The sequence below is a fragment of the Brachypodium distachyon genome, chromosome 3, assembly GCF_000005505.3.
Source record: "Brachypodium distachyon strain Bd21 chromosome 3, Brachypodium_distachyon_v3.0, whole genome shotgun sequence".
In the NCBI taxonomy this organism is placed as follows: Eukaryota; Viridiplantae; Streptophyta; class Magnoliopsida; order Poales; family Poaceae; genus Brachypodium; species Brachypodium distachyon.
In genome coordinates this window covers 54,437,672-54,710,668 of record NC_016133.3, presented here as the reverse complement: position 1 = coordinate 54,710,668, position 272,997 = coordinate 54,437,672, and the positions used below count along the sequence as shown (strand labels likewise).

Below are 272,997 nucleotides of genomic sequence, written 5' to 3'. Positions count from 1 at the left end.
CATAATGGTTTTAGTTTATCTTCTTATGTTGATTTGGTATTCCAAAGCAAATTTTGAGTCTCAGTAGTGTTGATCTGGCTTTCAGAAATGTGGTTCCTCATCAAGCATGTTCAACTGCATTTGGAAACATCTGAACCCATCTTTGCTCTGTGCAGGTGATCCATGAAGACTTCAATGAAGGCATTATCCAAGTCCAAGCAAAGAAGAAATCCAGCTTAAACTACTACGCTTAATTCCCCTAAAATAGTAGATATGCCTAAATGGAACACTTGGTCCTGTGAAACAATTCGGCTGTTTGTAACTGTACCATTTTCTTTTTTGGAATCTAGTTTGTATTTCAGATTCTCCTGGTTGCACGAAGCACGGTCTTGCTTTGCTCCTTGTTCCACGGTACCCGCACGGCTGTAAAATCTATGACCGATTGCCCCTTACCTTACCTTACCTTCCTTCATCTTACTCCTTTTTTCACGTATGCCTGCTTGTGAAATAAAATAGTGAAATGAGAATACCATAGGCTGGTATCGATGCATCAATGACTCCATGGCCGTGGTGCTCTGCCTTTCAATCTCTTCATGATCCCCGTTCATAATCTAAGTTGAGTTAATGGCATGACCAATCAGTAACTTGACTGCTGCTATTGTATGGTACTTTGCTTGGCAATACACCAAATCGAAGATGGTCTACAACCATAGTCAGGAGCCTTAACAAGCAAATCAATCAGCCAATGCAACGATAATCTCCCATTTATACAAGAAAAACATGAAGCTTCATTCCCCTTTTATACAAGAATTTTTTTTTGGAGCTGCTCATACAGGGAACCCGGGACATAGTCAGGATCGGAATCGGAACAAAGCCGAGTCGTAGAGGGAGAGATGGACGAAGGTGCACATGGTTCACCGGACGCAGGAGGGCAGGGTGAAGCCGTGGCACAAATACACCAGAACGATGTATATTATCACCGTGAGGATGAATATCAACGCGGCTCTGCAAAGAAGGAAAAACAGATCATACATATGCATGCGAGACAGTTGCTTAATGGAAATCAACTTAGTGGAAGTATCACGGTAAGAGATCATCGGTGTCAAAGTAAAACAAACAAAACCCACAAGTTTCACAAGCTGCTCCAGTTTCCAGTTAACGTGCATTGCTATTTTTTACCCCTGAAATTATATTTTAATCAGGGAGAAGCTCCATCGATGAAATAAGAATCTGAGATAAAAATTTACTCCACCGCGATGTTACTCGATGGGGTTGGCTGCTAAAGAGGTACCAATCAGAGATGTACAATGATTTACGTCCATTAGCAGTTTTGTTAAAATTCAAGAATGGAAACGAAAATTTCCAATCAAAGATAATGAGGGCAGTGGTTACTAACGTGAGCTTGACATTTCTCCACCACACCGTGTTTCTGAAACGACGAGCTTGCCTTTTGAACCGCATCGTGTTTCCTTGCATAGTTGCGGTCTTATCAACCAACAATTCCAAACGATCACCTCTCTCTAGGACTTTGTCGATGTTATCAATCATAACACTACGCACCTGCCAGGGGACAACAGTAGCAGACAGTTCACAGCCTCTGAATTATATGAGAGAAATATTCCAGCTAAAGAAGTGAACGTGCAGAAATTGGCAAGAATAGGAATCTAACAATTCCACGACTATTTCATTCCTTATGAACTTATAAGAGAGCATGGACCTACATAAAGTAGATTAGGATCGCACAATGGGTCTACTGAAGGGAAGGATAAGAGAAATGACACATCCAAATACCTGATCCATTTCACCCTTCATGCGATTTATGCTATCGGCATTGGGGTCATTTGAGTAGTAGTCCATTCGTTGGCTCAAAACCCTTGAGAACTCGTCGTTCATCGTGTATGCAAGAGCGGTGAGAGCAGCACGACCATACGCCTTGACAAACTTTCCATGGATATCTTCCAGAAACGCGAAAGGAATCCGTCCTGCAACAACATGGAAGATGGCAGAGTTATACCGTAGCATCTCTATCCATGTTTTTCTCTACAATCAGCATTGATATGGAGGGCTAATTAAACTTTTCGCAACGATCTGGCCAGTAGCTAATAGTAAATGGAATCTCCTTTTTGTCAACTACTCCACACTTTTGTTGGAATTGCTGCTCCACTTTTTATGGGCATTGCTATCGATGGCCAATCCAAAGCCGCTCAATGTACCAACATTTGGCATGATCAAACAAATGACAAAACGCCCAATAGACTAATCCCGTGCTTGGACTCCATCCATTCGCACATGAGCTCGATCCGCATAGCACAATGTGCGAGAAATCGCGTTCAGATCGATCCATCTTCTGCCTAAACTTTTTCGACAAAAGAACAGCAGCCGCACCGCGTGCAAGGCTTTCGGCGGGGAGAAATCGCGGCGATACATTCAAATCGACGAAGACGCGCGGATTAATCAAGAAAAAAAAATGCGCGTGGCGTCAATGTTTCGTGGATGTACTCACGTCCGGCGGCGTCGTCGGTCATGCAGAGCGCGGTGAGGCCGTCGGTGCGCTTGACGTGGAAGACGAAGAGGCCCTGGGTGTAGGAGACGTTGCAGTCGGCTGCGGCGGCTCCCCCGCTGGCGTGGAGGCGCTCGAGGATCTGGCGCGCGACGGCGCCCGCGTTGGTGGCCGCCCCCGCGCCGTTGTGCTCCGCCAGCACCACCGCGCCCCGCGCCACCACCGCGTACTGGATCTTCCCCATCTCCTCCGATCGATCCGGCCGGCGATTGATCGATCGATCTCGGAGCCGTCAACCGTCGTGGGTCGGGCGTCGGGGGGATGACTGGCTGGTGGCGCTCCTCCCGTCCACGGACGAGGAGGAGGGGGAACGGGACGGGACGGGGAATGCAGAGGAGAAGGCGGTGTGCTTGACACGAAAGCCGCGATGATACGATGCACATGCAGGAGTGAGATTAATTTACATTACAGCTCTTCGCTTCGCTTATTTATTTTTTTGGTCACTGCCTGGCTGGCTGGCTGGCTGGCGGCAATGTGTTTCCCGGGCCATGACTAGTCGTGGGCGCCGCGCTGCGGATCGAGCTGCGGTTGCGGGACGAGGCCGGCCGCCCACGGCAAGCCCATGCTCTTGTCCGTGAGGGTTCATGTCATGCATACACCAGGGCTACGAATTCTTTTTCGTACACATCCATGCCGCCATACGTAAAGAAATGGTTATTGATCCTCTATGAATACAATGGTTGAATGGCACTGATATGCATTGTAAGGCACTTTTTTGTTATGTAGATAAAGGAAAATTGATTGGTCAGCCATCCAATTTGGTTTGTGTTATACCCACACACACAAAAAAAAGAATTTGGTTTGTGTTATAACATTCGGGACGAAAGATGGAAATATGTGATCTTGGATGGCGCTCAGGTACTAAACCAACGGCTCTGGTATGTTAAGTACCAGCAGAGTGTCCGTGCGAACAATTTTTCTTGTGCGGGAAATCCGTTTCGTGTGCGGACTGAGGAGGACGGGAGTTTGCACTCGTGTCGTGCGGGAGATCGAGAGGAGGGGGCTTGCGCTGAGGATGGATGAAGACGGACGGCTTTAGGACCTGAGGTATTAGGCGGCATATTGGACGTAATTTCAGTGAGGTGACGTACCGCGACCGCGACGTCCATACCATCACCACCAACTCAAATTTAATATATAAAAATATAAATAAATATATACTAACAAAAGAACCCGTGCGTTGCTACGGAACAACAGAAAATTGTATCAGCACGTCAAATTAAATGTTGATGCATTTATGATATGTTTATTTTCGTGGGCTACTCTCGTCACTTTCTTTTTTTCAGATGTCTTATTTATATATTTCTCTTTGCCATGTTCTCCTATTAGTCCTACTCCGTACATTATTTCTCAAATCTCTTCTCCCAATTTCTCGCTCTCCCTTTGACCATCCTCTACATCCACCCTGAGTGCAAACTCCTCCTCTTCCCGTCCCGATTCATCCCACCACCGAACATCACGCCGCCATGCGCGGCCACCTGCTTGTAGATTCCCGCCGTCCGTCCACTCCCTTGCGCCGTCTGCTCCCACTTGCCGCCAGGTACGCCTGTGCGTCGCCCACACATCGCGTCCGGCCACTGATCGCCGCGCGCCACTGCCCGTCTGAAGGGTCACTGATGGCTCGCGCCAACGCGGTCCCTGCTGCCTTGCGCAAGGTCACCACCATCTCGGCCTCAGGCTCATCCCATCGCCGTCCAAGTCCCGCGGGGAGCCACCGGCGTGCACGAGCCGGTGGAGGCGGCGGTCGGAGCCGTGGGTCCGCAGCCGCCTTCCGCACACGGACGCCGCCGACGCGCACGACCTGGTGGAGGCGACAAGAGCGGCGGCGGGCGTGGGCGAGATCCTGATCGGGCATGGGGTGGGGGTGAGATTCGTAGGAGAGGAGGAGGAGCGAGGAGGGCTCTATTTTTTTTGGGTGGTACGTGTTTTTTCTGCGCTTGAGGACTGCAGGAGCCGGGATTAAAAGACACGTGGAGACATTGGTGGCAGATTCGTAATTTCGGTGAAGTGACGTACCGCCGCGACTGTACCATCACCACCAACTCCAATCTATTACTATCTATTAAATTGGAGTGGGTGGTGATTGCCATGGACGCGGTAGGTCAACTTTGTTAAAATTACAACAAATATGCCACTTCCCGTTATTTTCTCTGATTCCCGTCTTATTCACAATTCTTCCTCCTCCACCTTACGACCGACGCCACCGCGCCCGCGTGAGCCCATGCCCGAGCCTCCCTCTCCACCCCCAGCCTGATTTCTCCTCCTCCGTCTTACAACCGATGCCAACCGACGCCACAACACTCTGAGCAAAGCCGTCACGTCGCCGCCCGCTTCACCTGTTCTCCCACCACCTCCACCGCCGCCAACCGCCGGACTCGTGGGAGACGGCCGACCTTGACGGCGCCATGAGCCGCTTGCTCCATTCTGCCCGCCGCGTCAACTCCTCACTAGACCTCGCAACCCGGTGCAGCCACATGACCGCATCCCCCAGCACCCTAAGCATCCCGACCTTCCCAGCCTTCGCCAACCACTTGCGTACCCCCTTTCAGCTGATTCCAGCCATCGGATTCCGTAGCAAAGCACGGACACACCTGCTAGTTTAATATGTTGGTATAGATTGGTATAGATTTTCTGTAGCGCCAGCCTCCGTCTCACCGCACCATACAAAATACAAAGAAAAATGTAAAAAAAAACAGAAAAATACTAAACGGGCCGTACTAGTCCACGGGATTGAGGCCGAGGCCCATGCACAGCCCAATACGGGCCGGCATGGCCCATTTAACTTCATGCCAGGCCAGGCCACATTGCCGGCAGGTTTTTAAAATACTCCGTAAAACCTTGCCCGGTGGCCAGCTATAATTCGGAGGCCACCGTTTTGTAAATATTTTTTCAATCATTGGCAAGATCGCCTTCTTTCCGAAAATTCCTCCAGTCTCCCCCCTCACCTTTCTATCCCCCAGTCCTACCAACTGAGAAGTGAGAACTGAGAAGTGAGAATACCAATCGAGAACCGAGATGAATTGACGGAGGAAGAGGAGGTTTCGGTCGGCGTCGTCGTCAAATTTTATGTCCATTTTCCTCGATAACTGGTTGCTGTCGCGTGCTCACCGTGTGTACTGTCCAATAGCTGGCAGCACGGCACGCAGCTTCGGCGCAGGCCACCTGTTCGACGAAATGTCCATCTGGCGAAGCACGAAGAGGCAAAGCATGGAAACGGCTGTGGCCGGCCACGAGGACCGCATCAGCACCCTCCCGGACGAGCTCCTCCAGTACATGATGTCGTTCCTGCTCTCACGCGACGCCGTGCGAACTTGCGTGCTTGCCAAGCGTTGGCGCGCGCTCTGGAAGTCCGTGCCCGCCCTGCGCATCGGTGACATTGAAAGCTACCACAGCGTACATAGCTTTAGTAGGTTTGTTGACGAGCTGCTACGCCTCCGCGATCCAGCACCTATGCATGAATGTGAGATCCGTTCCAACTACATGCAGAACAATGATGAGGTATTCCAAAGCATGCTGTTGTCGATCCAGTATGCTCTGTCCTGTCAAGTCCAGGTGCTACGTGTTTCTTTTCGGTCTCATGCAGAAAACATGACCTTCGTCTCCTCGCACCTGAAGAGCTTAAAGCTTTGTCATATTTGGTTTTGGGATTGCTCTATAGATTTTTCAAGATGTCAGGTGCTAGAGGAGCTAGAGATGGAAAATTGTGGCATCTTCGAGAATATCTTCTCCCCATCCTTACGGCATCTTAACATCAATGGTGGATGTACTCAGTCGGGATCCTGCACTCGTATTTCTACCCCACATCTCATTGGCTTGAAACTAGGCGACTTTTGGGGTTTGACTCCTTTGCTTGATAGAATGCCATCACTGGTAACAGCATCTATTACACTTGGAAAGGATTGCAGGGATCTTTGTTACATTTACTGTGGTGGTAATCCAAAATGTACGGGATGCAATGGTCACCCTGGTAACAGCAACTGTTCTGTGGTTCTTGAAGGTTTATCCGGCGCTACAAATTTGGAGTTGACAGCATCTCATCCTAATGTGGTATGCTCACACTTTTGCTAACTCCTATTTCTGTTTGGCATCTGCTAGTTCACATGTATGCTTGTGTCCAATTATTCATCAATAGAAGCATGTTGAACAAGCTCCTTATGTGCATTGCATGTTCTTACTGATTCACATTTTTATCTTCATGTTTCTATTTACTCATCCGACATCCCCTATAGTGGTTTGTGACTTGTGAGTTGTGAGAATGGCGGTAAATTATGCTTACCAGTACTTAATTCTTTAGCCGATTATACCATTCAAAGTGCATATAATTGAGATGAATCTGTGAACCAGTTTACACGCAACGCTTCAGTTGTATTTCTGAGTATACCAGAAACTTGCCAAGTCCAGCATGAGACGTAAATACCCGTATCTTCTTAAACTTAATTACCGTGAAAGATAACCTGCAGAAAGCTTATCAATCATGTACTACTGTTTCTCAAAAAAAAAATGTACTTCTATATTCTGAAGTTAGACCTTGAATTGCTATTTAACGCTCCTCATTTTTTCCAGTTTATGTTCAGAAATGATTTGAAATGGTGCCCTATGTTTAGCAAGCTAAAAACATTGTTTCTCAGTGACTGGTGTGTGGTTGATGACTTCATTGGATTAGTTAGCTTTCTCCAACACTCTCCAATCCTAGAGACGCTTACACTTGATCTTCATTTTGGATACCCTGAGGTATATATTCTCCAAGGATGATAGCTTTTGTATTTCAAGTTGCCATGTGCATTATGCTGACTTGAGTAAATATTTCTGTAGCATGTGATGGAAACAGATGAAAGATGTAACCAAAAGGAACAACCCTTGCTGTTGAAGCATCTCAAGGTAGTCAAAATCATATGCCAAGTGAAGGAAGATGCAAGGTTCCACCGTATTTTAAAGATCCTCCGTATCCATGGTGTACTGTCTAAGCAAATTAACATCCGTATCCATGGTGTACTGTCTAAGCAAATTAACATCCAATAGAACTTTTCTGCCTGTAAGTAACCATTACCACTCTTCAATCGTCTTTTTTTTTTAAGTTCACAAAAAGTCTGTACATTTTTATTTTGATAAAAATCTAAAGCTAGACCTGACCAGCATCGCATAATACATTTCTGAGCACCATTTTTACATCATTTTAGCCCACAATGACACCATACAATAACTGGCAGCCACAATGTTGCACCTTAAAGGGTGCCATCGAGTCATTGATGCTATTATCCTCACTGATTTGCTGGGGCCACAATTAACTACAGCTGTGACATGTGCTTGGTAACTACAGCAAGGTGCCTATGGTGACAACAGAGAAAGGGCATGTAACATAGCTTAGCTCTGCAACCAAAAGTACGAAATAGGAACTTAATGCTTGGCCCATGCCTAATGAGGCATCACTGAAGCTAGGAAGACTTTAGTCCTCATGCTGGGACAGTTTTAACTGAGTCGCTCTTTGGTTGTTCGAAGGTCAGGTAAATGGTCAGAATGCTACTGAGACGTCTGCCTATCAAAATTAAGTTAAAACTTAATGCTCGGTTTCATGTTAATATCGCATCCTCCTGCATTTTGGTTCCCTCTCGCTAATCCTCAAACGTGCCATCCCACTTCTTCTAGTCTGGACTTTCATGTGCTGCCTCACCGTGCTTTTGCTGTTGTTTATACAGGCTTCAGTTTCGAGCAGGCAGTTCAGCTGGTGCGCTGTTGTTCATTCGTCATTTGGAAGTTTATTCCCCTGAATCTCCCCGTCGCCATGAAGCCCATGAAGTTAGTTGCTGCGTTTTGGCCTACCTGGAACGACCTTCTCTACGTCCCATTCGGAGTTTATGTCCCTGTCTCGTTCAGTTCGTATGAACACAAGATGTAATTTGTCGTGCTGACTTGCTTGGATGCAGTTGGAGTAAGGTTTAAGTGTCACCATATCGTAGCCGCAGGGGCGTTGCCAGCAGAGGCTTGCGCCTGGGCTAAATACTCATATGCACTAAACTTGAATGAACTTTTGGATTTTCAAAAGACAAATTTACCTCGTTTTTGCTCTAGGCCTGGGGCTACATCCCCAATTGCCCCAGGCATCCCCGCCACTCGTAGCCACGTTACTTTGACTAAATTTGAATGCATCTATACACTAAGTCATGTCTAAATACATCTAAATTTTGACAAATTTGAGACTTTTTTATTGGACGGAGGGAGTAGAACATTTGCTCGTTTTCCTGAATGGTCTCGGTCGACGTCATGCCTGAACCGGTTGGTTTCCCTGCTGTTTGCTGCCTTGCTGGAGGGAGGCTTTTATTTTCTACATTTTGCTTGCTACTGTATGTTTTAGGGAACCGGTCTGTCTGGTGTTGTTCTGGAACGAGTGCTATGCTAGTGTCGTGTCTAGTTCTTTGCTCCCCGTATCTTGCTTGCCATGTCTGTTGATTTTTTTCCTGCAGGACGTGCAAGTACGGAAACGACCGAGCTCGGCTGTATCCTGTATGTATTCCGAGGGCTTATTCCGGATAGAAAGCGTGGGATTTGAAACAGAAGCGTGATATTTAGTCAAATTCTTCATACTGTATTTGATTTCTTTAAAAAAGTTATTCATATTTGAAATTTGCAGGAAACAGGAGAGGAGTTGGATACTTGGATCCGGAACTAAACAGGGGGCACACTGGCACACCGCACACACAGGCGATGTAGACGCGAGGTTATTTATGTCACGTCCCTCTCACAGTTAGGATTAAGATTACGGCATAACTCAATTTATTGTTAAACCTGACAGCTAATCAAGCCCGGCGTGACGTCCACACCACCACCACCACCACCAGCCCTTCTCCAATCGCTCCAGAATCCACCAGCTCTCTTCTTCTTCTTCTCCGCGGGGCCACTGCGCCGGAGACCCCTCGTCCCCTCCGCGGCGCTCCTCATCATCGCGCGGCGGTGGCGGCGGCCGCGGGTGCTGTTTTCTTCTGCACGCACTTCCCGGTCAGTACTCGCATCCACCTCCCCCCCCTCCCCTCCCCCGCTCCCTGCCTCCGCCTTCGTCGAATCGATTAGAATTTAGAAATACTCTGTTAGGACCTATCTATCCGATCTGGATCACGCTTCGTGATTAATTGGAGAACTGGAGAGGGGGTGTTGCTTTGGGCTGTTCTGTAGGTATCGTGATCGAATTGTTAGATGCGTGGCTGCTGTCCCGTACCAGAATTCGGTAGCCAATTATGTTTTCGTTCCCTCTTCCAGGGGGAGAATTTACTTTGGGATGCGCGTGAAAAATCATGGAATGAAATCATTCTTTCTTTACAAGCAATTCTTCGAGTCAGCACTCAGCACAGTACGCCGATCACAAAATTCGATCCTGCCCAGTGCCTACAGCCCACTTGCTCTGGATGACTTTGCTTTTGCTGCATTAAATATGGCTGTTGTTTCGCCAGCTGCCGCCTCCAAGCCTGCAATCAAGTGTGGATCTGATGGAGCTAGCAATTCATTTGTCCAAGGCACACTAAAAACAGGGACTGGTTGTGTGTTTGTTTATACATGTCGTGAGCATTAATCTAGATAGATTATTGTGCAGTAACAAATGATATGGTTTTGATTCAGTCATTATTCTCTTTCCGCCTCGACAAATCATATGGAGCTGGCAATTCATTAGTTCGAGATCATGCTGTTTTGTTACAGACTAGTATGCCTGTAATGTACTTTTGCTCATCTGCCTTTCTTCCATTCCAGAAATTGTATCTGAAGAACAACAAAGAGAACTATGGCGTTATCTCGTAGCATGAGAACATGTTTGCACAGTGGAAGACTTGCTGCCCTTGCAATATTGGTGTCTGGTGGAATTGTATTGCAGATTTTGGTAAGGCTTCAAAATTTAACATCTTGGCACTAGCTATTTATCCTTTTTCATTGTAGTCTAATCCTCTGTGACTTGTTCTATGTCAGGCCTGTGCTCTATACAACAACTGGTGGCCAATGTTAACAGGTTAGAGATTTTCTTTTACCTTGCCAAACCTTTATGTGAAAATTGTGCTCAGGAATATGTAAGCAATCAATGGCATTTTGTGCAGTTCTGATGTACCTTATACTGCCAATGCCACTCATATTTTTCCTGGGCTCCGATTCTCCGTCAATCATGTCTAATGAGGGAGATGGGTAAGTGGTCATCCTTCCCTACCTTACCTGGTAGCCAGTGTTGCTTCATTCTTAACCACAATTGTAAAAAAACAGAACACATTTTTACTCCCAAAGATATTCCTGACCTTAGTGGCACAAATTGCAACTTTTACCGTTCTCAAATTATGCATAGTTTTCTGACAAAGGTCCTGAGTCCATCATTTGATTTCAATCCATGGCTAATTTATTACAGAAAACATTCCTTATTACATGTCTTAAATTCTTCTGATCTGGCAAAGTTAATCGATGTTCATGCATTTCTAATGTTCATGTGTTGTGAACTTGTGATACCACATCTGCAGGTGGGTGAACTTCACAAAGTTCCTGACGGGCGCGTCGGTGGTGGGGAGCATCGCCATCCCGTCGATCCTGAAGCACGCTGGCGTCATCGGGTGGGGCGCGCTGACGATGGAGCTCTCCTCCTTCGCCGTCTTCGGGCTGGCCATCCTCTGGTTCATCCAGATGAACGGCGAGGACGACGGGTACAGTAGCGTCGCGTTCTGATCCTGGGCAAACCATTCGTCTCTTCTCGTGAGCTCTCCTGCAGTGATACTTGTGAATAGCCACAGTACGATTGGATGGAGCATTGCTCGATCAGTAGAATGTAAATACTCTCTGCTGCTAGTGCGTTTTTTCTTCTGTTCCTGATCTGGTCTTCCATCGATGTGCTCCTTGCGTGCCACCTATATTAGGTATACACGTCACACAGAGCTGATGGCTGCATCCTGTCTCTTTACCTAGCGTTCTGATGTCTGAAGACTCTGGACGCGATGCATCGTTCTGAATCTTCTGTTTTTTCTACACATCTCTCAAAAAGGAAAACAAAAAGGGTACAGTACTGTCTTTTGGTTTCTGACTGTAGTTGCTCAGTTAAGACCATTTCGCACTGACAATGTCATATGAATCTCTGCCCCTCTTTTGAGTCGCATACAATTTTCATGGAAGACCACCCATCCACAAGCAAAACCATCCATTCCTGACTCCTGATGAACAGCCGGGAGAAAACTTCAACGGCTATACGCTCACTTAACTACACACAGGATTCTGTCCAATTCCCATAAAAAAATTGAAAAAATGTAATGCAAAAAACCAAGCATCTCTACATCATCCCCGTTCCAGTGTACGTGTTGCGGGCATGGAGCTGACCATAAGGGTGGCCGCTGCTGGGCATGTACGAGCCGGCAAAAGGATTGGAAGAGGCCTGATGATGAACAGACTGTTGTCCAGTCATCATCATCATCTGCTGGTAGTACTGCTGCTGATACTGCTGCTGCTGCTGCTGCTGGAGCATGAAGGCCTGCTGCTGCTGCTGCTGCTGCTGGAGCATGAAAGCCTGCTGCTGCTGGTGATGCGCAGAGGCGTAGAATGAGTTGTTCATCGGCTGCTGCTGCTGCATCATCGTCATTGCCATCGGAGCTGATGATGCCACTGGGGCGGCTTGCTGATCCCAGGGGTTGTAGCTCGCGTGCTGCTGCGTGCCCCGCTGCGCATCATCGTACAGGCTGTCGAGGCTGAGCAGGTCCAGTCCACCGGCCTGAAGCACGAGAAAATTTCAGTTTGGTTTCAGAGGGAGGAATTGGTGATTAAGGAGCAGTAGGTAATTGTTTGAAATACACACCAATTTGCTTGAAGTAGCAGTATGTTCGTTTGAACTGGGGGAGGTGATGAGTGCCAGCTCCCAGCTACTGGACATCTTTTCAGAACTAGAAGGATCTTTAGCTGCGTTATCTGCGAAGAAGAGAGAGAATAAGCGCATGCATTTTGCTGCCTGATTTCTTTCACATGGTGAACTTGATTACAAAGGTTCAACTGCAAGATACATGTACCTGGTTGAACAACAATTGCTAAGGCCAAAGCATTCTTTTGATCTAGTTCAGATGTGTCAGAGATAGGTTCATCCATCCCCTGCCAAGTAAGATGGAAATGTTAGGCTGACTGAAAATAATCTGATGTTAGCATGCTGCAGTAACATGGAAAATTACCAGCAAATCTATTGGCTCAGCTCTGGGTGCGACTTCTTTAACTGGCTCTGGTTCAGCTTCTTGTTCTGAAGTTGATACTGGAGGAGGAGGTGAGGTTGATGCTTCTTCCTCTTCTGGTTTTCTTATGTCCTCTATTGCTAGTACAACAGCCTAGAAAGAAATAAGATGTCCTAAAAATATTACCATGGAGGAAATAGAATACTGAATAAAACTCATGTAGTCAACTGAAATAATCGAAAGCTTCATTTTGCAACACAATTTTTTCTTAATTGTCTTCTATAGAAAACTATGTTGGCTCCTAATTTTCAAAATACCAGGATACTAACTGAACTGTGAGAAGCATCACCCATCATTGACATTTAGTAGTTCCAAACCTGAGTTCTTGGAGCAAGGGGAGCTTCTTTCACATACTCTTCCATAGCTTGCAAGAATGACGCAGGAGGCTGTACGTGTTACGAATAGACTATCAGCAAACTTTTCATGTTAGGAGAATAACGAAGAACATACAAGTAGTAGTGGGAATGCCAGCTAAACCTGTTCAATTCTTAACAACTTCTCGCCACGCCCACCAATATGTATGCTTTTACATGTATCATAAAAGTCTGAAAGTTTCCGTGCCTGTAATACCCAAAATTGATGATAAGTACAGAAAAACACCCGAGTAATTCAGCAGCCACTTAGCCTAAACTTCACGTGTTTTAGAACACCAATCAAATGTAGAGAAAATTAGTTGACCAATAGAAAAAATAGTGATTAACCTGATTAATTGCTCTTTTATATATGTCCAGGGCTCTAATAGCATCATCCCTTTGCATCTCAAAGAACTGCATCGTGCAGAAAGATGTCAAGGAAAAATAAAATGTATGTACAAACTCATTTTAAACAACAAGCAAATGATCGGCACCTTGTCAACCAGATTGAGTATACCATCATTGATAGCTGTATGGATCCTGACACTCTCCAGAGCGACCTTCATTTACACGCAATATAAAGTCAAGGAATGCTGAAATCACCAGTATTAAAAAGTATAGTACTCACAGATGTTCTCAATCCTCACCATTGAAAAAGCATGCTGGATTATGGTGTTATAACGTGATGACCCATGTGGCTGAAAATATATACCAAAAGTAAGCAATGCACACTCAAATGTCATGAAACCTCAAAAACATTGAATTTGATTCATTTTGGTGCAGAATAACAAAGTAATGAATCACCTCGCAACCCAGTAAGCGAAAAAGAAGCTGCTCCAATGCTGGCAGTTGCTCAAGCAAGCCAGTTATATCAAGATCACGAGTTCCCTGTGGGTATAATAATTTTCACATATAAGATGCTGAAGTGGACAATTGACACCATAACCAATTTTTTGATCCATCATGAATATAATGCACGCACATAACTAGGTTAGCATGAGGTTTGACTATGTTCATGTAGTGTACCATCGAGAATGTAGTTTTGTTGTTGAAGAAGAAATCAAGGATGTCCAATGTTTTTTTTATACTAGCGGCAGCCTATATCCTTTATCTCTGTCGCTTACATGACTTTGAAATCAAGCATATTTAAAACTTAGCTACCAAATAATATTTGCAAACAAACAAACAGTGACACTATATGGGTGATCCAATCAAACTTGCATTAGATTACATACCAACGGATCCACTTCGACGTCATATTTCAGCACACGGAAAGATTCAAGTCTCTCTTCCAAAAATAAAGCATAATTGCGCACCCATGCAGAATGATCCCAAGCTGCAAGGATAACAACATGTCATGAGGAGTTTCAATATATCCTAGATACAGGACCAGGGCAAAGTTAGCAACTAGTACCTTCTGGACTAGAATCATCTTTGAAATAGGACATGTGGAGCATATGGCCAGTAGATCTTCCATAACTAATGAGCTCTTGGCGGAAAGTAGGATCAACCTCGCGAAGGGCACGGTGTATGACCATTAGTGTCTTCAGCGCAACCTGAAAAATAAATATTAAAAATGAAAAGTTCATCAATAATAAGCCCCATGCGTCTTTGGTTAACGAGAAAACATATCAGTTCCCTAGATAATGGTAATGCATGCAATATTTTCCTAAGAGTAAAATGCATCAGAAGTCCTAATTCTTTCGTAAACATCCCAAGTTAGTCCTGATTCTTTAAAACTGCACGTTTGAGTCCCAATTGTTTCGTAAGTGGTTCAGCGTAGGTCCTATGATGGTTCGGACGAGTAGCTACTGCTGACATGGCTATCTGGGTCCACACGTCAGGTGCCAAGGTGGACTATTTTTTTGCAAAAAACACCCTGCCTCCTTCCTTGCTCCTCCCCGTGCCCCATCTCCTTCTCTGCTCTCTCTCTTCTCCACAAAAGCCGCCATGTGCAAGCGTTGCTGCATACGATTGGTAATTTTGGTACTGATTGATTGATCTCTTGTTCTCCAGGTATGCCACGCCTACTTCTTCTGCCTGGAGGACCGGGTGCTGCTCTGCCGGGGCAGCGACGTTGCCATGCACACGGCCACGCACCGCCGCTTCCTCCTCACGGTCGTGCAGGTCAGCCTGGACGAGCAGGAGACTACTGCCTCCATGGAGAGGGTGACTTCAGCCGGGCCGCTGAGCCGGGCGTCGAGAGCCTCCCCGACTGGTCAATCGTCAACGAGCAGTTCGGCTTCCCTGCGCCGCGACACGCGGAAGCATCAGCGGCCGCAAGACGGACACCCCCGAAGCGCACGCCGGCCTTCAGCGATCAGGGCGGCATGATGGACTGGCCCCTTGGCGAATCGGCTCAATTCTTGTGCAAACGATATGACTTCTTCAGTGAATTGGCAGGCTGACGGCGGGAAGCTGGGACACGGGCGGCTCGTCGTACTACATGTCCTCCTCTGCTCTCCTCCTCTCTTCTCCACCCGATCCCACCGCACAGCCCCGCGTCCTCCCCCGCGAGCGCCTGACCCCGCGCGTACCCGTGGCCACTGCGCCGCGCGCTCGTCTTCCCCGACCCCGGCTGGGTGCCGCCGCGGCCCACGTCGTCGATTCCGAGCCACAGCACCACGAAGCCACGCGCAGAAGCAGCGCGCCAACCGCGCGAATCCCGAGCCGCCGCCCCCCGTCTCTCTCTCTCTCTCTCTCTCTCTCTCTCTCTCTATCCGCAGCGCCCCCGCGTCGGAGATCCTCGCCCCCGCCGCAAGCTCTGCGTCGCCAGCGGGCTCCGCCGCCGGATCTACGTCGATGCCGCAACCATCTTTCCCCCTGTGCTGGCGCCTCGACGAGAGACCGCTGTAGAGCGACCTCGACCACCGGAGCTCCGCCTAGCATCGCGTCTTCCCCAACTCCGGCGACAGGGGTCTTTCGTGGAGAAGAGAGGAGGAGAGCAGACAAGGAGAAGAGGGGCACGGGGAAAGAAAGGAGGAAGGAGGTTTTTGAAAAAAAATGTCCTTGGCACCTGATATGTGGGGTCAAATTGCACGTCCGTGCCCGAACCAGTATATGACCTGCGCTGAACCATTTATGAGACAATCGGGTGCAATTTTAAATAATTAGAACTAACTTGGGACTTTTACGAAAGAATAAGGACCTCTGGTACATTTTTACTCTTTTCCTGATAACTCTTAATAACTCTTGTGGGACAATAAATGATATAGATAGACCGGTAAAACCAGCAACTTGATTTCAGCTACATAGACCTCAGCAGAAACGATAGCATGGAGAATTGCGGAAGCTGGATCAGATCAGCTCATTATCTTAAAACATAAGTAAAGTTGGCAAAAAAAAATATGCGCATGTTTCTTAATGGTTTTGCATGAGCGAGATACTTCTTTCGAACGACATGATATGCATAGATTCCATCCACCCACTTAAAATGGGCATAAAAATAACAGCCTATTATATATATCATGATGATTGTCAAAAAGTTTACAGTAGACATACAGCCCAGTTCCGGGTCTTCGAAAGACGTCTAGCAAGGGCACGAATACAGTAGGCTACATCTGCCCGAGCCCTCCCTGCAGAAAGATGCTGAAAAATATCTGAAAACAGGAACAAGTAGAAGATCAGAACCATGGTGGAAAATCAGTATTCTTATCCTTCAATCAAAATTACTGTTCTTGTGCAGAGAAAGCAGAATTTGTTACCTCTTATGTACTTCTCCTTTGCAGGAGTCTCTTCATGGTTTGTGGCCTTGACAATAGCGATGTCCATTCGCTGTTGTTAGAAAGAGCATAGCAATATTATTAAAAAAAAAGGCTAGAAGAAATCTTAGCATCACCGGTAGAAAACAGAGATGGTAATTGTTATAAATTATACTACCTTATAATCGCTGTTTACTTTGGCGATGCCAACGGTCGTTGAGTCCTTGAGGGCGCCAACATACTTCCTGATGCTCGTGCCACCGCCGGCCATTCTTCGCAACCCGGAGGGGATCCCGGTTCACCTGATTGATCTGCAAAAAAAAGATGCAGCGTCAGTGCTGAACTGCGAATTTGCATCGCCATCCCATGAATTTTGAAACAGATGTGAAACGAACTTCATTACGTGAGCAACAAATTAAGGCATCCAATCGATCAAACATCGCTTTAGATTCAGAAACAAAGAGGGAGAAACCAACCGAGGACAGATAAAAATCAGCAGAAGAGGAAAAAAAAGCTAAACCAAAGCAAGAGTTTACCAGAACGAAGCAGAGTTGAAATTTAATCGAGATTCCGGACGAGGGTGAAGGATCAGAACATGAATTCCGGCGAGATGAGAAGAAAAGGCAGCGAGCGACGGAGATATAGCTATATATAAATAATATAAACGGAACAAGCAAACTCAAGATTTGAGAAGCGAACAAATCCCCACCAGAAATCCCGGACCCAGGCGGCAGCACCCTATAGCCGGTAACGTAACCCCCGAACAAATCCTAAAAATCGGCAGGAGAAACAAGAAAACCCCCCAAAACAATTCGAACCGAGGCGCGGCAGATCACCAACCTAAAAATCGGCCGTTGGAACAAACAAACAAACAAATAAATACGACCCCCCAAAAACAAAACAAAACAAAAAAGGTTCAGTAGACAAATAATCTGCAACTTGCTGCGATCATCGGTTGCAGAGAACACCCCGTTTCGCACACTGCAGATTCGGATCGAAATCCCAGAACGAAACTGGGCGGCGTGAACAAATCACCTGATCGAGATGGGACGATGGAGCCTCAGCCGCCGGGCGCCGCCGAGCTAGGTTGACTGGAGGCGGGCGCAGGGGAATCGGGTTTCCTCTCGCTTCTTCTCGAGGAAGAAAGGATCAGGGAAGACAAGAGAGCAGTGACGACTGAAGAATCAATCGATCAGCTAGGCCAAAGGCCAAGGCCAAGGTACGTTTTGTGTGTGTGAGAGAGAAAAGAGCCTGGCCAACGGAAGAGAAGGAAGGGGGGAGGAAGTCGTTGGGGGTTTTTGTCTGCCGCGTGCAGTGTGACATTGCCACACGTGTTTGTTTCCCCTTTGCCCTCTTCTCAGTTCTTCTGACCCCAAGCGGAGTCCAACCACCCCCTTTCCCGCGCGCCGCCGCCAATTTACTACTGAGTCTCGCGTTGGCCCTGTGCCCCTGTCTGACTTTGCCTCTCCGTTCCTTGTCTTTGATTTCCTTTTCCATTCCGATCCGATCATGACCGCTGCTTCCTCTTTATTATTTCTTTCTTTTCAATCCCGGGTCCAGTCCAATGTCGGCATGCTCGCTCTTGTCGCTCTCGAGAGGTCGGACTGACTTCGGGACTCTCCATCTTCCACTCTTGCCTTATGGATAATTGGATATGCTTCCAATAATGTGTGTTTTTTTTTTGAAAAATGTGCTTCCAATAATGTTATACTACAGTAGTACTCCGTAGTAGATATTTATGGATTGGCACGAGGGTGGGGCAATGGAGCTTCCCTCCCTCATGGGGGAAGATTTTCGCTGGTCGGAAGAAGGAATTAACGGTGTGAGGCAGACAGGAAGAGGTTAGCTAGCTCGCTCCAGTGGTGGTTCACTGGTTCCCGTTTTCCTTCTCTGCACCTGTAGGTGTCGTCTCACTCTTTCTCTCGGACTCGGAGACAGTTTGGATAACAGAAACCATTTTTTTAGAACAAGACGGCTAATATATACTCCATCCGTTTCATAATTTTTGTCACGGTTTTCGGCTCGGTTTCCCTTATAAACGGAGCCACTCTATTTTTCTTAATGAAATGCATGGGCAGAGCTTGGCGAGATTTCGTAAAAAAAAATCATTATCGAAATATTACATGTATTTAGATATTTTTTAGAAATAGATACATTCATATTTAGTCAAATTTGAGACAAGAATAATGAAAAACCAATTTTGGGTCCATCTATTTCTCCTTTTAATTGTTGTTAGTTTCAGCACTTTTGCGCGCGGAATCAGAGTTTGTTCGCTGACTGCATGACACCAATACATTGGGCGCACCCTTGTCAACCATCCACGGAATGACGGAATCTCATCGATTCGGAGTAGTATTTCCATACAACGCTGTCGACGACGGCACCCACTGCTGACACGTTCTGGAGCTGCTCTGCGATATTCACCCCCGTGACCGTTGGCGCCGCCTCAATGCACGTCCGAGCTCTCTTGGATCGCGCCCAACCTGTAGACTGTAGTGTGCATGGGAAAGTTGGGAAGGAGTAATTAAACGATCATCTTTTCAAAAGCTGGCTTGTTTTGTGTACGGAGTACTCCAGTTTCTACTTCCGAGAATCACAAATTACACATCTGCAGCACGTGCAGCTAAACCAGAATCGATCTCAAACTTTACCCATATCTGGCTGAATCTGCACGCACGCCATGCAGTGGGGGCAGGCCGGCAGGGGGACCAGCTCACCAGCATGAGCCCTGGCCCCACTAAGATTCAAGAATTGCGTCTAGGTACATGCTTTCTTGTACTATTCTCTCCGTTCAATAAAAAATGTCTCAAGTTTATCAAAATTTAAATGTATTTAGACATGACTTAGTGTATAAATGCATCCAAATTTAATCAAAGTTGAGAATCCTTTGTTGGACGGAGCAATAGTAGGAAGAGTAAAATGCACCCGAGGTTCCTATTCTTTCGCGAACGTGTCAAATAGGTCCCTAATTTTTGAAAATGCACATTTGGGTCCTCACTGTTTGTTAAGTGGTTCATCCCAGGTCTCTCAACTGTATGCGCAACTCTGGCCGCATAACGTGGCTGACACGTAGGATTTGGGCCCACAAGTGAGACGACAACGTGGTGTTGCCATCTTACAGAAAACCCTTGCCGCCAACCCTAACCGCCTGCACCAGGAGTTCATCGGCGATGAAGAGAGAAAGGAGGGAAGGAGTTGTGGCGCCGCCACCAGCAGCAGACGTGTGTCACGCATGTTTAGCCTTGTTCTGTAAGATGGCAACGCCACGTCGTCGCCTGACTTGTGGGCCCAAATCCTACATGTCAGCCACGTCATGCGCCTAGAGCTGCGCATACAGCCGAGGGACCTGTAATGAACCACTCAAAGATTAGGAACCTACTTGACACCTTCGCAGAAGAATAGAGACCTCGGGTGCATTTTACTCTAGTAAGAACTAGGTGTGTTTAATTTGTGCTTTGGCCCCCTAATAGTAGTCTTTTCTGCTCTAGCCCTCCGTATTTTTTCCCCGGCTCCTCCCCTGGCCCGCCAGGGCTTATTTGTGTGAAGATCATCATATTGTATCTATACTACAAACTAGTCTATGTCCAAAGTTTATTACTCTCTCCGGTCGGAATTACTTGTCGAAATATTACATGTATCTAGTCGCTTTTTAAACATAAATACATTCATATTTTGACAAATTTGAGATAAGTAATATGGATCGGAAGGAGTACAGTTTGGTTGCTAAAATGTTGAGCTTTCTTCGTCGCAAAAGGGAAAATCACGTGCTATAGCTTAATTGAGATGCCATGGTACGTTATCTAATCACAACTTGCCCTGCAAACGAGCGCGTCATCGATTGAATATATAATGAATGCATGATTAGGCAGCTGTCGATTCAATTGGCGGCTATATGTACGTACCACAAGCAGGTAGAGCTCATGTCATTCGACCTTTTATAAAGATTTCCAGAAATGGGTATTGAATTCCAAGTCAAAATCGCTCTACATCATCAGAGTTGCAGCTTTTCACACCAACAGCCGGGACCTAAAAGGTTGCTATCCTGCGCAATATTAATAGCCAAGTAAAATGGGACTCCCTCCGTTCTACGATACAACACGTATATATTTTTCTCATTTGTTCCACAATACATTTCATTTTTCTCTTGATACCCGCACCTGGCCAATAACTATTCACATCCATTTATTATTAATTCAATATGAGTAGTCAGGCACTAGAAACGAGAGCCGCCTTGGTCCAAGTGCATAAATCTATATGAAGTGTATTTTGGATCAGAGGAAGTACCATCTCTAGTATGAAGAGCTGTTGGTTTAAACTTGTAGTTTTCTCAGCCGGTGCTGGCTGATCTCTGTGTATTCATGTTTTCAACAGGCGCTTCATTGCTGCTAGTTGTTGTAACATTTTGGTACTCTTCTATTCTTCTAAATGAAAAGTCAGAGCACCTGTCATTCCGGTCAAAAAGAAAAGAATGGTTCTCAACAAATGTCATGACAAAACAACCATGTCATGATGTCAATGTCAATATCATGTTTTCATGTCCCATGAGTCGACTTATCTAGGTCCGGCCTTGACGGAAAAGGGTCGGAGCATCACTGTTTCACGTTGTCTGTGCCGGATTCTGAGACTGTCATAGACGGACGACATTGTTGTAGTGTTCTGAACACTTGCAATGACAAAACCACCATGGGTCGAAACTGACGTCGAGCTGCCTCGCCAGACCATGCATATATTGTCATGGCTGTACCTTTTCTCCAGCAAACTTTGTTTTCCTCGATTGGACAACCAGGATTTCTGGATATATGTAGAGATCAGACGGACAGACACATGCAAGGTTGGACACCACAACGAGGGAAAGAACAAGAAAAAGATGCCTGCATAAAATTAAACTAGGCGTTGAGTAACTAAACCAGGTACGTTCAGGTTCCATATCACATGCAAAAGGAATTAAGTCGAGGAACAGATAACGGAAACATAGCAATGTTCTGGCAAACATGACATACCGACTTCAACGAGCTGCAAACGGTACTTCTGTTGAGATGCAGCAGACAACAAAGAAATGAAGCCAGATTTCCAGCACAAGTTCAAAAAGATAGAAACAGAGAAACCAAACGTTGCGATAACGGCCAAAACACCGGGCCACCATTACATAATCTTTGGAGAAACACAGCAGGCGCGCATCTCAGTCGCCATCAGTGGTAAAATCTGCAACGTCTGAAGCAGCGGCTGCAAATACTTCTTGAAACTTTACTCATCCTGACGCTTCTCAAAACTGAATGAACCTGCACAAACATGAGAATACCAAATTAGTTTGGTCCGATTCATGGGCCGGGATGTCCTTTAATCGTATCCACATAAATTTTGAATAGCTTGTTTCATTAGCATGCAGTTTGATGTAGAGGAACTACCATGCAACCCGACCAGACTTTTTTTAGTTGTTCTCAAACTTCTAAGGGCAATACAGTATATATCACTCAAGAGAGCTTGACGTCAGGCTGCAGTTTGATATTCTCAGTAAAATGGTATCTACCCAACTGGAGCAAGAGCATAGAGCCATAGATCATAAAATACATCTCGAGATGAGACTAAGAGCAACTACTAGTTTCATCGGTAACTACCTCCGTTTCTAAATAGTTTGTACATTTAGGTTTCTCCTAAAGGTAAGTCAAACTTAGAAAAGTTCTACTGCGTTTATATTAAAATATATAAATATTTAGAATACCAAATAAATACAATATGGATGCATATTTCTTGATGATCGAATACAATGAAACTAATTTGGTGTTGTAAATTTTGGTATATTTTTCTATGAAGTTGGAAAAAGTCAGATAGATTTGACTCAAACAACCTCAAATGTACAACTATTTACTCAAAACAGAGGGAGTAAACAATAAGTAATAATCAAAACCAGATGATTTTGCACGGATGCATGATACAGATTTATAGGCACAAAGGCACTATGTGGGAGGTTTTTGTATTGCATGCCACCAGTAATTACAGAGCAATAATCAATTTTAGTGAAAACTCACATTCTGCACTCCACCAGCATGCTATCCAATTATACATTTATACCAAAGGATAATCAATACTGGATATGAATGGATTTATAGATGTGTCATACACAATAATCGATGTATAGTTATTAGACCAACAAGTATTGGAGAAACATATGATTTTTTTAGGGACCAAAAGCGAACTTTGCGACAAGTTAATGGACGGAAAAAATACCATTAATTCTCTACAAGGAATGAGAGTGAAAAGGGCAACTTACAATAGAAGGGTGAACCATGGTTCTTGATGCTAATTTGCTCAGGAAGTATGCCACATGTACTCAACGTGTTTAAAATTTTGCAAACTCTCTTATCAACCTTTCGACATTCAATGTTGACCTTAAGGTGCGGACAGGCAATTGGTTGTTCTGTTGTTTCTTGGGCTTCTGTTGCTCCTTCGAAGTTCTATGCAGTAGAGAGAGCAATTTCATAAATCAATATAACATTTATGCTTTCATATATACCTTTAACAACATGTCAACATTTTATATATATGTATAATGTACCTCGGTGTAGAAATCTCCAAACTGAAGAGTGAGCATCTCAAGAATTGGAGAGCGTCGGAGAATGCAAACTATGTCAATAGGTATTAACCACTGACCGAGTAACAGAGTCTTTAATTTGCCAAACATGGGGCACCATTCCAAATCCCATCCGAACATAAACTAGATAAAGTGCAAATGAACAAAAAAGAAACATGAGACTCCAAGTTCACATGTAATGTTGTGCGCAAAAAAAAAGTTTATTACATGTAATGAGTAAGACGAAATAATTTACGTTAGTACTAGGAACTTTTGGGGAGCGGCGATTGAGAGCCCGAGTATGCATGGTGCGTATGTTTAATTATCCTGGCTGTCTAGATTGTACTAATAGGGATTTGAGCCGACATGGTTTAAGTTAGAAGTCAGAATAAAACCGTAACGTACTGCCTCCGTCCCTAAATATAACAGATCGATTCTAGATTGTCCTAAAGTTTGACTAAGTCCTAGATAGTTGCGTTAATTCTAAAATTAGCCAGCAAAAGGCAAAACTACATGTTAAGCGCCAGAACCACTATCACATTTTATTCTATGAATCCACTATGTTTTCATTGATTTGAGACCCATTGATGAGATGAAAGTACCAAATTGTGGTAACCAAAAGAGACTATAATATGCAGGTCTAACATGCAATGGATAGAGATAAAAGAGAAATTGCGGGCATTCGAGAGAAATATACAGATAAGAATTGAATAAAATTTTCAGTAAAGGTGTAATTAAGCGTACCATTTGAGGTTCACCTATCAGCTCCAAATTTTCAGCACTGGAGAAATTATTGAGAAGCAGATCCCCTTGACCATGGTAAGCATGACAATCACATAGGAAGCGACCACAACGCTGCCCGTGCATAGTCACCCCACAGTGATAATAGTTAACCCTAATAAAGGCTGTTTGTAGCAATGGCATGTGTTCAACAATAGGAAGCGGCCCGTCAAAATCATCCAGGGTCAGCGAGATAAGCCGCGGGGCATGTATCTCGATGCGGACATGATCATCATAACGATCGTCGCTGCAATATCTGGCGATGCTCAGACGCCTCAGCGATTGGGACGATATCTTGGACGCATCGATGCAACAACGCTCCATCTTGAGATCCTCCAACACCGGGCAGCCTGAGAAATCCAGGAACGCACCTACCATAAGGTAGGTAAGGTGCAAGATCTTCAAATGGTGGGAGATGGAAGGGAGGTCGAACTCCGGGATGCCACACTCCACTTGCTCGAAGTGGAACGCGTTGACGACGAGCTCCTTGACCTGGCACGTTAGAGCGTACTCGACAAGCGGCTCGGTGTCGATGCCGAATTCGCTGTAGCTCATGTTGATCTCGCACTTCTCGAGAGGCGAGTGAGTGCCCCGGAGCTGGATGACCATCTTCACGAGCTGGATGAAGCGCTCCGTGGTGGGGAACGCGCCGTCGCCGTAGCCAAAGGAGAAGTCGAGGCTGGTGGCGCTCCTCAAGAGGCCGAGCCAGCGGGTGTCGATCAGGCAAGTCCGCAGAGTGTCTACCCCCGGCAGGAAGGAGATCACGTGCCGGAGGATTTCGTGTGGGAGTTCGCCGAAGCGGTCCTTGCTGCCCTCGGCGCCCTTCGCTGCCTTCACGTTAACGTTGTCCATTCCGTGCAAGCGGCCGGAACCGATTCTGTGCAAGCGAGAATTGAAGAAATGATCACCGGAATTCCTATCCCTTTCGATCTCTCATCTCAGGAGAGAAAGAACATACTGGATCGGCAATATCTGGAGTGAGTATATCTTACGTACGTACGTACCTTGGGGGCACGGACAGTCAGGAAGCGCCGGTCGCCGGCCGGCTGGGGAGCCTTCTCGCTGACGATGGGAAAGGCAAACGACGGAGGAATGGAAGGGAGGCGGCCGGGGAGCGCGTCGTCGCTTTGTTCGTCTTCGCAGGGGGTCGCGCCGTCGCGTGGTGAGAGGAGGGGAGCGGGAGAAGAAGACTGCAAGCTTACCTTCCAAATTTTAGGTGGAAGCCTTGCCTTAGTCGCACTATTGGGCTGTAAGAGCCGGCCCATTGGTTTCCGGCTCCTTGTTCCAAAACCCTAGTTTTTCGGATCAGAAAAGGAAACAGGTTTTGAGGCTCCCCAACACGCTCACCATTCTACAACTCATCAAGGATCGTTTTTCTTTCCTAGTATTATAGGATCATTTTTCTCGTTGTTTTTTCTTTTCTTTCTTGTTTTGTTTCTTTTTTTATTTCCCTTTAGTTTAATTCACTTTGTTTTTTTAGGCAAGTTTAATTCACTTTGTTACTTGTACCAGTTTTATCTTTCCTAGTACTAGAGTGGAACAATGTGTAAGTACTGTTTTTTTCATAGGGTAACATTGTTTTCATAGTGGAACGATGTGTAGATGTTCGTTGTGCTAGCTAGCCGAGTGGGTTTCTTTGCTCTTCTTTTTCATGGGCGTTTCTTTGCCGACTGCCGTGGGCCGTTGGTGCCCTTTGCATAGGCCGTTTCTTTGCGGTAGGCTTTTTTGCACGCATAGCGTATCTCTGGCAACCGATCGACCGAAGGATTGCTCACGGAAAAGCCACGGATACCCGGCAAATGACGTTTTTCCGATAGCGTAGGTAGAGGTGCCATGCTACTCACTCACAGCTTCCCTTGCAAATGAGGACGTCGTGGATGAATATATAATGATCAGGGAGCTGCCGTTTCAATTGGCAGGAAGGAGAGCACATGACGGAGGACTTTGTCGGGGAGGTCGCTGAAGCGGTCCTTCCTGCTCGGCGCAGCTTTCTTGCCCATTCCGTCGAATAGGTTGAGGGTCCTATGTCGCCTCACCTCTCTCTCTCTCTCTCTCTCTTTTTTTTTGCGGGTGGCGTCGCCTCACCTCAACTACGGGGCTGGACAGTCGGGAGCACCGGCCGCCGGCTGGAAACCTTCTCTTCCCTTCGCGCCGAAGGGGAAGGCGAACAGAGAGGGAGGCGGCCGGCCGGCGGGACGCAGTGGAGCGGAGGACGGACGGCGCGCCTTGCGGCCTTGACCCGTCGCCCGCACCGCTTCGTCCGGGTCACGGCTACGGGATCAGGGCTCTTTTTTTTTAGGAAGAGGGATGAGGGCTAGGTTATTTCTTTTGAGAGGGTGGCCTTGCCTGGGGCTGGGTCTCAAGGCCCACGAGGAGAGGAGTAGCCAGCAGGCCTCGCAAGGGCTCACATGGTAGATCCGACGGCCAAAAACATTGGTGGCCTGAGAGGTCTCACAGGGTGTCGGTAGATCCAACGACCGAAAACATTGATGGCCTGAGAGGTCTTACAGGGTGTCCAATTTTACTGTCCTAAAAAATAAATAACTCAAGGTTAGTGCAGTTCGGGGATCGGGCTCCGCACATCAGGGACTGACATTGACTTACTTCTGCTTGGACTATTTTGTTATTTTGCTGGGAAAGTCGAGGGTGCTCTCGAGCATACCACTCCTCCTATCTACGACCGTTCATCGTCCGGTAGGGGCAAACGGAGGCTAACGGCAGCAACAGTGCCAATTCACTTTTTCGTACTGTTGTGTACAGTGGGGGAGAAAGGGACATCTGGCCATGTTTGCACGTCCTGGCCACAGCGAAAGGTCTTGATAGAGGATGTTTGATTCCTGGCTAACGCAGAGTGTTTGACTCCTGGCTACTTTATAGGTTGTGCGTAGTAGCTGGCTAATGTGAGTTCTAAGCCCAATTTGCAATTAGTTTCATCTTCGGTTTCTGTAATACGGAGATTCATTGTAGTATAAGATGAACTCCAGTAAGAGTAGATTTTTGTAGGATTTTGTGTCCAGTAAGAGTCGGATTGATGATATCCAGTAAGAGTCTTAGCGTTGAGTCTAAACCGAAGTTGTATTCGAGTAGCGTCGTGTTGGGCAGAGATTCCTATCGAGTTGGACGCGGAGTCGGTCTCGTTTGTAACCCATATATAAAGGAATAGAAAGGCACGACAAAGGCAGCTTATTGCCAGGAAAATCTCGAGTTCAAATCTCTTCTAATCGATAGCTCTAAAACTCTGTTTGTTGTTCTGTTTTCTGCCGTGGCAAGAAGAAAGCTACCGCGGCAGGACGTGAATCAGGGCCAAATCCAACATTTGGTATCAGAGCCTTGTTGTGATCTCGAAGGAAAGTAGATCACGGTGCCGGGAGCATCTGCGTCTGGGGCCGCTAAAGAATCTGCGGCGCCACCAGCGACGTTCTATCCACGATTGGATCGGAACGACTACAGTATGTGGGCGATGAAGATGGAGGTTGCGCTCGAGTCCCAGGAGATCTGGGAGGCAGTCGATCCCGGAGGCGCCGCGTACGCGAAGGGAGGAGTTGAGTATCGGAAGGATCGCCTGGCTCTATCGGCGATCTATGGCGCTGCCCCTAATGATGTGCTGCAACATCTGAAGGGAAAGAAGACAGCGAAAGAGGCATGGCCGACGGTAAAAACCCTGCATAAGGGTCATGAACGTGTCCAGGAAGCAAATCTTCAGACTTTGCTCAAGAATTATGAGAGCCTGAAGATGGGGGATGATGAATCAGTTGATGAGTTTGCAGCAAGAGTTTCTACTCTGGTAAACGGAATTAGGGATCTCGGTGAAACCCTAACAGATGTATCGGTCATGCGTCGATTCCTCCGTGCTGCGTCCCCTCGATACATGCAGATTGTCATCTCGATCGAGCAGTGTGTTGATCTCAAAACCCTCATGATGGAGGATCTGGTTGGGCGGTACAAGGCCCACGATGAACGTCTTCGACTTAGCTACGGAGATGGAAAAGAGGACGAGCATCTCATGCTCACTAGAGCTCAATGGCAGAACCTCTATGCCAAGAGAAGTGGCGAAGCCTCCGGTAGTGGCGCTAAGAAGGACCAGAGCAAGCAGAAGAAAAAGTCCCAAAGCAATGGCAACAATAATTCTGCTGCTCCGAAGCGTAAGTTTGATATAAAGAAAGTAAAGTGCCGCAATTGTGGACTCATGGGTCACTTCAAGTCACAATGCCAAAAGCCATTGAAGGAAACCGCCTACGTTGCAAAAGAAGGTGACGATGATTTGGCGCAGCTCATGGTTGAGATATGCGAGCTGATGGATGAAGATCAGCAACCACAACAACCAGAAGAAGTTGAGGTGGTGAAACTTGTCGAGAGAAAGGTGTTCCTTCACGACAAGAAGAGAAACAACGCTAGCAACGTGTGGTACCTCGATACAGGTGAAAGCAACCACATGACAGGCGACAAGAGTCAGTTTTCTAAACTCAACATCGCAGTAATTGGCACTGTCCGATTTGGTGATGGTTCAACAGTGGCAATAGAAGGACGGGGCACGGTTCTATTTGAAACGAGGTATGGAGATCATAAGGTACTCACCAATGTCTATTACATCCCAAAGTTGAGGAGCAATATCAGTTTAGGACAGTTAGAAGAGAGGGGGTGCAAGATAGTGCTCGAAGATGGTTTCTTATGGGGCTATGATCGGCAGAGGAAATTGCTTATGCAAGTTAAAAGGGCCCCTAACAGATTGTATATTTTGAACCTTGGTCGGACAGAACCAGTATGTTTGTTGGCAGGTCTTGATGATCCAGCTTGGCAATGGCATGCAAGATATGGACATCTGAACTTCAACGCTCTACGTCAACTAGGGTAGAAGGGCATGGTGCAGGGTATGCCTTGCATAGAACATGTGGAATAGATCTGCGATGGATGTCCCATTGGAAAGCAGCGGCGAGCCCCGTTTCCAAGAGAAGCAAAGTACTGAGGTAGCAAGGTACTGGAATTGATGCACGGTGATCTATGTGGTCCAATTTTGCCGGCAACTCCAGCAGGGAATAGATACTTCCTGCTTGTAGTTGATGACTTCAGTCGTTACATGTGGGTTGTACTTCTGAAGAGTAAGGATCAGGCATTTCGCGCATTCAAGCTAATCAAGATTGCCGCTGAGGTAGAAGCAGAAGCGAAACTGAAGGCCTTCCGCACGGATAGAGGTGGAGAATTTACTTCTCGCGAGTTCACCTCTTTCTGTGAAGAACACGACATAAGGCGATACCTCACTGCACCCTACATGCCACAACAGAATGGTGTCGTGGAGAGAAGAAATCAAACTGTCGTAGCCATGGCTCGTAGCATGCTAAAAAGCAAGGGTCTGTCAGGGAAGTTTTGGGGAGAAGCAGTGAACACAACCGTGTATCTACTTAACCGGGCACCAACCAAAAGTGTCCCGGGGATGACGCCTTATGAGGCATGGTGTGGAAGAAAGCCTAGTGTCGATCATCTACGCACGTTCGGGTGTGTTGCACATGTGAAGAACATATCAGGACATGTTGGCAAGATGGATGATCGAAGTACTCCAATGATCATGATCGGGTACGAGTCAAGCTCCGCAGGACACTCAAAAGCATACCGTGTGTATGACCCGTTGACGAAGAAAGTACATGCCTCACGGGATGTAGTGTTCGAGGAAGAAAAAAAAGTGGACGTGGGGCAAAGACTCAGATGAGAACCAGATTGGGCAAGGTGAAATTTTTTCTATAACTTACCCTGTACCCGATGTTGCAGATCATGGAGGAGGTCATGACGTGGATCACCATCATGACGGGAACGGTGGAGGAGAGCCAGGCACTCCGCCCGGACAAGCCACGGGCGCCAGAGGGGCAAGTTCTGGCTCTACACCATCCTCTGAACCAACAATTTCTACCGCGGCAGAATAACCAGGAGGCACGCAAGAACCAGCGGGCAATGCAAATGTCGCCAGCTCGGATCGAGGTGCGAGCCAGGAAGTACAAGGCTCTGCCGCGGCAGAATCAGCGCAGGAGGAGAGTACTGGCGCTGCCGCGACAGAAAACACAGACAGAAGCTCTGCCGCAGAAGGAAAGAACCCTGCTGCGACAAGAAGATCGCCCAGATTGGCTGCCGCGGCGGCAGAAAAAGAAGTAGCGCCTGAGCCACCGCGAAGAACATCTGGACAACGCAATACACCAGAAAGGTTCCGAGCTCTGTCTGAGTTATATCCGGCTAAGCAAGTGAAGCCCAAGCCGGTGAAGATGAAGCGCACAGCCAAGGCTTGTTGCATGCTAAGTACCGAAGAGCCAGAAAACTTTGAAGAAGCTAGTGGAGAAGAAAGTTGGCGTGCAGCTATGGAGGAAGAGACAGCTTCAATTCGGGACAATGATACTTGGTCCCTAACTGATCTACCTCCAGGTCATAAACCCATTGGGTTGAAGTGGGTGTTCAAAGTGAAGAAAGATTCAAATGGAGTTGTTGTAAAACACAAAGCCCGGCTTGTAGCAAAAGGATACGTGCAACAACAAGGCATTGACTTTGAAGAGGTGTTTGCTCCTGTTGCAAGGATGGAGTCTGTGAGGTTGTTAATAGCACTAGCCGCTCAAGAATCATGGAAGCTACATCACATGGATGTTAAATCTGCGTTCTTAAACGGTGTTTTAGAAGAAGAAGTTTATGTTCAGCAGCCTCTGGGATTTATCAAGAAGGGAGAAGAGCACAAAGTATTGAAGTTGAACAAGGCGTTGTATGGGCTACGACAAGCGCCAAGGGCATGGAACATCAAACTGGACAACACTTTAACTTCACTCGGGTTTGAGAAGTGCCCTCTAGAACATGCTATGTACAAACGTGGAAAAGGGGCAGATCGGCTTCTAATTGGTGTTTATGTTGATGATCTCTTAATCACTAGTGCAGATGAGATCACAAAGTTTAAGCAGCAGATGAAAGAAAATTTCAAGATGAGTGATCTTGGCTTACTTAGCTACTACCTCGGGATCGAGGTACATCAAAGCACTGATGGGATCACACTCTGTCAGAAAGCATATGCTAGAAAGATACTTAGTAGCTGCGGTATGAAGGATTGTAATCCAACACATGCACCAATGGAGCCACGACAGAAGTTAAGCAAGACGAGTGATTCTGAAGCTGTAGATGCCATGGAGTATAGATCGGTTGTGGGAAGCCTAAGGTACTTGGTGAACACCCGACCTGATTTGGCATATTCAGTCAGAATCATGAGTAGGTTCATGGAGGCACCTACTGAAGAACACCTGGCAGCAGTAAAGCATATTCTGCGATATGTAAAAGGTACAATGAACTTCGGCTGTACTTATGTTAAGAAGAAGAAAGATGAGAAGGCAAGATTGCTGGGATACAGTGATAGTGACAAGGCAGGAGATGTGGATGACGGTAAGAGCACCTCGGGCGTTGCATATTTCTTGGGCTCAAATATGATCAGCTGGCTATCACAAAAGCAGAAAGTTGTTGTCTTATCATCATGTGAGGCCGAGTACATTTCTGCTGCAACAACAGCGAGCCAAGGTGTGTGGTTGGGTCGGTTGCTTGCCGATCTGCAAGGAGAGGAACCGGAGAAGTTCGTACTAAGAGTCGACAACAAGTCTACTATTTCCCTGTGTAAAAATCCAGTGCACCATGACAAGAGCAAACACATTGATACGAGGTATCATTATATCAGGGAGTGTGTAGAAGAAGGCAAGGTAGATGTTGACTAAATAAGTACCGATGATCAATTGGCAGATATTCTAACCATTTCACTTGGAAGGTTCAAGTTTCAGGAGATGAGGCAAAGGATAGGAGTCAAAGAGGTCAAGTAAGTGCACATTGTGCTTAGGGGGGTGAATGTGAGTTCTAAGCCCAATTTGCAATTAGTTTCATCTTCGGTTTCTGTAATAAGGAGATTCATTGTAGTATAAGATGAACTCTAGTAAGAGTAGATTTTCGTAGGATTTTTGTCCAGTAAGAGTCGGATTGATATCCAGTAAGAGTCTTAGTGTTGAGTCTAAACCGAAGTTGTATTCGGGTAGCGTCGTGTTGGGCAGGGATTCCTGTCGAGTTGGACGCGGAGTCGGTCTCGTTTGTAACCCATATATAAAGGAATAGAAAGGCACGGCAAAGACAGCTTATTGCCAGGAAAATCTCGAGTTCAAATCTCTTCTAATCGATAGCTCTAAAACTCCGTTTGTTGTTCTGTTTTCTGCGGGAATCCACTGAGACGTGCTAGTACTAATTCCAACTCCAACAGCTAATGCTAATTCCAACTCCAACAGCTAATGCTAGTACTAATTCCAACTCGTGCTTCTGTAGCAATCCACTGAGACGTGCTAGTACTAATTAGGTATCAGTGCGTGTGTGTGTCTATATATATATATATATATATATATATATATATATATATAAAATACTAACTGGAAGTTACGAAGAAGAAGAATAATTGATAAAAGATATGCTTAAAGAAGATGAAGTTTTTGATGGATTTGAAGATAATAGTGACTTCTCTAGATGATGTAGGAATACACACTTTAGAAAATGCAATGGAAGCTATGAAAGTAGAAATGAATAACAAAAGAAGAAGGACATACGGGGATACTTCAGTAAAAAGAGGAGAGAGAAAGACCAAGAAGAGCAGCCGGAACATGGCCTCCAGAAAAAGATGATTTCCAACCAACATACATTCTTGAACAATATAGATATATGGGTACTAAAAGAAGAGATTTTGAAAAACAGTACAATTTCAAAATTATAAGAATGAGGGTGCAATATTAAATCTAGCAGCCCATGACCCAATAGACTGGCCTAATATAATTAGCATATGGAAAGGTTTAATAGTTCCAAAATATATACAAAATCAGCATAGCATAGGTAATAAGGTGGAAGATATGATAACCTATCTTGAAACCTTTTTAGGAGAATCTGTAAAAGTTTTATGGGAACAATGGGTAGATACATTTCCTAGTCAATATGAAGAATTAAAAGCAGCTGGAAGTAATTCCCATAACTTTGCTAATATTATATCACTTATAGTCATAGCAGAAGATTCAGATTTAGGAGATACCACATTGCAGAATGAGAGGTTGCGAGAAATAGAAAAATTAACGTTAACAAGTTGGAAAGGTATAAAAGAATTCTCTCAGCATTATTTATATAATGCTACACAGCTAAACAAGGCTTTAATAAAGGGGTAGTAGAAAGATACTTTAACAAATTGCCTGACCCTTTAGGATCTATAATATTCGAGGAATATAAGAAACAAACAGAGGGTTCGGTTTCAAATATATCTCAGGCCATTAATTTTGTTTTTAAGCAACTAAGAAAGGTATGTATGGATATACAAGCTCAAAGATTTATGAAAAAAGCAGACTACAATTTTTGCAATAATATTGTTCAAATACCATTACATACGGAGAAAATAGGCATAAAAATAAAAAATATTACAAATCCCAGAGGAGAGATAATAGGAGCTTTAGGACAAGGAAAAGATATTTTCTAAGAAGATCTGATGATAGAGCTCCTTATCTACATAAAAGAAATGTAAGAAGATATGATCCTAGAAAAACTTATGATAAAACATGTAGGTGTTTTATATGTAATTCACCAGAAAAGATCAGAAAAGGTACTCCAGTAAATATGAAGAGCAAGAAAGAGTATTAATTATAGATAGTGTTAATGAAAATATCCTAGTATGCGATGAAGAAATAAAAGATGATGAGTCGATATACTCTATCATAGAAACAGATGAAGTAGAAAATGATACTTTAGAAGAAGAATTAAGTGAAGATGAAATAGACCTAATAGATGATTTAGCCGGTTTAAAAATTGAAATGATGAATCAAGTAGATTGTGAGCACGATTGGATTAGAGGTAAAGGAGATTATAATATAAAATGTGCGTTTTGTATATATTATCCAAGCCAAGAAAATAGGTCTACATGTAGTTTATGCTTAAGACAAGCTTGTGCCTCTTGTTTGAAGGCTAGAAATCAAGCCTGGAGACAAGAAATAGTTTGTGAACCAGAAGAACGAATCCTATTTAGTAGAGTTAGAAATTTAGAGAATAGAATAAATAAACTAGAAGTAGATCTAGAAGAGGTAAAATATAATTTGGAAAATAATAGTAGTGGTAATCAATATCAAGAAGATAATATGGTCAAAAATACTGAATTAAAGGATCAAATGGTGACAGTAAAAGAAAGGAAAGGAGATAGGCTTATCCAACTAAAGGACGCCATTACTAGTTTTGGAAACAAATATATAGTATGTTTACCATTTAAGGAGGTTCTGGGGATAAGAATCCTAGTCAAAATAGTATTAAAACCAAATATTTCCTATAAAATATTAGCACTATTAGACGCAGGGTGCACAAAGAACATCATTCATGACAAGTATTTTGCGAGATGTCCTGAAACAGTTAAAACTATAGACAATGATAAAGCTGAAGTCTCACATGTCAGGAATACAAAAGATTCACAATCAATTGGCCTATAATATTGAATCTTACATAAATGGAACAAAATATATTATAGATGAAATTACAATTAGAGATTTGTCAGTAATAAAGGATGACATGATACTGGGTTTAAGATTTTTACAACAATCCTTACAAACCACTATTATACATGAAGAAGGAGTTACATTCATCCCATATCAAGATAGCGTTCCATACATACCTGAGATTATAAGACAGAGAAAATCCATACAAAATGCAGAAATATCTAATATAGATGAAGAATATAGTACCGATGAAGATTCTCTTGAAATCTGCAAAGAAGAAGAGCTTAGTAATGCCATAGAAGAATACCATATAGAAAATACATGTACCGAATGTATAAGTTTACAATCATTCTCACCAAATTGGTATAGAGATATAAAAACCAAGAAAGATATAGACAAAATAGTGCAAAAATTAGAAGACATACAAATCATTGGAGAAATACCAATGAAACATTGGGATAAGAACTCCATAGTCTGCAAGATAAATATTATCAACCCTGATTACATAATCAAGTCAGGACCAATAGAAGCTACTCCCAAGGATATATAAGAATTCAAAATGCATATTGAAGAGTTATTGAAATTAAAAGCCATCAGGGAAAGCAGAAGCCCTCATAAGTCAGCTGCCTTTATAGTTAGGAATCACGCTGAGGAAGTCAGGGAAAAATCTAGAATGGTTATTAATTACAAGAGACTTAATGATAATACAATAGACGATGCATTCAATATACCCAATAAGCAAGAATGGATTAATAGAATACAAGGAAGCAAATATTTTTCTAAGTTTGATTTAAAGGCCGGGTTTTGGCAAGTAAAAATGGCTGAGGAATCTATTCCTTGGACAGCATTTACATGCCCTCAAGGTCATTATGAATGGTTGGTAATGCCCTTAGGATTAAAAAATGTGCCTGCATTATTTCAGAGAAAGATGCAAAATATATTTAATGAGAATCAAGCATTTATATTAGTATATGTAGATGATTTATTGGTTTTCTCAAAATCATACAAGGAGCATATTGCTCACCTTGAAGTCTTTTTTAGGAAGGTAGAACAAAATGGGCTAATATTATCTAAAAAGAAAATGGAGATTTGTAAAGAGAAAATCAATTTTCTTGGGCACGAAATAGGAGAAGGAAAAATACATCTGCAAGAGCATATTGCAAAGAAAATTTTACAATTTCCTGATTCTATAAATGATAAAAAGGTTCTACAACAATTCCTTGGAATTGTAAACTATGCAAGAAATTATATAGATAATCTAGCAAAACTAGCTGGACCTTTATATGCTAAATTAAGAAAGAATGGGCAAAGGTATTTTAATTCTGAAGATATAAAGTTAGTCAAGGTCAATAATTTGAAACCTTTAGAATTGCCATTAGAAGATTATTACTTTATAATCGAAACCGATGCATCTAAAGTAGGTTGGGGTGCTATATTAAAGCAAAAACCTAATAAGTACTCTCCAAAGGCAGAAGAAAAGATATGTAGGTATGCCTCAGGAAGTTATCAATTAAAAACAGTAAATAATATTGATAGAGAAATCCTCGCGGTAGGTCATGCAATAAACGCGTTTAGGCTATACTTAGGATTTAAAGAATTTACAGTACGCACTGATTGTGAAGCAATATGTAGATACTATAATCAAATCAATAGTAAGAAAAGTTCTACTAGAAGATGGGTTTTATTTGAAGATATCATAACTGGAAATGGATATAAAGTTGTTTTTGAGCATATTAAGGGAAAATATAACTGTTTACCTGACATATTCTCCCGTTCATCAATCTTGCAGGAATGAAGCGTGGATTGCTTCCCAATGGGGTGGAAGTATTTACCTTTGGAAATGAAAACACTCTGATAATTTTTTCCCCGAATACATTCAAATTTAAACCTAAGGGACATATTGCCCTTGATGAAATTTAAGAATGCATACTTGACAATTTCTGGTTCCAATATAATAATAAAAGAGAAGAAAAAGGCTATATGCTATCAATTCTGAATAGCCTAGCTGAATATTTCAATATGATGAACAAGAAGTTACCAATATCAGCAAACATTGCAGTGCAAGAATATAAGCCATTATATGTACTATTTGATGGAATCAGACCTGGAATATATATGACTTTTGAAAAAATAATAAAAGAAAAGCTAGATGCAAGGAAAAGGAAAGAGGACATAACATGGAAGAAATATGTTGATGTCAATGAAGCATTGAGTAGAGCAAGAGGTATGATAGGTGAAAATTATTACATAGAACCGAAAGCCAAAGAATATATCAAGAAGATCAAAGGTGAAGAAATTTTTTCTTCATCAAATACGAAGAATGTAAAAGAAGAAACAATAATATTAAAGAAGTTAAAAGAAGAAGAATCTCCTAAATATCAAACATACAAAGCCTGCCTAATAAAAGGAGTGGATCCTTTAGACTCTGAATATATAGATCTGAAGATAAACGAAGTACTAGAAGATGCCTCAAAAATATGGAAAGAAGAGTTAAAAGAAGAAATTTTCAAAGAATTACGACTTGAACTCATGCAAAAATTTGAAGAAATGAAAAAAGAACATGATTTAAAAATTGAACTAAATCTTTCAAAATTTGATTTTAATCTTTCAGAAGATGATCACATGGATATTGCAGGCCACGGGCAAAAACCAGAGTTTTAATTGATATTACTATCAATTATTCGGGCGGGGAGGACATATACACCTATACCCGAATAGTTGATAGAATATCATTTGATTTGAATATGATTGAAAACTGAATTTTTTTTATAAATAATTATAAATAATGAAAAATATTCAATCTTAAGAGCCATCGTTAGCATGTATTAGGCATATAAGACCCATCATCAGCATACAAGATCACAAATGCATGGGATCCTATGATTTATGGTGTGCAGACGAAAAATAGCCAATGAAGCAGACAATAAGGCTGCAGTGTGTCGTAGACACTATCATTAAAACACAAGACTACTCCCAAGATGAAGGAAGCCACGTTCGTATGCAAACAAAGAGAAGTGACAGCCAAAAGACCCCTTATCACCATGCATGCATGCATCCAAAGGTTATAAAAGAAGCCTAGGACCTATAAAGACCTATAAAGGAGGTGCATCATGGACATGGAGAAAGGTGAGGTAAATAATGCATGGGAGCACTATTTGAGCCAGCCATGGTGCCTATATAAGGAGGCTCTTTGCAGCATTGGAGGACACACAACCATCGAGCACAACACAAGCCTTCAGAGCAGCAAGTAGTTCAGGGCAGTTAGCCAGAAAACTATCTGCTCTCTAGTAGTAGTAGTACCACTTCCCACTGTAATAAAGCCTGTGTAATCAAGGCATTTGTAACATAAGACTGAGAAGGTAGTAAGGTAATTTCTTTATCTTTGTGTGAACCCTTCGGAGGTTCCCGAAAGGGAAAACCGTATGTAAGCTATATTGTGAAATGAAGTAGTTTAGTTTTTCCCTCGGTCTTTTTAGCATGTTTATACGGGTGGGTGCTTATGCTAGGGATCCTATAGGAGAAATCTCTGCGTGTAGTTCTCTGTTAAGCCGTGTGTATGGCGTTGAAATGAGAACCTTGTAACCGCAGAGAAGTGTTCCCTTCGGGTAGAACTGCCTGAGAAGACGATAAGAAATCAGCCATATAAACCTGACTAAAGACGCTTAGGGAAATAAACTTAGCTACTTCTGAAGCAATATAGTAATAAATACGGTGAGTACTGAGTAGGATTACTACATCACTGCGAAAACCGTCGGTAGTTCCGTTGGCCTCACCGGCCTTAAAAGATCCTACAAAAAGATAATCATAATATTAAAATATTTAATTTACCATATAACCTAATATTAGCCGAAATAATTTGAATATTAACGTATCTAATATTTATTGCATATTTGTGGTATATATATATATAGAAACTCTATTAGATACCCAAGGTGTAGAATAACTATTCTTCACCCTGGGTATCTAATAGAGTTTCTATATATATACATACATACATACATACATACATACATACATACATACATACATACATACATACATACATACATACATACATACATACATACATACATACATACATACATACATACATACATACATACATACATACATACATACATACATACATACATACATACATACATACATACATACATACATACATACATACATACATACATACATACATACATACATACATACATACATACATACATACATACATACATACAGAGACAAATAGAGAGAACACATATTCGTGAGAGATAATGAATATATATATAGAGAGAGAAAACACATGTGTGAGGTGACAATAATGTAGTCCTATCAAATCTCACATATTGTTGGATCCAGATCTTAGTCTTGTTATAACCGTGTGAATAGTTGTCACTGTAGGAATTTATATACTCCCTCCGTCTCATATTAAGTGATTTTTTATTACATGTACCTAAACATATTTTAATATATATATACGTCTATATTTATATTTAGACAAATTTAAGTCACTTAATATGTGACGGAGGGAGTATATAAAGACAATAGAGAGAGAAAACATATATTATTGATAGAGAATGGACATATATAGAGAGAGAACACATATTCTTGAGGCAATGAATATATATACAGAGAGAGAAAAAACACATATTCTTAAGGGAGCACGGATATATATAGTGAGAGTGAACGGATCGGATGTTAGGTGTTTCTTATCTTCATTATACTATCTAAGAAAAATAATCCGTAATTTACATCACGATGGGAGCAATGGCAAGACGTGGTTCTGAAATATAATTTCCGCCTAGGCACTCGTTGCAGGTCTCAACAACCAGGGTACAAGGACGCTGGAAATTCACCTATCATGCTCTACAGTACGAAAAAAGTACTACTACTATAACGGAGACGCCGTCTGGTTGTCGTCAGCTGTACCGATCTGACGGCTCAGCGATTTTGCGTCCACGGCTAGGATAGGTGGAGCAGTGTGGTCGGGAGTAAAAAATCCACTCTCTATTTTGCTTGCTTATGTCATGCACGACATTTAACCAGTGTTCTGTTTGAATGTGAACTATAAGAATTTCAGTGTTCTTTTCGATTTAGGGGAATTCATCCCAGTCAATTAATAGTTAAGAGTGAAATTTCATCTAGAGGCGGCAGGCCCTTTTAAGGACATTGTATCAAGTACTAGTACTCTTTCTGTTCCTTAAAGATTGGCATATTAGTTTTCATTAAGACAAGATTTTGACTACAAATTAAAAAAAACTCCCCAGAAAAAAAAACCTATACTGGCCGTGCAATGCGGAAAGACCGCCGCCATTGAAACTGTAGGCATTGCTCTGCTCCTCCCTGGTGGCCCGTGATACAGTACTGTACTGGCCGTGGAGTATCAAGTTTGACCTGCTTTCCATCCGACCTCTCTCCCTTCTTTGGCTCCTGCGCTGCCTGCATCAAGCTTGTTGGGAATCTGGAACGTCTTTGCAGTTACTCCTAGCGCACGATCGATCCGCATGCTGGGCTCCCAATTAATTAACCGCTCGACGTCCCAGGCGCGCCGTGCGCAGATGGCAGATTTTGCCGCGGGCCGAAATTTTTGAAGCACGAATGGAGGGAACCATGGGGCTTCTATAAATAGGGCGTCAGTTCCAGAGCTCGTTCGCCTGCCACTCGTTCTTCCTCTCCGGTGGTGCACCGGCCCTCTAGATTCTCTGATCCATGTAAGTGCAGGTACTCATGGCGCCCTTTGATCCGAATGAGCCGCTTGTTGATTCCTGATCGCCTTTCTAGACATGCCCGCGATGACCTCGACCTAATAAGCTTCCTCATGTGTACCCGCGCGCTGTTAATTTGTTGCTTCAACAGCTGAACCTGAAGCTGCTGCCGGAGAGCATCGAGAAGGAGATTCGACTGGTAATGGTGCCGATGGCCATGGGCAACGAGGTTATGAGTCTGGCCGCAGAGCGGAACGAGGACGCCGGGCACTTAGGAAATCACTGTTCCGGAACGAGTAAGCATTTGACACCTTCATCAATTTCGCAAGTACTTGTCGCAGTAGATTATATTCAGTAATTAAGCTGTTGTTGATTCTTGCTCGACGCTCTAGATTGATTCCTCTACGTAGCACTAGCTAGCTGGTCAAATTGTTTCTGTACGTTGCCTGGAGTGTGGTTCTACTACGTACACTGAAAATTCGACCTGTACAAAATTTGATTAATTCATCTGTACATTGTTGGATACTCCCTGCTTAGAGTCTACTAGTGCTCGTAGTAATTTAGCACTACTACTAATCGATAGAAGTTTGTCGGATTTGAGTATTTTAAAACTTATCCATTTTGAAATACTGTTCATGTTCAAAATTTTGTTCTAGTGTAAAACTCTACTCATGTTAAAATTGTAAACCGTATCTACAATCGGTGTCCCATTGCAATTGCAGATCAAATTAGAAGGAGGAAACAGTACACCGACAAGCAACGCCGGGCCATTTATACCATGTTGTTAGAGAGAACGACCTTGGGAATTCTAAAACGTGGAACGACAAAGTCCTTGTCTGTTGAACTTGCCGTGGCTCCCAGAGTTATACAGCGCATATGGCTGAATGGGAAGCGCGGTGTTGGTATACATGCTGTTGACAGCAAGAAGCCCAAGAACTGTGGCCGCAAACGAGTTCCCTTTGATGTAGACATGATCAAGGATGTGCCTTTGAGTAGACAGAAGAATCTCCATGACCTTGCTGCAGAACTGGGCGTCTCGAAGACCACGGTCCATAGGCGGTTGAAAGAACTGAACCTTGGAAAGGAATAGTGGTCTTCCGTTTAGGTTGCGGTTGCGAGTTGCGACGCAGAAATTGTGAGCGAATTAAGCGTTGGAGTATCTATTTTATTTTCTTCTGATTTTGCAGTTGTAATCGAAGTCGAATCATGTGCTCCTACTATGTTTTCTTTATCCTAATGCAACTTGAGTACTGTTTGAATCCTACTACCATTCGTCATATTGCTGCCACGGTATGCCGACAACCTAGTTAAGTCCTGTAGCAAATCCGGCAAACTTGCAAAGTCATCTTTCAATCACAACGTCAATGGAATCTAACAACTCATCTTGCTCCAACAATAATCGTTCATCATGTTGAAGGTGCCGCCGACATTGTGAAGTAGATAGTGATTGTGTTTTGTTGGAGTCATTTCTACTTTCTACAGTACTATATCTAATTTCATTTGACACAGATACTTACGATGTTATCAGTGATCATGGCCCACCTTGCCATGGTTAACAGGGCAATTGAGGGTGTCCAGCATGAGCCATCTCGTGTTGGTCACTGTTGTGCTTGATTAGTCAAACACCAGCACATCGTCGTCGTCGCCACAATGCCACTGTTGTCGACGTCTTTGATCAATCTAAGCAGGGTGGCCGTTATCATCATCAATTAAAATTGGGTTCAGAAATGTATATTCCTTTCTATTTTTGGGGAACAAATACCATAGGGCTCTCTCCCTTTAAAATTAATTGTACACATAGGCCATGCTAGTTTTCTCAGAATAATTATACTTCATCCATCCCAAAATAAGTGACTTGATTTGTAGATTCTTATACAAATCCAGTCACTTATTTTGGGACGGAGGGAGTAATATTTTCAAACCTGCTAATCATTTTGGCCTTACTTTTCCTAGGCAAACAATTTTAATGCTACAATTCCTTTTTAATTGGAATGATATAACCCTATTGGATAAAAGGAGATGATGTTAAATAGAGATTGGAGAACAATGTCAAAGTACTGAATAAGGCCACGTCACGAGTCGCAACTTTCAAGCCATAAGCTCTAGCAAACAATGTCAAAGTACGCTGTGAGCTGTCTGTCAACAAGATCGACTTGCGATGATAATCCTGTACCAATAGTTCAATATACCAAGATACTGAAGTCGCTACTTCGTCATATAAGTTAGACAGAAGGTGTTGCCCAGCCAGCAGTTAAGCACCGACCACAAGTACACTGAACTCAATTTGCCAGTAAATTGTCACTGGAATTAAAGAACATTCGTATAGTTTGCAGAATAAATAATATCAAAATTTTCTTGACAGAAAAATGCCAGGGACATGAGCTTTCCCCAGCGTTTGATCTATTCTTCCTGTTGTCTACAAAATTGTTACATCTTACAACCTAAAACCACAGGTAAGAGTGCTTTGCCCGAACCAATGAACAATGGAGAATGACCGACCAGTGTGCCATCACCTGAAACGGGGTTCGGAAATTTCCACCCTACCTCAAGAAGAAACTATGATCTCTTTACAACTGCAACTGCAAAGTGAGGGTGGTGCGTGAACTCAAATGAGACCCTTAGCGATGGATCGCCAACACCAACACTGTTGATGATGTTTAGGGCTATCCTATTGTGCTCAGCAACCTGTTCTATCTGGCGGAGTTCTGCGAGCTTTTCTGGTTCACTTGCAAAACTACCTTTCAAAGAGGGGATTATCTTCTGGATTTCCTTAAAAAAATTGTACTTCATTACGTCCTGTGAAGAACAAACATTCTATGGTTAGGTCAAAATAAGCAGACAAAAAAACTGGTGAAAGGGGGGGGGGGGGGGGGGGTAAGGGCTGAGTACTGACTGCCATGTGTGCCTGAGCAGCCGATTCCTTAAAACTGTAGTATGTAATGTGCTCAGGGATTCGTGCTTTCTGGAGAAGATCAAAATGCTGCAGGAATCTCTGGAAAGAGCGATCCAAGATTTGTCAGACACGTCTAAGGCATACTTAAAAGGATATCAAAATTCACAACATTGAATCTGGCCCACCTCTTGTTCAGTATTAAAGATAGTTGGCAACAGGAATGACTTGCCTTCATTTCTCAGGACAGCCAGCAACTACATTAGTAATAATATAAAAATATTGTTTAGTGGCAGAAAGGAACAGTAGCATTAAAAAACATGTGCTTTGTGGCTATGTTTTATGGGTGCAACATTGTTGCCATACACACCATTGAAAGTCCTTCTGATAGTAAAACATAGCATTGAAGCAATAGACAGGAGGATGAAAATGCTGCATCTCGTGCAGAGTCCTTTGAATGATCCTTCTTCTTTTTCCCTTTTCTTCGTGCTGAACCTTTAACCATAGGTACAAATTAAAAACTAATTTACTAAATAGAAGACAATGTTAGTAAAAGATGGTGTGCCATTTTATTTTAAAAAAGGGAGTAATAGACAACATCAAATGAGTTTTCTTCACAACGATGTTAGCAGTAACAATATTATATGTATACCATCACCAAATTGACAACAACAATGGAATCTTTTGATATGATGTAATTACAAAAAGAAATATGTTTTATTTCCCCTTCAGCTACTGGATGGCAAAGCATGCTTCTTTAGCTAAACTGCACACTCTCTTTTCCTTATATTTGTTTACTTTTCACATATTTTCCAAGCGAATTCTAAAAGGAGATAACATGAAGCAGTAAAATGTACACCATGTAACAAAAACTGTCAAGTTGCTGGCATATCCGATAGACATCCAGAATGTTATATGGTCAGTTGGTCAATTTATAAAATCAACAACCCTATTAGATTTAAAAATCTACATGCACATCATCCAATACAAGTCTAATAGTAAGAATCTAATATAATTTAGAACAGACATCATAACTTACCGTTTTCGTTGCTAGCAAGGATTCGTAACTGCATCTTTTCTATTAGCTTTATAAACACCACGTGCATGTACCAGTACACCATACAGTATTCACTGGGAGAATACAGGTCAAGTTCAAAACCTAATATGAGAAACCGAGAAGCAACCCAGTATGTCTGCTCTTGAGTCCAAACAAGTAGTTGCTTTGATACTCTCATGCACATGTTCTGCACCACCAACAAAACGATGTTGAAGCATGCCAAGTTTATGACAATTGGTATTCGTTACAGCAAGCATTTGAAATCAAAGATTACCTCATGGTCCAAGACATTTCTAGTTTCACCAAACTCTCTTTTCAATGCAAGCTCCAACTGCAATATGTACAGGCATAGAACGTTATAAGTGTAAGATGTACAGATAATCAAGGGTCCAGCTGTCACAATCATGGAATGGTCGTCTCAAAACTATCATAGAAGTGTAATCATCATAAGTCGTTAACAGTGCCTAAATAATGGTGGAAGTAATATTAGAGCACACTTGACACTACCTAAATAACTGCTTTCCCATTTGTGGCAATCTTTACTGATTCAAGACATGACCAGATTATTGCTAAATAGGGGAGCTGAAGTTGTTGCTCGTTACTGTTGGTCTGCAAGAGTACATTGCATAAAATGATGGGCCTAGCAGCACCTCCCCAGTCGTTATTCAATAATTAGGATACCAAGAGTGGAAGACTGAAAGGCAAGTGTTCAGTACCATGATAAAGTGAATAAGCTAAATCAACCAGTAAGAAAAGGTTAATTCAGTGAATCTGACTTCTTCCTCAGCTTTATTATTAAACATATAATGTCATTAACAATAGCTGTCATAATAATAATCAAGTTTAGAAACAGAACTGTGGGTGAGCATGAATTTACATTCATCACGATGTCAGTAGCTAAACGGGTTTGATGGCATACATAATGTCATTCACAATTTGCATGTCATGTTAAAGAACTACGCAAGAAGACGGAATAGTAATGTGGAGCTTATGCAAATAGCAGAAGAGAGTAACTACAAAACGGTGTTTATACAACAAACCTGTATGGAAATGGTACTCCAATCCTGCAAGCTCTTCCCAAGCTTGCGTCGTTGCCATGCAGTGTTTGTACAAAGAATTTTGAGCAAGTTGATAACCAACTACAAAGTCATTAACAAACTTAATCAAAGATGTGTAAGGAACTCCAGATATATTTTGATTTGACTGCATGAAGAATAATAACCATGAAGCGAAATAAAGTAAAGGTTGAAAATAATCCTGGTGTCTGACCTGACCTAGCTGCACTACAAACTCATTCATCTGGAACTCCTTATCTCCTATAATGTCCGGTAATGATAAAGCCCTTGAAATCACATCACAAAACAAATCTCGCCCATAAAGCTTGCCGTCTTGAACCAATAAAGTCTGCTTCAATGGATTTTGTATCGTTGTTAATTTAAGAGAGAAACAAAGAATGAACTATAGATAACACATAAAATGTTTATTACGCAGGACAAAATTTATTATGGGGACAAATCGTGTTTCTACATGAGAGCGCCAATGGAATAAAAAGTGAGCCAGCCATCAGTAATTTAGTGCTACAACAGTAGGAAAAAAAAGCTTTGTCTAACCAAGAAAATCTCAAAGCTATTTATATAGTACCCAGGGATCAATTTATAAAGGAAAAAGGTAACCAAATAGCAATCTCTTTAAAAAATGTGCATACTGATATAACTAAGCATAGACATTTGTCAACAATAAGCAAAAGTATATGGATCCTGATATTTGCTAAGGTAACTCCTAGAAATGCTCAGATTTGTAATACTCAAAGAAGACTGGACTTAACTAATCACACTAAATGGGATATAAAATACAAGCCTACAAGATATTCATAGTCTACACAATACTGTGCTACTGCAAACAGCTATCGAAATGCTATTAAGATGAGTCATAGTCAACAACAATACTGCGATATACAGGTGGTCCTGAAGCATGTATGTGTGACACACCTGAAGAAATGCTCTAGGAACCAAATCAGGAACTGATTTTTGGAACTGGGCAATGAAGTGAAGCACATTCTCAAGCACGGGATCAAGCGATAAAGAACAAATGACATCTAGATCACGCAGAAGCTTCTCAAAGTACCCGAGTGCCTGCAACAACGTTGTTACCCACAACACTTGTGAGGTCGAAAAGGACTATACAGAAACAATTTCGAAATATGCAAAGTTTAATGCATTATTTATGGAACCACTATTAACTTACATCACTCCAGGTAAGTATTTTAACAGCACGCGGTGGTGCAGCACTCATGAGTCTGCTGTTTAAGCTGACATCAAAGCCAAATGGACGGCAGCCTGATGCAGTGGTGCAGCTTTCATCACCTTGTTGCAATGTAATGTTGGACTGGGACTTCAGGAACTCTTGAGACTTCAGCATCAAACTAAGCTCACTCAAGCATGACGCAACATGCTTGCGAGCTAAATCTAATCCTCTTCCATGTGGTCTCCTCAAGCACGTAACAACATGGTGGAAATGCTACATGACAACAAAATGTGAAGACGGTCAGAATTTAAAGAAAAACCCTCTTATGCGTCATATTCAGAAATGACGATCCTCTTCCGTGAGGTTTCCTCATGCAAACAACGACACGGTAAAAATGCTACACAGCCATACAAAGTTTGAGATGAAAACCCATCTTATGCATCAATTTCAGAACAGTCCCCCCAGGATTAAATTGGTCTTCATTCATACAATAACACTATGATATACAACTTATACATTTAGTTTTAAGCAAGAACATAAAATTGCAAAAATGCATGTGCCGATTCTTCCGCCCTACCTCCCTCTCTCACAATTTAAAAAGAAAACTGAGGATTGCCACTCAATTCATTGGCATTTCAGGATTTTCCACCAAATTGTCCCAATGACAGTTGTCCAGGACCCAAATGTCATGAATAATTGAGTGGGAAATCTGTAAGTTTGCCGATCAATGCAGAGGTAATTTCTTAAAATTCTACAATTTAAATAGCACCAGTTTCTAACTTGTAATTGCTTAGCTTGAAACAAGTATTATCATAATGACAGAGCATAAACATAGATAACCAACATGCTTGAGGATACACACTTATCAAATATCTGCATTGAAGAAATTTTATTGAAGTTAGTGCAAATTTGAAAAGGAAACACGGGTTAAGACCTTACGAAAACGTAATCTGCATAACAAGGCTCTGCAGTAACCCTCTTCCACATCAGGATTATCCTGCAGGGATTCAAGACCTGCAGTAACAAACTTCCCTAGTTAATGACACAAACCTACAAACTATACACTCAATGAATGTCCAAATCAAATATGGCATTTTACCAAGTAATTCAGTAACCTCCATTCTATTTCAAAAACTCAGCGTCCAACAGCATTTTTTGTCGTTGCGATAAAAAGAGTAGGGCAGGTTTATTTTACGGTGTAAGCCAAACAGGCATATATTGCTTGTTCTATCATCAGGAGAAGACTACAATTTATCTTGTTACTGGCAAGGGCAAGCTAGACTCAACAGTATGACTGAAACTAAGACTGAGGACCATGAAATCGGTAAATTGATGAAACAAGGAACAAGAATTTACATGAAACAGAACTATGATCATTTCATTTTATCAAAGGATTTCTGCCGTGACAATGCACAGTACCTTCTAGTGTTTTTCTCTTGGACAATGCATGGGATTTACATGCACGCAATTGACGAGATACCGTCTCTTCAACCGAGTTTAGAACTGACAGACATTTATCATCACCTTCATCTTTCAAAGGCAGTCCAAAAGACATTGTAAATAGGTCCTCTTCCTACAAAAATATCAAAATTATATCTTCAGCCATAAGTGAAATTGCGGGACTCTGATCACATTAAAAAGACCAAACAATAATCAACTTGGTGTGCTGTGCATGTCATCCTATGAGTTATGTGCAGATCCCAATTAACAGAACACCCTAAAGATCAGCCACAGCTACACTAAGGGTGGGTAAAAACACCAGAAAACCAGAACTGGAGACTGAACAAGCAACATCCTATGAGTTAAATTCCGTTTATTTTTCATTTCAGTTGACGCTTCATGAAAACCAAAATCAAGTTTGGTCAATTTGGTTTTCGGACTCTTGGAAACCAAATTCACAAACCAACTGAACAACCAGATTAACAGCCTTCCAGTAAAGGTGTTTGCATCAGTCCTAAGAAAGTAAAAAGTTCACCAACATGATAGATCTCTTGAATCTCAAGAAAGAATTTGGTATAGATAGTAAAGTTGCAGATTTCTAAAAGGAAACACTGCACCTCTCAGATTGCAGTCTCATTTTTAGGTATAGAAGATGCAAGAGCACAAACGCATTTACTCTAGAAATGCTTAGACAGACAAAAAAGATAAAAAATGATGCATTACATATTCCACTCATAAAGGGGTAGTCTGACATGAGATAATGTGGTTGCATAGGATTCTCCTCGTTTCAATAAAACAATATGCATCAACTCTGAAACAAAATAGCATCAACTTGCATACCCAACTCCGCAATGTCAACATCCAGATAGATAAATGAGATAAGGAGAGACTGGCGATACAAAAACATTCCAGCTGAAAAATACCTCATGAGTTCGGGCAGTTGAAACGACAGCAACGACAGCATTGCAAGTAGCCCGCAAAATCCTGCAGAAGCTATTTAGGACAGCATGCGATGAAATTCTCTCCATTTTCATAAGGTAGATACATGTAAAGACGGTCTGTGCTAGAGTGTGACCCTTGTGCCATGTTGCCTGAAATATAAAGCATCCCAATAAAGTAGTTTAGCCATATTGATACGCCTATATAGTGCATATATTACATACGTGATAGCACTGAAGTACCTCACATGAGAAAAGATGATCAATGACATCAAGAGTGCGTTGAATGTCAAGTGTTCTGTCCAAACTAAGTGGAACTGGGGCAATGCCATCTTCTATGGCTTCCTCAATGGAATAATATCCGCTTCTCTCGATTCCAGAATCCATTTTAGGATCCATTATCTATATCAAGACAGAATAGACACTAAGAACAAGAATCAAGCAATAGATCTAAACAATTAAATTGCCGATAAACCAAATAAATGCGTCACTCAGCAAGCATAGAAGGAACGATAAGCTGAAATTCTACAATCACAATTCTGAGATTCGCCTTGGTCATTATTAACTTTAAAGTTTGTACAGAGCTGTGAACAGTAGTCACGACTCAGCACTCAGAAGTAATTCCAAGCCTAAGGTGTATCCAGAACTCAGATCAAAGCAACTCGAGTGCAAGTGTCACGTAACAAGCGCATATCCATTATTCAATATCAAAGCAACTCAGGTGCAACTTTTATGTAACAAAAGCATCTACCAGCGACGCCGAAAATACTATGTCTACAAGGAAAATTTCAATTGATTAGTAACAACTGGTTTCATAAACAAAACTACTAGACACAAAAACATCATACTTACATTCTCTGCAGTATGCACAACAGAATAGAGTTGAAACACAGCAAAAGAGCAGGGAAAATAATGTGCTCCTTACTTCCAGTGCAGACATTGCCGCAAACAAACTGAAATTCTCCCCATGTACAAGTTCCCCATCTTGGAGGTCTACAAGCAAGAAAGAATTAGAAGAACAGTCGACAGAAAATAAATTAGCTACCAGGTCTCAGCATCGACTCATTTTCAGGATTATGCTCAAATATGACAGTACTAGATACATTTACATAAAACATTGTTGTGAACTTCTTCTGGGAAGAGTCGCATACAAGTTAATTTGGCTCTGGAGTCAAATGCACTAATATAGCCTTTAGTTACATGCTGTTGAGAATTTTGGATTCTCTTTTAATTTCTAATTATGAGGACACTCTATCATATAAAGATAAAGAGAGATCATGCATTAGGAGGCCAAGCAAAAAAGAATAAAACAAAGTTGCCATAAATAATATTCCCAAGTAGCCTCAGAATAGGCACAATAACACAGATCCTAGATAGATACAAGCAAACAACACAACTCCTAAGCCCAAGATGATAACCCTAAATTGTAACAACGGCTAAACCCACTCTAAAGATAAACAGAAACCTCTGTTCTCAATGAGGTTACACTTCAAGGATTGCAACAACAGAGTAAAGGTTGATTACGTCCACTACTCCAGTCAACACTAGTAATATAGTATTGATCCTGATTCCTGACAACAAAATTTCCCAGCTAGCAGTAGGTATCATGATGTTAAGAGCAACCATTGAACTCATCTGCACTGATATGCACAAAAGGAGTGGTCTATGGACATGATTCAACAGCAGTGCTCATGTGTATCTGTGTAGGTAATCATGGTTTGCATAGCCATAGTTCCCTCCACCCTCCTTAAATCAACCACGGGTAAACCTAACAGCCACGGGGTGGGTAGTAGCCCGAACATCACAAGTTTGGTCCCTTTCCAAGTTTAGTGCATTTCACACTGCAGTTGGGTCGAATAATTTTTCGTAAGCACAAACCAAGGAATACACGCTTACTTGGACCGTGCATCCTAAAAAAATGCCTGGACATGGTCGGCTGCCTGGGCTCGACAAAAAAAAAACATCTGCAGTAGTGATCAATACAATTATCTGAAGGCTAGGAGATGGCTTTTCTTAAGCCAAATACTAAATCCTATAGGATTTGCCCGCGCTCCAGGAACAGGCTGGCTCCACCACTGCTGGTAAGAAACAATGCAAAAACGCATCACACATTGCTGAAAGCAACCCCGGGCTCATCCAGACAGGCATCCACCACACATATGCGAGATCTACAGGCATGATCGAACCGTGGTACAAAGACCTGCTTACACTCCTCCGTTCTCCAAACTACTCGTAACTTAGTAAGGTTCACGATTCAGCAAAAAAAAATAGAGCAAACCGGCAATAGAGCTTACCAGCGCAGGCGGCAGCTACGAGTTGTGAGGCGTCGGCCCAAACGGTCCGGTCGCCGGAGGGGGGTATGTTGGGCGGCGGCGGCGCGGGGCCTGCGGAGGAGGAGCTCGCCTCCATCGGATCTGGTTGGATTCGACTGTTCATGCAAATGGACATAAATAAATACCGGAGCGAAACGAACAGCGACACGGACACAGGCGCAGAAGAGCTAGGGCTCCCTTACCAGCGCGGAGGAAGGAAGGAGCTCTCTCGCGGCGTTCCGGAATGGATCTCCACTCCACACGGCGGCCCTGTCAGCAGTGAAGGGGAGGGAGAGGAGGACGCCGGCGATGGAGGAGAGCTCCGAGGTGGTGATGGGCGCGCTTCGGTGGGAGGAGGAAGGGGAGGCGGCTTGGCGGCGAGGCTTTGCGCCGCGCGAGTTGCACGCGTGCCCTGAATCTGCGAGCGCAGTCGCCGATTTCGTTATTACTCCTATACCCTCCTGCAGTGAACTCTTTTCTGCATTTATTTAATCTTGCAGTGGGGATTTCATCAGCTTGGATTGATGTCTACCAAGATTTTCCTAGTACTACCCAAGTACCCATGTAGTTTCTCAGTAGCTTCCACTTTAAAAAAAACTGACAACTTAGCAAATACTTCACAATGTACACATTTCATCAAAAACTGACTTCTTTCATCAAAATAAATGTACACAGTTCACAATGCACCTGACAAACTTCCTTCTTTTCACAAAAATCGGCATATTTGGTTTCTTCAAGACAAAAGGCTGACCAACGAGTACTTTATTACTCCCAACAAGGGATGTAAAAATAATTGGTAGCAATAACTTTTGAAGACGAATATATATTGATATTTATTACTCCCAACAAGGCATGTAAATATAATTGGTAGCAATAACTTTTGAAGACGAATATATTGATATAAGTTTCATGTATGAGAAAACAGATAATAATTTAGTACTTTTTGTCAAAATATTGTTTTAACAAAACCAAATATACCAATCTTTGTGAAAAGTATAGCAGGCTATGCATCTGTTAATCTTTTCTACTCCCTCTGATCCTAAATTCTTGACTCAAATTTGTCCAAATATGGATGTATCTATTCTTAAAAAGCGTCTAGATACATGTAATATTTCAACCACAATTTAGGATCGGAGGGAGTATATCTCTAACTATCCCTTCTGCCCAGTAATGCATGATGTCTAAAAAATGAAGGGGACCCTTGATGGTAGCCAAAAGCAATTACACCCCAACAAGGCATCAAACAGTGACTAGTTTTAAAGAAAGATCAATCAAGTGCTATTATGTTTGTTCATCAGTCCCTCCTCTTGAAGTAGAGCTTGGGAGCTCAGAGAAATAAACAAACTGGTGTTACAAAACAAGAAACTGCAGCTACCCAAAGAACTTGTTATTACAAAAAGAGATAGTACAACACTGCAAGACTGGATTGAGACATCTCGAGCCTGGACGTCTATCTGACAGGTTTTATGGCCTTGCAATTCAAGGCCAAAGTTCAAAAGTGGTAAATTCTCTTTGTTTCAGGGCTTTCTACGCCTTCATCTTCCTCTTTCGCTTGCTCTTGCTCTTCTTAGACTGGGCCTTGGTTGGCTGTGTCTTCTTGTAATCAGGTGCTTTGTACTCCGGCACATCGCGAAGCCCAAGCTTTGACAGAACAAGACAGTACGAGTCCCAGTCCGTTCTGCGCAAGTATTTGAGGTATTTCTTCCTCCTTTGGACCATATCCTGAAGTCCCTTTCTAGAATGCTTGTCCTGCATCACAACAGAGTTGACAGATTACTGAATCAAAATAAGTTCAAACAATCCCATAAGTGGTGTGGAAGTAAAAGCATAATGCAGGAAGCAGCATGATATGGAAAAGGGAAATTCAAGATTGCACATACCTTTTTGTGTAGAACAGATGACAAGTGCTTGATTTTTAGTGTTAGCTGGGCTACTGAAAAACAAAGATGTGCATATCAGTAACATGTATTATGTGCCTAGCAAAGGTTACAAGCAACATAAAATGGTCTAAATGCAATGAAAGCTCTTATAGCAAAACAAAGCTTGTTTACATGACCAGATAGAGAGGGCTTTACCAACTAAGAGTATCGAAATTACCGCCAAATTAAGGTAATATTGAAATTAATTGAATAAAGTCTCCAGATATTAAAGTTGACGGGAAAAAAGTAGGTGCCCCCTACCCTCCGTCCCATAATTCTTGTCAAAATATTACATGTATCTAGACGCTTTTTAGGAATAGATACATCCATTTTTAGGCAAATTTGAGACAAGAATTATGGGACGGAGGGAATATTAAATTGGAGATTTTGAATGCTGATGCTGGGATATTTAGCATAGGCTATATCAGCCCCTCAAGCAAAATTGATACTCGAGTCAGTCCTAACCCTCATATATAAATCATGTCCATCATCTTTTTATAAACACAAAAGCGATAACAATCACCAGTTATCAATTCCCATCACATCAACACTAATTATGGAATTGTTAAGTCTGTGTATATTCTTCTTATATGAGCAGGTACGTGACAATTTTCTGTCAGTATTATGCAACCTTGCAAAAAAAGGCTGAAAAACAACACAGGCAAGACGTAGTGGACAGTATAAAGTAAACATAAAAGAGTGTACACTGTGTTAAAAAAATTTAAGAGCAGGAATATCATTGCTAAGATGTGACTAAATATTTAGCAGACATAAAAATGCTTTGTCTGCAATGAATTCAGGAAGGGGCAAATTATTTACTTTGAACTCGTGCAGAACCACAGTCATTCTCGGACATCTTGAACTCGTCCCTCACCTTCTGAAGCTCCAATTTCATCTTTTCTTCGCCTGACATGTGGTCAGGATGGAAATACTGAAGACAACACACACCAATAAGCAGTCAATCACATCCTCAGAACAGAGATAGGAGGGGGGGGGGGGGGGTGAAGTCCTCCCACGACCAAAATAGATGGAAAAGCTCACTCTCTCTAACAATTCCTCCTGCGGTGGAAGATTACGCAGCTCGTATTCCGGTGTTGGCTTCCCACCAATGTTTGAAAATAATGACAAATTCTGGACTGCTCACGATCAAGCACAATACAACACAAGGTGTAACCCATCAGTGCCATGCAGGAGAAAACAAAGAGGTGGCAAAAGAAAACAAGCAATGCTCGGCAAGACTACCAGTTTTGATAATCTTCCTGTCTTCGTTTTTCTTGATGTTCCTGATGCTCGACCGGAGCATAGCATATTCCCCACCGAACCGTGGGTCCTCGTGCCTCTTCTCAAGCTCGGCCAGCTTGGCTATCCGCCCTTGCAGCTCCTCCAGAGAGAACCACTCCTTCCCGTCCTTCCCTGCGCCAGACGGCCGCAGCTCACCGAGCTTCTTCCCAAGCTCCTCATAACTGTAGTCCCTCGAAAGCAAAATGCCGGAATCCTCCTCCTCCTTCGCGAACCCCTCTTCTGGCTTCCTGGCTCTCTCCTGTAGCTCCTTCCCGAAGATGTTCTGCGGCAGCGAGTTCAGGAACGTCGGCCTCTGCTGCTTGGATTCAGTCTTGTGAAGGCTCTCGCGGATGGCATCGAAGCTTAGGCTGAACGGCTTGCTATCGCCAGCGTTGCGGCCCGGCTGGGGCCGGCCCGGCGAGGCGGTGCTGTTCCTGAGCAGGTCCTGGAATGACGGGGTGGCTCCGCCGCCGCCGGAGAAGCGGGAGGGCAACGACGACGGTGCCCCGCCGGCGGCGTTGCGGGTGGCAGCGCGGAAGGACTCGAGATTGCGCTTGATGTCCTCGAGGGATGCGGAAGGGGGCGCGGCGTGCCCGGCGGGGCGGGGCGGCGTGATCGGGATCCGGCGGGGCGGGGGCGGAGCCGGGGACGACTGTAGGCGGTTGCGGATATCTTGGAAGAGCGAGGACGCGGACTTCTTCGGGGCCTCGCCGTGGTTCGGGGCCGGAGGGGCGTTGGGGTCGTCGGACGGCGGCGGCGGGGGTGGAGATGGGAAGGGAGGGTTGGAGGAGGAGGAGGAGGAGAAAGGGCGGGGCACAAGGAGGAGGGGCTTCTTGCTCGGGTTGATGCGGCGGAGCGCCATGGTGGCGGCGGCGGAGAGAGGTGGGGTTCAATCCTCCCCTCTCCTCGTCGTCGTCGACGCTGTAGTAGGGTTTTGGGGAAGAGAATGGAAGGAGAAGGAACGAGTGGAGTGGACGAACGATCAGCTGCGGCCTGCGAGGCTGCGACTGCAAGAGCGGTGGGCTGAGAACTGGCCCAATATGGATGAACAGCTTTCAGTCCATGGGCCAAAGGAGGTAACGGCTCGTGGGCTTTCCAGGCCGAGAACGCCTCCTGCACCAGCAGAATTGCAGAAAACGCCTCGCTTCAAAAAAAAACAGAGGAAAACGCCAACCGGCCGGTCGGCGGCCAGCTCACATCACCAAGCCAAGCGGCGGCGATGCTACCCAAAAAACTCAATGGTCAATGGGTCAACTCAACCACGTACTATTAGGACAGGCCACCAAGATGATGCTGTTGTTAAACCGCCGGTGGGTCAACTACGCGATGAAGCGGAAACATCTCTCACTTGTAGGTCGCCATATGAACGTGAGTGGTAATGGTTAGGATGATGTCAAAAAAACGTTTAGTCTCTCCAAATCTGCTCCGGATGAACTATCCATAACGACTTTATCACTTGAAAATATATTTTGGAAACTATTTTTGCAGATCCTCATGAACCTTTCCTTGCAGGTCAATGATCGTGGAATTCTCACAAAAACTATTCAGTTCTTTGACAAGTTACAAGAGTTGTTTAGTGGATCCTCAGCCGATGAAACATTTATGCATGATCCTTCTACTGCTGCTGATTCTGACAATGAATGTGATACACAAGAGAACATAAATGACATGTCTGCCTGTGCTGAAACAAAGTGTCCTGATGGAGAAGATTCAGACAAGTTTGAATCAGATAGTGATGATTGTAAGGAGGTGGCAGCGGTCGCTGCAGCTAATGTTGGCGGTCTGAAGCCTAACAAGAAGAATTTCAAAAGGTTTGGAAAACAAAAGACGTTATCGGCGTCACAATCAAACAAAAAAACCAAGTCCCCGGCTGCAGCACGTGATGGCAATGATATGGATGTCATGCTTACTAGTACTCTGGTGGGGATCAAGAAAAACCTTACAAAACCAATACAAACCCTCCCCCCGCCAGATCCGAATGCTCCGCTTTGGAACATGCTTAAGAATATTGCATTGCCACCTGATGATAAGATGGCAGTAGGAATGTACCTTTGCAAACCAGAATTACAAGTTCAGCGCAATTTCCTTATGGCCATGGGTGAAGAATACCTTGAGCACTAGGTGTTGAATCATTTTTCTCGGGATGATCTGGATGCTAATGGTCTCTTGGTGATGGTCCTACTAGCTTTTAAATGAGCAGGTTGCAAAATATTTTAGACATGGTTAATGCTGGGTTTTTTTGCTGCACACTTTTGGTTATGCAATTGCTCACTACTGTGATCAGACAATTGCTATACTTGTCACCAAAGTTTTTATGCGACAAGCTCCTAATTAAACAATAGTTGTTTAACTTGATAGGATGTGGCTGTGGCTTTTGCACAAGTTAGAATTGTGACTTTTGGACATGTAATGGTGAACTGGCTGTTGGTTCACTTGTCTTATTCAAGTTGTCAAGACAAATGAAAACTGTAGCACAATGATGTAATGAGACCTGATTATGTTTGATCGTATTTAAGTACCTTTTAGTTTCCAATATGTGTTGATTTATTTTTATGTGAAAAATGTGAGTTAACTTGGTATCGGGATTCATCAATACTGATAAGGGGTAACCTCACTAGTTGGTATAAATTCGTAAGCCGGGTCGGCTGATACGCTTTAAAAAAGTTCTTGTTCTATATATTCCTTTTCTAGTCTTTCTCTTTTGGTGTCGCAAAGGGGTTATTTCTTGGTTTCGTCCAGTCATTAATAACTTTATTATTTTTAGATAATAGTAGATAGAAAGAACGCTCGTAAGGAGTCCTATTGAAACCAAGAAATGAATTTTTCTAATTCATTGATATTGCAATTTGAATATTGCAATAATTTATATTGAAAAGACGGTAGCCAATTTATTGGCGAATTCTAAATTCGTATAATTATGATTGTTGAAGTCCAAAATTTAAGTCTCTTGGCTCTTTTCACGCTTTCTCACAAACAGATTAAAAAATAGATTTTTTTTTTTTTGAAGTTTGGACAAACCATTGCTTCGTCTGGTGTCTACAATACATATGACTCATACAATACTAATTTACCAGATCGGAAAAACACATGTAACCAGTGGTGAATGTAACCACAGGTATATAATGCATCCAAACAAAGCCTGGAGTTTTACCCACACATCCATGTTGCTCAGGGTAGCAACCAAACACACCAGATTATTTTGCATGTGCATAACCAGTCGATTAGTAAAACATGAAAAAATCTCGGTCACGTTGCTCAGGGTAGCAACCAAACAGACCCAAACAGACCCTGAATATCACGGCGAGAATGCAAGCGGAAAACGCTTCTGCCCGAGGCGTAAGTAAGAACGGCAGCGACAGGAGCCCGACACGCACGCCTGATGTTGCCACGCAACGCACGTCCCTCTCCGACTGCAGCTGCGAGCGCGACATGGTCAAGAAGAGAGCACAAACCAGGACATATTCCGGAGCCTCCTTGAAGATCCCATCCTTTTTTCGAGAGAGAGAGGATGAAGATCCCATCCTGATATGCTGTCAGTGGATGGAGTGACGATGACCATGGCATGAAGTTGTTCCGGTGGACGACGTCTTGACCTGGCGCACTACGTACAGCCGCGAGCCGAGGAGGTGGAGTCCCACACGCACACGGACGGACTGCTCAGCTACTGGTCAAACCCGTCAGTGTAATTACACACACGCCTTCGGGCTTCGTCACGCGAGATGCATCCATCTGCTTCTCGAGCCAGTTCTCAAGCCAAGTAAAGGAAGGATTAATTCCGGGCCACGTCGAGGCAGATACGACGCCAACGCGCGCGCGCGCGGCCAACCAACGGCCCGCCGTCTCCGCCATCGACCGGTTGATTGGTTGTTGGGTCGCCTCAATTCTCATCCCCTGGACTCTCGCGGTAAAAATAAGTTATCCTTCTGATGTTTTGTTTTGCTCGCTCGGGGATTTTTACCGTGCCCGCGCGCCACCAACGGCCGAAGAAGACGGGCCGGTACGACGACTCCGAGATAGAGTACTAGTGCTGCTGCTAAAACGAAGCCTCGAGTGATCCCCCTTCTTCTTCCCCGATGGAGGGGGAGGAGGACGAAGGGGACGACTTCCTCCAGGTCCTGCGCGCCCTGCGCGACGCCGCCCGGCGCGTGGAGTCCGGCGATGCAGACTGCGGCCCGGCGCTGCGGGCGCTTCTCGCGCTCGAGGCCAGCGCCGACCACCTCCTCGCCGGGGACCCCGAGCTGAGTGCCCTCCGCCGTCTGCTGTCGCGGATCAGAGCCCTCTCGTGGTCTGCTGGGTTCGAGGACAGAGGCGGCGGGGGGTTCGTTGCCGAGCTGCGGGCGCGGTGGCGGCGGTGCGAGACGAGGAGGGCGATCAAGCGCGCGGCGGGCGCCGTCGCGGGGGACATCCAGGCGTGGGCCGACCGCGAGCTCGTGTCCCGCCTCGTGGCCGCGCTTCGAGGAGGGGACGGGGACGCCGCCGCCAACGCCCGCGCCCGCGCGCTGCTCGCGGAGCTGGAGGCGCGGCTGCTAGGGCGGTTCGACCCGCGGCTGCAGGACGCGCTCCTCCGGGGCGGCGTGTTCCCCGCCGTCGAGGCGCGGCTCGGGGTCGGGGACCCCGGCGGCGTGGGCGACGGCTGCGCGTCGGCGGTGCTCGCGCTCGTCCGGTTCAACAAGGACGTGTTCGTGGGGCCGACGCTGATGGGCCCCGCCGTGGGCGCGCTCATCTCCGCCGCCTCGTCCGGCTCGGCGGCGGCGGCGCGCGCGCTCAACGGGCTGGTGGCCGCCGTCCGCGGGCCGCTGGTGGACGAGCTCCACGCGCGCGGCGAGCTCCCGCGGCTCGTGGCCCTTCTCTGCGCCGCCGACCCGCGCGTCCGCGCGCCCGCCCTCGAGCTCGCCCTCCGCGTCGGCTTCTACTGCCGCAGGGAGGTCCTCGACGCGCTCCTCGCCGACGGCCTCGTCAAGCGCCTCCTCTGCCTCCAACGCTCCGACCTCGGCGGCTCCCTCACCGACCCTCGGGACACCTCGTGTCCAGACTCCAAACCCGGAGGTTTCGGCCCGTTCGCCGCGCTCCTGGACTGGCGGCAGCAGCGGCGAGAGGATGACGACGACAGGCTGCTGTCGTCGCGGCGGCCGTTCGTGAGCGCGGTGGCGAGGTTCGCGGTGCAGGTGGAGATCGGGCAGGGGCTGAGTCAGCGGGAGAAGCGCGCCGCGAAGCTGGAGATCCTCCGGCGAGTCCGGGAAGCCGCCGTGTCCCCTGCCGAGGAGGCCGCCGTGCTCGCCGAGGTGCTATGGGGCGCCACCCCGTAGCTAAGCAAGCAGGGCTTTCCACACTGACACCCAGGGCCCACCCCGCCGCTTAAGCGCGGGTTGACTAGTTGGTTGTTGGTGTGGCCATCTTTTATTTTATTTCATTTCTTTTTCCCGTCTATCTATCTTCGTGTGAATAGCAGACATCGGCCGTGTAGATCCGTAGAATGTACATACAGTAGACTGTAGACTTTAGGAGTAGAGGACTCCGATCCGATCCAACGCATGTGTGGTTTGGACGGATGGACAAGAGAGTCCAAGGTGTAACATTATTTTTAGCTTGTAAAAAACCCGGTAGGAAATGTAACGAAGATGCAGTGACAACGAGAGGCTGGAAACAGTTTCCACAACGGTCACCGGGACATTTGATTGGTACTCCTGCTACCTCAGAATGAGCAGCTGGAGTTTGTGAATAAGACGTGCGATTAATCCCTGAAACAAAATGTCGATCTGGCAGTTTCCGGCGCCGCGAATAAACACCGGAGACTTGGCAGGCAGTAGCGTCTCTAACCACAAGAATGAGACACGATATCAGCAGTCCAGCGGGCTGGCGGTCGGCACTCTGCAGGCCAAGAGAGGACCATGGAGTGATTTATCCGCAGCTTATATTCTCCTTCGTGTTTTACTTTGAAATTCTGTAAAGACTTGCTGTCGACGGTTCTGTGATGTGCTGGGCCGGGCGCTGCACGGGTGAAACAGAGAGAGGATCTCGAGGAATCCAATCTCAGGATCAACTGACGACAGAGCAAGACGAGGAGAGCGCCGCAGGTACCTGAAAAAAGAAAAAGGAGAATATTTTCTGTAGGCATCGTGATCCATCGTCGCCTTTCTGTCTTCCAGATGACTTAGTTGTGGTGACCTTTTTCATCATTGTGTTCAGTAAAGAAAAACCTTTCCGTCGATGGTAGGACAACAAGTCTCGGTCCCGCGCACCATGCCTCTCTCTGCCTGCGGCGACGACCTGGATGCGAATGATCGCAAAAGACAGAGCAGTAACATGAGAATCCACTGGACAAACGAGTAGAGAAGATTCTATATCAAGCTCACAGTCACAGTAAAGTAGCTATACGGCCATATTAAGTGGAGTACGTCACAGCTTTTACCTTCTGAAGATCAAATGTGATAGCTCCGGCAGTTTGTTCCTGACAAAACGTGATAAGTACTGGTGCTTGCTTTGCTGTTGAAAGCCCCTAATCGGTCAGACAACTTTGGCTGGTAGTCTCCGGTCTACAACTCTCACAGTATCTTCCAGTCAAGAGAATGCATATATGAATATCACTCATTATCTTCAACAAATACAAGACTTCCACTCTCAAATTTTGTATCATATTGTGCACTTCTTTACAGTAATCCTAACATGGATTACACGAAAAGGGAATCTAAGACCTTCAATCCACAAAACTGAGCATACTTTACAAGCCAACCACGGCCCCCCATTCGGTAACGACAGACATGAAAGAATGATGTCAATGAATGATTTTTCACAAATCTTACATGAACACAATATTACAAAGGAGCAGTTGTCAGTCAGTCAAACGAGCCCATAAAAACTATCACAAGAAGCCATGAACAGAAAACAGTGGAACCCCGTCAACAAATGAAACAAACAGGCAATCTAGGATATACTGTAGGGCATATGCAAGGTGCAAGAGATGTATTGCAATTCTACCTATGTACACAGTTTGAGACTTCACATAAGTTGGATGGGGGTGGTTTCAGGAGATTGTATGAAAAACGATGATGTCAAGGAGCTGGAGATCTGTGATATCACACCTTGCTCCTGAGAGAGCGCATGGATATCCCTGACAATGTCAAACACAGCTTCCGGTTGGGCCAACTTCAAAGCATTTTCTGACATTCTCTTGCGCTCCTCCAAGCCTGGACCAAACCAACTGGCGACGAGTGCAGCAGTTTCCTTGGGACTTTTGGAGAATACGCCAGCACCATTGTCCACAACATAAGGGACATTGCCAACTTCCTGTGATGGAAAAGATACAAACTTGTGTAAAATGATAGTGTTTGATGACTTGCTAACAAGAGAGAAGCACACATCTCTTGCAAAAAGTAGGCTGCTACATTTGTCTCTGTCAACCAGAGTTAGGAATAAATTATACTGCGATTACCTACATACTTTCTAAAAGAATAACCTGCATATTTATTTATTACTGTAAAACAACCATCACCTACTCATCAGAATAAAGTTCATGAGAATGATTCTTCGGATCTGTAAAGATGACGCTTAGGAAGAAGTGTACAATGACCACAAACAAGAATAACATTGCACACATGGCTAGGGATGCAAGTGGGATCCGGTTTATCCTGTTTAATTGATTTGCTAGTTCAAGAAAATTGCTCAAAATTTGACTTCCAGATTTGGAGGTTGGCCTAGAAGTGGGACATATGTGGGATCCCTCTTGCATCCCTACCCATGGCCAACTTATACTAATATTGATCGAGCAAATGTATGTTGTTGAGGTTCTTAAAGGACTGCAGGCAGCAGCTGTAGCAGATTATTTTGAGCTTCTGTCAGGCGTTTTGGTTAACTGTAGCGTTGCAAATACACTTTGAATGCTTATTTTAACAATAGGAACGTGGAAGAGTTAGTAGACACAAACCTGTCCAGGTATGAAGTCATTAAGGATGATAGGAAGCCCCCTAATCAAGGCTTCAGCGATGGTACCTGGTCCAGCCTATTGAAACAAACAACAGAAAAACAAAATTATGAGTACCACATGACCTTCAGAGAAAGCAACATGCCAAAAATCAAGAAGGGTCAAGAGTATATGTACCTTTGTTATAATGCAATCACAAGCCCCCATCCACTTCTCCATTTGGGTCTCAAATCCCCTAATCTTTTGTTTTAGAAAAGAAAAGCGGTTAAGAAAATATCCACCTTGTCTGAGCTATGCAAGAAACAATTTGATCTTTAAAACAATTGAAAGCACAATTTTGATTTATACCTTTACTGGCATTTTCCATTCAAGAGATTGCAATGAGGAGCTCAGTGTTTTGTTCCGACCACAAATGACAACAAGCTGCCCAATAGGTTTTCCGAGCTCTTTGTCAAACAATGCCTCTCCAAGGGCTTTCGCGGTCTTCTTTACAGGACCCATGCCCTCCCCACCTCCCATCAGCAAAACTGCTGGTAACTCAGGATCCATTTCAAGTTCCCTTCGTAGATCATCCTGGTGAGTAAAATAAAGTTTTGACTTCTGAGTTAAATAGAAAGCGGGCAATAACAAATTGTATTAAGACACATCAGCCATACATCTATTTCTTTCTAGAAACATATCAGAGCTGTAGAGGTACAGCCCACAGTAAAAAAATTGGTTTTGCTATCCACTATCCCATACTTAGCAATTATTGAATGCACAAGAGATCAAAAGATAAATAGCACAAGTGAGCCCCCAGCTTTTAAAAGATCAAATACAAAATATAATATTTGAACATATAAACAAGTACCGAGAGTCCTCAAGTTAACCTTGTACCTTAACAAGAACAGCACGGCAGAATGATGGTCGGATGGGAAGACCAAACACACGGATCTGAGAAGGTTTCAGTTCATCCATTTCTGCCCTCTTGGCAACTTCTTCTGATGGGCAGTAACATCTATTCACATCAGCATGGAACCTGTAAATTTTTACTGTCAGATATTACCTCTGTAGCGTGTGAGAGATGGTGTTTTTTCTTAAGGAAAATATTTGGTGTCCAGATTTCCCCCTTATTGATAGCTTAACTTACCAAGTAGGGTGGCAAGTGTTGAGGTCGGTGATGACGGTGGTGAATACTACTCTGTTCTGCAGACCTTGCCATTTGAGTACCCATAGAGGAATGTGTTGCATGAGGGGGTGGACACTAATTATTATGTCTGGCTTGTACTTCTTCAATCCAGCCTCAACCTTCCTTCACCCATAAACAAGAAACTATTCAGATAAAAGAACTCCATGTAGTCCCTCGATGTTGAAACGAAGTCAAACATATGGATCAATGGACTTATATTGTAGGCAACTTTCAAATGATATATGCATTATGTGCAACCATTTCACAATAGCTTGACACCTTGTTCATGTAATCAGATCATACATCCTTGTAAATACATAGTAGCACCGAAGGCATCGACATAGAGGGAAAAAATGGAGTGCAGGTTGATTTTATACTGACTAGCACAGTGATCGTACGTTGTAACGGAATAAAAGACGACTCTGCACATTTTAAATATAATTATATTACCGTTTGTGTAGAATTATATTAAATTTAAGTCGCTCTTATCAAACATTATGTCAAACTCAATGTGTGATGGCAACAAAGTGACGGACCACTGCCACCAATTGACATGTTTATAAGAGTAAAGAAATGCGCACGCAAGGTTAATGGTTTGAAGTATAGAAAAAACATCCAAGAAATGAACACCTTGCATATTCCACTGTGCCATTTTAGTTTAAATTATGTGGTGGAAGCAAGGACATACTGGCAATTCGGAAAGCACGTAAGCTAGTTTTTAACTAACTTAAATGATGCTCAATGGATGGCAGCAATGCAACGCAATGCAATCAATTATAGTGGCCCCCTAGGATGCAAAAGTACCCACACGGCCACACCTATAGGGTGACACCAGTGGGCGTATTGATGGGATGATGCCCATGGTACAAATTGAATTTCTTGAAATGCTTTCCAGTCCTGTCCTATACCCTGCAATACCCATATGGGCAGCCTGAACTAGTCCACATGGCTGAATATCTGAGCTCAATAACAGTTTATTCAGAAAACCGCATTTGAATAGCAAATTGCATACATTACATGACAAGGAATTTAGCACAGATATTTCAGCATCTCTAGTCAATACAAGAAGTGGGCCTTATAAAATTATTGCCACGGAATCAATCGGTAAGGTCTGACACTATAAAATACAAGCGTAATGGATGCTGACAAACGTGCTGGTCCATAATAAAATCTGCGATTAGGTGAGCCAATTGGCAATTCTAACCACCAACCAGTAACAGCGAAGCAATATAGCGTAGCCACAGTTTATTTTGTTATTCTAAATAGCGTAGCCATGGAAACACAAGTAACATCGAATTATTTGTTTATAACGATGAAGCTGTTGGTGAAACAAGAGAAACGTTCCAAAAACTAGCAAATTCCGCAAAATCAAATTATTGAAACGTAAAATAAAAATAAAAGCATCCGTACTTGGCATAGAATGAGGCGAGGGAGCCGAGGTAGAGGCAATGGACCCATCTAGGCGATGTGGTGTGGAAGGCCACCTTCCAGAGCTGCACATGCTTCACCATGAACTTGTACGAGCTCTCCATGTTGTTGAGCGGCCACCCCGCGTGATCCTTGCACAGATCCTTCACGAAGACCTGCCGCCCCCAAATCGAAATCGAAATCGTTAGCGCGGCGGGCGGACGGGCACTTGACAGATTGGAAAATCCACAGAGGGGAAGCAGAAGGATTCGCAAAGGGGAGTGGGGGGTCAGTTATTAAATTTGAAATTCGAGAGATTGTATACCCGGTAGTCGTCGCCGAACTCGATGCGGAAGGCGTCCTTGATGGCCTCGGCGGATGCGCGGTGCCCGCCGCCGGTGTCGCTCATGAGGATGAGGACGTTTTTGGCGCGGTTGGCGCCGAGCTGCACGAGCTCGACGGTGCCCTCCTCCTCCTCCCAGAAGGGCTCGTCGTCCTCCTCGGGCCCGCAGAGCGAGGAGACGGACGCGGACGAAGACGAGGACGGGCCGTCCCCGCCGCCGGCGCGGCCCGCCGAGGAGAGCTCCCCGGCGTAGGAGAGGCTCTTGCGGAACCTGCGGCGCATCCGCTGCTGCTGCTGGTACGCCGCCACGCTCTCCAGCACCGTCTCCCGGATCGACCGCCCCCGCGGCGACGCCATCGACGCCGCCATCCGATCGGTCGCGCGCGGGCCACACGGGCGCGCCGGCTGTCCTCCTCCTCCCTCTCTCCCTCAATCTCTCCTTCGGTGGTGGTGGGGGGCAGCGCAGAGAGAGGAGGGCTTGTTGTTTAAAATTGGCTAGGGGGCCGGGGGAATGGATTCAATGGAGGGACGGAGGAGAGAGATGGGGGGAAGGAAGGGCTCCGAGCTGGCAAGGCCGCCGCGGCCGGAAGACACAACTGGAATTTTGGAGGTTTGGAACGGCGGTGGTTGTCGTCGCGTGTTTTATGCGTGTGCTCTGCTCTTTTGTTGGTTTCTGAATTTCTGATCTGGGAATTGGGGAGGAGTTCGTTGTTGCTGCGATGATTGAGGAGAATTGGAGGGAAGTTCGGGGAAATAGGAATTCTAGAGGGTCGATTTTGCATGATTGGTCCGAACGTAAAAAGTTCGGCCGTACGTCGTAGCCCGGCCGTGTAGGCTCAAACCTCAGGGTCAATTTGTTCCAAGTGTCTTCATGGTCGGATAAAAAAAAAGAAGTGTCTTCATGGCACACGAAATCTTGGAATACGAATATATGAAAGTGTGGGGGTGGAAATGCCATGGCATAGTACTGAGCACGGTCGTAATGTTTTTATAGTATTCCACGAATTCATTAATAGCGTGCGATTTTATGCTAAACTTTTGTGCATACAGTTATATCAGCAAAGGCATTTTCGAGACGAATCAATGGTACCACTTTCACGTTACAATATCCTCGTACTACTGCAGGTCCAGTTCTTGGTCAAAAGGTATGGAACACACTCAACCTAGCTGCGTCCGCTTACGACGCCACTCGCCGGAAAGAAGTTGATTAGCGTCTCTCACCACGGAACGTAAGCATCGATTGGCCCGGCCGCGGCCTAAGAGTTAATTAGCGCACATAAATAGCTGCATCGACGGGGTCGTCTGTGCGAATCAAGATCTAGAACCGATCCCCTCCGTCCTCCCTGTAATCTTTCTGTATAAACAAAGACAGATAGATGGCCAAGTGCCAACGTGGGTGGGGGCATGGCATAGCACGAAAGGCTGCGCTGTCTGGAATAGATCCCCCGGAATAATCCCTGGGATCCGGAGGATTATTCCATTCGAGCCGCTCCCTCATCAGAGAGGCCCGAGCGAGCGAGCGTACGTGCGGCGCCGGCTGCGTCTACGCTCGCTGTCGTGTGCCCCCGGCAGGTCTGGGCTTGGGACTCGGTCGTAGGAGCCAAGGAATCTGAGGCTGGCCAGCATTTCCTGTTTCTTTGAAAATGAATTGGAGTCGGCTTCAAGTCTTGCCCAGGATAGATCAAGACGGGATTATCATTGGCGCTGGCTTGGTTTGGTGGGTGGCGAACGTACGTGCAAGGCTTTGTGTAGCCTTGGAAGTCTGGAGAACGTTCGTCTGCTCTCTCACTCTGCCTCGCCTTTCTGTTTCTGGAGTCCAGGCTAAGCGAGCTGGTCGGAAATGTCGAGATCCCTGCGGGGACGACGCCGGTGCTTAACGCCATGGAAGGAAAAAAAGGAGTTGTTACTTTTGGCAACGAGAGCGGAATTTGCATGTCAACTTCCACTAAATCAGGACGCGATCGATGACCGATCCCATGAGATCTCAGCCACTAAACCCTTGCAGATAATACCATCTTTGTGTGTCGGCACAAATCTACTTAAGTCGGTTTCGTACTACAGGAACTGGACCCCGACCCCGACCCCGACCGAATGACCGTTGCGCGATAGCTATGGTAATCACGTCAAGTTCGCCGTGACAAAAACGCCGTGCTGTGCTGCCCCGCAACCGCAATCATGCATGTGTGGTCGGCTCACGTCGTGTCACGTAATTATACCTAGCTAATTAAAGTGGCTAAGCCTAACGCACACCCAAAGTCCATCATCCCCCAGCCCCGAAATCAGGCATGCACGGACTGCTTATTGGCGAAAGACATGTAGTAGTTGCCTGTTGGCTTTTTTTCTCTCTCTTTTTTTTGAAGAGAGCCTGTTGGCTGTTGCAAGAAGCATAACGAAGCAAAACAATGAAGAGTGCCGACCATTCACGCCTATATACTGCACGCGGCTGCCGTGGCGTCGCTATTCATTAGATGTATAACACGGGGGCACAAATTTGAGGGTTGTGGATATATCTAAATTGTCTGATTTTTAAGTAAAATTTTTAAATCTAAATTGACGAATTAGAACCGTTGCATTAGTATCTAGATCTCATTTTATCCTTATTTTTTTCGGAATTGCTAGGGAGCAGTCGACGAGAAATTTGATTTCTGAGTCGACAGAAAAATTGATCCGAGATAAATAGGATGACAACTCACCATGCACAGCAAAATCTAGTTGAATTGGTGGTTTAGCATTATCTGCCTTTTGAATGGGTCGCGGGTTCAAGTCCTCCGCACTACATTATATATTTCTGTTTTTTGTTTTCTTTTTTGTTTCTCTTGACTTTCCTTTGTTTTCATTATGCCTTCTATTTTATGTTTTTTTACTCTAGTGTTAAGAGTGAGTGGTTAGGGTAATTAGTTGCATGCTAAATTAGTATTGCACACAATATGTGTTTCTCTTTATTATTCATTTATTTGAGTCTTGCACACTCTAAGTTTCACCCACAATTTTATATTTTTTCCCTAACATAAAATACCAATACTAGGTAACTTTCACGTTTATTTTATATTCTAAAAACCATGTTGCAACTGCAATTTTTCAGTTGCAAACTGTAATTTTTGAAATCACGCCCTTAATTTTCCCACCGCATGGGGTTGCAACTATAATTTTTTAATTGCAACCGTAATTTTTGAAGTCAGGCCGTAATTTTTTTTGGAGTTGCAACTTAGTATCTTTTCATAAATTAAAAGCGAAATTTGTGTACTGACTTTCCGCAACTGCAACTTAATTTAATAATTAGTTTAATTTTTGCAAGCGCAATTTGTTGCCAAGTGTGTGCTAATTTTTGCAAGTTGATGTTCTTGTAATTGCAACTTAGACATGCACTCACCAATCTAGCTACCAGACAACAGACAGCTAGTGCTTGAGACAAAAAATTGAAATCAATTAATAGGAAGAAGGTACCGATCGAACGGGCATACATGCACGCCAGCGTTGTAGGTATCTAGTGCTAGCTACTAACTCGTGTTTAACTAGCCATGCATGCATGGATGCACGGCACAGGATTGATCGATCGCGATTTTTGTTTGTTTCTACCGCTTGCCTGGCCGGTCGACTGGAATATAATTTCTCAGCCGACTGAGCCGTAGCCAGTCCCTATTTTTTTATCATCCGTTTCGAATCTAAGAGCACAAATCATATCCAACGTACGGCTGAGTAATCAACTTATCTCTAACTAAAAATCAGGCAACTTAGGTATAGTGAAACCGTAAGAGATAATATGTGCATTAGATGAAGCTTCCCTTTTTTCGCGAAAATGATTGCGGATTTGGAAGTTTGGACCATTTCTTCGGTCCCTTCTTTCATCTCGTGGGCTACAGTCTTCCGCGATCCGAATTCCGAACCGACCAGACTCCAGCCAAGGCCAAACTGGGGACTACTCAAAGCATAGGGTGGAGAGTTCCGCGGACGAAGAGGCTATCAGCTTATCTGGCCTTTTTTTTGTATCAGGTATCATTTACAAAAACACGTCACTTATTTCAGGACGGATGGAGTAGATAAATCGTCTGCCACTGTAAAACGATGAGAATGCATTGATAAGACACCCATAGCCCTTAAGGTTTGATCTCCGGGGTGGATTTTGATTTTGGATATTGGCATAACTACTCCGTCAACCATTGAAGTAATTAAGTACTCCTTCTGAGAGTTCTAACCCATATTACTTGACCCAAATTTAGTACATAGTTGTACTAAATCAGCGACAAGTAATATGGGTCAGAGGGAGTACTTGATTCTCAATTTCTCCCGAGGTTTTTTTCTTCCTTGATTAGACCGATGTAGCTCATTTTGCTCGAGAAAATGGCAACAAGGGCTCGTTCACCAATCGGCGTTATCATTCTGGTGCAGTTTTTTTTTACAATATTTTGGTGCAGTAATTTTTCACACAACGGAGCTAGAGCTACATCCTCAGGGGATCCGGGGTTCGATGTCTATAGAAAACCTACAACGTGTTTCACAGCATTGGATAAACGAAAGAGGGTTAAAAGAGGGAAGTTAATAGGAGATCGAATGCGTAAAATTGATTTTATAAGTACGAGAATGTAAAGTGTGTGTTTATTTCTTAAACTTATAAATAATTATTTCGCAGTCAACGACCATAACCATTCAATCAAGATTTTTTCATCATTTGTATATGTATGGATCTTGCATGAATCTCAGTGATTGAATCGGATGGTTGTTAATTTGCATGAACTTAGAAATAGTTATGTAGCATGTGGGTTGGTTTAGCCATTAGTGCTGATCGTTGAAGATAGGTGGCGAGTGCAAAGAACGGAATCACGCAAGGTTGCAAGAACAGCATGCATCTTACTCTGAAATCGAAAGATGCCAACGTACGTCCCCCGTATCGAGTTTGTTGACTTTCTACTTAGTAGCAAGCAGTAGCAAGTCACTGCGAGTCGAGACCCGTTCTGCAGCGGCGGCGGCGGCAGGCACCGTGGCCGTCGCCAGCCAGCCGGGTCCGGACTCCGGAGCAGCAGGAAGAAGAAGTCGCGGTCACATGCACGGGCCGGCGGACCACGGAACTGACGCGCGACCAGGAACCGCCCCCGATCGGTTCTCAAGTGGCGGGCGTGCTGCCGTGCCGCAGATTTTTTTTTTTTTGAGGGAATGCCGTGCTGCAGATGCAGTGTGGGGGAGCGTGGGTGGGCCTGATACGAAACCGCGGGCCGAAAGCACTAGAATAACGCCCGGAATTAACATCGCCCGGGGCCCACGTACTGCCACCGGCACCGATCAAGGGAAGCAGCTCGTAAATGGGCGGTCGCGTCGGGCGGGCGGCGTCGGGCGGGCGATCTTGACGAGATCACGAACCAGCGATCCATATATACTCACTCCCTCTTCCTCCACCCGCTTGTCTACATCCAACCTCGATTCGGTCTCGGTCTCTCCCCACGAGACCGGATAATTCCTAGAGTACTACCTCGCGATCCCCTCCCTCACTCCGCCAAAGCTTTGCTCCGCCGAGACGAGAGAAGAAGGGAGTTATCGATTCGGTTCTGGTTCGATTCGATCGGCGATGGGGAACGCGTCGGCGATGCTGACGCAGTACGACATCGAGGAGGTGCAGGAGCACTGCAGCTACCTATGTACGTGAGCAGATATATTACAATATAAATCTCGAATTTCCTCTTCGGCGTTCTCTCGTTCTCACGGCTTGATTTGTGTGGTTTCGTGATCGATCGGGGGTTCTAACCGATCAATTTTGTTCTAGTCTCGCAGCAGGAGATCGTGGCGCTGTACGAGCGCTTCTGCCAGCTCGACCGCAGCGCCAAGGGCTTCGTCTCCGAGGACGAGTTCCTCTCCATCCCGGAGTTCTCCACCAACCCGCTCTCCCAGGTCCGCCCGTCAATCGACCTCCACCTCCTCTCGTCATCTTAGCTTTGTTTACATCGAAGCCAACGCGCGGCTGCTATGTCCCTTTCGTGGCGAACTGATTAGTCCTGTTGTACGTGCCACTGAAGGAAGGGGGTCTTACTTTTAGTTATGTGGCTGTCCTCAGATTATGCTGTTGCTACACTTATTAACTGTACTGATTAACCTGCCAGTCAGTAGCAGTTTACATAATGGGGGAACTAGGATATTTTTTTTCGAGAAACAAGGGGAAAATAGGATTGCCCACTCCATCGAGAAGGTGTGTTCGAGGAGTTTGCAGTATTGTCTCACAGGCATGTGGCCCAAAGATCCAACTGTCAGACACATGTGTTCTGACAACAGTCGTCTTGCTCGGCAAAACAGAAAGGCTAATACTTATCGCTGGTCCCTTAGCAATATGTTAGGTGCCTCGTTCAAATATTCAATGTAGTGTACCCACCCAAATGCAATTTAGTCACCGGACCTACTTTCTTTTCTTTTTTTTTCAAGTGGCAGCTACTTGAATAAAGAAAAGTGTAAAATACACCACTAGTCCACGGACTTGGCAAAAATGAACACTTTACTCCACGAACTCGAAAAACGCACACTTAAACTTCTAAACTGAAACTACTTTGCCACTTTAGTCAAAAACAGTTTGGCGAGGCTTAAACACGCCATGTGGCCACCACGTTGGCTTCGGCTAGGACTGCGGGTTGCTACCCGATTTTCTTAGGATTTTTTTTGTAAAATCACCATGCCCGAGCCGCTCGCGAGGGGCAAGGCGGCCGCGCCCAGACATGGATCCTGGGGCCCTGAGAACCACGTCGTTGCCGCAGCCGCCTCGCCTAAGGTTGCTATCAAGTCCACAACGCTCAATTTTGACGAGATGACACCGGTGAAAGGGTCGCCGAAGCTGACGTGGCGGCCACGTAGCGTGTTTAAGTCTCGCCGAACCGTTTTTTGACTAAAGTGACACAGTAGTTCCAGTTTAGGGGTTTACGTGTGCGTTTTTTGAGTTCGTGGACTAAAGTGTTCATTTTTGCCGAGTTCATGGTGTATTTTACTCTTAAAAAATATCACTCAAGTATTTAGGCTATGAAAAGATCAGCATCAGAAGCTCAGAGCTTTTACGGTGCTTTGCGCTGTGGTTAATTAACACTTGTGACTTGTGGAACTTGAACATGTTCTTCTTGCACGTCTCTGAATGAGTTAAAGCGTCTTCCACACTTAGTTGGAGAAAGCTCTAGCTTAGATTAGCTTCACTAGGTACGAATGACATAGTAGTTTTCAGTATTAGTTCCTAGTGTAGCAGGCCGTCCAAGTTCAGAAACTGATCTAGTACTTACCATAGACTGCAAAAATATCCAGAAAAACATTATTTCTGCAGAAGACTTGCAAGTTGCGTATCAGATTCATCATATATCACAAGACTTACGGTGGCGTGAACTGGGGCGTGCGTTTTTTGTATTCCGTTATCGTTTGATAGTGGAATCCAGTCCATAGGATCGTATGGAGAAAATAGAACATGTGTCACAAGATTTACGGGGAAAAAACAGTACTATTCCTTGCATATATGACTAGCACCATTGACTTTCCTTACTCAGAGTTCGAATGTAAAAGCTATGATTTGGAGATTCTGCCGTGGTTTTGATCTTCAGTTTATTTTCTTTCTGGCAGAGGTTGCTACGCATGGTTGATGGATTGAACTTTAAGGACTTTGTTTCATTTCTCTCTACATTCAGCGCAAGGGCCAGCCTTCAGCAAAAGATCGAGTGTAATGCTTAATCAATCATTATTTCTTTTCTTTTTTATATTCAAAATGAGTGTAAATTGATTGTAGACTCCTTAAACCACATGATAACTCATTCGCTGGTATTGACTTTGTTCTATGTTTCATTGAGCAGTGATATTTAAGGTGTATGACATTGATGGCAAGGGGAAAGTAACCTTCAAGGACCTGGTAGAGGTTTTACGGGATCTAACAGGGTCATCCATGTCAGAGAAACAAAGAGAGGTTTTCATTTCGTGCAATCCTGGATTTGACTGCATAGTACATTAACTTGCAACTGCACTATTAAAAAAAATGGGAGCGATTCCTTATCATCTGTAAGGAAGAGTTTCAGTGTCACTCTGAACTTCAATGCATTATGCTCGTTTCAAGCTTATACGCATAGGTAGAATATCAAAATAATAGATTTTTTAACTTTCAGGAAGTATTAACAAAGGTATTGGAAGAAGCTGGGTACACGAAGGATTCCACGTTATCATTGGAAGATTTCATGACGGTACACAACTATAATACGGAGTACTTGCTTACCGTTCTTGGCATTTCTCTGACTGTATATTGATCTATGTTCTGTACTTGTGATGTATTGTCCTCTCTTATTCTGGAAACACATTTATGAACTATTTTGTGACGTGCTTTCAGATCATCGACCACCCTGGACTGAAAATGGAGGTGGAAGTACCAATCGACTAATGAACGGTGGAGTCATATCTGCAAAGCTCTCCGTGGCTTTGTCAACTGTCCATAAACCCACCGAGCGTGCGACAAAAGGGAGTGTGTAGGCGCTCTGTCGCCTTTCTTGTGTATTAGATCTCACAAGTTTTTTTTTCTTCCGGAAAGGAGGGTAGGCCCCCGGATAAATCTCACTAGTTTATTACGGAGCACAATGCAGTGTCGGTGTAGTTCTTTGTTTTTGTTTTGAAGGAAATGCGGTGTCAATGTAGTGTAGTGTGTGTGAACCTTGTTACAGTTTCCATACTTCGAACATCTTGAAACCACGACTTGTGATGGAATCTCACGTGAGCTGACATACGTGACAACCTGTAGTGAGCCGATTTCACGAGAGGCTGAAGGTGAATCTTACGAAGGTAGATTCATTAACCAGTTTTGTATTTCTCAAAAAAATAAAATACGGAGAATGTTTTCAACGTGTCGTCCGCAAGTGCCATCTGTGAGCCATTGAGGGTCTGCCTTTCCTTTATTGCGTAATTCTGTACCAAGGGCGTTGTTAGTGACGTTGCACAGTCGAGAGCTTCCCTTCGCAGTGGTCTGTCAGTCGACAAAATCCACAACCTGCACCAATTATACTTAGGGTTTATCAATGCAATTGAGGATTTAGCATGCCTAGACAAGTTTGCAAACACCCTTTCCCTCCAGACTTTCCCCCTTCTTCCGTTGAGGCTAGCTTTAGTCTGACATGGTCGCCATGCGGTGGCGGATCTAGAGCTAAGGATTCATGGGTGCAGTCCCTTCAAGTTTTGATTATTTCAGAATTTTATCATAAAAACTACTCCTTCTGTTCCTAATTAATTGGCATTGGAAATTTTGCAAAAGAAAAAAACCTTGTTATTTCCTGAAATCGACTTGCAGTCCATGTTTTGTCATAACTTTTGCCAAAAAAAATCTGTAGTTTTTTTAAATCAACGTGCAGTCCATGTTCAATTGAAGATGCGTACTGCAGATTCATTTCGTAAATTAATAGTTATTTTTTTGCAAAATGGCCGGCGCCAATTAATTGGGAACGAAGGGAGTACTCCTTTATTTCAATGAGTTTTCTTAAATTATGTGAGCTCATCTGAACCCACATCCATCAACGTAGATCCGCCATCGCCACCATGTGATTGCTTTTCCTCAATCATTTTTTAAACTAAACTGCAGAATTAAGAAAATTTATGGATTCCATGTGTTCTTCAAGTTTCTGGATTAAGGGCTTCTTTCAACTAGAAAAAAAATGAAGGGATAGTATGTCAATTCAAAATATCATAAGACCTTATTTGGCACTAATGTATTTTCAGTCATAAGTGGACTATGTATTTGAGGAATTGGATGTGCACCCAATGCTCTCAAATCTCTTTCTATCCCAAAACACTAGTATGTAAAAGTGATTTAATTGATTGAAAAATGATGTGTTTTGTACAGGAAATTTAAGAATTATCCCTTATAATTCAGGCCTACACTACATTTTTTAGTGTTCTTGGATTTGGAGAGACAACACACTACATTTTTTTTAAAGGAGATGATGCACTACAAACACTAGAAAAAATACAGTGCTAAATTTTTTGAGAACAAATACAGTGCTATTTTTTTTCGAGAAACAATACAGTGCTAAATAATCCTAAAACTTTCATTCGTGGCGAGCCCAATAGTTACGGACTCGAGAAAAACCCAGGCCCGAAAAAATATTCGGCACACGAAGTTGAGGAGGCCACACCTGAAGCTTCCTTCCGAAGGAAGCCATCGATCGGCTTCATCTCCTTCCTCCGTTTCTCCCCTTTCACCGATGCGCTAAACCCTCGCCAAAGCAGTAGCAGCGAGCAGCAGGCAGAGTTCCCATCGACGAGAGTTGCCACCTCCGAGTTCCGATTGCGCAGACTTCGCCATGTCGTCCTCCGGTGATGCCGGCGGCAAGCCGTCGAGTTCCGCCTCCGCCATCGTCGCCGACACGTCGAGCGAGCACCACCTCCTCAGCATCCACGATTACTCCCGCACCAAGGGTGTCCCCACCGGTGATTTCGTCAGCTCCCTCCCTTTCTCCCTCGGCGGCCATCGCTGGCGCATCGATTACTACCCCAACGGCATCAACGCGGACGTCGCGGACTACATATCCCTTTCCCTAATGCTCGAAGAGGATGCCGCGGCGCCGGTGAAGGCGCAGTTCGAGCTTAGCCTCGTCGACGGGTCGGAGGAGTATGAGGTACCAACGTCGGTGGACACCTTCGTCTCCCGCGGCGGTTGGTCCTACACGACGTTCGTCAAAAGGGTGGATTTGGAGACCTCCAAGCATCTCAGGGACGATTCGTTCACCATCCGGTGCGACATCGTCGTCATAAACAAGTGCCACGCGAAGAGCGCCGCCTTTGTCTCCGTGCCTCCCTGCGACCTGGGCCGGCACCTGGGCAACCTCCTCGAGACAGAGAAGGGCGCCGACGTGGTGTTCGAGGTCGGCGGCAAGACCTTCGCCGCGCACCGGTGCGTGCTCGCAGCCCGTTCGTCGGTATTCAGCGCCGAACTCTTCGGGCCGATGAAGGAGGGCAACACCCTCGGTGTCGTGCACATACAAGACATGGAGGCAAAGGTGTTCAAGGCATTGCTCCATTTCGTGTACACTGGCTCATTGCTGGAGATGCTGGAGATGTTGGAGAATACAATGCAAGCTTCTATAGTGTTTTCAATATTACAAGAAAGAAGACATTACTATGGAATACTCTAGAATATAAAATAAATAAAAGAGGGAACCTTCTAGTGTTTAGATATGCATGAAGAATTATGTAGAAGCTTTGGAATACTCTAGAATAGGAGTTTAAAATAAATAAATAGGAAACCTTCTAGTACCTAGATATTTATGTAGAAGTGTGTGAAAGGTTTCAGATATTTTGTATCAATGGCTAAGATTTTGACACATGTCAAAGATTCAATGGCCATGTAGTCCTATAAATAGAGGCTCTTGCCTCACACCTTGTGTAGTAGAGAATAAGGAAGTGAAGAAGGTGGAGAACAAGGTGTGAGCAAGTGTAAGGTGTGTATGCTCTCTCTTGTACTAATATTCCTAAAGCAATATAGTACTACTTTGTTCATATAAGTCTCCCGGTTAGGCCTTGTTATTTCTAAGTACTTAGTGCATATAAGTTGTGATTTAACGTGAGCGGATTCGTCCGGAATCACAACGGTCTTGTTTCAACGTGAGTGGCATAGCCGCCCGGATTCAAGACTTGATTTAACGTGAGTGGCTCTGCCGCCCGGAAGCTTGCACTAAGTAAGTAGAAATAAAAAGGGACTAATCAACTACACCAAAGTAGTTGGTATAGGTGAATAGGCCCTCTCGTAGTGTGTTAGGTCCACCTCGAATTCTCTACAGTTGGTATCAAAGCAGGCGGTCCGGGACCGTCATTTGGAGGAAGAATTGTAAGCACGGGGTGCTTGCTTTGTTCGGTGCAACAAGAAGGCGCTGAGGGGAGACTCTGCTGGTGCACAGTCTTGGACTGTGAAGCTGGTCCGGGACCAAAGCTTACTTGACGCTGGGCGCAAGTCACCATGGCAGATCTTGCTAGCTCAAGCAGCGGGATCAGGAAGCTTAATAGCCACAACTATGGCTATTGGCAGACCTGCATGGAGTCCTACCTACAAGGTCAGGACCTATGGGAGGTCGTTGCGGGCACCGAAGCATTTCCTCCAGAGAATGCTGATGCCTTGCGGAAATGGAAGATCAAGTCAGGGAAGGCCATGTTTGTATTGAAGACGACCATCGAAGAGGACCTATTGGAGCACATCCGTGATGAGAAGACACCTAAGGAGGCATGGGAGACTTTGGCGAAGCTATTCTCAAGGAAAAATGAAGCACGGCTCCAGCTCTTGGAAAATGAGCTCGCAGGTATCTCACAAGGCAATCTATCCATCAGTCAATATTTTTCGAAGGTGAAGTTTATTTGCCGTGAGATATCCCAACTTGCCCCGGATGAGAAGGTGAGCGAGACTCGGATGAAGAGAATCATCATCCACGGTCTTAGACCCGAATACAATGGGTTTATGGCTGCGGTGATGGGATGGCCTACTCCACCTTCAGTAGTGGAGTTGGAGAATTTATTGGTAAATCAAGAGCAGTTAGCTAAGAAGATGGGGAGCATAACCATAAAGGAAGAAGAGGAGGCACTTTTCACTAAGAAGAAGAGCCCACACCAAAAACAATGGAAGCCCAAGCCTAAGTGGACAGAAGGTGGGAAAGAGCATCCAAAGGAGAGAAGCAACTCTTCAGGAAGAGACCAACGAGAAAGACAAGGACCAAAATGGTATGAGAAGAATGCAAGGAGACCAAGTGATGGATGCTTCAACTGTGGCAAGGCAGGTCACTTTGTTCGAGAATGCCGATTTCCAAGGAGGTCAAATGATGGATGCTCCAATTGTGATAAGAAAGGTCACCTTACTCGAGAATGTCGATATCCAAGAAGGCGTTATGAAGGGAATGTGGCCACCACAAAGGAGAAAGAGGAGATCACTCTAGAAGCATCCATGAGCGAAGAAGAATGGGACGCCGAAGCTGGATACTCTCAAGAGGTTGACATAGAAGACTTGGAGGAAGATATGGAGGCACCAGCCTTTGCGATGGATGAAGAAGAGTTGGAGGAAGACATGGAGCCACCAGTCTTTGCAAGGGATGAAGAAGAGTTGGAGGAGGACATGGAGGCGCCAGCCCTTGTAGCAATCAAGGATCCAAAAATTAACTATAAAGATGATTGGATCGTTGATTCTGGGTGCTCCAACCATATGACTAATGATGACAACAAGCTGCAAGATATGACCGAGTACAAGGAAGGAAAAATGGTGCTGACAGCCAACAACTCCAAGCTATCGATTTCCCATGTTGGAAAGACAGCCGTTCCAAGATATGGTCCTCAACAACTCCACCTTGAGAGAGTCTATCACGTCCTAGGCTTGAAGAAAAATCTGTTGTCAGTACCTCAACTGACAGCAGAAGGGAAGTATGTTCTGTTTGGTCCACAAGAAGTAGCAATCTTCAGAAGGCTCAAGGTGATCGGCACACCCATCATGGAAGGGAAAAAAAGAGACTCACTTTTTGTGCTCTCTGCTGAGTCAGCATACGTAGACAAGACTCGAAAGAATGAGACGGCTGATCTTTGGCATGCGCGGCTTGGACACGTCAGCTACCACAAGTTGAAGGAGATGATGGAGAAGCACGTAGTGAAGGGGCTTCCTGATCTTGATATCCGTACAGACATGGTCTGTGCTGGATGTCAGTATGGCAAGGCCCACCAATTGCCATACAAGGAGTCGCAGCATCAGTCAAAGGTACCTCTAGAGCTCATACACTCAGATGTCTTTGGCCCAGTCAAGCAAATATCACTTGGAGGCATGAGATACATGGTGACCTTCATCGACGACTTCTCAAGGTACGTTTGGGTATACTTTATGAAGGAGAAGTCTGAGACCTTTATGAAATTTAAGGAATTTAAGGATATGATAGAAGGTGAACTCGAGTATAAGATACGGTGCCTACGCACTGACAATGGGAGAGAATATTTATCCAATGAGTTCACCATCTATCTCAAGAAAAATAAGATAAAAAGGCAGTTAACTTGCCCTAATACTCCACAACAAAATGGAGTAGCGGAGCGCAAGAATCGTCACCTTGCGGAAACTTGTCGGAGTATGTTGCATGCCAAAAATGTTCCTGGAAGATTCTGGGCCGAGTGTATGAGGACTGCAGCTCATGTGATTAATAAGCTACCACAAGTGAGGTTGGGGTTCAAATCACCACATGAGAAGTTTTGGAGGATGAAACCAGCCATCAGCCACCTCAAGGTATTTGGTTGCGTATGCTATATCTTTGTGCCAGATCACCTAAGAACCAAGTTTGAAAAGAAGGCGAAGAGGTGCATCTTCGTTGGTTACGATGATGCTCGAAAAGGATGGAGGTGTTGTGATCCAACCACAGGTAAATGTCACACCTCAAGGAACATTGTGTTCGATGAAGCTTCTTCATGGTGGTCCCCTAAGAAAGAAGAGATTCCTGAATCACCTGACGTGGAGGAGGTTATAGAAGAAGAAAGAGATCAGAAGTTAGAAAACCCAAGTGAAGGAGAAAGGAGCTCACCAAGTAAGACCAAGAGTCCGTGGAAGACTGGCATACACCAACCTGAAGAGCCACAAACCGAGGAGCATGATCAAGAACTTTGAAGATCAACAAGACCCAGGAAGCCCAATCCAAGGTACGCTAATGCTGCTCTTGCCGATGAGTCTTTACCTATTGAGCCATCTTCCTATGAAGAAGCAGCACGAGGCCCTGAGTGGCAGAAGGCGATGGAAGAAGAGATTAAGGCACTAAAGGAAAACCAAACATGGGACTTGGTGCCAAAGCCAAAGGACGTGAAGCCAATATCCTGCAAATGGGTCTACAAAGTGAAAACCCGAACAGATGGCTCAATTGAAAGGTATAAAGCTCGACTTGTGGCACGAGGTTTCTCGCAGGAGTATGGACTGGATTACGAAGAAACATTCAGTCCGGTGGCAAAAATCACAACAGTTCGAGTCTTGCTTGCATTGGCTGCCATCAAGTTTTGAGAGTTGTGGCAGATGGATGTCAAGAATGCCTTTCTGCATGGAGAACTTGACAAGGAGATTTACATGGAGCAGCCAAAGGGGTTTGAGAGCAAGAAATACCCCGAGCATGTCTGCAAACTAAAGAAGGCACTCTACGGGCTAAAGCAAGCACCAAGAGCATGGTACGGAAAGATCGGTGAGTTCCTAATACACAATGGCTTTAAAGTTGCTCCATCAGACTCTAGTTTATTTGTGATGGCCAAGGAAGGAAGACTAGCAATAGTTCTAGTCTATGTTGATGACTTGATCATCACGGGAGATTACTCCGAGGAGATAGAAAGGACAAGGGAAAATCTCTCCGTGAGATTTCAAATGAAGGAACTTGGTGAGTTAAGACACTTCCTTGGACTTGAGGTGGAGCAGACTAAGAATGGGATATTCTTAGGCCAACAAAAGTATGCGAAGGACCTTCTTAAGAGGTATGGGATGCTTGACTGCAAACCTATTTCCACTCCTATGGATCCTAACGCAAGACTTCAAGAAGACAAAGGAAAGAACTTGGAGGATGCAACCATGTATCGGCAACTGGTCGAGAGTCTTATCTATCTGACACTTAGTCGGCCAGATATTTCCTATGCCGTTGGAGTGGCAAGCCGATACATGAGCACACCAAAGAAGCCTCACCTTGATGCAATAAGGCGAATACTCAGGTATGTCAAAGGCACCTTAAATTATGGCATCCTATATAAGAAAACAAAAAAATGCCAGGTTATTGGTTACTGCGACGCCGACTATGCCGGAGATTGTGATACACGGAGATCAACCACTGGATATCTCTTCAGTCTTGGATCGGGAGCCATAACATGGTGCAGCAAAAGGCAACCTACAGTGGCACTGTCAAGTACCGAAGCAGAATATCGATCAGCGGCAGCGGCAGCACAAGAAAGCACCTGGCTTAAACAATTGATGGAAGACCTTCATCAAACTCCAAAAGATCAGGTATGGATTTTCTGTGATAACTTATCCACCATAAGGCTAGCAGAAAATCCTGTCTTCCATGCAAGGACAAAGCACATAGAGGTGCACTACCACTACATCAGAGAAAAGGTCCTTAAAGGGGAAATTGAGATGGTGCCAACAAAGACAGAAGACCAGACTGCAGATATCCTCACCAAGAGTCTCAACAAATCAAAGTTCGAGAAGTTTCGAGAAGCTCTTGGCATGGTCACCAAAGAAGCTTTGCATTGAGGGGGAGTGTTGGAGAATACAATGCAAGCTTCTAGAGTGTTTTCAATATTACAAGAAAGAAGACATTACTATGGAATACTCTAGAATATAAAATAAATAAAAGAGGGAACCTTCTAGTGTTTAGATATGCATGAAGAATTATGTAGAAGCTTTGGAATACTCTAGAATAGGAGTTTAAAATAAATAAATAGGAAACCTTCTAGTACCTAGATATTTATGTAGAAGTGTGTGAAAGGCTTTAAATATTTTGTATCAATGGCTAAGATTTTGACACATGTCAAAGATTCAATGGCCATGTAGTCCTATAAATAGAGGCCCTTGCCTCACACCTTGTGTAGTAGAGAATAAGAAAGTGAAGAAGATGGAGAACAAGGTGTGAGCAAGTGTAAGGTGTGTATGCTCTCTCTTGTACTAATATTCCTAAAGCAATATAGTACTACTTTGTTCATATAAGTCTCCCGGTTAGGCCTTATTATTTCTAAGTACTTAGTGCATATAAGTTGTGATTTAACGTGAGCGGATTCGTCCGGAATCACAACGGTCTTGTTTCAACGTGAGTGGCATAGCCGCCCGGATTCAAGACTTGCTTTAACGTGAGTGGCTCTGCCGCCTGGAAGCTTGCACTAAGTAAGTAGAAATAAAAAAGAACTAATCAACTACACCAAAGTAGTTGGTATAGGTGAATAGGCCCTCTCGTAGTGTGTTAGGTCCACCTCGAATTCTCTGCAGGAGATGCAAGGGAAGACGAAAGCATCGCGTGCCAGCATCTGCTTGTCGCTGCAGACAGGTACGACATGGAGCGTCTGAAGCTGATGTGCGAGCAGAAGCTATGCGAGCACATAGACGTGGGCACCGTGGCCAACATCTTGGCGCTAGCCGAGCAGCACCACTGAGCTGAGCTGAAAAAGGCGTGCTTTGGTCTTCTAGCCTCTCCAGAGAATCTGAGGGCAGTCATCGCCACCAACGGCTTCCAGCATCTGAGCAGGAGCTGCCCTTCTCTTATGGTCGAGCTCATCGCGATGTCCCTGGCGCCTTGGTTGAGCGATCGATGCCCAATGTAATGGCACTCTAGACTTGTGTAATCAGGATCTTAGCTTATTGCTGAACCTATCTTAACGAGATGCAAAAAGGGTGCCTCATTCTGCCTATGTTTTGTCAGTTCACTGCATCTTGGAGTTAGGCACAGAGGGCAAGCTGGCTAAAGAATTTTGGGCAAATGACAGTTCATGGTTTTAAACTTAATTCCATATCTTATCAGATATGCATCTGTTAGTTGTTTTGGTGGTATATGATGGCATGCAAATTAGTATGTATCTCGGTGCTTTAGCATTGGGCACCTTTACCAATTTATGTCAATGGCTACTTTTCGGATAGCTGTGCTGGTTGTGCCTGTTAGTTATCTGTTTATTTTATTTCCATGCATGGAATTATTTGTGTGATTGATGCAATCGCTTGTGCTCTGTCTTTTCCAAAGAGATGTCAAAATAGTATCATCTACTCTGCCTGTTAATCCAAAAGTACTTAGTACTGTAACTTTTCTCCGTTTTGCATTCTCCTTGTTCATGAAAACCAAAGATTGGCACTTGTTGAAAATGAACAAAGTGGAGAGATCTTGTTACCTTGAATTCTTGACAGCATCTGCAGGATATGTTATAAGTATGACGATTCCGCTTTGTGAAAAGGGGCTATCATGAAAGATTCTCCGGAAAATCATTGTTGTTGTTGGTAATATGTGTTTAGTACTTGTTAGGAATCAACATTTTGCTTCTGTTAAGCATCATGGGATGCTATTGCCGTGTAGAAAATCAAAACATCCAAAATCTTTACATGTTCTGTGGCCAAGGTTGGTTGTGGAGCTGTAAGTCTATCTTCTGTTTTTCTGTCAATTTCAAATGTCTGATCTTGGTTTATTTTGTCGGGCAATGCGGAGATTACTTGACAAGACAAACCATGAAAAGAGAAGCCATTGAAATCACATAGGAAGCCTCTTTGTGAAGATTTAAAAAGGGTAAGGGGGTACTTTTTTTACTTTAAAATCTACTCCCTCTAATCCTAAATTCTTGACTCAAATTTGCCCAAATATGGATGTATATATTCTTAAAAAGTTTCTAGATACATGTAATATTTCGACAACAATTTAGGATCGGAGGGAGTATTAAGTAATTTCCCCAAGAACCTATTATGGGGTTCTCCTGATGTATTTTTTTTAAGTTGAACAATGTTGTTCTCAGGCATCAAGTATGTCTGCAATCTCTCTTCTCGCACAAATTTGTATGAACCAGAAATACACCTAAAATAAGAAAGCGGGTAAATTGCACATGGAAGGGACTGAAGGAGCATAGAGTAACCGTCAGCAAGGGACAGTGTCAACAACAACACCGAAACTTGTCCTTTACCAGAATTGACGGAACATAGATATATGAGCATTTCTTCTCTATTACGCTCTTACATTTCTGTCTCCCGTTCAAATGTAAGATGATTCCTATCCATCCTGGAGTTCTCCACCAACCCACTCTCCCAGGTCCGTCATATCGATCTCGCCTCTTCCTCCTCCTCTCGTCATCTTAGTTTTGTTTCCATTGATGCAAACTCGCGGCTGCTCTGTCCCTTTCGTGCGAACTGATTAGTTGTGTTGTATGTGCCGATGAAGGGGGCCTTACTTTTAGTCATGCGGCTGGCCTTGGATTATGCTGTTGCTACACTAATTAACCGTACTAATTTCTTGGTTTGGTTTATATAGTCTCACCTAGATAGGTTGCTACACTAATTAACGTGCCAGTGAGTAGTGTTTTACGTAATGGGGAAAATAGGATTGCCGACTCCATCAAGAAGGTGTGTTTGAGGAGTTTACAGTATTCTCTCACAGGCATGTGGCCCAAAGATCCAACTGGCAGACATGTGTTCTGAGTTCTGACAACAGTCTTCTTGATCGGCAAAACAGAAAGGCAAATACTTATCGCTGGTCCCTTAGTAAGTATTAGGCATCTCATTCAATGTAGTGGTATAGCCACCTGCAAATGTAAATTAGTCACCGGACCCACCTTTTTTTTTGTTAAGTGGCAGCCACTTGAATATTTAGGTTATGGAAATATCAGCAACAGAAGTTCAGAATTTTTACCGTGCTTTGAGCTGTTGTTAATTAACACTTGTGGAACCTGAGGATGTACTTCCTGCACATCTCTGAGTGAGTTAAAGCGTCGTCCACACCAAGCTGGGGAAAGCTCTAGCTTAGATTTGCTTCACTAGATACCAATGACATCGTAATTTTCAGTATTAGTACCTAATGCAGGAAGCCATTCATGTTCAAAAACTGATCCACAGTAGTAATTATCAGACTGCGGAAATATCCAGAAAAACATCATTTCTGCAGAAGACCTGCAAGTTGCGTCCTAGACTCGTAATATATCACGAGATTTACGGAAAAACAACACTATACCTTGCAGATACGACTGGCACCATTGACTTTCCTTACTCGAAGTTTGAATGTCGAAGCTAAAAATTCGGCCGAGGTTTTGATCTTCTGTTTATTTTCTTTCTGGCAGAGGTTGCTATGCATGGTCGATGGATTGAACTTTAAGGACTTTGTTTCATTTCTCTCTACCTTCAGCGCAAGGGCCAGCCTTCAGCAAAAGATTGAGTGTAATTCTTAATCATTCATCATTTCCTTGTTTATCTTTGGAAAGACTGTATGTTGATTGTGGATTCTTTTAGTCCTCTTGATAAATTGATAATAACTCGTTCGCTGGTATTAACTTTGTTTTATGTTTCAGTTGAGCAGTGATATTTTAGGTGTATGACATTGATGGCAAGGGGAAAGTAACCTTCAAGGACCTGGTAAAGGTTTTATGGGATCTAACATGGTCATCCATGTCAGAGAAACAAAGAGAGGTTTTCATTTCATACAATCCTGGATTTAAGGTTCATATTATTCTAGATTCGATTCGCTTTGATATTTCTAGGTGGAAAGAAGTGGGATTGTTGAGATAGCAGGCGTGAGTTTTTGCGCGTGGTGGTGGTTGTAGCTCATGTGTTTTGTACTGTGGTCGGCGGTTCTCCCGTCCTTCTCTTAATGAAAATAGGCGTGCAATTCACACGGTTCCTGAAAAAAAAAACAATCCTGGATTTGACTGCATAGTAGTAAATTAACTTGCAACTGTACTTAGAAAGGTTTACCTGCAGTAATTCTTTGTGTCATACTTTGCTGGCATCCCTAGCTGATCCAGGTACCTGAAACATCGAGATTTCATAATCAGTAAATAACTAAATACTACTTCAGAACTCAGATGCAACTTCGACTGCTGATCATTATTGTCTTAGCAGAAACTGAACGCAAATGCATCAGTTACAAGGTGGTGGCCACTATTGTAAGCCCCTCCAGCTTCGCCGACTCATGCGATGGTGAATGTCTCTGCAGACTTCAGTATCGCTGAAAATTGCTGAATGTGCTTGCCTTGCCGTCAAGGTAAGATGAGTCAAGAATCTTCTCGGTCAGATGCGTATCGACACCTGTTACACCCAAATTTGTGTCAATTTATGCAGATTCCCAAGTTTCGAACTCACTCACACACTGGATAAGTGATCAGTCATGGTGAGCATGCTGGAGTCCAGTTTTGGCTTTGTTTTGGTAACGAACTTGTTGGACCAACCGCATCCAAGAAGCCTACTCTTGTACCAGAGGCTTCGATCCTTGGTAGGTTTTGTCAATGATTTGGTTCAGGGTGATCACATCTGCGGCATATTGATCCGCGCCAATTCGAGCTCCAACTCCACTGCCACTAAGCTCATTTTCTACAACGACAGCACGCTAGGTTCCTAGAACACTAGTACAAAAGGCCAGGGATTTCTTAAAGTATCTTTTGTACATTTATGTGTGAAAAAGCCAAGATAGGCATCATTTGTGATATATTGCCCTGTTTTATACTCTCTCCGGACTCATATTTATCAACTATTTTGTGGCGTGCTTTCAGATCATCGACCACCCTGGACTAAAGATGGAGGTGGAAGTACCAATGGACTAATGAACGGCCATGCAAACTTGCAAACCTCTATCTGGTTTTGTCTGCTGGAAAAGCAACTGTCCATAACCAACAGTGTGCGCGACAGAAGAGAGTATGCGTGTGCGCTTGCTTACTGTTGCTTTTCTTGTGTACTAGAGGTTGAGGCGCGCCTCTTTATCCGTGCATTTAGGAAGCTGATATCTGAATCGGTGCATTTTTAGATCAGGAGCTGATGCCTAGGTTTGCACGAAGAATGACAAAATTGTAATGCATTTTATCCCCTAGTTTTCATTGTCAGTCAGTGATGTTCCAACTCATACATATGAACAGCGGTTTGATTTTCTTCTAAATAGAATTGTTCAAGTATTGCAGTGAATGATCTCAATGTTATCCATTTTAGAAAAATTCAATGTCGCCTAATCATATTTCAGTAACAGGATCTCTTTCCATATACTATCTGGCAAAAAGACCAACAGGTGAGTTTGCTACGAGCAACATCTGAAATCCAGGAACCATTGTTAAGAAGATATAATCCCAAGAACCAAGGGATTTCCTTTGGAGCAATTGAGGTTGCTTTTGGATATTTACTGTTTAATCACTTCAAGGGCAATGGCAGTCCAAAATACAACCTTGATGGAGCAATGTAATTTGAGCCACTGAAATAATCGTGATATTGAAATGGATCAGGCACGACAACGCTGTAAACGCATACAAAGATACTTGTCAGTTTTTTCTACAACTTCATCACACTCGGGAACAATAGTAGCACCAAGGTGGAGGACATCCTATTCAACGGACAATCAAGCCAACAATCAAGTAGCGAATACGTACCAAGGAACTGTAGAGGCACAAGAAAATTAGAAGTTACAGATCGATGGATGCAAAGAACAGAATAAGCTTGCTAAAATAAGTAGCTATACCAGCAAGGACTGACTTTGAGGCCAAGAAAACGCAAGAGCTTGCTAAATTAACAATGGGGTCAGCTGCCGCTTCATTCCCAGGCTAGCTGTCGAGGTGTCTGGTTTGTTCAACTGTAGCCACATCACGGAGTTGCAATGATCATTTGTATCCTGCTAAATGATGATAATAATATTAGAGGCACATGCCACAACACAGCATGAGGTAGATACGATTCTCTCTCATCTAAAAAACTGAGTAAAACGTCAGAAAAATTACCCCCTTTTTGCCCCGTGGACATGTTATCTTGTCCAGTTGTCCATGTGCTCTCAAGAAACTTGTTTAAGGGTATTTTATTCAGTTTTGTTAAATTGTGAGTCAAGTGTGGTGAAGAGCCTAGAGCTATACTTGGCTGCTCCTGTTGAAACTATTATCAGCTGCTACATCCTAATACAAATAACAAGATAATAAGACAAACATAATTTCCTGAAATGCATTACAATGTATTAGGAATTAGAAACAGAGACCATCCTCCTAGATACTGGCAGCAAAATAGTAGCTTTTGCAATATTTTGCAGCTCACTCTTCAGATAATTAAATAACCTGAGGATACAAATACCCAGACGATATGAATCCTTATTTCTGAGCTTTTTAATTTGATATGGTCGAACATGTTGAGCCTACAGTTTTCTGTGAAGAGATTATCCAACTTTGCAGTTCCTCAACATCATCTCGAACTTTCTCTGCATGTAACTTACTGTGCTCCCCTCATTCTCTGTAGCAATGACCTGTATTCTTTGTATTAGAGGCTTGCAAATGATTCATCCTACAAGACAGGACAATAACAATAATCAACAATACATGGACTTTTGATAAAGTAAAATAATGTACTCCCTCCGATTCATAATAAGTGTCGCAGATTTTTGTATTAAATCTGAGACATTATTATGGATCGGAGGGAGTAACAAATAAGTATTTGTTCATGCTGCATCAAGCTCTCGAATCTCACAGTCATATAACTAATAAACTCTTGTGCTCTTCCCTAAAAAAAATTTCTCTGCTTAGCATATCCTTAGAAACTCAGAAATTCCTCAAACATTACTGTACAAGATATAAACTCTTGTACTGCTCGAGTTTATATTGTGTAATGCATTTCAGTGAAACATACACCATATAGACATAGGGAATAAATATAATGCTAGGACAGTAGGACTCCCATAGTAAACCTTAACTAACTTAATCATTCCCCCTCCCTCCTCGCACAGTACCAGTCAACGTGGCATAGCCCGTCGGCCGCCCCTTCTCTCGCTCTTAATGGTTACCAATTAGTCCACATCTGGAGTGTCAGTGTAGTTCTTTGTTTTTTCTTTGGAGAAAAATGCAGTGTCAATGTAGTGTGAACCTTGTTATAGTTTTTATATTTTGAACATTCTTTTTCTCGAACACGCCAAGCAGCATGTCATTTTCATTGAGAAGAAAACGCAAGAAGCGCAAGTACACCGAGGCAACAAAAACCGGGACCCAACGGATCCCAAAATAAAAAAAAGGAAAGAAGGAGAAAAAAGGCCAAAGGCCGCTATACAGGAGCGGAAACCGAAACTAAGTCCGGGGACGCGCATGTAGGGGGAGGTGGTCTAGTGCCCGTGCGCCAGCGGTACGCCACAGATCCGCCTCGACAAGGATATCCTCGGCAAGCCGAGCCCCTACCGGTCTAACACCCTCGAAGATGCACGCATTGCGCAGCTTCCAAATGCGCCAAAGAGAGAGATTGATGAGCGACCGCATGGCCTTCACCTTCCTGCGGAGCTGCTGGGCTCCAACAGCCATCTAGTCCGAGAGACTTTCAGAGGGCCGCGGCAGGCAGCAAAGAGCCCCTGCCTTAGACAGAACCTCGTGAAGGACCGACTTGGTGAAAGGGCAAGACAAGAGGAGGTGAGCCATGGTCTCCGGTGCCTGGTCGCACAAAGGGCAAGTCGCGTTGGAGGGGAGATTACGACGCTCAAAGGGGCTTGTCCCATGATTGGGCTGGTCGTTCACAACAAGATAACAATCAGAACATGAGCGTGCCCGTATAGTTCGCTGATTCCACGTGAGAGGGGAAAGGTGGAACACAACAAGATTCATGTGGAATTACACAACAAGATAACAATCACCCCGTCTTCCACAAGAGCCAGCGGTGAGCCATTGAGGCTTGCCTTCACCTTCTTGTGCGTAATTCCACACCAAGGGCGTCGCTAGTGTTGTCGCGTGTCGATCGATATCTTCCCTTCTGGCAGTGTCTGGTCAATGACAAGCAATTCTTTCTACAAGAGGTAACATAAAAGCAAGGCCTCGTATGCGATCTTCATATCGAAGTCTCATCGGGGTTGCTAGAGCCAATAAGGGCTCAGTTGTCCAGGCGCTCGGCCAACCTGGCTGGCGTTACATACAACTTAAAATGGGATTTAGGTTTTTCATGCTGTTTTGCAAAGACTACGTATTAAATATGGTCCGGTCATGATGTGCCTCTCTTACTGCAGGATGTAACCATTATATCCAATGAATAAAGAATCATTTTAATTGTAAAAACAAAGTGGTCCATTCATGAAATTTCATGGATAATTTAGAACTCTTCGTTAGGACCTCGAAGCATATGAGGAATGATTTGCTGACCATCCGACGTGAAATTGTTGTTATCAACAATTACCCGGTTGCGGAGGACTTGGCCACTTTCTTCGTGAATCGTGATGCCTCCTTGCGACTTGCACTAGCACATGGGAAACTCTTCACTTTTTATCCTTCCATTTGCCCACATATTGCCATTGCAGAGCCACAACCATCCGCTTAGAGTTGATTACAAGTTTACAACCAGTGTGGCGCCGTTGGTTTCATCGATCTCGCCAACATAATTATCTTAGTCAAACATACTCTCTCTTCCTTATCCAACTCCATTCATCCTCCTGCATTCCTTTCTTCTTCCCACCTTCTTGCATTAATGCTCGTCTCCTCTTAGCACGACCCAAAGACGTTCGACGCAATGAAATGATTTTTGAGTAAATATCACAAAACCCTAGCAGGTTTCCTATCACGTTCCCTAGTCACATTTTAGGAAAAATGGCTCAAAAACTTTCTTCAGCAGGTCTCCCTATTCCATCTGCTATCCCTAGGATTCCATATATCCCCTTCGGGAGATCCTCATTTTGAGAGTTGGCTAGGAAATCTGCATACCCACACTATTGAGGATAATAAATAATTAATGCAATTAAAGATTTAGTATGCCTCGGCAATTTACAAAGAACCCTTCTCTTCCGCCTTTTTGAGCGGAAGTTAGAAGCTGGCAAGAGGACGCCGGAATGCAATTAAAATACCGTCTATCTTTTTTTTACCAACATTCGGTCGTCTATCTTCGGAAAGCACAAGAGACTATAGCACCAAAACAATTTAGAGTCAAGTGTGTGTGTGTTCCAGAGTTCTTAGAAGATATAGAATGAAGTGTTAAGTTCATCTGCAGCCAGCCCGATTGTTTATGGGCTAACGGTCTATTTTCCTCGAAAAAACCCTAGCTAGGGCCCGTGAAAATAGGAGGCCCAAATAGAATGTTTACTTACGACTGAAGGAAGCTACCGATGCCCTAACCCTCACCAAAGCAGTAGCGTGAGCAAAGTTCCCACCGGCCGACGAGCTAGACCACGAGATTTACCACATCTGAGTTCCGATCAAGAAGGTTCGCCTCGCCGCCATGTCGTCCTCCGGCGGCCAGCCGTCGAGGTCCGCCTCCGCCATCGTCGCCGACAGGTCGAGCGGGCACCACCTCCTCAGGATCCACGATTACTCCCTCACCAAGGGCGTCCCCACCGGAGAGTTCATCAGCTCCATCTCTTTCTCCGTCGGCGGCCAAAGCTGGCACATCAACTACTACCCAAACGGCATGCGGGCGGCCGGTGCTCGAAAAGGATGACTTGGCGCCGGTGAAGGCGCAGTTCGAGTTCAACATCGTCGACGAGGCGGAGGAGGATGTGGCACCGCCAATGGCGCATGTGTCGGTCGACACCCTTGTCTCCCGCCGCGGTTGGTCGTACCCGACGTTCGCCAAAAGGGCGGATTTGGAGTCCTCCGAGCATCTCAGGGACGATTCCTTCACCATCCGGTGCGACATCGTCGTCGTCAACAAGCACCGCGCGGAGGATCAGGGCGCCGCCTTCGTCTCCATGCCTCCCTGCGACCTCGGCCGGCACCTGGGCAACTTACTCGAGACAGAGAAGGGGGCCGACGTGGTGTTTGAGGTCGGCGGCAAGAGCTTCGCTGCGCACCGGTGCGTGCTCGCAGCCCGTTCGTCAGTATTCGCCGCCGAACTCTTTGGGCCGATGAAGGAGGGCAACACGGCCCTCGGTGTCGTGCGCATACAAGACATGGAGGCAGAGGTGTTCAAGGCATTGCTCCATTTCGCCTACACTGGCTCGTTGCTGGAGATGCCAAAGGAAGATGAAAACATGGCGTGCCAGCATCTGCTTGTCGCGGCCGACAGGTACGGCATGGAGCGTCTGAAGCTGATGTGCGAGCAGAAGCTATGCGAGCTCATAGACGTGGGCACCGTGGCCAACGTCTTGGCGCTAGCCGAGCAGCACCACTGCGCCGGGCTGAAAAAGGCATGCTTTGGTCTTCTAGCCTCTCCGAAGAATATGAAGGCAGTCGTCGCCACCGACGGCTTCAAGCATCTGAGCAGGAGCTGTCCTTCTCTTATGGTTGAGCTCTTCGCCATGTCCCTGGCTCCTTGTTAGTTGAGCCATCGATGCCCAATGTTATGGCACTCTAGACTTGTGTAATCAGGTAGCTGTCTTGGGCCTTCTTAGCATATTGCTGAATCTATCATATCGAGATGCCAAAAAGGTGCCTCACTCTGCCGGCCGGCCTATGTTTTGTCAGTTCAATGCATCTTGGGGTCAGGCAGAGAGGGCATGAATTCAGGCTAAAGAGTTTTGGGCAAATGGCAGTTGATGGTTTCTAAACTTAATTCATTATCTTATCAGATATGTATCAGTTAGTTGTTGTGGTGGTATATGATTGCATGCAAATTACTATGTATCACATTGTTTTAGCAAATGGACACCAATTTATGATCAATAGCTACTTTTCAGATATCTGTGCTGATTGTGCCAGTTAATTAACTGTATTTTATTTCCATATGCATACTCAATTCTTTGTGTGAGTTATGCAACACGCTTGAGCTTTGCCTTTTCCAAAGAGATTATTTTAAAATAGTAGTCTCTCTATTACTGAGCCTGTTGATCCAAAAATACTTCGTTCCTGAAACTTTTCTCCATTTTGCATTCTCCTAGCTTGTTCATAAAAACCGAACGTTGGCACTTGTTGGAAATGAAGAAAATTGAGAGATCTTTTTACCTTAAATTCTTGAGAGCATCTGCAGGATATGGTATAAGTATAACAATACTGATTTGTGGAAAGGGATATCATGAAAGATTCTCTGTAAAATCATTGTTGTGGCTGGTAATATGTGTTAAGTACCTGTTAAGATCAGCATTTTTCTGATCTGTTAAGTATCATGCATGGCATGCTATTTCTGTGTAGGTAAAAGCATCCAATATCTTTACTTTGTTCTGTGGCCAAGGACCAAGGTGGTTGTGGAGCTGTAAGTCTATGTTTAGTTTATCTATCAATTTTAAATGTTTGATGTTGCATCACTTTGTTGGAATGCATAGATTACTTAACAAGACAAACCATGAAAATAGAAGCCATTGAAATCACGTTGGGAAGCCGCTTTGTGAAAACTGAAAAGGGTAAGGAGGTATTCTTTTTACTTGAAAAATCTATTACTCACTCCGGCTGGAATTATTTGTCGAAACATTAAATGTATCTAGACGTTTTTTACACATAGATACATCAATATTTAAGCAAATTTGAGACAAGTAATATGGGTCGGAGGGAGTAAGTAATTTCCCCAAGATCCTGTTATTATGGGGTTCTCCTGATGTAGTTTTTTTTTTGTAAGTTGAACAATGTTATTCTCGATTCTCATGCATGATTGCAATCTCTCTTCTTGCACAATTTTGTATAAACCAGAAATAGACCTAAACTAAGAAAGCAGGTAAATTGCACATGGCAGTGGCAGGGACTGAAGGAGCATAGAATAACAGTCAGTAGGGGACAGTATCGACAACAACACCAAAACTTGTCCTTTACCCGAATTGACAGAACATAGATATATGAGCATTTCTTCTCTATTACGCTCTTATATTTCTGTGTCCCTTTCAAATGTAGATGATTCCAACATGCCTTTTTATACAATTTTTTATCCAAAATGAAACAGGTATGAGGCAAAATTAGAAATCATTTCTTAGAATGGTTTGCATGTAGTAACTCTTTGTGTCATACTTTTCTGAAATACCTGAAACATCGACATGTCTACTTCGGAAGTCAGATGTAACTTCGACTGCTGATCATTGTTATTTTCATCTTTTCAACCGATACTGCTGATCATTATTATCTTACCAGAAACTGAACAGAAATGCACCAGTTACAAGGTGGTGGCCACTATTGTAAGCCCCTCCAGCTTTGGTGACCCATGCGACGGCGATCAAATGTCCCCGCAGACTTCAGCATCCCCTGAAAATTGCTGAATGTGCTTGCCTCGCAATCAAGGTAAGAAGGGTCGAGAATTTTCTCAATAGATGCATGTCAACACCTGTTACACCAAAATTTGTGTCAATTTATGCAGATTCCCAAGTTTCCAACTCACATACTGGATAAGTGATCAGTCATGGTGAGAGTGGGTCTAGATTGTAGATATGGTGAGTTGTGTGACGTCCATTTGGTTTGGCCTTTTGTTTTTGCTAACAAGGACATTGAACCTAGCCGCATCGAAGAAGCCTCCTGGTGCGATCGTCGTAGGTTTTGTCAATGATTTGGTTCAGGGTGATCAAATATGCGGCATACTGATCTACGCCGATTCGAGCTCGATCCAACTCGACTTGTGAAAGGAATCTCAACTGGGCTTGTCCCATGATTGGACTGGTCGTTCAGAACAAGATAATAAAACGTGAGCAGGAAATATGTGCTAACCTATAATTCGCGGAGCTTCCGAAGGCAGCGATCCATATTAACCATTTTTGTATTTCTTTAAATAAAATCTTCTATACGATGGGTTCGCCGTGTCGTCCACGGGTGCCGGCGGTGAGCCGTTGAGGTTTGTCTTGGTCTTGTCGCGCGATTCAACACCAAGGGTGTCGCTAGTGTTGTTGTGTGTCGGTCGATAGCTTTCCTTCTGGCAGTGTCTGGTCAATGACAATCAATTCTTTTAACAAGATTTAACAGAAAATCAAGGTCTCGTATGCGGTCTTCATGTGGAATTCTCATGGAGGTCACAAGAGCTATAATAAGGGCTTGAGTGTCTCACACACAACTTAAAATGGATGGAGGTTTCTTTAGACTGCTTTGCAAAGTTCATGTGATTAAATAGAGCTAAGTAGTCCATTCATGAAATCTTAGGGGCAATTCGGTACTTAACTCTTCATTAGGACCTAGAAGCATCTGGGGAACGATTTGTTGACCATCCAACACGAAACTATCCACAACTACCCGTGGCGGAGGACTTGGCCACCTTTGTCATGATGCCTCCTTGCGTGTTGCACTAGCACATGGGCAACCTCCTCCCATTGCCACCTCTGCCTTTGCAGAGCCACATCCATCGGATTACGCGGACCAAGAGTTGCTTATTACTTGTGTCGTGTTGTTGGTTTCATGATCTCGCCAATATCATAATCTTTGTCAAACATCCTCTCTTCCTCACCTCCCTCCATTTCTCCCTTCATTCATCCTCTCACAATATTCTCTTTTTTCTTTCCCTCTTCTTGCACAGCAAGTCTCCTCTAAGCACGACCCAAAGATGTTTGCACGGTAAAATTGTTTTTGATTAAATATCACAAAACCGTAGCAGGTTTCCTATCCCGTCCCCTCTAGTCATATTTTAGGAAAAATGGCTCAAAAACATTCTTCAGCGGGTCTCCCTATTCCCTCTGCCATCCCTCCCTAGGGTTTCCCGATATCCCGCCCTAGAGATCCGCATTTTGAGAGTTGGCTACGAAATCCGCATGCCCTCACTATTCAGGCTAATAAATGCAATTAAGGATTTCGCATGCCTCGACAAGTTTGCAAACACCCCTCCCCTCCCGCCTTTTCGCCCTCCTCGGCTCGCGGTCTATCTTTGGAAAGGATCGTTAAGCGGGAAGTTAGAAGATAATATGAGACCTACAGATCGATTTATAGTTCGGTCTATCTTTGGAAAGCGCAACTGCGCAAGTGCAAATTTTGAACCAAACTACACTAGCACCAAACAATTTGTAGAGTTAAGTGTGTGCGCGCTTCAGTTCTTAGAATGGAGTGTCTGCTGCCAGCCCGACTGTTCATGGATTATGGGTCTGTTTGGTTAGTACCCTGGACACCGTGCTTGAAAATTTTAGCTTCCTGTAGATGGCCTGGATGGACACGCACAATTGACTGGTCAGGCACGGAGAGATCTCAGGCTGTGTTTGTTACGGGCTTTGAAACCATGCCTCGATCCACAACACATGCATGTAGCGTTAGTTTATATTTTCCTCGATCCACAACACATGCATGCATGTAGGGCTTTGAAACCATGCCTCGATGCCCTTTTTATTTACACGTGCAGCCACTAGAATTTCAGGCAAATGAGAGAAATTGGAGAGAGATTCAGGTCTCCAATTTTCCAAGCCTGGCAACAGGCAACAATCTCAGGCAGCGTTTATCAGCGTGTTTTCTCAGGTATGCAACCAAACAAACCTCAGGCAAGTTTCAGGGATACTTCAGGCCAGGCATGAGGTAGCCAGGACAGCAACCAAAGAGGCCCTATTTGCCTCAAGAAAAACCTAGCTAGGGCCCGTGAAAATAGGAGGCCGGCCCAAATACAATACTTAGGACTGAAGCATCCGCATGTTATATATCTCCTTGCTCCGCTCCTCCCCTTTCACCATTGCCCTAAACGGCTAGTATAGCCGTGAGCTGAGATCCCAACGACGAGAGCACGAGAGTTCCGATCGAGAGGGAATTCGCCGCCATGTCGTCCTCCGGTGCTCATCAGGCCGGCGGCCAGTCGTCCAGGTCCGCCTCCCCCATCACCGCCGATTGGTCGAGCGGGCACCTCCACCTCAAGATCCACGGCTACTCCGGCACCACGAACCTCCCCACCGGGCAGTTCAGCTCCGACTATTTCTCCCTCGGCGGCCACCGCTGGCGCGTCGATTACTACCCCAACGGCGTCCGCGCCGACGTCGCGGACTACATCTCCCTCTGCCTAGTCCTCGCTCAGGACGCCCCGCCGCCGGTGAAGGTGCAGTGCGAGCTTAGCCTCGTCAGCGAGTCGGGGGAGGAGCACGTCGTGCCGCCGGTGGCGTGGGCGTGGGTCGACACCTTCTTCTCCCCCTACGGCCGTCTGTGCTGCTCCAGGTTCGTCAGGAGGGCGGTTCTGGAGGCCTCCAAGCATCTCGGGCCGGACGGTTCGCTCACCATCCGCTGCGACGTCATCAAGAAGTTCGCCCCGGAGGAGATCGCCGCCTTTGTCCCCGTGCATCCCAGCGACCTGGCCCGGAACCTGGGCGAGCTCCTCGAGACAGGGAAGGGCGCCGACGTGGTGTTCGAGGTCGGCGGCAAGACCTTCGCAGCGCACCGGTGCGTGCTCGCAGCCCTTTCGTCGGTATTCGCCGCCGAGCTCTTCGGGCCGATGAAGGAGAGCAACACCGCCCCCGGTGTCGTGCGCATACCAGACATGGATCCAGAGGTGTTCAAGGCATTGCTCCATTTCGCCTACACTGGCTCGTTGCCGGAGATCCCAAAGGAACGCGAAAGCATGGCGTTCCAGCATCTGCTTGTCGCCGCGGACAGGTACAAGATGGAGCGTCTGAAGCTGATCTGCGAGCAGAAGCTATGCGAGCACATTGACAGGGACACCGTGGCCAGCATCTTTGCCGTGGCCGGGCAGCACCACTGTGCTGGGCTGAAGAAGGCATGCTTTCGTTTTGTAGACTGTCCGGAGAATCTGGTGGCACTCCTCGGCAGCGACAGCTTCAAGCATCTGATCAGGAGCTGCCCTGATCTTGTGTCCGAGCTCGTTGAGCTCGTCGCCAAGGCCATGAAGCCTTAGTTGAGCGATCGATGCCCAATGTTTATCCAGTGTTTTCTAGACTTGTGTAATAAGGTAGTTGTGTAATCAAGTATTTATCCAGTGTTTTCAGGTTTTCGTCCCATAGTTGCTATCCTGACTGCAGAATAGTAACAGTGGGTTTCCTGAAAATGCTCAGCTAGCTCTCTCTCTCTCTCTCTCTTTCCATCCTCCTAAAAGCTGTAAGAACTTGTTAATTCCGTTGAGCAATGAATGGAAAGGGGAGTAGCCCGGTTGGAAAAAACAAGGTGCCTCATTCTGCCTATGTTTTGTGAGTTCAATGCATCTCTGAAGTCAGAGGCAGAAGGGCACATGTCACTTCATGGTTTCTAAACTTATCGCCTTATCAGTTAGCATTAGTTAGTTGTTCTTGTGATTATTATTATTTTTGTAAATTTTGTTGTGATATATGATGGTATGCAAATTAGAACGTATCACATGGTTTCAGCATTGGGCACCATTGCCGATTTATGATCGACGGACATGTTTTGTTGATTGGCCCTATTATTTTTCTGTTTATTTCATTTCCATGCATGTAATGCTTTGTGTGAGTGGTGCAATGCGCTTGTGCTCTGTCAAAATAGTCTACTCTGCCTATTAATCCAAAAATACTTTGTTATCAGATAGCATGATCGTTGCATCTACACTGTTCTTGTAACTTTTCTCCATTTTGCATTCTCCTTGTTCATCAAAACCGAATGTTGGCACTAGTTGGAAATGAAGAAGCAGAAGAGATCTTGTTACTTCGAATTTCTGAGAGCATCTGCAGGATATGGTATAAGTATGGCAACGCTGATTTGTTAAAAGGGACTATCATGAAAGATTCTCTGTAAAATCATTGTTGTTCCTGGTAATATGTGTTAACTACTTGGTAAGATCGACATTTTGTTTCTGTTAAGTGTCATGGTATGCTATCTCTCCGTACAGAACATTCAACATAGTATCCAGTGAATTGAGCCTAACTCAAGTGGTCTGGTTTCTTGCGGTGAACCAGCCCACACAGGTTCAAATTCCAAACTTGATGTGAGTGTCACATTTTTTTGAATTATTTCAGGATTTAACCGGCGTTATTCTTTCAGTGGTAGGTGACATACCCATCAACAGCAAGGTGCCTGCAGTTTGTACTGTGTTGCTCAAAAAAACATAGTACATGTCCTATGAAATTGTAAGTCTATCTTTAATGGTCAGCCGTAAGCAAGGTTGCCAAGCCAGTTATTTTTCTGTCACTGCGGTTGGCAATGCAGAGATTACTTGACGAGACAAACCATGAAAACAGAAGCCACTGAAATCACGAATGGAAGCCGCTTTGTGAAAACTAAAGAGGGTAAGGACCTAGTTTTTTACTTGAAAAATCTATTATGTAATTTCCCCAAGAACCGGTTTTTATGGTTACTTATGGGGTTTCCCTGATACTTTTTCTTCAAATTGAACAGTGTTGTTCTGAGGCAATCTGTCTTGCACAAATTTGTATAACCTAAAACAGAAAGCTGGTAAGTTGCACATCGCAGGGACTGAAGGAGCATAGAGTCAAGTTAACTAAAACACCGAACCTTGTCCTTTACAAGAATTGGCTGAAAGTTGATATATGAGCATTTCTTCTCCATGTAGTATTACATTTTGAGTAATGCATGAATGGTCATTTTTCGATGAGTAGTCCTACTATCATTGTCAGTGTGTCAAATTAGTCCTAATCCTACAAACTGCATATTTGAGTCCCAATTTTAATTAACATATTTATTCCAGGTCCTAAACATCCCTTGAGGCGCTAACTGCCCATCATGACGCTCACGAAAGCCCGCATCAGAATGCATAAACCCCAACAGAAGAGGAGGCGGCTGTCGTTAGACCTGGGCATGGGCGTCCCGGCCCAAGCCCAAGATGGTTTAAAAATTATTATTTTTCTGAAAAATAGGTGTAAAGAGTTATATTTTATCCTGAAAATGACTATTTTAATATATATTTTTCTATTTTTAATAGCTAAAAGGACTTTTCTGGGCCCAGGCTTTGACCAGGTATAGCTGTTGTTGCGGTGCTGGCAGCCGAGAAAGCGGCGGCAATCCCTTCTTCCCTCATATCTCCGCTGTAAGATGATTCTTACCAACATAGCTGTTTTATACACTTTTTATATCCAAAATGAGACAGGTATGAACCAAAATAAGAAATCATTTATCATTTTCATTGCCTTTTCTCACACAAATTTTCATAACAATCGTTTCCTGAAACAACTATGAATAACAATATTTCAGCCTTACAGCTTACTTCATTTGCAGGTGAGCATGCTTTGCTTCTCACCCGCACTCCTGACCTATGATAACATCATCATTCTCACCAAAACCAATCAACAAATCTACCTACATGCAGGCAGGAGCATAGAAGCTGGGGATGTGAGCAAACACAATGGAGTAAGGGCCCACGGTTATGGGCTGCGATCCCTCCACCTGCACGGGCTCCAGCTTGGGGATGTCCCCATTGGCATCAGTAGCCAGCAGATTGCCATTGAGCAGCATATGTTGGCTCTGCAGGTTCCCGTCTTTGGGGGTAAGGTGGTATTCCTGTCTTTTGAACTCAGCTACTTCGCCGAGCCCCGGGACATGGGCAAACCTTCTATTCTCCTTCTTTGCACTGTAGAGATGCGCACCCTCGCTCGTCACATAGATATGGTTTGTATCGTTGCCACTGAGGTTGATCAGGAGTAGGGTAATCCCTTCCTGGAAATTCAGAGGAATAGAGTTAAGCATGGGTCAGTTAGTTCATATGGTGCTGTTGCCAAAACAGAAGGGGTTCTTGGATTGCCAGTGCTCGTTACCGTATCTCTTGCGCAATGTGTATAAGCACGGATCTTGTTCGTGCCGTTGAATGTTGTCGAAAGAACCTTGGTTCCCATGAGACGATGCCATAGTAAAGCACTGCAGAGAAAGGTAGAGATAAGTTAAATGAAGACTGCAAGCTTGGCACCTTGTTCTCGTATCATACAAGATTGCATTCAGTTGATGGAACAAATACTTAGCTTGGATATCAAGCATGTGGCGCCAGATTCTAATAATTAGAAAAATTCTGCAGTTTTGGCACCTCTACGTATCTCCTTGGAATAAAATAAGTAATTTCTCTTGGTGTACAAATTTTCAGGTATGTCAGGCATGTTTACCTGTAGTAATCAGGATTTGGTTCAAATGTTGTAGTGTTGAGCAGGCCGTAGTTCCCTCCAACCAAGGTTTGCCTGCAGTAACTCTTTGTGTCATACTTTGCTGACATTCCAAGCTGATCCAGGTACCTGAGACATCGACATGTCGTAACAGATAAATACTACTTCAGAACTCAGAGTGTAATTTCGACTGCTGATCATTATTGGCTTACCAGAAGCTGAACACAAATGCATCAGTTACAAGGTGGTGACCACTGTTGTAAGCCCCTCCAGATTCACCGACCCATGCTACGGTAGATGTCCCCGCAGACTTCAGTATCCCCTGAAGATTGCTGAACGTGCTTGCCTCGCCATCAAGGTAAGACGGGTCGAGAATTTTCTCAATCAGATGCGTGTCAACACCTGTTACACCCAAATTTGCGTCCATTTATGCAGATCCCAATTTTCCAACTCACATACTGGATAAGTGATCGGTCATTGCGAGCATACCAGGGCCCAAATTGTAGATATGGTGAGTTATGACATCCATTTGGTTTGGCTTTGTTTTGCTAACTAGCTCGTTGAACCAAGCTGCGTCGAAGAAGCCTCCTGGTGCGATTACCAGAGGCTTGGGTCCTTGATAGGTTTTGTCAATGATTTGGTGCAGGGTGATCACATCTGCAGCATATTGATCTGCCCCGACTCGCGCTCCAACTCCACTGCCACTGAGCTCATTTCCTACAATGAAAGCACATTATGTTCCCAGAACGCTAGTACAAAAGGTACTGCTGCTTATTATAGTAGATTGCTTTATAAGCAAAACTTTGGAAAGTGAAGTGCGGGGTATTTCCTTAAAGTATCTTTTGTACACACATCGACGCGTGAAAAGGTCAGGATAAGCATCATTTATGATCTTTCCCCTGCTCTTTATTACATGCAATAGCTCAATATTATCTAATCGACGCAGACAGACTTGTCCAGATTTCTTTTGTTCAAACCTATCAGGATCTCTTTTCTACAATAACAGGTTGCTTTTGTTACAATATTTTTGCAGCAGGATCATGTTCATACCTAGCTCCCAGCCGTGGATATCATATCCCTTGCTGACAGTGTAGCGGATGAAGGAAGCTGCATTGGTGTAATTCCATGGCCCTCCTAGAGAGCCATCAGGCATTGGAACCCGGCCATTCAGGGCATTCAACCCAAATATAATTTGTGCACTGCAATTATCACAAATACAAATGAGCCAATAAAGTCTACAAATTATTATTTTTTAGCATCTGATGCTGACTTGAGGCTAACAACTGCACTGAAAAATACCCAGATTTCTTGAAGAATGCATTGAGCTCGTCCCATCTGTGCATCGGCAGGCAGCCCTGCGAAAAACTGAACATCACCGACGAGTTGAAGGTGAACGGAGTGCACGGTTCCGGACCATCGCCGGTGCCGTAGACCAAGACATCTTGCAAGGAGCCGCCGAGCCGGAGCTTGAGAGGGGAAAATGCTGCAAAATTCATCAAAATTGGTGTTCACTCAAATAAATATGACGAGTTCCATTTTACCATTTGATTGGTCATCACCATGAAAGCGAAAATGACTGCCGTGGCTTACCTTTCACGGCGTTCAGCAGGATTTTGTTGTTAAGATTCTGCAGGGGAGGAAGACATTAATGGCACGTGTCAAATCATGTCCGTGTTTGGAACGCTTGAATCACACAGCGAAGAAATTTTCACATGAAACAAGCTCAGTTCCCGCGGAAACGATAAAGTTGAATAGTCACACGCCCAAGTAAAATATACTTACTCCTACTGTCATGGAACTTATCTTATTTGTCTGATTGAAATCTGGCCATTGTTTAAAGAAGGATCATTAGCTACAGCCTTACAGATTACTAGTACTTGTAAAAAGCACTAGCACGGTAGCATTTGGTGGTAGTAGGCTTTTTTTGCATTTGCACATGACTGGCAGGGACAAAATTGGAATTTGCCCGACAAGTTCATAGGTTCATGGGACTGATCCTAGTGCTACGCTAGGCTGTCAAATTCCTATCCATTCCAATACACCTCCTAAAAAGGTCAATACGGTTGCCGACACACACAAAGAGAAAAAAAAAACAGTCAAACAGATATCCTCGAAACCTCAAGGTTTCCACAGAATTATCCCCACTTGAAAATCACAATTCTTAAAAAGAACACCTGAATTCGCCCAGATTTCCAAACCTCAAGAAAAACAAATTTCTAAAAAGAAGAGAGTTGTAGAGGGGGGCTTCACTGACTGACCAGGTTGAGGAGGGAGGCGAGGCCCCAGGCGCAGGTGCCGTAGTCGCACTTCTCCGGCGGCCACCAGTCCAATGTGGCGCAGACGAAGGCCTGCTCCGTCTCAGCAATGGCGGACCGGGCGTCCACCACCACCAAAGCCCCACCGGCGGCGGCGGCGGCGGCGCTCGTGCTGCTGACGGTGGCGGAGGAGCCGCCGAGGGAGAAGACGGCCCAGACGCAGAACCCGACCACCTGCAGCAGCAGCCCCGCCGCCATTCTCGGAAGAACCAAGAACAGAGAGAGATATGCCAAGAAACAACAAAGGGGAGAGCAAAAATGCAAGCAATGTCCCTAGCTTGGAGAGAGATGGTTGCAGAGGAAGCTTAGATTGATTCTTGCCGCGCGGCCTACGCCATGGAAAGCTCCCAGGTGGGGAAGGAGGAGGGAGGGAGGGAAAGCAGCGGCGGGATCAGGAGGAGATTGGTAGGCGGGCTTTAATTGCTTGTTTGGTGGTAGGGGGAAGCATAACTGGAATCTTTATATGGGGAAGGAAAGAGCTGAGGTAGGCCAGCAAACCAAATTGGCAACAGAGGGAGGCAGCGTTTCATTGGGAATGGATACGTATTATATTCGAGTCCTGCGCTCCTCCGGATCCTCTAATACATATTAATTATCGAAATATTATGTATATCTAAACGATTTTTTAGACATAGATATATGTTGAACAAATTTGAAACAATTAATATGGATCCATCGAAGAATTTCTGAAGTAGTGGCTGGTGATTTGTTCTTTGTTTTGACAATGGTGATCAGCTAGCTTACGTGCGTGTAATTTATTTTCGGTAATGTCGTACGTAATAAAAAGTAAGCATGGGAGTTTAACAATTTAATGGGTTGATGAACGCAAGTGGAAGGGTTTGATTTCTGTTTCGGGATTAGTACGACAATTTAATGCAAGTTTGCATTTGTTTATTCTGTGCGCAAGTGGCAAGTGAAAAAAAAAAAACATGCAGAGCTCTTGTCTTTTTGACGAAGCTGCCTTTGCCAGTTCTGCAGAGCTGGAAAGCTCGTCTCGATCTCTGGCGGCCGTGAGGAGGACGGACGAGACAAGCACAGCAGAAAGGTTCTAGGAATCCACCGAATAAAAATGCTTCCATCCACCTACCAAACAGCAAGAGATGAACGTGGTCATGTATATCATTAGTAGGAATATCATTTTCTTCTTTGTCCAGGAACCAGTACGCGTCATATATACTGTATTGATCCATCAAAGTCCTGCATCAGAATTCAGAACCAATCTTGAGGTTGCAAGCAGCAGAAGAAAGAAGGTTTCAGATCTTATTATCTTGTAATCAGATTTCAGAATAATAAAAATGGCCCGGTTGTATGCATCCAAACCCAATGGCTTCTAGACTTCTAGTAGAGACTAAAAGGATTTGGCAACTGATTGTGATCCGCTATATAAACCGACAGTCATATTCTGCTGTCAAAGAAAGGAGAAAACCCAGTCAAATTCGTGCCTCAGAAAGAGGATATAAAGTGCCAAATCCACATTTCAAGCCTATATATGCATGATTATTGGGACGCGTATTATTGTCTATCCACTTCCATCCATGGCTATTGGCTGGTCCTCCATGACCGGATCGACACTACCTGCTCCGTCCAACAGACAACGTTGGTGCACCTGCGTCCTGCTTCTGGTCGTTTTCAGAGACTCATAATTAGCGGCGCCTGATTACCCAAGCTGCCATTAAAGTATTAAACAATCGTATCTAGAAATTTTTCTGAGCCTGTCAATTCCTCAAGTTGAGAAGAGATAAGAAGATTAGCTAAATAAGGACATGCTTTGTTTCTTGAAAAAAGAAAAGAAAAGCCAAATCATAGACGTTGGTTGGTAAGGTTTAGCTAGCACAGGCTGCTCTGGTTCAATGTTTTTTGTGTTATGATACGGTATGCAGCCAATTTTACGGACAATTTTAAAGTTTGGATATTTTTACGAGGCTTGATTTTCAAACTAATGTGGCAGTTAGTACTACAAAAGTGTAATCGCACCAAATAATGATAACGAAATTATACTAATTATTACTACCTTGTGGTCAATGCTTGTTTTTTGGAGAAAGACAGTAGGAGAAACCCCTAAAATATATTGTGAGCATTAGGATTTGAATTTGAACCCTATTGGGTGGAGTCATGTATCCACAACTTCACCACCGCAACAAGAGGTGTTTCTCAATTCTTGTTTATTACTACCCTCGCAAAGAAAAATCTTGGTTATTACGACGATGTTACTTCGGACTTGAGGGCTAATAAATCAAGCCATGCTAGTGAATGGCGGACGACCATCCTAACATGCCAAGTGGAGAGTTCTTAGAATTAGAATCTGCATCCTTCTAATATTTCTACTTCCATGAAACATGGGAATTTGGCTAGCATAGCCGGCCACTCCCTGACAATTTTTTTTTTGTGTGTGTTATAATACAAGGTCTACCCTCCTTTTAGGAAATTCTGAAGTTCTGAATATTTTTACGAGGCTAAATTTTAACTATTGAGGAGGTTACAAAATTATAGTTGCACCAAATTAATGGTAAATTACCATTGTTTGATATATTTTAGAACTACATATTGGCTTTATTTATTATCAACAAATCAAGTAAACTTTGATGGAGAAAACTAAAACAACAATAAAGATTTCAAGTACAACTAGCGGGTGAGAACCTGATACCGTTGAACGCGTTGTGACTGGAGACACACCCCTCACAAGAGGGTCAAAATCATGAAATTATGAGCCGTGTGATCCACGAACTCCATGTATTAGATCATGATAGTCACACCGAAACGGCAACTGAGCAGACAGACCTTTGCTAAGTGCATTGTCGTCTCCAAAATTAGGCTGGTGCGAAGGACACACAAAATCTTACCGCGACGGTGCTAAAACAATAAGCCAAACATTGATGGATGTTTTCCCTCACACACCCCGACACTGAATACTGAATAGGCCGTCGGAGAGGGGAATCCATGCAGATTGAAACGGAGGCTTTTTCTCCGGCGGCTGTCTAATTGAGAATAGGATCAACGAAACTTAAGATTCCACATCGTGGGTATTTCACCTAGGTTTTTTTTCCAGCGATAAACGCCAATAATGTCCATCGCCCCGGCCCATGTTATTTGCTGTCATGTTATTGGACCAATCATTCAGCCAGTAGTGGCATCATGGTAAGACTGAAGCTTGACTCGCCGATCAAGTTCAGGTCAGGAAAACACATGGTTATATCATGTCCTTTTGCATGGGCATGCATGTATATACATTACCAGGAAGTGTGTCGGCAATAATGGCATAATGTGATATTTTTCTGCTCTATGCAACTTGGGGGTGCTATAGAACTGGATAAGATCCAATGAGACATGGGCATCCCACACAGTCACACATGACACATGCTATCCGTATTATTGGACTAGCTAGTAACCTCGTGCCACTCACATAACATGTAGAGGGTGACAAATAAAATGGGGACGATGTTTCCGTCCGTCCCCCGTATAGGAGAAAATGGGAGCACTTAAAATGTGATCACGAGAGAGTTTTTACTTGTGCATCGATCGATCTCCTTTTGCGCCATCTAGAAAGGAAAAAGGTCTCTTGTCGCCTTTCATGCCTGATCCTCTGCCTCTTGCTTTGCTTGTGGGCGAGACAAGCTTAGCCCGTAGAGGCTGCTATAGCCGTAACAGAATTGAAGTGATGGCCTGATCGGCAAGATAGGATTTGGTTGGTTGGTTTGTTGGTTTTGCTGGCCAAGACGCCATGGGGGAAATCGACGCGGCACCTAACTTGGTTAATTATAAACCCGTGGAGGATCGGTCCTCGCATCAGGGGCCTTGTTAAGAACTTAAGACCATGTGTAGGTATGTCGTGTACTCCAGCAGCTGGCAAGGTACTGTAATTATAATTAAGCTTAACAATATAAGTTGTCAGTTGGGCACGTACGGCTGGCTAAGGCTTGTGTCCCGAGATCTTTTCAGTTCATGTGCATATTCGCATATTGATTAGCAAGAGCAAAAGAGTTCGAGCTGCCGCTACACAGTGTATACTGAGCACTAACCATCTCAACAACATTAAGACAGAGAAGTAGCAATGTATTGTATTGTGCGTGTCAAACATGGAACCAAAAGGTTTCAAACATTGCAGGGAAATGGACCTCCCATTTGGACCCTCAATACGCGCGTTGAAATGCTGCACATGAATGCTATACTAGTTGACTACGGAGTATATTGTTTGGACCACGAGCATTGCACCGGTCACACTTTTTAGCAGTAAGTGGTTAAGCACTGTAGACTTATATTCCAATTACATTCTTGTCCACACCAAAAGGCATCGATCCTTTACAGCAGGAAAATGGCTGCTAGCTCTGACCCTTTACTTTCTTATGGCAAGAGAAGTGTCCCGTATATGATTGAATCAAAACTACAGACCCGGCCATGAGAATGGGAAGAAAGTTGGACCCTCTGTCTGAACAAAACATAAACAATAACATATATCTTATTGTCGATCAGTTAGACCAAATCTAGTTGGTGCGACTACTACTCTATTTAATTGTATCAAAAAGGTAAAAAAAAAAAGGAAAGCTAGGATTAATCTGTAGCATCCAACCTTGCTTGATTGGGATAAAGCGGGAGGATTAAGAATTGTTCAAATATTAGTTGGTGACGAGTTGACTAGCTACCCCATGCATGCAACTGCTACACCGGTCTCGAGCCCCTCTTTCAAATCAAAGCACCATAATTCATAGCCCTTTTTTAAAATTTGGTTGGACTAATCCAAAGAGGCAGGAACTGAGGCCCCTTGTCTTGTGATCTCCATGCTCGCCTTTTCAGTGGCAACTAGCAAATCATCTCCACTGCGCTGCGGCCTTATCTTATTGTGCTAACATGCGCTGGAAAAGAGGCAATTATTGTGCAAAATTCCAGTCTAGGAGAGCAGCTAGCATTCTGTCCTACTATTACTCCTAGAGGCTTAAATGGGATATATGAGACCCTAGAGGCTTTCTTTCCAAGTGACAATGATGGGCTCAATGAGTATCCGTTTACCACCTAGGGCGTCCTATGCAAGCAATGGTGTTCACTAAAGGTCAAGTTCTGTTCAGGCCTGCGCCATTGTAAATTTACTTTTAGTCTACCCCTTAGCACCACCTGTAGATATGGTTACCGCCGGCTGCAAACTCTAGCTCTGCCGTGGGTTCTGGCAGAAGCTCCCGTCCCTTATCGATAGGACCTTCCTCTGTCTCTCTCTGTTCGTCTGCTTCTGTTGCAGATGTTGAAATGCAGTTCTAGACAAACCCTAGGACTGAAGACAAACGGCAGAACCATCAGGAAAGCTCCACTTTGTAACTTTGTGCGGCGTATTACCCGGCTTACGATCAAGACAAGGAGATGCACTCGCCTAATTCTAGACGTGTATGGTTTGGTTGCCTGATTAGTTCAACGCGAACGCGTTCGATCGGCTGCATTCAGTCTATTACATGGAAGAAAATATGGGCAAACGGATGGATGGTGTCCACTGTCCAGGGCACTGAGGCGACGGTCGAAGCTGGCAATTTTGATTTGACGATACTGTCATACAGAGTACACACAAAAAAAAAAACACCGGCCTTCTGTGGAGTCTGGCGTACCAAGAAAACCATGAAGAGAACCTCACCATTGGGAAGAAGTATTCGCACGGATGGATCGGTATTTCAAGGGAAAGCTGACTGACATAGATAATCCAGAAATAGGAAAACCAAAGGATTACATGCTATGTATACAGTATACTCTTGAATCCTACTCGGTACAAGATTAAGAAACTTCAGAGAAACACAGGAAACAGAGTGATTGAGGTTCGAGTGGATGCAAATTTTCCAAAAATAAAATAAAATCAAAGGACTCCAATCCTGCGAATCATATGAAACATAGGAAAATTTCAAGATTCAAGTCCTCCAAAATTCCAATTCCCTTGAATCAAATACCCTTACTGGACCAATTTCCACAAAAACTAGAACAACAAAGTCTAACAGAGAGAAAAAGGTCTTTCCATGAATGGTATAGGACAAGCCCAGAAGCTTATATTGCAAAGAGTACTCTATTAAATTACATTCAGCTATAGGGCAGCCCATGGGCCTGCAAAAGCTGGTTTTTCTCTCCACACTCATATTACCAAATTTCATGAAAGAGGTCAATTGCTTGAATGCCCAGAAACAGAGTCAAATAGGATGGCATTAAATATAAAGTTAAGCAATTCAAACTGATGCAAATACCCATTAGTTCTCACTTTTCACCAATCCACAGTACGATCTAAAGACCGATACAGATGCTGGATGAGGAGCACAACGTATTGCAAGAGAAATACATGGGTGGAATCAATTGAAACTAGGGCAAATAGGTCCTTTCGACAGACCAAGGCGAACCTCCATCCCGTGGTGCATGTCCGGTATACGAAGGCTGTCAGATTCTTGGGGCACTGCAAGGTGGCCAAGTAAAAGAATATGAACAAAAGAATTGGAGATAGAAAGAACACTAAGAAAGCAGTTAACTTGCAAGGACAAACGATTAACTAAGAAAGTAGTTGCAACCTTTCTCATAGAAACCAGCATGGATCAGTTAGTGGGACAGAATTGTGAAACACTTTGTTGTTAGTGGTTAAATAGATTCCTTTAGAAAATCAATGAGTACCACTAGTTACCTACATTGTCAATACAGTTGCCTTTTTATAATATAATTATCGGCCCTCTGAGTAAATCCTACAGCGCAATCCTACACTACTTGATGTAACTAGTCATGAGAATGGAAAATCCAGTTTAGCAGAAAACAATGGAAGATGAACACCACCACCATTATAATAAATTGGGAAGTCTTAATTTCTAACCTCCCATCAGATTAAAAATGTTTTGCTCGAATGCGTTACAGTGAGCAAAGAAGCTACGGTCAATATAAAGCTTAAGAGAGTTCAAAAATATCACTCCCTAATACTGAGCAAGCAGTTCATGTAGTAGCAAGTTATTGCTAGCACAAAATATAAAACGGGAAGCAAGATGATTGATGTAGAACAGAATGATAAAAATCCTTACTGTTAAGATAGTCTTCAAATCCAAAATCATCCAAGGAACCTGTCATTGCCTCATATCCTAGCATAGATGATGGTAATGCACCTGGGGGCCTCTGGAACCTGTGGCAACAAAGAAATCCCTCAGTCAAATATTTTCAGTGTTAGACTGAAAAGTCAAAAGGCACTTATCAACTTAAATGTTTAGGAAAGCCAATTGGAAACAAGTGCGCAGATTGTTCAAAAGAACAGTAGGCTCAAGTGCATGCTTATTCTGCTTACTTTTGTCCTCGCATTGTTGTACTTAACTACTTATTGTTAGAAGGGACATGTGAACACGAAAAAAAATTCAAGATATGATTGTGCACTCAAAAACAGCAGGAGATACAGGCATTCAAAGTGACCCATTCAAATTGAACAGTATAATAAATACCATCTTAAAGTAACAACTGTACTTGATGATCACAAAATTTATAAATTGTGATAATTCATTGACATACACAAAATTTTAGATACAATCAACCATGCATAGCAATAACAAACAGAATGTCTGGTTATTATATTATTAGTGCATGTATGGCACAAGGAGAAAACAACATTGTGCAGACTAGCTGTTACCACAATAGAGCTGATGATCCCCAGCATAACAACTCGAATTGAATGCAAACGACAATAGGAGCAATGGATTTGAAGTTAAAGAAGAAGATTAACAAGTTTCGCATTACTTTTTTGTTGTAAAGGACAGCTTGCAAAAACCCATGAAAACAACACCTATATTTGTAAGGCAGGCACGACCACACCAGCTCAATTGCTACCTAGTTCCAGCATGAACATAACCTAGCATGAGTAAATAGGCTATCTAACACGGGAAGGCACACATATCACTACCGACCACAAAGATATTAACACATTTTCTGCTCCGAACATGGTCAAATTCACCCAAAACTCCAATCCGGACAAACAAGTCCAACAACTAGATGAAACCGCTAACTTCTCACCAAATACAACCAGTGAAACAATCAAACAGCCAAAAGTAACCTAATTTTCCGGGTGGGCAAAGGAGGGGTCAGTGAACTACTACTACCTGGAGAGGATTTGGGCGTCGAGATCCTTGCGGATGTTGAAGGCGGATCCGTAGATGGCTTCCGTCCCAAACTTCTTCTTGTCGTCCCAGAACTTGGTCTCCTGCGCGCGCGTCAGTCGGGATTCGGCGTTAGGGTTTCGTAATCGCACGGGGAGATCGGAGAGGGGAAGAGGGGTACCGATTGGATGGTGGCCTGGAGCGGGTGCGGCGGCGCGAGGTCGCCCCTGACGCTGTCGTTGACGCCGAATCGGAGCACGTCGTGGCTCTCGCCGATCTCCTTCTTCGTCATGCCGCCGCTCGCCATAGTCGCTGCAAAGCTTTTTTCCTCTCTCTCTCTCTCTGTCTCTCTGGTCTTTGCTTCTGTTTTCTAGTTTTCTTTCTTTGTGAGGAAGAAAGGGAAGAGGCTTGGGGGTGGGCCAGGTTTATACTCATCGAGAACTGTTGTTCGCCTTCTAGCCTTGTCCGACTAGTTTCCTCTTGTTGGGCCGGCCCAACTGCTGCTGCTGCTGCTCGCATTTGCTGTGTTCTTTCCGAGAAAAATAAACCGTACTCCAGTATGTTTACGTTTCGTCTTGCATCACTGTTCAGTCCTAATTTAAATTCCATATGCAATATTTAAACGAAATACGGGCTAAAGTTCTAAGAGCAAGAGTAGTCTTGAGAATCTCCCAGCAAATAGTACTAGTAGTACACAATGCAATTACTCGAATCACAGGGACGGTTTCTACAGGCGATAGAACAAAGTGACACACTGCAGCATCAAGGTACTATAGATGGCTGTAAACGACAGCAAGGTAGCAGGGTTGTTACTGTTCCCCGATATGTACATCTCGCGTTTCATGTCAGTTCTCAAATCACATCTATATCAGTTTCGACTTTCAAGGATAACTTCTGCAGCCGCAAAGCTCAAAATCATGAAGCTGGAGATCCATCCAGTGACTAAGAGAACAGAGAAGCTCAGGGGTCTCTCGCCTATTGCTTCAGCAGGCAATCCTTGAAGCCCGTCTCCAGCTCTTCTCTGTTGAGGTTCCTGCCGATGAACACAATCTTGTTGATGCGCGGCTCATTTGGCTCCCACATTCTGTCGGGTGATCCCTGGAATATGTCATGCACTCCCTACCAATGGAAATAAAAAGGAAGCGGTTAGGTTGTATAAAATGTACAGCGTGTAAACAAAAGAACAGCAGAACACCTAGATATTTGCTCAGCCCATTTTTGCGAGTTGAAAAGAAAATTTGGAGAAACACTCAAAGATTCATAAACTTAATGCAGTTTCAGAAAACGTAAAAACAAGTCTGGAGCACTCTAGCATCATGAACATAAGCCTTGATCTTGATCATGAGTAAGCATAAAAGAATTATTAAGATCAAGGAGATGGTGCTTGGGTTATGGTTGTGTGCATCAATCGATGCAAAGACCGGTGTTATCCTCCTTTTCAAGGAAAAAAAAAGATGGTGCTTGGGTGCATATGTACACTAACAAACAGAGTAAAATAGAGTGATCCAAAATTGAAATGGAAAAATAAGAACATGAAAGAAAGACGGGCTGATTTCTTTATAAAGATAGACGTCTTTCATACCAACAAATAATTTTGTACGATTGTTTTGGACCCAGCTTATGCCTTTAACATATCATTAAAAGGAATTAATGGCTTTTTTACCAGAAAACAGAAGGGGCAGCCCCTATGGTTAGATTTTCATCATACAGACAAGTAACATCATATGCACATGGAGAAAGCCCCAAAGGAAGAGCACTATGAAGGGTCACTACTCCAGGCTTAACAAGGGGTTTAGTTTAACCCTATGAGAGATCAGCAGCAAGTCTTTCTTTACTAAATTCTTCCACCTTTCTAAAGATGGAGCCCTCTGTTCAAAGATGTGCCCGCTGTTCAACATATTTATTGACCGTATTCACCAGTGTGAATGCCAGAACAGCAGAATAATTTGAAATATAAAAAATGAACTGGAAAAATTGTAGGATAGGGCTAGATAAAGAGATACCTGAAAGACAAAGCGTTGAGGCATTCCACTGACAGAGAGTAACCCCTTCATGCGGTATATGTCATCACTGCGTTCCAGTAGTAGGTTCCCCAACCACATGTCAGCCTGCAAGAGTGCATGTAAAATGCTTGATCCAATGTACACAGCCCAAACACGTCCAGGGCCATGTCTAGAAATTCATGTTAACAAAACGCCAGCTAACTTTATTTTTAAGTCTAACCTTTTCAAGATCCATCTCCCCTTCGCAAACAATGCTTACAGAAGAAACACCAGGATCATGGGTGTGATCATGCGCATGATGGTCTACGAGAAGAAAACAACATTGAGTTCACTTTTCCTTCATATTATGAGAAACTATATGCTATTTAAGATGTTCGCATGATAAAAAAAAATAGGGTCTGCAGAATTAAGAAGCCCATGACAGCATTTCCATGGCTTCAGATATATCATCATATTAAGTTTGCCGCAATTAAGTAAAATGTCAATACAGTACCGTCTCTCTTTTCTTAGCACCAAGCAGGTTAGCAATGCACATTTCTGAAGTTAAGATTTTGATTCCAAGATAAAGCAACAATGAGGATTTTACTTGGTTCCAGGTTCACTTGTCAACAACGAGATCCCTGAACTCATCAACTCAGAGCCATATATAAAGATCTAGTTTATGTGCTTGGCAAAAACTTGCCATGGAGCCCCTTTGTACAAGGTTTTAGATATTATTGTAATACAGAACTTTACACAAGATTTAGCAACAGTAATTATAGTCTTTCCATACAAAGTCTGTTGCCAGAGTATATTGCCATAAAGAAGAGTACAGCACAAAATTATATGTATTGGATAATGGATAAGCATTTTCTTTTAGAATGACATCTGTCCAGGCATTCACGTGATAATACAGAAGTTACGACTAATATGCTTCCAAAAGGTAATCTGTATCTGCATCTAAATGAAGACAAGAAGCAGGTTTGACACATTTTTCTCCTCATTGATTGCCCAAGTGGTTACTATTTTACATGAATTTTAGCTTCATAATTTGATGGCGACCATGTTTGCCAGTGTATCATAATACTACGCTCACCATGTCTGTGGTCATGATCATGATGGTGATGATGGTGATCATGGTGATGCCCATGCTCATGCTCTGCGTGGTTATCATGTGGCTCCTCAGAGACAGCACTCTCAATCCTGAAACATAAACAAATTCAATTTCCTTTATGCTTCAGCAATTCGTGAATTCAGTAACTAAAGCTAAATTTGAAGAAAATGGAAGAGCAATTTCTCAGTGTAGAACACGACTACACATACACTGCTCGGTGATTGATTGTACAATTCCAGCTAAACCAGATCATAACATATTTGGTAAATGAGGTATTTCAAGTATCTGAGCATGCGCAAGCATTAATACATGGAATAGTGCTTCGATGCTATCTCAAACAGTATGTTTCCCTATATAATAAATAGCTACACTATACAGAAAAGTAACTGGAGGTTCAATTGCATGTAAAAGTATTCGATAGCATAATTTCATATGAACTCTAAACATGTTCCATTTAATAGCCATACCCTAGGTCATACTATGCCCATCAAGTCATGGTGCAACTAGTTTTAATCTCCCAGTGCTAGCAAATACCATATGCTTTACTCAATACAATTAGCCAAATGTGTCATTTCATTATGGTTGGACAGCTCAGACCATTTTGTGCACCAAAATAGTAGTAAAAAGCATGAATCTCTCAGGGTTAGGAGACGGCACCATGAGGCTGGCATCTACTCCGTACCATATTCTTGTAGCATAATGTACCATTCCATTGTGCCTGAATAATTTGATCATTTAATTATGTGATATGGTTATCCTGATGGTTTTCTTTCTTTTCCAGTTTCCACTTAGGTAAACAACTGCTTTAGGGTCATATAACCATCTGAAAGATGGTATTGTGTTTAAAACAAAAGGTTAAAAAAGAGCGCTGAAAGAAAGGAACCTCTCCAAATCAAAGCCTCCGATTCCAAGCACGTAATCCAGATCAACTTTACCATACTCTGCGCGTTTCAAATTTGCCATGCGATTGATACTCTGTATGCACAAAACATGATGTAAGGAACAACCGGGTGGCCAAAAATAAGAGCAAAAATAATTTCTGTACAGACCCTTATACGCTCAACCAAGGAAGATACTTCAGTCTCGCTAACAAGGTCAGTCTGCAAGGGAGGCAATAAGAAATTAGGTCTTCCACCCGAAAGGATCCGAACAAAAAATAAAAGGCCTAGTAACTAGACACACACTGATGTACATAAACCATTGGCTACAAAATCATTACCTTGTTAACAATAATTCTGTCAGCATACGCAATTTGCTGAACTGCCTCATTGACAATACCCTTGGGCTTTACTTCATCCAAATGCAACCTTGCATGCTTTGAATCTACTAAAGTAACAACACCATCCAGCTTGACATCATTAAAAACTGTATCTTCTGCATAGAATGTCTGTATTATGGGAGCTGGATTTGCTAAACCTGGGGAAACAGACAGACAGAGGGTAAGAGAACTTCACAGAGTAATGTGACCAAAGAATAACGAGGAAACTTGCAATTTTTTAATATGCATCAGTTCATTTATTGATAACAAGTACTCCTCATACCATTCATAAAACTAATAACACGTAGAAAATCAGATATAACAAAACTGGGGTGATCACTTAAACTCGAGAAGATTACAACTCACAGGTTCCCTTTTCTTGATTATGGTGAAAATCATACAAAGTTCCTTACCTGTAGTTTCAATAACAAGATGGTCAAACTTGCCCTTCTTCTTGTCAACCAGTTCACCGATCATACGTACTAAATCACCACGCACAGTGCAGCAAAGGCAACCATTGTTAAGCATCATTATATCCTCAGCTCCAGCAGTTTGTGCAGCAACTAGCGAACCATCAATGTCGACTTCTCCATACTGCAAATAAACAAAATGACATCAGCTTCACCTTGCCTACTCTAGCTGATGTCATGGTACTTTTAAAATGACTACTTTTCAGATTAAGACTGGCATGTATCCAAGACTCATGTTCAGGCGCATCAAGAGTAAATAGACAGCCAAAATTTAGTCATACAGGAATACCTCGTTCTCAATTACAGCGATCCGCTTTCCATGGTGAGCAGTCAATATGTGATTTAGTAAAGTTGTCTGTGAATAAAAAAAAACTGTCAATATAACAGATACAAGGATTCATGGTAACTTGGTAAGTGATAACAGAACTCGTTAAACCGAAATATGCAAGAAAACATTACACACAGAATGCATATACATAAGTTAAAAACTCTTTCACGGTGCTTCCCTTATGTCCTAACAGATAACAGGAGATTTTGATCTTATCCATCCACAGATGAAAGGGTTGACCGTATAAACATTCTGCCTCTGAAAAGTTACTCGCTGGTATCTAAAAGGAAATGTTCTACACGACTTAAGTTTACACGTTCTAATTTTATAAGGATTCACACATTTGGGTGCACTGTAAAATTCTCCTATGACTTGAAGGTGCCAAAGGCACATAGCTACACAACTAGTCTCACTGTCATTTGCCACTACATGCTATGAAGCTCTACAATCAGATGAAAATTCCAGAGCGAAGTATGTCAAGGTTTCACTGATCTTACTTTTGATTGGGTGCTGTTCGAAGTTACTTAAACTTTGGGTAACAATAATACTGCAAAATCCCAGGTTTCCCAGGGAAGTACACAATAATGAGCTAATCGATCGCTAAAATTTCCAATATCGCTGCGGGAGAGCGTGCATACGTCTCGTGCGGGGCGCAACATGAAGCGCTCGTTCGCAGAGCTACAGAAACTTTGGGGGCGCCCTAACCTTGCCGGAGCCGAGGAAGCCGGTGATAATAGTGGCCGGGATACGGTCATCGGGCGGGATCATAGTATCGACGTCTGCGTCCTCCTCGGTAGTGGAAGCAGCCGATGCGGCGAAGCGCCGCTGGGCTCGCCACGACGGTGCCCTCACCGCTCGCGGTGCGGCGGCGGCGTAGCAAGAGCGCGAAGCGGCCTCGCGCAGGCGGAGGCGGAGGAAGGAGATGGCTCCACCGCGCGCGGACAGGCCGAGAGCCGCGGCTCTGGAGATGGCAGGCGAGGCGGCGGAGCAGAGCGCCGCCATGGTTGTCGGTGTTTGCGAGCGGCCGAGCGGGGAAACGCAGAAATGGATATTGCTGTACGGACCAATGGTGCGAGCGCTGCTACAGTAGGAGCGTGCTGGAATTATCTCGGGCCTGACAAGCAGCGCACGCGCACCTCACGTGCGAGCGGGGGTTTACTTCCAGGGCCAGGTTTAAACATGGGCCTGGGCCGTCCGTGTTAGTGGGTGGCGAAATTAGAAAATTTTCTCATTTTCCATTTTTAGTTCGAAATTCCTGACGATGGGCTGCCTCTAAGGCCTGTTTATCGATCTTGCCATGCAGGCCAAAGAAAACCAATCAGGCCCATTCTTATAAACAACGAAGCCATTTCGGGAGTCTGAACCATATTTTTACGGGATTCTCTACACACACAAAAATTTGTCTTTTTCATTCCGAAAAAGATGTCCACCACAAAAACCGAAAGGACGGCAGAGGCAAATCACTGCTCGCAATTTTAAAAAATGACCGTACTTATCTGGGTAACCTTGTAATGCGTGTAGAAATTTGATCTCAATTTACCTGTCCATCATCTTCCAAATAAAAAACATATTTACATGTTGATCTGTCGCTCGCGGAACACTGTCTCCAACATGGCGAATCAATACTGTAATCCTTCGCGACAGGAACCGCGGGACGATGCTTCACTGCACCTGCCGTGTCGCCATCACGTACTCACGCCGTGGATCGATCCATGCCGTCGTGGGCCGGAATTTAATTACTCTAGTAGTTAATTAAAAAAGAATGCGGATCTTTGTTTCCCTAAATGTGGTCGCTGTACAACGGTACGTGGACGTCAAAGAGTGGGCCATATGGGGTTTAAAACTTTTAACCCCGTCGCGTTCGTTCGTTGCTGGAAAATTAAGGAAGAATAAAGTACGGAGTACATGGTATTTTCCACAGCTAGCTCGATCGATCGTCCTCGTCCATTCATTTTCACGGTATGCGCGTGTACAAAGTACTATACATTTCATAGTATATGCATGTATAATGCTACAGCAAGTGCGTACGTACGTATAGTTCATGCGTGTCCTTGGTAATCCCCGCGCAATACATATGCGTCATTGCGTGTGCACCTGCATGGAAATGCAGATTTCAACAGCTCAAGCCGGCACGTACAAAGACAGTAAACTACTCTACGTACGCGCCGTTACGCTTCGGCCAGCTTAAGGAACAACACACACGCGTCTTGTATAAAAACAAAGAATTTAGTTACGGATTAAAATCGTGGATCGATAAGCTAGATCTGCCGAGAACAAACGAAAGAAAGAACGAACGAGCCGGCGAATTGGGATCGATATCCAATGCGTGCATGCCTGGCAGCTTTGGGTTCTAGATTGTTCCTGAACCTAAAAAAAATGGACCGAAACAGTTAGTTAAATACGGAGTACAGTATAAAACGAACCGCCTCCGGTATGTGGTGCCTGGGTACCGAACAAAAGCATTCATCGACGCGGCCGACCTCCATACCCGCCACGTGTTGGAGAAAAACCAACAAATGCACGCGTATCGTCCCGGTGCTCCAATATCCTGCGGCTGGATATATTAATCGTTTGGTTGGAGATGCTGCAGTATGCACGTGCAGCAGTCTGCAGCTGACTGAGACGATGATAGGAGATTCCGCGTGCCATACGCCCATACCGACTCGACTCTCGATCGAGAATTGATCCACGTATCGCAATTCGCAAGGTCGGCAACGGCGATGAAACAAAAAGGGGCTGAGAGGAGGATATGATAGAGTAACACGTTGTCCCCGGAGAAATTAAGCAGGGTACGTACGTGGCGCATGCATATTGGTTTGGTTTTGCATGCCGGCCATGGCAGACAATTAACCGATGTATCGAATCGACATACCCGAAGCTGACCATATGACGCATCTCCCTTTGGGAGTAAGTGGCAGTAGCTGACCAGGACGGAATAACTGCCTCCCCGTCGCTCGCGCCGACCAGTTTCCACGCGTGCTGCAGCTAGCTTAGCTTAGCTCGGGTAACGTACGTACGTCCCCATCTCGCTTCCCAGAGACGAACGGGGGGTAACGCAACGGCCAACCGGAGATGGCTTTCCTCTCGCACTGGAAACTTCCGGTTCCGTGCCACACGTACTGTCACTCCTGCATGCACTAGCACAAAAGCACTGTGGCCGGCCGGTGGTGGTGCTCGATCGCTCGACACGTCTCATGCATGGACGTTGCAATTTCTGCGTGCCTCTCCGCCTTGCCTCGTGTCGCGTCAAATCAATTCTTGACCAAATTACCCTCTCCGTTTTTATTAACTAACCACATGCTTATAACAAATTACTCCCTGCTACTTAAGGAGACGAGGTTTAATTGCGTGTGTCGCGGAATCAGTCTGCGTGCGTCTGTGATCTTACTCGTGACGGAGCCTATATCCATGACAGCGATGTCACGAGCTCATGAGGACGGTCGACACCGGATTAATTTGGGTCGGTCGGTCGGCCGGTCCATGCTTAGCTCAGCTCGACTTGAAACTAGCTGTCGATACGGCGCACGCATCTTCTCTGAGACTCATCTGAGCAAAAAGGACTAACAAGATCTTCTTCTTTCGAAGCATAACAGCAAGATCTTCTAAATGAGGCACGACCCAGAAGCTACGTGCGTGCGTTCCACGCTTTATATGTTGGAGCTGCACCTCTGATATTCTTCCGGCCCGGCCGGACAAGCTAGGCCCGGCTGGCCAGCAGTGCAGGTATCCGTCTCGTCTTTCTTTAACTGTCTTCGACAATCAATCAACTAACGAAATATGCCACATGATGTTATATTACAAAGATCATATATTTTGCCAACCGGACGAAGAATCTGGTACGTGCAACGACTGACCTACACGCACACAAAATACAGTTACGCGAGTTTAAAAGACAAAAATGGGGTATGATTGGAGATCACACAGCACCGACTATACGGACAAATTTCGTATGATTGGAGATCCACGGCACGACTAAGCGGGCAGAGTTCGTATGATTGGAGATCCACGGGCAACACAAAACCAAAACCTGATTTTCTGGGCGCCCGCCGGCCCTGCTTTCTTTCTGCCCAACAAAAGAAAAGAAAAAAAGGACCGGGATCGCTCTTATCTTAATCAACTCCATCAGTGCAGGCCCGCAGGGCATCAACTCACCATAATGCCGCGCCCGCGCATGCATGATGGAGCTAAGCCAACGACGGGGCACGCGAGCTGTTCCGAATCCAAAAGACAAGGCGGCTTTGCCAGAAACAAAAACGAAAACAAAAAGGACTCGTAGCCCCCGCCCGTCCCTGTGTGGCCAGGGCTAGCTCTGGCCACTGGCTAGCTGTGCCGTCCCAAACAGCAGCCGGCCTTGGTGTGCGTGCGTGCGCCCCCACGCACCACCCCGTCTTTGCCACGCAGCCACTCGGACGCCACGCGGCGAGATCGGGAATGACATGTGCGCCCGCAGCCGGCCGTTGCGCGCGGCGTCCGGATGTGCATGCATGTGGCTGTGGTCTCGTCTCAACACTGAGAATCTGCTGTCGGGTCTGTTGCCGTGACACCGGAACAGCGTTTGCCTTTTTACACTAGATCTGCTCTCTGTTTGTTTATTACACTCCGTGCGTCGTGACTACTGGCCTCCTAGCTAGTGCGTGCAGCGCTGGACAAGATATGGAACTCCAGTAGAGGGCACTACTGGCACGGGTTTCGAGGACGGCTACCGATGTTCAGATCTCGCGTGTCCCGTTCGCTGTAAAAACACGGAACTACGAAACGAGAGGGCTCCGCTGGGACTGGTCGATCCAGATTCTAACAAACAAACGAGAGAAGAAAGCGAAAGGGCGGAAAGAAAGGGATGGCCACGTTCGGTCGACGTGAATGAAATGAAAGATCAGCCGGGAGGGAGAGAGGGAGAGCATCATGTCCCGTATCGGGATCACGACACGCTCGTGGGTGGCTTCCCCCCTTCGAAAGCGAGCGCCACTTGCCTAAGCTTAGGTTCGAAGATCCTTTCCTTCACACGGACTCCACTGCCCACACATCGCCTAAATTGTATTTTCAGAAATTGCTCCGTATTATCAAGAGTGTTAATAATCCCAACGGGATAAAGCAACGACGTCCCACCACTGTGGCGCCACAGAGCATCGGGCCCCAAACCGCTGGTACCGATCTCGTGTCAGTCAGGGGTCGGCCGGGTTTCGAGGCACGGACTGAAAGAGGAGAGATCCCGATTCCATGGGCGCCCGGCGCTGGCCGGTCCGGTGTATCTGTTGGCGTGTCACGTCTCAGGTCCTACCCGTGCCAACTCGCCCATATCCCCTGCCTTTGAACGTTCCATCGGGACTGCAGGCAATTCCTCTTTCTGTGGGTTCCATCTTTCGGTGTGCCGGAACGGGTTAAACCCCGACAGTAACATGGGGAGATGGGCGAACGACGAACCGGTGGGCTGCACGCAGGATTGCAAGAAACGGACTCGCCTTTGCCGAATTCCCGCTGAAAACGGTTCTTCTTTAGCTACACTCCCATTCGTATAAAGTCCATTGCCGACTATATAGTTTTTTTTAACATGATTAAGCATTTAAAAAAGAGCAGCACTGGTTTGTCGTGCAAGAATTTGACTAGAATTTTGACTCAAAAATGTTCAAAAGAAGCTGGAATTGAGAATCTCAAAAGAATAATGCCGGGTGGCTGGCCTGGCCTGGCCCTACCTTTGCCTCGATTCGGCGACCGGTTCCGGTGTGCTATACCATGTCCACGCGGGCCCACGGCACGGCCGCCCACCTTCGCCCACCGCTTTTACGCCCACAACCCCAGTTAGTTAACTCGACCAAACTCCTTGCTGCCCACCGAAGTTACCAAAATGCCCCTGAGTCCCCTATAAATTCCCTCCCGGCCGCTCCCCTCTCAGTTTACCCAAGTCCTCCTCCGGCTCCATCCCAGTCATCGAGCCACGAAGCAACCGCCGCTCCACATCCAACTGCACTGCTTCGCTCTCATGGAGACGGCAACTGCGAGGCGCCCCAGCGGCCCGGTGCTCTCCATCTCCCACTTCCGCTCCGCCTCCCCCACCCGCGTCAAGCTCCCCTCCGCCGCCGGGGCCCGCTCGCCGGCTACCTCCGTCAGCGTCTCCTCCTCCCCCGGCGCCGCCGGCGGCAGGAGCCGGCGGTCCTGTATGTGCTCCCCGACGAATCACCCGGGCTCCTTCCGCTGTAGCCTGCACAAGGAGCGCAACAAGGCCCCCGGCGGCCATGGCCACGGACACGGCCACAGCAAGCCCGCCTCCCCGCCGTCCCCCGGCGGCCATGGCCCGAGCAAGCTGGGTACCAAGCAGCGGATGGGCAGCGCGATGGCGCGGCTCGTCTCCGTGGAGGGCGGCGGCGGGCAGTGGGCCCGCAGGGCGATCGCCCCGTCCTCGGCGGCGGCGCAGCAGTCGCAGCACCGGCGGCGCGTCGGCGGTTTACGCCCCCGTCCCAGCCGGCTCTCCGCCGTGTCCATGGCCGGCGACCGCGCCAGCGACAATTCCCACCAGGGAAATTAAACCTTCGTCGACATGACATATAGCCAGACATAGTATAGAGTCCTGTACATAGGAAGGAGGAATTGAGAAAGCTCCACCTGCTGGGGATCGATCTTCCGCTTGTTTGTAAATAGGGGAGTAATTGGTGGGATCGATCAGGCCGGGGAAAAATTGGAGTTTTGGATCCAATTCCGGGCCGGATCAATCTCTCTCTGTAAATACACATACACCCTCCAGTTCGTCCGTCCGTCCACCTTGTATGTACATATACAACAACTGTACTTTGTCCACTCCGCCGTCGCCGTGTAAGCTAAGCACGCGGCCGTTGGTTTTGGATATACTCTTGAGTGAGAAAATGGAGACATACGTAGCTCAGATTCAGATACATGCATCTGTGCCCCGTCACGGGAGGCTGGCTAATCCATAAATCCATGATTACTAGTCCAGTCCCAACAACTTTCTGCTTCAGTTTCTGTTTCTGGAGTGTGCCCACGTCTCTGTGTCTTTTCGGTTTCGGATAAGCTCGATCGGCAGCGGGGGAGTGGCGTCTCGCCGTCGCCTCCTCCGTCACGCGGCACCCGTGCCTGGCTGGGCCGGGACCAGGCGAGAAACGCGGGAAAAATCCCCTGATTCCGAAGGGAAATCTCTGTAAAAATGCTCCTGATGTAACTGACGAAAACTCTGTAAATTTCAGTTACTGCGATGTAATTGAACCTGTGTCTTACCTGTTAGTGATATTTTGCGGTTAGGATTCAGACTGTTGAACTTGCGCAAGAAGATGGCGGGACAAGGGTGGGCAAACCCAGCTGGCCTGGCCGGCGGCTCCATCAGACCGTCACCTGCTTCTTGTTTAGTTGTGGAAGGCGATACTTAATCGATTCTGTTTCTTCGCCAGAAATCAGTTGGCTCTCCGCAGCGCATCACAGAAGCACTACCCCAAATTTATTTCTGTCGCCGCCATGTCGGTTGCCTCTCACCTCACCTTCTCTGTCGAGCCAGCCTTTCTTTGATCCAAACTGATTTTTATTTTCTTCTTTTTTTGTTCAAGAACTGATCTTCTATCATATCATATATACAACGGCAACCCAAAAAAACAAGTCTCAAACAATTCGTTACAAATCGACTTCCGTTGAAACCCGTCCGTTTATATATCTGCACCGGTGCGTTGAGCCGTTGGAGTTGAAAACCTGCCAAGTTGTAAAGCTCAAGTGGAGCAAGCGGATGCGCAGAGTGGGGCATAGTAGTTTAACGAACACGTTGAATATCTGACTGACGATCCTCCCAGTCGGTACACCAAAAATCGTCAAATACCAAACGAGCTTTCGCTAAACCAGAGAAAATTCTCTTGAACGTCAGCGTCAGACGATGGCCGAAGAAGGTCAAAATCTTGACCCGTCAGAATAACTTGATTAGTACAACAACATGCCCGGACCGAGCGCTTCTTTGATGAGAGTTGTGAGAGCTTGGACTCGATCAGGGACAGCATCAAGCACGCACATGTTGACTCAGCAACGCATTCGGGGTATATATTCCGGCAGCCGAGCAGCACACCACGGGGTTACCTTGTGCAGCAGGGCAGCAGGCTTTGTAAGTCTCTGCACTAATTGGTTGGAAGGAGAATATTTTTTTTATCCGTTCAGTACGGAACCTGGAGTTAGCAGTACAGTAGCCTTGCCACCTCATCGCGTAGGGGCAATGGCTAAGTCAAGCCATGTAGGACGGGAGCGCGACATCGAGCCGGGAAAAAAGATCGCCAAAAGCGCGCGCTGGGGAAGTTAAAACGGCCTGCGCCGGAGGCAAATAGCTGAACAGGCGTCGCCGCCGGCAAGCGCCATGTGCGCCAGAGACTCACCCACGGTGACAATGACTCGGATCTCTCCTGTGTGGAAAGTTTAATTATTCGTGCCCTCCGTTTCAAAAGAACTCCGTATGAAACTAAGAAGAAGTTCGTGCTTGTTGCCGTCGGACAATTGCATCGCATAAAGCGGGCGGGAGGAAAATATCAGTCGATTCGTTGTGAATTATGTTCTTCTTTTTGTTCTGGATGCTCTGTTTAGATCGATTCCATCGTAAGTTGACTTCTCAGTGCAGTGTACTGGCATGTCCCCGTCGTGTCGGCTTTGACCCTATTTCCCGATTTGTTCTACGTTGCGGACTTGTACAAGTTCAAAGTTTTTTTTTGCAACATAAAGTCCCATTTCCCTCAGGCTCAGGGTCTCGGACTTGGAGACCGAACAGTAGTTGGACCTATAATGGCTAGCCTGTAGGCAGGGGCAATGTGAACCGATTTGATGAGATGTGGAACTGTCCTTGATTGCGCCCGATACGGCAACGGAGGAAATGTCGAAAACTCCGAGCATTGATTGCAGTGCAACAGACTTCTTCGAAATGGAAGAAACCTGCTGGACTTACTGTGTGCCTCCCTCGTCTGCAAGTGAGTCGTAATAGAGAAAAATTCCTAATGACTGAAATACTGAAAAATTCCTATAAAACTACTGCAATAAAGATGCCTTTAGATTCTAAAATGTATTTCACATTACAGTGAAACTCTGAAGTATATATGATCCACTTGTTTTACCTACCGTCATTTTTTTTAAGGGGAGCAAATTAAGTTCGTCTAAAAATGGAGTGAATTTAAAAACCCAAAGATGCGTTATGGATTCTTTTCGCTCTTGTTTATGAGCCGGGAGAATGCGAAATCTATTATCTGGTGTAGTAACATGGTGAGGTGGTGACATGTGAATATGAGAACCAAAATTTCACGGGGGTTGTTGTTTCCCAATCGATATTTATACTCATCCGACGAAGATTTTGTCATTCTTCCATACTTTTACGAATCTCAGCAATCAGATTGGACGGTTTATTTTTCAAATCATCTGGGAAACTGCACAACCAGTATTTTACTTACATTTACTTGTAGCTTACATGTTTGTGTGTTTCATAAAGTCGAAATATTCTTCCTAGTACATACATCTTACGCTTGCAGGAAGGACTGCGGCTAAGCTGACTTCGGTAGTCTTCAAAAGCTGCGCGAGTCCAATCTTAAGTGACGATAGCACGTTAGGTTTGTTGTACCCCTACCAATTCTATTTCTAGAAAAAGGAAGTAAAATATGATATATAAACTCCTTCCGCTCTTAGATACAAGATGCTCAACATTTTAAAAAAAATCTGCTAACATTTACTATTCTAAATTAGTTTTATTTAATTAGATATAAGATGCTCAAGATCTAAGTTGAATATAGACAAAGCTAAAACAACTTGTATTTTTAGAACGGGGATGGTATGGGGAATTAACCAAAGGGGTGTTATGCACTGAAAAGGAACTGGGCAAACAAGCGTGTACAGGGACTTCACAAAACAGGCCGCAGATGCTGCAGTTTGTTTGTTTGGATCTTGGATCTCTGAGCCCTATCACGGGGATATCATCTTAAAGCAGCTGTCGTGTGAGCTCTGTCACGGGGGATATCCTCTGTGCTTGCACGTAAGCAGATCCGCGTATCCCGTGGCCTTCTAGCATCCTGATGATACTCAAGAATTGCGCGCGCGCAAAAAATATTTCCCCACAAAAGAAGAAGAAGAGATTTTCTTATTCGTAGCTTTTTGTTCGAGAAGAGTCCTGCTGCGAAGACGAAACTTAACGCCGAAGAATGAGTCGCAGAATATATACAGCACGCGTCACGTTCCTACAGTGGGAAACGGTCGATCGAGAAACTTAACCGGGCTGTCAGCTGTGGTATAATTAAAGCTGTGGAAAGAAATTAGAGAAGAACATCTCGAGACTTCACGGCGGTCCGACTAGCAAACAAACAAAACAAGCTCAGACGCGCACAAGGCACAGCCCCACACGCGACCAACACGTAGTACTAGGGAACGTTGCTTTCCGATAAGTTTTTGAGTAAGTTCCATGGGCGTCCCGTGAGCGACATGTCCCCGCAGCTAACCAAAGCAAAAGCAAAGCAGTACCCACTGGTAACTAACTAGCACATCAAAGATGAAGCAACATAATTAACATAAAGATCATTTTTGTAAACTGATACTCCGTAATCAATTGACACAAGTAAGGTAATCTCAATTCAGCAATTGTTGCAAAGCAGATGAGAAAAAAAAGAGTACAGTAGCATGTTCTACGGCGCGCAGTAGCAAAAACAGAGGAGAGCACAAAGATGCATGAGGCAGGTAATAAGCACGAATTAACGGCTCCATTTCATTCTCATTGCTGTCGGGGAAAGATTTACATGGATTTCAACTGTCGCACATGCAGTGCTAAGGAAGTCTGGATTTTGTAGTGTCTGATCCCCAAGCTAACTAGCAAACGACTGATCAATGGAGCAGGAACGAGACGAGTGCGCGCGTAATAGAGGCGCACCGAGTCCACTAAAGTAAGCTTCGGCCGGAGTCGTCCTCAGGCGTCGACGAGGCCAAGCCGCGACGGGCGGGGCTTGAAGTCGCGGCAGCGATGGCCGCGGCCGCACGACGACGACGAGGAGGGAGGCGAGCTGCTGAGCAGCCGCAGCAGGTGCGCGCGCAGAACGGACCGGCCCTTGGGCCTCCCGCCGGCGCTGGCGCCGCCTCTGGCCCCCTCGGCCGGCGCCGCCGCGACCTGCGAGGCGCGGGGGCTGAGCCGAGTACGGTGGCGGCTGCAGCGGAAGGAGCCCGGGTGGTTCGTCGGCGAGCAGAGGCACGTCAGCTTGGCCTTGGGGGCCGCCGACGAAGACGACAGCGGCCTTGAGGAGCTCGAGGAGGCCTCGGCGCCGGCGCGGGCGGATGGGTTTGCCATGGCCGCGTGTGAGAGTGTCCTGGTTTCTTCTCTTTGGCAGTGGTGAATGGATGGATCCACGGCGGTGTCCTGGAAGAATACCCGAGATCATCCGGTCCTGGTTTTATAACGGTGGCTCGATCGACTCGACTGTTGCACGGCGGTGCGAAGGCGACGTTTCTTTTTTCCTGTCATGTTTAATGCGGTGCGTGGAAAGGTAAACCACTGGGCAAGTGTGCTCCCGCGCCGGAAATTCGCTTCCAAACCATATTATAAATCGGACAAGGTTCGGTTCGATTTACTTTGCTAGAGTAGTATGTTCTCTTTCCGCAGCTCAGTTTCGCGCGTGATTTCTTCTTCCCCGTCGCTGTTCCTCTTCGACCAACACGGAGTGAAAGTGTGAAACCACGTAGCGGTTAATTTCACGTTTCATTTTCCCTGTACTTGTCTGATTGTCTCTGTGAGAACTGGAGCTACTAAACAGGATGCATGCGTTCGACGCGTGCTGCGTGTTCCAAAAATCCCCCTGCCAAACCACACGCACTCGGAACCTGAAATTAAACCAATGATCGATAAATTAAACTGCACCGTCTTTTCATCGACACAGATCGAGCGCGTTCTGTCCGATCTTAAACAAAATCTTAGCGCAAGAGAGCTGAGCTCATGCATCTTTAAAAAGAAACCAAATCTGACATTTTCTTTAAAAAAAATCCCAGAAACCCGGAATATATATCGTTGGTACGCACTCGGCACCCACTCGCTTCTTCCATCACTTGCAAGTTTCTTTACTCAAAAATCGTACCGGCACATCTTGTTTTATCCCCGACGCTGACATCTCTAATTCAGGCAACCTGAACCATCGATCAGCTGCATCGCATCTAGGGACCTAATCGCATATCGGCCGTGACTCGGATCAGCCGACTTCTTGCGTCGGACTTGTGAGGGGTGTCCGTGTCTCGTCATCCTCTCGTGCCTAGCTAACACTTTTTTTTTTAATCTTGCGCAGATCCTATCTATGGCCAATTTGTATGGCACCATTATTGCTTGCATGGAATCTCGTCGGGAAAAATCGCGAGAAACGAAAAAAAGAGAAGGAGGAGCATGTGTACACAGTCAGATCGAGATCAGACACGGCAGCATGCATGTGTCCTGTGGGGGCGTGCGTGCACGGCGGGGCAATGCAAATTAAATAATTAACCTTACCCATCCTCTGTGACTAAATACAAGCAAACAGCTAGCAGAGTGAAACTGCCAATGATTTGAATTTCCGGTGGTGAAACTGCGCCTGCGTCGTCGATCCGAATTTGCTGGCTAGCTTTCATGACCTAGCAGTAGTATTTTTCAGAGTAGATTAGGCCATCATTCAGAGCGAGGGCTAATCTTTTATTCAAAGTGTAGCCAGGGCCCGAAATGTCCTAGTGCACATGTTGTGACATGCCTAATTAGGAACCTTAATTAACTACTGTACTAGACAAGAGTGCCAGGTACGTCCGAGTGGATGTTGATTAATCTGAACATTATTAGTGAGTGGTTAGCCAAAACCTCGGAGTCTTAACGTCAGAGGGACACTCGATCCATGACTACGACATGTGGTTAATTAGCCAAAAGCCCAAAAAATCTCGGATAAGCTTAGCGCTAGCGAATAGGGATCACCCGTTTACGTACTCATCTGCCTGCTGATCGGTTTGACTTGGCTAAAAGTGGCCGGAGCAGCTAGCACTAGATCAATTGTGTACGCCGTACAAGTTAAATTACAATTTCATCAGAGATAATGAACTGCTCCCTCAAAAAAACTGCTCCACCGATCGATCTGACTTGAGCTAAGGGATGAGACCATCTGGCGAGTAAACTATGCCGATGGGTAAACTAACCAGCATCCTTAACAAGGGCTAACTCGATGTGTACACCATGCCATTGGTTAGGTTGGGATTGGGATTAGGTCGTTCGTTAGGTCGCCATCTGCCCATCTCCAGCCTGATCAAATTGGACTCCCGGACCAAAACTTTTCGGTAAGAATCGAGCAGTTGCTTTTCCCTCCGGCCATCAGCAGCTTAACCATGCTTCATCGCGTCCCTTCCAAAGGAACTTATCCACGACAGCACAAAAAGGTATTCATTTCTCCTGAAAATCAATTTATTGAAAACGCCAAAATGTTTTTTAACATAAAAACATACAATAGGTAGTATAAGTACTACTTTCTTCGATACATAAAAAATGCCGTATACTTGGTACAAAATTTGTACTAACTTTAATTTAGTACAAAATAGCCGATACTTTTTATGACCCGGAGGAGTGGTCTTTGCATGGGCCAAACAAGTATCAGTGGGGCCCACGGCCAGGTCATCGCTGTCACCTGTCAGAGAGCCTAGGCCGGCTTGCTGCTAGCTTGGGCCAGGGTGCCTATCTGGTGTGGTCTGGTCTGGGCGGCCGGTCGAGCCACGTTTTTACATGTGAAGCCAAAATTGTGAAGACACTGATGGCGATCTTTGCATGGAGCAGGGCCGGCAAACATCTTTGGACAGGGACGCCAACATCTTACCGGCACCAAGATTTGCCTTGCAAGGGCTGTGGGTGAAAAGTACCTGATGGCAGAGCAACGGCCCCTGCCGGCAAAGATATCTATCTAGCATGCGACACAACATGGGACAGATTCGTCAAGATATATCTAAGCTGTGCTGGTAGTAAAATACGTACTCCTTCGGTAATTGTTTAAACAGCCGCTTTCACCCCGGTTAAAGGTATCAGCTGGGCACGTATGTACGTTGCATAATTTATTTACGGACAGAACAAGGTACGTAGCGGTGAAACAACCCGGCCCAGATTAATTAATTTACACATCATCGAGCATGCAAAATCAATAGAATGCGCGGCTCGTTAAGTTTAACCCTCTCCATCCAAGGGCCATTTTTCTAGAACACGCATGATACGAACTGTGTGACGGGTAACGCAGTAATTGAATGATAGATCCTTGGGCTAGGACTAGACTTAATTCTTGACCTTGTAGTTCTCGTCATGCTCCCAGCGTTAACACCGCGTAACGGGAAAAGAGCTATAGTTGTTTAACGTGTAAACGCTAGGTTAATTACATGCACGTACGTGCAATCTGTATGAATCGATCCAAAGCCGTCCATAGATTATAAGCAAACATGCATGTTCTCCCATCTTTGGAATTATGGGTAAGAAAAGCAAAAGTCGTGCATGCAGGGATCCATCTTTATCCGATCCGTTCACCATGCATGTACTATACATCGTAGTCCATTTTATTCGGTCCCAAGAGAGAATTAATTACCCTAGATTTTCAGAAAGAGTTTTCACAGAAAGCTGTTGAAAATCTGCCGACATTAGGCCACACAATGCTAATCTATTAGCACGTTATCTTAGACATTTTACTGACATGGCATCATCTTAATGATGAAACGGTCTTTTATGCCAGTGACTGTCTTTTCACGCAAACCAACACAAAGTAATTAACTCTCTTTCACAAAGCTATGATTGAATCAAAAAGTTATTATCATCGACTAAGAAATAGTTATTTCTCAGTCGCCTAAAAAATAGCAAAACCGCTTCTTTTTTCTCCACAATGGAGCCCCTGAAAGAGAGCTATGAGATCGCGGTCGAGCCAATGGCGCAGTTAGTTATTATCCGTTGCAAGTCGTGCCTGGAAAAATCAAGATCAAAGCACATCTCAGTCGTGTGATGAATGCTGTAAGAGTTAAAAGATGTTCTTGCCAAAGCAGCAACCGGTGGAAGCTGTTGACGGTTCGAATAGAGCCATCCATTTCGGCAATTAAACACCGTGATATTTTTCTTTTCTTTTTTGGATGATGACTTGACTCCATGCAGATCTAAAGATTTTTCTAAAATATCGTGAAGGCTCGATTTATTTGTTCACGGTATATGCGATCGGTGAGACACGCCATTGACAACATGACTGATCAGTTGTTTCCTTTGGTCCAAATTGCACGCGATCGTCGACAAATCTAGCATGTATAAGTTTAAATTTAACTAAATTAATTTAAAATAAGTTTCCAAATAAATATAATACTCGCTACTTCTCAAAATAAGTGACGTGGATTTGTGTATTCCATGCATGCCAGAGACAAGAAGCTTTATGTACCCTCCATGCTCTAAAAAAGTGTATCTGCAACAAAATGGATCGAGCATTATTAGCAAAAAGTGCAAAGGTGTGCCCTGGTTCGGGGGGAGCTGACTTGAATGACCAAGTCGGACGAGCCCAGCAGATATATCAAAATTAAAGCACTACCAAGTCAAGGGCAGGTGATCAAATCAGGTTGCTATATAGGTCATCGATCGTTGACCATTGCTGTGCTTCAGCAGTGCACAGAGCCCTCGGGACACTTCCTAGCCCCTTCTGTCGAGTGAGATGTCGATCCGACTCGGATCACCTTTTATGCGCGTATCTTCAGACGCCGGTCGAGTCACCGACGACGATGACACGGCAATGCGACGTGCAGCCCTGGACCAAGGGCACGCGATGCATGCATGCAGTAGGCTGCAGGGTGCCAAAGCTGACTGGGCAGTGCAGGTTTATTGAATGGCAGGAAAAGGAATTAACAGGGGCATCTGTCAATCCGAAATATAGGACGCGTCGTACTCACTGAGTTTATTTTAAAAAAAGCGTTCTGTATGTCAAGTTGTCTGATTCTTAGTTAAGGTAGGGATCATAAATTGATTGATCAGTTGTTGAATCTAAGATTTGGAACAAATGTCGAGAAGAGAGGAGCGAGGCGATACCACGAACATACTAATCCGAAAGCTCGGAAATGTCGACCGATGTGTAAGGCCTTTTGTTCAAGAATCAGGGATATAGCCGCACCTTATAGAAAAAAAGATGTAACATCTGGAATAGCAAATTATGGATGTGCGCGCGCCTAATGAAATAGTGGCGCACAGTACGTCCACCGCCTAGAGAGCCATCTACGACACGACGACGAGGGGATTGAAGCAGAGCAACGGCCTGCAGGCAGGCAGCACAGTCTCGACAGGCGGTGGCGAGGCCCAGCCGCGACGGGCCATGTCGGCTGGAGCACGACGAGAGTCGTTACATCTGTGTTTAAGCTCAGTTTCGCGAGTGATTTCCTCCCCCATCGCTGTTCCTGTTCAACCAGCACGGCGGGCCGCAGGAACGAGTGAAACCACGTGCTACTGTCTCCGTGAGAACTGGAACTTAATTAGCCAAAAAACTGCATGGTGGCTGTGAGTGACGATGTGAGCTAGTACTAGTATACGTGTTCTGATATTTCTGATCGATTCGGCCCGCGTGAGGTGCGCTAGCAAAGCGGGAACCGAAACTATATGGTAGTACTCCGTGCACCGCCTTTTCATCGACGCAGTGCGCATTCTGTCCCATCTTATAAAATCTTGATGCAACATCTTTAAAAAGAAACCGACCTGATATTTCAAAAAGAACCCCAGAAACTCGGAATCGTTCCTGCTTTTGCTGTCTCCTCCATATATCGTTGGAACGCACTCATGACTCAGCAGCACTCACTCGCTTCCATCACTTGCATGTTCTTTACCCATAAATCGTGCCGGCACATCTTGTTTTTAATCCTCGACGCCGACATCTCTAATTCAGGCAACCTGAACCGGTCCATCAGCTGCATCGCATCTCATATATTCGCATGGGCCGTGACTCAGATCAGCCGCCTTTTGCGTCGGACCTGCTATGAGGGGGGTCTCTCGTCCTGGTCTCGTGCCTAACACATTTTGTAATCTTGCGCAGATCCTATCTATCTACAGCTAATACGGACCCTATTATTGCTTGCCTGGAATCTCTTCAGGAAAAATCACGAGAGAATAAAAAAGAACATGCGTACTATATGTGCATGCATCTAGTCCTTGCCATCGTGTGCACACAGTCAGATCGAGGTCAGATAAGGCAACATGCAAATTGATCCTACCATTCTTCTGTAACTGATCCGTAACTAAATGCAGAGCGAAACTACTGTGAGTTGATTTGAATCTGAATTCGATCGCTAGCTTCCGTCAGCTAGAAATTGTCAGAGTAGTTTAAGCTGTCGTCTTTCAGAACGAGTGTTGTAACCGTTACTGAAAGTCTACGGCCTCCATGGCCCGAAATGTCCGAGCACATGTCGCTGTGACATGCTTAATTAGGAACCTTAATTAGACAAGAGTGCTAGTAAGTTTGATTAATCTGAACATTATCATTACTGCGTGTTAGCCGAAACCTCGGAGTCTTAACGTCAGTGGACACTCCCGTGACTACGACATGCGGTGAATTACCCAAAACCCTTGAGTGTATTTTAAGGAAGAGTGTGCATCATGTCGAATTCCCTTCGATAAGGATCAGGGATATCACTGACGCGACAGGAGCAGGGATCACTCATCTATACGTACTCATCTGGTTGCTCGGTTTGACTTGACTTAAAGTTGATCAGTACGACGTACTAAAATAATTATATGCCGTACAAGATAATTACTTTCTCCGTTTCTAAATATTTGTCAGTGTTTTTAGTACAAACTTGTACTAAAACAGTGACAAAGTATTTAGAAACGAAGGGAGTACAATTCTGTCAGATACGTACTCAATTGCTAGCTCTATCCATCGACTTAAGCGAAGCGATTAATTAGACCATCTGTCGAGTAAACTATACCGATAGGTTATATTAACCAACATCCTTAACAAGGGCTAGCTAATTAACTCTCGATGTGTATACCATGCCATTGGCTAGCTTAATTAGGATTGGAGCTGGGATTAGGTCGTTCGTTAGGTCGCCATCTGCAGCCTCAAATTGTACTCCCCGGACAAAAACTTTCTGCAAGAATCGAGCAGTTGCTTTCTCTCCAGCCAGAAGCTTAACTGCAGATAACCATCGATCATCAGGTCCCTTCCGAAGGCTTATCCACAACAACACAAAGTTTTGTTAATTCCTCCTGAAAATCAATTTATCCAAAACAGAGAAATGTAGGGGTTTTTATAGCGAAAGAGAAATGTAGGTGCTCCACACCAGTGGTGGTAGGCCCATCAAGTACTGGTGGGCCCCATGGCCAGGTCATCGTTGTCCGAGACGCTTTTGCCGGTTGCCGCTGGCTTGGGCCAGCAAGGGTCTGTCTCTCTGGTCTGGTCTGGCCGGCCGGCCAAGCCACGCTTGCATTTGAAGCCAAAAATCAAGGCACTGATGGCGATCTTTAGCATGGATCAGGGCAGGCAAACATCTCTGGACAAGGACGCCATCATCTTACCGGACCCAGATTTGCCTTGCAGCAGCTGTGAGTGAAAACTACCTGGTACTCTAGCTACATAGGATCCTCTATGGCCGGCAAAGATATCTAAATCTAGGAGTAGCATGCAACATGTACTGGAGCAGATCCGTCAACCTAAAATATTTAGTAAATTACTCTCTTGGTGATTAATTAAGCAGCCGCTTTCTCCCCGGTTAAAGGTATCAGGGCACGTACGTAGTCTACCATAATTTATTTACGGAGATAGCAAAGTACGTACGGAGTACGTAGCAGTGAAACAACCCCGGCCCAGATTAGTTTACACATCATCCAGCATACAAAATCAATTGATGCGCGGCTCGTTTAACCCTCCAAGGGCCGTTTTCTGGAACACAGATACATATATATGCGCTGTCTCCGCATGGGTCGATCACCCAGTAATTAAATGATTAAATCCCTGTGATAAACAAGACTAAGTTCTTGACCTTGTAGTTCTCGTCATGCTCTCAGCGTCTACACCGCGTGAGCTATACTAGTTGTTTACACGTACGTGAAATCTGTACGAATAGATCCAGAACCTTCCACAGACACATATCTGTGCAATCTGTAAGAGCTAGCAAGGTGAGTATACCAAAGACGGGAAGGATAAACAATCAAACATATCTATCTGTGCAATCTTTCCAGTAAAGATCGATATGCATGCAGGGAGTACTATACGTCGTAGTCCATTTTATTTGGTCCCTAGAGAGAATTAATTGCACGCACTAGATTTTTTAGCACAGATTTTTTGGGAAAGATTTTTCTTACAAAGGCAAGCTGCTGTTGAAAAATCTGCTGACATTAATTAATCCTCGTGCGAATATCCTGTACTCCTCCCGCATGCAGCACCAACGGTAGAAAATTCATACGGTTGTAATAAGTTGTAAGACGTGAAGAAACGGAGAAAAAAATCTGACCAAATTAAGGTGATTAAGATCGATCGTCCGGCTTTAATGTTGCTTTGAAACATTTCCATTTCCAAGCTGGTTGCTCTTTAACACTGACGACGACATGGATCTGTGACTGGGCTGGTCAGCAGGATCAATTAACACAAGCACTTGTAGTTCCTAACTTAGAACTGACAAATTGAAGTCTTGCACTCTTTTCCTCTACAGTGGAGCCCCTGAAAGAGAGCTACGGGATCGGTTGATCCAATGCCGCGGTTAATTAGGATCCGTTGGAAGTCGTGACCAGGAATATCAAGACCAAAGAACATCTCGATCGCGTGATGAATGTTGCGAGAGTTAACAGATGATCTTGCCAAGGCAGCAACCGGGGGAAGCTGTGGACGATTCGTACAGCCATCCATTTCCAAGGGGGGAACATGGTGAGATTTATCATTTTTCCTTTTCAAAGACTCGACTTTATGCAAATCGCTAGATTTTTCTAAAATGTCACGATGTTCTATTTTCGCAGTATATGCGGTCGGTGAGACAGACGGCCATGATAGCTTAATTGATCGGCTTTTTTTTTTTCCTGTGGTCCAAATTGCACGTGGTCGTCGACAATTCTAATCTGTACGTACAGTTTCAATTTAACTAGAAACATTTCAAAAATCATCTCAAATAAATGACATAACATTGGGCATTTTATTCGATCGGTGCGGATACCAGAAACCTTATGTGCGTCCATTTACTGAAAAGGGATATCTTGCAACAAGTTTCCGGATGGAGCATTATTAGCAAAAAGTGCAACGGGGACATACAACTTAAGTGCCCTATTCCAGGGGGAGCTATACTAGTAGCTTGATCGACTAAGTCGGATCAGCCCTGCAGATATATCTAAATCAACCACTGCCAAGTCAAGGGCAGATGATCAGGTAGCTAGCTAGGTTACCGTTGACCATTGCTGTGCTTCAGCAGTGCACAGAGCCCTCGGGACACTTCCTACCCTCTCTTCCTGAGTGAGGTATCGATCTGACTCGGATCACCTTAATTCGACGCCGGCCGAGTCACCCGCTGACGCTGACACGGCAATTCGACATGCAGCCCTGAAGCAAGGGCATGCATGCAGTAGGCTGCAGGGCGCCGAAGCTGACTGTGTATCGAGTGCAGGTTTATTAAATGGCAGGAGAAGAGATCAAGGGTCCGGTCAGCGCAATGTACACCGCCCTGTGCCGGGGGGAACGGGATCAGATCAACCGTGCGTGTTTCAGTTGACTAAGCTCGGATGCCGCCCGGAAGCTTACGAGTTGTGTCAGCAGTTGAGCAGAGAAGCTTCTGCGCTTGGGCCTCGTGTGTAACTCTCGAAGTGAATTATGGAGTGACTCGTCTAGTCGTAATCTCCGTACTTGCGACGGGCCCAGCCAGCCTTATGGCCCACCAGCCCATACAGATACGGTGATTAGGCCCAACGAACAAGTAGCAGGCACCCCGTGGCCCAGTTAGAACGCGATCAGGTTTACATTCGCCCCCGCCGCCATCTGCCTGTAGATCCTTGAAGTGAGACGGCCGACCGTGGCACAGTTCTCGTATTTCTCCTGGACGGCACCGTGGTACAAAAAATCTGAGGTATCTTTTGTATTTCTCCTGGGCTGGACCCGTCTAGCACGGCCATGGGCCCGCCTCTTCCAGGCATTCACTCATCGGTGACAACGCTCCACGTGCATGGCCGAGTGGTGTCAGCGGCGGGGCTGAGCTTCTGAAATTTTTGTAAAACACGTATTATTTCTAAAAATGATTAAAAAATCGTATTATTAAAAAAAAATTATCCTACCTGTAATCTTTGTCGTTGTGTTTGTTTCAGTTTGTCAACCTGTTGTGCTATCTCCGTTGAATCACAAAAGAAAATTTAAACAACCAACGCTCGCAAATCCTTCTACGTCATAACTGTACATCCACATTCCACAAGCAAAAACGGCAATGCCTAGTTCCACCAGCAGACACAAACAAGAATACTGCTGGAGCTAACGCTAAACATGGGTCACAACCGTATATGCAAACACCACTCAAGCACACGCCACAGGTGTCAGGAAAATAAATAAATCAACAGACAGGCAAAACAATCAAGTCAACGCACATCGATCTGCAGCTCTCTACAAGGTGCCATGGACAGGTCACGGCGAGAAGAGGGGTGAACCACGACCGGATCAGGCACCCATCGGAACCGGCTTGTCGTCCCCCCTAGGGTAGTTCTGGCCGGCGACGCCCTGGTGCTGCTTGTTGTACACCCTGTGGCGCCGCTCCCGAGCATAGATCACCCAGAATATCAGTGACAGCATCACCGCCGTCGACACCAGCACCAGCCCGATGTACACCCACTTGCTGTACCGCTCCAGCCCTGGGCAGTAGTTCTGGCTGATGTTTGTGAACGTGTCGCGCACGAAGGTGCAGTCCTCCAGCTGGACCAGGAAAGGGCCGTACTGGTACAGCCCCAGGCTTACGTTCACACCCGCCGCCATCTGCCTGTAGATCCTTGGAGTGAGCCGGCCCACCGTGGTGCAAATCTCAGCTCCTGAGACAGTGGTAGTTTGGCACTCAAAGCTCCTCCAAACCTGCCAAACAAAGCAATGTTGTTTAGAGTTCACCAAATAATGCGGATCAGAAAACAGCACATGAAGATAGTTGCAAGACCACAAATTTACCTGGGTTGCATTGTCCAAGGAAACCTCTCCACGGGTGCAGGTCCGGTTGTTCAGATCAGGCGTGAATGGGTTGCAGAGTGTAGGCATCAGTGGCCCTGACTGGTTGTAGTAGAAAGGCGCCGCTGCCGGAGGGAAGTTTTGGTTTGACACGTTGGTGATCACCTGGTTGACCAGATTCACTAGCTGGGACGTGACTTGCCTGCTCCTTGTCAGGGACTCGTTCGCTGTAGCAGGTTCGACACAGGGGATAATGTCATCCAGAGCAGTGTGTTCTGTTGGATGAGCAACCCACTGGTCCATTGAAACGCAAGTGTCACCAACGACGCTGTTATGACAGAAAAGATAACAGGTTGATATGATGAGTGAACTGGTTAATTAGATGACTGGACCTTATAACTAGGCACTGGAGCACCAGTGACTGGACCAAGACAACCATCACATGGAGTCATACTAGTAAGCAGTAAAGAACAGACAGAATCTTCTAACAAAGATATGCATCTACACAAGATGTCCGAGTTTCCCCCAACTTTTACAGAGTGACATGTTACTGAAAGGAATAACTAAGAATAAAGCTATAAAAGATGTTCAAAGAATACATGTCCCCATGCAAGAGGTATATCACCAGAAGCCAGAGATTGTAGTCCAAATTTCAAGTAAAAAGGGATTGTACATAACTCGACATGTAGCTTCCAACCAAAATACAGCGTAACATAGTAACCAAAAGTCACTGAAATTTTGCTTTTGAACTAAGCCCCTTCTTAAGTCTCAGGTATCTTAAGAGAAAGTAATAATGATGACAAACGACGGGTATTTACAATCTGTACTTGGCAGTGGTGAGTGGTGACAGCATGGACATGAAGGAACTCCAAGAGAAACCATGTAGTAACTACGGAAGTGTTCACATTTTGTAGTTGGGGGTTCTAAGTCAAATTAACCAACAATAACAAGGAAAATGCCTAGAGTGCTGCCATGACCAAAATTCAGCATGACACTGGATATAAATTTACAATGGAACAAGACTCCAAGGCATGAACGCAATCTACATAAATTTGCAACTAGTGTTCTCATCATGTACTATCAACATGCTCCAGCCATGACCTGACCTTACATTGACACAGGCCTGGCCGCGGAACCAAATGATTGGCACTAATCTTCTTTTTCTTTTTGCAGGGGCACTAATCTTTGACTCAAAAGAACAGAATATAGCCATATAAGCTGGTTATCTACCATTCGAGTATAAAGATTTGTTGGATTGGCTCCAGCCCAGATAAAGACTTATAGCAACACCTCAAAAATAGTCACATGTATCTATTACCAATTGGAAATATGTAATGAGTGCGATGATTGCACAGAGGTGTGGTACATACTTATGCAGAAGAAGGAAAACACCGCACAGGATAAACGTCCCAGTGACTAGTATCCATCCAACAACAACCAAACTGCACAAAATTTAGAACAGTGAGCGATACGGACAGTCAGCGAAAAGTTAAGTCAAGCTTGTTAGCATAAACAAAGGTATTAACTTACATATTCACAAGGAATTCCAGCCCAAATATGGATAAAACTGGTAAAATCAAAGCATCACCATGTTAGGAAAAAAACTTGCTTTTGCACAAAAGCATACAGCTACATTCATACTGCAACCAATGTAAGAACTAAGAAGGCATAAGCACTTACAGAAGCCAACAAATGCCAGAAGAAGCATTACTGCCGCAATGATAATCAAAGCTAACCGCCTGAAATAAAGTTTGTCAATCATGTGCACGGTAATAGAAAAATGTGATGCTATGGAAAGGTACTTACACACGATTCAGCAATTTTTGGATCTTCGCAGAATTATCAGATGTTCTAGTAGCAAGATCATTAGCTGATGAGTTCAACTTTCCTTGAATTTCATTGATCTGATTCATCACATCTGCAGGCAGTAAGAACTGTCCTATGTCGACCTTTTTTGCAGCAGATAGACTATCTGAAAGGTTCCTAAGGTTGTCAACAGTGAAATCTGCCTGGTCGACAATAAAATCCAAGGTGGTCGTTGTGCTAGAATGGAATTTTCCCTGGCCATCATACAACACAATGCTTCCAGCACTGGTAGCATTGGATGGAACTAGTTTAGCAAAACAACTCAAAATATGTCACTGTAAGAAATATGGAAACAACCCAGCTTTTAAAAGAATAGTACTTACATTGCAGCACAAGTGAATAGTATTAGGAATATCAGCGATAGGGCATATGCTAATCGAGAGTAGTTGTAACTGTGATGTGGACAACAGCAATGATGGCAGCAAATTCCAAGCATCAGGAGAAAGAATAGCACAAACCATAGCAGGGCAACAAGGAACAATGGATAGGCTGTGTATCCAACAGACTGAAACAAAATAATCAAGGCCGTTAATATGTTGCTACCAAAGCAACAGAAATAAGCAGATAAGCTTAGTTTTCAAAGTCTTACAGCCCAATAGTGCACTTCACTGATATTCCAACCGCCTTGATATTTATTAAAACCATTCAGGGGGTCCTTTCGATGTGTCCGATCTGCCGCCAAGATGAACGAGCTATTGGTGGTGACATTTATATCGGCAGGAGCTTCAGCAATTGATCTTCTCACCACGAAGCCATGCTCAGTTGCTGTTTACAATGAGAATTCTTGTCACAACCAGGATAACATAGGTAACTCGTATAAAATCATATGATTACAATACAACAGGCATAACGGCATGATAAATATCCACCTTGTCAATTTATAGCTTGATTTCTTTTTAACAAATAAGAACTTGGCACCCATAAATCTAAATTTGTGGGGAACGGCCCACCCGTAACACGAAATGGCCATGGAAAGTAACTCCAAGAACATTACTGCTCTCGGATGACTAATGATGCAAAAGGGCAGCCAACTGAAAACCACTTGTGGATAATAAGGGGAGAGAAGGAAGGATGCACGCATCGAAAGGGACGCAAGACTGGACCAGAATCCATCTGGGGCACGGAAAGAAATGGAAATAGCATTGTTGAAACCCAAGTACAGAAACCTGGAAAAACTGTCTTGCTGAAGCAAGAAAAAATACTCCTAAATTCATGTAACGTCCGTCAGCGGGGATGCAGAGAAGGGACGTGCAACTGTGCAGAAGTTTGTTTTTGTTGTTCTTCACAAAGAGGCGCTGATTTATGACGAACAACCCTATAAACCCAGAAATCAAAATGGTACATGGATCTCATTTTTCAGATAAAAAAATTAGGAAGAAAAGAAGAGGACGAGAAACATCTGGGCAATAACCTGAGGACCACAGGAGACTAAAAAATTGGGGGAGTATTTCCACATCACAAATCCGACTCCACTGAATCATACCCAGATATTTTAAAGAACCGGCCTAAAAGTAAGACACGCAACGATGAAGTGAAAAAAAAAATACGACACAACAAAATCATTCAAACATAAATGAAGAAGACGATTTCTCTGTAACAAATCGTGCGGTTTTTGCAGTGGAAACAAGAAACGGGAAGGAGGGCAACAGACAACCTGAACCCGAGTGGAGCGCCGTGCGGAACTCGCGAGGAGCGTGATGTTTCCCGGCGCAGAATGGCAGGACGACGAGCAGCAACAGCAGCGGCGAGATGCGGACGAGGCCGGCAGGCAATGCCATGGCCTCCCTCCTCCTCCTGGCCTGTACACAGCAAGATCGAACGCGACACCTTTCGCCCCCCAACTCCCAAAGGGAGAAAGAAGAAGATAAGAACGAGGAGTAAAAGCTTCAGGTGGAAGAAGATGGGGGGAGAAACAAGAAAAGGACGGGGGATGCGATGGAAGACGCGTAGCCGCGTAGGGGGAGATAATTCGTCCCTGGCTTAATAGCTGTTCTTCGCTTTTCCGGATGGGGTTAATGGGATTCTGATTTTCTTGTCGACGGGGAGAGAAATGGAAGCGAGATCGGACATCGGAGAAGGGGGATTTGGTTTTTTGCGGCGACAGAGGCGGCGTGTGTTTTGGGCTTCGGTGTGTGTGTGTGTCAGTGTGGCGCGTTCTTCCCAAACTGCCCCAGGGAACCGTTCATTCTCACTCTTTCCGGAGAAGTTACAATTGTGCCCCTCCAGTTAGCAGGGTACTCGTGAAGAGTCACAGAAAGGCCAGACGGATGGACATCTTGAATTTTTCTAAGTAGAAAAAAAGATGAGTGTTTTTTTCCCGGTCGCCAAATAGATAGTTATTTTTCAGTCGACAATCGTGACTATCTAATCAAGATTTTTTTATCCATCGGATCCACATTAATCTCACATGAATCTCAATGATTGAATCAAAAGGTTGTTATCGTCGACTAATAAATTAGAAATAGTTATTTCTCAGTCGCCTAAGAAATAGCAAAACCAGAAGAAAAAAAAAGATCTTTCTGAAAAGGTTTTTACGCCGTTTCTTAGTTACCATATTTTTCTCTTTAAAGAAGAGTAGAACGAAAGAAGAAAAAAACATTGATAAACAAGAGTGGTCGATCGAGACGAAGTCGAGGAGAAGACGGTTATGACATAGAAGACAACTATCTCCGTGGGACGAGGAGACGAAGAGTAGAACGAAGGAAGAGTGGTCGATCGAGACGACGTCGACGAGACGATGTGAGATAGAAGGCGACAACTACCAACATAGAACAAGCAATAACCGCCATTCCGGATTTATACGTAGGCTCTATTAAGACGGCAACATGAGTTGAAACGGTTGTCATGGAACAACGTCGCAATATAGAAGGAAAAAAAAGAGCGACAAATCAATAAGGGGAGAGAGTGAGACTGAGCCAGTTGGAAGTGAATTGTGGACGAGGGATGAAGGAGTGGATGTATAGGGAATAATAAAATGTGTGTGATAGAGCATGTTGGTTATCTACGTAGCTAACATCGACCGTAATTATTTATTTATTCTCTTCCTTTTTTAGGAAGTACTCGTGAAAGATTTCGAAAAAATTCGGGATATATGCAAGAGCGAGGCTCAAGTTACAACGTTTACATCGATGTTTTTAGAGTTTATGCGTTTTAGATTTGTTACAATTTGAGATTGCACCAATTTATAAGCGAAATGGTTATTTAGATTAGATGTCTAAGAAAATAACTCAAAATTTCTACAATTGACGATTTTATATTGCAAGATGAAACTTGACCATGTTTGTTTCCCATGATCGTGTAGTATAGATTTCCGGAAAAAAAATCTAGGACTTCACAAGCTACTCAGGATGCGCCTATGCTCTTAGAAAAACCACATACCCCTCCATCCCATATAAGTGACTTTCTATTACATGTATCTAGATGTTTTTAAACATAGATAAGCGTCTAGATACATACATGTAATAGAAAGTTACTTAATATGATACCGAGAGAATATAACAATATCATTGCTCGTGATTTAATCGCGAGGAAAGAAAATTTGAAGTCTACTTCGAATTCCCATCCAGTTCATTGTCGATCTCCATAATCATCTAATCAAGGCTAACACTAACACCATCGCACTAATCCCCTCGTCAGAGATAACCGACGGGGCAGCACCTGTTCTGTTCTATAGGAGCGGAGGACCATGGGCAATATGGGAAGAAGAGTACTCAATGTTTTGCTTTGCAAAAGCTGGATGCATGCCCTACCATTATTTGTCGCACAGCTCAAACCGCATTTGAAAAGGAGTAAGTAAATAAAGTAAATTGCTTTGACTAATCAGTCGGGAAACTCGAATCAGGTTTCTTCTTCTTGGGTTCACCGTTCCTTGTTCCTGCGAGCCGCGTCGCGTCTCCATTGGGACCCGCCGTCCAACGACTAGTTGCCACGAATAACCGTATTTCTCTTTCTGTTTTTTTTATGTTTTTATTCTTGTAGTGCGAAAATGAGGACATTAATTCGCTAACCTAATACTCCGGCTGAAAAAGAAAATTCCGCTTTCGACTGTCAAAGAAAAATCAAGAAAATGAAGCGTATGGCTAATTGAGTCAGTCACACACGCAAGTTGTATTTAAAGGGGTGTGTGTGCTGTGTTTAGTTTGATTTGATGTTCATCTGGAAAGTAAGCAAACGCTCTGGTACAATCGAAGCCACGCTAATCCGCGGACTAGGAGTCCGATGGCTCGCAACGGCACCATGTGGAGGGAGCGTGTATTATTAGCTTTTCTTGAGGCTATCTTTTATTTTATTTAACAAACGTACTAATTGCTGTCACGAATATTTTCTATATAAAAAAAAGTTGCTCTCACGTATCAGTAGGTGATGTGGCTTTGAGATTTTTCCTTCCGAGCGAAGCAAAGCATTCCATTTCCCATCATGGATGTTGTTTAATGACTTCCTTTCTTTCTTTTTTTCTCAACCAGGCATGGGTGAATTAACGATGTGCGCTTGGGAACGTGGTTGTGGAGCGGCAAAAGCTAGCAGCGTAAAGTAGCAGCTGGTGGTCGATAAAAAAAAGGAAGTAAAAAGAAGCTTTGACTACGAATACCAACAACAATAACAATATAAACTAGCGAAGCGCATGGTTGTACTACTCTTAAACACAGCACACGAAAATTCAAGGGTGAGTACGATCTTTCGCTAACGACTAAACCAATAATTTAAGGTGAGTAGTGTATAGTTTTGCGCCATGTGTGTTAGCCCATGTTGAGCGTATACAGCGACGAATTGATAAAACGTATCGGCCGCTACCTGATTAGGTGGTTAATCAGGTTGTACTCGCGACATACGGCGTAGCCTGACCGTCGCAAGCCGCGCTGTACGCGTCCTCGTGGCCGCCCAGTGCCAGTTGCCTAGTTTATTATTCGTAAAGTCTTGGGATAGAAATACGGAACTGTTGTCGTCGTTTTATTTTATTTTTTTTTCAAGAATGTTTTAGTTCAAATTTGCACTAAAACAACTATAATAATTTAGGATCCAAAAACTCATATGCACAACTTAAATTACTCCACACGAGACGCGCCAGGTAGCTATGTCCACGTGCCGCCGCGGTTGCCTTGCGGTGGGTTAGATTAGAACATTCCGGCAGGCGCCACAGCTGTGTTGTGTTCCGTTCCCGTCGAGACGTCTCTCGCGTCGCTGATCCCCACGTGGTGACCTTTTGGTTTTTCTTTTCTTTCTTCCGTGTTCCAGCCAAATGCTTCACCGTCGCGGTCTGTTTGGAACACGGCTCGTAGCTACTAGCGTAGGGTGGTTCGGATTTGAAAAGGACCCGCGGGCGATTTGAGGCAAGGCAGGAGATTGTAGAAAGACGGCCGTGCATGCATGTGCAGGCCCGGTGTTGAGCCAGCTCATGTATATACACCTTTGTTCCGTTGATTAATTGCCGGATACAATCATACAACTATACTGGTGTATGTATTATTCCTTTTCCTCGGTCAGAGCGGCCCCTTTGTCCGGCATGACACGCGTCCATGGGCAGATGGTGGCTACTGGCTAGTCAGTGTAGTCGCGTCGCGTGCTAGCACTCTCTCGTTTGTATCGCGGTTAATCGGTCTGGCCGGCCACAGACGTGTGTACGTATGCGGTGAGTACTATACAGACTGGCGATCGACGTGCTTGTTCACTGTCATCGCTCGGGAATTTGGGCGTCCACGGTTTGCCGCACAACTAGTAGCGCAGCTTGCACGCAGCTACCGGGCCTTCCCGCGGGCCACGCGCAAAGAAACAGAACGCCGAGCTCTTCTTTTCGGGCCTCGGCCTCTCGGGGGCATTCTCTTCGGTGGCCACTGTACGGGCCATGTTACAACCATCAACGGCACCAAACCAGCCCAGTGGCGGATCCTAACGGGCCTGTTCGTTTCTATCCCTACAGGGATTAAGATTTAAGAGGGGCTAGAGGAAAATTGAACTACAGTAGAATATGTATTCTAAAAAAAAATACAGTAGAATATGTCAATCCCCACTGAAAATGGCGTAACAGAACTAGGCCTTGTAGGGTGAGCTGCACCCACATAATTTGGCAATCTCTTTGTAATTTTCAAATTTTCTGTGTTTTTTAATCCATAACTTGATATTATTAGTGTTATTTGCACCCACATAGTATAAATTCTTATCCGCCACTGCTTCCACCGTTATTCATACAACTATACATGGCTCAGCAGTCGCAAGATTTGCGTCGTCTAGCCGTGGAGATCAGGATGCATCAACTGACTCCCCGTCGCATGCAACCATCCAAACACACCTTAGCCATTGACAACGTGGTTGCCCAGATGATGCGGCCGGTAAGAACAAACAGGGGACCTCTTTGTTTTGTTTTGTTTAAGCCTTTTCTCCACACACGTTCTTCTTTTGCCTGTCCTTAGAACGTCATGCATACATGCACCGCATTTCTTTACAGCCCAAGGCTCCACTTATCCGTGCCTTTCAAAAAGGTGCCTGCCCAGGAGCTAGCTAGGCTCAATCGATCCACTAATCATCTAGCTATCATTAGACATGTGTACTGAGAAAACAAACACAGTGGGTGGATATAGAAAGAGGAGTTACTCCTAGCTTTAGGGCACTGTCCCGTACGTCTTTCCGGCCTGGACATAAAAGTACAGGTACACGGCGAACAACACTGCAGCATATCCGGCAATGCCTCCATTGTTGGGGTTGGTATTGGCTACGAACTCGGAATAATGTCCACAAAAATTAACCACCATGCAGCTGCCGTACAGCTAGCTTTGTGTAGTGGTACTGCTCACTGAAGTTGGTAATACACCCCACCATATATATAGAGAAAGGACTCTTTTTTTTTTGGCAAAAGAAAGGACTTTTACACATTGTACTAGTTAATCAACTGATTGAGCACTTGTACTTGCAACAATCAGTCTCTGTCGAAAACTCCGCCTGCGAGTAAGAACGCAGTTATGCGGGTAACCTGCGACTTATTCTCGTTGATCAGGATTTAGCTAGCTAGGCTTGTGTACGTTTCGCTCTTATGCGTCAACAAATTAGGTCTCTCTTCTCTTGCCGGTTTAGGGGTTACTACTGAAATTTGGATGTGTCGCTGTTATTCTGTAAGTTCACATGCACACACACTCGAAAAGATCCGGAGGCAGACGACAACTCGTGAATTTGGACCGTCGCTTCAAATTTGAACTGTCGTCAAGAGGTCAATTAGTACTACATCGGAACTGTTCCTTCTCCCTTTTTGCCACAGAGATGCAGAAATAAACGAGTCAAGCTTCACCCCATGTGCTCACTACCAGAGCTTACATGGAACTTAAGCAGCTACCTATACTGCTAGCTAGTCAGAGATGGAGAGGAGAAATGGAACTAGATGAAAAGAGAACAAATTTCTTTTCTTGGTCGATCAGTGATGCCTAGGACTGTGATCGCTCGGGCCGTAGTAGTCCTCGTGGAACTCCGGCAGCTTGTGCGCCACCGCCCGAACTTCTGCTGCCACAGCAGCGCTAGTAGTTCTCTTCGTATCGCCAACTGACGTGGTGATAGAATCCTTGTCCACCACATTGTCGATTGGTTTCTGCATTAACAAACACAACACACGTTAGCATCTGCAGAAGCCGGATTCAGTGTTTCAGATATACAACGAGTAGTGATCAGCAATACAGAACCACTACTTACATCAATGGCCGTTTGGCTGCCGCTGACTGACGCCCGGGTCTCTGCGTCCAGCCGGATGGCTCGGGCCTGATCCATAGCCCTCGACAGTACCAGGAGGAAGATCGCAGCTGCAGCCAATGGCAAGTAGCTGGAGCTCCTCATCCTGTCAGAAATACGATTAAGATCGAGAGCACTTGATTTGCTCTTCAGCTGAGGCTTGAAGCAAAGAGTCGAGCTGTAGGTTAGCTAGCTAGGCCAAGGCGATCTTCGATTGAACTGTGAAGTATTCGACATTCCAAGCAGACGGTATATATACACCTCCTGCTTTGCAAAATTGCAAACCCGTCCCGGTGTTTGCTGCACTCATGTCGTGGGTACAGGACTACACCACGTCAACATATAAACATTTTAATAAACTGCTTTTCTACTTGCAGATTGTCTCCGGGTCACTGTCGCTCGGCTCGTACCCCATGCATGCAGGAGCAGGATGCAGCGACGCCTTACTTAATGGAGTCCCTGTCTGAGTGTCTGCACGGAAGCTGGGTCATGTTTGATGATTAATCAATTAACCTGCCGCCGGTGGTTCTCCCGGGATTAGGATTAGGTGCCCGTGCTAATTAAACGTTGCGGCACTACTTGGAGGTACTGGTAGCAGCGAACAGAGTCGTCAGGTTTTGCGTTTGGTCTTTACCCTCAGGTTTTGCCGCACGCACGCATCGTCCCCCAGGAATGTCGCGAGACTGTCCGTCCGTGCTTATTGGACTGAAGAAATTAGTTAAGCGAGTACCTACGGTGAGAAGACGGAATGGGTGTAAATTAGAAGCGGTTTGCGCATTTGTTGGGCCCGTGTTTTGGACGTAGCTAGCGTACAGATGTATGCTTGTAGTGCAATATACGGGACGATATGATCCCATGCGCGGTATGGCTACGTATTCTGCCCTCGTGGCGGGTATCTGACAAGCCGGGCCCACTAACTGACAACATTTTTGGCTGGGATGGCAGTTTTGCGCAGGACCCCCTCCACCTCCCGCCTTTTCAGAACTAATCCAACCACGTGTCTCGTACCCCTTCGGCTCTGTCTCTACTTGCAGGAAAAAAATGTGCATCTCAAGGAGCTGACCGACCTCATCGACAGCGACGGCAACACGACTCAGCCAGGTTTGTAGGAGAATGAAAGAGTTGCATCTCGCGTGAGTGCGGGCTGCAAAGAGCTCTTCGGTTGCTTCACCACAAGAGGTATAATTCGGTGTCTTTAAGTTGTCTAAACTACTGCAAAGAGCTCTTCGGTTGCATCACCACGAGAGGTATAACTCAGTGCCGTTAAGTTGTCTAAACTTGCGTGGGAATCGACATCTTAAGAAAATCAACGAAGAGACGGTTCATGAACCGTGGTTAAAGATGAGGAAATAGAAAAATCTATAAATGAAAGACAAATTATTTGTTATATCAGATGAATTATGAGACTGACATGGGCCGGTGCCCGGAGCTCGTTTACTTTCCCTTGCAACCCTTGTCCTCCCTCTGGCCCATTCTGTCGCCGAGCGCCCCAGCCCCCTCGCTCCATCAATCGCTCGTCTTCCTACGCGTCATCACTCCTCCCTCCCCATCCCGCTGCTTAGCGCCCCGGCCCCAGGGGCGGAACCTAGTTGGGTTTTCGGGTGGGGCATACCTCAGGGTTGGCGTTCGGTCTAACCGAACCGATCGTTTCTTGTTTTTTTTCAAATTTCGTTTTTTCATAATTGCTACCCAATCGGTTTCCTCATAAATCAGTAACCGAGGCCTCGGTCTATTGATTCTTTTTGGTTCGGTTTCTGTCCTAACCGAGAAAACCGAATGTACAGGGACTCCCGATCGGGATCGAGATCGTGGCTTCGATCATGGAGACGTGGAAGCTTATTTCGGCTGGATCTCTCGATAATATGGATTACATGGGCCTCTGTAGTGGTTTTTTTTTGAGTGGGCTGTTTTGTATTTAGTTTTTGACAGTTGGGTTGTCCAGCTGGGCTTTTCTACAAGCTTTAAGCCCATGTTTGGTTTATTTGGGTCTATTCGGTTACCTGAGTCTGAAAACCGAAATAACCATTATAATTTCTAATTTCGGTTTCGGTCACTTCAGGTTCGGTCTCGGTGTTTCGGTCCGGTTTTTCAGTCCTCGGTTTATTATGCCCACCCTGAGGCATACCCCATCTAATTATTTTTGAGATCTTTTTTAGCAATAGAAATTATCAGAAAAAATTATAAAAATAATATTGTTGTGTATTTGCCCCTTCCAACGTGAAAAAATCTCAGCGTTCACCCCGCCCAATATTCAAAATCTGAATCCACCGCTGCCCAGGCCCCTGGCTCGTCTCGTCTTCCTCCTCACGCGAGCCGAGCGCCTCCACGGATCCACCGCAGGTAATCTCCCCTTCGATTCTCTCTTGCTCCCGACCGTTTCTCCTCCCGTCACTCCACGAGGCACGAGCGGATCCCGCACTTTAGCTCCCCGCTTCATCTCCTTAATCTTACCCAATTCGTAACTCAGGCAAAAATCAAGGCCGCCCTACCTTGCCCTACTGGGTCCTCCGCCCGTGAGATTCCATGGCCGCCGCTGCCGGTAAGGCTCCTCCCTCTCGCTGGGAACTCGCACACGTTTAGTACCGTTTACGTTCCATGGCGCAGCAACTCAATCCCAGCTCCCCCCGCTTAACCAGGAGCGGCGGCGCTCGGCGGCTCGAGCCCGAACCCGAACCCTAGCACCAAGGGCCCCGGGTCCCGGCCGGCGGGGAAGCCCGTTGCGCTCGCCGACATCACCAACACCGGCCGGCCCAACCATCCCAGATCCGTCAGCGTCGGCGACATCCTCAAGGTAATTTCTGCTCTGGTTCTGACAAAACAGCGAGCCTAGGTACTACTAGCTGACTCTGCCGAGGTTGGTCCCAGTTTCCAAACTAATGCCAATGGAGCGCTTGCTTGCTTGCTTGCAGGAGAACTCCAAGCTGGCTCATCTGCTTGCGGAGAAAACGTATGCGCGTCTGGCCCCTCCCTTGTTCACATGAAGTGGGGCTGACTGATGTTTCTCAAGTACTAGTAACATAAGTTTTGGTTCGATCTCTTGTTTGCAGCAAGATCATCGAGCTCAGCGGCGTTGAGATCCAGAAGCTGCGCCTCGCTCTGCATGCCACACACCAGAAGAATTTGCAACTTGCGCAGGCCAATTCTCAGATCCTCGCGGTTCGTATACTTACACACTACCTGTCCCTATCCATTCTCTCCTTATGTGTGACCATTCTTGCAATAGTGTTTTGAATACTTGTGGCGATTCCAATGGAAGTGGCTGAGTTGCCAACCAAAGCAATGACGTGCTTACAGTGTGATGCACATGTAAACAATAACGAAAGAATAATGTTTTTTTATGTGTCTTCAATATGTACTGAATTATAGGCATAGACGGTCCCAAGCCCGGGTAAAGGAGGAGGGTTGTGATAGGCTTGGCGAGCCAACGTAAAAACTAGCCATTCCTATGGATATGAAATCCTTCAATATGTACTGAATTAATCAAGGTTGTAAGAGGAAAAATCGAGTAGATGTATGTCTTTAATGGTACTTAGGAAAGCATCACGTAGTTAGATTGTTTTGTGGTTCTGTGTAGCCACTGTCTGATCGATCCATGTGTTTTGCGCTTCCCTGCAGGAACTAAATCAGGGAAAGGATAGAGTAAGCTGTCACCTTTTTTTGCATGATTTTTCGACTTTCAAATCTCATCATGTGGGTTATTGATTGGGGAATTATCTGTGGATGTAACATGCAGTTAAAGGTATTACAACATGAGCTTGGATGTGCAACAGCAGTGCTTAAAGTAAAGGCTTCAGGGCTTGAGGTAAAGTAAGAGCATGGATTAACCGAGCTTCTGTGGATTACAGATAACATGATTTTTTTTGCTTTCTTTTGTGTATTTATTATAGAACAATATGAACACTGTTAACCAACTACAGAAGGAAGTAACTTCACAGGTAAGCGGCAAATCTCTCAAGTAAATTAGGTCACCATGTTCTTCTACAAGAGTTCTAATTCTGAGTTGTTTTCCCTGCAATGAATTCAGGAGATAAAAGCTGCACCTTCCGAGCTCCCAAAAGGTGATGCTCGTCGAACTGATAATAAGGCCACCACTGTTAACATGCACTGTTCAGTTGAAACACAAAGTAAAGCTCACTCTTCTTTCCTTATTTCTTGCTTGGATTTCGATACTATATGCTTGATAATTGTTTCTGCAATTGTATTTTATGGTTCAATCAATTGGTTCAATCAATTTTCATTTCTACTTTACCTTAAGTTATCCACTTTTAGAAATTTTATATACCAGTTTCTGTCAATTTCTTCACAGCTGCTGTGCCATCTAATATTGTCCATCATGAGGCGCCACCAGATAAAACAAAAAAGAGGTATTGACGTATTGTACATCTGTTTACAAATACTTGAGAGACAATGGCATATAGCTTACTGAGTTTTAGGTAGCGTGATTTACCTGAGAAAATTTCTATTGGTTCAGGACGTCAGTGAGTAGGTGCACAAATAAAGAAAAGTTGGAATCATGTGAAGGTACAAAAGGCACCAGCACAGTCCAGCAGAGCTGTAAGCCTCGCTTGCAATCCACTGGGTCATCGCATCATGAAGATCAGAGGTAGTTTTTTGCTCACAGAATTTATTCATGCTATAATACTATACAATTAACGCTTGGTAACTGTTTGGCATGTGACCAGAAACACACTACGGAGAAGGTCAGCTAGGCTGAATGCAGGGTCTTGTGAACTGGCAGAAGTCTCTGATGAAACCTTGGATGAGGACACTGCCGTGGCTTCATCTTCTAGTTGCAGTGTGACAGAACTTCATGAACCAAATTGTGGAAAAGATACGGTAATATATTGCTATTCGCTTTCCATTGGGAGTTCTGAATGTTAAGATTCAATATGGTGGTTCTCATTTCGTGCTATATTTGTGGATCTAATGTGCAGCAGAAGGCAACACAAGATGAACTCTTATGCAATGCAGCAGGGCATAAAGTAAAGACTTCAGTACTCAAGGTAAAGTAATTCCACTGTTAGACTCAGCTTATAGTTAAGGATGTTACAGTTTGAGTTTTAGCGTCTGATATCCTGACTGTAATTGTGTAAGAAAAATAAGATGAATAAGCAAACCCAGATGGAAGTGAATTTGAAGGTACGCAGCACAGTTTTCCAGTTATTTATCAGCCTACCTATCATGTTGGAGTCTTAGTCCTTATTGCGAGGTTACTTACTTCCTATGTAACTAGGAGGTGATACAAGAAGCATGCTCCAGCTTTGCTGGAGTTGAGGACCTTGAGGCACGACAAACTGACAATAAGGTCATGAATACCAAGCCAAACCATTTGGTAGAAACTCAATGTAAAGCACCTGTCGACCCTTCAATTATTTTGCTGTTATATTGCACTCTTCTTGGGCTCTTGGTTGCTGCACATGCCTGCACTTGAGGTACTTAGTCATCATTTTTACCAAGGATTCAAGCGTACCATGCTCATCCAAATTTTGCGTTAGTTTCAAATGAAAAGATTTGGTAGTATGCGGGGAAGTCTGAACAAAAAGCACATCTTATTTACCAATGCCCGAGAGCCCATTGTCTCTAGGTTAATAGGTTTGCTAGTGGTGTGAGTGTATGCGCGGATCACTAGCTAACTGTATCTGTTTGGTAGTCTGAACCCTTCTTTTGAAGGGAAAATGTAATCTTACTGTAATGGTACTTCCTTTCCAGCTTCTGTGCCATTTAATATTCAGCATACAGAACCACCCCAGGAGAGAGCAAACAAGAGGTATGCCCTATCATCCTAGTGATCTTTGAGACGCGCTCACAATTTCCCTAAGAAATACTCATTTGACTCAAATCTGGTTGTAGGGGTGTAAACAAACGGAAGTTGGAATCGTATGAAGGTCGAAAAGACACAAACATAGAGGACATTAATGCCAGACTTCACTCAACTTCTAGTGAACCGCTGCATCATGAAGAGACAAGGTAAAGCCTTTGCCTGCTTGCCTTTCCCTACCTTCCACCGATACACTTATCTCTCTGATTGGAACATGGCAATCATGGCTGGCCTAAACATTTGCAGAAAATCTCTAAGAAGAAGATCCTCAAGACTGAACCCAGGATCTTGTGAGGTCACAAATGACACTCTTGAGACTGCGCAAGATATTGCTCCTTTAGCCGCCCCTTCCAGTTTAAATGTCTCGATCGAGCAGAGCAAAAATGAGAAGCAAAATGACCGCTGTGCCTGTGAACCTTCCGAAGAGCAAGCCACAGAGAGACGTTCTTCTGTGCAGGTGACAGGTAGAAGGTCTTCGATGCGGACATCAGGAAAGGCCGTCTCTTACAAAGAGATACCCCTGAATGTAAAGATGCGACGGCCTTAACTACAGTTAGTAACATCTATGTGTGTGTGTGCGTGTGTGTCTAAAGGAGTAGAATTTTTATTGTTGTATTGATATTGATTGTATCCTGTTGTTTTGCCTTAGCAGGGAGGACTGCGGTCTCTGCAACTTCCCATATCTGTGTAGAACTGAACTGACCATCGATTTATTGGAGACTGCCCAGACATTGTTTCCTATTCTGATCGTGCACAAATGCAGTCAACATTAGTGAGATTAGCAGTGTTGTTGTTCTTACTGCCTATTGTTTTATGTTGCGACTAGAGTTAAGAGGCAATGTTCTGATCAATTTTATAATGGTTGGGCTTAGTTCAGTCATAATAGTTGGCTTTTCTAGTGCAATCATGCTGACTTGCTGCTCGATTTGGCTCAGCTAATGAGATTTTAACCGTGTAATGTTGTTTATAACAGCAAATCGATCTATCTGATCTGACCTGATCAACTCCACGATTGGATCTTCTCATTTTTCTGTCCTGTGCAGATCCATATCAGCTTTGAAAATGCAATTCAGCTTCCTCATAAGACTATTTTTAAACATGGACATGAACCACTAAATGGGTATAAGACTGCTTTCCAAACAGGCATAATAAAACATGCAATCAGTGATCAACGAGGTGGTCATCACATGATAAAACTCAAGTTTCATTGACTTGAACGACCACAAAATAGTTTCTTTAACACCCAAAAATAAAATAGGGGGAAGAAAACATCGCACAATGAGCCTCAAAGCCCCCTGGATGCAGATACGCTAAACCCTTAACCAGGCACCCAACTTATCTACAGTCCCTCACAGCTGGTTTATTCTCAGGTAACAATAGCCACTGACATTTCAACAATGGATGATGGATAGACAGCAGTACAACGCCGGAATTTCTACATACAATTAACACTCAACAATGTAGCACAGAATAAGGATGGCGGCGACAATGGCACACCGCTATCATTTACCTTCCAGGAGGACCCTGAGGCTGTGGAGCCCTTCAGCTGATATGGTCCGCTCAACCCGACCTGTCCTGTTTACTCTTATCTGAGGAGGGGCTTCCTGGTGGAAAGAGACCATCACTGCTGTTAGGTTGTCCGTGGCCCCTCGTCTTATTGCTTCCTCGATGATCTCCTTGCAGCATAATCTCAGGTCATTGTGCTCTTGGAGTCTTCTCCTTGCGAAGTCTACAGAGTTTTGGTTTGAGAAGTAGTCCCAGATACCATCACTCCCAATAAGCAAGAACTCGTCCTCCTTTGTTAATGTGATCATCTTCAGCTCTGGTTCAGCACTCAATGGGCCTCCTGGCTCCCCCATCTCTTTCAGGCCATCGAGATGCCAGTCACCAAGTGCTCTCGTGACTGCTAACTGACCATTCAAATAGCCATCATCGACATAGCCGCCTAGTGATTCTACACGCTTTCTTTCATTGAGGCAGCAAGTCCTGTGGTCCTTGGACATTTCAATTGCCGCACCACGCCGGGAAAGGACTGCTCGACAATCACCAGCATTAGCAACCAGAAGAGACCTGCATAAGATATGATTAGCATCGCTAATCACTTGGAATCACCCAATAACATAGAAACCTTCAGTAGAAAGTACTGCCAATTCTGGTATAACATGACGTACTGCCAATTCAGTAGAAAGTACTGCCAATCCAGGCTAGTTGACAAGTTTTGAATTATGATGCATTAAATTTTAGTAACTTCTCGAAATGGTAAATGTTCAAATACTTCTGGATTGACTCACAGGGACATGCTGAACATCTGTCATAAGCATTCTAATTTGAGAATTAGACATAGCACGCAAAACAGGTAACTTAGGGTCCAATCCATTGGTACTCTAATGCATTAGTATTTTCTGTTAATCAATGAAATGATAGTGCATAAAACAAGAGAGGAAGGATTGCATGTGACAGGAATAGTACCTTCCAAAAATCATTGCTGTAAGTGCAGTTGTTCCAGAAGAAAGTGCATCATGGCGAGAGCACTTCTCTGCAAACTGACTATCAGTTTGCACAAATGACCTCCTAACAACCTTCTCAAGCTCAAGAGGAAAGTCGGCGTCTTCCACGATGATCCGTGGTAAGTTATCACGAACATAGTGAGCAGCGTCTTTTCCACCATGTCCATCAAAGACCTGAGCATTGTAAGGACAAAATGATCTTAGAAAAAGCTAAACATATAATGTTAGTACTGGTTATTAGTTTGCTATGAAGTAGACATGTTTTAGAAAAGGAAGAGTCAAGAAGCGATTACCCCATAGAAGGAAATAATCTCATCATCAGCCTTGTTACAACCAAAATTCTTCACTAGGTTTGATATGCACACATGTGCATCTTCCATGTAATCACGGCCACCAATGTCAGACCACTCGCCTGATCGGATGGCTGGGACAAAATTGTGCCAACTCTCTCCAGTGCCAGACACCATCTTAGTTTGCTTGAAATCAAGAGACACCATGTTCTCACAAACTCTCTCCATCTGCACATTACCCAAAAAACAAAGATTAGGTCAAAGCAAGAAGCAACTGTGATAAATTAAACAATAGCAGGATAAATCTGAGATGGTGGGATAAAGGACCACCCAGCCTTTTAGAAACAATAGAAATGTTGGCAAACCAGTTAAGAATCTATTTCCCAACCCTCAACTCTGCCAACAACTAAAATAACTTAAAGAACGTCGTCGCTATCACATAGAAAGTGGATGACTTCAGTAATAAATACTAATCCACCTAGTTGAAAGGGACATATAAACAGAAGCCTAACTCAGTCAAGTCGGAGAGGAACCCTATGGATAAACAAGGCTACAGATAGCCATTTCTAGAGAGGGGATTCATAAACAACAGGAACCCCTCAAGAAAGCACACAAGGGTATTAAACAAAAGAGCAAATCTGATAACATTATATGAACTCAAAATAGCAAGCAGTTGTGACAATATGATAGGACAACATAAACTCCAATTGTTGCCCCCTATGGAACTTCCAGGTGTGCATTCTTGTGCCCCACTCCATAGCCCTGTTCCTGCTTGCAACCACCATTGCAACTAAAAAGGGACAAAGCTACCCCATCATTATGTAATTCAGAGCTACGGAGTACATGGATCACTTATATACATGTTAAAAAACGTGTCGCTTCTAGAGGCTTGACAGCACACCTAGCTTTTTCTTGACCTCAATCCAGAAAGAGGTGCAGCACTACCTGAACTTTACCAGTGCTGATTGTTCTATGCATATAAAGAGTGCGGATGATGGATTATTACCTTCTGCCCAACAATATGTCTTTCTTCTTCTTCTTTTTTAAGTGAACAATATGTCTTTCTCTGATGCTTCAAACACAGAAAGGACACTATTCCCTTTTGGTGTTAGAATTTGGCATTCAATTCGAGGAAAGAATTCAAGTACTACTTGTGAACTTGGCGGTGTTCAATTTTCTGTGCGTTCCTGCTTGGTATGAAAAAGTTTTCAGGTAGAACCGTACCGTCACATGCAAATATCTTGCTCGCAGCATATGAGAGGATAGCAAGCGTACACGTCGACTGAAAACCCCACACGATTTCATCACAGAATCAAAACGTACAACAGGAGAACAATGCAATGCGGAAACAGACAGGACATGACATCCACAGGCCAGGACAACGGAAAAACAGATTGTGTTTCTGCAGCAATCCTAGAAATCCCAACTAGAAACTTCTTGGTCGCTGAACAATTCAAAAGTATCTTCCTGATGTTCACACCTTCGGCACAAGAGGTGATAACATGACAGTATAATACTACTACTAGTTCTTGCTAAAGATAAGGGAGTTCACTAATTCCAGCGGGAATAAATAAACTAATCTGTCCTCCAACTTCGCCTCAAGGTTTTGAGAAAGAAAGAAACGAGAAGCATTCACGCAACACGCAAGAAGTGTGCCTGAAGCAACTAGTAGAGTGTTGTTTTGTTTCTTCTGCTCGACCGGTCGATCAATCATCCCCGACCAAACAGGAACATGCACGAATCATCATCGACCAAAGAAAAGAAAAAACACTGAAATTGATTTCATTTCTTTTGCGGGGAAAAAAAACCCTCCGGATTGGGAGAGGGAAATGGAGAAACAAATGAGAATCGCAAGAGGAGAAATTGAACTTCAATAGAAGGGAGGAGGAGAAGCAGGTTGTTTACCCACCAGGAAATCGGCCGGCCTCTCGATCTCCGCTGCTCCAAAATCCAACCTCTCGGCGTCTTCGAATCCCTCCACGCACATGTCCAGTTCTCAAACGGCAGACGAGTTCTCCTCTCCCTCTCTCTCCCGCTGCAGAGTCCTGGCTTCTATCCGATGCAAATCGATTCGAACTGCAGCTGCTGAGTCCTCTTTCTAATAACAAGGAGGAAAGAGGCGACCGAGGCCGAGGCGGAAGCGAGCAGGGGGTATCCGAGCCGGAAGCGGGAGCGGAAGATTCCCGGGAATATCTAGGAAAGCTTTGATGCGGAGGCAGTGATCAGCGGAGATGGGAACTGGGGAGGGATTGGATTTGCTGCCTTCTCTGTTCTGTGTGTGAGAGTTTCCGATTATGTTATGAAACGGAGGACTGGAGGAGAGGAGAAGCGAAACGGTATTTATTCAAGGCAAAGAGCGAGAAAAATCACGTGTCGATCAAAACCGTTCGGTCACACTAGCGGTATTTTATTTTTATTACATATCTAGGTGAGGTACTTCTATTTTTATTATATATCTAAGTGAGGTGAATACGTCAGATGCGTCTCTTCGCCGTTGGATCAAACACGGAGCATGCCGTTTTTTCCATGCAGTCCATGTATCAGTACCCTCGGCTCAAGAGGTGGTACCATGGGCATGAGTCACGGCTTACCTCATTGTCTTCAAACCACATTTGTTGCTATAGATAAATTGTACTCTAGTTGAGAGAAAACGTGTGTGGGATAGAAACGGAAGTGTCTCCAAACTGTTGGATCAAATACGGATCACGTCGTTTCTCCCATTTGATTCCGATATAAGTAGCCTTGGTTCAAGATGTGGTACCATGGGCATGATCCCCGGTTAACCTTCATGTCTCGAAATCCACCTTGTCCTTGTGGATATCATTGCACATACAAATCGACGCCTGGCTAACAGACATATATCACCTTCTAAAAACAACTATCTATCATGCCCATCGTCGCGCTTCGCCCTTTATACTACCTTGTCGATCCCAACACCTTCGAAATTGGGTGTGCCACCGCTGATTGTCTACTTGAATCTTAGACTAAAACTCTAATCATTAAAAGGGGTGGCTATTTCTAAGTAGAGGGATTATTTCTCAATTGGCAATCGTGGGCATATGACGGAGATATTTCTCGATACTTACACAAATCTCGGTGATCAGATCGAACATCCATCGGCATTGATCTATAAATCTCAAGTGGCTAATAAATAGCAAAGCCGGATAATTACCTTGGGGGAATCCATGGCATGAGCGGGAGCGGAAGATACACGGGGATATCTAGGAAAGCTTTGCTGCGGAGGTGGGAATTGGGAAGGGGATGGATTTGCTGCGTTCTTTGCTTTGTGTGTTTGGGTTTCTGATTTTGTTATGAAACAGAGGAGAAGAGAAAGGGTATTTATTCAAGGAAAAGTGCGAGAAAACACATGTGTTGATCAAAACCGTCGAGGCACGCTAGCGGTATTTAATTATATTTTTTATTATTTCGGTGAGCCGAGCATGCGTTTCCCCTCCGTTGGACCGAACACGGAACGTGCCGTTTCTTCCACGCGGTTTCGGTGTCAGTGCTCTCGGCTAAAGAGGTGGTACCGTGGGCATGATTCATGGTTTGTCTCCATGTCTTGAAATCCACCTTTGTTGCTATGCATAAACCATACACTAGTTGAGAAGAAGCGGTGTGCGAGACAGAGAGAGAGAGACGAAAGGAGGAAGAGAAAATGAGTGAGTGAGAGAGAAGTGATCAGGTAATCAGGAGAAGTCTCGAATGTTCGACGAAAGCGAAACGGTGGCATTTGATGTAATTACACAAAAAGTTAATGACATTTTTTAGAGGGGACACGGGTGCGGCTTGGAGCGTTCCCAGGCCGAGAAGCTTAGGCTTTGGAGTCTCCTTTTTATTACTCTGGTGAACCCAATACGTCGGAATGCGTGTCTCCCCGCCGTTGGATCATATTAACATGGATTGCACCGTTTCTCCTATTTGGTTCTCGTATCAATGCCCTCGGCTCAAGTGGTGGTACCGTTGACATGATCCACAGTTAACCTCCATGTTTTAAAATCCACTCTGTTGTTATGGATAAAAACCAGTGTACATATCTCAATGGATTTTTTTTTTTGATTGGTCACCTGCTACAAAGAACTTGCTATCACGATCGTGCTTCGCCTTTCTTCTACCTTGTCGAGTCCAACGTCTTTGAAATTGGGTGTGGCGCCCAAGATTGTTCATTTTCATCGCGGACTAAAACAGTAATCATTTGAAGATTGTGGCTATTTCTAAGTCGTGGATTTATTTCTCAATTGACAATCTTGGACATGTGATGAAAATATTCTTACACGGTGTAAATATCAATGATCCTATCGGGGGGCTATTAGCATCGATTCATAATGGTTTTCTCAATGGCATAAGAAATACAGCCACCGGACCAATCTCTTCTCTCGAAATGAATTCTTGACACCCTCGTTAGAAAAAGAAAACAACTTCCCTTCAAACAAAAAGAAAGAAAAAGAAAATAACTTCCCTTCAAACAAAAAGAAAGAAAAAGAAAACAACTCTTTGTACCCTGGCAAGATCGAAGAGAAATAAAAAAAAAAAGACCGTTCCATGATTCTTATCGCGAGCGAGCGATGAAACCCGGGAGAAAAGATGTCCTGCTAGCTGTCTCTTGATCGCTCTTGATCGTCAAGGTACCCGGCCGGTCAAACAACCGCATCCAGTTCCACTTTTAAAATATAGATTCAGAATTCACCGGAGGTGACACTCGAGATACACTCCGTACATGATGTGGTAAATCTTTAGCTGACTGTGAAGCAGCAGCAGCATGAAGTAGACGGCAGGGAGCCGCCAGCCTTACGCGCAAAACGGTGCTACTATCCCAGAACCGGAACGAGAACAATAGTACTTCGTAGGGAGGGAAACGCAAAGGCTGTGTGTCCCCGGGCAACGGCCAGAAACTTTGGGAATGGACATCGATTGGATCGGAGAGACGCGGCTCTCACAACAAAATCCCCATGAATCGATGGTTCCATCGATCGTCAGCACCGGCGTCAGCGGGCGCCGGGAACAACACGCACAGGAGTGCTGATGAGTGCGACTGATGGTGGGTCCACACGTCGGCGTCAGGGAGCAAGATGCATGTAGTACGTGACACCCGGGTGGGACACGTGGCTGAGATTGGGGAGCTTTGGTTTGACACGGCACAGCGAGGGTGCGAGTGAGTGAGTTACCAGAAATGCATGCACGCTGTATATATACTGTATTTGGCAATTGGACACGCGTTCGCTTGGCCCTGCTCCATCGGCCACTTGCCGGATCGAGCAACACGATCCCTCCCCACTCGTGGAAATTAACTGTTTCAGCGCACAGCGTATGCGAGAATGCAGATTTCTTTTCTGTTCTTTTCTTTCTGAGAAAGCGAACGCTGATGAATTACTTTGCAAGACCTATATATAGCTTTTCAGGTCAATGCTAGTAGTAATATGTTTTGATGCCTTTGCCTGCCTAGCTTTTCGATCGGATGTTGCCCGTTCCACTATAGTAGTGTCCTAAATGCTCGACAGCTGCCAGCTGTTATTACAAGAGTGCTGCACTACTATAGCTTATCTGTTACACCTGTCGCCTGGCCAATTTCTTGTGGGTTGTGGCGATCGAAAGCGTGAGCCTCCTTTTACGTGTGCTCACACAACTTCTCGAGTTCGCAACGGTGTTCTGGAGACCGGTAGTCCAGATCGATCGACGTCCAGAGATTCTAGAACGTACTACTCCAGCACGTATTTAATTTCTCTTCTCCGGCAATAAGATCAACGTGCACATTCACGAAGTGGCGGAGCTTGGAACCGATTCGTGAACGGCCGGATCAACGTTGATCGCTTTCGTAGATTAGGTTGTAATTTTGATACTTTTTCCGTCCAACAAAAAATATATCAACTTTGTCAAAATTTAGATGTATTTAGATATGACTTAGTGTATAGATGCATTCAAATTTAGTCAGAATTAAGACACTCTTATTGGGACGGTGGAATACTCATAATTAACTATGGAAAAAATGTACTACATAATAAGTTAGCAACAGTACGATTTGATCAAAGAAATCGCACGCTTAAGGGGGACAAGCTGGTCCACCTCCACTATGCTCCGTGACACATCAAATAGAGATCGCGAATATATATGATTTGATGATTTCGGAGACTATTCCTCGAAGACGACGACGGGAAAAACACCAAAGCTGCACCCGCACGTTTCTTTTATTTTCTATTGAATAACGAAGCAAATTAATTCTCAGGTAGATATTGAAGTTCTATTAGCGCAAACTGCAAACGCAACCACGAAAATGCAATGCGACACCCATGACGCGCTTGGCGTAATAATTAAGAGAGAGAAAATCACATTAGAACGCATCGAAATTAATTCTCTCGACCAAGAGAATAAATGTATTAACTCGAAGCTGGTACCAACAATACATGCACTGCTCAATCGAAAATACAGTACTCATCGTGATCAGCGGTCGATGAAACCGGAAACAAAATATGTCTTTGTCTCCTTGTCCGTTTCGTCGATGAATTAACCAGATTCAAATGTATTCGAGGCGACACCTCTAAACTCTTTTACAACTTTCAAAACGGATTGATTGGATCGAGTAGCAGCACAACAGGATGCACGTACGTACAGCGGGGAGCCGGCATCTAAACGGTTGTTTGATTGAAGTAGCAAAACAATTGAGCTCCAGTCTCCAGGGCCATACTAAGCTGGAGTCAACTCCTAGGCGTTGTAGCTAGCTAGCTGGTGGAGCAGGTTGGTGTAGCGTCACACAGAAACATGATTTCTGTTTCTCAAGAAGAGACGAGACGCACGGCCAAACCCCACCATGACCGGGGGGGCGCCCCAAGCCACTTGAAGCAATGGTCAAACCACCCGGAGGGGAAACACGACGGATGTGCCCCGCGCAACCACCGCCGGCGACGCAAAACTTGGGAAAGCAAGCCGGCGATCGATCGAAGAAAACGCGGCACTCCCACGGCCACGTACTAGTGTAATATGTACATCATCAACACACAAGCTGCTGCAATAGTCTGCATCGGCGTCAGTCAGCGGGACACGTGGACGTAGGCAGCCGTGGTTAAACGACACGACACCCCTGACACCGTCTGTCAGGTGGGCTCGCTGCAGCACGTCCAAGAGAAGAGCGGAACCATCTCGTACGTGTCGGGGGAGAAAGGGCGTGTGCGTAACACGTGTACATAAACAAACAATTAAATTCGTACCCTCCTCACCTGGCCAAATTTCCTGATTGCTCAAGTTTGCAAGGATGTCCCGGAGATCAGTGTAGTTCCAGCCTCGACTTTCCCAGAAACTGTTCAGAGTAACCCACACCTGCCAAAAAAAGATCGATCACTCTCGCTATCAAGAACAGGCGAGCAGAGTGCAATACTGTATTTGTATTCGAAAGGAAAAGAAGAAACAGGGCAATGCTGTTAAGACCCGTGGGTCACATCAAACAGATATCGGGAATGAAATATGATGATTCTAGAGACTTTTTCCAATCGAACAAAATTAAGGGCGAGAGAACCATCAAAGCTGCTCCTCCCACGTTTCCTTTTTTTTTCCTTTTAAATAACGCCTCCGGAGCAGATTCTCAGCGATAGCACCGGTTCACACCTGCAGGTCGCAATCACCCGAAAAATCCACCGATCCGCACCTACAGATGCTGCTCACGTCTTCTTCCTGATCCTTTGCATCACGAGGCGATCCAGAGTGACCGGTGGAGAGTCAGAGTGACAATTTTGCCAGGTTTATTCTCCTCAATTTTATTATTTTTCAATTACTAGTAATTCATAAATATTTGTTTCTAAATTTACACGGATACTAACTCTTAACTTCTCGACCCGATCACTCAGGTTCGTAAGTACAGAGGACGCCAGGACGGATGATACGGGACGGGACGCAGAGGATACGGCCGGTGCTCGTAGTGCTTACGCAGAATCGGTGGCCTTTTCTTTATCCTCGCGAAAGTTGGCGACGGCGACCGATAGGGATAGGGACGACACGAAATCAACGCCATGGATAGAGAGATGATCATCCAATCCAAAAAGAAAAATTGTATAATGTATAAGTAAATTATTATTTCTTGCTAGCTTGTAGCCTAGCTTCTTACCCAATAATGCCGTGGATTCTGATTCACCGTTTCACCAAGTAACGACAGTGAGACGTGATGATTGATCGGGGCCGAGCTAATGCACAAGCTTTGCCACCGCCTTTTTTTTTTTTTACCTTTTTCCAGGGAAAAGCTTTATGCGCTTTGACTGTGCCTTTTATGTGCTTTGTCACTTGCTCATCTTTGGTTCAAATCTGCAATTGTTACATTTTCGGGAGTGGGATGTATAGAAGATACACTGAGCGTGACACGGAAAAGGAACTCACACTTTTGAGTGCCATTTCCGGTGTCACATTCTCGAAGCTACTGCAGCTCATTCTGCTTCTTTTTTTTAGAGTCCTGGAAGCTCGTTCTGCTGCATGGTTAACCGTTGACACCTACCTTGGTTAATGGAAAAGGCAGAACCACTGCCAGGTTCGTCAAAAAAAAAAAAAAACACTTGACACCTATAGGGAACTTTAGCCCACATCACGGCCCACCAGCCCAACACAGTCGGAGAACGAGCTAGCCCGATAATTAAGCCTCAGCAGCCTAGATAGGGGGCATCTTCTCCGTTCTCCACCAAAACAGAACACCAAGCCAAAGGGGACTCTGAACCGCGAGCGAGGGTTTTTCGCCTCGGACCTCGCCGCGGAGATTTTCCTGCCTGCCTACCTCCGCCGAATGCAACCCACGATCGCCGCCGTCTCAGCTGTGTTCTTCCCTTTCAGCTGGTGCTAAATCCCCCGGATTCTGCTGATCGCTGGTTCCTCCGCCCGAGGTACGGATTTGGGTCCATTCCTTCTTCTTCTTCTTCTTCTTCTTCTTCTTTTTTTTTTTTCCTTTTGGAGCAACCTTGAATCCCTGATTGAGCAGAGACTACTGCTAGGCGAACCACTCGATTCGTGCTCATAGTTCTTCCGATTCCATCACGTACTGTCTAGATCGATTCGATTGTCGCGATTTGTTCTGTTGATGCCATTAGCCCGTTGTTTATAAACCTGGCTTAGTAGAATCTACTCCCTCCGATTGCACTAAAACAGCGACAATTATTTAGGAACGGAGGGAGTATGTGTAATGCTGGAGGAAATAGTTTGGTTTAGCTAGTAACAACTGTTCTGGATGTAATGGAACCCGGCCACTTATGCCACCTGTTCTGGATTGTCATGAAATCGTTATTTTCATGTCATTGGTTAGATGCTTCCAGATATGAGTTCAGTTCAACTGGTGAATGTTTAAGTATCTCTTTGGGCTTTGTAATTCTTATTAGTACTGTTCGTAGATCGGTAGATGGTATTATACCTCCACGCCGGTACACTTGGTTTCGACAATTGCACATAATCTGGGTATTGGTTTAATTTCCTTTTTCTTATAACTGTGTTTGTTCCACGATTTTACATAGAAATAGGTCCTGCATTATGTAGCGTTCTGAAGAAGATAAGCACCCAAATCTTCCAACACATCTAAAAAGCTGAAACCTTTGTCAGTGTTTCCTCTACATAAATTTTACTACTGCTATCTGATTACCTTTCTGATCATAAAATTTCCAGTTCAGCGCCATGCCATGCAGACCCTTGAGGGTTGAGATTTCCTGACTTGTGCAGCTGCAGTACTCGATGGAAGACCTCCCTGAGCCACTGCTAGCCGAGATCCTCAAATGGATTACCAGGGCAAGTGATCGCAATTCTCTATCCCTCGTGTCAAAGCACCTCTACACCATTGAGGCGGAGCATAGGGACACTATCCGCATCGGTTGTGGACTTCACTCTACAACAGAACCTTTAGAATCACTTTTCTCCCGGTTCCCCAATTTGTTGAAAGTTGAGATCGATTACTCTTGTTGTTCGTCCAGTCAAGGGAAGCAGTTGGACAACCAAGGCCTCCATATGCTTTTATCTCACTGCCCCTCACTGTCTGATCTCACCTTAAGCTCCTGCTCATATGTCAATAACTCTAGTCTAGCTTATGTTTCTTGCTTTGCTAAGCTGAGGTCCCTCAGGCTGAAATGCACATCAACAGTAAATTCGAGTGGGCTTCTTTCGGTGGTGGCTGGTTGCAAGAGTCTTTCACTCCTCCACCTTGTCGACTGTAAGGGAGTAGATAACATGGAATGGCTGGAGTACCTTGGCAGGTATGGATCATGGGAAGAGCTTGTGGTAAAGAATTGCAACGAAATCAGACGATATGACCTCCTAAAGTTTGGTCCAGGATGGGCGAAGCTCCAAAAGTTCGAGTTTGAGATGAATGGAAAGTACCGGTGCACTCCGCCACATGATCCCTCCTATCCACATAGCTATGACATAAGCTGTGAGAATTTGAAGGAACTTAGGTTGGCTCGTATTGTAACGACACAAGTATTCGGACTCCGTTTCCTCTTGGGGAAGTGCAAAGCATTAGAGAAACTTTGGCTCGAGTTTGTTGTTGGTCTAAATGAGAATGAGCTGATCAAAATCTTCCAGAACTGCAGCAACCTTAAAAGCATCTCAATTTGGCGCTGCAGTTTTCAATTTGGGACTGCATTGACTAATAATACATTTAAGGCTCTAGCCCTCAGCTGCCCAATGCTTCAGGTTCTTGAGATCTCCTGCAGAATAGGCTACACACAGAAGGGTATTGTAGCACTCGTCCAGTCCTGTCCAATTCGTGATCTTGTACTAAACGGTGGCAGCATTTTCCGTGACGAGGGGGCGGAGGGCCTCTCATGCTCACGGTTCTTGGAGAGGCTGCATCTCGTGTGCTGCAGCTCTATAACTGATGCTGCGATGAATTTCATTATAGAGTCTCCTTGCTTGAGTAATCTCACACTCAGCAGATGTGATAATGTGACAGATGATGGAATGGCTGTGCTAGTTATAAACCGTAGTAGTAATTCCCGTCAAAAACTGTAGTAGTAATAATTATAAATTAATTGTAAGACAGATGCACTCATTTCCATTTACAATAATTCAAATGTTTTATACATGTTTTTGGTAATTCAACAGATGGTTTAGACTTCTTTTATCCATCTTCTTTTGCTGTCCTTTGTGCATAGATTTTCATTTTCTCTCTATGCTTAATTTGAGTGGCAGAGTTCTTGCAATTTTTTTTGGCGCAAAAAGAAGGTGTTTCAAGAATTTGCCAGAATTCTTTCATATTATGACAGTTGTTTTTGTTTCTGTTTTTAGTCCTTGCATTGCTTCTGACAGGAAAAAACAGGGGAGTTCATGTGATTGTGTTCTCCAAACATCACCTCTTTTTGGTATGGCCGTATGGCTGTGTGGGTGTTTAGATTCTGAAGGAATATCAGGTGCTTTTGGCTGCTTGTAAAACATCAGCTGCTTTTTCGATACTGCAAGTACCTTGTCCCCATCTTCAGGTCATCACGTATCACTGGGAACTCTAGCTGGGGAAATATGTGTAAGCTTGTTTCGCACTTGTACCTATTTTTTACTTAGATGCAAATGTTTTGAACAGTATCTGCACAAAATAAACAAAAAACATATCCTTGACAGAGCTACAACGTTCTTTATTAGAACTGACCCGAAACTACATATAACCCATGTACTTATCCGAAACAAATAATCACATGGGCGCACCTCGTGCAAATAAGAAACAATATACATCACGAAAAACCTGGAGAATGGCGATAGCTCTTTTCTTTTTTTGAGGGAAGAATGGAGATAGCTCTTTATTACTCCTAGAACTGATCCTGGCATGTGCGCAGCTGAAACAGAACAACAATCATATGGGCGGAGCTGCAAATAAACAACAAAGACTGTTTGCTGCACCGTGAACCTATCAGGTAAGATACCATCATTACACTAGAAATGTGTGTTCTGTGCAAAATGACAGATAAAACAGACTGAGATGCTATCGGCATCGCAGACACTTGCTTCCTGTAGTTGTGAAACACGCAGATGCCATCCTGCTTGCCCTTATCAGGGTATTCATGTCAGGGCGTCAGACTTTACATAGAAGAACCAGTAGCTGCCATTTGAGGTATTAGTAACATGGTCACGCCCCAGCAGGTGATCGTGTCACATGTAAATAAAGAATTGCCAATGATGACCAGCCTCAGATAAACTTGATGCAATGGCATGCTTGGACTGAAGGTTCCCATATGCATATTTTCATTTGCAAGAGAGAACACAACTTTTGGGTATAGATAGTTGAAGATCAGACAGACACATTCCGGTTTACAACATTTTTAACACGTGGAAATCGATCAGCCCACCGCTTATAACCTGCAACCAGTACAATTTCAAAGTTAGATAATGATACTTCAGATCACACATGAAATGAGGGACGTGTTTTCTTATTAATTTTTAAGTTTACAGATGGATGCATTACCCGATATAATGGTTTGCTTTTGGTTCAACTGTTCCCCGTCATCGTCAGGGATATCCTGCAACAACAATACACAAAGCCGCTTGTGAAGCAGAAAAACATTGTAGAGAAGAACCTTCATAAAGATAATATACTGATGAAGAGACGATGTCACTAATCACCTGCTGCAAACTTCTGACAATGAGGTCAGACAAAGTCTCAAGGGTCTTGGAGTCAAAATCAGAGCAGCTCAAGAGAAAATCTTCTGATGTCAAGTCCATCACCATCGTGCATAAGCTGGAGGCTGTCATGATGACTGACGAAGCATCCATTGTTCCTATAAACAATCGCACGTAGTGATACGATGATCAGTCACATAAAAAACATATTATTGATCAGCACATGAGAATCAGCAAGGAAAAAAAGTTGAGATAATCTTTGCTACCAATAGCATCATAATATTTAGGCATGGTCCGCATGGATCAGTTCATCTATACACAGCTCGCTAGTTATATACTTGTATCAAGAATATCTCTATAGAGTAGATGCCACAGTGCCAGAACTGATAATAGGCAGCGATTCAAGCAGCTAAAACTTCATGGGACCAGGGTTCAGAAACCGGTAATGGGATTTGCCACAAACTGGTCAAGATTCAACAACCCTACATTTAAATTAATTATATTTTTTACTGATCAATTAGAATTGCCTTCTTGAACGTATAATTATCTCAAAAGGGCTAATATACATACACTATTGGACATTTTGAGTAAAACTGAAGAAGAGCCATCTGATCCCCAGTTTTTGCAGTGAATTGTTTCTCTATTACTTAGACATGAAAACATAACTTTAGTTTTATTTAAGAAGTGAAAAGCGCACGTAAAACAGCCAGGCACCAGTTTTTCACAGAAGATAAAAACGGTTTTCTGAACCCTTCACAGAACACAGATAAATCTACATAAGCCAACAAAGCTAAGTAATAATTCCTGATGTCTGCCTGATCCCAGTTACAATGTCAAGCATATAATAGGATGCAGACATGAAGCAGTAGTCATCATTCCAAATTCTGGTAAAAGATTTGACGCTGTTGACAAATTGAAGTAATGAATGCAAGAAAGTAATGAACGCAATAATCGAACCAAGCTCAGCTTGGGTGGTCAGCCCAGCTAGCTATGCTAGCTGCCCACCAGGGTTCGACCCCCAAAGCTGGCGTCTCTCTTTGCGAAAATTAATATATGTATCTATATACTGTCGGAAGCAAAAATTAATATATGTATCTATATACCGTCGGAATGCAATCGTGGATCTCTTTCAATGTCAAAAAAATGAATGCAAAGAATCAGACATTCACAAATGATGACAACTGAGAACCACCCTGCAAAGAGTATACATATCTATTTTAGCTGATGTAAAGAAATTAGGAGCAGAATATACCAGCCCATGTAGTAAGTGCTTCCAAGAGGCGGACGAAATAAGGCTCCATTGAAATATGAGCATTTTTCTTCTAAAGAATGACAAACAAGCTATTAGACTTTCTCATGATAGGCAAAATACTTTTGGAGTTTTGAAAAATGTAGTCCCTTACATTTGACATTAAGTTTATGATGGTATCGCATGCTAAAAACATGCTACCATGGTCGATTATCATTCCATTCTGCTCGGTCATTTTAATAAGGCAGTCTATAACCTGTAAACACAAACACATCCATATCAGTTGTCCACAGTCCCAGGGGAAAAATGAAATACATGGTAACTGTGATATGCCAAATGTCTATCTTGTTGACAAAATCAATGCAGCTATTTCATATTCTCATGGATTCATTTCAATCAGTAAACTTTGCATCAGAACTAATTGGCATGCAGAAGCAACTTGAATAGTTATGCCAGGACATCCCATAATGTAAGGTGGTGGCTCAGTCCTCTGGTTCTCTGGAACTCAAATAAAATATTTCCAAATATTCAACCCTGCAATTTTTTTCCTAAATAAATGCATTTGTATCCTGAATGTAGTGAGAAAGCTTTTCAAAATCTAGAAAATACTCTGAAATCCATGAAAGGCTCAAATTGATTGTCCTTTCTTAAATTTGGAAAATTAGGGTGTTATCTTCAACTGGCAAGTTATAAATTATATCAATGGAGGAAAAAGCAAGGGAATCAAGATAATCTAGAAAGCTTAATATGAAATATGCCTACTTACAGTTCTATAGCCTCCAAACGACGCCAAAGTTCTGCATCCATCAGCCGTCGTTGTTATTTGAGATAGCATTGGAAGCATGAAGCACACAGAATAGAAGGGGCTGTGTGCAAGAATATATTTTATACCATCAATATATTGCATTATGAAAGATACTAAATATTCACAGCTGCTGAGCACAAAATGGAGAAGAAATTACCTTGATTCATCTTGACCTTCAATACAAAAAATAAATTCCAATAGACGTTCAGTCTTCTCCTTGCACGCATATGGTGTCTCTGCCAGATAGCTGCAACGGGAGTAACACATAGATGTAGCTACTAATTGAGGATGGCAACCGGAGCTTGTTTTAAGCACTTTAATTTTAGGATAACTTCGTTTAACGGCTTATTAAATGTTGTGCATAGTGAAACCTAAAGTGGCCAAAATTACACAAACTTGTTTCTGATGGTCAAACTCACTAAGGGCATCACTAACGTTTGATACCCCCTAGGGATAATAAGCTGGACCCCACTATATTTGGTTAGCAAAAAGTTGTGCAATGTGTGGTACCGGTCCTCCACACACTGTTGTTTTTGCTACACCAGCTGACATGTGGGCCCGCTAGTAGTTGCTTTTCCATGGAAGCAGTTCTCCTGCAAGGAGCAAATATTGGCTTGGCAAAACTCTAGACAGTGTTGCAATGTTTGTGACCAGTCCTGTGCCCAAAAGATTCCCTTGGTACCCCTTCTTGTTATCACATTGACGCTGCTCTTAGCCTAGCATGTCAAACTGAGTAAATAGTTCGTTATGATGAGCAAGTGCAAGCAGGTGGATGAATTAGTATTTAGAGAAGTAGCAACTAAAGTGCCATTAACATAATACTTATGGTCTTGAATTATTATCTCCAAGGAACAGTCTCGACAGGAATAAAATTGCACATAAATCCAGATATTAACTCATAAGAGCAACAGCACACCTTCCTACTATTCTCACAGCTGCCAAAAGATCATCACCTTTCCTTTGCCCATGATCCTGTCATATTTTATCCTGTAAGATATCTTCCAATACTAATGATTGGGTCACCACTCACCAGAAGATCAAAATATGTACCTTCGCATCCTGTATGAAGTCTAACACTAAACTGACTGTCTCATTTAGTCCTGTAATTGCCTTCATGATAGTCCTCTCACAAATAGTCTGAGTTGGTGCACCTGCATACAGTTTTAAATATTCTTTTAAAGGAAGACTGAGAGGTGTTAATAAGTTTGCTAGTCTATGACAATAAACTTCCATAGAAATATTTAAAAGTGAAAACTGAAAGTTGGATAATATAAAAGAAGAAATGGCAACAATATTACAAAAGCAGTGACAGTCTCACCCTCAAACTATTTAAACACTACCATACCTAACTAGTGTATACCAGCATATGTAAGAAGCTTAGGCAATTATAGGAACATACTAATAATGTCACTAGAATTTTATGTGAATAAGAGAAGAATGTAGCTTAGCTTTGATGATGAAAATAATGAAACTAATAACCATGCTGCTATTGGGCGTGTTGCTAAGTTGGCACGCTTAGGGATTCAATAGTATTTGCTACTCATCTCCACTTTCAGGAGGTGATTTCCCCCCTGCAGACTTCAGGTGCTGACTGCTGATTCAATAGTATTTTTTCGTACTACCTGGTGTAGTTACTCCAACGCATGTTTCACTCAAATTAGGGAGTATGTAGCGCAAATGGCAGTATGTAGTATGAAGTACTCCCTCTGATCCATATTAGTTGTCAAAATATTACATGTATCTAGACACCTTTTAGACGTAGATACATTCATATTTGGGCAAATTTGAGAGAATTAATATGGATCGGAGGGAGTAGTATATAGGTAGTATGTAGGACATAGTATATATTCTATTTTTTACTACATATATAAAACAAAATTCACTGTTGTTAAACTAATAGATATGGAATGAAAAGTTGTCATCATATGATTGCATATAATACATCAGTTGATAGCTAGAGAAGTCTGCAGCCCCCATGGAAACAATAATAATTGAGATGATGGCATACAAAGTTACATACCTTCACTGCTACTGGCATCCGATATCATTTTTATTATTCTTTCTATTAATGAAAATAATATAGCCAGATTTCTCTGTTTCTGACTGATGGCGTCATCTGTCTGATCACTTTTTGATGACTCGTACTTCAAATAAGCAAGTTCATTTAGAAGAACAGCAACTTCAACTCTTGCGGATTCTAGTACAAGCAATACAAATCTACAGAGATCACAAATTGTTATATGAAATGAGAATGGTACATCCAACAGCATAGAGGATACAGGAGATGCCACACGTACTTGTCAATGGGCATCCCATTCTCGTTATCTGGGACTTTATAATCTTTTGACAACCAATTCTCACCCAGTATAGACATCATACACTCCGCCAAAAGAAGAGCTTGCAGCTTTTCAGAAGACACTGGACATGGAAAATATTTAGTATCATAACCATCTCCAAAAGGAAGGAACATACTAACACTAATTAGATTTATTCTTATATGAACAGATGGCCACCTGCTGGCTTAGTAATAAAAGAATGCATGTGTAACAAGATTTCTGCTGGTCTTTTTGGAAATTACGTAATGATATCTTCTTTGGTCGTCAGATCTGGTCTGGTCTACAGGTTATCTGGCAAAAGCTATTGAGATTGCTGAAGAAATGGCATCCATTATGCCCCAAAGCAAACATACTGTTAATGGACAAACGTCTACAGCTCATGGTCTCACGGAGAGTTAAACCCTGGAGGATTGGAGGCTCCTAGGCTAGGGCCCCTCTGAAGAAGCACAAAGTTGCTACTCTGATGCCAGGCACTCCGAAGATTTTCGAGGACAAGACTGTCAACAGATGTGGCCTTGCTCTGTTGTTTGTTAATTCTGTCAGAGCTGTTCTCCCTGTTAAAAGCTTTGTTTTGGATGTTGGGACTTTACATACTTTGTGTTTATGGTTGCCTGTTATGGCTGTAAGGAGCTTAACTGAAGAAGGTTTCATTTCTTATGGAATGGAACACGACCTTAGCCTTTGATCTAAAAAATAAAAAATAAATCCTACATAATTTCCTCTCACAGCATCAGCATGTTGCAGCCTTATGAGTTACTCCCTCCGTTCCATAATTCTTGTCTCAAATTTGCCTAAAAATGGATGTATCTATTTCTAAAAAGCGTTTAGATACATGTAATATTTCGACAAGAATTATGGAACGGAGGGAGTAGTAAATACTACAGTTCTGACCATGGTTCTGTTACTCCAAACTATCTACACCAAACTACCAACTGGTACAAGAAACAAAATGCTACAATCCACTAATAAAAGAGGGATCCAACTAGAAGCCTAGAACAGAAGAAATAATGCAACAGTAATGTAAGCATGTTTGAAATTATAGCTTATCACTGCATTGGTATATAATAGTTTTAGCAAAGCTGTGCATATTAGCATTTTCATCCTGGGTAAATGCAGCTCATTGTTGAGCATATGCTCTACTGGCTACTTTATGAACTTGACAGACAAACTTTTAACTTTTTAGTAATATAGCAACAAATAGTGCAACATTTAAAATTCTGAAGCATGGGCATACCAACACGGTTCTGGAGAACAGCAATAATTCCACCACGGATATGAGACTGCCAAATTGCAGATGGCATTGACCTCAAAGCATCATGAAGTGGCTTTGGTGTTCCAGCAGTACAAATAGAAAAGACAGAGTTAAAATAAAACCCCTCATGGTCCAAATAAAACAGGGGGTGGGGGTGGGGGGAGGTGGGGTTGCTCTTACAGATTCTTTTTGGGAAAGGAGGGTGGTAAGAATATGCAGTGATTCAAATTTAACTGCTGTATGAAGAGCATCAAAAAACGTAGCAAGAGAAGTCACCTAAATTGCAACAAAAATTGTAGATCAAATCATCAATAGGGAATACTGACAAGATAGAAAGATCCAGTTAAAACAATCTGGTACATCATCCATACCATGCTTGTCATGCCTTGCAGATTCTCCACACTCATGTTCTCTGCTCTGAGTTTATGAGCAAGTAATTGAATTAGATGAATGGCAAGCTCTGAGCACCTTGAACCTACAAAGGAAACAACCAAGCAACTCTATAAGTATTCATTTTAACTCTGGATAATATTATTCCGCTATTGAACAGCAACGCTTTAGCAGTGTCCACAAATTAAAAATCCATAGCGGAGTACGAAAAGCACTCATCAGACATCCAGGTGCACAAGTAAATATAGGTGCAAGTGCCGCCACTAACATGCTCAGCAAGATGAAGGAAGATGGACGGAGACTTAACAGGCTAACAAGAGACTGCCTAGAAAAATTTAATTACCATCTGGAAAGTTGATAATTTGACTGAAGAGCATGGCCATTACTCCAGGCTCACAAAACTTGTATGCCCCATCTTCGGAGGCTATTGCAATGAGTGACAGAAGTTCAAAACATTCTTCAGTAATTGTCAGCTCAGACCTGCAAAGATTTGGCTGCCATCATAAGCAAATGTTATTTGCAATGCAAGCATCCAAAGTAGGCAAAACAATTGGTCCAAGCCCTTCACAGTTTCAGACCACAAAAATACCAAAATGTTTCAACAACCACACTACAATTGCATCAGTATTTAAGAACTTACACAAGTATCAGGATTTACAGAGAGAGAAATTTCTTACGATTTGGAAACGACCTCGGCAATGAGGGGCACAATCGAGATGACCCCCTCGTCGGCTGCAACCTCCGGTACGCGCGCGAGCCCAGATAGAACAGTCACGGCGAGCCGCAGGTACGCCTCCCGCTCCTCCTCCTTCCCTCCCTCCACTTTCCCCAACCCTGCAGCGGCGCACAAAAAAAACACCCAGTTAGACACCTGCACGGCCACCACAAACCGCAGGCCCAATGACGAACGAGGGGCAGCAGCACCCCACGGGCGAAACCAACAACGAGGTAACAGCACGAGTTTCCCAGCGCTTCTTACCAGTGTTGAGGAGGCGGCGAAGGAAGCGGGGCCCGACGGCGCGGTAGACCTCGGCGACAGCGGCGGCGTCGCCGGCGCGGCAGACGTTTGCGGCGATGAGGAGGCCAGCCAACTTCTGCTCGTCCCGCTCGCCACGGAGGAGGCGGAGGCAGTCATCGAGCGGCGGGGCGGAGGCCGTCGTCGGCGCGGACAGCGCGGCGGCGGGGGAGGAGTCCTGCAGGGGATGGAGGTGAGACGAGTAGCGCGAGAGGAGAGGAAGGGGGGTTTAGGGTTTTGGGCCGAGAGGTAGGTACGGACCATGGGGCGCAAAGGGGGAGCGGCGATGCGTTGAAGGCGAGGAGAGTGCCTCCGGTGGCACGTCGGCGAGAGACGGCGGCGGGGGCGGTGTCGACTGGAAGCGTCTTGAGCGTTCGAATTTGTGAGAGAAAGGTGTGGAGAGGTCGTCGGCGGTACTGGGCATTCGTTTCGGACGGGTTTTGGAAGAATCGGGTATTCGGGTTTTATGACAAATGTAAAACCAAACTCGCCCCTGCTCAACATAATGACCGACCGTCCGACCCCAAAAGACCTGCAAAAATCGGTTTGTCTGATCCCACATGTCAGAAGTGACATGGCAGCTGATATGGCTGGTCCGCTGAAACGGATCCCTCCTTGATTGCGTTGGGCACGTCAAAGCTGGCGGAGTGCCTATTCTTTGTGTGTGTTCCAGCAGGCGGCAGTATCATCATCCCATGGTGACGCCGACCGTCGCGATGTGTGAGAGCTGCGCCACTATAGACAAAGCTCCTAGAGGAGTGATGGAGGCACGGTGCATCGTCGTAAGGTGACGACGACACCTCCTTCATGGACATGTTGGACAGGTGCCATGCACACTTCCTTGCGGTCGTTGTTGGACGGAGTCGAGAGTCTGAACATGATGTGAACCTCGGTCATGGATAGCCATAACCAAGGCGACACCTAACTCGCGCTGGGGAGAGACGAAGGTGGTCGACACAACGGACCTATGCTATTCAGAGCCCAAACGGTGATAGCCGGAGGACTGTCGGTAGAGTGCTAGGACAGCCAGAGTCAAAACGTCACATGAACTTACGCTGGTCGGCGACGACAAGACGGTCGACGTAGAGCACCTGACCTATTAAGAGCCCAACGACCATAGCGCAAGGACATGCTAAGGACCTCTTTGATTCATAGGATTTCCAGAACGCAGGAATATGAAAAATACAGGGTCAAAGTGTCATGTCATTTTCAATACTACATGAATTAGATGATGTTTGATTATGCACGGAAAAAACATAGGATTCTTACAACGAGGTTGGATTGGATGAAAATTTTCCTACAAAACCTAGTATAAATGAATTATAAGGAAAATTTCCTATGGTTTGTAATCCTTTGAACCAAATGAACCACGTAGGAAAAAATCCCGAGGATTCGAAATCCTCCAAAAATCCTTTAAATTTTTTATGAATCGAACGGGGCCTAAAGGAGGGAGAGAGGGTCGGGGGAGGATGGAAGAGGAAATGGTAAGAACATGGGCCTCGGTAGTTTCCACGCAAGCATCGCCAAACACAGCCCTTAATCCTTATGGGTGGCTCTCCCTTTGTTCGTTTTGTTATCAAAATGCAATCTAACAAGAATCGGTGCTATGAGCGCAACTGCATGCCACAAACATGGTGGCCTTTTGGGGGAAATTAAATCATAGTGGTTACAATAGAATGTTGAATCAATCAAACATGGCAGTTCTGAGTAATTTACTCATTTGATTCGAATACAGAGTGACAGACCTTGTTCCACACAAACCACAACAGCCAGGATGCACTTTACATTTTGAACAAACTCGTGGCCAAATCAAAGATATAAAGAAGGAACTCGTGGCAAGTCCCCCACGACTTCGTATGGAGAGTGTTCTTTTTTCTTTCGAACAACATATCAAAGGTGCAAAGCTGGAACCGATAGCGAGCGTGGCCACGCATGGAGGGATCGAACGGTGCAGCACGGCGTCTCATTTTTACAGTGTTTCGAAATGGAGCAGTAGTTTCCTTGTCCACAGCGAACGGCTTGTTTCGGTTCGCCCAAGGTACCAGCGCGACAACACGAGGAGACCAACCGGAACGATCGAAGCCCAGCCCACCATCATCTCGTGCTCGTACGTGCCCCGAACCAAAGGCCCCCGTCACGGCACCTCTATTCGGTGACCGGCGGTGGCGGCGGCGGCAGGGGCCTGAACATGGTCGTCATGCCGTGGGGCTTCGGCGACGGAGGACTCCCAGGCTTCCTCTGCCCCAGCAAGCGCCTCGTCATCGCGGTTAATGATCCCACGGCAGCCGCCTTCTCCCCAATTATTTGAGGCTCCCAGTCCCAGCTCCTCCTCTCATGCATGAGCCGGCTCCTGCCGCCGGCGTCGCCACTCAAGAGCAGCAGTGCTGCAATGCAATCGCATCAGTCCATCCATCCATAATCCATTCACACATCTCATGTTCATATCAGGGGAGAGTACGTGGTAGTACAGTAAGCCGGGAGGATTCGGAATACCTGGACGGGGAGGACTCGGCAGCAGGCGACGTGCGGAGACCTCGCCGGAATCCATGATGACGAGGAGGAAGGTGACCACGACGAGCGTCAAGATGGTGGTGGCTCTCCTGCGATGCATACCCGATGGAGCTGTCTTGCTAGGCGGCGGATCAGATCGAGATGTACTATCCAGTATCCACTGATCAGACCACAGCTCGAGTAGTCTAGCCGCCACTGAGACAGAGAGTGAGAGCTGCACAGTGCGCGCTCAGCTCTGACCTCTCGCTTCTGATGATGAGCTGTGTTCTCGCTGTATGCTTGTGGCATTCTTTAAACTCTCGACGGGGACTCTGGATTTTGGCTCGGCTCGACTCGTGTTGACCTCGGGATCTGCACTGCATTGGCTGTCTGTCCTCTCGCCTCCTTGTCCCCTTCGCAAAGCCCGCTCGATCGTGAGCAGAGACCTGTTTTACGGTACCGCTGTACTGCAAAGGGCAAAGAAGCAGTGTACTAATCTCCGCCGTTGATTCGTCATGGGTATTATGGACATTTCCCATTTAATAGCATTAAGGGTAAAATCTAAAAAAGTTATTTTCTCCTAACGGGCCCAGGCCCATTTCTCTCTCGTGGCTATCCCCATCTCGCGTCGCCCCGTCGATCCCGAACTCCCCACGCACCGTTGGTCATCGACCTCGCAGCCGCTGCCGCTCGTAGACCTCGTCACGGCCGCCAGACAGGGGTTCGTCTACTTCGGCCCGGTGCCGCCGATTGCTCCACGCGCCGCCGGATTGGCGTTCGTCGACCTACCCCGGCCGAGCGGCTCGTCGATCTCGCCAGCAAGCCACGCACCACCGGGTTGGATCCCTGGTCGAACTCGCCGGCAAGCCCCCCGCCGCCGGCCGTCTCCATCATCAGAGTCGTCGCCCAAGTCGTTGCCAGCCAGTAAGCTACATCCTCTACTCGACGTTCTGATGGATGTGTTGATGTGAAACAACATGTTGTACAGTAAATACAAATAGGCATGGCATTGGTCAGTGTAATTTGGTAATAGGAATTGATATGAAACAATTTGTTGTACAGTAAATAAGAAACAAGTTTTGTTGAGGCACGCCCAACCTATAATTTGAGGCTTTACCCTTGTTGCTTCTGTTAAATGTTTAGTTTTTTTTTCTTCTAAACAGGGTTGTTGTAAGAACCGATTGTGGTGTCGGTTAATGGAGATGGGGGGCCTGATGAAAAAAATCTTTTTATTGATGGTGAAGGAATGAGCTGATCTTGGCAGCCCAAAGATTTTCTGTAGGCTTGATTATTTTTTGCGGTGAAGCTGAATGCATCTGTGATTAAATAGATTGATACTTGGATTGAGATCATGTGACATGTATCTGTGATTAAATTGAAGCTGTTTCACGAGACCTTAGCAAACCAAAAAATGCATAAGCAAGTGTTTCTGTATATCTATCTTCAGCTTTATGTCTCTCCTCAGCGTCTTAAAATTATTTATTCGAGTTCTTATGTGAAGCAATTTGATTGCAGGTAAGAGAAGGTGCATAATCGAGGTTCTTATGTGAAGCTATCCGCTGTTCGAGGGAGAAGCGGTTTGGGCAAAGCAATTAGGTCAGGCGGTAGAGACACTTGGTGGCGTTCCGTACCCGGAAGTTGCACCACTGATGGCTTCCTTTGTTCCTGATGGTTTTTTATGTCGTTCCCCATGGTTTTTGATGTTGTTATGGTGCTCTTGCTACATTGATTTTGCAGTACATTTGAAGTTCAATGTTTGTGTCATACAATGTGTTTGTGCATCTTGTAATGAACTGAAACAATTGGGCACCTGGTGAACTGTTCCCAACCGTATGGTTTACCTATTCGATGAAGTGAGATGAAGATGAGTGTTTATCTTAATGTACATGGCTGCATTTGATGTTTGCCAACTGTATGGTTTAGCAAACTGTATGTATGCAGCATGGCCTAAATTCTGTCGTTTTATGTTCTTCAGACCAAAACTGTGATGTTCTTCATACTTAAAGTCAGTCTGAATCACATGTAAAGTATAGATTTGTCGTTTGTTGGCTTATATGATAAAAATTCCCTCAAGTATTGAATTGTCTGATGCCATGCCATATTAAGCACACCTTTTCTTTTGCATGCAAGTAAATCCCAGTAAAACTTGGACAACACAGTGAATGATGAGAAACTTGGATAGCACAATGAATGAAGGTTGGAGATTTTGAACAGATGAAATTTACACAATGAGGATTAATACTCTAGCAACATACATGATTAACATGAGCGAGAAAAGTGTTGCATATGTCCTACATTTACACCTCTTCTCGTCAACCTTTGCGTGACAAGCTAGAGGGTCAAGTTGCTTCTCTAATTATGAAATTGGTACAGTAGTTCCTTCTCTTTCAGAAGATCGACAGTGGAAGCCAACATTTCGAGGAAACTACTGTTTGAAGCCATTGTGCAATAATTGACCATCTCCTCTGCGTAGTTGTTAAGAAGGTCATCCATGATCGATAAACTACAACCCTGCAAACATTAATAACATCCGAAATGTGATAATTAGTGACAATCAATAACAAGGGAAATTTTAAATTTTAGTATACGAATACAATATTATTTACAGTAGAAACTATTAATTGCCATAGGCATGTTGCATTGTAGCGAGCATCGGCGTGTGTTATTGTCGGTGTAATATCTTGTGCGGGCTGCAGACTCATGGCAAGAACATTGTGGCATGTGTGCATTTTTTTTATGTTTTTGGTTTCATCTGAAAATACCCCGTAACTCTGTACTGAAAACAAGCTTTGCATGACTAGTCGTTTGACAAGGATAGAACTAGCGAAGCATATGGCTACAGGAAAATGCGAAAGAAACTGCATAAGAAAAGCTTCAGAACTCACATACGAGGTTCGGCACCTGACCGTGGCGGCCACCATTGCCCTGTTGCCGCCATCGTGCCTCGCCGCAGGTAAGGGCCCCGTCGAGGCCGCGAGCCGCTGCCGCTGCTTGCCGAGACACGCTGCCCATCGCCACGAGCGCCACTGGCACCGCAACCGCCACCGCGAGTTGCAGCTGCACGCCGTTGCCTTGGACAGCGCAGCCCCTGGTCCTTGGGGCCTCTGCAACAGGGGACCGGAGGCGCGGCGCCGGGCGCCTTGACGGACTTCGGAACGGGGAGGGGGGAGAGGTGGCAGCCTTGGTGGTGGGGGTGCTTGCCGGCGTGTCGTCGGAGCCAGAGACGGGAGGGCGCGGCGGCGGTGTGGGATCGGAGGAGAGGAGGCGGCGTTCAATCGGGGAAGGGAGCGAGGACGACGGGGTGGGAGAGGAAATGATAAGGGTCGGCCCGTAATCACCGTTTGGGCCGTGCTGGAGTTCCGAAATTACCCTTGTACTGCTCAATTTGACCCAACGGTACAGTATACTGCTAATCTTGTGAGAACAGTATAGATCTATCTGGAAATTCGGATCAACGGAAACGGACGGCCCAAATCCACTTCAGGGTAACAGAGAAGAGCTCTGAGTAGACGATGCGTGCAGATGCAGTGCGTGCAAGGTCGTCGCACGTTTACTTCCTGGTCGTAGCAACATTGTTAGTGCATCGACCGGGACTCTGAGCAACGACGTTTTTTACTTTTTACCATCACATTTTAGTGAACCTCAATCGACTTGCACCTTCGTGATGCGGAACATCACTAGCAGTACTAGTGAAGGTGAAGTACTGACCGATGGAATTAACTCTGCCAGCTTGCTGGAGTCGTAATGGAACTGGGCCGCTACGCTACTGGGTTGGACCAACATATAATATATGGACTTCAAAAGGCCAAAACATCTGCATCAAGAATACATACGGCCCACCAATGGTTCTTACCAGATTGATTGCGAAGTTCGTTATTCCTGGCATCGGCAATCCAAGATGCAACATTCCCTCTGACTAGTTAATGCCTTAATGAAATAAATCAAGAGTAAGGAACTACGAGTATTGCTTAGATTACAGTTGCCTCCTTGGCTCACGAGTTTAATCAAGCCAATGTCTCCTCGAGTTTTATTCAGCATGCAGCACTGTAATCGCGCAGAGCTAATATAAAAGCACTATTGCAACTAAGTCCTAAACATACAAGAAAAAGTATATTTTTGGCAATGATTTGATTCGGTCCTTTTATTCTCGTATGAACAGATAAAGATAAAGTGATGGAATTAAAACCGGCCTGGACCGGTCAGTGTCTGCACGCGCCACTAGCAGACATCCGGCCGGCACGAAGCAGCCGAGCACCCCTGATGGGTCAAGCGTACCGAACCATCACCCAGATGCATGCATTCCCTCTGAACCTTGAAGCTAATTTGTGTTCTATAAATCAATTCCATTGTGGTATTAAATAGCCAATAAGATCTTGTTGGTTATCCTGTCAATTTGGTTGTGAGTGTCTTTCCTTTAAAGAATACTTTTGGTTTGGATATTATCAGATGTTTTATAGGCATATGCTTTGGTATTGGTACTCGGTTAGAGATTTCAGAGACAAGGAAACATTTGCAATTACTTTTTCCGTCTCATAATTTTTGTCTTAAAATTGTCCAAAAATGGATATATCTATTCCTAAAAAATGTATAGATACATACATATAATATTTTGACAAGAATTATGGAACGAATGGTATCCTCGATCGATCGATCCCTGAATTCTGAACTGAGTTCCAATACCATATATACGGAGTAGTATCATTGATTCCTCATATCGTACTGCGGCTAGAAGAACACAGCACATTCTCTCGCTCTCTCCCTCTCTATATATGCGCGAAACGGATAAGGCTAGCTCGTCTAAGTCGTCTTCTCACATCGTCGGAATCAATAATACGTGGTGGAACTGAAAACTGATAGAGACTGTAACCCGAGCACACGTTGGTCCAGCACTAGTTACACTTGCAGTCTTACACATCGCCTTTCTGGTGCAAGCAACTGACCACCAAAACCGGTAACCGTAACCATAACCTGAGAGGACCCACTGCTATCGTGCCAGCCTAGCCTACGTTGAGGCGGCCGCCGGGACGCGCCAAAATGGAAGGTGCACCGAACGAAACGATGGATGGATGCATGGTACCACAGCAGGTTGCCGTTGGGCGATCAGATCAGCCAGCGGGCAGGAGGCAGGCCGTTCGAATAAACGGCGGGAGCGAGCGAGCGCGTGAACTTAATTTGGTGTGGTATATATGGCCAGCATTAGCTGGGGAATGGAGCTTTCAGTTCGATTGGCCGTATGTGTGTGTATCATTGAATCATGTATCTATGGTACACGGATCGATGTGTCCATCTGCTTGCTTGCACGCAAAGAACGGTGAGGGTGCAATGTGGCCGAGCGTAGGTATACATGCTAGGCAATGGTTGTCGAAAGTCAAAACAATGATTTGCCACTCCTTGTACAAGACTCTCAGTACGGTACCACGTGGCTCGAGAGATTTACCGTACGTCTACTCTGAGTGTAGCCTCGAAAGGATTTGAATTTTTGAAACTTGATCACCCGCCACATCATTATCCGTTTCTGGTCGGCACCGCTTCGCTACCATACCCTATCTGATTCAGCCCACATTCGTACCATTTTTGAATCCAATAAAAAATACTGAATGGAATATGATATACAAGCACTATCTGACTAAATCCGATCCGGTTTCATCCCTATTTTTATGTGTGGCTGGAGTATTTTTTTCTCTTGTAATATAACCATCAGCACCGTCTGGTCCGCCGCCGCCCTGACCATCCCTCCAATCTCAGGAAAGAGGGGGTTTTCCTTGCCACCGGCTAAACTCTACCCCCTAATATTGTCCAGAGGGGCCAAACTATAACCTTTTGTCACCTCATCGCTTTCGTAGCCATGCCCGGCCATCGGGATTCTGACTCTGCTTCGGTGGACGGTTGTTGTCGCCTCCATCTCTTGCTTTCTTGTTTATGTTAAAGGGAAGATGGGAGGGGTAAGGCGACCACAAAGGGATATGGAGATTGCGGGTGAATGCACTCGTGAGTGGCAGGGTCCACTACGAACACCCATACTAGTACATGCCGAAATGCTAAGACGCGTGAAACACAATAGACCGGGGTGGATGCGGTCCTGGAGTCCACCATGGACATGAGTGCTGGCAGGGGCCACGTGCTAAAGACGCGTGAAGAGCATGAGATCGACGTGGATGTGGCCGAGGATGGTGGGGTCCACTGCGAAAATGCATGTTGGTAGGGTCCACATGCTGGCATGCACAAGAACAACAGCACCGCCGCCACCATCGCCGGTTACTGCATCGCCATCGCCACCCTCGTCTTCATCTAGGTCTACGAGCTTGGCCCCGCGTTGCCTCCGCCGAAAGATCCTCCGTGGCGGGAACGCATGCGGATGAGGCCTGAAAGCACGAGCACGGACGGGGGCCTCCGGATCCGCGGCCGCTCGTGCCGCTCCGCCGGCCGCCGCGAGGCCCTAGCGAACTGGCCGGCACCTCTGCCCGCTCCTCCGCCCGCCATGGCTGACTCCGTGGGATGCATGAGGGGCTCTCCGGCAGCTTATAAGGACCGCCGCCATTACTCCGGGAAGACGGCAACGGGCTTCAATTGGAAGCTGGGGCGATGGGAATCTGCAATTGGATTGAGAAGGAAGGAAGTTGGGGGAGACTATGGGGATTTGGGGTTGGGCTTAGCTCAAAACGAGGCATAGACCGGGTGGGGGGGTGAATGAAAAATTGCATCGCCAAACCACAGACGAACGGTCTTTTGCGGAAAAGCGACGGAGCCAAACGAACGGTCTTTTGCAGATGGAGGGAGTAGGTGTCCAGCATGGTCATGATTGCCGATAGGGGCGTGTCCAGCATCTTCCCTTTAACATAAACAAGAAAACACGTAAAGAACGGATACATCTGCGGTACTTCGTCGAAGAGTGATTTTATTACACTGAGGCAAACAATCAAACAATTTAAAGTCTCCTTGTTCGTGTTTTTATAGGAAAAATGTCATGTTTTGAAAGGAGGCCACGATGGAGTACTTCCTCGGTCCAATAAAAAATGTCTTAAGTTTATCAAAATTTGAATGTATCTAGATATGATAGTGTATAGATGCATTCAAATTTGGTCAAATTTGAGACATTCTTTGTTGGACGGAGGAAGTATTAGGTTTTCTTTTTTGCAAGATATGGAGTATTAGGTTGTGTACACGGCAGCTGACAATTAACACCAGACTCGCAAGAAAAAAAAAATCTGCATTTTACACATTCCTTCACGATTAGATACACCACTTTTCGTCCTTGACTCCAATGCAAAAAGTCAATGGTTTTGAGGAAGAGATAAATCCAGCAACTAAGTGCCGCTCGCATAATTTCGAGCGAAAGCAATTTATAAAGCGTGTGCAAATGTAAAAGGGACACAGCCAGGCACAGACCCCCTGCATCCGCGACACTACCCAAGCGAGTTCCTCCCCCTCCCCCGCACTCGGACAAATCGGCGAGAGCGCGGAATCCAGGCGCGCGCGGGCGAGATGGGCGCCGGAAGCAGCCGCGCCGACTCGCAGTCGCGCGGCCGGCGGCGGATCGGCCTCGGCGTCGCCGGGTGCTTCTGCGGGGGATCTTCCTCCGCGGCGGACGCGGCCGGCGACGGCGGGGCGCTCGTCGCGGCCGCCTCGGCTTCCTCGTCGCGCTCTCACCAGGTAGTCACTAGTCGGTCACTCCTGGCACCGGCGTCGTCGCTTGGGTTGAGTTGATGCACCGAGGGGCGAACGCGATTGGGTTTGGGCGCTCGAGTTGGCTTTCCTTGGGTCTGCCGAGGCGTGGATTTGTCTCCAGGGATTGGTTGGTTGGTGGTTCCCGGCGCTGGGTTGTGGGATTGGGGATGGTGATTTTGCTGGGAGAAAGTCTAGTGTGGTATGGAAAGTAGACGTGCTTTTGGAGCTTTTAATGGCCATGTTTTGAACTACTGCTTGTTCAATCATGATAAGTATGGTTGAGGAGTTGACTAATTGAATGAACACTTACCATCCTTCCTTACATTCCTTACATTTTCGTGTCATGCAAACGTGAATAACTAGCTGCATCTTAATCTGCTAGCCTATTTGGAACCCTCATAATGCACATCAATGAAGAGTGCAGAGCTAGCAGAATCAATCATTCCACATTAAAAGGGTTCAGTCTCATGAGTGATAAGTTGAAGTAAATTTGGGATATTGCATCATTCTGTATGCTGATGGGCCATGGTTTCATCATTTCAGTGGACAAGGTTGCTTTATTTTCCTTCTGTGTTGTTATCTAGGTTGTTAACTGATGCCAGGAAGGTGTTTTCCACAGGTAGAATCTCGGCAAGTTGAGCGAGCAGTGTCTAGGCTTGATTTCCGGGCTTCTATGGCTGCTAAGGATCTTCGCATCTCCAGTGAGCCAGATCAAAGAGTGCATCCGTCTTCAAGCACCATAAGTCACCATCTCAGATTCAATTCTTTAGAGTGCCATGACAACAAGGAAGGTGAGCCAGGAATTCAAAAATCTGAAACAAGTGGTCTTGAGAGTTCATCGGGAAAAGATGCCATGATTAGAGGGAATTTCAGTGATGAAGGTAGCAATGCTGAGAGAACATCTAGAGAGCTTGTAGAACATGCCCCTCATAATGTTCATATCAACGCAGTTTGCATTACAGAAGTTGGTGGCTCCATGTCTCAATCTGATTTCCATTCCTCGCTGATGACATCTGAGAGGATCATGTCTGACTTGGAAGACGGAGAGATAACTCTCCACAGGACTTCATCCGCAGCTGTTTTGTCGAGTGAAAGATCAGATATTTCTCAATCTAGCTTAGCACCTGTGTTGCCTGCTACTTCAACTGCATCATCCATCATTGGAGAATCAATTCCAGATGCAACTCCTAGCAGAGCAGATATTCCCATACCCAGTGGGTCACATGGTCAGATTGATGGAAGTACATTGCATGATGACATGATTAGCATTTTCTCAAATGATGGCCCAGGACGCTCTAGAGATTCCAGTAGCAGTGAAACAAGAAGGAATCATAGAAGGGTTCTATGGGATTCATTTTCGAGACGTGGTTCTAGAGGCTATCTAGATTCAGACAGTGATGATCTGGGATTTTACACTAGATGGCTAGACCTTGGTGATGACCTTTTCGGAGATGAGGTTGAGGAGGCACGGTACTTTCATCGCAGACGCCATGGATCAATCAGATTAAACCAGTATTCAAGATCCAGGGTAACCATTGAAGCTCTGCACCTTTGCCTACTTTTTGATATATCACAGTTCCATATTTAGGATAATGTTGTTGGTATCACTATATACAAAACATGTTTTCATTATTGATGTAGGTTGGTACTAGTATCCAAACTAAAACATGTACCTTAATCATTGCTGCTTTTCTATTGTTTTGCTTTCAGCATATTCAGAATTCTGTGAACTAAACATATTTCCTATGTCTGCATGTCCGGTGTCATCTATGCATTTCTTTTATGCCTGATGTGTTCTTAACTCGGTTCTTAGACTCAGTAGCATTGCTTTTACGGTCTTAATTGTTTGTTTCTGGATCCCATGCACACATGTCCTCAAGTTGGTGTTGTTCTTGTATTACAGATTAGGGAGCATCGTCGTGCTATTTTCGATAATGGCAATGGACAAAGTACTGCTGCTTGTCCTTTGGGGATTCACCAAATTGGCAGATGCACCTGTGATTCTTTCTTGGTCGCTGAAGAATCTAGTGCCCGAGCAAGTATATCAAGAATTGTCATGTTAACGGAGGCATTGTTTGAGGTTGCTCTATCCCTTCATCTGTTTTAGATGGACCCTTTGTCAAAACTGAAAACTCTTTAGCATTCTCCTTGTAAAATTAATTTCTATCAAGTATGATTCATTGGATTATCATCAGTATTCTAGTTGTGTTCGTAGTAGAAGACTAAAGAACTAATTGATCCAACTGAATATATATGGTATAAAGAAAATTTATTAGCTGCTCTGCTGTTGTACTTTTGACTTTTGACAATGATATGTGATTGCCATCTACTGTTCTTCCAGACTTCAGCATATTCACATTGAAATTTCAAAGCACTAAATTGGATTGGATTTCTAGTATTTACTATTTTAGTAATTGTATTGAAGTTGTGTCAACTTGTTTAAGTAGCACAATGAAGGAGTATTGAAGGGATTGTTACATGGCTGTATCTGTATGAGGATTAGGATTAGTGAACTTATGAGATCAAGTAGAGGGGTGTAAATTAGAAATATGAAATTGGATAGTTCAGGCTTATTTGAAACTGCAAATTAAGTAGAGGGGTGTAAATTGTAACCAAAAGTTAATTTTGCACCCATTGTCTAAACTAGGATTGCAATATTTGGATGATGCGATTATGTGAACTTTACTGCTCCTTATTGCTTTTGTATAAGATATATCTTCTGTTACTTAGTATGCTTGTCTGCGCAATTCTTTTCAGGTATTGGATGAAATTCATCGGCAGCCCGCATCACTTTCACTGTCCATGGTCTCTGTTCAAGCTCCAGAGTCTGTGGTCAATTCATTACCATGTAAGAGCTACAAAAAGCTTGAGACAGCCCAATGCAGTGCTGATTTGGAACAGTGAGCTTCTTGTAATTTTAATCTCTCTAATTTACCTAGGAAACAGTTCTATTTGATCTGATATTGGTATATTTCTAATAGATGCTTGAACAAAACTGCCTGACTATCAGTTATCTTGCACCTACGATAATCCATGCAAAACATCCTTTGAGACACTAACTAAGAATCATGTAATTTTAGCTGCTCAGTGTGGGCATCGAAGTAAGCATCTTCTGGATAATACCAATAGTTTTCTGGACATTATACCTATCATACCAAGCTAGGTGTTAAAATCACTGAAGTTTAATTAGCCATATTTAGTTGTTCTTATTACTGTTACTAGACACAATTTGCAGACTTTGCACAAATTGGTTTTAGCGCCTGGTAAAGGGGGTTTACAATGTTGTGATAGGTGAGTAGAAGTTTATAAACTGCATCTATAGACCCTGAATTCTGTGGTCGGCTTATGTCAGTTTTACTGCTCAAGCTCAGGAAAATGCTTGTTGCTCTCCTTTTTTTCTTCGACTTTGCCTTATGTCTTGCACTCAGGAATTGAGAATGGTGGTTTTTTACATGTCATCTTATCAAATACTCTGAATTATGTTGTGGTATTGGAAGATTGCAACAATTGAAATTCTGCTGACCCGGTTTTCCTGCCCAGTCTCTTCTCATTGGTCTTTTCTAGAATGCTGAAATGTTATCCTTATGCTTCTGTATCTTCAGGTGCCATATCTGCTTGACTGAATACGAGGATGGAGATCAGATAAGAAGTCTCCCGTGTAAGCACGAGTTCCACTTGCAGTGTGTTGACAAGTGGCTCAAAGAAATACACAGGTAAAAATAGGCCCCCTCCTGATGCAAAATGGCAATTTGATTCGATCACCCATAAATCCAGGCCCTGTTGCCTAGCCCCATGCCCTACTGAAGTTTTGCCGATACAATGCTGCAGGGTGTGCCCGTTGTGCCGTGGGGACGTCTGCGAAGGTGGCACCTCTTGAAGACCTTAGCACACTGGGGGACCCGTCCTGAAGGTGCCCTGTTGAAGAGCATAGCACCTAAATTCCCTCCTGCAGTGTTGCCGTTGCTGAAGCTGTTTGGTCAGGCATTAGCCGATCCTGTCATCCAGACTTCCAGAGAGCCCCCCGTACCCTTGTCCTGATATACTGGTCAAACCTGTGACACCATGCGTTGATTCATGTCAAGTTCCCAAAATATAACCAAGACTTGTATATATCTTTTGTAGCCTTTCCCCTCATGTTTGATATCATGTACATATGCGTAAATTCTAGATCCAGTTTTATTCCCCGGAACATGTGCATCCAAAGCCAATCAATTGGTATTATTCATCGCTCCGTTCTTGGCTGGCTCATATACATATAAGATAGATACAAATACTAAAGCCGGAGAGTTATTCGGCCTCTCCTTGCTCCACGAGAGCGCAAAAGGTTTCCTGGCCGGCCTCGCCATCGATCCTGCGTCCTATGCTGCCCTGCTTGTCAGCCGCTTAGCCGCGCTCTTGCCAGAGCGGGCGCGGCGAGGCGCGCGCGGACGTGGTGCTGCTAGACGGCGCGCGGCGTGGGCAAGGTCTTGGTGCAGCGGGTTGCGGCGCGCGAGAGCGGGCGTGAGTGTAGGCATAGCGAGGCGTCCGCGCGGACGAGGGCAGGGACGCAGGCGCGCGGGCATTCTGTCGAACGCCCGGAGGGCGCGGCGGCAGCCCGCCCTATCGTCCTTTTGTTTTTTTACGCGGGTGGGCCGATGAGCGAGTGGGCCTGCAGCCCGTGGAGCTGCGGCCTCTTCTTTTTTGTTTTTGCGGCGCGGGACGGGGGCTTTGGCTCCAGGCCCGTAGTTTTCCTTCTTCTGCCGATTCTTTTCGGAACATGACCTTATTTGGCTAATTCTTGGCGGATCTTTTTTTGCAGGTGAGATGGCAGGACCCGACGTCAAGCGTCCGGTTGGTGAGCCGCCGAGGGGGTCTTTCGCGGCGCAGCTTGCAGCGAACCAACCGTCGCGGAAGAAGAAGGTCTCTTTCAGCCCTCGTGGTGGCCCTCCCTTGGTTCCGACAGCGCCGGTGGACGGCGGAGGTTGGGCACACGACCACCTTCTCCCGAGGATCTTGCCCAGCTGGAGGAGGCGGGATACTTCCCCAAGGGGGACGGTATCCTGCCCGATGGCGAGGAGGTGAGGCTCGACCAGTGGCGTCGTCCGGGATGCATCGTGGCATTCTCGGCTTGGTTCCACGCCGGCCTGTGTGTGCCTATTCACCCCTTCTTGCTAGAGTTCCCAGAGACATACGGCATCGAGTTGGCCCAGCTTCACCCGTCGACGATCGTGAGGTTGAACGTTTTCAGGTGGCTGTGTGAGACGGCGCTTCACGAGAAGGCTTCGATGAAGCTTCTGCTCTTCTGCTTTACCGTGGAGGTGAGGGAGCTGCTCACTCCGGACGGCTTTGCTCTGAGCGTCTTTGGTTAGGTGAACCTGAGGCTTCGTTCCGGCTTTGGGGACGACTTCCTGCTCATGCCGGGGAAGAGTGCGGAGAAGTTGTTCGTCAAGTGGGAGTCCCAGTGGTTTCTTCTTCGGGCTTCGAAGACCCGTCTTCGGCACACGGGTGATCTTCCTCGGCACTCTGGGGCCGGTGGTCTTAGGGAGGTGTCTCACCCCGGCGATCCTCGATCAGTCGACTTCTGGAAAGGGGCCAAGATCAAGGAGGTGTCCGCCGAGAGGAGCTTTCGTGACCTCATGGAGGAGATGGTGATGGTGGGACGCTTCATGATGAGGAGCCGTCCGAGGTCCGAGATTGGGATCCCTCGATCTTTCCGTCCTCCACAGCTTGTCACCGCACGTGAGTGGCGCCCCTCTCCCCTTCGTGCTTTGCTTGTTTTCCCTTGTGAAGGTACTTAACAATTTTGGCTTGTCTTTTTTTCAGCGACGTTTTCCGAGGAGAGGGCGGCGTTGTGGGCCGCGCAGCTGATAGGTCCATACGGCGGACCGGAGCACCGCAACTACGAGACCAAGATCAGCGAGGGTGGATTCCACAACATCATCACGAGGTGCTTCGGGAAGATGGTGCCGGTGCGACAGGACCCGAAGCTTGGTCGTCTTCTCCGAGTGGACGATCGCTACTCCCACTTGGCCACACCGTCGATGTTGGCGGTGGGGTCCAAGTTGCGGGACTCTTGCGGGAAGGCGAACGCGGGAACGGCGGTGCTGGGCTTGGCGGTGCCTGTCGTGCCGGTTCCCAAGATACCTCGTTCGTCGAGTGGATGCAAGAGGAAGGCTCCCCCGACTCCTTCTCCTTCTCTTGACTACGGCCCGGCGGATTCGGCGGATCCTGTCGTGGGCGAGTCGAGGTCCCCCCTGAGGATGACCTTGGACCTGCACATGAAGGGGAAGATTGGACTTGAGCAAGTTCTTCCTCCTTCAAGTCACGAGGTTGAGGCTTTCACTTGCGAGACAGGGCTTCGGCTTCGGAGCGACTCAGTGGTGGAGTTGTCGACCGGAGCCAGCGGTGCGGGCGTCCAGGTGTTCTCCATTGGTCGCGAGCGTCCCGAGGAGAATGCTCCTACCTCGGGTGAGTGCCCTTCTCTTTTGGTCACGTCATTCCTTTTCCGAATGATTTTGACATGATCTCCTTGGTTTGTTTTTAGGTGCGAGGGCTGCGGAGCCCGGGGTTCTTGAGGGCGAGCCCCCGACTCAAGCGAGGGATGGAGTGCTTCCATCGACCGTGGATGGACCGAGAGACCCTTTCGTGACACTGGAGCTGGTGAGCATCCGTGACGTACCTCCCTTGGTTCTTTGGGTTAGCTTTTGTGCTAACTCCCTCTTCTTTGTAGGTGAGGGGTTTGGTCAAGGCCGTGGGCGCCCTTCCTGCCCTTAAGACTCAGGTGGGGGTGCTTTCCGCTGCTTTGGACGTGGAGATGTCCAAGTCTACCCTTTCTTTGAGCGAGTTGGCTTCGGAGAGGGTGCGGCGCGAGGCCATGGAGGCCGAGCTTTCTCGCGTTTCGGCGGAGCTCGCGGCCGCGGAGACTAGGGCTCGACTTGCTGAGGAGCGCCAGAGGGACGAGATTACGAGGACCCGTCGAGTTGAGGAGGACTTGGTGGTGGCCGTGGAGGCCGAGCTTTCTCGCGTTTCGGCGGAGCTCGCGGCCGCGGAGACCAGGCGAGCAGGGTGCTTACTTCCTAGGTGGAGCTCATTAAGTCTACCGTGAAGAAGTGCCTCCTGAGTACGGGTGCCCGACTTGTTTCGTCGGCGGTTGCGACAGTCCTGGACGACGGTGCCGGGATGAGTGGGCTTGAGGGTGAGATGTCTCACGGGGCGAAGAAGTTTCTGGCGGACCAGGGTGCTCCTCTTCGTGCTCAGGCTCGACGCTTCGTGCGTTGCCTTGAGCCTGCTCATGCATAACTCGCTTATTTACGGTTCTCTTTAAATGCGTTTTAAGGAGCTTCCGGCCCTCGAGGGACTTGGTTCTACTTGGCGGATGGCCTCGAGGCACGCTAAGATCCACCAAGGAACAAGTCGCTAGTAGCGACCTATGTCCGTGGACATTCTTTAGAGGATGCTTGGGCCCACGGAGGCCTTTCCGCGTTCCTCAGTGCGCGGCACAGGGGCAGCGGCTCTTTTTACGACGATGAGTCATGTGAGTGTCTCGTGTCACTCTTAATTTTTCCTCAAGGACTTGTTTTATTGATCCTTGCTTCCTTGTCTTAAGGTATGGCCTGATGGGCGCTTACAAGCCTTACGTAAACGCGGTCTTGTTGGCACTTACGATCCCTCGTAGTTTCGTAGGGAAACGGCCGGTTGGGCGCTGATAGTCTTTTTTCGGGAGCGGCAAGGATTGCCCTTGAAGGTCCTCCTTAGGCGTAGAAACGCCGGAGCTTGTCGCCGTTCCAGGCCGACAAGATTTTTCCCTTTCATATTCTCGAGGTGGTATGCACCATTTCCCAATACTACGGTGATGCGGTATGGTCCTTCCTGTTTAGGGTCGAGTTTGCGCTGGAGCTTTGGGTTGACGTTCTTTTTCAGCACGAGATCTCCTTGGGAGAAGGCTCGTTCCCGCACTCTTGTGTTGTAGAAGCATGCAGCGCTTTGCTCGTAGACGGCGTGCCTCATGAGGGCTTTGTCATGAGCTTCTTCCACAAGATCGATAGCCGTCTTGTGATGCTCTTCATCTTCGATGAAGGCAATTGGGGTGGCTTCTTGGAGCCTTTCAACCCGAGGTGAGCGGAACTCGGCCCGACGGGAAGAACTGCTTCGGCTACATACACCAAAGAGAATGGTGTTCGGCCCGTGGAACGGCTTACAGAGGTGTGTATGCCCCAAACCACGCTAGCGAGTTCATCTCCCCATGCTCCCCTTACTTTGCTAACCGTGTGCTCTACTCTTCGGCGGAGTCCTTGGAGGATTAGTCCATTTGCCCTTTCGCATGAGCCATTGCTCTTGGGGTAAGCTACGGATGCGAAGTGCAGCTTGATCTCAAGGCATTCGCAGAATTTGATGAATTCCGCACAGTCGAACTGTTTGCCATTGTCCACGGTTAGCTCTCGCGGGACGCCATATCGGCATATGATGTTTCCCAGAAAAAATGTTGAACGGCCTGTGACGTGATCTTGCCGAGCGGCGCTGCTTCTATCCATTTGGAGAAGTAATCAATCGTCACCACGAGGTATTTGCAGCCCCTGTTGCATGCGGGGAAAGTCCCGAGAAGGTCCATTCCCCGGCGTGCAAATGGCCATGTTATCGGAATATTCTTCAGGAAAGTCACGGGCGCATGGATTGACATAGCCATTTTCTGGCAAGCTTCGCATTTCCGCAATATGGTGATTGCGTCTTGCACCATGGTGGGCCAATAGAATCCCTAACGTAAGGCTTTTGCCACGGTGGCTCTTGGCGCAAGATGGTGGCCGCATATTCCTGAATGGATTTTCAGGAGGAGCTCGGCTCCCTGGTCAGGAGTTATGCACTTAAGCAATGCGGCAGCTCCTTTCTTGTATAGGATGCCGTCGAGGAGGACGTACATCTTGGCTTTTGCGAGCAGAGTTTTGGCGCTCGGGCCTTCTGCTTCTTCGTCCACTTCGCCTTTCAAGGCGCGGATAATCGGTGTCATTCAAGAGGGTGGAGCGTCGATGACCATGCTAGTCTTTGAAGCTTCGTCAAGGGCGTCGGCTTCTTCCTTTATGGATGGGGCACGAATTACTTCGAAGAATGCACCGGGTGGCAGCGGTTCTTTGGAACCGGCCGTTCGGGCTAACCTGTCGGCCAGGTGATTTTCTCCTCGCAGAATGCGTCACGCCTCCATACCTAGGAAATACCGTTCCATCTTGCGAACTTCTTCGATATATTTCTTCATCCTTTCATCAAGGCATTGATATGACTTGTCCATTTGGTTTATCACCAGTTGGGAGTCTCCTTGGATGAGAAGGCATCGGACTCCCATGGCCTTGGCCAGTCGAAGCCCGAGAAGTAGCGCCTCATATTTCGGCATATTGTTGGTGGCGTTGAAGTCAAGATGAGCGGTGTATTTCAAGATCTTGCCTTCGGGGCTGATGACTATGACTCCGGCCCCGGCGCCGTTGAGGCGCTTGGAGCCATCGAACCTCATTATCCAATGTGGTTTGGGGGGCTCGATTTTGGATGCGATTTCTTCGGACGGGGTTAGTGGAGCATGCCGCTCGGCCACAAAGTCAGCCAGGACTTGGAATTTTATGTCCGTTCTTGCCGTGAGTTCTAGCGAGAAAGGGGCCAATTCCGTTGCCCATTTGGCGATTCTTCCGATAGCTTCCTTATTGCCGAAGACTTTCTTGAGTGGGAAGGTAGTTGGCACCATGATGTTGTGGCCCATGAAGTAATGACGGAGTTTTCGAGAGGCCATGAGGAGGGCATATGCGATTTTCTCAATCTGGGTGTATCGACCCTTTGCTCCTTCCAAGGCTTCGCTCACGTAATATACCGGGGGTTGTGAGCCGTCTTCCTCCTTCACGAGTGCTGCGCTTATGGCAACCGGGGTCGCGGCAAGGTACAGGAGCAAAGGTTCCCCCTGCTTTGGGCTCGTGAGAAGCGGAGGGGTCGACAAATAAGTCTTGAGCTCTTCGAAGCCCCTTTGAGCTTTGTCGGTTCACTCAAAGTTGTCGAGACTTCTCAAGGCTTTGAAAAAAGGAAGACCCTTCTCGGCTGACCGGGCGACGAATCGTCCCAAGGCCGCCATTTTTCCTGCTAGACGTTGCACATTTTTGACGGAGCGAGGAGCCTCCATCTCCATGATGGCCCGGATTTTCTCCGGGTTGGCCTCGATCCCTCGTTGAGAGACGAGAAAGCCCAAGAGTTTCCCTCCTCGAACTGTGAATGCGCACTTCTCCGGATTGAGCTTTACGCCGTACTTGCGGAGGTTGTCGAAGGTTTCTTGCAGGTCCTGGGATGGGTCTTCGCAATTTGACTTTTGATGACGGCGTCGTCAACGTAGACTTCCGCGTTTCTCCCCAATTGTTCCTTGAAGATGAGGCTGACGAGGCGTTGGAAAGGTTCGCCAGCGTTTCTCAAACCAGTGATGAAACTGGTCTTTTCCTCGTCTTCCTTGGTCATGTGACATTCGTGATACCCTGAATAGGCGTCTAAGAAGCTCAACCTTTCGCATCCTGCCGTGGAGTCGACCAGTTGGTCGATTCGGGGAGCGGGTAGTCGTCCTTGGGACACGCTTTGTTCAAGTCGGTGAAGTCGACACACATTCGCCACTTGCCGTTGGCTTTCTTTACCAAGACCGGATTGGCTAACCACTCAGGGTGCCAAACTTCTCGGATGAGACCAGCATTGGAGAGTTTGGCGATTTCTTGTTTGATGACTTCGCTTCGCTCGGTGGAGAGTTTCCGAAGCCTCTGCTTTACGGGAGCTTTGTCGGGTCTCACGGCGAGGCGATGTTCCATGACGTCGCGCGGGACTCCTCCCATGTCGGAAGGTGACCAAGCGAAGAGGTCGGAATTCTTCCGAAGCAGGTCGACGAGTTCCTCCTCGAGTTTACTCGGGAGGTCGGCTCCGATCTTCACCGTGCGCGTGACGTCATCTTGGGAGACGCGTACTTCCTTGAGTTCTCCTTCGGGGAGGGGCTTAGGGATGTAGCGCTCTTGGAGATTGGTTTCGGATGCTCCCGCGTTCGAAATCATGTTAATACTCTTGGATGATTCTCCCTTTTCGGCGCACTTGGTCTCGTGGCGGTAGAGTGTCTTTCTATCGGAAGATTGCTCGCCACGGACCGTTGTCACGCCCTTCGGGCCTGGGATCTTCATGCACAAAAAGTTGTGGTGGACGGCGCAAAGTCGGTTTAGCGTCGTCCTCCCGAGGATGGTGTTAAAGGAGGCCCCCATATCCACCACGTCGAACCGTACGAGCTAGGTTTGATGATTTGTGGCGTCTCCGAAGGTCGTGAGGAGCTCCATTTGTCCGAGCGGGTGAATGGACTTCCCCGGCACGAAACCGGTGAGGGGATAAAGGGATGGCTGCGGCGAGCCGTTCTTGTATCCCCCTTGTGGCTCCATCAGCTTCTTTAATGTGCTCAGATATAGGATGTCGGCGGAGCTTCCGCCATCCACAAGAATTTTCTTGAGCTCACAATTGGCGACGATCGCCGTCACAAAGAGGGCGTCTTCATGTGGGAAGCGTATCCTCTTGGTGTCTTCTTCGGTGAAGGCAATTGGCACGCTCGCCCACTTGGGTGGTGGTGTCCGGGTGAAGGTTCCCACGACATTGACTTCATGAGCATACTCCTTGAGTTGTCGCTTTGACCCCCGTCCCGTGGTAGAGCCCCCGAGTATCACTCCGACGTGATGTGCAGGTTCTTGAAACGGGAGGTTATCCTCCTTGGGTGCTGGGTCAGCGACAAGGACGTTGGCGGGGCGTGGAGCCTCGGCTGTCTTCTCATCCTTGCGCCAGGCTTGCATTCGTGCCTGAAACTCTTCATGAGCCGCGATGAGAGTGTTGCACTCTTCGGTGTTGTGGCTTGCCGAGTTGTGGATGAGGCATCTCCCAGTTGCTCCCTCGGCGGGGCAAGGTGGCTTCTTGGGCTACCACGTCTTTTGGGATGGTGCTTGTCCTTCGACGGCGAAGATCTTCCGGGCTTGGTTGCCGGGGGCCTTTTTCCCCCACCTCATCTTCTTCTTGGAAGACGAAGTAGGCGCAGAGGGTTTGTCGGACGAGGGAGCTCCTTCAGGAGCGGCGCGTGGCACGTCTTTTTTGGCGATGTCCCCGTCTTCGCCCTGGGCGTATTCTTGCAAGATTCGATAGAGCTCCTCGGTCGTCTTCGGCGGGTTACGACTTAGAGCCCGATTCACTTCTCCTTGGAGAAGACCTTGCATGCATGCGTCGATCACGGTGGTCGACGACGGGTTGGCGATTTGGCTTCGCACCTTTGCAAAGCGATGGAAGAAGCTTCGGAGGGATTCCTCCGGCTTTTGCTTTACGGCGTATAGCTCGTGAGGCTGCACGGGTTCATTGAAGTTTCCTTGAAAGTTGACGATGAAGACCTCTTGGAGGTGCTCCCATGAGTGCACGGAGTTCTTCCGCAGGTTATAAAACCAAGTTTGCTCCATTCCGGTGAGCGCGAGCGGAAAGAGGTTGCACATCTCGACGAGACCTCCCCCGGCGGCCGTATGGCGGTGGAGTAGACATCCAAGAATTGAAAAGGATTCGACTCCCCGTCGTATGGCCGTATTGTGGGTGGCTTGAACCTTGGCGGAAAAGGTGCGTCTTGGATCTCCCGCGTGAGCGGGTTGCAAGTCGGCCGATTCTTTTGGTTCCTTCGGTGGCGAGGTCCTCCCTCGTCGCTTTCGTCGCTAGAGGGGTCGCTTGGAGAATGATCTCGGCGTTTTCTTGGAGGGTCGGAGCGTCGACGAGAATTCTTTTCGCCGCCGGCACGGGCTCCGGATTCCGCCACTTGCTCGTTTCCATGCACGCTGGGGTCTCGTTCCCTGCGAGGCGCAGCTTGAGGTGGTACCCGGTGGCCGCCTTGTTCGACCCCGACGGGGGGAGCAAGGGGCGCTTGCGGGGCACTAGCAAAGCGAGGTTGATGTTGAGTGTGTGCGACTTGGAGAGCGCCATGCGGCGGAAGCCCCCAATAAGGATGATACCAAGGAGCTCCTTGGGCGATCGCGACGAGTGCCAGTGGAGGTAATCCCGGGTTGGAGGGGTCGTAGGCCGGGACTCCTTGGTTTTCTGGCGCGGATCCTCCCGACGCCACATTGTTTCCTCTCGTAGGTTCCGAGGGCAAGGTCACCACCAGTTGTAGGGAAGGTGGCGCGAAGCCCATCGAGCGAGGCATGCCGAGTTCCGTATCCCCTGCGGGGGCGGCAACCGTAGGCAGCTCGTCGATCCTTGCCACTACGTTGGTGAGTGTCGAGGGACCGCCTACGACGGTTTCGAGCACCTCGGTTCCTTCCGGGATGGCTGGTAGCGGAGGGGCGACCGCGACTTTTGTCGTGGCGACCATGCTAGCGGCGACGTCCGGATTGGTGAGGGTTCCTTCTTTCTCGGAAACCCCCGAGGCATTTGCTTTCTTCGTTTGCAACCGTGTAGACTTCGTGGCAAGTTGAGGACCTGATGAAGTCGGCTTCGTCGGGGCCATTAGATCTTCAATTGCGGCGAGGGTTTTCCACGGTTGGTGCCACTGTTGTTGTTCTTGACAACAATTAGAGTAAGGGGTGCCAATGCTCGATGGCACAAGTGCGGGTATAAAAGTAGGGCGTGTACGCCGGCCTTATAGCGAAGGTCGCCGTATACTTGGACAAGTTAACACGTCAATATTTTTTGAATAGGTTCGGTCGACCCTGCGGGTGCGACTTAATCCTATGTTAGGAAAGGCTTCGAGGGGGTTGTTAGCCAAGGGCTTGGGCTGAGCGGATCTTTCCAAGACACCTTTTGGCGAGAGGTTTGTCGGGGCCGTCTCGTACTTGGACCGAACGCATCTTTACAAGTATCGAGGTTAGGATACCCTCGGAACTATAACCCAACCCCTTCTCCTTCGAGCCCGTGCCAACCAAGGTTAGTTCAGAATCTCGAAACTAGAGTCCCGTAGAAGGTTTCCTTGAGGCCGATCGACTTTCAGTCGAAATCGGCGTGCGAGAGCGAACCTTAGAGAGAGCACTATGTCTCTCTTCCCTTGAGTTTATTCAAATAAGAGTGAATGGTACATGCCCCCATGGGGGAATATTTATAGCCTAGGGGTTCATAACAAAAGACCATGGTTAAAAGTGAGAGTAAAATGGTAAAAGTAGCTCTTTTGATTCATAACTTTTGTGTGCACCATGAGGGGGAAGTGAGGGATGGTCCATGGTGGACCAAAAGTCTCATCCCACACCTTTCTAGCCTACTCTAACTTATTTGACCATTTGACCATGGCATGAAAGACTTGACTTGTTGACTTGTCTTTCTTTACCACGTAGAATTGATCGCGCCACATGTGCATCTTGACTCGTGTTTGGGAAACGTTGACTTGGTCGTCGTCACATAGAATTTACGGCTCGGTCCATATAACAATTTTATTTTACTACGACAATTTTCTTTTGCGGATCCCCTTGAAGCCGAAGAAGAAGGGGCTCGGAGGCAGCCTGAGGCGACGAACGGAACTGGCCATGAAACCTGAGAGAAGCACAAACGTACCATCATCCTTCTGTTCCGCACTTCCGCTGGCTTCGCGTTGTCCACGCCCACGAACACGCAGCAAGATGCTCAAGCTAAATCGAAATCTTGACGACGGATTGGTCTGCACAGATAAATAACAAGTCTAGCGATGGTCTGAAAAGGATTCAGACCGCCGGACGGTTACATGATTGAGGCGTGGAGGTTGTTAATCAGAAGTGTAATAGTATGGAGATGTCATACTGAGCTCGGCATTGCATTTTTTGTTTTTTGTTGTTATTGTTGGTTGGTTGAGCCTCACAGTAATGTTTCTTCTTTTTACCGTTTCGACTTGCGTGCATGTTGCTGTGGATTGATGTTGTTCTAATTTCTCTTTGTGTGCTTGCCTCAAGAAAAAAGAGAAAATATCGCCTAATTACTTCAGTTTTGGGTCCCCTAATAATTTTAGTTTTGTTAACGGTCCGGAGTAGCGCGTATCCGGCTTTTTTTCTCTTTTCGAAAAGGAGGAATGCCCCCCGCCTGCGTATCCGGCTAGTACCGTATCAATGGCCAATCATCTCAGAAAAAGGAAAACTCCTCGATGAATTTACATACCGACCCCAAACCGAATCAAGTTTGAAATACAAATTTTGTAGCGGCCCCATCAACGCCTACCCCGTCTACTAGAAATTGTGATGAGAATTAAAAGGGTGTGTTTCATTCCACGGAGGCTTTGATACCTTCTTGGCCCAGACTCGAGCCTTAGCCCAAATGGCCAAATCCATGCTTCGCCATGAAAGACGCAGCTGCTATATATGATCAATATATATTTTTTTCTCGACAAATCTGATCAGACACACTTCTCCTAAAAATCCCGTTGTAAAAGTTAACAAACTATGCATATATATACCTTCAAAGCAGAACCATAAGTTGAGCAAAACTCTCAGGATTAGTCTTGGACTAACAAGACTAAACTACCCTTCTCAATTTAAAAGGTAGTGCTCCATATGTTTTAATCTCCGCGCTTGATTTAAACAAGAGGATGCACCGAAGAAAGGCTAAAAAGGAATCAACGTGTTGGCTTATTTCGAGAATCAATCACGTGAAAACGCACTCTACGCGGCTAGCTCGTGTCTTTATTTCTTTTAAATCAAATCTCTGGTCTCTCGTTACAACTTACAACCTGATTACAAGCTACGATATGCATGCACTGCCAGACCTGCTTGCACACGACACAAATCCTAAACCAACGTGAACACTAACAGCACAAACCAACTTAAACCTAGTACTGTACTACTCAGACACGTTCAGAACTCAGACTCAAGATTACTTACTGTAGTTCCTAACACAACGGTGCCCGGATGGCTATATATACGCGCCTGTCCTATCCTAAATCGAACTTTGAGCTCGTTTCCGTATCGGCGACCGGAAGCGCGCACCAAGAACTCCCCTACTCCCGGATGCATATATAATCTCCTGATCGTAATAAAGAAAGAAAAGGAGTTTCGTGTTAGACCCAACATGACTGCAACAAAAGAGGAGGAATCTGCGCTGCTGTCCGGCTTCGGCACGAGGCCATGGCTGGTCCAGGCGTTAACGCGCGGCGGAGACCAACTGACGTTCGTTGACCCGTCGGACGGGAGCTCACACAGGGTGTCCGTCCCGGAGATGCAAGGGAAAACGTGCTTAGGCTGCATCCACGGCGGAGACTGGCTGCTGATGCTCGACGAGTCCACGGCCGAATGCTTCCTCCTCCGCCTCACCTCCGGATCATCCGGCGAGCGATCCATCATCATCTTCCACGTCCAAGAAGACGATCCCGCTGCCTCCTCTGCGCGAGCCGCTGGAAAACATTGTAACATACGCCTCGCTCGGGCCCTCGCCGGCGCACCCGGACTTCGCCGTGGTGGTCGCCATCTCACGCGAGTCAGAAGAGGATGGATCTCTAGACAGGTGGCTGCTCCACTGCCGCCCCGGCGACCCAGAGTGGTCCGACCTCGCCTCGCAGTCGCCGATGCCTAGCCTCACGAGCCGTCTGATCAGCTACGGAGGGCAGGTTTACTGGTTCGGCGATTCAAACACTCTCGCCGTAATCGGTCCGGACGACGAAGTGCTCCGAGCGCGGCTGATCCACACCGTCGTCCCTAGGGGTAAGAGAAAACACGACATGCCGACGGGGTACTGTCTTGTGGAGTCGTGCGGGGACCTCTTCGTCGTGCCCATAGAGCAGTTCAGGATGTTTGAAAACGACGGCACCCCCAGCGCCATTGCTGTGTTTCGCCTGGATCTCGAGTCCAGGGAGTGGAGCAGCGTGGATAGCATCGGCGACGACCGCGCGTTCCTCGTCTCCGGCCGTCATGGCTTCTCCGTGCCCGTCGCCCAGGCAGGGGGCAGCTTTGTGCAGCAGGGTAACTGTGTGTATTTCGTGGCGTCGAGCTGCGACTGCGAGAGGCTCTACAAGTTCTGCTTGGACGACATGACCGTCAGCTTCCAGAAGATCCTCCCAGAGCCTACCGAGCCTTGGAGCAGAGTATTCTGGGCAGTCCCGCCAGCGTTGCAGGAGGTGGAAGAAATTTAAGACTGTTGCCGACTAACCACATCGCGCCGAAAGAGGTTTGTGAATCCAGCTTCCAGTCAGTGGAAGATGAAGAACAAGCAGCAGCAACCTCTGGAACGCCACCATGGGAAGATCTGCCAATCGAATTGCTAGAGTTGGTCGTCTCAAAACTATCTTTGGTGGATCGTATTCGATTTCCAGCCGTGTGCAAGACATGGAGCATGGTGTCCAGTCCATTTGAGGAAGCCAAGGTCTGGCCTTGGCTCATGCACTGCTCCGGCCGAGGTGAGCTGTGCAAGCTCTTTGACCCTCTCCGAGGCGAGGAGTACACCATTCGGGTTAAAGCATTCGACCCAGCCGACGATAGCGAAGACGAAGACGATGAATTTTTTCTTCGATGGCGAAGACGAAGCCTATGAGCATTTTTTCCGATCCTCGAAAAATGGCTGGGTGGCAGTGTCGACCGGTGTCAACATCTCGTTGACTTCGTCTTTATAAACCCCTTCACAAGAGAGATGGTGGAAGCTCCAATTTTCGAAAGGAAATACCACTACAAGGGCTTGTGGTGGTCAAACGCAGACCCGACGTCTCCAGACTGTGTCTTCTTTGGCATCAACAGCAACCATGATGGCAACCGCGTCGGTGTCTACACTTGGCAGGACAGCGAGGACGAGTGGACCGAAAAACATGCCCTAGAGTACCAAGAGCCGTTGTTCCCGGTTGCATTCAATAATCCTGTTTTGTTCCATGACAAGTTCTATTGCCTCGGTAGGAAGGGCAACTTGGGGACACTTGACCCAACTAACAATGCATGGACGATCTTGGAGAAGCCAGAACCACGAGGGCAGAGAGTTTTGCTACCTTGTTGAGCTCGGAGGGAAGCTGGTTTCGGTGTTCGTACGCAACGCCAATGAGCCACCACGAGTATTCAAGCTCGACGAGGCAATGATGGTCTGGATTGAGATGCATGAGATTGGTGGTGCGGCCTTGTTTCTGGACTACATGGCGTCCTACTCCGTGGCGTCACCGGAAGGTGGGCATGGTAACAGAATTTACTTTCCTAGGTATTCGGAGGATGGAAAGCAGGCGGCATTCTATGATATGGAGACCAAGTTGTACTACCCATCGTTCTACGGTCTCAAGCAACCACTGCAGTGTGTCTGGGTCGTGCCTCATCTACGTATATAGTAAATCAACATCCTAGATGGGACAACTCTGTGATGCCGCTTCCCGTGCTGTGGCGCCTGCAAGTTGCAAGCAAGAGGAGAGGATTAATTAAGCCACTGTTTTGTTTATTTTGTTGCGGGGAAACAGAGATTTTAATGATCAATCAAAAGGTTTACAATCATCACAAATTAAGCCGTCGTCTGGTTTCCTCGATTCGGAGTTGTTCGAAAACGGATCAGGTGGATTAGCTGAATCGAATGCGCGCATAAATAACAGGTAGACAACACATGGGAAGTACTAGTTGTAGCTTGACATTCATTCAGGTTATATTGAGCATCAAATTGGCATTTGGAGCACAGCGATCCCTCCCCAGACGACGCAGGCATACTACTAATTATACTGAAGAATACAAACGATGCCACGTGAAAAAAAGTATTTTGACACGTTGTGCTAGTATGAAAAAACGGAACTGCTAATGATTCAGGTCCATATATTGTTTCCCGGTCAAGCCAACCATCATCGACCCAGCACTTGATTAATCAAACAAAGGGAAGTGCTTCTATTCTTTCTAGAAAAAAAAAATCTGCACCAATTTCAATGCACATCTAAAGGCATGCTCCCCGTTCCAAAATAAATCTCATATAGATTTGTACACTTGTATCAAGACAACTCTCGTTTCTGTTGCTTAACCACTCATATTAGATTAAAAATAAATGAATGTGAGTAGTTATTGGTCGAATGCGGATACCAAGAAAAAATGAGGTGTATTGTGGAACTTCATAGTAAATCTATACACGTTATATTTTGGATCTCCCGCGTGAATCTATACACGGGCCTTGAGTGGGCTCGATTTTCACGGGCCTTGAGTGGGTCAGGTAAAAATACCCGCGGGTAACCCGTGAAAATCGAGCCCATATTCCACGCTAGGGTTCTGATCCTCTCCTCGATCTAAACTGGTGGTAGTATTTAAAACCCGAAGGGGGGCGCATCGGCATCGATCCTGCTCGACGTCGCTGCCGTAGTTGCGCTGCTCAACTTGGTGCGATGTCGTCGAGCCACCTGCTGCCGTGCCTTGCCTTCCACCACGGCGCGGATCCAGCCACGGTGCTCTTGGATGTGCCGCGGAAGAAGCGCATCGCCGCCGACATGGACGAGCTGAAGAATAAGCACATCTGCCCAGCCACGCACGGGTACTTCCTGATCAGGTGCCCTGCCTCCATCTCCACCTTCCTCTGGAATCCCCACAACCGCACAAGATCCGCCTGCCGCCGCTGCCGTTGCCGATCCAACAAGACGGCGATTTGCTCATAGACTGCTCTTGCTTGCTATCCCACGACCCCGCTGCTGCTCCCAACTGCATCGTGCTTCTAGTTGAGCCATACAACACCTTCCTGTGGTACTGCCGGATTGGAGCTGGAGATGGCGACGACGACGAGCAGTGGCAGAAATACGACTACGACATTGGAACCCAGCCTCTGCCGGACTTGCAAACGCACGAGAAAGTGGTGATATCCCCGATTGCTGCATGTGGAGGCAGGTTTTACTTCAATCCCTTGGGGTCTCAGCTGCAGGTTATTGACTTCAGCCCTGCTCCAGTCTTCAGTTCCATCACAGTTGAGTATGCAGACAGTGAAGGCCCAGTTTTCCTGGTGGGATCTAACGACGATGACCTCTACAAGGTTTCCCTGCTACGCGCCATGCCAGCGAGAACCATCCTTGGCGCCAGCATCCACAGGATGGATTTCTCCACCAAGCGATGGATCAAAGTGGATGATCTTGGTGGTCGCTCCTTCCTCTTGTCCCTCTTCTACTTTGGGACTCTCTTCTCTGCCGCCGCCGACTACGGACTGCGAGAGAACTGTGTCTACATTGCCTACCCTTGGGACAAGATCCTGCACATTGTCAATGTCAAGGATGGTAGCATGGAGTCGCAGCTGCTGGATGAAGCTCCGGCTGATTCGGATAAAGCCTTCTGGATGCCGATAAGCAAATCCCTAGATTAGATTACTAGGATTATTGCTTTCTTTTCATGTTTGTTTCTTATACTACTCACTCCGACCCATATTACTTGTCCCAGATTTAGTATACTAAACGAGCTCTTCTACAGTACCCATAAACTATTTTGAACCATCCATTTACTTCGATCTAAGGGCTCACATGAATTGGTACTCCTTTGGACCTGTGGAGTATCCCGTGGAAAGGAGGCGGAGTATCCCGCGGTCAGGGTTAAAAAAGTAAAGCCACCAAATATCCCGCCGATCCCCTTGGCCCCGGTTGGCGTCCCCTCCTCATGGGCGTCCGAGGCAGCATAACAGCCGAGCCATCGAGTCGGCCGGACACGCCGGCGCGTGGTGATGGAACGAGCGTGTAAGATGTGATAGTACTGAACTAGTTACAAACGTTAGTCTAATAGATGAACACCTAACTAATGCGGAATGCGGAATTAAACATGAACTAACCACTGGAGGATGAAGCCATGAGTGTTTGGTCACCGTCGTCGGCCTGGAGGCGATGGCGGAGTGGTCGAACAGGGTAGCGACGGCCTTCGGGTCGCCACCGGCACTGCCCTTGAGGTAGCCGGTGGTGGTGACAGCCTTCGCGTCCCACGCTAGCTTAGGATCGGGAGTGTTTTTGTTCGGGAGTTTGGTAATATGTGATCCTTATAGGGAGTTCAAGTTATGATAGCATGTGCTGTATGTTCCAAGCTAATTAAATACGCATGAAAGCACTAGCAGAATTATTTATCCAGGCAGAGAGATAACTATAATGCATTTTCAAACAACACAATATTTAATCAAGCCTGTAATGTTTTAGTCGCATACCATGTGTGTAGACTAGTCATTTCCTTGGCTGAGCCTGAGTTGAGCTTACCTGAGCTTTATTCTTTTGCAAGAACGTGCAGCTGCCACTATAGACACGAGCATCACGCTTAGACGGACTTCCAGCTGAAAGCAAAACAAGGGATCAGCATTGCACATTATCCTGAATGCAGAACACACAGGCTGATAAAATGGGGACCAATTTGAAACCTGTTATCGAGAAGAAACCCAAAAACCATGGTGGTGACGATCGCCGAGAGAGGCGGGTACTCCGGGAGACGCCGACCTAGTAGTCTCTAAGCGCCGCGACCAGCAGGCATCTGTAATGTCGACGATCCACCATGGACTCTACATGAGTTAGGACCCTGTGGACATGTAATGAAGACGATGCTGTTCTTCAGTCAGATATTGAATGAAGTTTCTGTCTCCCGAATCACCAAATGAAAAATGCACTCTAATGGTGATGTGCAGAGAGTTGCTGTCAACACTAGCATCAATGCACATAATGCACACACGGTGCTATGAAGGGGCATCCTCTCTGAATAAATGCAAATTCCTGGGATCAGGATACTAGAATAGTTCATCAAACAGGGAAAAAAAGATTTTCTCTCTCATATGTCGCTAAGCTTATAAAAGGAGTCCTGCCCTTACAGCAAGATTCCTGGGAACTGGAGCTTCTTCTTCCTCAAGAACGCCGACGTGCCGCTCTAGACGCCGGGGAAAATGGTGTTTGGAACAGAGTCTAGCTGCAAGCAGAAACGGGGATCGATTCCTCCATACTATCTTTTGATTTCTATTCGCGTAGATGACGACTCAAGCAGGATCAGGGAATAAACCGGCCGGCCGGTGGCGGCGAGAATGTCTGAGCTGCCGAGAGAGGGGGGACTCCAGGGCGCGCACCCCGAGGCCGGTGGTGGAGCAGCGCCGGCCTCGGCGCCTCCGCCTCATCCAGCTACCGATTCCAATTCCTACTCCGGTGTCTCCTCCTCCTTCTCCCACCCACCCTTCAGCGCCGGCGGTGGATTTCTGGCTTCTGCCGGGCTGGGTCCAGTCGGGCTCCGTCGAGCAGCTGGAGGAAGAAGAAGGCATCGTGGGCCGACGAGTGTTCGAGGCCCATTTGGCACCTGATGACGCTTGGCCATTTGGAAAAGAGAAGAAAGTCTTCCTTTGCGGTGGGAAAATGCAAAAAAAAAGGCAACTTGAACGCGACACGGCGACGGCGCACGAAGCTCAATAGCAAAGATGGGACCATGGCTCTCCGAAGTACTCCCTCTTTTTCACAATGAATGGCACACACGCGTTTCAAAATTTTACTTTAACCAACAATTAGACTAATGATTTGAAAATTTTGTGCTACAAAAACTATGTCATTGGATTCGTATTTCAAAAACCTTTTCAACAATATAAAATTTGTAACATATAACCTACATATATTTGTGTAATTGTTGGTCAAAATTCGATCTCGAAAAGCGTGAGCGCCATTTTTTGTGAAATGGAGGAAGTACGGTATGTCCTCTTGAAGATGAGTTGGTGATTTTCATTTAATGTAGGTTTCGATTTGGGTTGTGTTTTGGTAGGGTTTTAGGATTAGATTGAGATTGATTAATTAAACAAAAACAAAAGAAAATGTTCGCGCGCGTGGAAGACACCTGTCGTCACCGGAACGCCCCCGATTATGTATTCTCATACGCTGTACCTGATGGGTATGAAGTTTTTCCCATTTACGTATCCGCGGGTGGCCCAAACCTGTACCCTAATGTGTCGGACCTGGAATTTGACACATACAAAGATTAAGAAGTGATTGATGACAAGACAAAACTTCAACCCAAAGCGATCACAGTGCGAAAACTATGTGGGGTGATATGTTCCTGAAGAACCCGGAGCGTCAACCCAAAGCAATCACAATTGTAAACTGTGCGGGGTGATATATATAGCTCCCTCTTCCACAAGTCAAGCATGCTCCTATAGCTCCCTCCTCTCCCACTTTTCCTATTAATCCTAGCTCTCTCTAGAGCCTCTCGATCATTCGCCAATGGCCAACGACAAGGGCAAGGACCGCGTCCACCCAGCCGAGCGCTTGGCCGGTCGTCGTGGGCGCGCGCCGCCGTCCTCCTCGCCTCCGTGCCGGCCGACGCTGCAATGAGCTCGGCCAGACTTCGGCGCTGCTCGCCGCCTCCAAAGCGGCCCCGGCACGAGGACGACATCCAGTCCTCATCGCGCCGTGGGCGCGCGCCGCCGTCTTCCTCGCCTCGCCGGCGTCGCCGCAGCGACGATGACGAGAACGACGTCGAGCTCCAGCACGTCCTCCAAGTGTTAGAGCTCCTAGACACTTGCGAGCAATGTGCTCGTGCAGCCGACCGACGGCAAATGGTCGCTGCGAGGCAGGCTTCCCAAGCGGAAGTTGAGGCGGCGGAGGCGCGGGAGGAGTGGGAGTACCAGACCGCGCTCCTCAACTCGGAGCGTATGCACGCTGTCGAGGAGCAGGAGAGGGCGGCCGTGAGGGAGTACAAGGCCGCCGTCGACGCCATGCACGAGGACTCCGACTCCGACTCTGACTCCAACTGCGACTCCACCACCGCAGATCCCGGACATGTCTCTCAGCGCACAAGTCACAACCACATAAAACATCATGTCATCATTCACACGCTCCATGCGCGAGTGACAGCGGCCACCAGCGCGGCGTACGCGGCATCAGCAGCAGCAACGCCCCGGTTCCACGTCCTGCTCCTGCGCACCGCAACTTGCCGGCCACAACATGGCATCCACAGCGCGTTCGCGGGCCGGCGCTGGCGTTGCCACTCCATGATGCGTGTTGTGGGCGCGTGTCTGCCGCAGCCTCAGGGGGCCCGCCGGCCATGAGTGCCTGCCTAGCTCCGGCGGGTCAGCTGGGAGAGGGGTCGGCGGCGAGGCGGACGGCGGCGCGGCAGACGGGGCAGCGGGAGGCGGCGCGGACCCACCGCACGGCGCAGGGCCAGTGGAAGCGGTGCGCGCAGGGGAGGCGCGCCAGAAGGTCTCCCGCGCGGAAATCCTCCAGGCACACCGCGCACTCTTCCTCCTCCTGCTGCTGATGCCGCCGCCGGGCCCAGAGGAACCGCCGGCCGTCTCCTTTCTTCGAGAACACCTCCCGCTGGAGCGCGCTAGCCGCCGCCGCCGCCGGCGGCTCCCTCGCCGGGCGGTGGTCGCTGCTGGTGCTCGCGGCAGGGAGCCGTAGGCTTCCCGTGCTGTGGCGCCTGCAAGTTAGAGGAGAGGATTAATTAAGCCACCGTTTTATTTTACTTTATTTTTTTGCGGGGAAGAAGAGATCTCAATTGTCAATAAAAAGGTTTACAATCATCACAAATTAAGCCATCGTTTGGTTTCTTCAATTCAGAGTTGTTGGGAAACTGATCAGGTGGATTAGCAGAATCAAATGCATGAACAACAGCCTGATCAGGTTTCGGTACAGATCTCACTGGAAACAGAGAGAACACAAGGAAGTACTGGTAGTATCTTGACATTGATTCAGGTTATATTGAGCATCAAATTGGCCCTTGGAGCAGAGCGATCCCTCTCCAGATGAAGCAGGGGTACTACTAATTATACTGAAGAATACAAACGATGCCACGTGAAGCAAAAGTCCCTGCACAAAAGTATTTTGACACGTTGTACTAGGATGAAAAAAAAAATGGGAACTGCTAATGATGCAGGTCCATATCTCGTTTCCCTATCAAGCTAACAATCATCGACCCAGCACTTTTTTTTTCGAAAAAGAGGAAGACCCCTGGCCTCTGCATCGATCGATGCACAGAGCCATATCAACTCAGCACTTGATTAATCAAACACAAACAAGGGTCTCTCAAGCCTGAATTCAAAGTCTGAACCTTGACACGCAAAAGAAACAGAACTGTACCTCTTGACCACAGATTCCCTCTGGCTCCTGAGCTTCTGATCCAGCCTCTCCTTGGCCTCCCGGGCGTTGCTGTCCAGCGTCGTCGTCCACGCCTCCTCGTTCCTCTGCTGCAAATCAGGCAACACAAACAAAATCGATCAACACGCAAAATAAGAAGAAGCATCGACCAAATGGGACGACACAATCCATTGGTTCTTGTTAAATTACCTTAGGAAAGCCTGCTGAGCCGAGGTGAGCGTGGTGTTCATGCCCGTTGCTGGCGGCGTAGAAGCATAACGACGACGGCCGCCGCGTCCCGCCGCACGGCGCCTCCGCCGACGACCCGGCCGCCGGCCGGAGCCGTCGCCTCCTCGCGCTCTCGACGCCCGGTAGCATCCCGGCCATCAGGCCCATCCACCACCAAACGTAATTACGTGCACACACGCGCCAAACGACTACGACAACAACACAGCACCTGCCCAGAAAACGTATACCTATCTATCTACCACCAGCAATCTACCAACAACCTACACCCTGCTTGATCAAGTATGGTGCTAGGAGATTCAGGAGCAATCTAGCTAGTACAGGAAGGAAGGAAGGAAAGAAATCCGGGGGTGTATGTGGAAGGCTTCCATTTTGAGCAGGAAGAGGAGGATTAGCTCGTCCATGTCGCCCGGCCAACCATTAATTAAGTAACCAAGCTCGTTCTTTGGACGGGGAGCAGGGGCTTTGCTATCTAGAGGCAGCAAGAGGAAGAGGAGGAGGAGCTTATGGTCACGCTCATGGAGTGGGCGCCCTTCAACTGTGCATGCCAATTGCTTGCTTGGCCCCCAACCACCTCCACTCCATACATAGCAGGGGGGGGATCGAATGGATGCCAACGTATTTATCTGATCCCTCCCTGAGGCCCCACGTGACCGGAATTCCCGAACATGATTTGCCACGAGTGAGTTAGCACAAACTTAGTGCGGTTAATTAATTGGCCCCGTGGCTATATCTGTATCGCGCTTGCTTGGATGGTTGCCGTGCTTTGTCTAATCTTAGGTGCATGTTTAGTTTAGCCTTCCTCTGATTTGGGGTAATTCGTGCAATATTTGTGGCAGTAAATTAACCAAACGATCGAGCCATATATCGGCTAATACTACAGAGGAAATCTTAATTGGTTTCGCATAGTACATAAAAAAATCGCTATCAAATTGAATTGCGAGGATACAGTTTAATCGAACGCGAAACGAACACGCCAGAAGATAAACATCGTTCCGCGTCGGCGTTTCAACTTGACGAGACCGATTGATTGATGAAGCAAGGCAAGGCAAAGTGTCGATCTAGCGAAGCAAGCAACCGTCCCCGGTCCGGTCCCAAGCAAGTCCAATCAAGATCACCTTAATGTGCACGAAAGCAACGCACTTTGACTCGCGGCCGCAAAGTTCCATTGCACACAGGTGGCCGTTCCAATCCAGAGAGGTCCCCTCCTCCAACTCCCATGGCGCCATATGCCTGACAAGGACACCTTCTCCGGCCGCGCGCTTTTGCTATACCGCTCCCTCGCCGGAGCATATGCCCATTGCATCCGTCGTCGTCGAGCTCAGACGGACATGAAGATATGGCCTGGCTTTCGTTTGAGAGAGCTAGTGAGCGTGGGCGCGAGAGGGCACCCCGGCCGGCCCCCACCACGCTGCCTTGCTCCTTTCACCTATTTGCTCCGTGGTCGCGATCGATCTCGGCTGGTGTTTATCGTCCTGATCGTGAGGCCGTGAGGAGGAATTTATAGGGTTCAGTCACAGATAGCCAAGTCGTCCCAGATATTTGATTGATCGACGAGGCACCTGGATTCGAAATGGATCATGATGTATTGATATTAGCTAGCGTTGTCAGGTTGGGAGCGGGATGTGTACATACCGTCGATGCACACAACATGCACTCCTGGTGATCAACTAGTAGATGTAAAGGGCGCTAAAAGCAGTCAGGCAAATGCAATAACTTTTTGGACGCGCCTATTGCTCAGTCGACTGAGAAATAAGTATTTCTCAGTCGACGAGCGTTAACGCAGCTGTTTGTTTGTTCGTTTCCCTGTTGATCGTTGTTTTTTGTTCCCTGTGCTATTTGTTGGGCTTGTAGGAATGGGCTTTGTGGATTCTTTTGACTTTTGTATTGTTCAAAGTGGGTCTGGGCTTTTGGTCTGGGCTTTTGTGCTTACAGGAAAAATGAAAAAAAAACTCTCGGTAAAAGGGGCTATATCTTTTCATAAAAACTGTGGGTCAGCTCACGTGCCTCCTAAAAAAAATCTGAGAATAATTAACTGTAAAAACACAAAGTGAGCACAACAAAAAAGATACTCACTCCGATCCTAAATTATTGTCAAAATATTACATGTATCTAGACAATTTTTTAAGAATAGATACACTCATATTTGAACAAACTAGAGACAAGAATTTGAGACCGGAGGGAGTACCTCACAGAATTAACTTGGTCTAAATGGCATGTTTGATTACTGAAACTAAGAATATAATATTCTAGTTCTAGTAGTATCTACGTGCATATAGAAGCATCCACCTAGAAACCGCACAGGTGCAACACATATAACATGTTGATTTGGTATCGTGTTATGCACATACGCAGCAAATTTCATTGGGATTCACTAGCATGAGATGGTTTGATAACACAAACTATAGACTACATCAGATGAGAAAATATATCAGGGCTCTCTGTATTCAAGTTGACCACCTCGTTTTGAATGACGAAAATTAGCTCTCAAAAACAACACACGCGCGCACGGACACGCACACACGTGCGCATTGCAACTCGCATGACACCGTGTGTGCGCTGAGAACCAAAATCGACAGGGGCGCCCCCCCCCCCCCCCAACACACACACACCACTCACCGCCAATCGAAAAGCTGCATGCAACCCCATTGAAATCAGGTGAAAACAGATCAAAGACCCCAGCAATGGGGGTTGATTCGTGCTGTCAGACTGATTCGAACTGTCAGACGTAGAACAAAAACACCGATACAAAAACATCACGAAAATCATACAAGTATACATGTAGTCGCCGCTTTTATAATGCAGAAGAACAAGCATGCAAAAGCAAATCCGGAGCAAAAATCGCCCCATCACACATGTTCAGAAGCTCAGGGGAGAGAGGTGGGTGCAGGAGCAAAATCTAAGCCATGCGTGCCCTAGGGTTCGCGAGGGGGAGCAGCTCGAGCGCTCACGGGGGTAACTTACCAGGAATCTCGTCGGCGGCCGCCTCACGAGCTTCCACAAAAATTCGCCGCCCCCCTCTCCTTTCTACGCAAAGGCGAGAGCCCCCCTCCCCAGCTGTTTGAAACAGGTCATGAAAAAAAAAGAAGCGCTGGGGGTTGGGGCGTGGGGATAAGCCATGGGCATGCGGGGAATTTCACAAAACCCTGCCCCTGTCAAAGGGGGAAACACAGTACAGATGCAAAAAAAAAACTCGAATTAAATTAGAAAAAAGGAAATCTGAATTGTGGTGTTTTAAAATCAACAGATTAAATTCATTATAATCCGAATTTACTATGACACATAAAAAAACCTAGTTGCTCATGTCATAATACGATGTGCAAGTCATCCGCACGGGGGCTCGAAGAACTAAAAAATTCACTAGTTGCACATGTCTTAATACAAAAAATGCAAGTCGCCTCCCCATTGCACAAGACTAAGTTGCGCATGAAGAGAAATCATATGCAACTCGTGCATGTAAAAAGCTAAGAAAAGTCAACTCATCAAACAGGGCCGCCCCAAAAACCAATTTGTTGCATATTTTGATTCATGGTGTGCAACTCACAAAATCCCTGATAAAATCCTTTTCCGAGTTGCAAATATTGATGCATGTTGTGCAAGTCATCTCCTATTCGACAATACTAACTTGCGCATGCGGATAAATCTTGTACAACTCATACCTGAAACAAAAGCTAATAAAATCTCAATTCATCAAAACAGCGCCCCCCCCCCCCTCTAAAACTCCCCTTGTGTTGAATTGCACATTTTGATACATGGTGTGCGACTCGCAAAACCCGTAAAACACATCCTTCTTTAGTTGCACATATTGATGCGTGTTGTGCAACTCGCCTCCCTATTCGACAAATACAAAGGTGCGCATGCGGAGAAATCATGCGCAACTCATGCATGAAAAAAAGCTAAGGAAAAAGTCAATTCATCAAACAAAGAGCGCCCGCCTAAAAAAACTTTGTGTTGAATTGCACATATTGATACATGGTGTGCAACTCACAAAACCCTCTAAAACACATCCGTTTTAGTTGCACATATTGATACGTGTTGTGCAACTCGCCTCCCTATTCGACAAATACTAAGTGCGCATGTGGAAAAATCATGTGCAACTCGTGCATGAAAAAATCTAAGAAAAAGTCAGCTCATCAAACAAGGGCGCCCCCCTAAAAAAACCTTGTGTTGGATTGCACATATTGATACATTGTGTGCAACTCACAAAATCCCTAAACACATCCTTGCTTAGTTGCACATATTGATGCGTGTTGTGCAAGTCGCCTCCCCTGTTCGACAAATACTAAGTTGCGCATGTGGAGAAATCATGTGCAACTCGTGCAAGAAAAAAATCAACTCATCAAACAAGAGCGCCCACCTAAAAAAAAATCTTGTGTTGAATTGCACATATTGATGTATGGTGTGCAACTCACAAAAATCCTAAACACATCCTTACTTAGTTGCACATATTGATGCGTGTTGTGCAAGTCGCTTCCCATATTTGACAAATACTAAGTTGCGCGTGTGGAGAAAACATGTGCAACTCGTGCATGAAAAAGGCTAAGGGAAAAAGTCAAGTCATCAAACAGGGACACCCACCAAAAAACCCTTTCTATTGAATTGCACATATTGATACATGATGTGCAATTCACAAAAACCCCTAAAACACATCTTTGATTAGTTGCACATATTGAAGCGTGTTGCGCAAGTCGCCTCTCTACATAATACTAAGTTGCGCATGCGGGAAAATCATGTTTAACTCGTGCATGAAAAAAAAATCTAAGAAATGTCAGCAGCTGTGGTTGATTAGATCTGTTTTGTTGGGAGGTTAAATACTAAGTTACATGATGTGCAAGTGGTACATGAAAACTAAAAAAGTCAACTCGTCAACACAAAAACTTAAAAAAAATCCTTTGCTAAGTTGCACATATTAATACATAGTGTGCAACTCGCCTCTCTTGAATCATCCTAAGTTGTGCATGCAGAAACATGATGCGCAAGTCATACATGAAAACTAAATTAGGATGCAATCGGAAAAACTACAGTTGCAACTATGGTGTTTCTTTTTCATTAGGAGACATATCTAAGCATACAAACAAAATCCCAGAGTCAAGTCAACCCATAGGCCCTAAGCCTAGCCATACGACAAGAACCATCAGGAGGAGATGGATCAGTCACCAGCTAAGGAGGGATCGATCGGGGGATTCACGTACATGCTTGTCTTTTGAGAAACAACAATTTCTCGATCAATTGAGCAATAAATGGATCCATAAGAAATTGCGTAGAATGTTAGATTTCGGAGATGTTAATTTACTTCCATGGAAAATCTCCCAAAACGAGATTTTTGTCATAAAGTTTGCCCTGCACAGTTTGTAAATTTGTAGAGGGAGCTTTTCACACGAAGAACATATGACAATGCTACGGCACATGATCACATAGGTTATCTGAAAGTTGCAATCATTCGCATGTGCAAATTTGTTGGGCGATAATGCAAATTTGGTGAAATAGAGTTCCAATGAACAAATATATAAATATTTAGTCCATTTCAAAAAAGTTGTTCAACACTTTCACATTTTTCCATCGCTGCCATAAAAGTACTAAAAAATTATTAAAAAAATACTATATCATTTAGAAACAATACAAAATGACTTCCGAACGAACGAACGAGATATACAACAGGCAGCAGCATGCATTTTATGTACCCAGGCGGCAGGCCACGATGCGCTTCGTACAACTAAAATTAAAGGCCCAAAGACCGGCATGCTCAGACGCAGGCCCACGACAGAAAACCCAAGGCGGCCCACAAAGCCACAACGCATGTTAACAGACACAATAGCACAGAACAATCAACACGAATCTCAAAGCAGAATCCAACGGTCCTTGGCGTCGACTGAGAAATACTTGTTTCTCAGGCACCTGAGCAGTAGCAAATCCGTAACTTTTTTTTCGTCTAGGATAAGATACAGAATTCGCTGTTCAAAGCAATATTCCTAAAGATTTCGAAAAAACTGAAAACTAATACAGTACTAAAAAGGTGATTGAAACTTCCCAAAAATGACTGGAACACCATCAAAGGCCTCTTCTATTCGCAAGGTTTCGATTCAAGAGTGATTTTATTCTAATCAAGACGTAGAGTGATTGATAGTATGCAAGATTGATTTTATTCTAGTCGTATCTTAGATTAGGCACAACCCAGACACAGTGCAAAGGTTGCTTGAGACCATCGAAGGACGGGCAGTACTTCCTAGCCTCCATGTCATAATACGCCGCTCGTTTCCCATCCTCAGAATACCTCGGCAAGTAGATCCTACTGCCAATTTGCCACACCCACCTTCCGGCGATGCCACAACATACGACGCCCTGAAATCAACGAACAAAGCCGCGCCGCCGATCTCCTGCACCTCGACCCACGCCATGCTGGCCTCGTCAAGCTTGAACACCCTCGGCGGCAAGTCAGAGTTACGCACGAACACGGACACCAGCTCCCCTCTTACCTCAACCAGGTAGCAAAAATCCCTCCCTTCATGGTTATCACCGAGTAGATGCATCAGCACGTTGATAGGCCCAGGTTTCTCCATGACCGTCCACTCGTTGCTCGCCGGGTCAAATGTGCCCAAATTGCCCATCCTCCTGAGACAGTAGTACTTGCCGCGGAACCAAACAGGATTGGCGTAGGCGACGGGAAATCTTGCATCGTCTTGCACGTATGGATGCTGACAGAGTCGCCGCTATGGCTGCTCCCGACAAGCCCATGAAGCGGTACTTCCTGTGCAACTCCGCGACCTCCATGGTGTCCTCCATGAATGGGTTTACCAAGAAGATGTCGTCGATGCAGGCGCCGGTGGACACGGCCACCTAACCGTCTTTGGATGACCGGAAGATGTGCTCGTATAGCTCGTCGGTTTCGTTGTCGTCGACACCGACCGGGTCCAGCGGTCGAACCCGGATGGAGTACTCTCCTGGCAGCGGAGAGGATCGAAGAACTTGCACTTCCCGTCTTGGCCCGAGGAGTGCATGAGCCAAGGCCACACTTTGGCGCCCTGGACCGGGTTGCACACCTTCTTCCATGACTTGCACACGGCTGGAAATCGGAGACGGTCCACCAGTGATAGGTTCGAGACGACCAGCTCTAGCAGCTCGAGTTGCACATCCTGCCACGGTTGACGCCGTGCCCAAGAGGTTCCAGCTGCTTGCTCCTCCTCTTCCTAAACTGAAGGGCAAATGGATTCACTAACCTCCTCCTCTTCCTCTTCTGACTCCTCCTCCTCCTCCTCTGACTCCTCTTCTGAGGAGATTTCTGTTTCCTTCATCTCCGTTGCTTGGATGCTGCGACAATGTCAATTCACGCACATTAGTTAATCAGTGTTTAATTAGCTTGGCTGCTGCTAACCAGTCATAATAAAATAAAAGTGAATCAGAAACATAGCAAATTAAACTCACTGTGGAGGAAGAGGAACAGCCCAGAACGCTCTGCTCCAAGGCTCGGTAGGATGCCAGAGGATCTTCCTGAAGCTGATGGTCATGTCGTCCAGGCAGAACTTGTAGAGCCTCTCACAATCGCAGCTCGATGCCATGAGATACACGCAATTACCCTGCCGCACCAAACCCTTTTCTTCCCCTGCCTCTTCCCCGCCAGCTTCCACAGAGAAAGCGTAATTGCCGGAGACGACGAACGCGCGACCGGCGCCGATGCCGTTCACCCTCTTCCACTCCATGTCCCTGAGGGACAGCCGGTACACGGCGACACGGGTGGGCGTGCCGTCCTCCCTCCCGTGGAGCCTGAACTGCTCGGTGGCCACAGCGAAGATCTTCCCTCGGGACTCCACGAGCCGGTGTGTCGGGACCCTGTCGTGCTGTAACATTCCAAAATTTCAAACCCTTTCATATGCATTGCATTCAGGAGCATCATATCACTTTTGCATGTTTGAATTCAAATTTGAATCTCAAAAGGTTTTGAAAAGGTTTTATTCCATTTTAAAACCCCAGATTTTCACCCATTTGGGCTTTGGATCTTTAAACCAATAGGATTTATCTATAGAAGGGGTTTACTGCATAAATAAGCTATCCCTTAATTTTTGGTATTTTAATTAGAGTTGAAAAACTATTTATTTCAAATAGTTATAAAGCCCTAAATGCATTTATAGGGAAAAATTAATTTTAAGTATTTTATTTTGAAGGGCATTTGGTCCCAAAAGTTGAATCATGATAAAACATGATTTTACAAATTTTCTGGAATTTATTTGAATCAATTTGGAGTTCAAAATCAAAAGTTATAAAGGAATTACAGAAAAAGAAAAAAAGAAAAAGGTTAGAAACGGACCGGCCCGGCCGTTTTGCGCCGAATCGGCCCATCCCTCTCGCGCGCGCCCGCAGCCCAGCAGCCCAACGCCCGCCCGCATAGCGCCCGCAGTCGCTGACAGGTGGGCCCCGCCTGTCAGGTCCTTCGTCCCCGAAGGGAAAGCCCCCGTGAATCTCGCCGCGCGTCCCCGCCGCCGATCCCGCGCGCCATCCTCGCCGATCCGCCATCACGGTGCCCCCCTGCCTTTCCTTTAGCGTCATTATAAAGCCGCGGCCTCCCTCTATCTTTCCCCTCTCCGCCCTCTCTCGATTGCGCCCCCATGCTGCCGTAATTTCTCACCGCCGCACCGCCTTCTCAAGCTCGTCGCCAGCGACCAAAAGGTCAGAAGCCAACGCCACGTACCCTACCTCTTTCCTCTCTCCCTCGCGCACGTTTTGACGTAGGCCGCTTCTCGTTTGGTGCTCCCTAGCTCCCTATCACCGGAGACATGAAGCTCCGCCGCAGCCACCGACTCCCAGTTGACCTAGGCGTTGACTCCGTCGCCCCCGAAGCGAACCGAGGCCACGAGGAGCTCCGTCAAGCCGCTCCGCACCGCCTGCGCCATTTCCAGGAGCCCGAGGACCACCAGAGCCGCCCGCGCCGCCACTCCCCGTGCCGCCACCGCCGTCAAGCTCGCCGGAGAAGAAACCCTAGCGCCGGTAAGCCCCAGCCCCTCCTCAGTCGTCCGATCCAAATCCTAACGTTAGGATTAGATCACTTACCCGAACCGGTACGCACCAATAGGAGGCTGCCACGTGTCAAGGTTTAAAATTAAAACTTAATTCCCGGAATAATTAAAATGGCACTTTTGCAGAAAAGCCCCCGAAACTTCAAACATTCATATCTTTTAAATCGTTTGGCCAAATTTGATGATCCGCACCTTTTTGGAATCCTTAGGATTTTTAGAATCTTTCTGCACTGTCCAAATTTAAATTTGAATATTCTAACCTCAGTCAATTTACAGAATAGTGTTTAATGCCATTTAATTCATAACTAATTATTTAGAAATCCTTTTTAATTGAAACCAGTGCCCAAAAATTTGTTTTCTCATCCACTGTCCATTGGGACAGAGAAATAAATATTTTAAATTAAATTAATTGGCTGATGCCAATAAAACCTTGTATTAGGGTTTTAATCCCTAGTTTTTGCATTATGTTTCTAAACCTAATGCATTAATTTTAAATGCTAATGCTTAGGACCAGTTGATCACCCGAATAAAATCAACCCAATCATGTCACATGTTTTGCCTTGCACGATGACATACTCTTTTTATTTTTGATTGTATTGTATGTTTATGTATGCACTGTTTGTATTTAATTAGTTTTTTCGAAGAGCGAACTGTGTGATTGTGAAGAGTGCTTGAATACCAACTGCTATCAAGGCAAGTTCACTTTGACCATCATCCTATTATTTTATTATGCACTAGTTTTTATTAGTTGCATTATTAGGATTATTATTGTATTTATGCTAGTTATGATCTCTCCTCGTAGTATAGGATACCCCTGCCATATCCTCACCACCAATTGCCATCGTAGTAGTAAAGGCTATGCTATGTTAGTATACGAGGGTGGTATTATTACAATGTGATGTATTGAATTAAAGTATGGTTTTCCTAGTGTATGGCAAAACAAGTAATTCAATGAACCGTCCTGGGTGGGCTGTTTTGAGTATTTGAGATGTATGCGACGTCAGGTCCATTTATATGGGTCCATTTCTGTGAGTCGTCTCGCCATTTTTATGGGAGCGCCTGCGTCGCACATGTGGGATGCCACCCGGGGTAACCAGAGACTGGACTAGTTTTCTGTTTAGTAACTTCCAGTACAATCACATGGTAATATGGGCTCTGCCAGGATGGATGTAAGAAATATGAACCTGGATCCGAGGTGACATCGGTATGTAGCAGTGTAGGTTGGAACGCGTCCCTCAGGTGGTCTGGGGGAATATGTTCTGAAAATTCCTATAATCGATGTCGTTGCTACTCTACCCTGAGGACAGCAAGGGATTAACACGTCGATTTCTTGTGGGTAAAGCGTACCACCTCTCGAGAGTGTCAAACTAAGTACTTAGCCGTGTCCCCGGTTACGGACAATTATAAGCGACTAGATTTGGGGGCTGTAAGGAAGGTCTCACTCATTCCAATTTCTTAATAAAATGAATGGTTTGAACTAGGTAGGAGCAATTGATGTATCTACTCAATGTGCTCTATAGGTTAATAGGAGCATGGGTGTTTTTACACCGTGTCCAATAGAATTAAAACTATTTGTTTAAAATTGATAGGATTGAACAATGATGTTTTTATGCAAATAGTCAAAAACCCCTCTTAGCCAAATTATGCATGTACTTGGTAGGTCCTTTATAACTCTGATGAACTTGCCAATACATTCAATGTATTGACCACATAGTGGCTGCAATTAATAATGTTAGTGGATCCGACGATGAGTGAGGTTCATCGTTGTCTTGTGGGTCATGTGCTTACATTCCAACATGCTCTCACCTTGGAGTAGCTGTGGCCCTTATGTTCTACCCTTTTTCGCTGCAGTTTTTGAAACAATGTTTTATGATGTTGAAACTCTATTTGTTATGCTGACCCAAGGGGTCATGCAAGGTTGTAAGTACTATTAAATTCTAGATGATGCGTTGTAATAAAGTACTTTGATCTTTATATCTCGATATTTCATCATGAAACTGTGTGTGCTAGTGAGTCGATCCAGGGACAGCACAGTCAGCACAGAAGATCGAACCCGAGGGCGTTCGCTTCACGTGCGCCTTCTTCCAGCCGCCGACGGTGCCAATCACGCGCGCCGTCAGCGCCGTCTCGAGATATGGTGGTGAGCGTGCGGGAAGGAGCGCTGAAGGAGTAGATCTGGGCTTTGTGGGTGATCAGCAGGCCGGGGAAGCTTTGTAGGGCGAGGTCGAGGACGGCCCACTCGGCATCGCCGGGCCGGCAGAACAGGATCGACGAGCTCTGTTCCAATCCGTCTTCTTCTTCGTCGTCGATTGGCGGCGAAGCGTTGATGGCGACCACGACGGTGAACTCCCGGAGGTGCGAAGGCGATTCGAGCGTGGCGCATGTTCCGATGGATTCCAATGGCTCCCGCAGCGGCGGCGGCGGGACGATGGTATTGTTGGACGCCTTCAACGATGGATCACCGTCGTCGGGGGTGAGGCGGAGGAGGAAGCAGTCGGCCGTGGACTCGTCGAGCATCAGCAGCCAGTCGCCGCCGTGGACGCAGCCTAGGCACGTCTTCCCTCGCAACTTCGGAACGGCCACCGCGTGCGCGGTCCCGTCCGACGAGTCGACGAACGTCTGCTGGTGCCCCCCGCGCGCCACCTGCACCAGCCATGGCCTCGTGCCGAAGCCGGACAGCAGCGGCGACATCGAGGATGATCTCCTGCTTTCTCTTTATCTGAGGCCGCAGCCATATGGTGGGTTTCCCATTGTCTCTGATCCGATCTGATAAAACTGATCGGGGGATCAGTTATATGCAAACGATATCTCCATGCGATCGGGAGGCAGGAGAATTCTTGGCGTGCTTCCGGCCGGTCATTGCGCTGAACGAGGAGGAATAAACCTACTGGCCGGGTTTAATCAGGTTTTTTGTTGAGATGATGCGTGGCATGGTGATCATCTGAATATCTGATTGTACGTTCAGATAGAACCAGACACGAAAAGATGGCCAACATCTACCAAGACCCGGACGTCGACGAACGCCGGCGTCGTCGCCGTGGAACCGCAGCCTGACCAGCACGCCTTTTGGGCGTTGAGGGAAAGGACGCTGATGCCCAACAACAACCCCAATAACCACAGCGGCGGAGCCCGACAAAAGAAGCAGATCCGTCCCGCTGTTCGTCGCGGCCTTCCTCGAGGTCGCCGTTGTTTACGTCGTCGGCTTTACCTGCCTGAAGATATCCAGAAGCTCCGACCCGAGTACCCGACAACCACCAGGGACATCGGTCGAGCGCTGCGCCCCGCGGCACGAGTCGTGAGCACTGTATGCCTGGCGGCCATCGCGCCTTTATGTGGCGCCGTTGTCGCTATTTTCGCCGAAACAGGCCATGTATGGGAAGCTCTACCCTTGCGGAGTGGGGTTGATTGCTCGGCGGGCCGCGAATTGAAATTCTGGGACAACGGTGAGTACATTGGCTTTGGGGGTTTTGTGGATGATGTTTTTGTCTTTTGGGTGCTTAATTTTGGTTTTGGCAATACGACATCTTTCTCAAGAATGTTGCATGCTATTTTGCTATCAACCAGCACCAATTTTGTCTGATTTCTCTCATGTTGCATCTGTTTTTTTAAGGGAGCATCTCTTTTCTTTCGTGCCACATTTTCTAGCCTTACCATGGTATATGGTGATGCGTGTCACGTTGCAGTGGGCATGCTGCACCCATGTTGGCTGGCTGCATGCCACGCTCATGATGTTGTAGGCATGCTGCATATTTGGATCCACCGAGCCTAAGGCTAGATTGGAAAACACTAGAAATCGTTTTCCTACACAAAACACACAATTTTTGTACAAAATTAAAACACTTCTCATACTAAACACTAGTGTTTTGAGTTTTGGAGAGTTTTGGGTGAAAATCTAGAATTTCAAATACCAAAAACTCTAGTGCCTAAAAATACACTAGCAACAAACAAGGCCCAAGGTGTCTGACATTGGAATTGTAAATGTTGCAATACAAATACAATTCTCGTAGTAATTAGAAATATATATGTCGTTGTTATTATTTGAGATTGAAATATCTACATGTAACTTGACAAGGACATTTACATAGAGCAACCAAAGGGGTTTGAAATTACTATTACAAATGTTGCAATTACTTCATATATTTGAAAAGAGAATGGCAAGGTACTTGGCTACCAAACAATATTTCAATACAATAATAATAAAATCCACAGCATACGATCCGAAAATTTGATTTCAAATACATAGCAACAATGTTGTAATATCGATGTAAACAACATACCAAGATCAATTAGAGGAAATCCCCCAGCACCATCTTTGCATATTTCCAATACAAAAAGTTGGCGCGTTTTTGAATCATAATATGCTAGTCCGATCCTGATGTCAAATTAAAGGTACAGGGATCATATAAGCAGTTAACTCAAGTGACCCAACAAATAAAATTTGTAGGTGATCTGATTTTTAATCTATAAGGTGTGGGAAAAACAGGACGAACTCATTTCACCAGTTTTCGGCGAAACCCTTGAAGTATCTTGTAGCTGCTTGAATCGCTGCCTGTTCAGTTACCTGGTAATCTAGCATCTACTCTATACATAGTCCATACCAAAAAAAATCATGCTACTTCGGTCTTTTTGCCCTGTCTATTCTCGTCCTGGGCCGATCAATAAATGTCCTTTTCTTAATCTGAGATGATCAATGTATCACTACATGTGATTGCTTATAGGAATAACAGGTGCTTCGTCAGTCATCATGACAGCCAGCTCCAGCTTATGCACTGGTGATGAGATTTCTTCTGACCTCACTATAGAAGTTTTTTTGACGGGCACACTGTAGAAGTTTTCATCCGCTAATTTTTAACCTCATCTTTTTAATGGGACTATTTCCTCCATGAAGGTTCTTCTCCACGATGGATACTTTGTTTCCATGCCGGATGACGTTGCTTGATGACAGCTTTGTGTATATTCTGCTGCAGGATATCCCTGACGACGACACAGAACAGTTCAACCAAAAGCAAATCATTTTCAGGTAAACTCATTAATAAGTTTGTAAACATTCAAAATAAAATATTAATGTGTAAACATTTTTAAAAATGAGAGGTGAAAACCACGGCCCTCATTTGATGTGTGTGATCTGAAAGATCGTTATCGAACTTGTTTGTACTGGTTGCAAGTTAATGTTAGAGTAAATTTTACAGAACCACAGGTTTTGAGGCAGTTTTCTCGCCAGTGACGGAGCCAGGAATTAGACATGAGGGGGCCGAGTTAGGATTAGGGGGGGCAAAATTAGAGACTTAATCTATTTTTAAGTGATTTTTCCTTACAAGTGGGTCCTGACTGTCAGACACCACGCTTTTTTCATTGGACCCTTTGCCTTTTTTTCTATTTTTTTGCCTTGTCCTCTCTTCTTCTCCTTCTACCCAATGGCAGCACCTCCTTGGACACAACCTTCTCCGACCGGGACGACGAGCGGGCGGCGCGGCAGGAGATGACTCTCAATGTTTCACATCTTTTTTCTTTTTCTTTTTCTTTAAGGGAGCATCTTTTCTTTCATGCCACGGTGTCTCCTCATGCACTCGCATTGCAGCGGTGTCACATGTTCTTACTACAGTGATCCGTGTCTCATTGTTGTGGCCTGTGGGCATCGGCCAAAATTAACCCTCGTCCCACCCGTGTCGCTCCTAGGACGACAGAGTGGCTCTCCAAGACCCAATCATCGCCGCCCTCTCCCACCCCTCTCCTCCTGTTACCACCGCCGGAGGGTAGGCCAAGCTAAGCTCGTGCCGCGGACGCCGGAGGCTGGGCCTCCCCTCCTGCCGCGGTGCGGGCGAATATGTTCCTTGCATGACAACGCGGCGCCTGCCGACAGGGTTACTGCGGGCATCTGCGGGTAAGATGGCAGCAGCTCACGGGCCCTCTTAGGTCCGGCGGGTTGCAGCACGTTGCGACTTCCTCCTTCCTATTCCAGTGGTGGCTCCTCCTTGGCTATATAGATGGCATGCGGCTTCGGCCGCCAAGCCTGAATGCTCAGATGTCCCGTCTGATTACTTGTTGCGGGCTTCTTGGGCTGGGTGAAAACCTAGAACAACAGTTGCCGGCCCCGACAGGGATTATGCCCATTGGCGTCTTGGTCCTCCTTGCAGGCATTGTTGTGGCCCTCCCCTTACCCCGGGTGAAAACCAAAGTCTTTGGACCGGGCGACTATACGTCGAGTACTTCTTGGAGTCGTCGTCTAGGATCTATGTTAGGCTGAGCATCGGTTGTGTGCAGGGGACGTCAGGTGGCGTTCCTTCATCCCATCCTTCGTAGGTGTCATCTCGCCATGATAGTTGCTGCATTTTGATGAGGTTCAGGTTCCAGGTGACATCTGGGCTGACGGTGCTTTTCGGCTGCGTGACGGACACACATCGCTTCATGTGTTTTGGTGTGTTCTCGAGTACACAATACCCTTCGGCTGTGCCTTAGCATGTGGCACCTTTCGACAACACTGGAGTCACTTGTTGTGTTTTCACAAGGCCTTGGTGTAGGGATGCCCTTCAATTACGCTAGGGGTGCTCCTCTTATCGTGCTTCTGATTGTAATTGTGGTGATGACGGTGTGTCATCTCGTTCTTAGTTCATTCCCCGTCTTAGTTCTCTATAGCTTTGCCTCCTTCTTTTTCATGCAAGGGCGTGTAGTATCCCAACTATTGATTGTTTGAATTGGCTCGGCCGTTTTCGTCAAAATTGTAGTGAGCATGCTACGGTGGACAAGCTGCGCCCATGTTGCGAGCAGCAAGCCACGCGCATGCTGCTGTAGCGATGCTGTATATTGCACTTGATCTCATCATACGGTGGAGCATCTTTGGATGCAAAGAGCCTAAGATGTCTCAAATTGTCGGTGTAAATGTTGTAATACAAATGCAATTGTTGTAGTAATTAGGAAATAAAATGACAATGTTATTTTTTATTTCACGTCGAAATAAAAATTTAAGGGGGACACTAGGTGTCCGACGGGGGATGAGTTTCCCGATCTGCTGCCTCCTTGGCCGTTGGGTCCCTTGGAAACCTAAATCTCATTTGTCTAATTGTCGAAGCATCAAAATCTCACATAACATTTTTTACTACGTTTTTTTGCAATATCAGTCCCAAAACTCATTGCAACATAGATCTCTCAATACTAATCACAACGTCAGAATTGCGCATGCAACATTTGCGACATCGAAAACAAATCCCCTCGCAGGCTCACTGCACACCCAAAAGTATAGCAAAAAATGTGCATGCTTGTAGCATTGTGAAACACCGCTTGCAACATCAAAATAAAGAAAAAAAAATCTAGTGACTTCTTCCTCTCCGGCGCTGGCGGCTCCCACGGCAGCACCGAGCACGCAGACGGCGTCAAGGGTGGGTGGCATCTCCAGTGGAGGAAAGGTGGGGGCGGCGGCAGCATCGGAGGAAGATGGCGCACGGTATAGCTTTGCAGTGGCAGCGGTCACGACGTTTGGAGCGAAGAAGGCAGGATGGCAATGGGGTCGTGACGGCGGCCATAGCAATTGCAACGAGGAAGGCAACGGCGATACTACGGTGAGGCGGGCGCAGAGGCCCCGGCAGATGTAGGATGGATCGGTTCCCAAATTTTAATTGGACCAGCGAGAGCTTTACTCACTTGTATATGGACTACGGTGATATCGCAGCTACTACGTACTCTCTCCGTCCCATATTAAGTGCCGAAATATTACATGTATCTAAACGTTTTTTAGTTCAGATACATTCATATTTTGATAAATTTGAATCAGTACTTAACATGTGGGCGGAGGGAGTACAATGGAAGCGGGGGAGCCCATCAAGTACTGGCTGATTGGTTGAAGCTAGCCTCTTTTAAAAAAAAAAATCAATTGTTGTGCATCAAAAATATGTTGGTGTTTCACGTGAGAGGGCTCTCACGCAAATGGACGTACCAGGGTGCTTGCACTATCGACGTGAATATTTGAAGCGAAAAGGGGAAAAGAGGGACTGGAGGCAGATCGGTGGTCCGATGAAACCTTTTAAAACGAGAAAACACTGCCTTTGCATCGATTCTCGTTTTAAAATATAGAGAACTTCTAGAGTTCAGAAAACCTTTTAAGAGGAGAGAAAAGGAAAAAGTAAAGTAAAATTTGAAAATAAAATAAGAACAAATTGTTTTTTTAAGAGAACTGAATCGAAAATCCCTACAGTTTAGGAACTAAAATCGCGGCAATCCCAACTAGCGAGTTCAAGTCCAACTGGTCACATGTAAAGATCGTCCCAAGTAGGAATTCTTGTATGTTGTATGGGTTCGGCTATTAATTCCACGGCTACAGCGCTGCGCTGCCTTATCCTGCTGGCCGATGTAGCCCGTCCTTTTGCCCAGCCCGTGAAGATCCCAAAAGAGAAAAGACACAAAGGTTGCTTTCGGCACGGCTAGGGCAGACGCAGGCATATATAGTTCCCATTCCAGCCTTCCAGCCGAAGACAGTATGTGCACAAACATGGAAAGAGAAAACGCAGACCAGTGGTTTTCGGGTCACAACGGCAGGAAACTGATCTTGTCTGCTAGAGGGCATATATAGCTGCGGTGGCCAGAAAGATCAGAGAGAGCGAGAGAGAGAGCCAGGGAGGGGGGAGGGAGTAAAAAGGCAAGGAAAGCAGAAAAAACACAAGACAAAAATCAATTCTGAACCGCTGCCGGCTGCCGGGACCACGACAAAGAGACACTGGCGGCGCTCGGCCGGCCTGCAGGCACGTACGCGACAGACAGGATCAGGTGCAGAGGGAAGGGACGATGGACCCAAAAGGAAGATGCCCCGCGGGACCGTGACTCGTCCCCAAGTGTCGCGTGGACGTACTCCTGTTTTATTGGGTGCTGCTGCTGCATGCCACGCTTCACGCTGCCTCCTGTTTTATTGGGATCGATGGTCGCTGTTGTAACTTGCTTGAGCATCCTTGTCCTTAGTTGGTCATCGAAGAGGCCATTTTTGGGGATCTAAAGTGGCATAGAACCATAGATTTTATGGGAGTGCCTAGGTATCAGTCGTTAATTTCTCAGTCGACTGTCAAGAAGCTTGTGATTTATTTGTTCTGACGGCAAGGTTGCCACACAACAAAATTACATGCATGTGTGATTGTGTGTGGGGCTGACGTTCCTATCGGTATATGCAAGCTCGTGTGTGTTTTGGAGTTTGAGATCACAACAAAAAGCATTCGTTCTTATATTAACATAAATCCAGTACCCATTTATATGGTTCTCTGTGTATTGCTACAAATTTTAAAACAATACTAAAACTTGAAATTTGAAAAATGACTGATCCTAACGAAACCACACTTGCAGAGTGCAGCCAACGGCACGGAGAAAGGAAAAGGGCTACACAAATAATAACAATCAAAATTTAAAAATCGCAGGTAAAATTTTATGCGCGATTTTAAAATTGCAGGTGAAACTTTAAACGCGATTCTAAAAGTTGCAGGTGAAATTTTATGCATCATTATAAAAATTGCAGGTGAAAATTATGCACGATTTTAAAATTGCAGATGAAAGTAAAATTGCGGATGAAATTTTTTAAATTGAACTAAAATTTTCGGAATATGCAAATCGTCGAAAATCGGAACGCAAGAAAATAAAATAAATGTACTTCTATTTTACGTTAGTGCACATATATAAACTTGAAAACAAAAAAAGTAAAGAGAAATAAAAATTACAAACAAAAACGAAACAAGTTATAATTAGAAAAGAGAAACAGGAATATGAGGACTGGAGATTCAAACCCACGACCTACCCTGGGGCATAGCAATAACAAACCACCACACCACCTAACAATTTGTGTAAAGTATCAGTTATGATTCTATTTATCATTGCACGTTTCCGCATCGACTGAGAAAAGCAATTTCTCAGGCGAATGATCCCTAGCAAATCCGTAGATTTATAGAGTATACAAGTGAACACGATTCTTCATTCAGTCTTAAATATCACAAAGTTTTTGCTGTTTAATTGACGGGGCTTTTTGCACATATATAATTGATCGACTTTTTAATGGGGCACGCTAGGGTCGTAAGATAGTATTCCCGGTCGCCGTTCGATGTATTTCAAAAACCAAATTTCGTTAGTCAACTGCTCGCCCCCAGCATTAAGATTCCGCATGCGGCAATTTTTTGTACGTTTGAAGCATCAAAACTCATCGCAACATAAAAAATCATGCATGCAACATTTGCATCTTCGAAACAAATGCATGCATGTATCATGTAGAAAAACCATTGGCAACATTTAAAAAAAGCATTCAAAATGCTTCTTTTTCGGTGCCGGCGATTCCCACGGTATCGATGCACACACACAGACATTAAGGGCGGTGCTTCTCCTTGGCGACAGCGGCTCCTGCGGCGGATGCAATGCACGGAGTGAAAAGGTCAGGCGGTGGTTCCCGCAGGGAAGGCAGCGGCAGATCCAGCGGAGGAAGCGGCAGTGGGTTGCGATGGAGTCGGGCGACAATTCCCGCGGGGAAGGCGGTGGTGGGGTCGCGCTCCTCTGGCGTCGGGGCTCCCATGGTGTTAGGTGGTGCAGCGAGGCGTCGCGACGGATCATGGAAGAAGTGGGCGCATGGCAGCGGGGGCACGGAAGAGACGGCCGCCGAGTCCAATAGGGAAATACGGCGGTGAGCGAGACGGCGCGGTTGGTCGTGGCGGCAGCAGGGCACGTGGCAGTGGGGTCACGACTGCGGTAGGCATCGGCGGCGGGCGATGGCTCTGGCGAGGATAAGAGCATTGCGGCAATGCACATGACGGCCATTGTGAGGTGTGTTGCAAGGTGCCATGGGAAGCGACGGATAGATCCAGCGGTCGATTGGGATTCTTTGGAGTTTCTACAAGTAATTATATTATGTAACCTTTTTAATCCAATCTTAATCACTACTTGTGGGAAGCAAGCACATACTGTACGTGCGTTGCCAGGTTCCGTTCCAATTATCCGGCCTAGCAAGTAGGAGTACTCGTTGTGCTTGAATCTTGAACCTCAATTTGAAACTACACAATCAATGCATGCATGCGTGGAATACGCGGGCAGTTGCATGTGCGTGTCGTGCATGAATATCTTCTTCGACCTTGACGCTGCACACGCAGCAAGGCCAGGCGGTAATTTTTCTTTTCCAGTCAAAGACAGAAGCGCCACAGTAAAACCCTGGACCAGCACTGTACTTCTGGGCACAAAGGCAAGAGACAGCTATTGCTGCGATGGAGAGAGAAACAAAGCGGCTGAAGAAAGAGATCGTTCTTTTTCAAAGAAAAACAAAAAGGTAACGTACACCAAGGTAGGGTAAAGACTAAAGATGGAGTAAAAACATTTCAACGAGTCGATTTTAAACAGAGTTATTAATCGGCTCGGCTATACTGCTTTTTAACTTGGACCAGCCATCCGTAGTCGTAGAGCTCAAGTTTCTTGGATTCGATTCTACTGCAAGGCGATTTTGTTAAGTGCGTGGGCAGGCCGGTTTACTCGGGCACGGATTTGGTAAAAAAAAAGAGTTTGTTACGGATTTGTTAATTGAGCTGTTTTTTAGAGATAAATTGAAGGATCGTAGTGTACTAGATTAGAGGATTTCTAGCTAGTCGGTTAGTCCATGCCAGTTGGGGCCTCTTTCTATATAAAGCCATTGGATCAATCCAAGTTGCAGCTTTGGTCCCGTTGATCAGATCGGCACCGTGGAGAGCATAGAGATGGCCGACATCGAAAACCCTGATCCAGGCGGTGTCGTCGTTGACGTCGCCGTGGAAGCACAACCCAATCGTTGGTGTATTTTCCGGGCATGGATAGAACGCAAAGTGGCACCTCAGAACGACATCGTCGACGACAACCTCGCCGCGGCAGCAGCACAGCCCGAGGAACGTAGCAAATTGCTCTGCTTGTGCTTCTTGGCCTAGGTCGCGCTTGTCATTGGCGCCAGTGCCGTCGAAGTAATGGTGCAGTGCGACCTCTCCCACCCGACAACCAAGGCTGGTCGAGCGCTGCTTGTCACCGGACGTGTTTTGGGTAATATAGGCCTTTTCGTTGCACCTTGTGGGTTCTGTTTTGCTATCGCTTTTATAGAAGACATCCTTTCCTGATGGGCGTGCCTAGAATATTAGATTGGTTAATCTAGTTCTACAGAGACTCATGGTGTTAATGTTTTCTGTTTTCAAATCTCAAAGTGGTGTTTGGTGTATCTTCTTGATGTGGCATTCTTCAATAAAACTCCCATTAAGATAAATATGTCGGGTTTTTTTTTATTGGTCGTTACAAAGACATGATTAATCAAAACCCAGTATATCTGGAAGAGTAGAATTAATCAATCTCAGAACTGTAGTACGAAAGTAATATCGAATCAAATATGTTTTAGTATGAGACATTATTTTTTTTGTATGTGATTTTTTTTATTCAAATCCAGAACTCAAGGTTAGATCACATGTCGGCTTGTCGATCAACTTTTGCATCCGAATTATCGATTATTTCTAGGTGCTCCTTACATGGCACGGTTGACCGATCACATTTGTAAACAAAATTCAAGTGACATGCAGATTTGGTAGATCAGTTGCTTGTCTCATAGCCGTGCGTATGCCAAGTTATATTAGTAGGTATGATTTTCGCGGTCATAAATCATAATGCAATATTAAAGTTTTACTTGATTATTATTGATACACGGATAACAGTTTAGATCATTTGAGCTAGCTTTTTATTTTCTACGATTTGTTGGTTCTCTAGCGGGTCATTCATTCATACATGATGTAAATTAGTAGTCAGGGTTAAAAATTTTTTGGGATCACATGCATGTCGCTTATTTTGTTGGCGCTTGTGCGATTTGTTGATCAATTGGAACTGCATAAACGATTAAGTTTTTAGCGAGAAAACGTTCTTCTTTTGCGGGTTATTTTAGGGGTGGCTCATTCGCTTTGTACTTGGTCCCTCCTGCTTCCATGGTGGTCAAGGAGTCTATGAAATTTGGGTGCAACAGGTTAGAGACAGAAGATACTGAATTTTTTCAGCCGATTTGGATGGCACACCGACCTGAGGCTAGTTTGATGTTTATTTAGGAGTAAAACGCACCTGCGGTCCTAATATTATTGAGAAGGTGTCAGATTAATCTTAAAATTACTAAACTGCATATTTAGGTCCTGAATTCCAGTGTACCGCGGAACAAGATGATCAAGGCGATGTAGCTTAGAGATCATTGGGGATTGCGGGGGTGGCCGAATGCGTCGTGGTGAACAAGGTTACCACCTATCGTGACCCACTTAACAAAAATAATAGGACTTAGATATGCATTTTAGTAATTTTAGGACTAACTTGACACCTCGTCAATACTATTAGGACAGAGGGTGCATTCTACTCTAAATTTTACAGCGGCAGTCATGTCCATCGGCCACCTTAGGTGACGTGTATTCGGTCAGCACGGCACGTAGGCTGGTCAAACACTCTTGGACGAGCTTAGGACCTGTGATGACCCAGTTAACAAAAATTGGGACGTAAATATGCATTTTAGTAATTTTAGTACTAACATGGCACCTCGTCAATAATATTAGAACTACAAGTTTATTTTACTCTTTATTCTGGCTTACTTCTTTTTGTCCTGTAATGTTTTAATACAACGGTTGTGTGTATCAATCGATGCAGAGGCAGTGTTTTCTCGTTTTAAAATATACTGCGATGCATGTCTAAATATAATACAAATATATAGTGAAATAAACTTGTTTGATGTTTTGCGTGTCACGACAAAGGTCATGGAAAAAGAAAATACGACAAAATAATATTTGTACAAAATATGTATCCTGCTGCAGTGAAGACTAGTACTGGTTGGGCTTGAAATTGATTCGCCTAGTGTTTGTGTGTTACGAGAGGGAGGGAGAGATAGGTGATGGAAAAAGAAAAGAGGACAAAAAACTTTGAACAAAAGTGTTGCTGCCTGCTGCAGCGTCGAGACTGCCACTGGCTGGCTGGCTGGCTGGCTGGCTGGGCTTTAAGACCCTGACCCCTTGCTTGATGCCTCCTCACCCAAGAGCAACCACAGACTCCACACTACCACACCACCAAAGCGCGGACGTGAGAAGCTCAAGAATGGTTGCCGCGACGCTGATGGACACTGTGGCGGAGACGGCGATGGACGCCGTGGCCCAAAGGCTGCACAGCATGCAGATGAAGATTGGCTACGCCGGCGTTTTTACCGCACTCGCGCTGATCCTCTCCCCCGTGTAAGCCTTTCCATCTAATCTTCACGCTGTGGTATGTTCACCACGTTAGTTGTACCGTATAGCCAGCCATTCCAAGCGGCCGCCGGTGCCGTGACCGTGAGTTGCATCAGTATACCTTAGCCATCACAGGTGGCCCTGATGGTTTCTCCATATAAAACTTTTTTCTTTTCTACTACTGATGGCTCGCCATATGATATAGCTAGCCCTGTGATGGCGCGCTTTGTTCCGCGTTAGTCCAAAACTTTGTTCTTGCTGTTTCTTTTTCCCGGGTGTACGTGCCTACAATTTGAGGTGGATAGATCGATCCCCTGGCCGCCTTGAAGTTGCTGCAGTAGCGTTATACAGGCTTTTTTTTCTCTTTGTTGGGCCCCAAAAATTAGAGGGCCTCTTTGTTCCTTTTTTCTTTCTTGGGCCCTTAACAATTAGAGGGCCTGTTTGTTCCTTTTTCTCTTTCTTGGGCCCTCAAAATTAGTGTGTCCCCATATCCCATCCTACCACTGCCGCCTGCTTCCACTGAACATCCAATGCATTGGTTATTGTTCTATGCTTTAATTGATCATTTATTTTGTTGACTTTTTCGATCTATGCACAGATTTGTCAATTTATTTTGTCTTATTTGATGTAGGCCAATTTTCATGAGAATTTATCAAAATCAGAATGTTGGGGCCATAAAACCATATCCGTATGTAGCCGTGCTATTCAATAGCGCCATGTGGCTAATATATGGGCTACCAACATTTCCATCCTTTTCAAACATGCCTGTAATGGTGGCCAACATGGTTGGTATTGTTGTGGAGTCCATTTATATCACCATTTGGTTTAGGTATGCTGTGGGTGGCCGAGTCATTCCCTTGATTGTGCTCATTTTGGTTATTGCCATGATATTGGTTATTCTTTTCATGGCAATAGTCAAAGTGATAGTGCAAAAGGCTTGGTCTATACTTTTCGTCGGCTGCTTCGCAGCTATTTCAGGAGGAATAATGTATGTTATACCCATAAAAATAGCGGTAAGTAAAACTTGTCCTAGTTTCATGTTCGTATAGTGTGTATCATATTTAACATCTACGCATCTATCTTTGCAGTACGAGCTTTTCATCACCAAAGAACTGGGTAGGATGTCAATTCTGGAAAACTCAACATCCTTTCTCAATGGATTGATCTGGACGATTTACGCTTGCGTTGATAAGCTGAACAGCTTTGTACTGGTACGATACATAGTCTAACTTTTCTTTCTGCCCCTTATTCCCGATTGGATAGTTCATCTAAAAATTCCCGATTGGATAACCCAGTCTTCTTCGGCACTAATCTCGCAGGGACCGAACGTGGTTGGGATAGCCTCCTCTGTTCTGCAACAAGTGGTATGGACCCTGGTGTGGTTCTACAACCGTAACCATCCGGCTGAGCAGGCTTAGGAAGTGGAACTCGGGGACGGCCCCAATCTCCCACCCGCTGCGGCCGATGACGGCGTCCCTCCGGCGGCCGACGACGTCGCCCCTCCGGCGTTAATCATCCCCGCGGCTGCAATGAATCATCCGGCGGCAATCATCCCTGCGGCTGCAATTAATCCTCCGGCGGCTGATCTCAACATGCAGGCTGAGGTGGGGCTGGGCGGCGTCGGCTCCAATGGTGACGGCGGCTCTCCGGCGGCCGACCTGCAGGCTGAGGTGGGGACTGGCGGCGTCGGCCCCAATCCCCTACCTGCGGCGGCTGGTGACGGCGGCTCTCCGGCAGCCTTCAACCCTGCGGCGGCCGACGACCCCGCAGCGGCCAACATCCCCGCGGCTGCAAGCAACAACCCCCCACCGGCGGCCCCCAACCCCGTGGCGCTCGGGATTGGGGCCGTCCTCAACCTGCCAGCTGAAGTGGTGCTTGGCGGAAGCGACCCCAAAGCCGACCCGGCGGCTGATGTGGCATCTGCCGGCTGCAACCCCAGTCCCGTGGCTGCCGCACCGGCTGACGTGGCGGCCGTCGACGGCGCTCCCCCGGCAGACGAGGAGCTAGGCGGCGGCGAGCTCAATCTGAAGGAGGCCGAGGACGAAGAATGAGTGGCCAGAGGCTGCTGTACTTTACTTCTCTCTGAATTTTTAGTTTGCAATTCGGCGATCCGAGAATCGTCTGTAATGAATTTCTAGATTTCGATCTTTCCCTTATGTTTGAATTTGCTAACCCTGGTTTAGATGAACATTTCAGTCAAGCTAATCTCTTTCGGTGATTTTATTTGCTCATTTTTATCTGCTCATAGCTCTAGATTACGTATATATCATTTTTTATTTTATGAAAATGCAACCAAAACATTCATAAGGTAACCTGAAATTAGTTCCCAGAGGAAAGCTGAGTGCTGCCTTGGGATCGAAAGATACGGAGTACATAGTAACAGAAACGGAAGAGGTACAGGTACGGCAGATCGATGATCGTGCCGAATGAGCACTGCTGAACCAGTTCGTGTGTGCTGCTAGATAGTTGCGGCGAGTGTCATGAGAAAAAAGTTTCACCAGGCAATTCTCAGCATTTCAGCAATTGCCCTCTGGACCAAATTCTCATACTGTAAAAATAGGTTTTATTTTCTGATATATTGGAGGTTCTGTGTGCAGAGGCCGCCAGGTTGAAGTTGGATGTTGCTTTTGTAGTTTCCAGTGAAAGATGATGCTTTTGTCCAGCAAGCACAGGCTTCCGTCCATGATAGTTGTTTGAGAGGCCTTGCAGAGAAGCTTCGAAGCTTCCATTGATGCACCATCTTGATCATGAGGCACCAGACCTCGGATATGTCCTTCCACTGCTCCCCCGAAAGCAAATCTCATTATGGATTTTTCAAATAGACCATAAGCCCACAGAACTAATCAACTACTCTCTCCGTCCCATATTAAGTGACTCAAATTTGTCCAAATATGAATGTATCTATGTTTAAAAGGCGTCTAGATACATGTAATAGACGGACGGAGTACTTGATTAGTGTTCACAGCAGGCTTGGAATGACACCATAAGCTAGCAGAGTGTAAATAACCCATCTTCCTGTAAGAACTTGTGAGCCCAAGACCAGAATTGACATGCGACTCAATCAAAATCAGATGATGCAACATCTGGCATTTCATATTCTTACAAAATAAGCAGGAGGTATCATACACAGGCGTATGAAGAATAATTATCTAGCCTAAATATAAGAATTGTAAGGAAATATGATGCTTACTGTTAGAAATGGTGAAGATGTGTTAATAAACAGCCCTCCAGCCATTCTAATAGATGTGTTGAATGTACCAGCGGAGAGGAGTTCTGTTATGGTTTGCGAGCCAGGCATGCACAGCAATATAAACATACTATGCATACCAGATTGTACACCGCATAACTCCTTCCTTAGCTAATTAGGTCCTCTCGATTTCACTGTGCGAACAAGTTATAATCTTCACAATGAATGGTAAAGCAAGAGTAAATGACATCTAAATAAGTACTCCGTACAATTAGCTAAGAATAGAAACACCAGACAAGAAGTGTGTGAAACTGAAGAAGATATAAACAGGCATACCATGACCAATCAATATGGAATATTGTAGATACAATATTACTGAAATTAGTTTCAAATCATACAGCGGACAGGAGATACTGAAATCATTAGAAATAGTAAAACCATAAGAGGAACTGACCATCAATAACCATTAAGCATCCTTGAGTACTAAAGGTGTACAAGAATCAATGCCTCAAACAAACAAAGTAAAAAATGATAGGTTCTTAATAATAAATGTTGCAAATGATCTTAAAACAGAAAACTATATCCATATCAGTGAGTTAAAGTAAATCATACACTTTGGGAAGGATGACCCAAATCTCAAGCAATGTCTTTAAGACAAAACAAAAATCTATTCTACAAAATTGAGAAAAAGGTGAATGCTTATATCACAAACTGTGCCTGAATCAATCGACAGATGCCAAACAACACTACAACAGAGGCATCGTGAATGCCAAAATTCGTGTGCCTATACCCCCATCATGTAGGCGATGGGTCTTTAACATGATACATGTATGCAAAACTCAAACAAAGCTCCTGATCACGCCGATCGCCCCAACCACCCCATCCTTTGAAACCAGCCTGATACCCCTGTTGCTTCCTGATGATGTGAACTGGCCAATCTGCTTTGATGTTGGGAACCTTATCGATGGCATCTAGTTCTACAGCTCCCACACCATTATCCACACAGACATTGCTCGAGTCTTGGCCTTGGTGCAGGCCACACTTGCCAAAATGTGCAGCACTCCTCCTAGGTCCCCTCAGACTGTAAACAGGAGCTCCAAACGATGGATACACAGTAGCCCACATTGTTATATCCCAATTGTACTCATCAAATGTGCAGAACTGCTTAGCCTTGGCATGAATCTTCCTCCACACAGTTCTATTGAAAGCATAGCCAATGTTACCCATCTTCTCAGCAATCAAGCTCTCCCAACCTTCCCCTCTGGCCTTGACATCGGACGGCGCCAAATTGACAGCATAGCATTGAGGGCACTTCTTTGGCTTCAAATCCACGAGCAGCTGTGCGTCCCGGTAAGCGTTGGGGAAGATGTAGTGGTCCTCCTCTATGAAGAGGATGTGACCATCGAAGTCCCGGGTCTCCTCCAACCCATCCCACACGGTGTTCATCATCCACCACCAGTGGTGCTTGAGCGACACGATTCTGGGGGAGCGGTGGTTGCCGTACTGGTCCGGGTCGCCCCGGCACCTCTTCTCGGTGGCCTTGTCCTTGTCGCGGCAGTCACCGGGCGAGACGCCGGGGAAGGCGTCGGGGAAGAGGTGCGGCGAGTAGGGCGCGAAGATCTGCTTGACCTGGCAGAAGCTGATGCCCTGCACGATCTCGTCCATCTCGGGGAAGTAGCCGTCGTGGCTGACGATGAGCAGCGCCTCGGATATGCCGTCGACGCGGGAGAGGCTGTCGACGACGAGGCGGAGGTAGCGGGGCCGGTTGTGGACGTAGAGGACGACCTTGAGGTGGCCGTCGGGGAGGCGCGGGAAGCGGGCGGCGTTGCGGGGCGGCAGCGCGTTGCGGCTGGCGAGGGAGAGGGAGAGCGCGCTGTGGCGCGGCAGGCGCGGGGTGAAGGCCGGGTCCAGCAGGATCTTGCGCTGCGCGATGGTGCGGTTCGAGGCCTCGCGAGCCCGGGCGGCGGAGAGCGGGGCTAGGTCGGCGGCGGCGCCGTCCCGGCGGCTGGCGCGGAGGAGCCCGGTGAGGGCGAGGACGGAGACGACGACGACGGCGAGGAGCGGCCCGGCGCGGGAACGGAGGCGCGCGCGGTGGTGGGGGTGGAGCGAGGAGGATGTGGTGGCGGCCATGGCGGTGGCGGTGGCGGCGCCCCCGTCCCGATGTGTGTGGTAAAGCGCTAGCCGGATCTTGGTCTGGGCGGTGGAGGAGTTTGTACTCCTAGTTTGTTGGCTGCTGCTGGACTAGTTGGTTGCATTTGCGCCTCGAATCGATTTAGGCGGAGGAGGAAGTGGACTGGGTCTTCTCGGTCTTTCCTGGCTGCTTTGCCTCTTGTTTGTCCTTTTATATTCGGAATTTCCGCCAAATGGATTTTATATTTCAAATTCCACGCTTAGGGCGTTGGCGTGTAAAGAAATGAGTAGTAGTACTTAAGCACCATTTTTTTATTTAGGAATAAGCACCATTTTTGTCAAGTCAATGGATGAGAGTTTTGCATATTATTGGTGTTAATCAAGTGGGTATTCTTCCTTTCTCTTATTAAATCGTATACGACACGACATGCTCTCGGGGTAAGAATGAACATCGTGATCACCAAACCCCATGAAAATAATCAACAACCAGTGGCGGAGGCCCCTCTCGGCGGCCTCCACAACACAGCACGATACGAGGATTTTCATGGGCACACACTCGTTGAGTTAAAAATAAGATTGCGAAAAGCTGGATCGAGCAAATCTCCGAGAAATCTACCGGTGCGTGCGAGCCTTCCTTCCGCCGTCCGCAGGTGGGGAGGGGCAATGCGTACCCGACACGGGCGCGACCGGCGACCGCGCGAGGTTCCGGAGAATTCCACACCACGCCGGCACGTACGCACGGGTCCACGTCGTGCCGGCTGCGTCGTTGGCAGAATAAACCAACGCTGTGCTTACCTTAATTGGTAATCTAGCTCCGCTTGGGCCCACCTCGCCGAGCAGCCGGCAAGACGGCCGTGACCCGTTGGCCATTTCCCTTGCCGTCCGGCGCGGTGGCTGTACGTGCGCGGTCTCTCTCATAATCGACTCCGCCCCCGGCCGGGCGCATACTGCCGACGTCGGTAGGCACGGGCGTGTCACCAACTGCCAATGGATCCGCGGCCACGTCCCCAACCCCAAGCCGACCTACGTGACATGACCTACGAGAGAAGGTACCCTGATTCTGTTCGCGACACCCGGTGGACCGGTCCTGCTTAGCTCTCCCGCAGCCCCGCCTGGCCTTGGCGTAGCGTCATCTTTGTTTTCTCCACTGGGATTGCTGGATCGCGACGCGACGCCGGATCGAGCATCTGCCTACCAAGTACCAACTCGAATTATATATCTGTGTCGCCTGGCCACCAACAGAGTTTGTTGGCTGTCGCCTTGACATTATACATGCCCGCGATCGAGTTAGCTTGGCTTGGTGGAAGGATACTGACATGTTGCCGCAAAAGTTGAGCGATGGATCCCTCCAAATTTTGGGCAAATGCTCTTTTTCTGCTAACTAATACTACTATGATATACTTTCCTAAAATGTTGTCCTCAGCCGGCTCCCTCCCTCCAGGGGGATGTTGGTTTTTTGCCGTTCTTCTTTTGACTTGGTAGCAGCAGGGGGATCTGGAGTCTATTTCCCTCTGCTGCTGGTCAGTTGCAGGTGCTATAAAAGACTTTGTGTTGTTTTCATTGCATGCAATGAAAAATGGGGGTCGCCCAAGTCAAAAAAAAAAAAACTAATACTACTATGAACTCGGCAAAAATGAACACTTTAGTCCATGAAATCGAAAAACGCACACTTAAATCCTTAAAACTGGAACTATTGTGTCACTTTAGTCCAAAAATGGTTCGGCGAGGCTTAATCCCACCACGTGCCCGCCACGTCGGCTTCGATCACCCTTTCACCGGCATCCTCTCGTCAAAATTAAGCATTATGGGCTACCTTAGGCGAGGCGGCGGCTGCAACGGCGTGGTTCTCAGGGGTCACGATCCTCGTCTGGACGAGGCCGCCTTGCCCCTCGCGAGCTGCTCGGGCATGATGATTTTGCAAAAAAAATCCTGAGAAAATCAAATAGCTGCTCGCGGTCCTGGCCGAAGCTGACGTGATGGCCACGTGGCGTATTTAAGCCTGGACAAACCGTTTTGGACTAAAGTGACACAGTAATCCCAATTTAGAGGTTTAAGTGTGCGTTTTTCGAGTTCGTGGACTAAAGTGTTCATTTTTGCCGAGTCCATAGACTAGTGGTGTATTTTACTATTTTATAAAATAGTTTAATATATATTTTTCGAAAGAAAGGCATCCCGGTGTCTATTCACATTAATTTTTTTGTGCAAGTGTCTACTGTCACATTAGCTGTACGTGAGAAACAACTATTTAGTGATCGATGCTGGCTCTTCTCCACACCACCCCCGCCTACCGAGACACCCTCTTGTCTCGCCCTCTCCTCTCCCTAGTGCCGCCGCCGCCTTCCTCAAGCCCCGCCACGAGGGTGGCCAGATCTAGACCGCCGACCTCACGATGGCCTTGATCCGGGCTGCGGGAGCCCTCCCATGGTCGGATCCGGCGGGCCCGTAAGCCGCCATCACCGCTCCTTCCTGTGCGGCTGTCGCAAGACGGCGAGAGGCCGGATCTGGCGGCCCAACGCTGCTTGTTTTCGCCGCCGTTCTCAAGCTCAGCCGCGAGCCTGGCCGGATCCGCGTCACCGACTTAGCAATGGCCTGGATCCGGGCGAAGCAAGCCCTCCCATGGCTGGATCTGGCGGCCCCGCTTTCCGCCGCTCCTCCCCGCGCGGCTGTCGGATTCCATCAGGAGGCCGGATTGAGCAGCCCCATTGTTACCCGTTGCCGCAGCGGCTCGCGGGCACGTCCGACGCTCAACGGTGAGTCTTTTCTTTACTTTTTTTTGCAAATTAAAAATAAAGGCTAAAAATAAATAGGGAAAAGCTAAAAATAAAAAGCCAGAAATCAAAACATAAAAATAAAAATTCATAAAATACAAAAGCTAAAAACTTGAAAGAACAGGTTTAAACAAAAAAAAAACGCAGGTCAAAAATGGCAGTCACGTGACCTTATAGTAATACTACTATTAAGGAAATTATCATTAACCTCGCACTTCCTTTGTTTATCTTCGTGAGCCCAATTTCAAACCCCAAAACATTATATTCATGCTTGTATATGGCATGATCATTGATGTTAATAAATCGAGCTTTTCTTGAAGGTAACCATCTCGACCACATCCACCACATCTTAAGAACTAGTTCGGTTATGCCCTTCCCGATGAGGATTGACATGAAACCGTGCACTTTTCGTTTAATTTTGTCCTAATCCCTGTCAATCCGTGCAAGAATTGTTGGAAACCAACCGGCCCTGGTGTGACGGCAACGGAGGAAAAAAAACACTTGATAATTCTGGTAAAACTTGTCTGAATCTGGTTTCAGAGTGCCTGCTGATTTGTACACCCAAAACCAAAACCCTCGATGCTCGATCCGGTTAGCAAGAAGAGGAAAAAACCGCGAGATCGACGAAGGGAAGGGAGAGAGAGCAAGCGCTGCAGGCACCGACACCGACACGCCCACAGATCCGCCAAGCAACACCGCGTCACGCCCACGCCGTATAAACCAAACCATCCCCTCGCCTCGTCTCGCCGCTCCCCTCTTCATTCCTCGCCGCCGCCCCCAGATCTGCTCCTCCTCCACCGACACTCCCCTTCACCCCGTCTCCGGCGAGGCGGGTCTCGCCGGAGCACCGCCCGTTTCCCGCTCCCCCGCTCCAGATCCGCTGGTCGAAGCCGCCGATCCAGATCCAGCGGCGGCGCCATGGCCCGCCTCTTCTTCCTTGTCGCGGCGGCGGTGGCCGTCCTCATGTCCGCGCCAGTCGCACACGCCTTCTACCTCCCGGGGAGCTACCCGCACAAGTACAACCCGGGGGATAGCCTGAACGTCAAGGTGAACTCGCTCACCTCCATCGACACCGAGATCCCGTTCAGCTACTACAGCCTCCCCTTCTGCACCCCGTCCGAGGGCGTCAAGGACAGCGCCGAGAACCTCGGCGAGCTCCTCATGGGCGACCGCATCGAGAACTCGCCCTACCGCTTCAAGATGTACACCAACGAGACCGACGTCCTGCTCTGCCGCTCCGCCCCGCTCGCCCCCGACGCCTTCTCCCTCCTCAAGAAGCGCATCGACGAGATGTACCAGGTCAACCTCATCCTCGACAACCTCCCCGCCATCCGCTACACCAAGAAGGACGACTACTTCCTCCGCTGGACCGGCTACCCCGTCGGCATCCGCGTCGGCGTCGACTACTACGTCTTCAACCACCTCCAGTTCACCGTCCTCGTGCACAAGTACGAGGACCCCAATGTCGCGCGCGTCATGGGCACCGGCGACGCCACCGACGGCATACCTACCGGGGGCGGCAAGGACGCCGCCGGCTCCTCTGGGTGGATGGTTGTTGGGTTTGAGGTCGTGCCTTGCAGCATCAAGCACAGCCCCGAGGACGTCAAGTCGCTCAAGATGTACAGCAAGTACCCCAGCAAGATCAAGTGTGATCCGGCCACCGTCTCCATGAGCATCAAGGAGAACGAGCCGATCGTCTACACTTACGAAGTAACATTCGTGGAGAGCGACATCAAGTGGCCCTCGCGGTGGGATGCGTACCTCAAGATGGAGGGTGCCAAGGTGCACTGGTTCTCCATCCTCAACTCGCTCATGGTGATTGCTTTCCTAGCTGGTATTGTGTTTGTCATATTGTTGAGGACTGTGAGGCGTGATCTGACGAGGTATGAGGAGCTTGACAGTGAGGCGCAGGCCCAGATGAATGAGGAACTGTCTGGGTGGAAGCTTGTGGTCAGTGATGTCTTCCGTGCGCCAAGCAACCCAATTCTGCTCTGCATGATGGTTGGGGATGGTGTTCAGATCCTTGGAATGGCGGTAGTGACCATCCTGTTTGCTGCACTTGGGTTCATGTCACCGGCCTCCCGTGGTACTCTGATCACAGGCATGCTCTTCTTCTATCTGGTTCTTGGAATTCTGGCAGGATATGCGAGTGTTCGGGTGTGGAAGACAATCAAGTGTGGCGATCACTCAGGGTGGGTGGGTGTTTCGTGGAGGACAGCCTGCTTCTTCCCTGGTATCGCATTCCTGATCCTTACGACACTGAACTTCCTGTTGTGGGGAAGCCAAAGCACTGGAGCCATCCCATTCTCACTGTTCGTTGTGTTGATTCTGCTCTGGTTCTGCATCTCTGTGCCGCTTACACTTGTTGGCGGATTCCTCGGTGCTAAGGCACCACACATTGAGTACCCTGTCCGCACAAACCAGATCCCTCGTGAAATCCCTGCTCAGAAGTACCCATCCTGGTTGCTGGTTCTTGGTGCTGGCACGCTGCCCTTCGGCACCCTTTTCATCGAGCTCTTCTTCATCATGTCAAGCATATGGATGGGGCGAGTGTACTATGTCTTCGGATTCCTCTTCATTGTGATGTTGCTCCTGGTTATTGTCTGTGCTGAGGTTTCCCTGGTTCTGACCTACATGCACCTCTGTGTCGAGGATTGGAAGTGGTGGTGGAAATCATTCTTCTCATCTGGATCTGTGGCGATCTACATTTTCCTATACTCGATCAACTACCTTGTTTTTGACCTCAAAAGCCTGAGCGGACCAGTGTCGGCAACCCTCTACCTCGGCTACTCGCTCTTCATGGTTATTGCTATTATGCTGGCTACCGGTACGGTTGGGTTCATTTCCTCATTCTGCTTCGTCCACTACCTTTTTTCATCTGTGAAGGCTGATTAAGTTTCTCCCTGCGAAGAGTATCACTCAATGGAGAGGTGAGCATAGTGGAGTCGACCATTGAAAAGTTTGTAGTCACAGGGTCTTAGTTCATCCCAACTTTTGGTATACCTGGCCTTAATAACTGAGATTGTATGGTTTAGTAGGATTCATCAATGGACTTTATCAAGTGGTGCCAGCGTGCACAATGTAATAGGATGAATTGGTTTATTCACATTTTGCGTTTAGTTGCTCATCGTGCCATTAATATGCATGGTTATTATATTTCTCTGTTGCGGATTTTTCTTCTGTGACGTTCTAATACATTATTGTACAGCTGCCAAAATCTTTGCTACTGCCAAATATGATGATGATGATGATGGTGCAAACGGTTTTTTAGCTCCAGAAATATAGCAGCGCCGTAGTCTATATATGTCACGTGTGAGTACCTGACAGCTTAACTCTTTGATGTTCTTCCCAGTTCCATGTCACTTTGTACTGTGCATTACAAGATGATTCAACTATGACAGAGGAAACTTCTATGCCCCACAACACAAGAAGCCACTGATTGTGATCAAGTAGTTTGGCTCCACCTTGCTAGCACTGTTGTTTCCTGATATCATTACAAGCGGTTCATTTGTTGCAAAATCATTATAAACTTACAAAATACGTTTTCGCATGTCTACAGTTGTAGATAATCAACTTGTCTTGATCAAGTCATTTGTTACTGGCTTACTGCACTGACTTGGAAATGTTCCCTCAGCTTCAAACCAGTTTCTGAATGTCCACTGTCAGATATGGTTACCTAGCCATGTGTTATTTCCTGGAAAGGAGTCAGATTTTGTATCGTACTGGCTACTGAGATCTGCTTCTCGCACGTGCTCTTCATTGCTCAGCTCCTTGCATCCAACTCTGTCGGTTCTTTTCCTTTTCCTTTTTCACATTGTAGAGCGATTTTCCTCAATTTGCATCCGATATTATAAAACGCAGAAAACATTAGTGCATATTTGCTGCTGACAAAATTGCCCATCTTATATGCAAGTGTCTGAGCATTTCGAGCCCGTCACAACTCACAAAGTTCGGAATGATTCCTCGGCGGGTGCCGATCCTGAATCCTCACAAAATCGCCAAGTATTCAGATATTTATGCTCCACTTGTCTATTTTAAAGATATGCTTGCCTTGCTTCCTTTGCCTTGGCGTCGGTTCAACTTTTTGACCCGAATACCTTGATATTCCACGTCAAAGTCGATGCGTTTCATTACTGTCAACGAAGTCCCAACTTGCAGTTGCGCTGTCCACTGGGTACTAAAGAAAGATTACCAGCTGTGCTCCTTAAGGGCTGATTGTTGCTGTCCAATTGTTGCTCCTTTAGCTGTTAAGTTTTCACGTCAAAAGAGTGCAGAATTATCACCACCACACAGGCTATCAAATCCGACCTTGACGTTGACACTCTACCTCTCTACCTCTGGAACTGGAAGCCGGCAACCACACAGATCTGAGAGGCTGAACGGGAGGATGTATTTGCCCCCATGTCTGGCTGGCATGAGCTCTGGAAGTTTCCAGTGGCGTCCAGCACACGGAGTTCAGCTCAGGAGACGCGTTCCTGGGTTCAACCAACTCAAGTCAATAAACTTGGCCTCCTCCTCCCTTGCGTCGAGCGGTTGTTGGCTTTCTTAGGTTAGGCGCTTGAACCACCGATGACGCCAAGGTGTAATCCAGAAAATAAGTGAGCCAATGGAAGGAACACAGCGGGTGCGGTCTGATTTATATTAGGCTCCCGCTAGACAGGACAGACGAAGATGATCACAGTAAGCAAAGAAAGGATGTTACAGAACACGCAAAGCTGAAGAATCGTCCCCAATTCAGGAGCTCCCCAATTCAGGAGCTCAATTATTACAGGAGAGCTGGCTCTCTACTGATCTGTTAATCAGATTCAGAGATCTGCTCCTGCCAAGAACATATCAAGTTCAACAAATTGAGGAGAGCTGGCTCTCTATTGGTACGGTTATTCAGAGAAATCTGGTTGTTCTACAAGAACATGACGAATTCAACAAATTGCGGTATACACAACATCCAAAAACAATTTATAGTCTAGCACTGATATATTACTTCATCACGTATAGAAAACGAACGACTGATACAGACACTTTGACATATATCTTACAAATATGACCATGAACACTTAGTAGACACATAACTTAGCTAGCTAAATCAACTACACATAGCTCAGCTGATTTAACTAGACATACCTTAGCTGCTTCAGCTAAACTCTTAATTGAAAATGACCTTAACCCTTCGAACAACACACATACACCAAACGTTCGATTATTGCTACGACGAAACCTGAGAACAGAAACGAATTACTCCTACCAGATCACCTAAACCAGCCAGCCTAATCCCCAGAAGAACCGAAGACTCCCACCAACTAGAACCAACCCATGATCGAATGATACCAACTAGAAATTAATCCTCTACCTAATCACATCAACCAGAACCAAATAGCGGGCGTGCAGCAACATGTGAGAACCTAAGCAACCACCAAACCCAACCACCGGCGATTCGTTCCCCCAAACCTTCCTCTGAAAAAATACCGGAAGAGTTTGATCGGAACGTCGCCGGGATCCGATCCGGACAAGCTTGCCACCGGATCTATCCGCAGTCCATCCATCCATCCAAACCATCCATCAGTAGGAGGGGAAGCCACCTACTCTTCCACAGAGGCGAGAGAGTGAGAGAGAGAGGGAGAAGAAGTGACGAATCGAAGCACAACGGCGTGACCCAGGGGGGCAGACACACGTGGCCGCGGCGACCGGCTATCATGAGAGCTCGCCGATGCGGAGGAGGCAGCGGAGGCCGCGGGTGGCCTCTTCCTCGGCGCGCCGGAAGAAGAAGGCCGGGATAGGCAGAGAGCTCGGCTCCGGGGCCGCGCCAGAGAACGCCGGGCCGGCGTACCCTGCCGCGTTGCTAGCGGCAGCGACGGCGACGATCTTAGTCGGCACAACTGCCGGCTTCTTGGGGCCGATCCGGCTAGTGGTGGAGAGCGCCCGCTTGTCCGACGCCGCAGGGGCTTGCGCCCGGGCTGGGACAGCAGGAGCGGGGGCGGGCAACGGAGCCGGGGCCGGAGCGGGCGGCTCCTCGCCGCGCTTGAGGATCCGGACCTCCTCCATCACCATACGTTGCTTGGGCTTCTCCTTGGTTGGGGAAGGCTGCTTGCGGGCCGGCCTGGCCGGCGGAGAACGGCGGCCCACAACGGGCGCCGCTGGCCCCTTAGGGACCGGTGATGCCACCGGCATCTTCGGCGGCGGCGAACCAGCCGCTGCCGGCTTGGGCACAGGCGAACTAACCGCGGCCGCCATCTTGGGCGGCGGCGAGACCGAGGCCGACGGCTTGGGGTGGCGACGGCGGCGGGGCTTGGAGGGGGAGGCGGCGAACGCGTCCAGATGCATCTTGTTGGCGAGCGCGTCGTGGGATCTGAGCACCGCCGTAGCCATGACAACCGCCGCAGAACCACACCACAGAGAGAGTAGATTTACACACAGAAGATCCCCCCGGACTCGAGGGGAAGATGTAGGAAGAGAGTTGATGCGGTGCTGTTGCGCCGCGGGACCTAACCCTAACAGAAGAGGAAGAGATTTGCGAGGACGGAAGGAGAAAACAATGGGGAAATTTCCGGTGCGCGATGAGGCGCGTTATATAGAAGCGGACCGGAGACGGAAGCGTGAGCGGTTCGCTTACCTCTTCTTGCACATTAGAAAACCGGGTTTTATTTGGCAGGAAGACGCGTTCCGGGATATTTTCTGTACTAGGTCGTGGCGGAGGGATGACCGTCGGATGCTGAAGATCGGACGGCTGCGATGCCTTGCGCGGTAGGGGGTTGCGGCTGGTGGGCAGCACAGCACCGGCCGGCTTTGCGGTTCGGTCGGGCTCGTGGCCGACGTGGGCGGCCGAATTATTTGCGAGGTGTACGCTTAAGCCCTCGCTCTTCACTGAAATTACATGCCATGCCATCGCGGTTGGTGTGACAGATTACACTCTGTTTTTTGGTGCGTGAAACCTGGTGGTTGGGTTGTAAATATTAGGAAGTGCAAGGGCAGAGGAATTTTGGCGAACAAAGAGACGTGAGCGAGAAATTGGTATTTTTTTCGGTAGGAAATTGCGGAGTAAGTAATCGTGCAAAAGAGGATAAATAGTTGACGTGGGCACCGCGCAAGTGGGGTGGGAGGAGGAGGACGTGGTGGGCCCGCCGCTACCAGCTGTGTGGTGTGGTGCCGTTTCCGGCGGCCTGCGAGGCGGTTTCCCGGCCGGAGCCCAGCAAGGGTGGGACCCAGTCGACGCGTCCTTATCGATTCATTATTGCCGCACCTACCGTAATTAATCCGTCACAAATTATCTCCATTATAATAATACGATAACCCTATGAACATCATTTGAGATGATAGTGCTCCCTGGCTTTCGCGGATCATGCCATCATATTTTATTTTCTATGCCATCTTTGATACTCGTGGACTGGAATATCTTTAACAAAATATTTTTGCGGATTGTGCCAGCTTCCCTGGCTTTTCGTGTCAAAAAAAACTTATGTTTAGACTCGTTGTCATACGGCAGTGGGTCCACAGGTCGGTTCCAAGGACGGGATGAGGACAAAGGCGGCCCATCGCCATCATCGTCTTTCTTTTCTCCGCTCTCACCTTTCTCAAGCCCACAAGCTTTGCATCGTGGCGGGCCCGGCACGTCTCAGCGGCCCACCAGCCATAGGGACCTGGGTGCGCGAGGAGAGGTATCAAAATCAAAATCAAACGGCCATGATTGAAAGGGTCGCACTCCCCCCTAAAAAAAAAAGAAAGGGTCGCACTCTTTTTTTTTTTTGAAACTAGAAAGGGTCGCACTCTGCTGCTCTAAAAGAAAGGGGGAGACACGTAAGGCTGAGGAGGGCACAGAAATGAAAAAGGATGATGCCGACAAGGGAGCGTCTATTCCCCCAGGGCTCCTCTCACGTGCACCTCACGGGGAGGGGAAAGCACTTCGCGGCTGCTGCTGCTGCATTTTTTTTTGTGTGTGGCATCGAGCCATCGACGAAGCATATGGCATATGGGCGAGATGGAGACCGACGACTTGGGCTCTTTCGTTGAACGTTTCCTGGGTCCGTGATATTCACGCGGAACACGTCGGTCAAAGTCGTGATGAGTCTGCTATCGCTAGCGTGTATTTCTGTTTACAAGGTCCGTTGCTAGATTGTTTACATGAAATCTAACTTATCGTATGCATCGTGGACTACGGAGAACACATAATGTAGCAGTACTGGAAGCGTACTCCTACTCGTTAGTCGAATGATTGAATCCAGGTGGACAGACCACGACGCCTTGTTAACGAGCCATGGCTCAATTTGCACCTACATTTGGGTTTGCATGTCAGTGAAGTCTGAAAACAAAACTGGCACAGGGTTACAAGGTGGACTATATTTGCTCACGTTTCTCTTTTAGTTTTAAAAAAAAGTTGTGAAGGTATCTTTTTTTTTAGGAATCATGCAACTTTATTGATTCGATAAACATAACACAAAGATTGAAAAAAAAAATCTGAAAGAAAAAACGGCAACAAATTAAAATTAAAAGTTACATCAAGTTTTTTCAAAGCCCAAATCTTTAGGTCCGTCGTCCGTGTTTTGAAATCTCTTCATGTCTCTAGCATAGAACACCAGACCTACACAACCTGGACTAGCCTCATATGTTTTGAATGGCCACATGAGTCGCTCACTCAAACGATGAGAACTTAAAATCGTTGTTGAACTGTTGTTCCGTGTGCAAATGGGTGAGGAATAAACGAACCTAGAAACCATGGGATCCACTAACTCCATGAAGTAGATCATTTGACTACACCGAGATGAGGATAGATTCAAAAGACCGTCGTTCCATACACCGTCATCTCAAATGCCAAGACACGATTCACCAACGATACAAATCCTCATATAAGAAGTACACAAAACTACTTGTGAAACATTGATTCGTGTTCCGCTAAGTAGAGTCTGCCAATGCCAAATTGGCATAAGGTTACAACTCCAGCGAGTCCTTCGTCCTGGTGGCTAGGGTTACTAGCGTTCACGCTTCCATAAACCTTTGGAGAGAATTTCATATTTGCCACTGAAAATTTGTTCGTATGCCCAAATGCCACTGAGAATTTGCATGTCCAAATATGTGACTCAAATTTTGCATGAAGTGCAAATATGCCAGTACCGTTAGTTGACCGTTAAGTAAGAGATGAAAAAACAATTTTGCCGCTATGTAGTACTCCCTCCTTCCCAATTTAAGTGTCATTTTAGGTTTTTAATTTTTTCCTAAATTAAGTATTGTATAAGGAGCAATTTACTCCATGACGGAGTAAAAGCTCCGGCATTAACTGCTCTTTTTTCTCTGAGGGCTGTTCGGGGCTTGCATGCAGTGATTAAAGCGCTGGTGGCAACGCGTGCCGTGGTTATTGCCCAAACAACATTAAAGCGTAAGCAAGTCAAAAATTGCTTGCGGTTGCATGCAGCAATTAATCCCGTATTACAACGGCCTTTTTTCTTCTTTTTTTGAGCAGGTCAAAAAGATTTGGCATTAACTGCTCTTTTTTCTCTCGCGGTCAACTAACGGTAGTGGCATATTTGTACCCCATGGAAATTTTGGATGACATATTTGAAATAGGCAAATTCTCAGTGGCATTTGAACATACGGGCAAATTCTCAATGACAAATATGGAATTCTCTCAAACCATTGTGAAGTCTCAGTGATTCTATTTATCTTGACCAAATGTAGGTGCAAATTGAGGCATGGCTCTAGGTCCGAAAACCTTGCTCGGAAAGAATCTAAAATGGGAGATGGAGACAAAGCACATGTTAGATTTTTAATTCCAAATTCCAAACATAAATCTAGAAAAGAAGACACTAATCATAAACAGTACTCCCTTTGGGCTATGAAATCGGTCCAATAACAATACTAGTGTGGATCTGTCTTGTCTGTTTCGCGTGCTACAACATCAATTTGGATTTGAAAATTTATAGCCGATGCTATATAGTACTGTACTAGTGTTCCGAATTTTTTTCATTATTTTGAGTAACTTAGATAGGCTAGAACGAATTGGTGCATTGGAAGTACTCTACCAACCCAACTAATGAAGACCGTCTCCTCACAGATGCTAGTTCAATTTTGTGTTTGGTAGGAGTACAAAAGGTCGAATAGGGCGGTTAAAAATTCGGCAGAACCTGAAGTTACATCAATATCCTTTCGAGGAATCATCATACATCAGATGGGCTGAACGATGACACGCTAATTTGATCTGTAAAAGTAAAACATGTCATACGATTGATTCTCACAAAAAAAAAACCAGCATCTTGCACCCGCACCGGGAAGGCGCGCGTCGTGGTCGACATTAGAGGGCAGCTCGAAGGCTGTGGCTATTCTTCCCGCTATGGACCGGCGGCCAAGATGCTCGAGAGCTGGTTGATCTCAAAATTTATGCTTGGAATTAACCATGGCCTAGGCGATAGGGCGGTAACGGTACGTGCAGCTGCAGCTTCTGCCGGGTCTGCAGACAGGTTCAGCTCATCTCCCGCTGTCGCTAGGCTCTGCACAGGATCGCTCAGAATATCCCCGACTTCAAACCACGCGTTTCAAATCGATCTTACCTAGCCCTCAGTCGATTTATCTATGCCTAAAAAACGTTTAGATACATGTAATAGAAAATCACTTAATATGGGACGGAAAGAGTACAACACGAGTACAAGCAAAAAAAAATTCCAAAACATTAAACATGACCATTTGTGTCCGAAACAAAAAAAAACTATCACATTGCAGACGTTTTTTGGTTTCGCATGCCACATATGAACATATATTTGGATAGGATTTTGCAAACTAAGGAGGAATACTGCAACTCAAATCTTCACAATGGAATTGAACATTGCAGATGCCATTATAATTGATTAGTACTACAAGCGTGTAAGCATCATGCTAGAGTTTCATGTACGCAAGCATCTGGTGAGTTTTGCCTCTGAATTACAGGAAACCGGACACAGCATCCTGACTGAAAACTCAAGCTGGAAGGACCCAAAAATCCCAGCATATACTATATAGAAGGAGCTAATTTGTGCAATAGCTTGGCCCGAATTGTAATTTAGTTGACATTATGGAAGGAGTCGATGATGGCGTCAGCAAGATACTCGCATTTCGCTAGGTTCAATCCTGCCAACGAAATTCTCCCATCCTTGGTCATGTATATGTGCCATTTGTCGGTCATATTATCGCTCTGCAAACACAATGAAGGAAGCTTAGAACATGATGCACCATATGTCCATACATCAGTATATTGTGCTGATTGCATGGTATTGGCAGACATCTCATTCAGAAATGTAAATTGGGGGTGCCATCTGTGGAATTTCAAGGCAGAAGATCACCTGGTTTCTGTTCAAGCCTGTGTAGGAGAACATGCCGATCTGGCTCAGAATGAAAGACCAGTCCTTGCCACTCTGGTCCTTCGCAGACAAGCTATCGTAAAGCTTCTGCCGAACATTCTTGATCCGACCTGCCATTTGTTCCATCTCCTGCTTCCATTCACCGAACATGGTAGGGTCTCCAACAACATTAGCAACAATCCTAGCACCGTGAATAGGTGGATTTGAGTACATGGGCCGTGCCAATCGCTTCAGCTGACTCTTCACCCTGAAAAGCGTCAAGTGTCGTAATACAAAGACAACTCATATAGATTCTAAATCATGGGGGAGAACTTGCTAGAAATGGAACAGTCATAGTAAGTGTGCCCCTGAACATGATTATAATTGTGCAGTGGTAAAGGACTAAGGTGCTGAAAATAAAAAATAGCATCTCATGCAACTGCATGAGAGGCAAAAATCGGGTAGGCAGGCAACAATTTAGAAGACAAGGTTACCTATCTGCAACTTCTGGTGCTGAGCAGATGACATTTATTGCACCGACCCTTTCTGAATATAGACCAAGGTTCTTGCTGTAAGATTGCGCAACAAACACTTCCAGGCCTCGCTCAACAAAAAGCCTGACAGAAAATGCATCTTCATCAAGGCTTCCACTAGCAAAACCCTATAAAGAAAAATACCAGTCAGTAAAGACAAATTGTGATCGTTAAAAAAACGGACTCAAATGAAAAAAAATACCTGATATGCAACATCAAAGAAAGGCATATGGTTTTTCTCTTGAATCACATCTGCAAGTTTCTCCCATTGTTCAGGAGTTGGGTCTATTCCAGTTGGATTGTGAGCACAGCCATGTAGCAAAACAAAAGAACCATCTGGAGCAGCCTATTTTACAAAGAGTGAACACATAAACTCTTAACATAAAGAATAACCGATCCACATAAAATTAACAATATTATTAAAGAGAGAAGCCCATTTCCAGATTGCAAAATTCTTATGATGAGTTCAACCCAGTTGAACAAAAAAACACCCTTAACAAAATTTATACAAGGAAAGATAGTGAAGCAAATAACAATATTTGAGTATTGATTAGTTCTTCATAGAGATATTCAAGTACCTGTATGTCAGCTACCATTCCCTCAAAATCCAACCCAACAGTCTTGGGATCATAGTACCGGTACTCTGACCAAGGTACCCTAGCATCATTGAATATGTTCTTATGGTTACCTGTTAACATATATATTGAAAATTTTGAGTTTGACAATGTTACCCACAAAATAACATTGAAAAAGAGACTTATGCACATGAAGTCATGACAAAGTGTTGTATTGCCAATTTGCCATACATACCCCAAGTAGGAGATGATATAAGTACTTTTGCGTCTGGGAAATATCTTTGTATAAATGCTGCAGCAAGGCGTAGTGATCCAGTCCCTGAGAGAGACTGAAGAGTAGCAACCTACAGTACGAAAGATAATTAAATAAGTTTGACTCAAAACAAGCAGAATAGACACCCTGTATTTTTGCATGTCAGACAATCCTAATATAACAAGAACAACAGCAGGGGTTGCATAGTGCATACCTGTCCTTGCTTAATGACAGGATTATCAGCTCCAAGCAACAGATCTGCAGTTGCTTTGTTAAATGCAGCTAAGCCTTCAATAGGCAGATACTGCACCAAAAACCATACTTCAGACTTTCACTTTCAGACAGAAAACAAGAAATAGCTCGATAGAAAAGGAAAACATAATTCGTTATGAGTTATGACCAAGTGTCCAAATCAATATTGCGAAGTTCAACCATACCTCCTTGTTCTCTCCTTTCTCCAACATAAGATTTTCAGCCTAACACATGTAACAATAGCATGTTACAACAGAAATCTCAATATTCAGGAAATGTTAGGGATGATTAGGGTTACCTTCTTGACTACATTGAGTACAGACGGCTGCAGCTCTTCTGTTCTATAGGCACCGACCCCGAGGTTCAGCTTCAGATCATTTGTATCTGCTCTGAATGCTTCGGAAACCCCAAGAATAGGGTCTGGAGGGGCCATGGGCACTCCTTCAAAGCGAGATGTGTCTACTGCAAGCGCCATCACAACGCGGCCAAAATTCTGCATTCGTACCAGCAAGGGAAGAATCAACTTTCAAAGCACTGATGATATAGAGATGCCAAACTTGACACGGGACTGCGACTTTTAAAACACAGGTGATATCATAGACAAAAAAATTATCCATGGAGAAAGAGCAATAATGACATAATCAGCTATACTTACAAAGCGCAACGTGCCCCGACCTTGAAATAAAAAATTCTATAGTGGTCCGATCAATAAAGTAAATATGTATAACTACTATCAGAAGCCTTGACCAAACACACCAGGTTATCGCTGTGAAGGTCCTCACGTAATTATACTTCAATCTTATGTTTTCTCATGTGTCAACAACTGCATGTTCCCACAAGATGTCTGCATATTTAACGATTTTTTAGTGAAGTAAGACGAAAGATATTAACATGGGACATTAATCCTGATAATCCTCGAGAGCGATCCTAATTATTATTTTTATTGATCATTGAGCCTAAACCATTTAAATTTTGAAATAAACAAGGTGGATACCAGACCTATCCTAACGCTAAATCCAGGATACACCGGTAGCCCAAAGCAGATTACCCCATGTATCATTATCGTTCCAAAAGCTTGTCGCGTCCTGAATAGTTGGATATCAAGTGCCCAAAACGTACTCGAATATGAACATTAAACTCTACCACTAAACCACCAGCAGTCTTGAATTACCGATTCAGGAAGCTGCAGCCATTCGATTAGACGCAATTTCGCACCACGGAGCCAAAACAGTTCGCCAAATGAAACGAGGAGATCTACGTAAAGCAAGAGAGGGAACAGGAGATCGGATCAGATCAATCACCTTCCTCGCGATCCCGACGCGGCATCCGGTCCTCCCATCCTTCTTCCCTCCTCCAAACACCTGCGGACGCCCGACAAAAGGTTCAGAATCCACTCATTACAACGAATTAACAGACAAACGGGTTTGAGGTCGAAGAGTCGGAGCCGTACCTTGGACCGGGCGGCGGCAACGGCGGAGGCCGCCGGTGAGGAAAGGGAGGAGGCCATCCGCGGGACGGGGATCGGAGAGGCGGGGCGCTTCCTGCTGAGCTGCACGGAGACGAGGAGAGGGCGGGCTCGGATCAGAGCGGGTGGATGGCGATGGCCTTGGAGTCTCCGTCAGAACTCGGAACTGCAGTCGTTGGACGGATTTCGCGCACCTGGCTCTATTCTGCTGTCGACTTCTCGAGCCCGTGATTCGAACAGGGAAGGAGACGTGGGCAATTCTAAGCCGTCCGATTTCGGGCCGTGGATAGGGTGCAGTTTGGGGAAAAGGGAGCTGTCTGTTTTTCCAGTTTTTTCCCCAGCTTCTTCGTGTCATCTGGAAGAAAAACGACACCATCTTGGTGATGTTCCTGTTCCACAGCACGACTGATTGCCCTGAGTTTAACTTTTGTTCTCGTAGATTCTTTGTTTCTGCAGCCGGGTGGATCGTTTCAGCACACACACATGACACATGACACATTCAAAAGAATGGTTAATCTTGGCATATCAAAGCAATCCCATGAACAACTTGGAAGCTAAGCAAAGCTGATTCTGAACAATCAGTCTATTTCATCCACTGTGTTTCAAACAAATGTGTAATCTCTTGAACCGTTTATGTTTATATTGTACGGTCCGAACGCCACCATAATTCCTTGGTTTTGAATAGAACAAGAGCAGAGACGACCTAATTCCTAACCACGTATTTTGGCAAAATACTACTGATGAGGACATCCCTAGTCCTTTATCATCACCTCCAATTGATGATCTTCATGCACAAGACAAGCCCAATGAAGTTAGATTTGGGCCAATAACAAAAGCACGTGAAATGCTACTTGAACAACAGGTGAACTCACTCTTAATTGAATCTGATATTTTAATTGATGAGAGCTTTATACTACCTAAGTATATGCATTTATGTACGATCAGATTTGAAAACGACTCAAGCCTTGCACGAGGAGGAGGAGAGTTGCAGCAAGATCCATCGCCGTTTGATTTCCAATATCAAGAAGAGCGCGAGGGAGGAGAGGGAGGCCGGCGCACCACATGATGAGGAGGAAATCAACCAGCAATAGAAGTTGTCGTGGCTGATGCTATGACAAGTCCTACGACACGTCAAACAAGTCTAAAGCATCAGCGCACGTCGAGGAGCATGTGACACACACAGGGCTGCCTACGACATGGTTTATTTGCCTAAGTGTGAGTTGGGCTTGCGTGCTCATAGTTTGGGCTGAACCCAACGTTTTGGGTCTGTTCGTATCAAGTTTGGGTTGAACCGAGTTCGAGTCAGAGTCCTTTTAGGTTGCTGGATGTCCACCGCCCCTATATAAGTTGCGGGGCGCCCACGATTAGGGTTATACCACGTTTTAAATTATTCATAACCTTTTCGTTGAAGTGCTGCAAGCATTCATCTAAAATTATATTACTCTTTGATTCGATCAGGAATTTACTTTCACCGCTTTGTTGCGATCTGGTGTTTTTGCTACTGAAGATTCAAGTGTTATCTATTGGTCCATTAGGAATTGGTAGATTGCAGAACCGTTTGGTGGTCGGCGGCTACGTGCGCAAGCGTGTGGTGCTGTGAATATCAAATAGGGTTGAGAATTGTTGCATTGGCAACGAGGGAATAGCCAAATATTCGTCAGCGTCTCGCGAGTTATCATCCATCAACAACGAGCTCAACGAGAAGATTGGGCCATCCCTTATCATCTACTGTCTGTATATTTGTAGGCAAATTTTCAGAGTTCGTGTCCTATTTACATGTCGCCGAGATAAATGTCGATCGACGAGGAGGAACCAGAGCCGCTTAATCTTACACGACATGCGTGTTTCAATATCGTACAAATCAAATCGTAGATTGTTTGGACCACCGGCTAAATACCTACGCATTGATATGGATGAATTAAATCGGACTTGCTTGCTGAAGATTAAACAACTATACAGTGGTGTCATTGTATATCTCAATTTAGATGGCAAACGTCATCACTTCTTTTTTTTGAATCGTTTAACAAATTAAATTCTTTGCATTATCCTTCCAGGCCTAAAAGCCCATATACAAAAAGCCCACTACAATGGCCTGCTTTTGTATCTTCCACCCTCACAAATCACAAGCAACCCTAAACAAGCAGGGACCAGAGCCGATCAATCTTCTCCCGCCAAAACATCCGCCGCTTTCCCGCCAAACCCCTCCTCTATTACCCTTTTCGCGCCGCATCTTCTTCCCCATCGCCGTCTTCCCGCCCTTCCCCTCCGTATCCATCCTCACCCAAACACACGTCCGCAACTCCTTCTCGCCGCCGCAGCCGTAGCCATGTCAGGTTGGGACGAGGGAGCCGTCTTCTACAGCGACCAGGCGCAGTTCCCGCGCGGCGGCGACCCGGGCGGCGCAGAAATCACCCGCCACTCCGCCCTCCGCAAGTTCAAGGAGTTCCTCCGCGGTTTCACCGGCCCGACCGGCGACTTCCCATACCGGTCCGCCCCGCCCCTCCACCCCCCTTGCCAGATCTGACGCCTCGCTGGTGGAATCAGGCTAACCCGCAGTGTGTTTGTCTTTTTGTTTGTTCCAGTGAGAGCCTCGTGCACAACCGCGACCATGTCACCGTCGCTATCGAGGACCTCGACGCATTCGATGCCGAGCTTGCTGACAAGATCCGGAAGGCGCCAGCCGATTACCTGCCCTTGGTGCGCTGTTCTCTGATTTTTTGTCATCTATGTTTCTTTTTGTTGATTTCGGGTTGTGCTTAACATTTTCATGTGGGTTTCTATAGTTTGAGACGGCTGGGTCCGAGGTTCTGGCCAGTCTCCGGTCTAAGGTTGCCGGTGAAACCGGGGAGATGGAGGAGCCAGTTACCGGGGATGTGCAGATCTTCTTGTCCTCGAAGGAGAACTGCCTTTCCATGAGATCTATTGGGGTCAGTTCTGAAATTACTTCTATGAAGTAGCCCATTTTAGAGAAGTTGTAGAAGCAACATTTTATTAACAATTTTTTCTTCAAAAATTTCAGGCAGATTACATGTCAAAACTGGTGAAGATTGCGGGCATTGCGATTGCTGCATCGAGGGTGAAAGCCAAAGCCACTCATGTTACATTGATATGCAAGAACTGCAGGACTGTGCGGACGGTGCCGTGCAGGCCAGGCCTCGGTGGGGCTATTGTCCCCCGGTCGTGTGATCATCTCCCTCAGGTATATTTCTCAGTAATCATATCCAGTCATTGTATTGCTGTTTGATTTCTGTACTGTTGATGACTTAATGGTGGTGTATGTATCTGATTGTTTAATTCCCATAGCCTGGAGAAGAGCCATGCCCACTGGACCCCTGGATTGCAGTCCCTGATAAGAGCAAGTATGTGGATCTACAGACTCTCAAATTGCAGGAAAATCCTGAGGTTAGTCACTCTAGTTTGCTTGTTCCACCACAGTTGCATCGTTGTAGTCCCATTTATGTGTGTGATGTTCTTTAGCTCCCATAACATGAATTAACTGGTCTCTCTTAAACTCGCCTTCCAGGATGTTCCAACTGGTGAGCTCCCTAGGAATGTGCTGCTTTCTGTAGACAGACACCTTGTTCAGACCATTGTTCCGGGTACAAGGTTGACTGTGGTTGGCATCTACAGTGTCTTCCAAGCATCTGGCACTGCCAAGTATGTTGGTCTCGAAGTATTTTTTTTATTAGCTAGACTGATTACATGGCTGACGCTGATGTGAATTCATTTTGCAGCCATAAAGGTGCTGTTGGAGTTAAACAGCCCTACATTAGAATTGTGGGGTTGGAGCAGTCTCGAGATGATAACTCAAATGGCCCCTCAAATTTCACACTCGATGAGGTAGTTTGTTTTCTAGTGTTAAATTAATTAAAGGAGTTTCACATTTTTCATATATGTTAATTTTCTTGTTGTGTTGTAGGAAATGGAGTTCAAAGAATTTGCGCAGAGGCCAGATGCATATGCCAAGATTTGCTCAATGATTGGCCCTTCAATTTATGGACATTCTGATGTCAAGAAGGCTATTGCATGCTTGTTGTTTGGGGGATCAAAGAAGGTATTTGATCTTATGTAGTGTTTTATTCAGTGGATAATTGGTACTGCTCCCATGCTGTTCAAAGTTAAACTGCTGCTTACTGCAGAGGCTACCGGATGGTGTCCGTTTGAGAGGAGACATTCATGCCTTGCTTTTGGGTGATCCATCCACAGCAAAGTCCCAGGCAAGTATTGTTTGAAGTTATGGTAGCATATGGTTTGTGATGTCAAATAACATGACAACAAAATGCATCAGTCATGTGAACTCAAAAGAGTTGTCAGTTTTTTATAAAATTGATCGGAGCCTTCCGAAGAAGAGGAATATGGTATAGTTCCAAAACCATCGCTTAAACTAGCAAGAAATAGCTCTTGAGTGTTAGGCCCTTCAGCAAGAGACCCTGCAAAGATAGTATCCATGGGCCAGTCTCTTGGTTGGATCCTGCTTCCTTCTATGCATTGGGCAGAAGTGCTGCTCTTTTGGTTGAAATAATCTCATAGAAGGCATGCCCTCTTGATTCATGTGAATTCCTTACTCTAGTTAACTTCATGATTAAAAAAACATTGTTTCAGAGTTCTTAAAATCAATTGTAAACCAATGATTTCCGATTCATTGACATTAATTCCTGTGTTTGGACAGTTTCTCAAGTTTGTAGAGAAAACAGCACCAATTGCAGTTTATACATCGGGAAAAGGTTCATCTGCAGCTGGTCTTACAGCATCTGTAACTCGGGATAGTAACTCGGTATGCTTGTGCTCATTCAATTACTTGTTTGTTTTCCCTGCAAAAAAAATTACTTGTTTGTTTACTCAAAATTTGGTTTCTGTGGGTTAAAAAAATGCACCTTTTCTGTACAGCGTGAGTTTTATTTGGAAGGAGGGGCCATGGTACTGGCTGATGGTGGAGTGGTTTGTATTGATGAATTTGACAAAATGAGACCTGAGGACAGGTAAAATTCAATCAATTCTTGGTTGAAACTAGAAAAAACATAGTAGAAGCCTGCTTTTCTTGTACCGCCTCATCATAATTTTTTTTCTTCTGTGGTTCAGAGTTGCAATTCATGAAGCCATGGAGCAGCAGACCATATCTATTGCCAAAGCTGGCATTACAACAGTACTCAATTCGAGGACCTCAGTTCTTGCAGCTGCCAATCCAATTTCAGGGCGGTATGATGACCTTAAGGTTTGTCCGTCTGTTCTGTTACTGCATTGCCTGCTATTCCATATTTTCAAAAAGTACTGACTAACTTCTATGAATAAGCCATTTGATAAATTGTTTTTGTTGTTCATCAGACTGCACAAGATAATATTGATCTGCAGACAACAATTCTTTCTCGGTTTGATTTAATCTTTATTGTTAAAGATGTCAGAATGTATGAGCAGGATAAGGTGCGCAGCTAATTGCCTTTGTCAGATTACTGTATACTCCTGAGTTCTATACTAAATGAATTTCAAAATGCAGCGAATAGCAAACCACATCATTAAGGTGCACGCTAGTGGTGCGGCAACTACATCCAAGAACATGGAGATGGATGCCAATACCAATGAAGGAGAGAATTGGTTGAAAAGGTGTGGTTGGCTTGGCATTTCGTGTTTCACAATTATTATTATTTATTAATAGTGCATAGTCTTACTGATATGTAGGTACATTGAGTACTGCCGCAATACTTGTAGACCACGGCTCTCAGAAAAAGCAGCAGAGATGCTCCAGAACAAATATGTTGAGATCAGACAGGTATGTCAATTGCAGATATTTACCTCATTAGCTGGTCATTTTTTCCCACACAGAAAAAAAAAGCTGGTCATTTAACGAGACAGCTTGAAGATCATGAGAACATTACTGGTCATTAAGACTTGATTACCTTTATAATATTCATCACTGTGCAGAAAATGAGACAACAATCTCATGAGACAGGGAGAGCTGCAGCTATACCCATCACTGTAAGGCAGCTTGAAGCTATTATACGGTTGAGCGAATCTCTTGCGAAGATGAGATTGTAAGTGCTAGCGACCACTTTCCACAGACATTGGTTTGCATGTAGCTCAATATATTCTTGTATAATTGGAAGATCTTTAAGAATTTAACTTTGTTGTACTCTTAACAATCAAGTATCATGTCATTCCTTGCTGACACGGGAATGGTTCCTAGGACAAGTGTGGCTACACCAGAGCACATCGAAGAGGCCTTTAGACTGTTCAATGTCTCGACTGTTGATGCCGCAAGATCTGGAATCAACGAGCATCTGAACTTGTCACCGGAGATTGCAAATGAGATCAAGGTTTACTCTTGCATCCAAAAATAAATCTAGCACTACAACATTGCATTTTCTGAGTTTCTCTTCCCTTTTCACCCTGACAGCAAGCGGAAGCACAAATAAAGAGAAGAATGGGAATTGGAAGTCACATATCTGAACGACGACTGCTCGATGAACTAAACCGGATGGGCATGAACGAATCCATCGTAAGCGACCTGCCATTTTACGTCCGAAAGTAATAACAAATAATCAACAACCAGGACATTTCTTTCTCACTGCGGTTTTCTGTTGCTTTTCCAGGTGAGAAGAGCCCTTGTGATCATGCACCAGAGGGATGAGGTCGAGTACAAGAGGGAGCGCCATGTGATCGTCCGCAAGGCTTGAGCTGAAGTGCACCGAACGGGCGGAATTCTCCTCTGTTCAGATCATCTGATGTGTGTATAAAGTTGCTGGAATTGCAACCTGGGTGGAGCATAGAAGCGTACCGGCTGGTCACTGACTGTGGCTGCTGTAATCTGCAAGAGAAGAGAAGAAATTCCATGCATCATTGGAACTGAATCTGTAACTGCACGCTTGTACTGTAGTAAAGCTGTAGCCGTGGCACTAGATTATCTCGTGCCAGCGCTTGATTGAAATGAAGGTGTACCACACCCACACATAGTTAGTCTACTCATGAATGCAAAAGATCTGTGCCCGAATTTAGCTACATATTCAGGGCTGCTGTGGTGTTTGACAATGATTGGTAAGGGCTGCCTGACGCCTGAAATCAGCTGTTGCTCCTCTGTTCAATGTGATGCGTGGGCGTTATTTCTGAATCTCCTGTCAATTCGATTCGCGTGATTAGTACCGCGCTTTATGTGTGTGTGCGCCCCGGACAGAAGTTGTGTACGCAGCTGTGTGTGCAAGCCAGCTTTTGCCTTGCCGCCGGAGTAAGCAGCAGCAGCAAATCACTGCCAGCAGCAGCAAAAGGGCGAGGTCTTGGTATCCTCCCGCTGGGCGCTCGGGGCCGTTGCATGCGACGACCAGCTTTGTGAGGCTGCAAGCCACCCGGCTCCCCGGTCTCCGTGGCGCGGTATAAGGATCGCCATGGCCGGTGTCGTCTTAGAAGCAGCGCAGGGACCGCGAGGCCCTTCCTTCCATGAAGGACCCCCCCTCCCAGCTCCCTCCGCGCGCCGCGCTAGCACGCCCCACACATAGAAAGTGAGCTCCACAGCCCCCCCTGCCGGGAGCTTGCTCGCTTCAGATCCCATCCTTCACCCCTTCCTTCTTCCGTCTGCCTCCTTCCCCGCGCGCCACCTCCCCCATTGATTCTTCCCATTGATTGACAACAAGAACAAGAAGAACAAGAAGAAGAGGAGCTGCAATCTAGCTTGAGAGGCTTGGAGGCGCACGGCGCGCAGGCCGCCATGGCGTCCATCTCGCTGGAGGACGTCCGGAACGAGACGGTGGACCTGGAGACGATCCCGGTGCAGGAGGTGTTCCAGCACCTGAAATGCAGCAAGCAGGGCCTCTCCGCCTCGGAGGCCGAGAACCGGCTCAGGATCTTTGGCCCCAACAAGCTGGAGGAGAAGACGGAGAACAAGCTGCTCAAGTTCCTGGGCTTCATGTGGAACCCGCTGTCGTGGGTCATGGAGGCCGCCGCCATCATGGCCATCGTGCTCGCCAACGGCGGCGGCAAGCCCCCCGACTGGCAGGACTTCGTCGGCATCGTCGTCCTCCTCTTCATCAACTCCACCATCAGCTTCATCGAGGAGAACAACGCCGGCAACGCCGCGGCCGCCCTCATGGCCGGCCTGGCCCCCAAGACCAAGGTGCTCCGTGACGGGAAGTGGCTCGAGATGGACGCCTCCATCCTCGTCCCCGGGGACATCATCAGCATCAAGCTCGGTGACATCATCCCCGCTGACGCCAGGCTGCTGGAAGGCGACCCGCTCAAGGTTGACCAGGCGGCGTTGACCGGCGAGTCCATGCCGGTCAACAAGCACGCCGGGCAAGGGGTCTTCTCGGGGTCCACGGTGAAGCAGGGCGAGATCGAGGCCGTGGTGATCGCGACCGGGGTGCACACCTTCTTCGGCAAGGCGGCGCATCTCGTGGACAGCACAAACAACGTGGGACACTTCCAGCTCGTGCTCACCGCCATTGGCAACTTCTGTATCATCTCCATTGCCGCTGGCATGCTGGTGGAGGTTGTCGTGATGTACCCGATCCAGCACCGGGCGTACCGGGACGGCATCGACAACCTCCTTGTGCTGCTCATCGGGGGCATCCCGATCGCCATGCCCACCGTGCTGTCCGTCACCATGGCAATCGGCTCGCACCGGCTGTCGCAGCAGGGCGCCATCACCAAGCGGATGACGGCCATCGAGGAGATGGCCGGCATGGACGTGCTCTGCAGCGACAAGACGGGCACGCTCACGCTCAACAAGCTCACCGTCGACAAGTCGCTCATCGAGGTCTGCGGCAGGGGGATCGACAAGGACACCGTGCTGCTCTACGCGGCCAGGGCGTCCCGCGTCGAGAACCAGGACGCCATTGACACGTGCATTGTCGGAATGCTGGCCGATCCCAAGGAAGCCAGGGCCGGGATCCAGGAGGTGCATTTCCTGCCCTTCAACCCTGTGGAGAAGCGCACGGCCATTACCTACATCGACGGCAATGGCGACTGGCACAGGATCAGCAAGGGCGCGCCGGAGCAGATCATCGAGCTCTGCAGGATGCCCAAGGAGGCCGAGAAGAGGATCCACAGCCTCATCGACAGTTACGCCGACCGTGGGCTCAGGTCCCTCGGCGTGTCGTACCAGCAGGTGCCCGCCAAGAACAAGGACAGCCCCGGGGAGCCATGGCAGTTCACGGGCCTCCTGCCGCTCTTCGATCCTCCGAGGCACGACAGCGCGGAGACCATCCGCCGCGCGCTGCACCTGGGCGTGAACGTCAAGATGATCACGGGAGACCAGCTGGCCATCGGCAAGGAGACGGCGCGGCGGCTCGGCATGGGCACCAACATGTACCCGTCCACGACGCTGCTGGGGGACAAGAGCACGGAGATGAGCGGGCTCCCCATCGACGAGCTGATCGAGAAGGCCGACGGGTTCGCGGGGGTGTTCCCGGAGCACAAGTACGAGATCGTGAAGCGGCTGCAGGACCGGAAACACATCTGCGGCATGACCGGGGACGGCGTGAACGACGCCCCGGCGCTGAAGAAGGCCGACATCGGCATCGCCGTGGACGACGCCACGGACGCCGCCCGGAGCGCGTCGGACATCGTGCTCACGGAGCCCGGGCTGAGCGTCATCGTGTCGGCGGTGCTCACCAGCAGGGCCATCTTCCAGAGGATGAAGAACTACACCATCTACGCCGTGTCCATCACCATCCGGATCGTGCTGGGATTCATGCTCGTCGCGCTGCTCTGGAAGTTCGACTTCGCGCCATTCATGGTGCTCATCATCGCCATCCTCAACGATGGCACCATCATGACCATCTCCAAGGACCGCGTCAAGCCGTCCCCGACCCCGGACTCGTGGAAGCTCAAGGAGATCTTCGCCACCGGCGTCGTCCTCGGCACCTACATGGCCCTCGTCACCGTCCTCTTCTTCTACCTCGCACACGACACCGACTTCTTCACCGTACGCCACCGCCGTCTTCTTCTTCTCCGATGTGACAAACGAACTACATCCATGATCTCATTGGCATTGAATTCTTGTTGCAGGAGACGTTTGGGGTGAGGTCGATCAAGGAGAACGAGAAGGAGCTGATGGCGGCGCTGTACCTGCAGGTGAGCATAATCAGCCAGGCGCTCATCTTCGTGACGAGGTCGAGGAGCTGGTCGTTCGTGGAGCGGCCGGGGTTCCTGCTGCTGGCGGCATTCCTGGCGGCGCAGCTGGTGGCCACGTGCATCGCGGTGTACGCCAACTGGGAGTTCTGCCGGATGCAGGGGATCGGTTGGGGTTGGGGCGCCTCCATCTGGGCCTTCAGCATCGTCACCTACATCCCCCTCGACGTCCTCAAGTTCATCATCCGATACGCGCTTAGCGGCAGAGCATGGAACAACATCAACAACAAGGCAAGCAGAAGCCAGCCTCGCTAGCCGCCGTCGCAAAATTTCCTTAACGATTTTTCTCCTCACCTCACCTCAGTGCTCTGCATGAACAGACGGCGTTCACGAATAAGAGCGACTACGGCAAGGTGGAGAGGGAGGCGCAGTGGGCGACGGCGCAGAGGACGCTGCACGGGCTGAACCAGCCCAGCAACAACTCCGACCTCTTCAACGACAACTCGGGCTACCGCGAGCTGTCCGAGATCGCCGAGCAGGCCGCCAAGCGCGCCGAGGTGGCCAGGCTCAGGGAGCTGCACACGCTCAAAGGACACGTCGAGTCGGTGGTCAAGCTCAAGGGGCTCGACATCGAGACGATCAACCAGAGCTACACGGTATGATCCACGACGACGACCACCGCCGTCGATGGACACAGAAACAGATATATATGCTTCTACTCTTTTTTTTTTCTTTTTTTTTGGGCCCCCTCTGCCGGTTTGTCGACGAGCCGGACAGGGAGGGGAAGTTGATTCTAAGGGTTGTTATTTTGACCTAGACTTCGTTGGCTATATTTGTAATTTTTGCAGTGGGGAACAGTTGCCCTCTTGAGTATGTATAGAATATGTACGATTTTGGGTTCATGCCAGTACTTTTGGGCCATGACATTGTTGTTTTCCTTGTAATAGTAAGCTCTTCCTGAATTGTCAGCTTTTGCCATTCAGATCTTGTTCATCCATTTGTTTCATGTGCTATCAGATGCATTTGTTGCCTGGGCTATCAAATGCAAAGACAAAGAAAGAAAAACCTACACACGTACAAGGTGACCGTGAGTTGAGAAAATGGACTTGCCATGCCTTGGTCGATACGTGCAGTCAATTCAATTTTAGCCCACCCAAATGTCCACTGCTCCACCGTCTCCGCTTCTTCCTCCTCTCCAGGCTCTCTCTGTCGTCACCATGGGAGAAATTACAGCAAAGATGGCATCGGAAACGATGAAGAAAGGGGTTTAGAGTTCTAAAAGGATGAACAGGGAGGTTCCTTGATCCAGAGGCACAACTCACAAACAGAAAAACAGATACCTGCCGGTGCTACTTACCATCTCCGTTCTAAAACAGCATTAATTCGTTTAGAGGCTACAGAGCAACGCAACAGCATCCCCCGCACAAAAAAGAAGCAAGGAATACCAGGTCATTTTCCTTCAGCTCAGCACCCGAGCAAATGAGCTTCTAGAAAAAAAAATGAAATGACGTTTTGTCGAGGTTAAGTCGAAACAGTATTTGAACACGCCTAGATCAAGATCAACAGAAAGGTCAGATGTTCCCAAAAAAAAATAGGTCAGATGTCCAAATTTACTGCAATGCCTGGAACGGTGACAGGGATCAGAGCAGCAAGGCTAGCAAGCTACTAATTGCCCAGAACATTCCATATCCGAAAAGACACGTTGTTCCAATACCTCTTAGAAAGAGGCAAGGATGTAAAATCACCATCTCCATTTAAAAAGGTTTTTGCTGGTTATGCTGTGCAGGGATAAAAGACATGAATTAGCAATTGGGTGTCACTGGCAAGGGAAGGGAAGGCACTCAATAATTGTATACATACTACCTCCTATCATCTTGTGCACTCACAGCTATATCACTATTTGCATTCCAGGCATCTACTGGTACACAGCATGACTAACCCACAACTACGCCGTCGTATTTTCATTCCAGGCATCTACTAATACACAGCACGATTACCCCACAACTATATTTGCCCTCCAGGCATATGTAAACAAAGTCAATAGCTACAGAACCTATCTAGAAAAATCAACCGTTAACACCAAACAGTAGGGCAACCAAACAGGCACAGAGATGAAAAATAATTGATCAGGTGAACCAAAATTTAAGTACAACTGGTGACTTGAAGATTTCCAAGACAACATAGGTCAGTTTGTCTTCAACTTGAGTGCAAGGCAACATGATTAACAGACCTGTGAAGTTTCAAGTTGAAGACAACATAGATCAATGGTATATTTGAAATGAAACGTCTGGGCTAGCTTGAGTGGAAGGCGACACACCAACCATACAACAATGGAACTCTGGCCATGGTAAGACATCAGGATGTTCAGACACAATTTTGTCAAACTCTCTCACCAACCAGACTTGAACCAAACTTACAAAAGGAAGACATTTATGTACTGATTTGTGCTAAACAGAGTGAACACCAACATATTTTGACACTGCAGTTCAACAAAGAACTTACATCGGCAGAACCTACAGAGCATAACCCAACGCTTCTATGCGTATGATTTTTGTCTGACCCTACCGATCCAGCCATTCAGGCTTTGAAGCAAAGTATAGGCTACCGTCAGACCAATTATCGTACTGCCATTGGACAGCAAATCGTCATATGAATAGTACCTAGTTTCTAGCATAACCTACAGAAAAACCTGAAGTACAATTATACCCTACGGTCATAATTGCATTAACCGTAAAATAAAACGGTGCATCAATCATATTTTGTGACGATGCAATAGATACATACACAGAACAGAACCAATGCAAATATAATTGACCAGATGCGAGGAAATTAAGCCACATATATGACACGAAAATATAGGAATGGTTCTTTACTTAGCACAGCATGGCATCATCAGTACACCAGAGTACAAGCAATTCTCTTAACATCACCAAAATCTTAACAAAAGCATCCTGGAATCACTTCCTAACTTGCATAACACTGAAACATCCATAAAACAAAATGCAGATAAGTCTTGAACCATGGCTTTCCCAAGCTGCAGCATCCCCTGCTTAGAACCCAAGCTTGGTGCGGCGCCAGTGCCTGCGCTTCGCGTTGTACCTGGACGCGAGACAAAGCAAAGCGGCAGCAGCACAGGGTCAGCGTACCGATCGAAGGGGGGGAGTGGGAGAGGGGGTGGACGGGGGCCATTACCTGATGGTGTTGTCGGTCCGCATGCGGATCCAGTAGGGGATGGGGCGGTTCTGGCGCATCTTCTTCGCCAGCTTCTGCTTGATGCGGAAGGTCTTGTGGGACGGCTGCGCGGAGGCAAAGAAACGAACTGTCACATGGGCGAAACACCACACGGATCGAGCTCCAGGGAAGAGGAAGAGATCGATTTACGCACCATCGTCGCGGCGGAGACGAAGACGCGGCGGCGGCGGCGGCGGCGGCGGAGACGAAGAAACCCTAGGTCCGTGAATCGTCGAAGTGGCGGACAGTGAGGATTATATAGTGAAGACGAGTAGTATTGGGCTTTGTTTACACCGGATAGTCAATTGGGCCTGCTCAATGACTGGATGCACTTGCCAACCACTTAATTTCCAAGGATGGGCTTTGAAAAAAGAGTAGTAGTACAACGGTACGTCATGGGCATTGGACTGCGAAAGCCCATTAATGTAGGGTTCATTAAGTTGAAAACCAATGGAGTCATCTAAAAAAAACAATGGAGGTTCTACGAATCACTAGCTGTAAAAAAAACGTTTGAAGAATCACTATGCTTTAAATAAAGAGTTCGCTAAGGGTGCAAGGTTCACAGAAAACAAAAAAATCTCTCTTTTAGGCAATTTCGCCAAGGCCGATGGTAGGCTACCGAGAGGTGGTCTCATGAGTTTGGCACCTCGAATGTCACGAGATTGGTTGGTATTTCGGGTTTTCATCGATTTCGAGCAATTTGGATCTTTGTTTTTCGCTTTTTGGACATGTTCAATGGATTCTTATTTTGCCATGTCCGGGCGTCATCGCTTGATGGGTGATGATGCTTTGGCTTTGTTCTATTCATCCTCTCTTCGTAAGTTTCTTCGGCAAACTTAGCTTTACATGACAAATCACTACATACATAGAGTGTGGTTTTGTCACCAAAACCCTTTCCGATTGACAGAACGAGTCGCCACTGACACTTGGAAAAACCGTGTTTGGTTCTTGTCCAAATTCGTCCACCGAAATTTTAGCAAACCCATGTTATTTTGTCTCCATTTAGTTGCTAGCCAAAGTTCTGTTTGCCAATAAAATATCGTCAACAATTTCACATATATTCTTGCCAATTTCTTGTCCAACCATGAACCAACAAATCTTCAACCAATTTTCTGGCTAGCCAGCCAATGGTTGTCAAAAATTGCCGGGACATAAATTAATGGGGAAGAGCCAATATACCTTTTCATCATCCTCCGTATGGTTCATGTCAGGTTAAAGAAAGCGCCTCAAGTGACCTCCGAGACATCAAGGAAGACGTGTGTTTGGGGTGGTGTAAGTGATTATTCCTCACGAGAGTTGTCCTTGGTGTTGCTCCAAAAGAATGTTTCTCCTAACTCGAAGTGATCGTCCATCCAAGGTCGGCATAGCATAACAACTGTCAATCTAGCTTGAGTTATACCACTTCATTGTTATCACAAACCTTTTTTCCAATTTTCTTCTTGTCAACACCGAAGACTCCACTCCGAATCCCCGAATTCATTCAACGCGCCAACAACGACCTCGGCTCGCTCTTGGCGACAGGCACTTTAAATAACAACCGTCTCCGTCTCGGCTATTAGCTGGAGTCGAGATCTATCGAGCCCTACGTACATTGCCCAAACCGCAATTCCCGGGACCGCCCCCCGACCCCGACCTCACCTGAGCCGCTGAGCGGCCTAAACAACCGGAACAAAACACGCACGTCCCTCTCAAATTAGCACAGCTGATCGTCCCCCGAACCGCGTCGTGGGAATTGGGATGGAAGACCGGTCGCGGGTAGCATATGCACGATGCAGACCAAGATGCATGCACCAGCCATGTAGATGCACAGTCTCCCTTCCGTTATATGATCCGCCGTCGTCTTCGTCTTCTTCCTCCGGACATCGCAATCGCGGACTCAGTACTAACTAGAATTCACATGGGGATGGATATATATCGATCAATCTGAAGAGCGTTTTGCTGTGACGACCGGCCGTCGTCGTCGTTAGTTCGGTTGGCGGGTCGCAGTCGCGGTGGGCGTTCGATCTTAGCTGCGTGCTGCTGTCTGCCATGTTCGATCTCTCACGGATCGATTGCCCGGCCGGCCGGCCGGTGCATTGCACGACGCCAAGCACGTCCATCGATCCGTGCCGTGTCCATCAGCAAGCAGACCTAGAGGAAATGAATCCCAAAATAGAAAGGCTTTTGTTTCTGCTGTCGTTCAGCCCAGCAAGGCAGTATTTTGACCCTTTTTTTCTGTCGGGATTCTCAACTGTAATATAGTAATTGCTGGGTTCAGTAAACCTCGGCAGACGCAACTTGTGTTGAGTGTAGCATCCCAACTCCCAAGATTATATTGTGTCGCACGGCCGGTCCAATCATTGGATATTTAAGAGGCTATTTAAGATCCCAATCCGGTCAAATAAAGATCCCACAAAATGAGGAACATATGGTACGAGTATGTGCTAGGGTTTAAAGGACTTGGATTTGACCAATACTACAACTGAAGCAGACTACTCCATCTGATCAAGATCTACCCTGCAGCCAGCCAGGCTCAGCAATCTAACAATTGATTACGTACTACTAACTACTCCAGTTTTTTCAATATAAAAATGTTTTAATTATAAACTTGGTCAAATTTAAAGAAGTTTAATTTAAAACAAACCTATAACATCTTACATTTAAAAACGGATCAGGGGGTACATAGCATGCATCCCTATGTACCGTGACGGGT

General features: G+C 46.0%; 35 protein-coding genes, 2 long non-coding RNA genes and 3 pseudogenes across 51 annotated transcripts in view; 20 read left to right on the top strand and 20 right to left on the bottom strand.

The window, feature by feature from the left end:
* LOC100840734 (26S proteasome regulatory subunit 6A homolog) overlaps positions 1-456 on the top strand; it is a 4,930-nt gene extending 4,474 nt beyond the window's left edge. Inside the window, exon 10 of the mRNA XM_010237629.3 lies at positions 156-456. Coding sequence (XP_010235931.1) covers positions 156-233 — 78 coding nt within the window. The 3' untranslated portion in view covers positions 234-456. The remainder of the gene's footprint in view (positions 1-155) is intronic.
* Positions 457-614: 158 nt separating this feature from the next.
* Positions 615-2,937, bottom strand: LOC100844780 (vesicle-associated membrane protein 711). Its single transcript, XM_003570305.4, has 4 exons — positions 2,483-2,937; positions 1,771-1,961; positions 1,376-1,539; positions 615-984 (listed from the first exon to the last, which is right to left on the bottom strand). The coding sequence occupies exons 1-4, from the start codon at positions 2,721-2,723 to the stop codon at positions 894-896; spliced, it is 687 nt and encodes a 228-aa protein (XP_003570353.1). The 5' UTR covers positions 2,724-2,937; the 3' UTR covers positions 615-893.
* Positions 2,938-5,373: 2,436 nt separating this feature from the next.
* On the top strand, positions 5,374-8,220 carry LOC104584305 (F-box/LRR-repeat protein At3g59190). Its single transcript, XM_014901163.2, has 4 exons — positions 5,374-6,586; positions 7,103-7,270; positions 7,352-7,571; positions 7,747-8,220. Exons 1-3 carry the CDS (start codon positions 5,606-5,608, stop codon positions 7,556-7,558), a joined length of 1,356 nt encoding a protein of 451 aa, XP_014756649.1. The 5' UTR covers positions 5,374-5,605; the 3' UTR covers positions 7,559-7,571; positions 7,747-8,220.
* Positions 8,221-9,385: 1,165 nt separating this feature from the next.
* On the top strand, positions 9,386-11,363 carry LOC100845087 (vacuolar protein sorting-associated protein 55 homolog). Its single transcript, XM_003570306.4, has 5 exons — positions 9,386-9,529; positions 10,274-10,400; positions 10,487-10,526; positions 10,612-10,696; positions 11,020-11,363. Exons 2-5 carry the CDS (start codon positions 10,305-10,307, stop codon positions 11,219-11,221), a joined length of 423 nt encoding a protein of 140 aa, XP_003570354.1. The 5' UTR covers positions 9,386-9,529; positions 10,274-10,304; the 3' UTR covers positions 11,222-11,363.
* Positions 11,364-11,596: 233 nt separating this feature from the next.
* Positions 11,597-18,173, bottom strand: LOC100840122 (putative clathrin assembly protein At5g35200). The gene is made up of 16 exons (XM_003570289.4): positions 17,846-18,173; positions 16,989-17,121; positions 16,814-16,883; positions 16,611-16,708; positions 14,524-14,665; positions 14,345-14,445; positions 13,914-13,997; positions 13,757-13,807; positions 13,604-13,669; positions 13,458-13,523; positions 13,234-13,317; positions 13,074-13,142; positions 12,700-12,849; positions 12,544-12,622; positions 12,336-12,445; positions 11,597-12,251 (listed from the first exon to the last, which is right to left on the bottom strand). Exons 2-16 carry the CDS (start codon positions 17,079-17,081, stop codon positions 11,817-11,819), a joined length of 1,698 nt encoding a protein of 565 aa, XP_003570337.1. The 5' UTR covers positions 17,082-17,121; positions 17,846-18,173; the 3' UTR covers positions 11,597-11,816.
* A 22,141-nt stretch (positions 18,174-40,314) lies between these two features.
* LOC112271982 lies at positions 40,315-41,614 on the top strand. The gene is made up of 3 exons (XM_024462312.1): positions 40,315-40,356; positions 40,502-40,646; positions 41,073-41,614. The coding sequence occupies exons 2-3, from the start codon at positions 40,553-40,555 to the stop codon at positions 41,438-41,440; spliced, it is 462 nt and encodes a 153-aa protein (XP_024318080.1). The 5' UTR covers positions 40,315-40,356; positions 40,502-40,552; the 3' UTR covers positions 41,441-41,614.
* A 1,010-nt stretch (positions 41,615-42,624) lies between these two features.
* Positions 42,625-51,696, bottom strand: LOC100831450 (N-alpha-acetyltransferase 35, NatC auxiliary subunit). Its single transcript, XM_010237628.3, has 17 exons — positions 51,435-51,696; positions 51,214-51,347; positions 49,845-49,912; positions 49,163-49,321; positions 48,905-49,072; positions 47,961-48,114; positions 47,476-47,555; positions 46,542-46,814; positions 46,286-46,429; positions 45,567-45,701; positions 45,338-45,436; positions 44,572-44,628; positions 44,280-44,484; positions 43,611-43,735; positions 43,429-43,497; positions 43,244-43,342; positions 42,625-43,146 (listed from the first exon to the last, which is right to left on the bottom strand). Exons 2-17 carry the CDS (start codon positions 51,326-51,328, stop codon positions 42,907-42,909), a joined length of 2,190 nt encoding a protein of 729 aa, XP_010235930.1. The 5' UTR covers positions 51,329-51,347; positions 51,435-51,696; the 3' UTR covers positions 42,625-42,906.
* A 768-nt stretch (positions 51,697-52,464) lies between these two features.
* LOC100838592 (protein diaphanous homolog 1) lies at positions 52,465-55,393 on the bottom strand. The gene is made up of 5 exons (XM_003570284.4): positions 54,393-55,393; positions 54,192-54,286; positions 53,970-54,081; positions 53,112-53,164; positions 52,465-52,980 (listed from the first exon to the last, which is right to left on the bottom strand). Exons 1-5 carry the CDS (start codon positions 55,291-55,293, stop codon positions 52,759-52,761), a joined length of 1,383 nt encoding a protein of 460 aa, XP_003570332.1. The 5' UTR covers positions 55,294-55,393; the 3' UTR covers positions 52,465-52,758.
* Positions 55,394-55,757: 364 nt separating this feature from the next.
* Positions 55,758-56,675, top strand: LOC100831146 (annotated as a pseudogene).
* Positions 56,676-61,006: 4,331 nt separating this feature from the next.
* LOC100838296 (probable monogalactosyldiacylglycerol synthase 3, chloroplastic) lies at positions 61,007-65,957 on the bottom strand. Its single transcript, XM_003570283.4, has 8 exons — positions 65,250-65,957; positions 64,928-65,100; positions 63,479-63,640; positions 63,226-63,367; positions 62,698-62,922; positions 62,527-62,589; positions 62,353-62,427; positions 61,007-61,715 (listed from the first exon to the last, which is right to left on the bottom strand). Exons 1-8 carry the CDS (start codon positions 65,634-65,636, stop codon positions 61,428-61,430), a joined length of 1,515 nt encoding a protein of 504 aa, XP_003570331.1. The 5' UTR covers positions 65,637-65,957; the 3' UTR covers positions 61,007-61,427.
* Positions 65,958-70,567: 4,610 nt separating this feature from the next.
* Positions 70,568-73,977, top strand: LOC100837996 (calcineurin subunit B). 3 transcript variants are annotated; one of them, XR_002965703.1, is made up of 6 exons: positions 70,568-70,894; positions 71,020-71,144; positions 72,837-72,933; positions 73,064-73,265; positions 73,370-73,444; positions 73,588-73,977. XR_002965703.1 is itself a non-coding variant. In XM_014900226.2 (6 exons), exons 1-6 carry the CDS (start codon positions 70,825-70,827, stop codon positions 73,607-73,609), a joined length of 519 nt encoding a protein of 172 aa, XP_014755712.1. In that variant the 5' UTR covers positions 70,570-70,824; the 3' UTR covers positions 73,610-73,977. The 3 variants fall into 3 exon arrangements, 2 of the variants coding, with proteins under 2 accessions (XP_014755712.1, XP_003570330.1); XM_014900226.2 differs by having other exon boundaries at positions 70,570-70,894; positions 73,064-73,173; positions 73,370-73,464; XM_003570282.4 differs by having other exon boundaries at positions 70,574-70,894; positions 73,064-73,173.
* Positions 73,978-75,363: 1,386 nt separating this feature from the next.
* Positions 75,364-82,773, top strand: LOC100830530 (annotated as a pseudogene).
* An 8,252-nt stretch (positions 82,774-91,025) lies between these two features.
* On the top strand, positions 91,026-92,208 carry LOC100837687 (annotated as a pseudogene).
* Positions 92,209-96,367: 4,159 nt separating this feature from the next.
* LOC100829921 (BTB/POZ and MATH domain-containing protein 2) lies at positions 96,368-97,675 on the top strand. The gene has a single exon (XM_003572860.3). The coding sequence runs from the start codon at positions 96,427-96,429 to the stop codon at positions 97,507-97,509; it is 1,083 nt and encodes a 360-aa protein (XP_003572908.1). The 5' UTR covers positions 96,368-96,426; the 3' UTR covers positions 97,510-97,675.
* A 1,997-nt stretch (positions 97,676-99,672) lies between these two features.
* Positions 99,673-103,462, bottom strand: LOC100837386 (heparanase-like protein 3). Its single transcript, XM_003570281.4, has 9 exons — positions 102,928-103,462; positions 102,260-102,296; positions 101,969-102,152; positions 101,720-101,868; positions 101,159-101,386; positions 100,882-101,071; positions 100,673-100,798; positions 100,334-100,433; positions 99,673-100,235 (listed from the first exon to the last, which is right to left on the bottom strand). The coding sequence occupies exons 1-9, from the start codon at positions 103,180-103,182 to the stop codon at positions 99,879-99,881; spliced, it is 1,626 nt and encodes a 541-aa protein (XP_003570329.1). The 5' UTR covers positions 103,183-103,462; the 3' UTR covers positions 99,673-99,878.
* Positions 103,463-109,083: 5,621 nt separating this feature from the next.
* Positions 109,084-111,449, bottom strand: LOC100837080 (cyclin-B1-2). Its single transcript, XM_003570280.4, has 4 exons — positions 111,235-111,449; positions 111,057-111,157; positions 109,998-110,095; positions 109,084-109,390 (listed from the first exon to the last, which is right to left on the bottom strand). The coding sequence occupies exons 1-4, from the start codon at positions 111,358-111,360 to the stop codon at positions 109,290-109,292; spliced, it is 426 nt and encodes a 141-aa protein (XP_003570328.1). The 5' UTR covers positions 111,361-111,449; the 3' UTR covers positions 109,084-109,289.
* Positions 111,450-111,708: 259 nt separating this feature from the next.
* Positions 111,709-117,286, bottom strand: LOC100836558 (uncharacterized GTP-binding protein YjiA). The gene is made up of 10 exons (XM_003570278.4): positions 116,911-117,286; positions 116,167-116,232; positions 115,821-116,001; positions 115,369-115,565; positions 115,199-115,249; positions 115,033-115,124; positions 114,132-114,238; positions 113,277-113,359; positions 113,057-113,161; positions 111,709-112,172 (listed from the first exon to the last, which is right to left on the bottom strand). Exons 1-10 carry the CDS (start codon positions 117,205-117,207, stop codon positions 112,029-112,031), a joined length of 1,323 nt encoding a protein of 440 aa, XP_003570326.1. The 5' UTR covers positions 117,208-117,286; the 3' UTR covers positions 111,709-112,028.
* Positions 117,287-122,082: 4,796 nt separating this feature from the next.
* LOC100836253 lies at positions 122,083-123,145 on the top strand. The gene has a single exon (XM_003570277.4). The coding sequence runs from the start codon at positions 122,183-122,185 to the stop codon at positions 122,723-122,725; it is 543 nt and encodes a 180-aa protein (XP_003570325.1). The 5' UTR covers positions 122,083-122,182; the 3' UTR covers positions 122,726-123,145.
* A 3,609-nt stretch (positions 123,146-126,754) lies between these two features.
* Positions 126,755-127,640, bottom strand: LOC100829613. Its single transcript, XM_003572859.4, has one exon. The coding sequence runs from the start codon at positions 127,481-127,483 to the stop codon at positions 127,109-127,111; it is 375 nt and encodes a 124-aa protein (XP_003572907.1). The 5' UTR covers positions 127,484-127,640; the 3' UTR covers positions 126,755-127,108.
* A 9,856-nt stretch (positions 127,641-137,496) lies between these two features.
* Positions 137,497-142,294, bottom strand: LOC100835724. Its single transcript, XM_003570275.4, has 9 exons — positions 141,808-142,294; positions 140,743-140,918; positions 140,477-140,658; positions 140,094-140,378; positions 139,968-140,026; positions 139,818-139,854; positions 139,658-139,729; positions 138,291-138,615; positions 137,497-138,200 (listed from the first exon to the last, which is right to left on the bottom strand). Exons 1-9 carry the CDS (start codon positions 141,929-141,931, stop codon positions 137,796-137,798), a joined length of 1,665 nt encoding a protein of 554 aa, XP_003570323.1. The 5' UTR covers positions 141,932-142,294; the 3' UTR covers positions 137,497-137,795.
* Positions 142,295-147,301: 5,007 nt separating this feature from the next.
* Positions 147,302-148,067, bottom strand: LOC100829313. Its single transcript, XM_003572858.2, has 2 exons — positions 147,822-148,067; positions 147,302-147,720 (listed from the first exon to the last, which is right to left on the bottom strand). Exons 1-2 carry the CDS (start codon positions 147,960-147,962, stop codon positions 147,550-147,552), a joined length of 312 nt encoding a protein of 103 aa, XP_003572906.1. The 5' UTR covers positions 147,963-148,067; the 3' UTR covers positions 147,302-147,549.
* Positions 148,068-150,072: 2,005 nt separating this feature from the next.
* On the top strand, positions 150,073-154,507 carry LOC100829012 (shugoshin-1). Of its 9 annotated transcripts, XM_014900232.2 has the most exons (19): positions 150,073-150,197; positions 150,325-150,396; positions 150,494-150,648; positions 150,767-150,804; positions 150,905-151,013; positions 151,473-151,496; positions 151,591-151,659; positions 151,745-151,792; positions 151,882-151,981; positions 152,164-152,221; positions 152,329-152,460; positions 152,540-152,693; positions 152,792-152,860; positions 152,952-152,996; positions 153,091-153,202; positions 153,567-153,624; positions 153,708-153,824; positions 153,922-154,201; positions 154,325-154,507. In XM_014900232.2, the coding sequence occupies exons 2-19, from the start codon at positions 150,381-150,383 to the stop codon at positions 154,364-154,366; spliced, it is 1,626 nt and encodes a 541-aa protein (XP_014755718.1). In that variant the 5' UTR covers positions 150,073-150,197; positions 150,325-150,380; the 3' UTR covers positions 154,367-154,507. The 9 variants fall into 9 exon arrangements, with proteins under 9 accessions (XP_014755718.1, XP_014755724.1, XP_014755721.1 ...); XM_014900238.2 differs by having other exon boundaries at positions 150,197-150,396; positions 151,882-151,915; XM_014900235.2 differs by having other exon boundaries at positions 150,197-150,396; positions 152,795-152,860; positions 152,961-152,996.
* Positions 154,508-154,858: 351 nt separating this feature from the next.
* On the bottom strand, positions 154,859-158,797 carry LOC100835228 (probable protein phosphatase 2C 27). 2 transcript variants are annotated; one of them, XM_003570273.4, is made up of 4 exons: positions 158,382-158,797; positions 156,476-156,700; positions 156,145-156,356; positions 154,859-155,745 (listed from the first exon to the last, which is right to left on the bottom strand). In XM_003570273.4, the coding sequence occupies exons 1-4, from the start codon at positions 158,457-158,459 to the stop codon at positions 155,178-155,180; spliced, it is 1,083 nt and encodes a 360-aa protein (XP_003570321.1). In that variant the 5' UTR covers positions 158,460-158,797; the 3' UTR covers positions 154,859-155,177. The 2 variants fall into 2 exon arrangements, with proteins under 2 accessions (XP_003570321.1, XP_024316346.1); XM_024460578.1 differs by lacking the exon at positions 158,382-158,797 and adding an exon at positions 157,479-157,659.
* A 6,304-nt stretch (positions 158,798-165,101) lies between these two features.
* Positions 165,102-167,520, top strand: LOC100828711 (F-box/LRR-repeat protein 14). 2 transcript variants are annotated; one of them, XM_014901598.2, is made up of 2 exons: positions 165,102-165,321; positions 166,145-167,520. In XM_014901598.2, exon 2 carries the CDS (start codon positions 166,157-166,159, stop codon positions 167,426-167,428), a length of 1,272 nt encoding a protein of 423 aa, XP_014757084.1. In that variant the 5' UTR covers positions 165,102-165,321; positions 166,145-166,156; the 3' UTR covers positions 167,429-167,520. The 2 variants fall into 2 exon arrangements, with proteins under 2 accessions (XP_014757084.1, XP_003572904.1); XM_003572856.3 differs by having other exon boundaries at positions 166,091-167,520.
* A 501-nt stretch (positions 167,521-168,021) lies between these two features.
* LOC100828408 lies at positions 168,022-176,513 on the bottom strand. Its single transcript, XM_010237624.3, has 18 exons — positions 176,333-176,513; positions 176,036-176,249; positions 175,734-175,890; positions 175,400-175,536; positions 175,038-175,141; positions 174,847-174,942; positions 174,649-174,739; positions 173,376-173,496; positions 173,099-173,295; positions 172,129-172,229; positions 171,995-172,050; positions 171,236-171,325; positions 171,040-171,139; positions 170,428-170,529; positions 170,277-170,346; positions 169,028-169,182; positions 168,870-168,924; positions 168,022-168,763 (listed from the first exon to the last, which is right to left on the bottom strand). Exons 1-18 carry the CDS (start codon positions 176,333-176,335, stop codon positions 168,696-168,698), a joined length of 1,917 nt encoding a protein of 638 aa, XP_010235926.1. The 5' UTR covers positions 176,336-176,513; the 3' UTR covers positions 168,022-168,695.
* A 1,224-nt stretch (positions 176,514-177,737) lies between these two features.
* On the bottom strand, positions 177,738-179,082 carry LOC100834919. The gene is made up of 2 exons (XR_731885.2): positions 178,565-179,082; positions 177,738-178,455 (listed from the first exon to the last, which is right to left on the bottom strand). It is a non-coding gene; the product is annotated as an uncharacterized LOC100834919 (long non-coding RNA).
* A 53-nt stretch (positions 179,083-179,135) lies between these two features.
* LOC104583835 lies at positions 179,136-180,616 on the top strand. Its single transcript, XR_731886.3, has 2 exons — positions 179,136-179,485; positions 180,077-180,616. It is a non-coding gene; the product is annotated as an uncharacterized LOC104583835 (long non-coding RNA).
* Positions 180,617-180,720: 104 nt separating this feature from the next.
* On the bottom strand, positions 180,721-185,041 carry LOC104584302. The gene is made up of 3 exons (XM_010238556.3): positions 184,860-185,041; positions 181,451-181,937; positions 180,721-181,072 (listed from the first exon to the last, which is right to left on the bottom strand). Exons 1-3 carry the CDS (start codon positions 185,039-185,041, stop codon positions 180,914-180,916), a joined length of 828 nt encoding a protein of 275 aa, XP_010236858.1. The 3' UTR covers positions 180,721-180,913.
* Positions 185,042-185,911: 870 nt separating this feature from the next.
* LOC100833892 lies at positions 185,912-190,457 on the top strand. 2 transcript variants are annotated; one of them, XM_003570268.4, is made up of 6 exons: positions 185,914-186,211; positions 186,846-187,754; positions 188,130-188,306; positions 188,984-189,126; positions 189,829-189,939; positions 190,055-190,457. In XM_003570268.4, exons 1-6 carry the CDS (start codon positions 186,044-186,046, stop codon positions 190,101-190,103), a joined length of 1,557 nt encoding a protein of 518 aa, XP_003570316.1. In that variant the 5' UTR covers positions 185,914-186,043; the 3' UTR covers positions 190,104-190,457. The 2 variants fall into 2 exon arrangements, with proteins under 2 accessions (XP_024317783.1, XP_003570316.1); XM_024462015.1 differs by lacking the exon at positions 190,055-190,457 and having other exon boundaries at positions 185,912-186,211; positions 188,984-189,137.
* Positions 190,458-191,897: 1,440 nt separating this feature from the next.
* Positions 191,898-204,124, top strand: LOC112271703. Its single transcript, XM_024461472.1, has 7 exons — positions 191,898-191,944; positions 192,029-192,673; positions 192,750-192,865; positions 192,936-192,986; positions 202,509-203,106; positions 203,193-203,540; positions 203,769-204,124. Exons 2-7 carry the CDS (start codon positions 192,166-192,168, stop codon positions 204,122-204,124), a joined length of 1,977 nt encoding a protein of 658 aa, XP_024317240.1. The 5' UTR covers positions 191,898-191,944; positions 192,029-192,165.
* Positions 204,125-209,042: 4,918 nt separating this feature from the next.
* LOC100833275 (probable E3 ubiquitin-protein ligase RHY1A) lies at positions 209,043-211,992 on the bottom strand. Of its 2 annotated transcripts, none has more exons than XM_003570266.4 (3): positions 211,338-211,992; positions 211,131-211,237; positions 209,043-210,471 (listed from the first exon to the last, which is right to left on the bottom strand). In XM_003570266.4, the coding sequence occupies exons 1-3, from the start codon at positions 211,521-211,523 to the stop codon at positions 210,123-210,125; spliced, it is 642 nt and encodes a 213-aa protein (XP_003570314.1). In that variant the 5' UTR covers positions 211,524-211,992; the 3' UTR covers positions 209,043-210,122. The 2 variants fall into 2 exon arrangements, with proteins under 2 accessions (XP_003570314.1, XP_010235924.1); XM_010237622.3 differs by having other exon boundaries at positions 211,131-211,234; positions 211,338-211,991.
* Positions 211,993-235,252: 23,260 nt separating this feature from the next.
* Positions 235,253-236,772, top strand: LOC112271434 (bidirectional sugar transporter SWEET7b-like). Its single transcript, XM_024460495.1, has 3 exons — positions 235,253-235,580; positions 235,656-235,778; positions 235,887-236,772. Exons 1-3 carry the CDS (start codon positions 235,284-235,286, stop codon positions 235,983-235,985), a joined length of 519 nt encoding a protein of 172 aa, XP_024316263.1. The 5' UTR covers positions 235,253-235,283; the 3' UTR covers positions 235,986-236,772.
* LOC112271702 (collagen alpha-1(III) chain-like) lies at positions 236,097-236,618 on the top strand. The gene has a single exon (XM_024461471.1). The coding sequence runs from the start codon at positions 236,097-236,099 to the stop codon at positions 236,616-236,618; it is 522 nt and encodes a 173-aa protein (XP_024317239.1).
* Positions 236,773-238,313: 1,541 nt separating the features above from the next.
* Positions 238,314-240,082, bottom strand: LOC100832652 (alpha-1,6-mannosyl-glycoprotein 2-beta-N-acetylglucosaminyltransferase). Its single transcript, XM_003570264.4, has one exon. It carries the CDS (start codon positions 239,882-239,884, stop codon positions 238,550-238,552), a length of 1,335 nt encoding a protein of 444 aa, XP_003570312.1. The 5' UTR covers positions 239,885-240,082; the 3' UTR covers positions 238,314-238,549.
* Positions 240,083-243,267: 3,185 nt separating this feature from the next.
* Positions 243,268-245,812, top strand: LOC100831954 (transmembrane 9 superfamily member 11). Its single transcript, XM_003570261.4, has one exon. It carries the CDS (start codon positions 243,571-243,573, stop codon positions 245,545-245,547), a length of 1,977 nt encoding a protein of 658 aa, XP_003570309.1. The 5' UTR covers positions 243,268-243,570; the 3' UTR covers positions 245,548-245,812.
* A 1,784-nt stretch (positions 245,813-247,596) lies between these two features.
* LOC100832963 (alpha carbonic anhydrase 8) lies at positions 247,597-249,203 on the bottom strand. The gene has a single exon (XM_010237621.3). The coding sequence runs from the start codon at positions 249,013-249,015 to the stop codon at positions 248,341-248,343; it is 675 nt and encodes a 224-aa protein (XP_010235923.1). The 5' UTR covers positions 249,016-249,203; the 3' UTR covers positions 247,597-248,340.
* Positions 249,204-253,421: 4,218 nt separating this feature from the next.
* On the bottom strand, positions 253,422-257,232 carry LOC100831644 (aspartate aminotransferase P2, mitochondrial). Its single transcript, XM_003570260.3, has 11 exons — positions 257,007-257,232; positions 256,858-256,917; positions 255,855-256,049; positions 255,742-255,780; positions 255,519-255,608; positions 255,287-255,395; positions 255,055-255,164; positions 254,679-254,822; positions 254,438-254,604; positions 253,947-254,211; positions 253,422-253,798 (listed from the first exon to the last, which is right to left on the bottom strand). The coding sequence occupies exons 1-11, from the start codon at positions 257,061-257,063 to the stop codon at positions 253,667-253,669; spliced, it is 1,368 nt and encodes a 455-aa protein (XP_003570308.1). The 5' UTR covers positions 257,064-257,232; the 3' UTR covers positions 253,422-253,666.
* A 1,964-nt stretch (positions 257,233-259,196) lies between these two features.
* On the top strand, positions 259,197-264,013 carry LOC100831346 (DNA replication licensing factor MCM5). The gene is made up of 19 exons (XM_003570259.4): positions 259,197-259,508; positions 259,604-259,718; positions 259,805-259,948; positions 260,041-260,220; positions 260,325-260,423; positions 260,545-260,678; positions 260,756-260,861; positions 260,941-261,075; positions 261,161-261,238; positions 261,691-261,795; positions 261,909-262,000; positions 262,101-262,233; positions 262,344-262,439; positions 262,513-262,619; positions 262,695-262,785; positions 262,938-263,047; positions 263,200-263,329; positions 263,410-263,511; positions 263,606-264,013. The coding sequence occupies exons 1-19, from the start codon at positions 259,348-259,350 to the stop codon at positions 263,687-263,689; spliced, it is 2,202 nt and encodes a 733-aa protein (XP_003570307.1). The 5' UTR covers positions 259,197-259,347; the 3' UTR covers positions 263,690-264,013.
* Positions 264,014-264,228: 215 nt separating this feature from the next.
* LOC100831040 (ATPase 8, plasma membrane-type) lies at positions 264,229-270,041 on the top strand. Its single transcript, XM_003570258.4, has 3 exons — positions 264,229-266,928; positions 267,012-267,365; positions 267,455-270,041. The coding sequence occupies exons 1-3, from the start codon at positions 264,712-264,714 to the stop codon at positions 267,734-267,736; spliced, it is 2,853 nt and encodes a 950-aa protein (XP_003570306.1). The 5' UTR covers positions 264,229-264,711; the 3' UTR covers positions 267,737-270,041.
* Positions 269,929-270,613, bottom strand: LOC100827493 (60S ribosomal protein L39). The gene is made up of 3 exons (XM_010237620.3): positions 270,460-270,613; positions 270,267-270,370; positions 269,929-270,173 (listed from the first exon to the last, which is right to left on the bottom strand). The coding sequence occupies exons 1-3, from the start codon at positions 270,460-270,462 to the stop codon at positions 270,125-270,127; spliced, it is 156 nt and encodes a 51-aa protein (XP_010235922.1). The 5' UTR covers positions 270,463-270,613; the 3' UTR covers positions 269,929-270,124.
* Positions 270,614-272,997: the final 2,384 nt, after the last annotated feature.

Excerpts from the sequence above, each read along its gene's own strand:
- LOC100831346 (XM_003570259.4), top strand. The coding sequence starts at position 259,348 with ATGTCAGGTTGGGACGAGGGAGCCGTCTTCTACAGCGACCAGGCGCAG. Across the intron at positions 260,862-260,940 it reads CAAATTTCACACTCGATGAG|GAAATGGAGTTCAAAGAATT; the intron begins GTAGTTTGTTTT and ends GTTGTGTTGTAG. Across the intron at positions 262,440-262,512 it reads GAATGTATGAGCAGGATAAG|CGAATAGCAAACCACATCAT; the intron begins GTGCGCAGCTAA and ends TTCAAAATGCAG.
- LOC100828408 (XM_010237624.3), bottom strand. Across the intron at positions 172,051-172,128 it reads ACTTCATACAGGATGCGAAG|GATCATGGGCAAAGGAAAGG; the intron begins GTACATATTTTG and ends AAAATATGACAG. Across the intron at positions 169,183-170,276 it reads AGCACTTACTACATGGGCTG|GAACAATGGATGCTTCGTCA; the intron begins GTATATTCTGCT and ends GATTGTTTATAG.
- LOC104584302 (XM_010238556.3), bottom strand. The coding sequence starts at position 185,041 with ATGGCGGGCGGAGGAGCGGGCAGAGGTGCCGGCCAGTTCGCTAGGGCC. Across the intron at positions 181,938-184,859 it reads GGCAACGCGGGGCCAAGCTC|TACAAGGGTAATTTCGGAAC; the intron begins GTAGACCTAGAT and ends CAAATTGAGCAG. Across the intron at positions 181,073-181,450 it reads ACGGTCAGGTGCCGAACCTC|GGTTGTAGTTTATCGATCAT; the intron begins GTATGTGAGTTC and ends TAATGTTTGCAG.
- LOC100837996 (XM_003570282.4), top strand. The coding sequence starts at position 70,825 with ATGGGGAACGCGTCGGCGATGCTGACGCAGTACGACATCGAGGAGGTG. Across the intron at positions 70,895-71,019 it reads GGAGCACTGCAGCTACCTAT|TCTCGCAGCAGGAGATCGTG; the intron begins GTACGTGAGCAG and ends ATTTTGTTCTAG. Across the intron at positions 71,145-72,836 it reads CCACCAACCCGCTCTCCCAG|AGGTTGCTACGCATGGTTGA; the intron begins GTCCGCCCGTCA and ends TCTTTCTGGCAG.
- LOC100832963 (XM_010237621.3), bottom strand. The coding sequence starts at position 249,015 with ATGGCTACGGCGGTGCTCAGATCCCACGACGCGCTCGCCAACAAGATG.
- LOC112271703 (XM_024461472.1), top strand. The coding sequence starts at position 192,166 with ATGGTGCCGGTGCGACAGGACCCGAAGCTTGGTCGTCTTCTCCGAGTG. Across the intron at positions 192,674-192,749 it reads GGAGAATGCTCCTACCTCGG|GTGCGAGGGCTGCGGAGCCC; the intron begins GTGAGTGCCCTT and ends GTTTGTTTTTAG. Across the intron at positions 203,107-203,192 it reads GGGCAGCTTTGTGCAGCAGG|AAGATCCTCCCAGAGCCTAC; the intron begins GTAACTGTGTGT and ends GTCAGCTTCCAG.
- LOC100836253 (XM_003570277.4), top strand. The coding sequence starts at position 122,183 with ATGGAGACGGCAACTGCGAGGCGCCCCAGCGGCCCGGTGCTCTCCATC.
- LOC100845087 (XM_003570306.4), top strand. The coding sequence starts at position 10,305 with ATGGCGTTATCTCGTAGCATGAGAACATGTTTGCACAGTGGAAGACTT. Across the intron at positions 10,401-10,486 it reads GAATTGTATTGCAGATTTTG|GCCTGTGCTCTATACAACAA; the intron begins GTAAGGCTTCAA and ends GTTCTATGTCAG. Across the intron at positions 10,527-10,611 it reads CTGGTGGCCAATGTTAACAG|TTCTGATGTACCTTATACTG; the intron begins GTTAGAGATTTT and ends CATTTTGTGCAG.
- LOC100840122 (XM_003570289.4), bottom strand. The coding sequence starts at position 17,081 with ATGGCCGGCGGTGGCACGAGCATCAGGAAGTATGTTGGCGCCCTCAAG. Across the intron at positions 12,623-12,699 it reads CTGAGCCAATAGATTTGCTG|GGGATGGATGAACCTATCTC; the intron begins GTAATTTTCCAT and ends CTTACTTGGCAG. Across the intron at positions 12,252-12,335 it reads CTGCTACTTCAAGCAAATTG|GCCGGTGGACTGGACCTGCT; the intron begins GTGTGTATTTCA and ends CTCGTGCTTCAG.
- LOC112271434 (XM_024460495.1), top strand. The coding sequence starts at position 235,284 with ATGTGGCTAATATATGGGCTACCAACATTTCCATCCTTTTCAAACATG. Across the intron at positions 235,581-235,655 it reads TTATACCCATAAAAATAGCG|TACGAGCTTTTCATCACCAA; the intron begins GTAAGTAAAACT and ends CTATCTTTGCAG. Across the intron at positions 235,779-235,886 it reads AGCTGAACAGCTTTGTACTG|GGACCGAACGTGGTTGGGAT; the intron begins GTACGATACATA and ends CTAATCTCGCAG.
- LOC100829012 (XM_014900232.2), top strand. Across the intron at positions 151,793-151,881 it reads AGAAGGAAGTAACTTCACAG|GAGATAAAAGCTGCACCTTC; the intron begins GTAAGCGGCAAA and ends CAATGAATTCAG. Across the intron at positions 152,861-152,951 it reads TAAAGACTTCAGTACTCAAG|AAAAATAAGATGAATAAGCA; the intron begins GTAAAGTAATTC and ends TAATTGTGTAAG.
- LOC100831644 (XM_003570260.3), bottom strand. The coding sequence starts at position 257,063 with ATGGCCTCCTCCCTTTCCTCACCGGCGGCCTCCGCCGTTGCCGCCGCC. Across the intron at positions 255,165-255,286 it reads TATATCATCTCCTACTTGGG|GTAACCATAAGAACATATTC; the intron begins GTATGTATGGCA and ends ATATGTTAACAG. Across the intron at positions 253,799-253,946 it reads CAGGCTTGAACAGAAACCAG|AGCGATAATATGACCGACAA; the intron begins GTGATCTTCTGC and ends TTGTGTTTGCAG.
- LOC100831450 (XM_010237628.3), bottom strand. The coding sequence starts at position 51,328 with ATGGAGGCGAGCTCCTCCTCCGCAGGCCCCGCGCCGCCGCCGCCCAAC. Across the intron at positions 46,430-46,541 it reads AAATACTTACCTGGAGTGAT|GCACTCGGGTACTTTGAGAA; the intron begins GTAAGTTAATAG and ends ACGTTGTTGCAG. Across the intron at positions 44,629-45,337 it reads GGAGTACCATTTCCATACAG|TTGGAGCTTGCATTGAAAAG; the intron begins GTTTGTTGTATA and ends TACATATTGCAG.
- LOC112271982 (XM_024462312.1), top strand. The coding sequence starts at position 40,553 with ATGGTGCCGATGGCCATGGGCAACGAGGTTATGAGTCTGGCCGCAGAG. Across the intron at positions 40,647-41,072 it reads AAATCACTGTTCCGGAACGA|ATCAAATTAGAAGGAGGAAA; the intron begins GTAAGCATTTGA and ends TTGCAATTGCAG.
- LOC100832652 (XM_003570264.4), bottom strand. The coding sequence starts at position 239,884 with ATGGCCGCCACCACATCCTCCTCGCTCCACCCCCACCACCGCGCGCGC.
- LOC100837386 (XM_003570281.4), bottom strand. The coding sequence starts at position 103,182 with ATGGCGGCGGGGCTGCTGCTGCAGGTGGTCGGGTTCTGCGTCTGGGCC. Across the intron at positions 102,297-102,927 it reads TCGCCTCCCTCCTCAACCTG|AATCTTAACAACAAAATCCT; the intron begins GTCAGTCAGTGA and ends CCTCCCCTGCAG. Across the intron at positions 100,236-100,333 it reads CACATTGCGCAAGAGATACG|GAAGGGATTACCCTACTCCT; the intron begins GTAACGAGCACT and ends CTGAATTTCCAG.
- LOC100831954 (XM_003570261.4), top strand. The coding sequence starts at position 243,571 with ATGGCCCGCCTCTTCTTCCTTGTCGCGGCGGCGGTGGCCGTCCTCATG.
- LOC100835228 (XM_003570273.4), bottom strand. The coding sequence starts at position 158,459 with ATGTGCGTGGAGGGATTCGAAGACGCCGAGAGGTTGGATTTTGGAGCA. Across the intron at positions 156,701-158,381 it reads AGAGGCCGGCCGATTTCCTG|ATGGAGAGAGTTTGTGAGAA; the intron begins GTGGGTAAACAA and ends GGTAATGTGCAG. Across the intron at positions 156,357-156,475 it reads AGATTATTTCCTTCTATGGG|GTCTTTGATGGACATGGTGG; the intron begins GTAATCGCTTCT and ends TACAATGCTCAG.
- LOC100827493 (XM_010237620.3), bottom strand. Across the intron at positions 270,174-270,266 it reads CGGACCGACAACACCATCAG|GTACAACGCGAAGCGCAGGC; the intron begins GTAATGGCCCCC and ends TCTCGCGTCCAG.
- LOC100836558 (XM_003570278.4), bottom strand. The coding sequence starts at position 117,207 with ATGGCGGCGCTCTGCTCCGCCGCCTCGCCTGCCATCTCCAGAGCCGCG. Across the intron at positions 116,233-116,910 it reads GCTTCCTCGGCTCCGGCAAG|ACAACTTTACTAAATCACAT; the intron begins GTTAGGGCGCCC and ends TTTTATTCACAG. Across the intron at positions 115,250-115,368 it reads ACAGAATTATTGTTAACAAG|ACTGACCTTGTTAGCGAGAC; the intron begins GTAATGATTTTG and ends CCTCCCTTGCAG.
- LOC100837080 (XM_003570280.4), bottom strand. The coding sequence starts at position 111,360 with ATGGCGAGCGGCGGCATGACGAAGAAGGAGATCGGCGAGAGCCACGAC. Across the intron at positions 111,158-111,234 it reads TCCAGGCCACCATCCAATCG|GAGACCAAGTTCTGGGACGA; the intron begins GTACCCCTCTTC and ends ACGCGCGCGCAG. Across the intron at positions 110,096-111,056 it reads GACGCCCAAATCCTCTCCAG|GTTCCAGAGGCCCCCAGGTG; the intron begins GTAGTAGTAGTT and ends TTGTTGCCACAG.
- LOC100838592 (XM_003570284.4), bottom strand. The coding sequence starts at position 55,293 with ATGGCGCTCCGCCGCATCAACCCGAGCAAGAAGCCCCTCCTCCTTGTG. Across the intron at positions 53,165-53,969 it reads TGGTTCTGCACGAGTTCAAA|TAGCCCAGCTAACACTAAAA; the intron begins GTAAATAATTTG and ends TTTGTTTTTCAG. Across the intron at positions 52,981-53,111 it reads CATCTGTTCTACACAAAAAG|GACAAGCATTCTAGAAAGGG; the intron begins GTATGTGCAATC and ends GTTGTGATGCAG.
- LOC100829921 (XM_003572860.3), top strand. The coding sequence starts at position 96,427 with ATGTCGTCCTCCGGTGCTCATCAGGCCGGCGGCCAGTCGTCCAGGTCC.
- LOC104584305 (XM_014901163.2), top strand. The coding sequence starts at position 5,606 with ATGTCCATTTTCCTCGATAACTGGTTGCTGTCGCGTGCTCACCGTGTG. Across the intron at positions 6,587-7,102 it reads CAGCATCTCATCCTAATGTG|TTTATGTTCAGAAATGATTT; the intron begins GTATGCTCACAC and ends CATTTTTTCCAG. Across the intron at positions 7,271-7,351 it reads TTCATTTTGGATACCCTGAG|CATGTGATGGAAACAGATGA; the intron begins GTATATATTCTC and ends ATATTTCTGTAG.
- LOC100838296 (XM_003570283.4), bottom strand. The coding sequence starts at position 65,636 with ATGGCGGCGTCGATGGCGTCGCCGCGGGGGCGGTCGATCCGGGAGACG. Across the intron at positions 63,641-64,927 it reads CTCGCCTCATTCTATGCCAA|GAAGGTTGAGGCTGGATTGA; the intron begins GTACGGATGCTT and ends TTATGGGTGAAG. Across the intron at positions 61,716-62,352 it reads ATGACTTCATACCTGGACAG|GAAGTTGGCAATGTCCCTTA; the intron begins GTTTGTGTCTAC and ends TTTCCATCACAG.
- LOC100828711 (XM_014901598.2), top strand. The coding sequence starts at position 166,157 with ATGGAAGACCTCCCTGAGCCACTGCTAGCCGAGATCCTCAAATGGATT.
- LOC100833275 (XM_003570266.4), bottom strand. The coding sequence starts at position 211,523 with ATGGGCCTGATGGCCGGGATGCTACCGGGCGTCGAGAGCGCGAGGAGG. Across the intron at positions 211,238-211,337 it reads GCTCAGCAGGCTTTCCTAAG|CAGAGGAACGAGGAGGCGTG; the intron begins GTAATTTAACAA and ends CCTGATTTGCAG. Across the intron at positions 210,472-211,130 it reads AGGGAATCTGTGGTCAAGAG|GCGCCACAGCACGGGAAGCC; the intron begins GTACAGTTCTGT and ends TCTAACTTGCAG.
- LOC100835724 (XM_003570275.4), bottom strand. The coding sequence starts at position 141,931 with ATGGCATTGCCTGCCGGCCTCGTCCGCATCTCGCCGCTGCTGTTGCTG. Across the intron at positions 140,659-140,742 it reads GTGAAGTGCACTATTGGGCT|TCTGTTGGATACACAGCCTA; the intron begins GTAAGACTTTGA and ends ATTTTGTTTCAG. Across the intron at positions 139,855-139,967 it reads TCTGGCATTTGTTGGCTTCT|TTTTATCCATATTTGGGCTG; the intron begins GTAAGTGCTTAT and ends TGATTTTACCAG.
- LOC100829313 (XM_003572858.2), bottom strand. The coding sequence starts at position 147,962 with ATGAGGAGCTCCAGCTACTTGCCATTGGCTGCAGCTGCGATCTTCCTC. Across the intron at positions 147,721-147,821 it reads GCAGCCAAACGGCCATTGAT|AAACCAATCGACAATGTGGT; the intron begins GTAAGTAGTGGT and ends TTGTTAATGCAG.
- LOC100844780 (XM_003570305.4), bottom strand. The coding sequence starts at position 2,723 with ATGGGGAAGATCCAGTACGCGGTGGTGGCGCGGGGCGCGGTGGTGCTG. Across the intron at positions 1,540-1,770 it reads TGAAGGGTGAAATGGATCAG|GTGCGTAGTGTTATGATTGA; the intron begins GTATTTGGATGT and ends GTCCCCTGGCAG. Across the intron at positions 985-1,375 it reads TGGAGAAATGTCAAGCTCAC|AGCCGCGTTGATATTCATCC; the intron begins GTTAGTAACCAC and ends CCTTCTTTGCAG.
- LOC112271702 (XM_024461471.1), top strand. The coding sequence starts at position 236,097 with ATGAATCATCCGGCGGCAATCATCCCTGCGGCTGCAATTAATCCTCCG.
- LOC100831040 (XM_003570258.4), top strand. The coding sequence starts at position 264,712 with ATGGCGTCCATCTCGCTGGAGGACGTCCGGAACGAGACGGTGGACCTG. Across the intron at positions 266,929-267,011 it reads ACGACACCGACTTCTTCACC|GAGACGTTTGGGGTGAGGTC; the intron begins GTACGCCACCGC and ends TTCTTGTTGCAG. Across the intron at positions 267,366-267,454 it reads GGAACAACATCAACAACAAG|ACGGCGTTCACGAATAAGAG; the intron begins GCAAGCAGAAGC and ends CTGCATGAACAG.
- LOC100833892 (XM_003570268.4), top strand. The coding sequence starts at position 186,044 with ATGGGCGCCGGAAGCAGCCGCGCCGACTCGCAGTCGCGCGGCCGGCGG. Across the intron at positions 188,307-188,983 it reads TAACGGAGGCATTGTTTGAG|GTATTGGATGAAATTCATCG; the intron begins GTTGCTCTATCC and ends AATTCTTTTCAG. Across the intron at positions 189,940-190,054 it reads TGGCTCAAAGAAATACACAG|GGTGTGCCCGTTGTGCCGTG; the intron begins GTAAAAATAGGC and ends ACAATGCTGCAG.
- LOC100829613 (XM_003572859.4), bottom strand. The coding sequence starts at position 127,483 with ATGGCAAACCCATCCGCCCGCGCCGGCGCCGAGGCCTCCTCGAGCTCC.